Below are 263,229 nucleotides of genomic sequence, written 5' to 3' on the forward strand. Positions count from 1 at the left end.
TGATTATAAATTTAGAACTATTCGAGGTAAAGTAAGAATGACTGTAATAGAAAATAAGATACGAGAAAATTGGTTAAGATGATTTGGACACATAAACCGAAGACCAATATGCTCTAGTTAGAAGATGCAATTATGAGACGGAGACTCGGGATAAAAGTGGTAATGGAAGATTTAGGAAGACTTGGAAAGAGATTATAAGAGAACATATGAATACTTGGAGCTAACAGAAGACTTGGCACAAAACCGAGCTCAGTAGTGTCCTAGGATTCATGCAGTAGATCCCACTTGGTAGATAAAGCTTGGTTGTTGTTGTTTTGTATCATTTAGGTCATCCCCTTAAAGAGCAATTCAACAAAAAATCAACCAAAACCATCAATCATTTAACCATTCGATTGTTGTCATAAATAGACGGGCTCAATCATCATACAACATTGCAGGATTTTAAAATGACGTAAAAGAAGAAACTCCAATCGAGAAGGTTGCTAACATTGTTCATTACATATGAGTCATTTATAGTTAACCATACAAGAAAGTAACTGCAGCTAGCTGTACATATATGACTATACATGTGGCGTAAATTTACATCCGTACGTGTATGGACAATGTATTTAATTACCAACTAATCAAACCAAAAGATTGCGGTTTTCTTTGTTTCGGACCAACGGCCTCAACTAATTCAGTAGAAGAAATGCAACGTCCAGCGCTACGTGCAAGAAATATGCACATATCGATCAATATTATGGCCTCCCAATCAGCTATCAGATAGGAGATAGCAGATAGGAATTTAAGCTGATATCAAATGGCAATGCAGATCTCTCTCTCTCTCTCTCTCTCTCTCTCTCTCTCTGTGCATGTGTGATGACGATGTGTTGGTGTTTTTGTGTTTGAGAGAGAGAGAGAGAGAGAGGCTGACACGGAAAGCATGCAACATGAATTATGACGAACAGCTACTTAATTTCTTTGTCATTATATTCTTGTTTTCCTCTTTTCGGCCGAAATTATATTTCAATTTAGATTATGATTCGGTTTGAGATCTCGGCCCAAACCCTATGTAAGCCGTAGGGTTTAGTTGAAAGGCTAGCAACTTGGCTGTTTTGGCACTCCTCATAATGCTTCATTATTCGATATTTACATGCCTTCAAGAAAAGTGCATCTATGTTTTCTAAGGGCTATCCCGTGTTTTACTGTTATAGAGCGAGACATTCGACAATATATCAAAGACTGAAACACCAATGCAGATGTTTATATGCGAGAAGCTTCCTAAGGAGTATTTTGTTTTATTGTTATAAAGCGGAATATTCAAATTCAACAACATATCTAAAACTATGCATCGACCCATCAATACACACACACACACACTTGATATTAAGAATAGGAATATCGAACTAACGACAGATCAAATAATCCTCTCGAGCTACAGAGTAAAATCCTCTATTAAAAGCCCATTGTACATATATTTTAACCTAAAACATGTTATTATTTTCTTGTCTCGGTTTCTTGAGTGTCCATACATACGCAGTCCATAGATAAAATGGTGATGACAAGTTAAACTGCATGCATCGTTCTCCCACCGCACCTTCCATAAAAATTGTTTGTTAGACAGGTGGTCCTACTCTCCTACTTGAATATGATTTCAACAGCTCCATATCTGCCTGATGATCCAACACAAAAATAAAAATATAAACAAATAAAAACACCCACCAATTGTTATTTGCATTGATTTATGAATCGACAACTCGTACTAAGATTTCCAACAAATGTTCATATTCTTTAATTACCATATATATGATTCGAATATGATTTCATAAGGCCAGTATCCAATCCAACTAAGAGTATCTCATACAATATAGGGTTTTAGGTTTGCACTCATACGTTTCAGGTTCAAAACTCTCACATTTATTAAATTATTGTAATAGTTTTAAATCATCAACCCTCCTCTTAATAATAATAAGTTTGGTGTAATGGTATAAGTGTTTTTTTTTTTTTTTCCGTTTTTAGAGGGTGAAGGTTTATGTCCCCTTTTTTTTCATTATTTTCTTCTTCTTTTTTCTTGTATTACGAGGGGCAAGATTTATGGCCCCTGGCCTTGACTAGGTATAACTTTTGTTTTTCGTTATCAATAAAATTTCTCTTGTATCACTGAGGTTTCCTAAAAAAAAAAGTTTACCTCATGTGCTCTCGTATATAAATAAGGATCTTTTAGAAGGAAGAAGATTAGAAGAAGTTTCCTTCCAAGTAATAATTTAGCACAAACTCGTTGGATGTTGTTAACCAGTGCTAAGATAGGTGACACAATGAGAAAACATTTGGTTGGGTTAATGATTCGGTTCCCTTACAATCTTTTGAACATCTTAGCATTCTTTTATCGAATGCTAAAGAAAAAAAAATTATAATAAAAACAAAAAGATTATCAGGCGAAACCCTAACAGTTAGTCTTTGTATTGTTTAATAGTAAAATCTCTCAAATGACATTAATGTGGGAGCAACTTTCTGCTTCGGATATTGACGAAAACCTACACACATAAAGAAAAGAGATGAACGGAGTTTGACTAACACCGGTGTGGTGTTAGTCAAAGGGCCTCTGATGTTTAAGGTAGAAAGATTGTAGGAAATAATAAGAGTGGTGAGAGTTTTTAATTATTGGAAGTGGCTGGCCTTTGCCATTTATAGAGAACTGAGGAGTTAACCCCTAACGTCCAGGTTTGTTGACTCTATTAGCCGTTCAGGTTCGTTAAACCTGTTAGCAGAGTGTTCCAATGGATGGATATTCTTTTGAGATTCCTGAAATATGCTTTAAAGAGTCTTGCCCTGCTAAGAGACTAATGGGCAAGCCTATGACATATTAAGATAACCTGCGTAGGTTGTGTGGCGATCAACTTGAACCGTTGGCAATGAATTGGGCTTGGGAGCTTGTTGATTGGAGACTTCTAAGAGCTTCATTGAGAATGTGGTACGTTAGTTCATTAGGGTTTGACTAACGATTAACGTATTCTGTCAAAAGGCACAGTAATCATATTTGATAAATTGTAAACGTGGCATACCCATTGATCGGGATATTTTATGTTCTCACTATTAAAGTTGTGAAATAATGATAGCTCTTTAGTTCGAACTACATCATTTCAAAAGAATAAATAGATTATTTGGCTATAGATTTTTAATAAGGAACTTTAACGAAAATCTCCCAGTACAGTTCATTTTAATAAAAAACCACAATTTTATACTAAAAAGAGAATCCTGGTACTATTTACTTTACCCTTTATTTTGTTCTTATCATTAAAACTCAAAATTTTCAACCCATTTCATTAGTTTCCCTTTTTTAATATCCAATGCCCAATTGAGAGTTTAATTGACAACTACACAAGGTAGCATTTGGAATATGTGTGGATCCATCATTCATATATAATTCGAAATGTATACCTGCAAATTGGTAGATATACGGTCTTAATCCAAATTTATTATTTCAACCCAAAAATAAGAAAATTGGTAACATATAATATATATATATATATATATATATATATATATATATATATATGGGATATGATCAAGGGACAAATATTTGTACAAGTACTTTTACACTCTTTTTAAGCCTTTTGATTACATGACATCCAATGATTCTTATTTATTCATTAAATGACATGAATGCTTATGTGGATTTTAATTAATATTAAAGATAAAATAAACCTGAAAAAAAAAACATAAAATCTGAAAAATTAAAACTAAAATTAAAAAAAGGAAGAAACCTAGTTGTACGCAATCCTCTGTCTCCCCCTCTGCAGAAATCGCAACTACCCCCTACACAACCTGCAAGCAAAGACCCCCGTGCTTCATAGTTATCAAATGTTCCATTCACAACCGAGAACTAGAGAATGTTCTGTAAACAAATATGCAATGATTTAATGATTTGGTACAAATGAAGAACTAATGGGATTGAAATTTTTCTACAGGTACCACGCAAAACTAGTTGTTACAAGTTCGTTCTATATGCATTCACAATGAAAGATTTTTTTTTTATTTTTGAAAATTTGAAAGTTTAGTGTAGAGGTTCTTTATTTATTTATTATTTTTTTGAGAGAATCGATAGAATTTCATTAATATAACCAACCACTTACAAGAATGCCAGTTGGATACATATACTTCATTGAACGTAAACTATGCAGGTGCAGTCCTTGGTTCATTTTCACTTGTGCTGATACTTGTCGGTCTCCATCGTGTACATACTTATTGACTGAATAGAAAAGGAGTGGCAAACCATGATCGAAGAATTTTGGAAAACTACAGAGCTCTCAGGCCTACGAGGTACTCATATGCTGATATCAAGCGGATTACAAATAAATCTAGAGACAAGTTGGGACAAGGAACATTTGGAACAATGTTCAAAGGACAACTCTTGAGTGAGATCTTTGTTGTTGTTTCAACAATTACAAGGGAAATGGAGAAGAGTTTATCAATGAAGTGTCAACATTAGGTCGGATCCACCATATTAACGGGGTTCGCTTGGTTGGCTATTGAGCTGATGGATTTAGACGAGCCTTAGTTTATGAATTTGCACCAAATTGTTCACTGCAAAACTCATATCGTCAGCAGACAGCAAGAACCATTTTCTTGGTTGGGAGAAACTGCAACATATTACTCTCAGAATAGCCAAAGGAATTGAGTAAGTTTACCACAGATGTGACCAACGAATCCTTCATTTCGATATCAAACCTACAATGTACTATTAGATGACAACTTCAACCCAAAATCTCGGATTTCGGTCTTGCCAAGTTGTGCTCCAATGAACAAAGTGCCGTTTCCATGACAACTACCGTTTCCAAGACATGAAGTTGCAAAACCACATCAGCAAAAGGGGAGATGGAGGACTGCGTACAACTAGGGTTTCTTCCCTTTTTAATTTTAGTTTTAATTTTCCAGATTTTATGTTTTTTTTTCAGTTTTTTATTTTATTTTTAATATTAGTTAAAATCCACATACTATGTCATTTAATGAATAAATAAGAACCATTGAATGTCATATAATCAAAAGGCTTAAAAAGAGTGTAAAAGTATTTGTATAAATAATTGTCCCTTGATCCTATATATATAGGGATGTGATATCCACACACCCCTTTTTACTTCTCACACACTCCTGTTAATTTATGTCAGTTGATCTTCTTCAATTCATCCGATCCGATGACCGAAAACTAAAAAGATGTGAGAGAAGTAAAAAAAGATGTGTGTATATCACACCCCTATATATATCTTCTTCCAACGTGGACCTGAGTAAGACATTTCATCCCACCACCCCCTCGTCGGTGGCTCTTGCGGCAATCATGTTAATGCATCCGACGGCTCACAGTGACCAAAACCAAATCTAAGGTGTTAGGACTAATTAATCTGTTTTACATCACCAGCAAGTGTTAATTAAGAAATAGCCAATCAACTAGACAAAATTTTTTTTTTTCCAGATGTTTAATTACTTGAAGAAACTTTTTACTGAGAAGATTCAACTACCGCTTAATGAGATTATTATTAATTCACGTGTTATAATGTAATCGTATAAAATGAATGAGTAACATTGCACGGTGTTGTAATCACGACACCAAAAAACTACCGTTCAGTTCGTAGTTGTCCGCCATGATTTATGTCTTCATTATTATAATATATGTATTTCTTTCTTTTGTATATTACTACGGTGTTTTTATACAAGTATCAGTACTACTTTGGTATATTGTATACTCGTCTTTCAAATAATATTTTATACTTTAATTTTGTTTTTGGCTAAATAATATGTCTTGACTATTATAATATAGTTAGTGTATTATTTTACCTTTTGCTTACAATATCCGACAACCTAGGAATTATCTCAATTGAGAAATTTTTTAGTGTGTCGAACAAGGTCTGGTACACTAAATGTCATAATATAATTTGTTAAAATTTTGTTTTTTTTTTAAATTCTAACTAATTTTTCATTACCGAGCTGTGTTTCTGGTACATTAAAAATCTTTCTAAGAAATAGAAAATGAAATACTCAAAACACAAAGATTAGGAATATTTTAACTTTTAGCAAATACAATATGCTAAGCTATTAGATTATAACCTGAGCAAAACAGTGCCACTGCCAAATCGTCAACCTCTTTAGAATTCGACATTTTGTTTTGTCATAAACTTCAAGTTTTGGCTTTTGAAAAAAGTAAGCTGATTATCTTCAATATGGACAAATATATTGTTGGTAAGTGCCCTTTTCAAATAATAGTATCCAATGCAGCTTAAAGTGTACAAAAGGACTTATCTTGGCCTGTCCGATGAACTTTTTCAAATTTCCTGCTATCATTTGCAAGGAAATGGATTATTTGATTTCTAATTTTTGGTGGGGACAGGAAAAGGAGAGGAAAAACATTCATTGGGTCTCCAAGGATACTCTCGGCCTTCCCAAGGCGATGGGGGGACTCGGGTTTCGATCCTTTATGGATTTTAATGATGCTTTCTTGGCGAAACAATGTTGGTGGCTCATCCATGAACTAGACTCACTTTGGGCAAAGGTTCTGAAGGCTCGATACTTCCCCCATTGTTCTTTCTTGGATGCTAAATGGGGCGGACGTGCGTCCTAGGTGTGGTCAAGTCTACTTATGGAGCGTGATCTTTTGTTACGGGGGACTCATTGGCAAGTCTTGTGCGGGAAAGAGATTCGGGTTTGGGGTGATAGGTGGTTGCCTTCCCTCCCGAGTGGATACCCAATGCCTTTTGGATCGGTGCAAGTAAGTCGCAACACCAAAGTGGCTTAATTAATTAATGCAGTGAGTGGTGAGTGGGATATTGATTTCTTAAAACCATTCAAATCGTCGGCGGAGTATGAGGTAATCTTGGCAACCCATCTTGGTGACCCCGAGCTCAGGGACAAGTTAATATGGCCATTTGATAAGCAAGGGATTTACTCCGTCAAGTCGGGCTACCATTGGGTGCACTCTCGGGGGATCCCACAGACCAATTCTAGATCGTCATCGTCTCCTACCATCCCGGTGACATTATGGAAATTGGTGTGGCAACTTAAAACCCCTCCAAAAATCAGATGTTTTATGTGGAAAACGGTGCATAATGCCTTGGCTACTATGGCGGCCCTCTACCGTAGGAAATCTGCCTCCTCCCCCCTCTGCCCCTTATGCAACACTTAGGAGGAAATGATTGAACACCTTCTTGTCCTTTGCCCATGGGTGGAAACTATTTGGTTGGGTAGAATCCTAAACTACAAGGTAAATCAAGAAGAGATCACCACATGGATGCAATGGATATTGGCTATCATCAGGGCTTGCGAATGTTTGAAAGTTGACAGAGAAAAGATCCTGGCTTGGGTAGCGTTTTCTTGTTGGCATATTTGGAAGGCTAGGTGTTGTTTCCTATTCCAACGGAAGCCTATCATCCCTTCTCAGGTGTTGGCGGCAATCTCTACAAATGTCAGAGCTTTCAGGGAGGCTTCTTGGATTCCCACGGGGAGTATGGTGCAGCGCAGTTTTAGTAATCCTACGTGGGAGAGATGGCAGATGTCGTGCCATCCATATGTCAAAATCAATGTTGACGCCAGTTGGGTAGCTGCTACGAAAAAGGGTTTTATTGGGGTGGTGGTGAGAAACTTTGTTGGTAGTTTCACTGCTGCTCACAGATTTCATCTTCATGCCCCTAGTGCGGTGGCTGCTGAGGCGTTAGCCATTCTGCGGGGATGTAAGGTGGATCAATCCTTAGGACTCAATCTTGTGGTCGTGGAATCTGATTCCTTGTATTCTATTTCGTGTTTAAAGGGTAGCATAACAAATGGCAGATGGGAGGCATTTCCAACCTTAGCGAAGTGCAAGAAAATTGGGGATTCCTTCCATGACTGTCTCTGGTCTTGGACGCCAAGATCAGCCAATATGCCAGCTGATCGTTTGGCGTCGCAGAGTTGTGTGGAGATTGACTTTACTTGGGTCGAATGACCCCCATCTTCACTTGTTCATGTACTAAACAATGATTGACTACCTTGCCCACATTAAGTTTGTTCGGTTGTACAATGGGTGACGCTAGTTGTTTCCTTTTAGTGTCGGGTTTCTTCTTCCCCTTGCACTTCCGGGTTTGTTTTGGTTGCTTGCCTCGTTGTGGGTTTTTGTTGTAGTTTGGCATCTTTGCCCTGGTTATATATTATCCTATCTTCCAAAAAAAGAAAAGAAAAAGGACTTACATATTGAGGTGAAATTAGCTTGGCTTTGAGATTTTTGTAATTTTAGTTGCTCGGGGTTCTCTTTGTAGGAGATTTTAAGGAAAATGATTTCTATTTTTTTTTTCTGGATGGGGATTATGGGGCTCACACCACATCGAATTTCTACTATCCAAATCGTCTATTTTTTAAGTTGTACCTTTTTTATCATCCTTACAAAATATTTGTCAAATCGGAAATATTTGTCAAATCGGAAATATTTGAGACATTTAATTGAGTTCAAAGAAATTGACTAACACTTTATTCTATAAGAAACAATGAAACTTCATTGTGATGATTAAACAGGCAATTGGTTTCGAATTAAATTGAATTTTTGCAAAGATGATCTATGAATCAAGACTTATAAAATAGAAGATTAGAATCATTGAAGTTCAATATAGAATGGGTCCCACATCTAATCTTAAGAATCTCTTTTCTTAAAGGGGCTGCCTCTTTGTAATGTATTTCTTTCATATTTAAATAAAAAACGTACATATTTGTTATTACTCGTATGCTTAACAATCGGAAAATCCAAAACATCTCTTTTACAAATAAATTACAACTGGGTACTAAAATGAATGCAGAAATGAGTTATATCAATAAACTGAGGATAATTTAGAATAATGCTTGGTTGCTGAAAAAAAAAAGCAACAAATCCTACTGAAATGAACAAGTGCCTAAACAATTAAAAAATTAAAAACGGGAAACAATTTCACTCCAAACAAATGAACACGTATCAATTTTCAATTAAGTCCAACATAACATGCTACTATTCTTTCAGCAGCCAAGCATTATTCGATAATTTCATCCACTTGCTGACATTGGAGAAGAAAACTAATTGAGTGTTTTGCATTTCTAAGTGGGTATGCTGGTTTTTCTGTTGAATTGAATTTGCAAGTTGTTCAATGCCACCCTGATAATAACAGCTTAATTGTGCCAAGACGTTAATGGACTGAATAATTAGGCCATTGTGATTAAAATGCAAATCGCCATATGGATCTTAAAAGTGCACTCATATTATATCTATTTTCTAACCCCAAAAAAGGACAAAATCATTTCAAAATCCCCAAAAAAAATCCACTTGGCCTGCCCTTTTAATCATTACAAATTTGTTTTTTTTTTTTAAATGTTATTGACACTCAAAAAATCTCATTCTACACTTCTCATAAGTGTTTTTCTTTCCAAATATAGAAAGTTTGGAGTGTAGAATAAGATTTTTGAAGTGCTAATAACAATTCTTTTTTTTTTATTAACAACTAGGCATAAGCCTGAAAGAAATTTTTTTTTTTAACTGACAACGGGGTATAAGTCCGAAAGAACTTCGTTTCTTTATTTTTTTCCTCACCAAAAGGAACTATTGGAAATTATTTTGATAATTTTGTTTAAAATCAGAAATTATATTTATTAGTTGATATATTTTACATGGTAAAATGTCTCGTTTACCATTTCCTTCTGCTAATAGCCTAATAGAGCTAGTGAGCCCTTTCATAAGGTGCACTCTAATGTATGAAGGCCTAGCCCACATGTTGCCATTTCTGGTTATCGCTATACACTCGACAACAAAATAAGATAACTAAAAGAAAACATCGTCATCTTATGAAAACTAGAATGAACTTGTTGCCTACAACTTTGTTAGCACTCAAATTTTGGTACCATGCATGTTCCACAGCGAACTTATTGATTACTAGAATGTCTTCCGGAAACATTGGTATGAAATCTCCTTATCAACTTTTATTTCGACATACTCCTCATCTTATCCTATCATGGTGACAAGATCTAAGGCTGATATATCTAAAAAGAGGCATTTCTTTTTTAACATTCATTTCCTTTTTAAATTAAACAAGAATGTCAATGGATCCATTTCACGACATAAAGCCAGATTTGTAGCTAAAAGATATCTCCAACTCATCTTTTTAATTTGGGCTTTGTTCAATCTTATTTAGATGTCTTGGCTGATGACATATTGTTGAAGCCTCGTAGACCAAAACAAAATGATGTAGTAGTTTTTTTTCTTTCTGAAAAGTGATATTCGCGTATTAATTTTTATCTTTCATACACTTTTGTTAATTTTTTATTATCAATCTTCTTTAATTTATTATTTGATCAGATGATCAAAAATTAAAAAAGATATGTTAGAAGTAAAAATCAATATGTAGATAGCATTACTCTTTCTTATATACAAAAAAGGGTTACAGATGATTATCTTATTACCCGTAGTATTGAAGTCACACTCGCAAAAATGTTAAAACAATTGAAGGGGAATATAGATAAGCTCAGGGAAAATTTGGCAATTTGATCTCAATACCATCTACCATAGAAAAAAAAATCCAAATACACAAAAAGCCAATTTCTTAAATAAATAATAACAAAATATCAGAAAACAAACAAACCTATCTAACTGTCACACATCTAAAATCAAAATACGGGGAGAAAAAAACAAAGAAAAATATTAAAAAATTATCCAGTAAAAAAAAGGAAAAATGAAGAAGAAAAAGACAAAAAAGCAAAGGTAAAATAGTAAATGACAGTTGACTACCACCCGCCAGGTTTCCACTCTTCCCGAGAGCTTTTTAAATGTTATTCAGTGATTCATTACGTGTTATTATATTAATGGTAAAATTTATATGTTAAAAAATTAATAATTTAAAAAAATAAAAGTTTTCCCCACTCCTCCCTCTTCCTCACTGTCACTGCATACAGCTAGGGTTTCTTACTCTCTCTGCTTTACTTTTTTCTTTCCATATTTTAGTATCTACCTCACAGCCTGTACTATCTCTCTCTCTCTCTCTCTCTCTCTCTCTTCTCTCTCTCTCCTCAAGGGAAACCAGAAGGCCAACAAAAAGGGCCAAAAAGAAAAGAGGAAATGCAGCTCCCATAGCACTCTCTCCTCTCTCTCTCCTCCTCTGAGACCCATAAACCAAAACAATGTATGAACTTTGAAACCCCAGAAATCCACACCCCCTACCCAATTCACCAAAAACACCATCTTGGTTTCCACCAAAATGCATTCCCCAAGCCAAAGGCTGTCCCTTTTCCTCTTCTCCCTGCTGGTTTTGCTCCCCATTGCAAGACCAGATCTGGCTTCTGACCGCGCCGCTCTGCTAGCCCTGCGCTCCGCCGTCGGCGGCCGAACTCTGCTCTGGGATGTGAGCCAGACCAGCCCATGTTTGTGGGCAGGCGTCAACTGTGAGAATAACCGCGTCACGGTGCTTCGTCTTCCCGGCGTGGCTCTCTCCGGCATAATCCCCAGTGGCATTTTCGGAAATCTGACTAGTCTCCGCACTCTCAGTCTCCGTCTCAACGCTTTAAGAGGTCCTCTGCCTTCAGATCTCTCTGCCTGCGTTACTCTTCGTAACCTTTACTTGCAGGGCAATCTTTTCTCCGGCGAAATCCCGGAGTTTGTGTTCAGTCTGCACGACTTGGTCCGGCTGAACTTGGCCTCCAACAATTTTTCCGGTGAGATCTCTCTGGGTTTCAACAATCTCACCAGGCTCAGGACTTTGTATCTCGAAAGCAACAAGCTTTCGGGGGCGATCCCGGAGCTGAAGCTGCCCAATCTCGACCAGTTCAATGTATCCAACAATTTGCTAAACGGGTCTGTTCCAAAACAGTTGCAGTCTTACTCTTCGAGCTCGTTTCAGGGTAATTCTCTATGCGGGCGTCCCCTTGCTGCTTGTCCTGGAGACGGTGGCGGAGCTGCCAAGCCTGCCATAGGAGGAGATATAAACATCAATGACCACCACAAAAAGAGAAAGCTTTCCGGTGGTGCTATTGCCGGTATTGTGATCGGATCTGTGCTGGCTTTTTTCGTGATTGTTATGCTTTTGATCCTTTTCTGCCGAAAGAAGAAGAGCAAGAAGACGAGCTCCGTCGACATTGCCACCGTGAAGCACCGGGAAGTCGAGATTCCTGGCGAGAAGCTGCCTGCGGAGGCTGAGAATGGAGGATATGGAAATGGGCATTCGGTGGCGGATGCTGCCTCCGCGGCGATGGTGGGGAATGGCAAAAGTGAAGCCGGTGGCGCTAGTGGTGCTAAAAAGCTGGCGTTTTTTGGCAATGCGGCGAGGGTGTTTGATCTGGAGGACCTGTTGAGAGCTTCGGCGGAGGTTTTGGGGAAGGGGACTTTCGGGACAGCGTACAAAGCGGTTCTGGAGGCTGGGACTGTGGTGGCTGTGAAGAGGCTGAAGGACGTGACGATTTCGGAGAGCGAGTTTAAGGAAAAGATTGAGGCTGTGGGAGCGAAGGATCATGAGAATTTGGTGCCTCTGAGGGCATATTATTTCAGCAGAGATGAGAAGCTTCTTGTCTATGATTACATGCCTATGGGAAGCTTATCTGCACTTTTGCATGGTCAGTGTTTCTTGCTATTTGATTGCTTGCTTTTTTTGTTCACACATTGCTCTGCCTTTTCGGTTCGATTGTTGTTACTTTATTTCTGTGCTGGAAATTTTCCGATGATGGATATGATTTTTTTCTGATACCTCATCAGTTCCTCTAGTTCGGGATGTTTGCTTCAATCTTTTCGCCCTTTCTTTTCCAATTTTTGATCTGGATGATTAGAAGTTATTGGTTTCTTTGAGTTGTGTTTGAGGATTTGGTGTACAAAATTTTGCGTCTCCACAAACACCGTGTTAATTATTTTTGTGTGCTTGTTTCCGCTGTTAGCATTGATACAACCGAGTTTTATACAATGCTGCTTATTTCAGTTGTGTTGGTACTTTGTTTTACCTGATTTAACAGTTATGCTGTCTGTATATTCTTATATATATGCAACAATTATCTGGAGTTTGCGATGATTTCAAATCCGTTTCATGGATCTTTGGTTCAGTATTCCCATTTGAGTTTTCTTCAAAGTGTGACATCAATAAGTTTTCAACTTCCATCTTTTCAGCAATGTCGAGGCAATGCGTACTTTCAATGGTAGAATAATATAGAAGAGCTTTATCTTTACTGCCATCTTGTGTTCTATCTTTAATCTACAGGAAACAAAGGAGCAGGTAGGACTCCATTGAATTGGGAAATCAGGTCCGGCATTGCCCTTGGAGCTGCCCGTGGAATTGAATACCTACACTCTCAAGGTCATACTGTCTCCCACGGAAACATAAAGTCTTCCAACATCCTGCTCACAAAGTCCTATGAAGCTCGGGTTTCTGATTTTGGCCTAGCGCACCTTGTTGGCCCCTCATCCACTCCCAACCGAGTTGCTGGCTACCGGGCACCGGAGGTTACTGATCCTCGCAAGGTATCCCAAAAGGCCGATGTTTATAGCTTTGGGGTGTTGCTCCTGGAGCTACTCACCGGGAAGCCCCCAACGCATGCCCTCTTGAATGAGGAAGGAGTTGACCTCCCAAGATGGGTTCAGTCCATAGTCAAAGAGGAGTGGACTTCAGAGGTTTTCGATCTTGAGCTCCTCAGGTACCAGAATGTAGAGGAGGAGATGGTTCAGCTCTTGCAACTTGCAATAGATTGTTCAGCCCAGTACCCTGACAAACGCCCTTCAATCTCCGAAGTGACAAGGCGCATTGAGGAGCTACGTCGTTCTAGCTTGCAAGATGAGCAGCCCGAGGTTGTCCATGATTTAGACGATGTGTCTTCTCGATGAGTTGGGTTGCTCAGGGCAACGGCACCTCGACCATCTTCCCTCATGGATTTGCAGGGAAATTCCTTGCTGTAATTTTTATTCACCCTTTTGTTCCCCATTGCTCTAGTTTTTCTAACTGCCCTTTTGGGGTGGAGATCTGTTCCATTTGTTGTTGTTGGATGATGGTTTTCTTTTCTGTAATTATCACTTCCGCTTTTGCCTTTGCCTTTGCCTTTGCCTTTATTCCTTTATTTGTTGTTATTATTACGACTCTTTAGCTACTCGAAATTAAGATGTGTTGGTTGCTTCATGTCTATCCATAGTTTGGTCAAAGTTTTGTGAAATTAAGCAAACCTGCGTTGGTCATTTTCCAATTTCTGTTTCTCATCTGTTGAAATTCTACCATACGACCGAGGATATTTTAGTATCTCTTTTATCACGTGATCTGGTTTTGCAAGAATTCCCCGCTCATGTGGGATGATATAACAAATTTGAATTCGGGAAAGAGGGAAAGTAACTTGATGGTTGTTGACGAAGATGAGGATGAAGAAAGCTTTATAACAATGCGTAAATGACATGAGATACCATTACAGTCACGTTCGGTTCCTATTGAGGTTTTGTGGTAACGATTGAAAGCTTGGTGGTGGACCAAACTATTGCAGTTGAAGTGGAGGGTCCGTGAAGGGGGAAAGAAGTGTAAAAAGAGAGCAGACAGTGATGCAGTGGTCCTCGGTATGGTTAATTTTGTTGGGAGTTGGCATCCAAAGCAAACTATAACAGAATTTATTTAAAAAATATGCTTAATTTTGTTGGATGTGACATTTAGTACTACGATCAGTGAAAAGTGTTAGGTTCAATTCTCGCAGAAGGTGAATTTGAACTATATTATTGCTAGCACATTACAAGACTAAGCCCGCCCTAATTCCTCTTGATGTAGCTAATATCGTTTGTTAAAATGTCACTTGTAAGTGAAAGTTGTTAGGTTCGATTCTTGTAAAAGGTGAATTTGATCTATATTATTGCTATCACATTATGAAGCTACGCCCGTCCTAATTCCTCTTGATATAGCTAATATCGCTTGTTAAAAAAAAAAAAAAAAAAAAAAAAAAAAAGACAACAAAATTTTGGTTTTTTCGGTATGGGATATTTTTGTCCCGGGCTTGTGCTGTCCCATCCTCGTATTTTAAAAGAAAATAAATAAAAAATGAAAAATCGTAACGGTAACTTCTGGACCAGAAAGGACACCAAAGTTTTAGGTGTTTGTCTATGTAACAAAACTTTATTCCCAATTTTGACAATTAATAACCTATGTGTAATAAGTTAATACACATTTTTGATGTTTTGTCTTAAGAAATTTGCATCCACGTAGTAATAGTTATCAATAAGACCTTCAAGACAACTCTTTTACGGAAATACCTATTCATCTATTTGGTTTTGAATCTTGCATTAAGAGCAAATATGATATATTCGATTCTGAACACAGTTAAATTCAAAACACGAATTCAGCTTAAATGGTACATGTTACTAATTGATATGGCACACACGCAAGCGAGTGCTAAGGAGCCAAGAGCTAGTTAGATATTAGATAGGTGGTCAATTTGACTAAATTTTCGAAATAACCTTCAAACACCCACATCCAAGTTTCATAAAAATTACATATAGGGCACAAAAAAGTGGTAAATCACGAAGAGTAACGATTTTGAGTTAGTTTTGGAGAGTTTTATGCTGCATTGAATGAGTTATAACTGGGAAACATCCATCATATGTTTAGCGTGTGAAGCAAGAAAGATTTTCGAAAGACGAGTTCCAAAGATTTTATACAACGATCGAACATCAGGTCAAAAAATTGAGTAAAACAAGATGCAAGGCAATTTGGAACAGAAAGGGATGTGTTTTCACATTGCCATGGCGAAAACCAACAGACCGGTGACAAAAATACTCAAGCTCAACCAGCACAGGGGATATGAATTGGGATACATCAAATTCCTTAAGATACAAAAGACTACTCGACCGTAAAATTGCCGCCCCTGCGGCGGAGAAGTTACCTATAAGAGCAAAGAGCACATTCCGAACCAGTTTCGGCAGGTGCAAATTCATCACTCAAATTGCTCAACTGCACATACTATAAAAGAAAAAGAAAAAAACCAATCGGAGATCATATGTACAGGGTATACAAACACCGATGAGGTGTTAGGCCCCAAAAAACAAGCCCAAATCATTTAAGTGCTAGAACCCTAATCCCGGCTTTTGACAACCGGGAGCAACTTGCTACGTGCTGGGATTCAGTGACGGATCATCCTTAAAACCCTTTGAAAGCAGATCATAGTTGATTGATGCAAGCTGGGAGAGATTCTGGACCACGATCATAAGAAAATAGTAAGATCATATATTAGGAAAAGGCGAAAATTATATTGAAATACAGCCCAACAACATTCACAGTGGAAATCTATCGAACATGGCATCCAACTCGCTATTCATGAAGGCAAACTCACGACCAATTACAGTATACGCACCTTGAGTGGTCATTTTAGAGATAATAAAAGAAACGACAGCCTTGTAAGTTAAGAAATACCTTAAATGAGAAATTGCTGAAAGAGTAATTGATGGAAGAGCCAGACTCGAACTCTGTCAGACCCCCACATTCATCACCCTGTCAATGAACGTTGCCCAAGATCATGTCAGTGCTGCAAATTATATGGAAATACGGCAAATACAAAATATATTCGCATCAGTAGTTAAAAGCGCTTGTTTTTTGAACTAATGTACCACTTCCTCATGACGGTTGCTCAAGCAACTGCTGCTGCCACTTAAGCTATCAGAATCACTGGAATCATCCATGTCACTAGGTTGATATACGTGTTCATCTGAAGGATTCCATGAGTAACGACTGGTGAAGTAACTGGTATCTAATGCACTCTCTGAAGAGGGAACAAAAGCAGCCTGCAAGAAATGGAAAAGTCATAAGGGAGTGGTGCGGTGGTGCCAACCTAACCGAAGATGAAAAATCTGATCTACATGTTTATGATTTATGAATATCTTGCAGCGCACCTTTTGCCTGGCAAGTGTGTCCCAGTTGATATCTTTAAAGAATGGATGCTGCTTCACCTGTATCACAAAGTTGCAATTCTATTAAGTTTATTGAAGAAGTTTGAAAGATCACGCCCTAAAAAATAATGATAAAGAATAAGAAACTAAACTAACAAATACCTCTGATGCTCCTCGAGCTCCAAGTCTTTGATTAGGATCTTCTGTCAATAACCTAGAAACTATTTGTATCAGCATCAACTAAACAAACATCACAACTACATACTATCACTCGACATCAGCATATATACATGTTTGAACATGCTGAACCTTAAACAGGAACACAAATTCAGTCAAAATCTAAGATCAGTTTTACAGATTCATAGAACAATTTAACAAATTTGATACAAATTGGTATTCTACATTTAGGCTAATTTGCAAAATGAGAACAGAGTTTCTGCTAACTGAAACCATAAGTGATGGGTTCATAACTTGAAGTAAAAGTACGGAGAAGTTTAAGAATATTAACATGAGTATCTCAAAACTAGACCAAAACAGAGCAACCAATTGGCTAATTGACAGGTTTTAATTCTAGTCCGATACATCCCTTGATCTCCACACAAACTGACTAATGGTCAACTTCATGGAGATTCTAACTTCAACAGAAACAAATATTTCCACCTAAGCAATGCAATGACAGAATATATCTTTGAAAGCAATAACGTTGCATAAAAAGATTGCTAATGCTTCACTTACTGATCAATAAGATCCCGTGCTTCAGGACTCATCTCACCAACCCCAGGCCAAGGTATATTACGGTTGAGAATATTATCAAATATAGTCTACAAGAAAAAGAAGAAAATGGTTAAAATAAGCGATTTAGAACTCAAACAAACTATGAAATCACAAACAATTTTTGTTGTAAACAAAGTAAACACCAAGCCTATGTATTATAACATATTTTAGAGGCAACGTATTAACCTGAGGGTGCTCCGCATTGAAGGGTGGAATTCCAACAATCAATTCAAATAAAATGACACCAACAGACCACCAATCTGCAGTTGCACCTGTGGACCATAAAACAGCAGCAAGTTGTTAATCTTACAACGGTTAACTGATCAACCAATAACAGAACAGAAAGCTATTTGGTAAAAACACGAAAGCACAATGGTTGCGCCCTTAAAGACTTAAATAGTGATCAACCAAATAAGAGAACAGCTAAATGTGTGGGGAAAATCAGGGAAAACAAGAGCATTATGGTTGGTTGCCCTTAAACATTGTTTCAGCTTCCATGAAAGACTAAACAGTACCAATGAATAATGATTAAACCATTTTAGCCCATAGTTGAACATTACTGAATAATTAGTATTTCTTTCTTGATGTTGAAGCTTAACCTAAGGTTGGAGAGTTTTAAAACAAAATAAAGGAAATAATAGCACCTTAAACTTAGAAAAGACTATACGAACCATGTCCTGTTCCCAAAAGTATCTCTGGTGCCAAATAGTCAGGTGTACCGACAGCAGAACGTTTCTTTCGGCTTTCTCGTTGATGCTCGGAGAGAGATGATTCGGGTTCATCTTCCCCTAGAAGGGATGTGCTACTAACTGCTGGACCAGATAAATCATCAGTGCTGTTGATGAGACCAACCTTCGAAAGCCCAAAGTCTGTCAACTGCTCAGATGAAACACAAAAGGTTAAAATTGGGTGGTGAAAGAAGTGACAACCATCTATAACTCCCAATTAACTGCTACACAAAAATGAATTCTTTCCAACCCACAAGGCACAAACTACTGAAATTTTTATTTAAGAAAGAAATAGATTGAAAGCAATCTTCGGATGTGCCTACATGAGTGCTCGTGCTCCATAATATAATGTGAAATAATTGAAATTAATACAAAGTGTTTCATTTATCTTAAACAAAAATAAGCATCCAACTAAAGCTAAACCAAGTTACCATCACGACCTCTAGTAGAGATGGTTTTTCAAATTTCACCATCCAGCTTCAACTGAAAAACTAAACGATAATATAACCACTACTATATTGACACTGAAACGCAACAAAACTAATAAAGATAAAATCAGTATGTACGTACCTTAACATGGCCGTCATGAGCAATTAACAAATTGTCAGGCTTCAAATCACGATGAACCACACGAAGTGAATGTAAATATTCTAAAGCAAGAACCTGCAAAATCAAATATAGATAAACAGGACCTCAGATTATAAACTAGCAAAAAGTATGCAGCAAAATAGTTCTGAACAAGTTGCAAGCCCATACCACTTCTGCTATATATATACGAGCAACCTCCTCATCCAAGCAGCCTAAATTCCTCAACAATGAGTATAGATCTCCTCCATTCAAATACTCCATCACAAGATACAAGTTTTCACGACAAGTAAAAGAATAGAAGAAGCGAACCTGATACAGTTCAAATTTGTGTTAGAATGAAACTAAATGTTTCTCAATGCAAGGTAAAACGCTTTACTAGAACACCTGCTCACCACAAAAGGATTGCGGACTGAAATCAAGATGTCACGTTCTGCTAATATACTTTCAACAGCATTCTTCCGGATCATATCAGCCTTTTTAAGAACCTGTTACAAATGATACAAAATAAGAATGAGCAAATCCTCTTCATGCTCAACAACAGGACAAAACCAAAACATTATTTTCTTTATTTTCGGGGTGTTTGTGGAGATGGAAACACTAAATTTTATAGACTAGACAGGCTAGATGTCATCCAAAGTAGCATCATTTTCATCAATTATGGTACTTAAAAACCATTAAATTGATTATGCCAAAAGTTTCCACGGTCAAATTAAAAATAAAAATAAAGATAGAGATGAAGAAGCTATCCCAATAAATAAAAGCACACAGAAGACCGGCTATAACATGAATAAATCAACGAAAAAAACAACACAATAATGTACAGAAAAGTATATCAAGGACAACAGTACGCTTAAACAACTAAGGGTGACATGGCGCAATACAGTTAGCAAGAAATTACATGTCCAATTATGTGGTACCTTAATCGCAAAAAGATCCCCCGTTGTTCTCTTTTTAGCTAAGAAAACTCGTCCAAATGCCCCACGACTTATTGGTTTGATAATTTCAAAATCATCTATAGATGTTCGGTCCTTGGAAAAAGGTATAGGGCTTGTACGAACCACGTCATCTTCTAAAGGAGCTTCTTCATCAATTACGGTAGTTGCTAAATCAACCTTCTCATCATCCACTAACTCACAAAGTTGCAAATACTTCTCCCTGGAAAATCAACGTTAGGATATTGTAAAATGGAACTTAAAAAAGGAACTGAGAAGGTTACATGTAGCTATGATGATTACTCAATGAATTGTTTACTAATACATTTCATGAGAAATGTAGATACCATAGTTCAAGGTATATTAATGAACACTTTAGTTGAAGGCTTCAAGCTTGTAAAAGCCAAGAAAAATAGCAGCAAGTACCCACCGAATCAGCTTCTCAATGCGTGCCCCAAATGTTTCCACGGTAAGTGCATCAAACTTTCTGCGGTCTATAACAACTCTCAAGTCTTCAAGACAAGTCAGTAGATATGGCATAGAGCGATCATCATCCAAAGGTGTATTTGCTACGCACCGAGCAATATCAGAAAGTTCATTCATCTGTATCATTCAAATGGAGTTAGCTTTGATAGCATGAAAAATAAAACTTTGATATAAAGTTCGGTACCAGTAAGCACAGCACCAAGGCCAGCAAAACGCATACTAAAATTAAATCAAATTCATGCTACTTTGAAAGTTTGAATAACATATATATTCCCACTTCAGCATGTGCAAACACTCATAATCTGGAGGAGGTGCACAGTACTTGAGGTAACAATTTTCATTTAATAAGAAAACTTAAGGACTTGGAGAGAACAGCAAGTTCTTTCCATTGCATTTTGTATTTGACAAAGATTATAGTTCATGTTGTAAATTGATATTCAAATGCCGTACAATTGCATCCCAAGCATCACAAGCATGTGCCTGGGCAACTCCCAGAGCAAAGAAGTATTTGTAAAATCAAACAGATTAATAAGATACCTGAGGTATATCGTCTTGCTCAGAGAAAGAAGCCTTGCCTGCGAGGAGCAAGTCAATTTGACTGCCACTTGGGGTCAATAAGGGAGACCTAGGAGTCATGCTGCCTGCAGATGATGTTGTCATTCCTTGATCAGACTTTGGACCAAAACGAGTTCTACATGACATGGAAGGTAGACCTTTCAGGTCATCCATAAAAGATGAATTATCAGCTTCAGGAAAACAATCAAGCATGTCCTCTGAGCCTCTGTGGGACCAGTCACAAAGTTTTGGAGATAAAACCTCTGATTCTTCTGTCACGCTTGAACTAGATGCTTTCACAATGTCTGGACTTCCTACACCATGCTGGATATCCTTTTGAGCAAAGGACTCCATCAGTTTTTCAAGGGTTTCAGAAATTATGACAAGACGTTCATTCACACTTATACCTTTCTGATCACATCGATCAGCAATTGCACAAATTCTTGAATGGTCTTCCACATTTGCAGTTGGAACCTCCTCCTCACAGATGCGACATATTATAGAACTATCGTCAGATACATTTTGTTGATTTCCCCAACCCCAAGAAGGTTTGTGCTGGTGCTTGGAAGAACGTTCATGAGAACCCTTGCCAGAAGGCTCAGGAGGCTTAACAGAAGTAGGATCGATGTCAGAAGTCCCTCTCTTGTTGTCTGAACCTTTCAAATGTTCAACCTTAGAATCACTCTGCTCCTTAAATTCAGTAGCTTCTTTCATGCTTTTTGCAACCGGAGATGGGAATTTCTTCCATGATGTCATCCGGTCCCTACCAGCAGGAGACTCCAAATTCTTAGAGGGTTGATCAACAGGAGGTGTGAACAAATTTCCCAGTTGTATAACATGGTCTCTCTTCCATTCCAAGCCATGTTGCTCCTGACTGTAAAATTTCCTAGCTGAAGCTGCTTTAGAGGCTTTTGCAACACTTAAACTCTTTGGATCCTTTGCCAAACTTGGAGGAATTCTTTTATCAGAGAAACGCAGAACTCTTGATTGACGAAGCTGGAAAACTTGTTCATCCTCAGCCAATCCAGTTTCCTTATGGAATTGCAGCAACCTAGTACACCTTGTGAGTATGAAAAGCATTCGAGTGTGAAGCTGCTTCAGCACCCCCGGAGGAAGTTCTTGACGTCTATCATCCAATTCCTGAACTATGCCCTCACACTGAAGCCAAAACTCTCCAGATGATGTCATTGCACAACTTCGAGCCAAAACCAGCAAATCCTCAAGTGTTTCCTGCCACTCTGGATGATTATCTGCATCCTTTTCAAGAATTCCAACTAAATCTGCTGCAAATATAGCCAGATCAGAGTTCACTTCTTCCTTTGCTTTGTCAAACTTTGCCCTAATAGCAACCAAGATTTCCTGCATATCAGAAGCATTATTCCAAGCAGGTAAAATTTCCTAGTTCAAATTTATCTACTAAAAACTGTCGTATAAAAGGAAGACATACGTACCTCCAGGTTGTTCAAGCCTCGAGGCTTCCAAAATGGGAAAGGTCTTACACCTTTTGAATTCAGTTCGTGGGAAAAACTTTTTATATCAGCAGGAAACCTCTTTCTTGGTGCACTCGTTAAGCGGAGTATAGCTTGAAAACGGGGAGACTCAGACTCCTTAGGATTTTCACAATCATATGCAGTCTATTAAAGAAAAATATCAATCGCAAACACATTATGACAAGAAATAATAGAACAGGGAAACCGTTAGACATAAGAAATAAATATGTGGAGACAATAAATAAAATAATTGTACCCGCACCTCTGGTGTACATACATCCGAACTTCTTAAGCCGCCAGAGTGACCCCAAGATGATATGTTTCTCCCTGTTAAGGATGATGGAGGTATCAAAAGCCATTAGAGGGGAAACACAACAGGCATCCCACTCATCATAGAAAAATGAAAGTGTACAAAAATCCAGTAATTTGCATAAAAGAGCAAAGGTGTTCTAGTATCAACTCATGAAGCTTGATTAAGTCACTACGCACCACCACACTTGTCGTCCATGTTTTCCTAAGTGTACACCAAGTGATGGGTGGAGTACTACCATTAAGCTAGATTCATGTAGCAGACGGGGAAACCCACGTCAACAGAGCCACATCCACCCATCATACCATTGCACTCATCAAAAGATAAAGCTTGCATTGCTCTACAGATTATTCGAAATCGATGCCTTTTACAAATGTAGAAACATTTAATCGTTTTAGTTGGAGTCCAAGTCACTTTTGCGGTAATGCCTACAACCTACTGGAGTGATTTCAAAACCAAGTGACTCCTAAGTTCTAAGCTCAAAACACGACCTAAAGGCTAAATCTTTAACCATAACCCAGTACTTACAGCATAAACTAAACTAGCACAACTTTAAAAAAAAAAAAAAAAAAAAAAAAACCCTGCATTGCATAATTGCTCAAAATTGTACCAGCTTCTGCCGACGATTCCCCGTTGAGCAACCGCGATGGCGCCACCACGTTCGGGCTCTGGTCTCTCGAAGGCAAGCTACCAGTTGATGCAGCATCAGAATTGCTGCCATTATCAGCCCAATTCCCACTTACCACATTTTCATTGAACCCAATCCTAGTCTGACTCGCAGCCTCCTTCTTCTTGCCCCCACTGCCCGACCCTAAACGATCGCCGCCGACGCCCGGCCTAGACAAATTACTCGAGCCCAGCGCCGACCCTTTGTCGCCCCTAAACCCGAAAAAGCTCTCCTGCGGTAACGGCCCCGATCTCGTCTTTATCCTATTCAACCCCAGCGACGACGCCAGAATGGGAGAAACCGACGCCGCAGACTCCGCCACCCCCGTTGTGGACGCAGACGACTTCTTGGGAGTCGCGCCAGTCGAGCTCGCGGACTTCGCCGGCGTCTTCAGCTGAGCTGGGCTCTCTTTCCCCTTCACATCCTTCTTCTTTGACAAGTCTTTGACTAGACTCCGCCGACTGAAGCCGCCGCCGCCAGAACTGGTACTCGGGCCCGGCGAGTCGTCTTTGGACGAGGATTTGGGCTTCTTCTTATCGGATCGGATAGGGGAGTTGGAACCCAGAGATCGCGGACTATTATTGGAGCCATCGGGGCTGTTGGAGGAGTCGGACTTCTTGGAGGAGAAGAACCTGGCCTTGAACACCATTACTGTGTGGATATTTTTCTACGGCTTCCGAAATCGAAGCAGCCCTAGCGTGGAAGCATAGGGCTGCTTTCCAGAGAGAGAGAGAGAGAGAGAGAGGGTGGAGTTGGTTGGAAGTTCGGGAAATGGATGTGTCGATCAGTCGATGGTTTGAATGTAGAGAGAGAAAGAAGGGTGCTGCAGAAGAAAGAGAGAAGAATGTGAGAAGAATGTGAGTCTTCGAGTCCAAAGGCGTGGATATAGCGGTCTCCTCGTCTAAATCATTTTTCCCAAATCTCGATTTCGAACTTTATTAAAACAGTTTTCTACGTTTGAAATCTATATTTCTAATTTTGTACCTATATACGTTTGTGTTTTGAATGAACCCCTTTTGTAACGTTACATGACGTTTATATCAAAACATTTATTTTTGCAGTTGAGATTTTAAGTCTAAATTTCGGTTCATTATCGCTCATGTAAAACTTAAAAAATCAAATATCTTCTTATACTTTAATTAGTTTTCGCAAGACTATTTGCTCGAGTTAAAAACAAAAGAAACAATAAATGAAATATAACGTTTTAAGACTTTATAGGAATTTTGTGAATGGACCTTTTTAAATTTTTTTAGAGGGAATGTTATGTTACCATGTTTTGTATTTTTTTTTATAAGAGTAAAAAACTTATAAAGGGTCACATGCATTAAAACTTAAATTGGAAGGGAAGGGGAAAAAAAAGTAGGGTGAAAGTCAAACCACATGAAGAAAATATATTTTTACATGAATATAATGAATTAGCGTCAATTATGAGATTCAAACTTAAAATGTTTTACTTATAATTTTAGTTAAATACCGTTGTACCATATTATTTTTTTTAACAAACGATATTATCTACACTAAAAGAAAGTTATAGGCTTAATCACACAATGAATATGGGCTTAGCCTCATAATAAGTTAGGAATAATGTAGTTTAAATTTATCTTTGGTGCTTTTGGTGAGAATCGAATCTAAGATTTTTTACTTACGAGTGAATATGAATATTACTGGATCGTAGTACTAACTGCCCGCTATACCGCATTATCAAGGGGTTATTTTGTTCCAAGTTGATATTATGAATTTGGTATAATTTACGAGCGAGGAGTAGAAGGGACGACTGATACCTCAAGCTTGCCCAGAAGAAGTCGTTTGGTATGCAGACGGGACGGGACGAGACGGGACAGGACGGAACGGAACGGAGCGGGAGCAAAGATGCCCTCGGATGGAAACAAGGAGGAAGAAGAAGGAGACGGAGATGTTATAATTTTGTGTTCCACGGATGTGGAATGAGTCGTTCCAGGGGGTGAGGTGGAACGAAAATTCACCCAAAACTCGTCCCGTGGAACAGCTCGTTCCACCCATTTTAGGAGCACCAAACGTGGGACGGAACGCCTTGTCCCACTCTGTTCCGTCCCGTCCCACGTACCAAACGGTACCTTAGGTAAACATTGACCCATTGAAGCAGTCGCACTAGTTGGGCTTGTCTTGCCTGTAAGTTGCTTAACATTTGAGCCCATTTAACATCATAAGGCCCAACACAAGGCCCGTCACAAAATGATTTGGGTTAAATTTGCCAATTTGTAATCCGGATTCTGGTAATGCCTCCATTACGGATCGGGTGAATAGAGCTGCATGGGCCATGACGTGGTCCAAACTACCAACTATTTGTTTATTTATTTAAAAATATTTTCGTTGGATTATAAGGGAGGAAATATTTTTGATTGTGATCGGAATACGGGTAGTATATTACGTGTTTTTATATAAGTGGGAAATTTTATTATTTAAGTTATTAACTTTTTAACACACATATCCACAATTTGTATAGTAACACGTCGTGTATCATTCAGTGTTCCGGTCACACTGAAAAATCTCTCCTAAGGGAGGAAGAGGGTGGGAGAACATGAATTGAGATTCTCTTCAGGTCTTTTGTGTCTGGTGCTGAGGACTTGAAAATTCAAGTTGTTTAAGAGAAAGAAAGAGATATTGACGGTTTAAGAGCTGATTTTGTGTGAAGTATGCCAATAAAATGTGTTAATCGAAATCACAAAATTTAAATAGTGTTCCGAATTTTCCGATCCATCCGTTTCGGTCTCAGAGATTCAGAAAAAATCTCAATCCAGAGAACAAAGGACCCGAGTGAGGAAGACCACCAACTATTTTAATTTGGAAACTTTTTTTTTTTCCAAATGTAAAAGTTATTAAGTCCACAAACTTTTGGATGGTCAAAAGGCAAAAGAGAGAGCCAAAGATCTTATAAGCTAATTATATTATTCTTAGGCACAAGTTGCATTGTAGTTGTATGAGAATATTTTTGCTCACTACTTCAAGTGATGGTGATGCTCAATTGTTAACTGTTTTGTTTATTATTATTAGATGAGTTTAAATTTTGAGATTTATGTTCGAGATTTGTATAGTATTATACACAAATTTCAAAATTTAAACTCATCCGATGATAATAAATAAGGTAATAAATATTACTACCACTTGAGAGTGATTAGCGAAAATGCACTTGTAGTTGTATTGCAACAACATACAAAAAGCGTACCGTCAATCCCTTTTTTTTTTTTTTTAATTATTACCTATACTAAGTGACTTGTTAGTGTCGATAAAGAGCAGATATTCTACACTTTTACACCCGAGCATAAATTTTATATTGTGTGTTTTTTTTTTTTTTTTTTTTTTTATAAAAATAAGAGTTGTTGGTGAGAATTTCATCTTATGCAACCCCATAACAAAAAAACAAAAAAAAAAAACAAAAAACAAAAAACAAAAAAAAAAAAAAAAAAAAGAAAAAGGAAGAAGAAGAAGAGGAACAAACGAAGCTTAGTATAACTATTTTGAAATGTCAATATCACCCTTCACAAAAACCAATTATGTTGGTTACATATACTATGCTCAAATGGATATTTTATGGGATGGTGCTATCCATATTTATATTTTTACCTCTTAGTGTTAGTTTTTATCCTTTAATCTTCTTTAATTAATTTAAAATTAACGACTGAAAATTGATAGAGTTTACAAAATGTAAAAATAATGTGTAAATAGCATCATCGCATTTTATAATGCTATACAAGGACAAATGCATTCCACAAGTCTATTTTATATACAATAATATAAGCATTTGGATTATTTTTTTCTCAGGCCATCCACATGCCCACCTTCATGTGCACATTGGACAATAGAATAATAAGTAGTAAATTATTTAATTTACAAAGTGCGTCACACACTTCGTCATGTTTAGGACCACAAGAAAGGAATCAATTTTCGAGAGACAAAGACATATATGTTTTTATCAAAAGTAACGTTAGAGAAACAAAATATTTATACTAAATTTTATAAATTATACGATGTAGTTGTTGATGATTATAATTATTTCTAATTGTTAATTTAGTGTGTTTATTTTTTATTAGTAATCTATGATATAATTTGCAAATTTAGCGAATAGTTGATTTATCTAGCATTTTTCTTTTCTTTCAAAACTCCAATAAAAAGTGCATGTATTGCTTAAATACTTATTGATTATATTATTGGCAAAATTAGATAAAAGCGCTCCAATTCTACATCTTATTAATTAAACATTAGTGGGTTTTCAACTTTTTATTAAAACACTTTGTATTTTGATTAAGGTGCTTCCGTCTTTATCCATGTCATTTTTTAATTTCCAACTCATCATTTTAAGTAAATTTTAAAGAAAACAAAAAAAAAATGAAAATAAGAGTTATTTATATTGAAACTGATTAGATCTAAAATCCCTAAATTATTGGAAAGAAAATAAGTTTGAAATTTTTTATCGAGTCATTATCCCAATAATTAATTGTTAAGAATTTGATATAATTAATTTTTAGTACAAAGTTTTAATATGAAAAATTCTCTCTTTTTTAAGGGTCATAACGTATCATTAGATTGTACAAACCAAAGTTAAGTTAACACATTGTACCAATACCATGGTACATACTAAAACAAAAATAACATAACGTACCAAAATTAGTAATATGTAATGTACCAAAATATTAATACGTAAACATAACATGTTGAAAAGAATTTAAACTTAGGTGAAAAAAACCAAATAACGTAAACATAACAAAAATTTATCTAAATTACAACATGTAACGAAAATGACTTAGCTTTCCAGCGTAAAGTCACGCCACGTGGCGGCATTTGATTGCGCCTTCATGGTTAAATGCCGTCGTTTCACCAGGGTCAGAGAAAGCGTCGTTTCCCTCTTTATCCTCAAAACGTCACCCACATGCCCACATGCAAAAACCCAGTCTTATTAAAAACGACAACACTTCCAACAAAAATAAAAATATAAGAATAAAAATAAAAAATACCAAAAATTATATAGAATGGAAGTCCCGAGCCCCGACACGCGTCCCACCCAGCATCACTCCTCACTACTCAAACCAGCTGCGACGCATCATAGGCTCGGGTGCCGCACGTGGGCTTCGACCGGCAACTCGAGGTCGGAGACCGAGAACCAGCCGGTGGCCGGTGGCCCCCACCCCACAAAAAGTACGTTCTTTACAAATCCGACGGTCCAGATTCAACACTGTCACCCAATTGAAATGTGAGAGAAAGGAGGAGCTACTGAGAAGTTATTATATAGCTAGACCTCTTCCTCCCTTCGTCCCTGTCTTACTCTCTATCCAAACAAGCAAGAATTTTGAGCTCTGCTGCTGAAAGTTCAGGCCTTTTTTTCCTGCTGGGGTTCTAAAGAATTCGAGAAAGTTAACTTCTTTGTTGGTTTTGGTGGAATTTGGGTCTGAAATTTTTGTGGGTTTTTGAGCTGAAAGGTTGGAATAATGGAGAGGGATTTTCTGGGCCTGAGCTCAAACAGTGGTGGTGCGACTCTGAAGGAAGAACCCAATAAAGAAACCAAGAATTCAGGTTTGCTTTCAGGTCTTTTTTATTAGTTATTAATTGTATTTTATGGAGTTTGATTTTCTTGTGGATGAATTTCTCTGTTTGTAATTAGTATTTTGAGCTTGTGTTGAATCTGTTTGGTTGCATGTGGAGTTTGGAACCTCAGTTAAGTCTAATTTGCAGTTTAGTTTCTTAATCCCACTTTCCTGATCAAAAGCATCCACCTTGCTGACTGAGTAAAGATATTTTTGGGGGAGGGGGATTTGATTTTTTGAACTCATGACCTCGTATGCATAGGTAAATGCTCTTAATTACTTGAGTTACAAGTCTGTTGCAGTAAAGATAAATATCGATTTAACTCAATTACAGTGTTTTTATAGGTTTAAGGTTGATTTATGCATGCATACTGTTGAGAGTGAATCAACATAAGGGAAATGAGGACCTTGCATGTGGCTGTAAGTAGCTGGATCACTCTCCATATTTACCAATTGGTTTTATGGTGGAACCTCAACTTTCTTCATGTATGTATCAGAAAGAGATTGTTTCATATGTGAAGCCTAATGGCCAAACATGCTCCAGTCATCTAATTTGTGTTGTCCACAAGTTAGGCTAGAAAATTTGCCACACGTGAAAGCGAATCCCACATCGGAAAAAAAAAAAAAAAAAGACCTTGCATGTGTTTATGAATAGTGAGCTACTCCTCATATTGCCAATTGGTTTTACGGTGAAACTTCAACTTTCTTCACATACACCATACTTGAGCTTAGTAAAGTTGGCCAAAGTAATTTGCTCTTCCCTATACACCCAAGTTTGAATGCCTCTCTCCGTAGTTTAAAGAATTCAGTGTAGAATATCTCTTGAATAACAAAAAAAAAAAAAAAAAAGGATTTATATGTAAATTGGTAAATTGGGGTTGCTGACTGTAATTGTGTTGACTTGTGAGTCTGTCAGTCAGTCTTATAGAAACGTTTGGGTTTGCTTGCTGGTGACTTGGTTACAAGAACACGGTGTAGTTGTCTTTAGTTTTACACTCCTTCTTGCACTTAATATAATGTGCCCCTTGTTTTCTTCCATATTTTAGTTTGTTGGGTTAGGCAGTATAATTTTTTTTTTTCCGCTAACGTGCGTATGGGATGTCATGGATTAAAGCAACGTGTCACGTTCGCTTTCATAGTAAAAGAATTTCTGCATTGATCAAGGCTGGCAGGTAGTACAACATTTGTATTAAAAAACCTTATGCAAATGTGAAACATTTATATTAAGTTTATGATTGATGAATTTTATAATGCAATGTATTTGAATAATTCCTTTTGATAACATGGAACTTGTGGTCTTCTGAATTTTATATATATTGTTCTTAAATCTGCTCTTGTGAATAGATTCTGCCTCTCTGGATCGTACCTAGAATTATAATAAAGTACGTATTAAATATACATACGCGATATAAAGTATACTAATAATAATAATACTTTATAGTGTATGGCTTCTTATCACAAAGTGTGCTCCGCAAATGTTCCAAAAGGAGGATTATAAAATATTGCAGGAGTTTGCTAGATCTTTGAGGTCTTTTGTAGGAGCTTGCTAATTCTTTGAGGTCATTGGTTGTTTTCTGCTTCCTCATCTATTTAGAAAATAACGTAAGTTAACAATTTGCACGTTACATATGGCTGTATTCGTATTATCGTTATGGTAATCTCTTTGCTTAAAGATTCTTTGTGTTAAGAATTTATGCATCTCAGTTAGACAGCTGTGATGAACACACTTGTTGAGATTTGTTTTCGATCTCGGGTATAATTTACTGTAACTACATTCCGAGGCAGAAATGTTTCTTGTTGGCATCTATTTACAGAGCCATATAACCTCAAACTTCCCATATTGCTTATATGTGGGGTACTTTAAGCGATCATCAGCACAGTGAAGGAATTTATTTGTTCAAACTATTTGCCCGACACTCCATTTTTATTGATTTTGCAGTGGTGCCAAGAAGTTCAGGGATGCAGTGGTCATTTTCAAACAAGGTTTCTGCACCTCCGCAATTCCTGTCTTTCAAGGCTCCTCAAGAAGATGGGCCAAGAAAAACTGCTCATGATAATTCATCTGCATTTACTACTATATCAACTGCTGATGCTTTTCACTCCAGCCAGAAGTTGTTCTCTGGTGGGATTCAGGTATTTCTTCTCTTACTTTCTGAATCTTTTTCAACATCGCCTCAGGTATTTAGGATTTGGGAACAATATTCTTACTTATCAGTTTACTAGAAGCACAAATGAAGTTTGAATCGTTGTTTATTTACAGTTGCTTTAATGTAGGCTCATTTTTGCACAAATTTTGTAGAAAAATTTCGTTTTTGATAAGCGAGCTGGAAACCACTGTGCAACGACGGTATATCCTATGCCTCAATTTGATGCACATTCAGTTCATCAATCACAAGATGTAATGATATACCCGGTAGTCAGCCAACACAACCAAAGGATTCCGATTACTTTGAGTTCTCCAGTTCTTCAGTCCCATGCTCCTGTTGGGCATATTGGTTCTACCATAAAACTGCAACCACTTGGAGGAGTTCCGGTTCTGGCCCCTGTATCTGCTCTTCCTTCTACAACCTCCGTAGTTGGTACCACTGATCTCAGGTACTTTTAACACAGATCATATTTAGACCACATTTCTGCTTGTAAGCAAATGCAATTGTACAACGTATATTGAATCATAACTAGTTGGAAATTCTAGATGCTAAGTTGAATTACTTTTGCAGGAATGCATCCAATTCTTCTGGGGCGCCTGCTCAGTTAACCATCTTTTATGCTGGTTCTGTGAACGTTTATAATGATATATCTCCAGAGAAGGTATTGTATATTTGAATATTTGATTCTTAAGTTTGCACATAAATTAGGTTCTTTGTTTTTAATCTCTTTATTTCTCTATTTAGGCCCAGGCTATTATGTTACTGGCTGGAAATGGATCATCTCCAACTCATTGTAAGGCAACATCCGTAACTCAAGTGCATGCACCGATACCTAGGCCTTCACTAGGAGGCGACGGTTTTTTCAGGAACCAGTCCCATGTTACATCTTCAGTCTCTGCACTTCCAAGTCCTCTTTCTGCAACTTCATACGTGAGTTCTAACTCTGGAGGAGCATTTAATAGCACCAATGAAATAGCTATAGTGAAACCAGTAGGAACTTCAGCATCTCCTGTTGACCGCTCAGAGCCTTCTACAGAAGTCAGTTCAATGGGATCGCCTATGACAAACCTGATTCCAGCAGGTATAATTTGTGTGCTTTCTTTTATGTATGCTAGTGTTACTGTTAATACTTTGTGATAAACAATGTCTTCTGTTCTTGTTTTTTCATTGAATTTGTTAATATATGAGCATGAATAACATCTCTGTTCCCGTGTTTGCAGTACCTGTGCCTCAATCACGTAAAGCATCCTTGGCCCGGTTTTTTGAGAAGCGCAAAGAGAGGTAAATTTCAACGGTTACTTTTCCCCTCTAGTACATGCGTACATTAACTTATACAGAAACGAATTTGTAGAACAAAGCAAAAAGTCCCACATCGGCCATCTCATAAAACAAATCACAACTTATATCAAATGGTTTCGCTTCTTTTGCATCGAGGCCTTTTGCATAAAAACCCTACATGTATAGATTGAAGTTAATTGCCTTTGACGTGAATTTGATACAATCATTAACACTTTGCTTATCGATTCTTTCATCACATCCAGACTTGAGTACCGAGTTTTATCAACTGACATAGAACTTTGTGTGTTTAGGATGATGAGCACAGCGCCATACAGTGTCAGTAGAAAATCTCCAGACTGCAGCACTCCCGGATCGGAAGGTGTGAGTTTCTCGCTCAACTCTTGGAGTTCTTGTCCTCCCCAGTCTATAAATTAGCGCTTACGGCGGTTGGGTGCGGTCGAAATGGGAAGAAACAACAAAAGCTTCCAATTGCTTCGGAGATGTTGGCATAGATCATTGTTTTAACAGTTGCTTGTGTGCTGGTAGTTGTAAGATCAATTTTTTGACCTGAAGGATTAGATAATATAGATATATGGTTAAAGTTTTATGTTTTTTACTTTTCACTATGCTGTAAAAATGTATTGTTTTACCTTCCTGCGTTTTAAGGGCAAAATCTAGAGGCCATGTTTTTGTATTGATATGTTTATGTTTGGACAATTTGACATGAATGGAATGAAAGCAAACAGATTTTGCCTTCTAAGAATGCAAATTACAATTAGAGGATAAATGAATGTATTTGACTTGTAATTCAAGCGGTTAGAAGTTACTTCGACACCTGAGGTCCTATGTTCGGCTCTCTTTGTCTAACTTCTACACCTGAGGTCCTATGTTCGCCTCTCTTTGTCTAACTTCTACACCTAAGGTCCTATGTTCGCCTCTCTTTGTCTCAGTGCTTCTTATTAAAGTGAAAATTAAAAGTTATGGCAATTAGCACCAAAAAGAAAAAGAAAAAAAAATGCAATGATTACATGACACAATTGGCAAACTTGTTAGGATTAAGTTTTAAACACACGAACAAAAGTAGTGTACATGAAATAGGTCAATTGATCAGAGTAATGTACTACTATACATGTCCCCTTGCACTTTAGTCAATCTCAAATTTCGAAAGTGATTTCCGCATGCCTTCTTGTCTCCTCCAACTCTTTATTTTTTTTTAAATATTTGGTTACTCAAGAATAAGTAAAAAGACATACTCAAAACTATTTGTGTTCGAATCACATAGTTTTATATTATGAGTAGAACTGTTCATATTATGAGTCATCTGTAAAGATCATCTCTACATAAAAAAAAAAAAAAAAAAAAAAGAAGCTAAAACTAAGGTCGTTTAGTCAATTTATTGTAGCAAATATAGAGACGATTCTTAATACTTTTACCAATTTCATTCATCTGATTTTATACATTTCGATAACCAAAAGACATTAGTTTTAATTAATTTTTTGCAAAAGTGGTATTTGTAAAATGATTTATAATATGAACCGTTCCATCTGTAAAGTAACATATTATTCTTTTCTTTTTTTTTCTTTTTAAATTGCACTTACTTTTGGATTTTGCCCTAAAAAGAAGGGCCGAAACGCTGTAAAAATTTGAGGGTTGGGTAACGGCAAAGTCCATCACTACTAGTTTCCAAAAAAAAAAAAAAAATGTCCATCACTGCTAACACGGTGCGTTCTCACCGAATCCCAATTTCAAAAATTCCTTCCACAAGCTTCAAGCGCTTTCGGCTTTCGACTTTCGACTTTTTTGAAAAGTGATTCTTCTGATTCGCGACTGAGACAGACACGGAAAGAGAGAGAACAATGGATGCTGCAAAGGTACGAGAGCTGAAGGAGTTCATCAGCAAGTGCAAGTCAAACCCTTCAATTATTCACACCCCTTCTCTCGCCTTCTTCAAGTCCTATCTCCAAAGGTATCAACTTTGCTATCTTTGTATACGATTGTATATATTGATTGTGTATGCTTGTATGTGATTGGAATCTAATTCTTTGTTTTTGGCATGTGGGTTTATTTGTTTGCAGCCTCGGTGCTCGGATTCCGCCGGTTCCGGAAATGGTGAGAGCTCTTATTTCTTGACAGTAAAGCTTCAATCTTTGTGCAAATTTTAGTTTTTTGTACTTTGTATTCATGTATCACATGTTTATATGCATATGGGAGTTATGGACTTGCATAATTAGCTTTTTGGGAATGCTGTGCTTCTGATCAGTCAAGATTCTAACTTTTCCTCGATTTGAAATTGTCTAGGAAATTTTCACTTTCTCAGAATTTCAAATTTCAGTAGGTTTTGTAAGTGGCAGGAATTTCGGATTTCCCCATGTTGTTTTATAACAGTTTGGCACAGTCACGCGCACGCGCACAAGCACGCATGAGTAAACTTCCTAAGTACTTTGGTTGCGTCGTGTTGTGGTTCGAGGAATTCTATTATGATCATGAGAAACCATGGATGTTTAAAGCCGTTGGGTTGCTAAGATTTGAATGAAAGCAATAGTGATTGGCAATTCAATGGCTCTGAACATCCATACGCTTGGTCACTTTTCTCATGCATATAGGAGGATTTCTTGTTCTGGTCCTCTTCAGTGTTATTTATATCTATGAATTATACCAGACAAAGAAATAACGGGATAACCCATAACGCTACGTTGACGAATTCCCCAAAACTTTGAGCATTCTTTTTATTGTTTGTGTTTGTGTTTGTGTGGTTGTATTTTATTTTGCTTGATATTTTTGTTGTGTTGGTTCTGGTAGCAGGATAAAGATGACGGTGACATGTCAGACACGAAACAACATTTTGATGTCAAATGTGAACCATCTGGGGATAATGACGATCACATTGTTGAATCTGATATCGAGTTGGATGTTACTGATGTTGTGGAGCCTGATAACGATCCTCCACAAAAGGTAAGGGTTAGAACACCCTCGCCTATTATGCTTAATTTTTATCCTCTCTAAATGATCCTTCCTTTAAAAGTTGTACCGGGTCTATTTTTCATGTCCAGATGGGAGATCCGTCAATTGAAGTTACAGAAGAAATGCAGGATGCTGCACAAATAGAAAAATCAAAAGCTATTGATGCTATCTCTGAAGGCATGGCATCTGCTTGTTCTGAATCTTTAATTAGCATTTTAGTTGACATTTCTCAGCTTGTTTCACTGTCTTTTAATTGGTTGTTTATCCTTTTCAGGTAAGCTGGACGAAGCCATAGATCATATAACAGAAGCCATAGTGTTGAACCCAGCTTCAGCTATACTAAAAGCAACCAGAGGTAAATTGATTACTATTTTTTCTAAATTCAATTTTTGCTTTTATTTAATTGTGCTTACATTTTTTCATGTTTTGGTCGCCTTTTTTCATATGTATCGTTCCCTTAGAAACCTCGTATCCTTGCTTTCAGCTAGTTTTTTTGTCAAACTGAATAAACCAAATGCGGCAATTCGTGATGCTAATGCAGCTTTAGAGGTTGGTTGGTGACCCTCACTGTACTCGTTCTTGTATCCACTGTACAAGAAGTTTGAATTTTCTACAGTAGTGAATATTGACAAGTGATCTCTATGTATATGTTTTTCCAGATTAACCCCGACTCTGCAAAAGGATATAAAATGAGAGGAATGGCTAAGGCCATGTTGGGTCAATGGGAAGAGGCAGCGAGTGATCTGCATGTAGCATCAAAGTTAGATCATGATGAGGAGATTGGTTTGGTGCTTAAAAAGGTGATTTTCCTTATTCTAGGAGGAGAAGTTAACGAAACTGTTCCTTTACAATTTCATTTTTATTTCAGGTTGAACCTAATGTTCACAAAATTGAAGAGCATCACAGAAAGTATGAACGCTTGCGTAAAGAAAGGGAGTCAAAAAGAGCTGAACAGGAGAGAAAGCGGCAAGCTGAAGCTCGAGTGAGTATTGTACTAGAGTTAATAATGCTTTTGTTAAGAAATATCACATCGTTTTTGGTAGATGTGGCGGTATTTGTTTGCTCATTCATTCATTTTATGCATTGTAAGGCCTTGTGGAGGCAGTAGTCATTTTCCCTTAATTCCTTGTGTCACTAAATAATGACCTCATATAAGGGACAGATATGGCTGACCCCAAAATTTGAGACAAAGACAAAGACGATGGCAAAATAATAGAGAACCTTCATACGAAACTAAACTACAATTCTTTCAATTTCATGTAGGAACGGGATGCGTCGTCTGCTCTTAAGGATGGTATGACATTTGGTTTGTTTTATTCGTATGCCATTTTGTATTAAAATAATGCCGGTATTTTAAAGGTTCATGTCGACTTGATAACACCATTTGCAAGATATCATCTATTTAATTTCGATTCTATCATTTTTTGGTTTTGACAGGAGAAGTAATTGGTATACACTCAGCCAGAGAATTAGAGACAAAGTTGAATGCTGCTTCAAAGACATCGCGCCTTGCAATCCTCTACTTCACAGCAACATGGTGTGGTCCTTGCCGCTTCATATCTCCCTTGTATACAAGCTTAGCTGGAAAGTACAAAAAAGTCGTTTTTTTTAAAGTTGACATCGATGAGGCAAGAGATGTGGCGGCAAACTGGAATATCAGCAGTGTTCCGGCCTTTTTCTTTGTGAAAAACGGTAAGGAGGTTGACAAGATGGTGGGGGCAGACAAAACTGCACTAGAAAAGAAGATTGCACAACATGCAGGCTCAATCTGAGCAAATCCTGGTGCGATTCTCTTGGCCTTTGTAATGGTACTTTCTTAAGTCATAAACTGAAAGAGGTTTCCATCTGGGAAGATTGTTATATTCCGACAAAGTTGCGTCGTAAAATTACTAATTTATGTGTGTGTACTGGAAATAAAATGTTACTTTCTCGCCCAGTCGGATCTTTTACTGGAGACTACCAATATGAAATGATGTGTATTTCCTCTACTTCTCTTTATGTATGTGTCCAGACATGGTCAAGAATCGAAATGTAAGCGTTATTATTTACGATATAGTCTTTTAAACAAAAAATGTGGAAAGATAACTTGTTTTCATGATCTATGAACGAGTACCGGCTATCATCTCCGAGAATCAATTTCGAAGTAGAGGCAAAGGTACCGGAATACAAAGAGTCCTCATTTTCTCTGGTTCTGGGAATAGAATCTGAGGACCATGTAGAATAAGATTCGGTAGAGAACACCCCAAGCTAGCAAGATTAAAACATTGTACCAGATGTTATCTCTGTTGATATCCATCGTGGAGAGTACGTCTTGTCCGATAATCGCACAGTTCTTAGCTACTAATGGGGATGTTAAGTGCAGGTTACTGATCTTCAAATCTCCTAGAGGTCCGGGGGAAAGATCTGCCGGCGTGCCATGGTAGCAACGTATTCCTTTGAATTCATTTGATAGCATTGCCTCAAATGGGTACTTGATTGCAGAGATGTAATGCACCCACCTCCAGTATTCTGGTATCTTCGAGCGCTTCAAGAAAAAGCCGCAAGTCAGAAAGAAAAGAGCTGTGGTAGCTATCACAACGGCATACCCTGTGATGTAGCTCGGCACAAGGGCGCTCACAAGCATCACGTAAGCGTTGGTGGTGATGAGCGAGGCATAGAGGATGATCCAGAAGTAGAAAACATTGCTTTTGAGGCGAAGAATGTATTTGGTAATGGCAGCAAATGTGTAACCTTGGATGGCAAAGAACGGGAGATAAACAATGAGGGAAGAGATGACGTAGGAAGAAGCACGATAAGCATTGTGAGAAGTTTCCCTGATGAAAATGAACCTTTCTTGGATGAAAGTCGGGACAGCGTCATTGGACGAAAAGAAAACCAGGCAGACTGCAAAGATGTAGAAGTTGAGAAGACGGTTTATGTCTGTGAAAGTATCACCACCCAAGTGTCGGAAAAGGGAAGACAGAATTAGTGCCATGACTGCCAACACAATCTCACGCGACAGGAAGAGTTCAGGAGTGCGAACCACATTGAGCGCTGTGCGCCACGAGAGGACTGCAACCTCACGGAGCCACGGGTTTGCATATTTAGGCCCGAGGTCAGGCTCATCAAGCTCGTCTTCTATTTCAAATTCTTCGTAAGAAGGTGCATTGGAGGAGTTAATGGAAGGGGTGAAGAGTGCATGGGTATTAGTACTAGTGCGTCTTGGTGGCTGCAGTATGAGTTGAGGTGTTGGATACTGGTTTGAAACTTGATACTTCATACCCGAGACTGAGAGTGGCGTCAGTCCAGGTGTCGTTCCTGGAGTTGTAACTGGAGTCCATGATGGTGGGCGACAAGGGGTTCGTTTGACTCCATGGTATATCCAGACAGGGAAGTCCTTGTAGAACTGCGACGCTAGACGAGGGTTATACACACCACTGCTCAGATGATGCTTTGGTGTCATATGAACTGATTTCCTTTCAAGGGAGTTGTCAAAATCCTCAACATCCTCATCAGCATCCTCGTAATCAAACCGACCAGATTGGCCTGGTCCAGGTGTCCTGTTTCCCACGGAATAGGCTTGACTACGGAGGCTGATTGCGTGCTTGGATGCAGGGGTCTTATTGTAAGGAGTTCTCCTTGGTGTTTTTAAAACTGGGGTTCTGGCCACCTGATCAGGTTTGATCCCGTCACGTTGGTACAACACCAACGGGTCTAGTCCCACGGTTGATTCATCATATTCTTTAATCACATCCAGGAGATACTCGACGCCATTCTCACCATCCGGAACTGGCCTTCCAAATCCAGAAAGGTGAGCAGACATACCGTGCGGGCTTCCCAAATATATCAGTCTTCCTCTGCAACCATATTATTAGATAGCTTAGTGAACAAGCATCATGCATGTCAAATTATATGTCTGTGTTTGCAACACTTCAATCCTTAATTGACCAAGAGGCCTTGATTCTGAACATTTGAGCAAAATTTTACCTTGCAAGGATTGTCATGCGGTCCAAGAGCATTTGAATACGATATGAAGGTTGATGTATGGTCATCATCACGATGCTACCACCTCGAGCAATCTCCTTTACCTTCTCCACGACACTGAAAGCGCTTGTGGAGTCAAGACCAGAAGTTGGTTCATCAAGAAACAGCAGTGAAGGTTTGTGGATGATGTCAATCCCAATTGACACCCTCCGCCTTTCTCCTCCTGACACTCCTCTCCTCCCTTCATCTCCAATGTAAGTATGTGTTGCACTCTGCACATATAACCTCATCAGAATCAAGATATGTAATTTGTGCAGTAAGTTCACACACTTGTGCTATAGAGACTTGGAATTTACCTGCAAGCCGAGTTGTTCAAGGAGTTCATAGACTCTCTTTCTCTTTTCATTCCTCGAAATGGAGGGAGGAAGCCTAACCTCAGCTGCAAACATGAACGTCTCGAAAACAGTCAGCATAGGAAAGAGCTGGTCGTCCTGCATCACGTAAGACGACACCATCTTCATGTAGCTTGTAGTAACCTGAAAATATGAATCCACTTTATATATGCAATCATTGTCTTTTAGTTTCCGAAAATATAAGAAAGACTGGACGCCCTGCACAGAGAAAAACTTATATAGATCTCTAACCGTTCTTCCATCAATTCTAACAGAGCCTTCCAAACTCCCTTGTGCAATCCGTCCCGCCAAGGCATCAAGAAATGTGGATTTCCCAGCACCACTAGGTCCCATGATGGCCATGATCTCACCCCTCACTGCCTGGCCAGAGATGTCATTGAGAAGATACGCTTCTTTCTCGATCCAAACCCCGTCTTTTTTCAGCTTCTTCATTACACTGTACGAAAGGTTATTGAACTCAAGTCCATGGCCTGGAATCATCTTCGTGGGTCGAGGAGGGCCAGAGACTTTCGTAGCAACTGATTGGTCCATGTCCAACAGACTCTCGAGGCTTCTGTTGATGACATTCCGCCCCATCTTCGCCATTTTCAACCGATGATGCTCAGTTCGGTCTCAGGCCTCAAGAAGTTTTTGAGGACTGAGGATTGAAGTGTGAAATGGTATAAAAGAAGGTAGAGGGCAGGTGAATGTGGACAAAAGGTGACGGTAAAAATCAAACTAACTTTAGTGTTTGAAGCTTGTGAACAATCAGACGGCAAGAATTATGGGGAACTGTTTTACGCGTGTACCAGTCGCCTTCGATTCTCCTTTGGTTTGTCAGTAAATAGCTTCGCTATTTCCGGACGATGTTCTGTTCTTGTTTCATTTGTGCACATGAGACAACTTCCTCTTCACTGGCGATATGAAGAATACTTGGCAGAATTAATGTTTTCCAAACCTGTCGTTTTTGTTTTAGAGTAAACGAAAACATAGTTTACGGACCCTAGACATAGTCAAATTGGCTAGAGCAAAGAACAAGCGTTAGCGCCCTATGCACCTAAGTCCGAACCGCCCTTACTGTAGTCGGTCGAACAAAAGAAGAAAAACGAAACTCATAGTTTGATGGCAGATTTCCAATCCTGTCATTGTTAAACGAAAACACAGTTTGATCCTGCCAAACTCAAGAACCCAATTTCAGCTTGTTTGTTCTAATATGATTTGTAACATGATTAAGGGGCTCATTTCAAAAGTGCTTTCTGATAACCAGAAGGGCTTTTTGCGACCTTTGACAGAAAAAAAGTTAAAAAGAGTTTTATGGGTTATGGAAGCACTTGAATTTTACTTGGCAATTTGTTGTGCTTATAGCAAAAGCGCTTATAAGCAGAAGTGTAAAGAGTTAACAGACCATTCATCTAGGTGCTAGCCCTACATGGTTATGTTATTCCCGAATGGACTTTGGTTACTCTGATTATACATCTATAATGTTATTGATGCACGCATAAGCGACTGTTCTTGATTTGATGCAGTCGTTGTCTCATAGCTTTGGGTTGGTGGGTTTTCTTAGAACAACAAAATAGACGGTTTAGATTATCATACAACATTACAAGATAAGAAAGAAAGCCAAAAAAGCAAAACGAGAAGAGTTTTATGGGTTATGGAAGCACTTGAATTTTACTTGGCAATTTGTTGTGCTTATAGCAAAAGCGCTTATAAGCAGAAGTGTAAAGAGTTAACAGACCATTCATCTAGGTGCTAGCCCTACATGGTTATGTTATTCCCGAATGGACTTTGGTTACTCTGATTTTACATCTATAATGTTATTGATGCACGCATAAGCGACTGTTCTTGATTTGATGCAGTCGTTGTCTCATAGCTTTGGGTTGGTGGGTTTTCTTAGAACAACAAAATAGACGGTTTAGATTATCATACAACATTACAAGATAAGAAAGAAAGCCAAAAAAGCAAAACGAGAAGAGTTAAATGAGAACGTTGCTAGTCGAGAAAAAAGTTAAAAGCGTTGGCCCTTGCAATCAACCAGCTGCGTTATTAATAATTCTTAAACTCTGCCGGCATTAATGTGGGGACAAACACAGATACTTCATATTTCTTGGAGAATGTTTTGTTTAATGTTCCAAAGTTTTTGCCTTGTTTTCTTCAGTTTTGGCTCCCAAATTAGTAAGACAAGTTTGAAGCTTTAATGATATAATTCAGAAGTTTGAAGCAGAACTTCCATTCCGATCACGTTGAGTTGAGGTATGCAATAGCACTCTCGGCATTGGCACGGTTCAAGCTTACCCTTGTGTTGATTCATGATTCGACTCCATGGTTTGCTTGAGCCGTGCCAATATCCGGGCGTGCCAAACTCGAACTTCTTATACAAACACTCATCTCCAACTGCAAAGCACGCTAACGCTATATCAATTACGAGTTTATAGTAGCCTTCATGCGATTAGTGATAATCAGTTAGCAAGTTAATGAAACATCAAATATTTACTTCAACCTACTTCACAACGTATGCAATCTTGTGATTCTGTTCATTTTCTAGGTACTCGTTTTCTAAATATTGCATAAATATTCAATTTCCTCCAATATTTATTACAAGACCTTGATCTAAAATCTGATAAAGGGGTTAGCCTAACTTATAGCATTGTCTCAGCTAGCTACACAAGTAAAGGTGTTCAGGCAGCTCTCTCACTTCCTTTCCTTCACCTTCCTGCATGAATTTCGCGTTATCAACCGCCTATATTTTTAGATTGATTGTCGAAAAAATGTTCTATACATTGAGATATTTGGCTGTTATATCTTTGATTAAGAAACCATTAACTAAAAATTTAACGGGTAAAATTTCTATTGTATAAGATACACCGAAACATTTTGTGAAAATGCCACAAACGAGGTAGTTCCAATCATGCCTCGACGTTTCGTATGGGTTCGGGTTAACTTATAGATTTGGTTCAACCAGTTGTACAAGTAAAGGGGTTGGAGTTGGAAGTTAATTTTCATACCAAAGCCCCTTTTTGTATTGTAAACTTTGCCTTATGATTGCTCAAACATGACAAATAAAATTGATTGAGCAACAAGTAATCAAGTAATTAAGTAACTTTGTAGGGTTACCAACTTACCATAATGTCATGACTGCCCAACTTTCTTTCTTTGATTTCATCCCAAGAGTTTAGCAATATTCGATAAGTTTTTCAGCGTGACTGTCACACCATCACGTAGTATTATCATTTTATTCATGTTATAACACTTAGATATGTTTGTTGATATTGTACTCTATGACATCAACCATGTCCTTCACCATTATTATAACTCGTTAATTAGTAACACGACGTAGTAGTTTAACCGCCACAACGGATTTCACCATAAACAAAAAAAAAAAAAATTTCCATGAAAAATAAAGTAAAAATCATATAACAAATAATCTCTGGATCAGAAGAAACCTCTAACTGCCAAAGAAAACGGTTACTCAATGGGAGTAACAAAACCCGTCACAAAAAACCAAACCCACAAATAGAAGTTTTTAGCGGCTGTCTAAATCACATTTGACTCATTATTCTCTATATAAAGTTTCACCAAACCAGTCTCACAAACCAAACCATTTGAACCAACAAAAACACACACAAACTCTCTCAAAAAAAAAAAAAAAAATGGCTTCGATCTCAAAACACTTGCTTCTCTTCTCGTTTCTGTCCCTTTTCGAGTTGTTCGGATTCTCCCAAGGCCGGCAGCTTACTGCATTGCCGGATCAGAAGGCCGCTGCTGGTGGTACGCAATGCCTGCAGAAACTGATTCCTTGTCAAGCGTATTTGAAGGCGCCGGAGAAGGCTCCCTCGACGTGCTGCTCGCCGCTCAAGAAGTTGGTTTCGGATGATGCGGAGTGCCTTTGCACCCTCTTCAGCAACAAGGACATATTGAGCAGCCTTAACATCACGCAGGCTGATGCCTTGAAGCTTTCCAAGGCTTGTGGTGCCAATGCTGACATTTCAAAATGCAAAAAGGGTAAACTGAAACTTGAGATTTCTTTCTTTTTTAATAAAATCAAAGTAAATTTAAACATTTTGGATTTTGTTTGTGGGATTCATATGTTTGTTTCCATGGATTATCGATGCTTTCTTTCTTTTTTGCTTGTTTGGGAGAAAAAGAAAGGGAAGACATTAATTTTTATCTGAAGCTCTGAAATTAAGACAAAATCTTAGGTGTAACCGGTGTATATATCATGGTGCCCTTTGTTTTTCTCTGGCAAGCATACTCCCGATTGCACCTATTGTTTCTCCAAATGATTTCATGGTATTTTAGTCTGTGTTAGTGGATGCTAATTAACAGATAATTCAATCTTTATGTATGATTGTTTATCTAAATTTGTTGTTTTCTTCCATCACAGATGCAGCATCACCAGGCACTTCACCTTCTAGCAATGGTAAGTTCCTACTACTTTTTCTTGCATAAACATGAATCATGTCCCGTCTCGCCTAGATTAGCATCATTGCTCGATCAAATGACGGCAAAAACATGCTGGATTTTCGAAGCTTCACGGTTAGATTAGTGTCCTTAGGTCATCTCTAATCAAATGAGGGTGAAGGGGTTCTCTTTAGTCTTATAGCCTTGCAATAAATTATATTTTAATAAACAGTGCTAGGTCATATTTTATACTATCTTCAATCGATGAGACCAAAGGATTATAAGTCAAACATAGCTATTTGACAAAAAAATCATCTTTAACCGAGGAGGCTAAAGGATCATACATCAAACATAATTTATTATTTTAATTAAATTGATATGGTTAATTAAATTAAACTATCATATTAAAATAAAGTTTTCGGATATATTTTGAGGGTCACTTGTCGCCAAATGAATAAGCCTCCGTATTTCTTATCTGTATAATCTCAATAATTTTTTTGATAGGATTTCGAGTGACATATGTCGCTAATGTGAGTAACTCTCCAGATTTCTTATCTTCATGTCATCTCAATAATTTTTCGAATATGATTTCGGATGACACGTGTTGCTAAATTGAGTAACTCTCTAAATTTCTTATCTTTATGTAATCTTAATAATTTTTCGGATAGAATTTCAAGTATCACGTGTCGAGATGTAATTGGTTGTGCAAATTTTAGATAGGTCACTTCTTATTTTCAACTTTCAATGTTGTAGGAATGGTGTAGGTATTTATAGGAAAAAAAAATTAGAATTTTTTTTTTAAAAATTCGTAGAAAAAAAATTCAAATTCTAACGGTAACCTGACGGCAGTATAACGTTAGCTAGCTGACATTATACTGATACCATGTAGCCGTTGGCATTCAAATTGGCTGAGCTGGAGGGCTGGCAAAATGTTAAGTTTGACATTTTGAAGTTGAAGGGCTAGTAAAATGTCAAGCTTGACATTCTGGTGCTAGAGGACTGGGCTGGCTGGAAATGGCCAACCCGCTGGCCTGATTTGGGGGGTTTGGGCTTGGTGGAGCCCACAAACCCTTTAGCCTAGCTCTCGAACTATTTTTAATTTTATGACCCTTTGACCAAGTCGGTTAGAGATGACCTTACTAATTGTACATTGTACATATTTCTTTTTGTGCCAGGTTCTTCCTCAGGCAACTCTCCCGGCGGTACAGAGAGTGCAGCTTACGCACCGTCCGCGCTCGGCGGATCGGGCTTTGCTGCCGTCTTCTTGGCCTTTATCATTGCAGCATTTTAGGGTTGTCAGTTTAGTTAATCATCAGACATAAGTTATATTATCAGATTAATGATTATTGTAATCAAATGACAATGCTCTTTCTTTTCGACTTCTATGTATCTTCTTATTGCTGTAACTTCTTAGTATGCTCCATAACATCCTATACGCCGAGTTTTTTTAACTATCATCTTGGTAGATTTATGTCCGCGGAGATGTGAGTTAAGCCGATTGATAAGAGTAATGTACTCGTTTCATTGCTTTCGAATTCAAATCCGCTCATCTCTAAAATAAAAGTAGTTTAGAATATCGTATTGTCAAACAAAAGAGAAGTGCAAAACCCCCAACACAAGAATTTATGTTATAAAATCAAACAAAATCGTGATTTGTCCAAACCCACAAACCCAAATGCAAAAAGAAGCGATTTTAAGGACACAAAATTCTGAAAAACTGATTAAACATCATAAAAAAAAAAAAATCCAAAACTTGATTCATACAGAGAGGAAAAAATAAGAAAAAGAAATTCGACATGAAAAACAAAAAATCGGCTGCCGACCATCTCACGCTCTCCTCTCATCCTTTATTCGGACTTGAGACGGGCAGCGAGTAAAAATTGGGGTAGAATTATAAATTTACGAGCGTCTGAATGCAAGAGTCGCAAAGGGAGAAGCGACACCTGCAAGCATAGCTGCTCAAGAAATCTCGGCAACTAAAAGGACTGTCTGCATATTTTATCAGTCCTCCGATTCGGAGGACCAAACGCGCCAGTAACGAATTGCCTTTTTTTCTAAAAAACCATTTGTACTTGTACTGAAATCGAATTTAACAAAAACCCAAATGAAAAATAATCAAGAACAGTGAGTGAAACCAGAAGATGATAAGAAGGAGATGAAGCTGCAGAAGGGAACGAAAGGTTTTATATAGAGGAGTGTAGAGTGTGGCTGTTTTAAAACCCTAGTTAGGATCTTCAAGTTGGGCCATTCAAACGATCTTTTGTGGGCTTGATTTGGGTTCGAATTTTGGACCCATTAATTTAGTTGAACCATCATACTGTCACGTGGTGTAATTATAATGCATGTTATAACGTGAGAGGTGCTATTCACACCTTAATTTTTACCTCTCATACATGGCTCTCAATTTTCAGCCGTTAAATCAAATGTATTAAAGAATATCAAAGAACATAAATTAACAAGGGATATGTGCGAGTTAAAAATGAGTATGTAAATAACTAGATACACACAAATTCAAGTTGGTTATCTAGCTAGTCAATCTATCTCATACAAAAATTTCTCGTTAAGCAACTATGTTATACCATCACGCGACAATGTAACACTTGTATTAAAAAATTATTCACGAAATGACTAGATACACACTAGAACATGAAAAAAATTTAGTAATAACATGTGACAGTGTGAGTCGCGCGACTCTCGCACTGCAAATCTCTCTTTGGACCTTGAATTTGGGCCATTTAACCAGTCTTTTTGGGCTTCACTTGGGTTTGAAATTGGATTTGGACCCGTTTAAACCACAATGATGTTTGGAAGTTCTTTCTCGCAGTTCATAAAAGTTCAAAACTTTAGAGCAGAGGCATTAAAACCTTAAGCCCTTCTCCTCGATCGCAGCAAGAAACACAGCCAAATGCTAGATTCGTCGACATGGCAGCAAAAACCTCCATTGCCAAAACCATAACCAAGCTTTATTATTCTAGCGGCTCCCATTCTTCTCACCGCAAACATCTGGCCCCACTCTCACTCTCTTCTTCCTTCTCCAGCTCCTCCCCTGCCGACGCTTCCTCAGCAGCCGAGTCTCAATCAACCATCTCTTCACAATCTCCAGGTGGGCCTTATGTGTTGTTCTTGTGTTTTCTGCTTCTGAGGTTTTCTTAATTTGCTCGAAATATTCTAAAGATCGATGCTTTGATTTGTTTTGTGTAGAGAGGGAAAGGTCGAGATTGTCGAGATGGTTGCTGTTTCTTCCTGGAGCTATCACTTTTGGCCTTGGGACTTGGCAGATTATCAGAAGGCAAGAGAAGGTGTTGATTTTCTCTGAATATCTTTTATTTCCTGCTTAAACAATTAGCAGATTTAGCAAGTTTGGAGACTGATTGTTTTTGTAATACACATAAATATTGAAATGTATTTCAGGATTGACATTTTGTTTGACAAACATTTATTGCAAAACCGAGCATAGTGGCATTCTAGGATTCATACAGCCAACCCAACTTAGTGGGATATGGTTTTGTTGTTGTAAACATTTCACACATTAAAATTATTTGAAGTCCAAAGATTTCATAGGTTTTATATATGTGTCCAAGCACTGCTTGTTGTGATATAAACAATCACTAGAGGTTCTGTATGTTTTCGTTAAGCTGAACATTTTGTTCTACGAATTATCAATATACGAAGAAAATTGATACTTAGCTTCAATTAGACCCAAAAAGTGGAATCTGGGATCTGGTTAGGGAATTAGTTCTAATGTTGCATGTAGTGGAAACTTTCAAGAATTGGTTCCTTGTGCACTTCACATTCAAGCTTAGAATTGCATTAAAATACGATCACTATTGACGAGTGTGTTCTTGGTACAGATAAAAATGTTAGATTATAGACGGAAGAGGTTGGAATTGGAACCTTTAAACTTGAGCAATGCCTCTCCATCAAGTCAAGAATTGGATCAGTTGGAGTTTAGGAGGGTGAAATGCAAAGGTTATTTTGATGAGAAAAGGTCAATCTACGTGGGCCCTCGTTCAAGAAGCATTTCCGGCGTGACTGAAAACGGTTACTATATCATCACACCTCTTATCCCCATCCTTGAAAAACCGGAGAGGTAAATGTTTTGATGTTTCATATGCTTAATTAACTGTGATTATATAATGAAACTGCTAGATATCGTGTTACTTTTTGTCTTTCTTATAAGTGCTTAAAGGGCCTCTAGCATTAACAGGGTGTTAAATTACATGGAAACATTCAGAAGTTCTTCCTGCTTATTGTTACAGTTTCTCTTATACTACGGAGTGAAAGAAATGTTAGTTAAGTTGCTAGGAATCTGAGTGATTTAATACAACGTCAAACTCTGGCTCCAGTAGAACATCCTTGGGTTGAAACAAATAGTTTCTTGTTCCGTTATGTGGATATGGTTTTAAGTTCTAGCCTTATATAGAGAACTTGAAGATTCCACTAGGCCTCGCTTAATCTTATGTTTCGATACTATATTTATTTGTCATCGTGACTTTCAAGCTAATTGCAACGCTTATCTGTTCGCTGATGATGATATTAAATGTAAATCTTCCAGTGTGCAGCCACCAATATTGGTCAACAGAGGATGGGTACCCCGAAGTTGGAAAGATGAGGCTTCAAAAGTTTCAAAAGATGGTGAACAGCCTTCTGATATAAAACCCTCGTCTGTCCAAGAGACTGAAAGAAGGTCTTGGTGGAGGTTGTGGAGCAAGAAGCCCGAAGTTGTTGAGGTTGTTTGTTTTCATCGTATCAATCACCGTTTGATGGGGAGAACATTGAAGAACTAATCTTAATTTGTGCCACTTACAGGATAAGACCCCTGCTGTTGCTCCTGTGGAAGTCGTTGGAGTAGTTCGAGGGAGTGAAAAGCCTAGCATATTTGTTCCACCAAATGATCCAAACTCCGGTCAATGGTTCTACATTGATGTTCCAGCAATTGCTCGTAAGTGTGGACTCCCTGAGGATACTGTTTACATTGAAGACGCAAATGAAAATGTCAATCCAAGTAACCCTTACCCACTTCCAAAGGATGTCAGTACCTTGATTCGGAGTTCTGTCATGCCTCAGGACCATCTGAATTATACTTTGACATGGTATGGTTTTGTTTCTTCATATCATCATATCATGCATCAAGACTCGAAAAATATGAAGACCCGCTGTGGCATTGTTCTCTTACATTTGTTTTCTCTTGGTTAGGTATTCCCTCTCTGCAGCAGTTACATTCATGGCTTTCATGAGACTAAAACCAAAAAAGAGCCGGAGATAGCAGATACGCAAGAGATTCCGGTAGCTATACGAGAGAATTTGATGCTCTGTAACATTGAGCCGTCGAGTCAATTTTGTTTATCGAACTGTTAGATTCTTGATGATTGGAAACTGGAAAACATTTCCGGTTGGATATTGGCTGTTTTTATCGGTAAACCGCTCGTTCCAAGCTGAATTATCGCAGCCAAGGACAATAATGTTTTTGCTGTTCGTGCTGCCCTCGTAGCGAAGATAGCAGCGTTACGAGGGAGGGCCGATGTAAAATAATGATCAGAATTCCTTAGTACCTTTCTGTTTGGAGGTATTCTTTGTTAACTTCGTTCAATCATACTTTCGCATTGTTGTATTTAGTTCCGGTTTCTTTTGTGTTCCTTGCAACTTTCTCACACATCTTTTCTCCACCTACACGGTTTATTCCGGCATTTCAATTGAATAAAACGAAAGAAAAATCAAGCTACAGAAATAAACGGGGATATGCAGAAATGGAAAAGCGTGCGTAAATCATATCCCTTTTGATCTTTCTATTTTGGTGAAGATGTCGCTTGCCCTTCACCTTGCAACACTTGGCGTGACCACCGTGGTGACTTACAATCCCGATTGCGCGATGACGGAGTGTTGCAAGGTAAGGGCATTTAACATCCTCGCTTGAAACCAAATTTGTGTACAAACTGAGACAATTGGCAAAACTGTCGATTTTCTTTCCTGTATGTTGTACACTGTACAGAATTGTACATAAGAAAGAACTGCTAAAACTAAGAAAACAAATCAAAGAATTCCGGCCGACGAACACTAACGCCGGCAGGCAAACAAACTACGTGGGTAAAGAAACAAATTTAAAAGAATGAAATGAATATGGAAACTAACAAAACCGCGAGGAAGGGATTCATTCACGATATACATCTTACAAGCAAGGGGGAAGCGGTCATCCCTTCATGGATTGCCTTCAACAACGCCACAAACTTGAACGGACTCTCGTCGGAAAACCACTGGAGCTTCCAAGTCATGGAGCCTGGAGCAATCTTTTTATCATTTACACTTGAGTCTGAATTGCCCGCTCCGGCTGAGCCTGGAGGGCAGAACTCCGACATTGCACACGCAACAGCTATGGTTACACACCGACTTTCTCTGACATCGACAACCTAAATGACAACAAACGAGACATCAACCCCTAGCTCTAACGAAAATGTTACTGAATCCAGGTACGTTTAGATGGAATTTTAAGGGAAAAGCTAAAAATCAGTTTGAGGCATTACCAACTCAGATATGTCGGCAATAGAGCAACACAAGTCAAGTGAAAAATATGGGGGCAAAGACGCATCCATGCATGAAGAGCTGAACTGCATAAGGTCTTCAAAGCACAAAAATACGTGCCCTCCAGCCACAAATAATGATCTTGAAAACCATGATTCACCTGTCATATACGAAATAAGAATGTTACCGAGCATGAAATTTCTGTTTTTTTTTTTCTTTATCAGAATAACTTGGAAAAAGGCCATCCCCGCTTTGAAAATTTGACTCCAAAGTGACGTTCGAAGAATATGATAGTGAAATCTCATTATTGACCATCATCAAACTTCATGATACAAAACCAACAGTAGCGTAACAAAAGCTAACTATGGGATGTTCTCGACATGTTTACCAAAATGATTATTATAAACTTGGTGCCTTTTGATTTTAACTAACTCAATTCATGACAAGATTACAATCGACGGCGATATATATGAAAAGAAAACTGATGACCTAAGCATACCTTCATTATAACTACACCAAAACTGTACCATAGAATACTGGAATATGCTCACTTTTGAACCTCCACATATTTGTTTCTCAAATAACTCCACCTGAACCTGCTCCAAACTGCCATTTAAATTCCCAAAACCCGTCTATCACAACAAGGAAATCAAAATATTCGCATCGGTTATCAAATAAATAATAGACATCTGAAGGGGAAAAACGATAACTACCTTCTTAAGCAAAGTTCTCCATTTGGGGCAAAAGAATCGATAACTTTTAAAGTAGAAAGTAACTGTCTTGATTTTTCAATGCTTCTAGTTTTAAACAGGTAAGTCGCTCTGCCTCCTACATACACCCTAAGCCAACAGGAAACAACACCGTTATTACGTTGCAATTATACATATTTGCAATATGTAGTAAGTACCATTAAGCACTAACCTCACAACCTGAAGCCCTATACCAACTACAACTTCTCTGATATCCTCAACCCTGTGACGACCCTGTAACTTTAAGATGGTGCCTGCAAACAACGATCACACTGAAAATCAGCAGTCATAAATCTAATCAAAGAGAAGAACAAATTGCCCAAGTAATAATTGTCAAAGAGGAAAACTTTATGAAATATGTCAGTCGCAAGGACTGCGTAACCTAACCTGACCCATCTCCTGCAATTCCAATGGGCAGTACATAAAGCTTGTCTTCACTACTAAGTACAACAGCAACTTCTCTGCATGTAAAATAAAATACATAAACATATAAAAAAAGCAGAGAAGTCTGAAACCTGACCGGACATAAGCACAAATATTAGAATGGACAGGAAAACATTGTTAGAGACAATACGATTCAAGCATAAAAAGACAAATTAAAAAAATGTTCACCTTTCTCGGGAAAGAAAATCCCGCTCAAGTACACAACAGCAACACAAATACTGCCTACATATCTCGTGATTTCGTGAATCTGCGATATTTGTATTGAAATAATTCTCAATAAATTCATCACTTCCTGAAGATAAGATTTCGGTTATTGAGGCACTGCTTCTATTTGCCAACATCTGTTTCTTATCAACAACTTCTTGAAAATCACTCCCATAGAAATATTTATTCTCTTGCTTATTTTCGATTTGCCCTACATGATTATCTAGATTGCCATTTGATTTTGGTGACAGTTCTGCTTGCCTAATCATGTTATCATCTTCTACTAGAGCGATAACTCTTCTTTTAGTCCTCTGTCTTCCTTTCCTCCTCTCCGGCAAATCACCCTCTTCATTAATGCAATTAGTAATTTCAACATCATGAGCATCAGCAGGAATGTGACTGGCACGTACGCCGACCGAACATCTGTCAACCTCATGTTTTATGTCATAATACTTGAAACAATTTTTAGATGGGTATTCTTCCGCACTCTCATTCAACAAGTTCTCAGGAACCGACTGCCTAGATTCACAATTTTCATCTTCACTTGAGCTGGTATTACTATCAGATGATGCCACTGAATAAGACTCTGCGGATAACTGTAAAATTTCCTCCTCTAAGTTATGTCGACGATGGAGAATGTCCTTTTGATAATGGGGCGGTGATCCTGGGTTAGCAGATGATGAATAAGACTCTGAAATATCATCAATGACAGACAATGCAGACATACTCAAATTTTGGACCATCCTATGACCTCCATCAGTGGTGAATGTCTGAGTATGGGAACTTTTAGCCTCTGAACTGAAAGTACTTGTCCCTTCATACGAATATGCTTTTAAGTTCTCCCCGATATCTCTACTATCCATGCCAACTGGGCCGACCCTACCAGCATTCCCCACTGATTCTAAAACATTTGTACTACTCTCGTCTCCTGATGCTTGAACATATGTTGATTTTTCACCTAGCTGCCTCCAACTTGCCTTGTTTTTTATGTAGTTTTCCTTCTCAAGATGCAATCTAGCCCTGCTATATCTACTGATGTCTGCATCATTCTCAGAAGCACGATCTAACCATTCCTTGAACTCCCGCAACCAAAGAACGGAGCGCTCTTTCTTCATTAGCTCAACTCTAGTCATCAAATCAACAATTTCAGCTTCATCGTCAGATATGACACCATCCTCTCTGCTTTGAATCTCATTGTCACAAGACACAGAGTCCTGGTCAGAACATGTGTTCTCCTCTTCATTAACAATTGATGCAAGACGAGATACCTTTTTCTGCAAAACAGCAAGGATGCAAGATTTTATGACTTTCTAGTTTATAATGGAGTAGACGATATATATAGCAACCAGCCCCCAATACCAAGGTTTTAGCATGAATTTATACCAATACTTGTGAACAATAATGACCTACCCTTTTTTTGTTAATAATTGAATCTCCTTTATCATCGCACTTTGCAGGAGAATAAAACCCAAAGCTGGCAGGTCGCTTGTGCCTGCTAGCAATAATAAGTTGCCTCTTCCAAAATTCTCTGGTGCTGATCTCCTTATCATCTAACTTCAACTAATCAGCCATACGACAGATCAAAAGACAAAAGTTAGAAAAACAAAATTAGTAAATGACGTGAAAAATACGTAATGAATGTTTCAAAATTTTATATTTAAGATCTATGTACTTCAGGTCCAGAAGAACGAAGAAAATAATCTGAAATGAATAAAATGATGAATCTTAACTTACTTTTTCTGGATTAGTGACATAGCTGAATGCTTGTGACCGATACCAACTGGCACAACATAATGGATTCCCTTCCAACCACAAGTTTTCAAGAGATCGAAGTCCAGAAAGGTATTCTAACTCTGAAAAATTGGAAAGAATATTGTAGGAAGCATCAAGCCCTTCCAGTGACTTCAAATTCTCAATCCCTCGCAATGTAGTTATAGCATTGTTCCTCAAAACAAGTTTAAGTAAACGGCACGTGACCTGCATGGTCCAACAACAACGGAGTATGGGTCCAAATCTATTTCCTAAACAGAAAATTTACAGCAATAGAACACGAACTACAGAAAAAGCACTTCTTAGTACTTTTATCCATGTAATATGCGCCAAAATAAACCTTCTTGACAGAATGTTAACCAAAAAGATCAAATCTTGTTCAATCTTAGGGACTATAAAAATGTACTCTTCTCGGAAAAATTTATGCATACAACTTCTCAAAGCAATCAAGTGTGGACTAAAACACAAACCTGACCAAATGACGAAATCGTTCTGAGCTGATTGAAACCGAGGTCTAGGTGCTTCAATTTGACACACTTGCGAAGATTATCAACCTTTGCAAACTTGTTCCGGCTAAGGTCGAGAGTTTCGACAGCAGGAAGAAGTTGCAAAGACTCATCCATGAGAACCAAGCCATTACAAGCACACGAAGCGAATGACAGGCGGTTCCACTGCGGCGAGTCCTTAATCTCTGCAATTCTACTCGCAAACACATGCCGCAGAGCATCCTAACATCATTTTCCCAACAATTTAATCAAATCAAGGGCCTAATTAACCAAATTAAGAAGTTAAAATGCTGATTAAGTAGCTTAGAAAAGCAGATTTTAATCAAAACATTGAAAAGCAGAGCAAAATGCAGGAAAACTCACAGTAGAATTATGGCAAATGATCTTCTCCAAGGTGTGCCGCAGCTCGAGCAAACCTTTCGCGGCGGAGGTGGACAAATCGCATCCTCGAAGCTCCAAAACCTTAAGCCTCCCAAACGGCCAAAACGACAGCGGCGTAGGGTCCCTGGCGGAAGGCGGCAGCACCGAAACGACCTTGAGGGATGTCAAGAGCCTGAGAATCCTCCTCAGCTGCTCGAGCGCGCGGTGGTCTCCAAGGTCGGAGACGTAGGCGCGGAGGTAATCGACGGGAGCGCCGGCGAGGAGGCTCTCGAGCTCGTGCAAGGCCTCGAGCCGGGAGTTGACGTAATGGAACCCAGCCGGGTTCAGCTTCAGCACTAGGCTCCCGTCGATCAACGAACCGGCCTGCTGCTCCACGAAGTGGACTAGCTTCTCCAGGTAGCGATCTCCGGTGACAACCGCCATCGAAATCGGCGACTTCTCCAGGTCAATCTCGGAATTTCACGACGCGGAATCGCATGTCTGTGATACCGCTAGCTAAATTGTCAATTAGCACGACTTCAGACAGAAAAAGAGGGAGTTTTTAGAGAGAGAAGCGGAGGAGCCACGGCGGTGGCCGGAAGAGGAGAGAGAGAGAGAGAGAGAGAGAGAGAGAGAGAGAGAGAGAGAGAGAGAGACGTTTTCAGTATTCGAGAGAAGAACATGAAGACATTAATGATTGGGAATACGAGAGTGATCTCTCGATTTTTGGTGGAAACTGGAAAGGATTTGGGATTTGGTAAGTCTGAGAAATTCGGGAGTAGGCTTTAATGAATTGGAATTAATTCCCAAAATTGAAGGCGTAATAATTTGGAGACACCTGGCCTACATGCACACAGCAGTTATGGGACCCGCCACGCGTTTTCTTGCTGTTCGTTCGTTCAGGTGGCGCGGTTGCAGATCCCGCCACCGTCGTGCCGGTTCCCGGGTTTTGTTTGTCTCCGTTTTTTTTCCGCTAGACCGGGTTTTCTTTTTTCTAATCTACACCACATATTAACAAAATTCAATTTATCAAATAAAAAAAATGAAAAGGCCAAATTATTCCGGTTAGCGAAACTAACAATATGTTTGGATGAAGAAATTTAAGATTACTAAGAAATTTTAAAATGACGGAAATTGAAATGACGAGATTTTATTTTTTAGAATTTGTGAATTTTCTTGTTTGGTAAACCTAAAAGAACAATGAAATTGAACACGGAATTTGTTATCTTTAAACTTTAAATCACAGAAATTACAAAATGACATCTATTTATATGGAATTTAAATTTGAGAATTGGAGTTTCCAAATCCAAAGTTTTTTTCCATATGGAAATCTAAATTTCTATGTTTATGAATTCAAACAAGGGAATTGGTGCATGTCAATTTATAAATTTTGATTTTTACCTAAATTCCAGGTTTATTTCCCTCATCCAAACATAGTGTAAAGAAATAACCAAAATAAAACTTATGGGCAATATAGTAAATTGAACATAAAATAATTTTGTAATTTTATACCTCACAGTCAAGTAATCATATCAATTACCTCAATTCTCTCTCCTATGTTTTTCTGCCAAATCAAATAAATTTTTAGTGATGAATATTTATTCATAAACAGGTCGCTAAAGATATGAACAGTCTCGTCAGCTATGAAAAATTGTTTGAAGGTTGTCATAAAAAAACTTTAGCAACCATTATATATTTTTTCCTTGTAAATTTTAGTTTCAAAATTTTAGTAAAATATGCAAGTTATATCAAGCGTTAGACAATGAATCTTTCTTTTATGCTCGAATTAAAAAATTTCTACTAAAAATTGGAATAATTTATAGTAGAATATTGCATTGTGAAGCGAAAAATATTGGAGGGGAGAAATTTAGCATTGTTTCAAAATGCCAGATTATGTTGTAAATTTGTAATATATGGATGGATCATGGAGGAATGTTTTCTTCTTTCAATTGGATAAACTCTAGTTATGTGCTACATACGTTAGTTAGATTAATTAGTTAGAGCAGTGTGTTATTCTAATTGCACCTGACTTCGACTCTTCTCTACATCGATTAGTGTGGTTTAATAGATTTTGTCTTTTTCTATTCAAAAACTCTCGTCACTTGTTAGGCGTTCGCTTGACCATGAAGGTTTAGATTGGTATCCAGCTACGTGACCACCATGCTTAAAAACTTCTAAGTAACAATGGATTCGTAAGTTGCACCTTTCTTAGCAGATTAAGTAACTGCAAATAATCATGTTTCGTCAATTATATTCTCATAATTTCTCAATGGTGTTAACTATGGTAGCATGTGGTATGTCACATGCCGAGGCCCAACTTGTGGCTTCATCATGGCGGTTGCAATGCAGTCGCCTAGGCAGTCCACTATTCCGAGGGCCAGGAAAGCTTATAAAGACATTTCAGCCTTCCCTGAGCATCATCGTATTCACCAGCGCTATGAATTGACTTAAGACATGTCGTGTGGAAATAAATTTTGTAATATTGTTTGCTTAATCTAGGTACCTAAACAAATTAAAATAACATATGAATTTGTATGAAACTTGTAACTTAGTCGGTTAAGAGTTATCTAGCACCGAGATCCATAGTCAACGAAAAGCGAAAGGAAACCTCACAAATATACATGACTTAAATTACAGAGGAGTCATCTTCGCTGCCATTAGAGGCCGACGAACTACTACTACTGGGAATGTAAAGTACAAAACGAATCTATCACGTTGCCCATTGTGTTTTATCTGAGTATATATACACACACAATCATTTCATGAAGGCTTTAAATTATGATCGAAGGTGTATAGAACCTTTTTACTTGACCTGCTGCTCGCCGAGGCGCCTCTTCTCTTCCTCAACTTGTTCAAGCAATGCTTCTAACTCTGCTTCTGTTAGGCCCTCTAACCTTTTCTGCATATCCACAATTTTACCCCATTCGGGAGTTAGGGAAACGTATATGGTTAATAGAGAAAGTTAGAAACTTCAAACTTCAGTAAAAGTACAGTGAAACCGAAAAATCTAAGAAACTTCCGGGAAGTATGCTGCATAATATCCCGCAAACGTCTCAAGCAACTCACATCAGCGCACTTAACTCTCAATCTCAAAAGCTATCGCAACATAGCAGCATCAATACTGGCCGTTAACAGGAAGCTCGTTACCTATGGGGTTCAATGTAACAGGGTTCCGAAACTCATTAATGTTTTATAAAACGAGCGCAATGACATTCTAAGATTCATACAGCCCACCCCACGTAGTAGGATAAGGCTTGGTTGTTGTTGTTGTAGAGAGAGAGAGAAACAGGTATACTAAAACAGAATTTGGTAGAATTATAATAGATAAGTAGATACAAGAGATTATAATAAAACAGTTACCTCCATGACTTTGCTTTCATAATCGCGTATTTGTTGTGCGTACGTCATTTCCTTATTTGAAACACGAAAAATATAAGTGGAAATCCATCCAATAGTCAGGCCCAACACCAGCACCAGCTGAACGACGTTTCCTGCTTGTAAAGGATCAACTCCAGCAAACTGCATAAAGCATCATAGCAAGAATAGTTACACGACTGGAAAATGAGCTAGCTAAAAAAGAAAAGGAAGCTATCAAGGATAGAAACTTTATGAAACGATTAAACAAGAGAATAAAGTACCTCTAATCCACCTTTCAAGCCGATCCCGATAGCAGTTACTCCTACTCCAATCAATAAAACATCCTTTCTTGAGTATCCAAATGGTTTCTTCTGTTAAAACACAAAAGAAAAAAGGTATGTAATTAAACATCTTTCTTTCCCTGTCAACATGACCGAGTGTTGAACAAGACTTCACATATCTCTATCCCAAACACCCCAATCCCACTGACTAAAAGGACCGGCTATATGAAATAAACTGGTCATACTAACTCCTTGTGCATGCGGGATTAAAATCTGTAATCTATGCGAGAAGCAAGAACCGTATGCCAGACAATCAACCTTCTGCTTGGTAAGTAACCAACATTTTAGATTGTTGATACATCTTAGGACATCAGCTGATGCTGACAAGAGATGCCAGTGGGATAAACTTGGATTCATGTTACAGAAAAATAGAATACAGAACAAATCATTGATCAGTAGTTGCTCGTACATGCCTTGGCCTGATCAGAGGAGTCATCTTCGCTTCCATTAGAGTCCGAGGAACTGCTACATCTGGGAATGGTTAAGATCGCCTTTTTTGGAATTATGTGGTTGATGCTATTGGATCCTTCTCCACATAAAAGGGATGTTTCATTTCTATATAAGCTGTGAATCACGACTTTTCCTGACGAATTCAGTATAAACGTAGTAATATCAGCTAAATGTCCGGTTTGTATAAGCAAATGATATAATTTGTACGCAATCCCTTTCAATCAAGTAGAACCCTCATTGATATCCTAGTATACGAAAACATATGGTAAAAAATAGAACATTCAAACAATGTCACATCTTAAGGTAACATAGGAGTTTCCAAAATGCCTAAATCGGTCAATCATTCAGATATTATTGTATGAATCCTAGAACACCATTGCACTTGCCGCTAGGATTCATACAGCCAACCTCACTTAGTGGATAAGGCTTCGTTGTTGTTGTATTTGACGAAGCAAGAAACAATACGCTTCATAAAGAATCGGTGTCATTCAAATGAAAAGCAAAAACCCCCCACATTCTATTAGAACTAACCAATACAAGAGCTGTCGATTTCTCCGTAAACCAATGGAAATTTCGCACAAATACAATCAGAAAGGTCTATAAAAACATTTAGACCCGAAAATCGAACGGGAAATCTTTCGGAGCGAACCCAAGTAGCTGAAGCTAAAAAAAAAAACATTCAAGAAAGGCTAGCAGCAGCAACTGACCTCTCACCAAACCATGAAAAGCTCTGACCTTCAATTGCATCAATGGCAGAGCCGAAATACCCAGAAGAGAAATTGGTCTTCTTTCACATGCTAAAGTACAACTTGGAGTATTTCCAAGTGGGAGAGATGCCATCCTGCGATTTTCTTCGCATTACCACAAAAAATAAAACAAACCCAACAAAAAATAGGGAGAATTATAATTAATTTGAGCAGTAAACGCATGAACTAAACCAAAATCCGATTGCTTTTATTTGTAAATTAGGCACATATTTGATGAAAGGAGATATCTTTTAGAGAGAGAGAGTACCTGGTAGAGAGAGAGGGAGGGAGCAGCAGAATGTACTCAAGGATTACCGTTAATGGATTGCAGATGACTGGTATTCAGCGCTTCCTTCCACCCTCAAGTCTGATACAGTAATTTTGTCTTTGCAGGGTCCCACCTCTTAAAAGATCAACGACTATTTTTTTCAAGGGAGGACGATATTTGGAGTTGCTTAATTTCAATTAGGATCGAATGAGACATAAATACAAAAATTTTATATATTTACATATTACGCTGTCGAGACGTTTCTATACTAAGTCATCATGAGAAATATTAAGCTTCCATGTCACCAAGTGCGTGAATTTGTTTGGAGTGCACACCTCTTTCTCTTCATCTCCAGACTCATATGTGATTGAACACAAATTAGATTAAGAGCAATGATTTTTGCATTTTCTTTTTCACTTTATATGCTCAATTATATTTTTCTAGCTATTGATTTTTTTTTTAACAAACGATATTATCTACACTAAGGTAAAGTGCAAAAAAAACAAAAAAAACAAAAAAAAAGTGGGAGATGAAATGAGAACTTTCATGTGTATAAGGTTTGTCAAAAAAAACAAATGTGTGTGTGAGAGAAGACGTTTGGAAAGGGAAGGGATCCTCTCCGGATCCCTTTCACCAAATCCACCCAATCAATCAATCCGAACTCTTAAAATTTGATCCAACAACTAAAAACAAAGGGGCCTTCACGTTGGATCAAATTTCAATGGTCCAGATCGATTGATTGGGTGAATTTGATGGAAGATATCCAGAGAGAAACCCTTTCCGTTCGGAAATAAACCAGGTTGTAAGTCTCTTTCTCACCCGGAGAAAGGACAAGTAATAACTTTCACTTCCCCATGGTATGAGATTGGGCAACACATTAAGGCTTTCTTTAGTAAGACAAAGAGTAGGTTACTCCTTGATTAAATAATTACGATATGAAATATTAATCAAGATTTGCTTCATAATCATTTAATTAGCAATCCAATTAAGCAATAAGCTTACAACAAAAAAGGCTGTCCCATTTCTAATATAATCCCTCCAAAAGATTTAGTACAGTTAATTGGTTTTTGGACTCACTTGATACTTGATTAAGCTTCTACCAAGATCAAACTGCTATACTTTAGACCAATTTAGGAAACTAATTAAGCTTAAGGTTTACCAACCAACTAATCATACGGTTGAGATTAGAGGAAAAGGATCTTCGCCGGATATGAATAGTAACTAACGAAAACTGATCGCACAATATACGATGAATGGATGAGATCATTGGATCCTTAGGATCCCTAGAAAAGAAAAAGGATCCGGCCGATGATCCTTTTCCGAGATTAGATAATAGCTCCAAAATCATCAGTAACATGTATTGGGGAATATTGTGCATTGCTAGCAGCTAGCTTATCAGCCTTAGCTAGCACTGGATAGTGATTGCATAACTAGCAAAAGATTTGACCTTGTCACCACTTCTCTGCCCAGATATCCCTCTCTCACTTCGTCCAAATATAGGTACACACTACACATATATACATTTCTTCCTTCTCTCTCTACTATTATATTTATACGAGTCTCGTTTTCATGGTTACCTAATGATCGAGATTTTGTGGACGTGCATCATTGAATTTGATATCGAGAGTTGAGATTAAACCATTTTAAGCACATCCGTTTACCACTGACGTCAAATTCAAGAATGAGTATCCATGTATTCTTTAGTCACCTGTAAACGAACATTTTTAAAATATTTTTTCTGATATATATGCGTGTATTTGTATGTATTTGTATACATAGAGTAGGTGAGGCTGTTGCAGGAATAATATCAAAGAAATGGACCAATGGTAGGTAACCATGTCCAATCATTCGTTTGGTGGTGTCCTTAAGTGAGCAGTTTGTACATTACCCAACCAATTGCTCCATGCTTCACCATGTGCCCTCCCTACTGATAAATTCATAAAAATCCTATTGAAATCCTATACATTTAAAATACACTATTGTAATTAGAGAGGACATGCTAGCCTCACTCACCTAGCCATTGGCTTTCCATGCTTTTAAAGTATTGATTAGGGTTCGATTCCGCTCACTGTGAAAAAAACCACAAAATGATATCAAGTTTTAAAAGTTCTTTTTTTGAAAAATTGATATTGGCAAAAACTTACTGATAATAAGTTGATATATTTTGGAGTTCTTTTGTGGATTGGCGGTTGATTGGCGCCTTTCTAGATCAAGATTAAGGAAGTTGATATTGGCCGATTGGGAAGTGGTTACCTCAAAGAATTAAGGGTTCTGATCATCCTTCCGGACCACCTTGTTAATGTCAACGATACCAACACATTATTGATAAATAACATATAAAGAGACTGATTGGGAAGTGGTTACCTCAAAGAATTAAGGGTTCTGATTACCCTTCCGGACCACCTTATTAATTTCAATGATATCAACACATTATTGATAAATAACATATAATTAAAGAGTTTTATAAGGAAGAACCTCCAATCCTTCGTAGCCATGCTATTCAAAGTTCACATGGTGGGAGTATGAAACTTGGATGCTTTGTGTGTAACCAAGTGACATGCATCTAGGTAGACGACAAATCCATCTAATTTCTCTCCCACTCTGTCAATCAACCACTATCATATTCATGCATGCACAATTTCATTTATATATACTCGTTCAAACAGACTCTTCCAAAGCCCCATCCATCTCTCCCTCCTTCCCCTCTCTCTCTCTCTCTCTCTCTTTCCCCTCCTCCAAAGAGTAGACCTACCATTTGCCTCTTCTGATGGGAAATGCAGCAGTTTCTTGTGCTCCATTGATCATATGCTCAAGCAGTCCAAGAGGAGCAACAAAAGTCCTATTTCTGGATGGAAGAATGGAAGTTTTCACAAGGCAAGTAAAAGCAGCAGAGCTAATGGTAGAGAATCCAGGCCAGTTTTTGTGTGAGTCTACCACCCTCAAAGTTGGCAACAGAATCCACGGCCTCACTGCCGACAAACCGCTCGAAAGACGGCGGTTTTACTTCCTCCTCCCCATGGACCTCCTCTACTCAGTGCTAACACACGAAGAACTCAGCTCCCTAACTTACAGGGCTTCAAAGGCACTCAAGAACAGTAGAGGCTTCAACAATTTCAGCAGGATTTTTCCGGTTTTCGGAGATTTTCGCATGTTTAATCTTTCGGAATCCAAGAGATCGGATTGCGATGAAGATCATGTAATTATTAGTGTTAATTCAAGCCATAATTCAGAGCCAGTAGTATTATTGGAGAGGTACTCAAAGCAAAGATCATGGAAGCCTGCATTAGAAACCATTGATGAAACTCCTTGTACGCATTGACATCCTCTTCATTTGTAATAAATTTTGATTAATTACGTACATTTTGATTTAATTTTTTTTTTCCAGAATTAAATTTAGAAGTAATTAAATATCTAACTAACTTCATGAGCTAGCTTAAATGCGAGAAAGTTTCGCTTGTACGTTTAGATTTGGTTTTTGATGCATTTGCTAGTTTATGATTCATTTAGAAGTGATTTTAAAATGATTAAAAGTGTTTTTGGTAAAAATAATTTTAAAATAACTAAAAGTGCTTTTGGTGAAAATATTTTTAAAATCAATCCTTAGTCAAAATGTAAGTGAATCATGAAAAAACACTACAAGAAGCATATCACACTTCAAGTGTCACATCCCAGCCCTGGGGGACCACTTCCTGGGCCCGCTCCACCACTGTAGCATGATACTGTCCACTTTAGGCACCGACCACGCCTTCACGGTTTTGTTTTTGGGAACTCACACGAGAACTTCCCAATGGGTCACCCATCCTGGGAGTGCTCTCGTGCTACTCGTTTAACTTCAGAGTTCTCATGGAACTCGAAGTCAGTGAACTCTCAAAAGGTCTCGTGCTAGGTAAGGATGAGAATATACATATAAGGATCATTCCCCTAGGCGATGTGGGATGTCACAATCCATCCCCCTTAGGGGCTCGACGTCCTCGTCGGCACACACGCGACCAGGGTTAGGCTCTGATACCAAATTGTCACATCCTGGCCCGGGGGGACCACTTCCCAGGCCCGCTCCACCACCGTAGCACGATATTGTCCGCTTTGAGCCCCGACCACGCCCTCACGGTTTTGTTTCTGGGAACTCACACGAGAACTTCCCAATAGGTCACTCATCCTGGGAGTGACCTCGTGCGCTACTCGCTTAATTTCAGAGTTCCCATAGAACCCGAAGCCAATGAGCTCCCAAAAGGCCTCGTGCTAGGTAGGGATAAGAATATACATATAAGAATCATTCCCCTTGATGAGAATATACATATAAGAATCATTCTCCTGGACGATGTGAGATGTCACATCTAGTACTTTTGAAACTCAACAATATTTCCTTTAAAAACGTTTTTAGTTATTTTAAAATTGCTTTCAAACGAGCCCTAAGCCATTCTTAATCGTGTAAGAAAATCTGGATGGTCCATGCAACATCAATTAGCTGTTTATTGTGAATAAAATATGTTAATATATCTAATCAATTATGGTTGGGATTAGATTAGTTGTCTTCCTTTTGCCTTCCACCATTCCTAAAGCTGGAAAGTGATGAAACAAACCAACTAACAAATTAAGAATGCTTTTCGTTTTAGATTCCATGATGGCGACACTGATTAATAATATTGTTTATTTGCAGTATATTATTCACTAAAACATTTTGTAAATTTGATATATGTATTATTAGTTTATTAGACTCCTAACGTCTAAATTTTATATAATCAAGAGTGTAAGAAGAAATCATTGTTTATCGCATTGAAATGCTGAAAGCTGCAAAGTATATCTTTTTTTTATTTTTTCCGGGTGCATTTTTGTTCATCTCATTCAAGTAATAGTAATGTTCATCATTTTGTTTATTATTGTTAGATGAGTTTAAATTTTGAGATTTATGTCTATCCGCTACGCAGATTCTAAAATTTAAATTCATCTCACGATAGTAAATAGAATGGTGAGATTATTAACAAAAATATTCCCTTTTTTTTTTCTAATTAACTGCTACATGAAATTATATTATTTGACCAAAAATAGTTGAAAGAATTGTCTCATTTTGTTTTATTTCTTCTTTAACTGTTGAAAATCTTTAATGATTTGGTAATTACTGAATACTTTGGGCTGAGACTTTTATTCAAACGGTTGTCTGGCTATGACAAATCTCATATGAAATAAAGAATAGATAGAGTTCGATTAAATCAAAATGTAAAGAGTGTCATGATTTTGAAAGAAATGTCGTGATATGATCGAAACTCAAGACACTTACACAAGTTTGTCTTCTATTAGCAGAGGAGATGTTGAGTCCCATAATTCCATGTGAGATAGGGATACAGGAAGGAACCAAGAAAAGCCAAACCAACCTACCAAAACTGAATATATTATTATGAAGTGGTGGTTGATTTTTGTGACTTTGTCCAAAGTTAACCACAATCCTTTTCTTTACAAGATTAGTTTGAAAATATTGTTGTAAGAAATTTAGCTTCTAAATCGTGACGTGGATGGATAACGTAGGATAACAAAAGACAATTAAAAAGAAAAAGGCAATGGCATATGAAGTTTTATTGCGGTGACGGTCTAGATATCTCCACAGAGACGTTGGCAGCTGACCTATGCAAATGGAGGGAGAATATAAGGGGGGGACCTTAATCTCCTAAAGCCACTCATAAAGGAATGGTCGTAGTTTGCCTGCTCTTTCATAACAAAGTCGTTATTCTCGACTAGCATAGAAGTTTTTCACACGGGTCGGTCGGTTCAGCATTTCAAGTGGTTGCTTCTTTCGATGTCCATGTGCCAATGCCACTTTGGATGGCATTGGATCGGTCAAGACACTTGAATCTTAACTAGCTTTGTTCGTGCTGTGGTTTTGCCTATTGCCTTTTTCTTTTTGAACAAACAATAGTGCTATTGAGTTAAAATGTTAAAAATTAGGAGGAGAGAGATCGGTGAGGATCATATACGCATCAAGAATCCAAGATGCATAAACATTATTGTTTTTGTTTTTGTTTTCCATTAGTTTCCACATAAAAAATAAATAAACTCAAATGCTGATGTCATTAAACAGCGATAAAAAGACCAAAAGACAGAGGAGAGAAAAAAGAAAAAGAAAAAAGCGGGAGCAGAATTATGCTACACCGCCACTACAGATGGCAGTGAGTGAAACCGGCAATCTAGAGAGAACTCCAGCCGTCGATGCATTCGCAATCCCATCATCCACATTCGGCGGCGGAAGAACCCTCCCGTCGGCGAACAACAGCCGTCCATTTCTTGGCTGGTCCACCATGACGCCTTCAAGCTCCGCAGCCGTATTATAAAACGCAGCGTCTCCGAACCGCCTCTCCACCTCAAGAAACTCCCCGAGCGAAGCCGGCTTGGTGCAGTCGTCACGGCAAAGCCGCCACCACCTCCTCCGCCGCTCCGCCACCACACCCACCGCCGACGAAGCGGCGACACTCTTCTTTTTCGGCTTTTTCGTCTTCCTGGAGCTGCTTCCGCTGGTACTGCCAATGTTGTTGATGTTTCCGGCTTGGGGGTCGCGGTGGTTCTGGCTCGGAGCTCTGAAGGTGATGGAGGGGAAACTCACTCCCATAAGGGTTCCCAACGTCGTGCTCCGATCGTGAAAGAACGAGCCTGTAGACTGCGATTCAAAATTTCACAAATTTATAAAATCGAAATTAAGAAATTGACGAAATTGGTGAGAGAAATGGGGGAATGGGTTACCTCGGTGTCGAGATCGGAGGAGGAGACGGAGGAGTTGGTGGGGGAGGAGGGCGGCGGCAGCAAGTCATTTCTCGGATCTAGCATTTTTTTGGCTCTTTCTGCTTCTGGTGCTTGCTTCTGGAGAGAGGATTTTCTGTTTGTTTCTCGGGAAAATTGGGATGGCAAATTTGGATTCTGATATTCTTCTTGTTTGAAATTTGAAGCTTTATTTATGTGCAATCTAAAGCGTCGATCGAGAGAGAGAGAGAGAGAGGGAGAGATGGTGATGGATGGGATTTTTAATTTAACTGGAAGTTTAGATTGCGTTTCAAATCATTAATGTTTGGGGCATTGGAGGTGCTTTGTCTTTTTTAATATTTTAATCTTCATTATATTTTTTTTTTTTCGAACAATACTTGACTACTTAAGTATAGGTAAAAACTTTTAATTAAAAAAATTTCATTTTTGAATTATAGAGTTTTGTACTTATAATCAGAATCGTTAAATCACTCTGTAAATATCATCTTTGTAAAAAATAAATTAAAACTAAGATCGTTCAGTCAATCTGTTATAACAAATACATAAACGGTTCATAATACTTTTATCAATTTCGTTCATCTGTTTTTATACTGTTTGATGACTAAATGACTTTAAATTTAATTGTTTTTTTTGCAGAGGCAATATTTATAGAATGATTTACAATATGAACGATTCTAATGATAAACACGAACATTTATAAATCATTTATATGAATAGCCAAGTATTATTCTTTAAAAATTGGTTATCAAACGAGTCTCTTCAAGTTTCTATATTATGACCAGTGGCCCTATGTCCTTTACCTATTTCAAGGTTACTCTATACAATTTAATTAGTTGAAGGTTGGAATGTAACGTATACGTATCATGTACATGTGAAATAACCTAATTTATGCTATACATAAATTTCCTAATACAAAAGAAATAAAAGAGTAAGTGGATTTCACGTTGAAATTAAGCAAATCACACCTAAACAATTAAATAAAAGATCAACATGAGAATTAATATTTATCTTAAACTTGAACAATCAGGTTTCATTCTCATTCAAGATGTTTTTCATTATGAGTTAGTAAATACGTCATTAGGGCACATATACCTATAAAAGACTTTTAGACGATGGAGAGATTTTTTAATGTGTTTATAACACGAAGTGTATGCCACGTGTTATTATATAAGTGATGCAAATTTGATTTTTTTTTTTAAAGTATTCTTCTAATTATATAATTATATGTGGTGTACCATCTCGTGTTATGTGCACACTAAAAAATCTCCCTAACTGATGTGCTAGATCAATCAAGTGAAGTATTAGACCCTTGGAAGTGGGGGTGCTATACCATACACTAGGGTTTGATCTTTGAGCATTTATTGGTCTCATAGTTTAAGTGGCCAAGCAAAAGGCTTGGGAAGCACTTTTGCAGGTAATGTCCTAAAAGGAAAAGCTGCCGACACTAGTGGCCACAAGACTCGTGGTCCTCCCTCCTCTCATGGGCATGAGGACTCAGATATGACGTACCTCTAAATGTCTAACTGTATTACTATCATTTAAACAAAGAAAACATCAAACTAAAAGTTTATGTGAATTGTGATTATTTGGAATGGGATTGGGATTCTCTTCGGATTCTTTTTATCTGGATCCTTCAATTATCTACGTTATTCGACATGTGCTAGCTCTCATTGCCAACCTACCAAGCCCACACCGTCGTCTTCCAGCCTTCGGTTGTCCAAAAATGGAACCAAATCATCCAAATTGAGAGAGAAGAAAGTCGGATATAGAGTGAGAAGGGAGAATAATATGGAATGAATAGGTAGATAAAGTTGAATTAATTCTTGGCTAATTGATGTTAAATAGAACATACACGATTGAAGGATTAGGAGGATTCAGATAGAAGGAATTCAGACATGATGATCATATTCCTTTAGAATGGTCCATTTGGAGCCCTAATCCTACCCCAAATACAGAGAATGAAAATATTGGTTGAGGATGCACAACTACATTTGGGGCCACAATTCATGTGTCAACTACATAAGACATTTAGTAGAGTTGCTTAATTAAGAGAATTTTTATTAACAATGTGAGCTCGGGTCGGATCAAAATAGTGGAAAATGGAAATACCTTATTTTTGGTAACATGTGCCTTATAGATGATGTGGTTGGCCCCTCTGCCCGAGTTTTTGTCTTCTGATTGTGTTGGAGTGCCCCGAGCCCACATCGATGAATTACTGGATTGATTTAGATTGTATAAGCGATTACAGAGAACCTAATTAGCGACTAATTATTCTTTTGGGTACACAACATTGAGCTGGCGTACGCTTCCCTGAGTGCGACTAATCCTACCTTTCCCATGTGCAGCTGTGATACACTGATACTGTTGAGAATTGCAGAACGGAGTGCCCGTATCTTCACGTCCCAGAGGAGAAAGGAATTTTACTTGGTGGTTTCACCAGTTTTGGACCCACGAGCTAGTGACCTAACAATGATGCATCCCTATGTAGCCTCCTATTTAAGGGACCGGCACAAGGGCATGTCCTAAATAATGGCACAAAGAATACGAGAGGGCCCAGGCTATGGATGAAGTAGGATTCTTTCTTTTTTTTTCTTATTTGAACTGTCACGGTTAAATTATGTCAACATCTTACATTAATTTTTTATAAAAAGAGAAAGACAAAATAAAGAATATGAAAAAAGAAGATGGTAGATGATGAAACGATAGAGAGAATCCTAATCCTCTATGGATACCCACACATTTGGACAAAATAGAGAAGGGGGATAATATCGGCAATTACTCGGTAATATCTCTTATCGATTGCGAAGTATAAAATGGATACAAGAGAAAAATAGCAACTTATCAGGACAAAATCTTGAGTTTATCCGGTGTAGGATCTCTCCGCGACCACTGGTGAACTCGCTGGCCTTGGCCCCTCACCGGCGTGCATGATCTGATGGTCGTCATGATTTGGTCTCTGATAAGTGATGACACCTGTACTGCAGTAAAGGAAACCTGGAAATGCCACGTTAAACAGGCATTACTTTTGTTTATCTAAGCAAATAATAAAAAATTGGAAAATCTGTATCGCATTGCTCTCGAAGCAACGTGAACTTTTGCATCCTCACACTTCTTTAGTGTGAAAAATTTTCAAGTCAAACGCGTGGACAATACAAATTGAGTGACAATGGACACGTGTGACCATTGAACTTCACACGTGGACCAACCTGTTCTGATACTATGAAAAGAGTTGAGATTCGACTATAAAATCAATTGGCAATATGAGAAATAATTCAACTTACTTATAAGCGTTTGCAAGATTTCTTCTTTTATTGATGTGACACTCTTTTAACTTTCATATTCTCATGCATATAAGGCTACGAGGTACGCTAACAACACCCGAAATAATATTTAAAAAGTCAAAATAAAACAATAGGCGAGCAGACAAAAAAGTGAAGATAATAGTACCAGAAAAATGATCAAATCCACTGCTTAAACCAGCCAGTTTTACATGGAATTGTACATGAACCACTTTTAACAATTGCTTTCTTTGTCACAAAATGTATTCCCTACCACACATGCAATCCCAATCTTCAAAGTTTCCTGCATCATTCTTTTGGAGTTCCAGCTGTTGGAAGTAAGGTGGTGGAAAAGGCAGCAGCATCAACCCCCTCCAAATGAATGCTTTTTCTACAAACCCTACCAATATGTTTCTTTTCTATAAACAAAAGTTGGAAATGTACATCAACGAAACCTTCGTCTGGTTGTCGAGACTCGAACCCGGAAAAAATTTGCCAAGCCTGGCTTGAAACTATGACCACAGTCAATCTGATCTACATGGGAGATAAATCATGGATATAGTCATCCCACATTTCACTTGCAATCGAATCCCGCATCTGCGAACTGAATTCAAGTTCTTCTGTGTCAAAACCAGAGGCCTCAAAATGCATGATTGGTGGCTCAAGCACCGCTAATGGGGGAACTGGTTCCTCCATTTGCAGTATGGTGTCCTTTTCATACGTTTTAAAGATCCAGTCATCTGGTTTCTCCTCGTGGATGAAATTGTGTAGGGCACACGCTGCCACAACCAACTTGACTTGTGTTTGCAATGGGTACGGAGGAGCTGACATCAGTATAGGGAAGCGTTCTTTTAAAGCCCCAAAAGTGCGTTCAGATGCATTTCGTAACAATGAGTGTCGCTGATTAAATAGCTCTTTCGCATCTTGAGGATGATAACCACTAGGAAACTCCATCGAGTGATAAGGTATACCAGGATATGGAGCAATGAAGCCAGGCATGTTTGCATACTTGTTGTCCACAAGGTAGTATTTACCTGTTACAAGTTTTGAACCCAATAGTGCTAGTAAGATTCAACAGTAGTTGTCAAAGTATTGACAGAATAAGATCATTTCTATATTTTTCCAAACAAATAGACCACCATGTATTGCGTACATAAGAACCAGCATTTTCCAATTCATATATATTTTTGACAGTACATTTATTTCTAGAAATGATTGTCTAATAGCTAAATATAATCCGAAAATCTATTTAAACTGCATGAATTTAGACAGTTGAATACTTTCTTAATGACTATCATATTAAAAAGAAAACGTAGTTTTCTATGTTAACTGGGTGTTCAATAGTCCAAGTCGGGTTAGCAATACCTTCTGGCATCTGCAATTTGTTTCGTCTTGTGAGAGCAGAATTCAAAACTTGCAAATCTGATGCAGAGCCTTCCCAACCAGCCAAGACATAAAGGAACTTGAGATCAAATGAGCAAGCAGCCAGAACATTTTGTGAAAGTAAGCCATTCTTGTCGCGGAAAGGTCCTTGCTCATCTACGCCCACCATCACTGGGAGGTGTATGCCATCAACTGCTCCCACACAATCCTATAGGATAAAAATTTCGAATTGTAAATCACATAGAAACGAGATACAAATCACACTTAGTTACAGTGGGATTACCTTAAAATATGGATAGAATCTAGGATCTTCTGAAATTTTGGGAGGAACATCAGATCCTGGAGGCTGAAAGAAACCTAACGAAATTGCCATTACTGCGTTCAAGACATTGTTGAAATGACGACTGATGGTTTCTCCTGAATAACGGAATAACTCTTGAACAGCTCGAGTCCGTAGATTATGACCAATTATGAACAAGAACATGGCCAGTTGCTCTTCAATCTTGATTCGATTTGTGTGACGCAGAAGGCCTTTTCCTTGCAAAATATCACACAACTTGTAGAAGACGTGCTTATCCATGTGAAAGTTTTCTAAACAGCGTTCATTTTGACCATTAAGGACTTCATCTATAAACTTTGCACCAGTAGATGATAAATCATGACTGAGCTCTTTCGGTATATAATTCTCATAGACTGCATCCTTTTCATCTTCAGAGCTCTCCATTACCAACTAACCTTTGCACAGCAACGTATGCATCGAATATCAGCAAGTATATGGATGGAGGTCAAACATAAAGAAATATAAAACAAAAGGAACAGATTCTATGTTGGAAGAGAATACAACAATGCGAAAGTACCATTTAACAACTCTTGCCAGCTATATTATATCGAAATACATTATTTTCTAAACGAAAAATTCATATATGAACAAGAAAGAGTGTCAACTGTCAAACCCCATCATTCACAGGGGAGTTGTTTCCTCATAAGCATTTGTGAAATTGATACTTTAGTGAATCACCTTAAACAAGAAAATTTATGAACCACTGGAAAAACCAAGTACAGTGATTTATACACGGAGAAGGACCATATTTGAACTATGCTGTGACTATAACACGACTTGACAATTCAACACACACGAAAAAACAAGAAGATAAAGGGTATGAAACAGAAAAGTCTGGAAGCAAAGACTAAGAGAAAAACCTCTAAACACAAAAAGTGAAGAAATTCATAAATTACTGCGCACTCTCAAAAACTTGAATAGTTTACACCCAACTCAACCCTCAACTGACGTGAACCTTCACTTTAACCCATGAGGGAGTCACCTGCATCAATCTTTTCTAAACACTCTTCCCTAGTCACGGTCATTTTCATTGCTACACTCGTATTCATAAGAGAAGCACATGCGTGCATCCACACCCACACAGAAATAAGGTTCTAAGAAATGGTAGTACACGAAATGTGTACTTCATTCGCGTTACTACAAGAGCATCAAAAGCACGAAAATATCAGCATCCAATAAAGAGAGGAGAATACGGGCCTGTTTGGTAGGACTATTTTAAAAAACTGAACTCAAGACTAACTCAAAAATATAGTCTATTCTTTAAAAACATAAAAAGTGAGTTTTAAACTTAAACTCACTCCTTTCTTTTCTCTCCTTCCTCCCCTCTCACTCCAAATCTATCTCTCTCTTTTCTTCTTTCCCTGTCCTCTTTTTTAACCTTTTTCATCTCTCATCCAATCCGCTCTCTTCATTCTCTCGGTTCTATCTCTCACTCATCTTTCTCTCTATCTCGTCATATCCTCTCTCTTCTTTCTCTTTCCTTAAATCATCTCTTACCTTCTTTCCTCCTCTCTCCTCTTTCTCCCTCTCTGTTAAGATCTTTTTATCTACTTTAAGTTGTAAGATTTAAAAATTTTAAATCGCAAACCAATCAAGTTTTTGAGTCTTAAAGAAAATTGTTTTCAAGAAATGTTCTTAAGAAATGTTTTGAGAAATGATAAAAAATTTCAAATAAGATACCAAACAGGCTCTAAAGTACCAGCTAATGCCAAACCAAAATTACACAATCACAAACAGGGTAGCAAATCATCTATGCAGCAAACCGCGAAAGTTGTCCGAAAACTTCATCAAACTCGAAAACTACAGAAACCCAGAATCTAAGGTGTAGACCTCACCAGCTGAAGCATCACAAACAGGAATTATACATTCAAACAGACATCAAATTGACGCAATTCTGCTGAATTCTATAATATCAAATAACAAATTCACCGAATGTAAAACCAATTCTTACAAATTCTACTTACAATTTGAACGAATTAAACAAAAGATTAAACTCCAAAGTTGAACGAACGAAATTATCATCGCCATTAAACAAAAACCCAGATGAGAATTTATCGAAAATGAACAGCCATACCTGCAGAGAGCTGGGCTACTGCAACTTCAGGAGGCAAACGACGTCGTCTTCGGCGAAGGATTGGGCGGAACGAGAGAAATGTGTGTAGGATGAACAGAATCGTTGGGTTTTTAAATTTGGGGGAGTTAGTGAGTCTACTGAGTGACGTCACATTCTCCGTGACTCTGTGTGCGCGCTTTTGCACTTTGCAGTCTCTCTCTCTCTCTGTGTGCCAGTCCTATGCAAACCTCAGACTAACTGGAGGCGGAGGGCTAGAGGACGAGGCGGAGGACTAGAGGAGGAAGCGGAGGAGGAGGAGGAGGAGCAGGGAGGGATCTCTCTCTCTCTCTCTCTCTCTCCTCTCTCTGTGGGTTAAAGCCCGATTTCGTGGGAGCCCAAGTTTTTTAAGAATGTTTTCAGAAACCCCAAATGAATCCCTCCATTCTCGGCCCAATGAAGGCCCCAAACTCGACGGGGACTTGGGCGTAATGAGGACGCCAAGGTGACATCGTCCCAAATGCAACGTTATTTGATATACATTTTTGTTTCAATGGTTTTCTAGTCTCGGAGTTGGACGAAACCTCACAATAGGTCATTGGCAATTCAGAGTCGAACTTGTCATTCATATTCTTGAGAGTATGAATCCCATATTAAAAAAATGAGTAACCTTACATGTGCTTATAAGAAATTGAGCTACTCTTCACATTACCAATTGGTTCACCTTTTTCGTGATGTTAGAGTAGGTTGTCCCATGTATTAAGTCAATGGCCACACATTGCTCCACGTCACTCGATTGGTGTTGTCCATATGGAACCTACATGTGCTTAGAAGTTATTTTCCTCGTGCTTATAAGTAATTGAACTACTGTTGTGTCGTGAATTAGACTCTTTTTTTTTTTTTTGGTAAATTATATTTTACCCACTTCAGTTTGGATGAAATTACAATCTTATATAACATCTTTAAAATATTTCAATTTTATACATTTATTATCATTTTATTTCAATATTATACATTCTATTAGAAAATCTGTTAACTTAACCGTTAAACGATGACGTGGCACATACGAATCTACATTTGTGTTTATGTGGTTAATAAACAAATAAAAAACAATTAATTAATAATTAAAAAACCACAATGGGCCCCACCAAGGTGCAATTGTCACGTGCTGGCGCGTGACTTGGACTGAGGGAGGATAAGTGGTTCAAGTACACCGGGATCAGGATTCAGGAGAGAAGTTATGGAGTTCAGGATAAACTAGGAAACAAAACGACAGCATCTGGGACAGATGACGTCACACTCAACAACTCAAAACCCGTACAAACACTGACAATCGTCAGAATCCAAAAACCTCAGCATCCCTCTCTCTCTCTCTCACCCGATCAGAGGAACACCAACAACGACAACAATGGCGGATGCGAACCAGAAACCAGAAATCTTCGAACTAAACAATGGGAGCATGCGCGCCCTCATCACAAACCTCGGCTGCACCATCACCTCCTTGTCTGTTCCCGGCAAAGACGGTATCTTTCTATTCGATCAGATTTCTTTCCTGTCTTCCCATTAATCTTCTGTTTGGAATTCCAGCTTATTTGTTCAATCTGTCAACATTTTATGTGTTTTTGATCATCTGAAAATATTTAAGGTAATGGAAGACCTGACGCAAAACCGAACGTTCTAAGATTTGTATACGCCGGCCCCACTTAGTGGATAAGGCTTTGTTGTTGATGTTTTGATCATCTGAAAAATGCTGCTGGTGTTTGTTTGGATTGTTGGTTGGTGGATTTTGCAGGAAAATTGGCTGATGTTGTTCTTGGATTCGACTCCGTGGATCCCTATGTGGTAAATTCTTTCACTTTTTCTGAGAACCCTTTTGCTTTTTGATCATGTTGGTTGAGATATCATGCAAAAATTGGTTCTTTGTCTGTAGATCTAATGCATTGATCAGCTGTTTTCATGGTAAAATCTGGGAAATTATTTGTTAAAAGTTATGGAATTGTTGAATCGAAACGAGGAATTTTGGAGATTTGATGTTAATTGTACGGTTTTATGGCGGAAGTTGTTTGTTTGTTTTGGTTTTTCACACTTTTATATGACAAACATCGGTTATGAATGTATTTGATATGTGCTGGGATTTAGATGTTGGATCTATGCATTTGGAATGGGAATGATGAGATTGTTCTAATGTTTTTGTTTTCGTCATGTGTGATCAGAAAGGAGTTGCTCCTTACTTTGGCTCTATTGTGGGTCGGGTTGCTAATAGAATCAAAGATGGGAAGTTTACGCTCAATGGAACGGAGTACTCCTTGCCTGTCAACAGACCTCCGAACAGTCTCCATGGTATGGAATTGGTACTATCGGATTTTATTTTTACTACTTTTCGATTAGCCTAAATTTGCTACTGAATTTCATCGAGACATGAACGAATTTTGAATTTTGTCATCTCACTAAGTTACACATAATGGATATATGGAGTTTTTTTATGAAGAAATCGGATGGTTGTTATTAGATCATAACTGTTTTGTGTATATTGTGTCTGCAATCCCCACGCGTTAGATCTCAATTCCAATGTCTTCGTTTTTCACCAAACAGACGTTCTTTTTGTTTTAGTAGTCGTATCAGTAATTGTTGTGTTTTGTCGCACTGAATTCATCCTGCTGTCTTATTAGGTGGTCACAAGGGGTATGATCAGCAGATATGGGAGGTAGCAGAACTTAAAAAGGGCGATAACCCGTCCATCACTTTTAAGTATCACAGTCATGACGGTGAGGAAGGTTACCCCGGGAATCTTTCTCTGACTGCAACTTATACACTTACTTCAAGCACGACAATGAGACTTGACATGGAAGCAGTGCCTGAGAACAAGCCCACCCCGGTTAGTTTAGCTCAGCACACCTACTGGAACTTAGCTGGCCATAACTCGGGCAATATACTTGACCATGCAATTCAAATTTGGGCAAACCATATTACCCCTGTGGATGAAAACACAGTCCCAACAGGTGAAATCAAACCAGTTAAAGGCACCCCCTTTGATTTCACTACCGAGAAGAGGGTCGGTGAGTCCATCCATGAGGTCGGTTTAGGGTATGACCACAACTATGTGCTCGACTGTGGGGAAGAGAAAGAAGGCCTGAAACATGCTGCGAGAGTGAGGGACCCATCCAGCTTGAGGGTCCTTAACCTATGGAGCAATGCCCCTGGGATGCAGTTTTACACCGCGAATTATGTCAATGGGGTTGTCGGCAAAGGAGGCGCAGTCTATGGAAAGCATTCCGGGCTCTGTTTGGAGACGCAGGGGTTCCCAAATGCAATTAACACACCAAACTTCCCGTCCATTGTTGTTCAACCCGGTGAGAGGTACAGCCACACCATGTTGTTTGAGTTTTCAGTTGAGTGAAGTGTAGTACTCGTCGATGATGAGTAATAATAAATGGCGAGATGCTTCTGTTTGTGTTAAGAGTTTAAGAGGTTGTTCCCCCTATCCATTTTGTGAATGACTTTCTTTTCTTGGCAATGAAATGCACCGGAATCTGCATTTTTTCCGGCCATGGAAATATTCGTTTAAACATTTATGTATACATTTCGTTCTTAAATGTTGCTATTTATTATAAATCAATAGCTTACAGCCCAAGCTTAGATTCATAGAACATGTAATCATTCTTGAACATCTCACTTATAACCGAGAACACCTAGGACGTCCTATAACAAGATAGGCCGAACATGAAGCGGCTGATGAAAGGCGACCAAGCTCAAGGGTCGGCAACAAGCAGCTCAGTTCTGGCTGCTGGCTGTAAATGTGTTTGATTGCTCGTAGAGCCTACTAGCCTTTTTCCACGCCCCTCTCACCGTGTTTGAACAAGTTCAAGCGGTAACGTTTCCATTGCAAGCTGAAATTAAGAATGAAAAGAAACGAATCAACAGAAAAAATTAGATGGAACAATATATACCAGAATTTATAAAAAGCTGAAGTGATGCTTGATTGCTTACCCATAGCCTGGGAGTTGTAGGATCGGATTTTGATGGCATTTTCGCTATGTTCGACTGAAAGGTTACGACCACGGCAACTTTAAATTCTATTGAAAATGGACTGCACAAAGAGCGAATGAAGGTTTTGAGTTTGGTAACCTCTGACAATTACGATAGAGAAAAATTGAGGAGCGAATCATCTGGTTTGGAACTCACCCTGCTAAGACGGTAGGACAAGTCAAAAGACGAGGAAGTATAACGTAAATGGGCATAGTCATACTACGACAGACATCTCCATCTGCTATCTGATAGAGGATGAGGAAGCCCAAAAAAAATTGTTAACAAGAAGTAAATTGAATTAGATACGCTAACAAGATGTGAATGCATGCCTGTGTAGTCTGAACCAAAGATTGTTCAGTTACAATTCTCTCTCCGAGAAGGATTGACTCTACACGAAGCAAGTGCAAGTCAATGGAAGATATCGGAACTGCAGATGCTTCGACTGTTAGTTCACCAACAATGGGATCTGATAGCGAACATTGGGTAGACATTTTCCCAATAACGCGGAATCCACCTATTCAGCAATGCCTCTCATAAGTATGGTAACAAGCTCCATAAATTAGAAAATGCAACGCAGCTAGTTTTTATGTGGTAAATTCTTTTCATATGCGTGCAAAAGAAATTGAATTTTACCATTAAAAGTGAAAACAATACTTCAATGTTTTAAAAACGCTAACTAGAAAGCGAAAGAATATCACATAATGCAAAGTGAGAAGCCAACCTGACCTTAGTTCAGGAAGCAGCGGATGTCTTTGAGTATCCTGAGTAAGGTAAAAGATAACCATCTCCGGAGAAACTGGTCGCTCGAGAAGATCAGCTAAAAACCAAAATATAACCAAAACAGTAACTTCAATCAAAGTGTTGACATGAAATTACAAATAAAAATTAAAAAACCAAATAGTAAATGTTTGAAACCTACCTTTATCACTTTCAACTATGAACTCCATTGTTGTAGATAATGATTTGTGCAGGTAGCCTCTCGATATATCTACGGTTAGTAAATACTGTGGAACAATTTATAAATCATCAGGTTTCGGACAAATATGGAGCGAAAAGAAAAGACCATTACCAGGGTGGGATTTCGGAATTGATATTTTTGAAGATAATAGAAAACAGCACCTGAATGTTAATATTTCCTCCATGGAAGGTCTCATAGAACCTTTCCAGGTTCTTTTCTCCTGGCTGCTTGATATTGATGGAAAATGGAATCTGCCAGAAATATGAACGTAATTTGCAAATGACAAAACAGGAATTTGCATACAACTAATAAAAAAGAAAATATACAAGCTTTATGAAGATCAAAGTAGCCTTGAATGCACATCAGGATTTATACAGTAACTCGAAATGTGAAAGGAGCGACGGTAGACAAATTTACTTGTACTAAAACAGAAAGAAAGGGGGCAACTGAGTCAAGACCAAAAGTACTACCAAAAAAAGAGAAAGGAGACAGATAAAAGACACATAAGTAAGCATTAAGCACTTAAAAATAAAACTGTTTCAGGAATAAGGGATCATAAAACGCTTATCCAGCACACGGACAATTTCAAATCACGAAATCTAGTCCTCTACAGGTGCATCTGCAAATCTTGCAACATTTGGCAATCACAAAAGACTTGTACACGGTTAGAATCTTTGATTTTTGAGGACGATAACTTTTCACTGGCGGTACCATTCAGATTTGAAATATGACAAGAGTTTCAAAGTTAAGGCTGTTCGGAATTCAAAAGCACAGTTAAATTGACTTGCTTTCATAGATACCTCTGATGTGCCAGAAGCAATCTTCCCAGAGGGTCTAACCTCAATAATTTTATTCCTGCTTCAAAGAGAAAGAAAACCAAATCAGTTGCAGAACAAAGAAAGCTTCATCCGAGCCAAAGCGGACAAATACTTCGCAAACAATCAAACTTCGAGTTCAATCTATGGAAATCTCTACATAATTTGAAACAACATAGGATTATTTTCATCAAAATTTCAACAATGCACCTCAAACCGTACAATTAAAACATGCCTAGCTCAGAAAATAAACCAATTTTTGTAATTTTAAAGCAACAATCGCCTCATCCAACTAAGTGGAATCGGCTGTATGAATCCTAGAACGCCACCAGCCTCAGTTTTGCGCCAAGTCTTGCGTTAACTTCAAGTCTCCATACATTATATGCCAATTACAATGATTCAGTTGGCAAAAAAAATCCGAAAAGAAAACAATAAAATCTTGACTCACACAATGGAAATAGGCTTGGCAACACCAACCAAAGACTCGATAACTCCTGCAGATCCTCCACGAACCTATAAAAAAAAGTTTTTTTTTTTTTTTTTTAATTTTTAATTTTCCATTAATTTGATCGGAAACTAAGCGGAGGGAAAAATTGGAACCTGCATGTTGACGGATCCGTTGACGGCGAGGCGAATTCCGTAGTGGGAGATTGAAGAAGACGACTTTACTACGATTTTACCCTCAATAAGTTCCTGAAATTACAAATGAGAGAGAGAGAGAGAGAGAGAGGAGTTGCTGAGAAGAGAGAAAGCAGATACAGTAGAGAGAGAAAGAGAGAGCAGTTACAGAAGAGAGAGAAGTTACAGTAGGGCGATAGACACGATTGATCCGAGAAAGCTTGAGCTCTATCGACATTGTAAACGACGCCGCAGAGCAGGTGGCTGGAGGAGCTCTCTGCAAGTCAGCAGCTATGGCGGGGCGAGACTACATACTCGCTAATACTCGTCTACATCCAATACACGTGACACAATTGTATGTCTGATTAGGTGGCAGAATATGATTGGCCAAAGTCGGAAATATGGTACGTGGCAAAATATGATTCGCCACATGACAAAATGCTACGTGGCAAGTATACAAAACTAACTTTCGTTTTATCCCAATAATACCCTTCCGCTCTCGACAAATTCCTAATCGTCTTCTTCTTCTTCATCATCTCCAGAAGTCTGTTAGCATTTGGCAACCGCAATGACTTTTGCAGCTCGAAGGCTCCTCTTCTCTCTCCTGATTTTCTCTCTCTACCCCCTCTCTCTCTCCGCCCGTCCCTTCATCCTCGTCCTGACACAAGACGACCTCCTAAACACCCCCGCCTCGCCCGACGACTCGCCGCCCGCCGCCGACTCAGCTCCAAATGACTCCCCCGACTGGGACGAGTTCGGCGAATCCGCCGCCGCGCAGTCCGAGGAGGAGCTCGACCCGGGCTCCTGGCGCCCAATATTCGAACCCGACCCCTTCAAGCCCGACCCGGCCACCCACCCTGACGACGGATACTACTCCACCGTCTCCAAATTAATCAAGTCCGTCAGCTCCGGAGACACTGCCCTCGTGGACGAGGCCGTTTCGGAGATCGAGGACTCGGCTTCCCGCGGCGTCCCCCACGCGCGGTCTGTGTTGGGGTTTCTGTACGGTACGGGGCAGATGAGAAAGCAGAGCAAGGCCAAGGCTTTCACGTACCATTACTTCGCCGCCGAGGGCGGCAACATGCAGTCGAAGATGGCCCTCGCGTATACTTACTTCAGGCAAGATGTACGGAATCTCTTTCGAATTTGATCGATCGATCTCTGTTTGGTTGCGGAGTTAAGAGGAGGAAATTGGTGGATTAATTTTGTTGTTTTCTGTTTGGAATTTTGTTTGGTTTTGCAGATGTTTGATAAAGCGGTGAAATTGTACTCGGAATTGGCCGATGCAGCGGTGAATAGCTTCCTGATTTCGAGGGACTCGCCGGTGATCGAGGCAGTGAGGATCCACAGCGGAGCGGAGGAGAACAAGGATGCGTTGAGGAAGAGCCGCGGCGAAGAAGACGAGGACTTTCAGATTTTGGAGTACCAAGCTCAGAAGGGAAACTCCGCGGCAATGTATAAGGTCGGCCTGTTTTACTATTTCGGGCTGAGAGGGTTGCGCCGCGACCATGCCAAGGCATTGTCGTGGTTTCTGAAGGCATTGGAGAAGGGAGAGCCTCGGGCTATGGAGCTCCTCGGAGAGATTTATGCTAGAGGAGCCGGTGTTGAGAGGAATTACACCAAGGCTCTGGAGTGGCTTACACTCGCAGCCAAACAGGATCATTTTTCGGCCTACAACGGAATGGGGTATTTGTATGTTAAAGGATATGGGGTGGAGAAGAAGAACTACACTAAAGTAAGAATGCTCCTCGGTTCTATCTCTGTGTGTATCTTAAAGTTTTATGTGCTTCTATATTTTGTACACATTTTCAATAGTGATCCCTGCGAATGAAATCCCACATTGTTAGTTGTAATAACTTTCGAGACCATTTTTCCAATGTTGGGTTCGTTCTGATACGTTGATAGGTGGATTCTTATGTTAAAACGACTCCTTTTCGTTGCAGGCCAAGGAGTATTTTGAAAAGGCTGTTGATAATCATGACGGTGGCGGTCACTATAACCTAGGAGTAATGTATCTCAAAGGAATTGGGGTAAAGAGAGATGTTAAACTTGCATGTCAATACTTTATATTTGCTGCTAATGCTGGTCAACCTAAGGCATTCTACCAGCTAGGGAAGATGTTTCATACTGGAGTCGGGCTTAAGAAAAATCTTCCACGGGTAAACTCGCTGTATTTTCTGTTTGTTTAGTTTACATACCGTCTCACTTTTCTATTCGGCATTAAGAAAACAGAATATGCAAGATAATCTAGATTTTGTGACGATTAATTGGTTTGTATTTGTTGAAATGAAAAAAGTTACTTTGCTATTTAATTCTAAGTAAATGATGTTAAAGATGCACCAATGCACGTATGCACTAATTAATTCCGATTCCTGATTAAGATTCAATTTGTTTTAGGCCACTGCATTATACAAATTAGTTGCAGAAAGGGGACCGTGGAGTTCCTTGTCTCGATGGGCACTTGAATCATACTTAAAAGGGGACGTGGGCAAGGCATTTTTCTTGTATTCAAGGATGGCTGAGTTAGGCTATGAGGTAGCACAGAGTAACGCTGCATGGATTCTTGACAAATATGGGGAGCGAAGCATGTGCGTAGGAGAATCTGGTTTGTGCACTGATGCTGAAAGGCATCAGCGGGCACATTCATTATGGTGGCAAGCATCTGAGCAGGGTAATGAACACGCTGCTTTGCTGATTGGGGATGCATATTACTATGGTCAGGTAGGTATCTCATGCTGAAACATGTTTGTTACTGCTCTAGCTTCGGGATGTATCTTTTGAGTAATGCAGCTTGATCTCGCCTTGACTATATTTTTTCCTTCTTTCTTTATTAGGGTACTGAGAAGGATTATGAACGAGCGGCAGAGGCTTACAAACATGCCAGGTCCCAGTCTAATGCCCAAGCCATGTTTAACCTTGGTTACATGCATGAGCATGGACACGGGTTGCCTTTGGATCTTCATCTTGCAAAGCGTTACTATGATCAAGCCCTAGAGATTGATTCCGCAGCAAAGTTGCCCGTCACGCTAGCCCTCGCAAGCTTATGGATACGAAAAAATTATGCCGACGGTTTCCTGGTAAGTTCTTTTTGTTTTACTTTCCTTACTGCCTTCTCATGTAATAGTTGCGGTCAATCACTAATTAGTGCTATCTTGCAATTTTCAGTCGAATAATTTTAAGATTCTGAAGGTGCAGGCATTTTCGTTATGGCTTGGACCTAGGTTCTTTTTAGTGCCATTTATACTGCTATCTGCCGGTTCTAATTTTTTCTAAAAACGTGGAAAACTTTTCAGATTCATAAATCGTACTCCTACAAAAAATTCTTCAGAATGTTTGAAATCGTTATGTTATTTCATATGAATTAAGTCTAAACACTGAAATAGTCAATCTCAGCTATGCAACACCTATTTGGAGTTAAATGGGCATCGTCCTTTGATTCATCAAGGTGATAAGCATGAGCTTGCTTTGGATTATAAAGCTTTGTCTCCGGGTTTTTTTCATTTTCGGAATCTTCATTCATTTGTGTTTTTTTCTGGTTTTGGGTCCGTATGTAGGTACATATAATCGATTCATTGCCTGAAGTCTATCCCAAGGTTGAAGAATGGATTGATACCGTGCTACTTGAAGAAGGAAACGCGACAATATTAACTCTTTTTGTTTGTCTTCTTACTGTCCTATATCTACGTGAGCGACAACGCAGGCATGCTGTTGCTGCCCCGAATGTGATTGCCGCACAGCACCACCCAAATGAGCATGTTGCACCTGCACCCATGTAGTTTAGTTGGCAACAGTAGTCTTCCAAGAACGACGCGGCTCTTCCATCATTTATGAACAAATCTTTACATTTAGAATACAATGTACAGGTATCTAAATTGATTTGGCGATAAGCTTTCGATGTTTTGGGACAAATTGTACCATATAGAGATTTGAGCACGTAGGAATGGAAGGTGGTGCGTTTGCCTTGCATGTTCGAAACCATGTTTAACCTCATTAGATTGCATTCGTCCCCGAGAAACTTAGCTGAATGTTTGCACTGAAAATCTGATTGTTCTTGAACTGTGAAATGTGTGGTGATATATTAATATACACGAAAACATACACCGAGCTGCATCATATACAATAGCTGCTTGACAGAATATACAAAAGTTCCCAAAAGCTGCTTCCAGCATGCGTCTCCAACCATGCAAGCGGTTTAGCGATTCAGGCCGCCACCACATTGGTGCCGAAAATCCGGTAGTGCAGATTTCCTTGTTGGTCAGTTTCGGATTTTAGCCAAACTTGTACCCAAGGGGGATTTCTCCGAGGGTCGTCTTGCACCCCATCGTTGTTTACTCTCACTCCTAACAAGGCATTGCGTTTGATCTCCAATGCCTCGACAGAGGACTGGCCATCGAAAAATTTCACCTATATCGTAAATGACAACGATGATCAGTAGAAGAAAATGTCGTGGCGAAAAGATGGATTACAGTCTGTCCGAATACAAGTTAGTGATGAAATCGAATTCTTACCCCATCTTCTGCAAACAAAAAAGCAAGAATTCTAGCGGTCGAGTCCTCCAGAGTCAGCTTAATTCTGTCAATCCCAGCAGGAAAGAGGAAGTCCGCAGCCTGCCACGGGGAAGCTGCTATGACTCGAACTACACACTTGAATCTAGCTGGAAGCTGCACAGTATGGAATACATACAGTCAATAAACATCTATAAAACAGTGAAAAAAAGAAGCATAAATAGGCATCTGAACAAGAAAGCAGAGGCACAAATTAAGAGCTGCGTGAAACAGGTAGGATACCTCTGAACTTGCGACAACATCCATTAAGGTAAGAAATATTGCATGGTCGTCGTCACTATCATCAACCTCTGAGGGAAATAAACATCATAAGTGAATTTCAAAAGAGATAGACCGATTTTTAGGAGTTGAAAGAGAGAAGCGAATGAATAAGAAATCGAAGATGAATTCATCACAAGAAAAAAAACAGTGCAGTACCTGTGACTTGAGGAGACGGAAAGCCCCCAAATGGCATCTGCATTAAATTTTCTGGACTTTGGGCTAATCGTTCATTAAATATCCTGATCCATAAAAAATATGCAAAGGGATATCGCATTAGAGATTTAGCGAGTTATGCAACATAATGACGCAATGCATGATGATTAAATGCTTTCCAAAAGTCACAACCTTTTCCGCTCAAGTTTGAGACGGTCCTCTTTTGGTGTATATCGAAGCTTCGTAAAGGGTGTCAAAACACAACGCCATAATCCTGCATGCACCTCACATAGCAAATTTACAACCTTCACCCACTCCCCAGTTTTTAGCAGGCGAAGGTTGTCATTCTCAAGGTCCTGAGATATCACTCTTAAGACAGTTCCAACTGCAGGAAAGCTGCATAAGGTATCGCGTGGCAAAGGAAATGGTTCTAGATGTAGGGGAAGTGGGTGCTTCGTTTCATCTTCTAACCTGTGGTTCATATTTAGCGGTATTTAATATTTCTCAGATAAATATACAATACAGTTACCATATAGATAAACCTAAATTAGCTTTCACAACTAACAAACATATATATATATAATTATATAGGCACGGTCCAGTAAGGTGATGCGCTAATGTCATAAACCATACATGGGTTGCAATTTAGGAAGTTCAGTATTCTCCATGAGAAAAAACACCAACAAAAAATCGAGAACAGAATATCGTGGGAAGTATGTTGAAGGGATCAATCACTTTATATAACTTCAACCTAATTCAATGAAAGGAAAATAACCCCCTTCTTATTTTCGAAGACAAAAGGAAAGGACTCGTTTTGGTTTTGTCTGACAAGACGGGGTGCAATTGCAAAGTACCTCATAACTTTATGATGATATATAAGAAAAAATAAACATTAACAGCTATCAACTCACTTTTGAAGAATATTAGCTGGTGGAGCATCGGTTCCATCCCAAACAAAGGCCATCCATTCATTTCCAGCACCCTCGTGGATATGAATTATCTTGAGATAGAACGCAAGGAAAAAAGTTATGTTGTACTCAGTATATGGCATAATCCCATTCTTGGTACAGCTGATTATCCTTTAAAAAGAAAAAGAAATCTGCTGTATTCATTTAACCAGTTCACACAAATTTAACAAAAATGGTTTACTTACTTTACAAACCAAATTAAAATCTTCACCTCCTTTCATTTCTCTGATGAATGAGAAATAATTTGCACCTACAAACCATATACATTTCTAGTAAAGATAAGATGAAAAAATAAATAAGGCAGGCTTATGATATACCTCTATCTACCAAGCAAAAGAAAGTTCCTATCTTTTCTAATATATACAGTTAGGTCAGAAAGTTGCTACAAATCTATCATCCAGGGAGTCCGATAATTTGTACAAAGTATTTGGCAGCACTCTAGAATCATAACAGTATGGTGCTTGCTCTTCACAAACCATTCAAGCGGATATGTGAAAAGGACTTAGGATTACTATATACTTTTGCCTCAAAAACCAGAGCAAAAACATAAACCCTTTGCTCAAATAATGCCATTTCACGAAACTTACGCGTGAGCAAGCTATCTTCACAAAATCCTAATCCAGGTGGAACTATCGTCAACTACCATTTTCACAACCATAATCCATGCGGCACATAAGAATCATATCCATAGTCTTTCATCAATAACCACAACATTGTAATATATCCTGTGAACGAGTTAAACTTATACATAATTAAATGCCGTTGTGTCGCTATCTGAAACAAAGTACTTTTAAGTATACCTTCATGAAAATGGAAATTCTTCAACCATCTTCTCAAGTCTATCAAAAAGTTCTTGTCATGGTCTCTCTCGCGAAATGTTTTGGAAGCATGATAAGGACTTAAACTTCTAGCATCACTTCCGTAATAAATAGCAAAGGTAGAGAACTTCTTGGAAAAAACAGCATTTACTCTATCTACATGACGTTTAATCTGCACAAGGTAGCATGCCCAAGTCAAATACGATCATACTTCGTAATGTAATGTCTGTCAAGGCCAGAGGAGCCCTTGATTTGTACAGAACGTTTCATGCCTTTAACAAAATGGAGTAAATGATGGTCCAAAACATTATCCGTTTTTATAACAGATAATAGGTAACATTATGATAACAGAGAAAACATGATTTAATAGGGAAAAGGAAAGCGGCAACATTTGCTTGAGAAATCAGCAATTGAAGAATCCCCGGAAAGAAAACTAAACGAAGTTAAGCTCAAGATATACCATGATGCGTTGGAACTGGATTATGTCTCCAACAGATAAAATGCGAGGACACTCACTCCTATCTGTAAAAATGTTAACTAACAACCCAGGATCCTGATGCGTCTCGTCGATTATACGCACCGAAACAAACCAATCTGCAAAAGATTCACACCAATACATAAATAACAAACAGAGAAGAAAAATTTGCATCCAAAAGCAGAACAAAAAATAATTAATTTGACAAAAAAAAAAAAACACAAAAATATTTTGAAGACCCAGAGAAATGGAACAAAGGTAACAGGCGGCTCAGCAAACAACACCTTTTCGTTAAGAGTCTCATCAATCTACTACCGACCTTGCCGGAAGCAGCCGTAAGTCCGGCCTTTGTTTCATCATCGCCACCACAAATACACACACACACACACACACACATAACACATATACACATATGACATACATACATATATCTACACATATATACCAATATAGTTGTAAGCACATTACATAAATTTGATAAATTTGACTGAAGGAAGAAGATTTACCGGTGCCTCTGGATCGGCGGGGGAAGCCGCACTCGAGGACGACGCCGATAACGTTGACCTTGGCGCCGACGGAATCAATGGCGTCCCTGATCTTCGTGAAGTTATAGTAGTTACCACCACCACGCGGCATCTCTGTGTGAGTATTTCGGTTAGCCTAGAGAGCGAGTAGAGTGTAGAGAGCGAGTGCTGCTTCTAGGGTTTCTATGGAGGGAAAAGGGAGGTTTTTAACATATAAATAGAAAATTTTAACCAAAAGCTTCCTAAGAGCAACTCCAGCGTTGAAGCTCTCCCCCTGGCAATACACTATTCAATCCACCTAATGAACAGTAACTGCCTTTAATGAACAGTAAGTAGCCCTGGCAATAGAATTTGCATCTTACACTTCAATAGCCCTGGCAATAGGCAATAAAATATTAGTATTTTTTTTATTTATAAAATAATACAAAATAATTTTAATTGTAATATCGGATAAGATTTTTAATCGTTCTCGTTGCGCCACGTGTCATTATCCTAAGTATTATTAAATAATACAAAATAATACAATTATTGGTGATGGATTTCTGATAAGATTATTAACCAATCACGTCGCGCCACGTGTCATAATCGGTTCACAATCTTTGAGGATAGATTTCTATCAGATTTTTAACGAATGACGGCATGCCACGTGTCATAATCTGTTCACAATCTTTGAGGATAGATTTCCATGAGATTTGTAACGAATGACGGCATGCCACGTGGCATTATGCAGAACCTAATCCTTTCTGAATCCTCTATATAATCCACCATCCATCCTCACAAATCTCACACCAAAATTCTCAAGATCTCTATCATTATTCATAGTTTCTGCTTCCTTATTCACAAAAATCTGTATCATTATTCATAGTTTCTGTTTCTTTCTTTCAATGTCTTCTTCTTCTTCCTCAAGGATGATGTGGGAATACAATCAGGAAGAGGAAGAATTGTTTAACGAATCTGAAGCAATCTTCAATCACCAGGGGGTAAGAAATGAGAGGGAAGAGGATGAGGAGCGTCAAATGAGAAATGACGAAGTAAGAAGGGGTAGAGCCTCACAATCCCGTCGAGTCATCCAAGCTGCGGCTCAGATCTGCAGGCCCAGCCATTCCGGAAACCTTGATAGAAGCAGGCAACGACGAGGTATGAAACTCTTGGATGATTATTTTGTTCCTAATAGTGCATTCCCTGATACGTACTTTAGACGTCGTTTTAGAATGGAACGACATTTGTTCAACAAAATCATGATTGCTGTTTGCAACCATGATTCTTATTTTGTGCAAAAAAAAGATGTTTTTGGTGCTATGGGTCTACTGCCTAAGCAAAAAATTACTGCTGTCTTGCGGATGCTTGCATATGGAGCATCTGCAGACCAAGTGGATGAGATAACGAGGATGGGGCAATCAACCATTCTTGAGTCCCTGATGAGGTTTTGCGGAGCAATCGAATCTATCTACACCGCTGAGTACCTCCGCAAACCTACACACATGGACTTGGAGCGCCTGTTGAAGAAGGCGGAGATGCGTGGCTTTCCTGGGATGATTGGAAGCATTGATTGTATGCACTGGACGTGGAAAAACTGTCCAAGTGCATGGCAAGGCGCTTACGGGGAAAGAAAAGGAGCAAAAAGTATCATTCTGGAGGCGGTGGCATCTTTTGATACATGGATTTGGCACGCCTTTTTCGGGGTCCCGGGAGCTCAAAATGACATCAACGTCCTTGCCCAATCCCCAGTGTTCAACGATGTCCTGCAAGGAAAGACACCAAAAGTTATGTATGAGGTCAACGGACGAATGTACGACGGGCCATACTACCTAGCTGACGGCATCTACCCGCGCTGGTCAACCTTTGTCAAAACAGTGCCACGTCCGCGGAGTGCAAAGGAAAAACACTTTGCAAGCTGTCAAGAGGGGTGCAGGAAGGATGTGGAGCGTTGTTTCAGTATCCTCCAAGCTCGATGGGCGATCGTCAGGGGTGCTGCCAGATTGTTTGATGTAGAGTCGCTTCGATCCATCATGATGATGTGCATCATTCTTCACAACATGATTGTGGAAGATGAGTACGATTATGAAGCTGTTGATGAATATGAGCCAGACTCGATGAACAATTCAAGAACACGTATATATTGTGCTCATGACGCCACCGATGAGCCCGTGCAACATGAGCCATTACAAAGGGATGGACGTTACAATGAAAGGCTCATTCAACGATATACTGCATTTCAAATGCCAGACATGCACAATGCCCGACAAATTGACTTGATAGAGCACCAGTGGGCATTGAAACAAGCTGAAGATAATTAAGTTCATTTAGTGTGTTTTTTTGAATTTGGTATGTTTATGTTATTTTATTTGGTGTGTTTTATTATTTGGTATGTTTATGTAATTTTTTTATGTTTATGTTTATGTAATTCTTAGTATATGTAATTCTTAGTATGTTTATGTTTATGTTTATGTTTATGTATTTTTTTTATGTTTATGTTTATGTAATTCTTAGTATATGTAATTTTTTTATGTTTATGTTTATGTAAAGGACTTTTAATTAGAACGATGGACTTTTAATTATTTTATACAAGGACTTTTAATTAGAACAATGGACTTTTAATAAATAACTTACCAAATTAATTTGAATAAATATTCAAGAAATTGGAAACAACATAAATAATACAAACAATAAATAATAAATTACAACCCAAAGTGATTGGAAAATTATGGGCTCCGATTACAAAAAGTACTCTATTCATCATCACTTAACCAATTTGTGGTGCTAGGATGATCTTCTCTTGCGGTGCTAGAACCACATTGGCTTGCTATTGCTTCTCTTGCACGCCTCCTTCGCATAACGTCTGCTTTCTCTGACTTCCAAAAAAATTTATAATTTGGAGACTTCCCTTCTAAAGACATGTTCATAATCTCACGATCTTGTTGAGCCCGTCTTTCTTCTCTAACATGTTCCCTTTCTTGCTTAAGTAGCTCTCTTTCTCTCTCATTAGCATAAAATTCTCTCTCAACAGCTGCTTGTTTTGATGCCTCTCTAGCCTTATCAGCCTCATCTTTCGCCAGGTCCCTCGCCAAAGTCAATTCACCTTGGCGAGTAAGTTCTTCCATGAACTTTGCATAATCGTTCTTGGAAGCACTCCCTTTTCTCTTTGAAGCCTTCTTACCTTGAGGCCTAATTGGAAAACGGGTCGAACCCGACGCGCGTTCAGGGATGGGCGTTTCGGGCACTTCTTCTGCATCATCTTCATGAACATGATCGGGTGTAGAGTGTAGAGGGGTGCTGTTCATGTGCACTTCTGGACCGACTGACACAACTCTAAATTTAGGACAATCTTTGACAATATTCCAACATTCCCACCGGTTGAATGATTTATTTTTGCTTTTGGTTTTGGCAGCGTACCAAGCTTGTGCTTGAAGTTCCTACACAATAAAAATAAGTAACAAATAAATAATTATAATGAAAATAAGTAACTAGAAAATATATACATATATATAAGTAACAAATATAATGAAAATAAGTAAGAAGGCTTCAAGTTTAGTAAATAATGAAAATAAGTAACAAATAAATAATTATAATGAAAATAAGTAACTAGCAAATATATACATATATATATATATATATATATATATAAGTAACAAATATAATGAAAATAAGTAAGAAGGCTTCAAGTTTAGTAAATAATGAAAATAAGTAACAAATAAATAATTTTAATGAAAATAAGTAACTAGCAAATATATACATATATATATATATATATATATATAAGTAACAAATATAATGAAAATAAGTAAGAAGGCTTCAAGTTTAGTAAATAATGAAAATAAGTAACAAATAAATAATTATAATGAAAATAAGTAACTAGCAAATATATACATATATATATAAGTAACAAATATAATGAAAATAAGTAAGAAGGCTTCAAGTTTAGTAAATAATGAAAATAAGTAACAAATAAATAATTATAATGAAAATAAGTAACTAGCAAATATATACATATATATATATATAAGTAACAAATATAATGAAAATAAGTAAGAAGGCTTCAAGTTTAGTAATAAATAATGAAAATAAGTAACAAATAAATCATTATAATGAAAATAAGTAACTAGCAAATATATATATATATATATATATATATAAAAGTAACAAATATAATGAAAATAAGTAAGAAGGCTTCAAGTTTAGTAAATAATGAAAATAAGTAACAAATAAATAATTTTAATGAAAATAAGTAACTAGCAAATATATATATATATATATATATATATATATATATATATATATATATGTCATGTTAATCATAACATGGGGCTAGAGTTCCAAGTTTAGTAAATAAATAATACAAACAAACAAAAAATAAATAATACAAACAACATAATTATAATGTAACAAATAAGTAACAATAAATAATAAATTTTGTACGTAACAAATAAATAATACAAACAATAAATAATAAATTATGTAGATAACAAATAAATAATACAAACAAATAATTATAATGTAAATTTGGGTATCAAATAAATAATATATTGTTACCTGATCCGAGTAATTTTCCCCACTTCGAATATTACTACTAGCTTGTGCCAAAGCGTCTCTCCACGTACTAAACGATTGGCTAAGTAATTTCCAACGACTGGACATCGATTCTTTTGTTCTTTTCCCACCAATTTTCTCAAGAAAATTGGTATGAATAAGACTCCACATTTCTCGCAACTGCATCTCATTACCCGTAAGCGAACTATGAGTAACTTCAACCTAGCTAGTACACAACGCAACATCTTCAATAAGCGACCAATTCGTACCTGCACCAGGGGTCATTTTGTTGAAAAAAAATGGATTCAAACTTTAAGACAAAGAAAGGAATGTGATTGAAAGTAGTTGAGAAAATATGAAATTGTTGTGTAAGGTAGATGATAATGAGAAGGTATTTATAGAAAAGTAAAAACAATTTTTTTCAGATTTTTCAGATATTTTTTTGAATTTTTTACAATTTTTTTTAAATTTTTATTCAATTAATTAATCTCTGCCGTTGGATATAAAAAAATTTGAATTCCAACGCTCCAGATTGTGCCACGTGTCACAACGGTAACTTTTCAGATTTTTAAAACTATTTTTTCATTTATTTTTTAATTTATAAAGCATTTTAATATCCACCGTTGATCTCAGATCGAACGGTGGATATTAAATCTGACTTTTTTTTTTTTAACCGTTGAGATCTAACGGTCCACATTAAGTGACCGTTAAGATCTAACGCACCGTGGGAAGCCACGTGGCTTCCCAACGGTAACTGACACAACCCTTTTTTTTTTTCTGATTTTTGTGTCGGGACGCGCCCCCACGCGCGGGTGGGGTGCACGCGCCTTACACAAAAAAAATTAAATAATGCGTTGACGCCACCCTGGCGTCAGCCTTGCGTCACCCCCACCTCGGGCTCAAGGGCTGGCAATCCCTCACGGGCCCTTTGCTCGGGCCTCCCCTTTCCACCGGGCTACCTCACGCTGGAGGCCTGCCACCGGCCCTCGGGCTATTGTTTTGGACATTGTCCCCCGAGCTGTTTGCAACGGTGGGAATGCTCTAAAAGTTTCGACACCGTTTATTTTAAAGAAAAATCACATTTTAATACTATTTTTTTTATCCTTTATTTTGTATTTATTGTTAAAATTTAAAATTTTCAATTTATTTTCATTAGTTTTATTTATAAATAAATCATTGTTTGCCTTCGGGATCATTAGCCGTATTATATCAAGTATTTCGGTCACATATTTACCGAACTGGTTATGCCCTAATAATCTTATTTCGTTTGGCTAGGTGCCACTGAAAAGCCCTCTTTATATTGAAGTAAGAAACGAAAGTAGAGGCGAAAGCCTTTTAGAAAAGACTTGTCATTTTTTGTAAAGGTCAGATCTTTCTACCTTTGTTTGGCATAAAAAACTCAGAAGCCTTCTTGGCTCATAAAAACGCTTTTTTTCAAGAAGTATCATAGGATTTCAACGTGTTTAAAATAAAAGCACTTCTAACAAAAGCATTCGCAAGTATAAGGACCTTCAAAGAAGCAACGAAACAGGGGGAAAACATTATTCATATTTCACTCAGGGAATAAAACACATGTGGTACGTAATATTTTACATTGTCAAGCTACTGAGAAGCTTCAAATCTTCAAATCACAAGTTCCACTGATCAAGTAGAGAAAGCTGCTCTGTTGCGATCAGTTTGCTGTGCGTTTGAGCAAAACAAACAAGCTAATTGATGTCAGTGGTTTGAGGACGGAGGAGGATTCTTCGACTTTCTTGCGAAGCGAATCAAAAAGCTCATCCAGAATCTCATCTCCAAAATGCTCCCGAAACATTCCCCCCATTCCGGATCTCAAAGCAGATGCAATTACGTTGGTCTGTGGTTGTTCCTGAGTCAAGTTTTCCATTCTTTCTATGCTGAAACATCCATTAGCTTTCACAATCGCTTCCACTTCATCGAGCGAAGCCATATACAGCGGTATATTGAAGGAGTCCAGTTTCTCTACAGAGATGACACCCTGCTCAGGAAAATAAAACAGGTTCTCAGTTATACCAGCTTAAGCCGCGTATATTTATCTTATTTACACCATACGATCACAGCTTGAACCGTCGAGGTTTGTAGTCAGTTTCAAATTGCATCCCAAGGTTCCAATTTTTTCGGATTGAACCCCACCATTTTGACATTTGACACCTTCTGTTAGGTTGACTATCAGGTTAACCATTAACTGTTGACGTGACAGCCTAAGACCTACTCCCAAAATGGCCTTGGGGTTTGGGGGTGGTTCCCGCTCTGTCACGTCACTAGTTAACAGTTGACTAAACAGTTGGTGAAAACATGTACCTCTACATTTAGTTAGTGCTCTGGGATGCAAATCTATGAAGCTGAATTTTTTTTACCTTGTTGGCCATGTCCATGAGGCAGGATCCGATGAGTTCTGCCACCTTGTTGCCGAAAACTTGTGTATGAGGGACTCCATTGGGGCGGCCTGGGACGACAAATGCCATCAACCCTCCACACACAATCTCTTGTGCTCTGGCATTTAGCAAGCACGCCATGTCCTTGGCATACTGAGCTTCATATGCCTTAACGACTTGGTCTTCCGAATTCGAGTAATAAATCCTCCCTTTGTTCCAAGCAGGCGAGTTGATGTCCGCCACTTCTTCTGGCACTTTAGAAAGACACTGGAGAGCATACGAAGAGTAAACAAAGTGAAGAAAGTCCTTGGGGAACAAGCGAGAATGAAAAGAACCCGGCACGCCTGTGGCGTAGTATCGCCTGTCTGCAGGCAGAGATCGGAAGAGCTCGTTGAAATCGTTGGAGGCGTGATCGTTGAAGAAAACTTGCAACTCAAGGAGCTGAGAATTGTGTCCTTGGCTTTGGTACTTTTGCTCCAGAGCATCGACTATGTTTTGCACTGCCAGGAAAGTGTTAGGCCCGACAGAGCAGCCTAAATCCGTAACTCGAAATGCGTTTGAAGACGAGAAGCTTTCAATGTCAAGACGTTCGAAAATTGCTTCGTTGATCAGTTCCTTAGCAGCATCTATGGCTTTTCTCTGCACAAAAGAGAAGCTTTGGCTAAAAAATTCTTGAGACAGAAGAACCCGTTTGGAAGTGATTCTAGAGAACCAGAATCACTTTCCAGGAGAAGCACCGAAGATAAATGTAGTGAATAGTACCCAAAAAAAAAAAAAAAAAGGGGTAAAATTGTGATTTTTCGTTAAAAATGAATATTTATGCAAGTATTTCATTAAACTCTCTTTTAAGTGATTTTTACAAAACTCGTCTCTCGTGTGCTTATTCCCAAAAGTTCTTATAATTCACAAAACACTTTCAAACAGGCCGAAAAAAAAAAATCGTGATATAACGTTGTGCTATATGGACAGTGATCCCAGCCGGATCTCACCCTACCAAATCTTAAGGATTCGTAGATCTGAACTACCCTTTTAAAAGTGATAATAATTGTAATCGTTGGATCAAATTTCAAGGATCCGGATCCTTAAAACTTGGTGGGGGAGATCCGGTTGGGATCACTGTCGTGCCATATAATTGAGAGTGACGTTACACACCTGAAAAGTTGAGTTTTTGCTGTAACTGTAGAGGCTGTCTCCACCGTTCACTGTAAATGCCACCGATTTTGCCATCTCTCTCTCTCTCTGGTTTTATGTTTGGATTAATCGATCCTCTTCCTTTGAGGTGGCTACTGATATTTATTCCGTTCGAAATACGAAATATTTGTCGTAGGTGTGAGTTAATTAGTTTTTTAATGCAAATGGAGCCACTAATGGAGTAAAATGATGATCATGGAGCTGCAAAAAATATATTTAATTTGTAGCCGTAGCAAGTGGAATTGTCCGTATGAATTCTAAAACGTCATTACGCTCAGTTTTATGTTGAGTCTCTCGTTAGCTCCAAGTACTTGATGTCTTTTCTTAGAGTCTATTTTCAAGTATTCCTAAGTCTTTCTCTATTCCTTTTGCCCAGATTATCTGTCTCCTAATCGCATCTTTTAATAAGGACACGTAAATTAATAATATTTTATTACAAACAACTACTGTTCATCAAATTTGAACTCAAATTTACTTTACAAAGTGAAAACTGAGTGCCGCTAAATCAAACTACGACCATGAATGATATATAAATATCAACAAACCACCCAATAGAGCGAGCTGCAGCATGTCATTAGTGACCCATCATGCTTAAGTTAAAAGGGAAAAATGTAGACATTATGTGGTTATATTTGCCCAAAGTCAAACAAAATGTAGTCATTATTTTGTTCTATGTCGACATGTCAAACAAAGTCAAACAAAATAATGCCCAAATTCATTATTTTGTTATATTTGGTTATATTTGCCCAAAGTCAAACAAAATGTAGACATTATGTGGTTATATTTGCCCAAAGTCAAACAAAATGCAGCGTCTTATTACTTAACTTGTCAATGCATAAATTGTAGATGATTTGCCTAAGTACTGGTTTGGTACTAAGGTGATTTTATAAAAAGTGGGTATAAAAAAAAATGAGCTCAAAAAGATGTTTGGTAAACACTTAAAAACAGCTTATTTTCATAGTTTTGGATGAAAAAAAAGCTGAAAACATGAAGCAGCAATACTAAGCTTATTCTCACAGCATAGCATAATCACTTTTTTATCAAAACACAACAATACCAACCAGCCCTAACTCTTGCTAAATTAATCAAATCAAATACCAAAACAACAGCATGTCATAGATCATAAAGGGTTGTTCTTCAAGTGTCTTACTATACAAGTCGAAGAGCTCGTCGAGGATTACTTCTCCGAATTGCTGCTTGATGACTCCCTCCTGTTAGTCTTCATCTTCCATCTTTACCAAAGAGTATCTGGTCGCGATTCACCGCATGCTCTCCTTTTATGGGTTTCCGGACATGGGAGTCTTTCCGGGGATAAGAAAAAATAACACAAGAAGCCAGAAACTGTTGTTTTTTCATCTAATGAGAGCAGAAAACCTTAAACAGAACACCTTCCCATAGAAACTATAAAATCATTGGTCACAAACGGTTCCTGTCCTTGGCAGTGTATAAGCTAAAACCGCAGACAGTTCACGAGAACCACTCTGCCATCTATGCAGTCACTAGCCTGATATGTTACGAAGTGCTCAATGTTTACCGTAAGCATGTCACACGCATATCTTCATTGAAAACAATGCCTTTGTTCCTATTAACAAGACACTAGCGTGGACGCCTCCACATCTGCTCCTCGTACTCAGTAGTTTCTTCTTGAGGGCGTTTACAGTTGCACTTTAGGCAAACTGCGTTTCTACCATAATTCATGAAATCACATCTGCATACAAAATCATCTTGTAAATATCCAGTTAACATTAATATTAAATCTAAACGACACCTCACACACACACAAACAAAGAAAGAGGAAGAGAGGCTTACGAGGGGCAGTCCCAGTCTGCAGGATTTTTCTTGGGCCGTTGATCTTGACAACGCAAACACTTCCTATTGCTTGCGAAATTCATGAATGCACACCTGAAGAACGTAAGCTAAGTGATCAAATAGAACTTAGGAAAATAATTAGCACACTCAGTTTAAATAATTTAGAGTTGCTGAACTATGTTGGTTGTCAGGACAAAAGGAATACTTACTTTGGGCAAGTCCAGTCTCCTTTCTTCATTTCAACTGCAACTGTACCGACTCTTTTTGGCCCTTCAGCTTTGCACTTTAGGCAGCGTATATTTCTAGAGAAGTTCATGAAACTGCATCTGTAACAAAACGCAACCTTAGATACGTGAAACTCGGAACATGAATCATAATACCGTAAAAAACTGGTAACAGCAACATTAAGCACCCATGCAAAAGAAGTGGCTTACTCAGTGCAGATCCAGTCACCCTTTTTCATTTCGATTTCGAGATCACCCGCATCAGCTTTTCTTGGGCCATCTTCTTTACATTGTAGGCATCTTAAATTTTTAGCAAAGTTCATAAAATTGCACCTGCAACAAGATAACAATAGCAAATCATGAAACTAGTACGGTACTAACTGCAATAATAATCATTCCCGAATTAAAGTATACAAGCTCCAACTGTGGATATTTCACAAAATTCACAGGAAAGGAGACGGATATATGTCACTGACATAGTGTTACCGCCGTAAAACCACACACGCATGCACATGGAGCATTACTATAGTCATCTGTCACAACAAACAAAACAAGGAAAAAGCCTCCTAACTTGAGGAGATAACCTCCTCCGATCAAGTCATAAAGCCATACAAGGTACGAGATGACCACAATAACTTGGTGCGACTTACTTGGGACACATCCAATCTCCTCTCTTCATTTCAACATCTTGAGATAGTTCATCACCAATGAAACTTGGATAATTTTTCTTCTTCTCAATAGCTTTGGCAGCAGGCTTTGGAAGTGATGGGTCAACAGCCGTTTCGCTGAGTTGAAGCAACTCAGAAAGCAGCTTCCTTGCAGATGTTTCTAGAAGCTCTCTACCAGGCGGTTTCTCTCCCTCATAAAAAACAACGGGATCCAGAGCATAAAACAATAGTATTCGCACTATATCCACTGTACGTGCTGCTGCTTCAGATTCCTTAAGAATCACATAAGCTCTATCGCAGGAACCTCGGAGATTACAACCACCGCAAACCTGTAAGAACCATCCAGATCACAATGAACAATTCTCAGGTTTGCACAAAGAAATTCCTATGGAAACATTGAAAAGAAAAGTGATGGATAATATGAATTAATAGGATATAATACACACACACACACACACACACATATATATATATGTGTGTGTGTGTGTGTATGTATTCTATCATCATGTTGTAAAAGAGTTTTTATGTGTATGTCCGCACTTCATCTACAATTGTAAGACATAAATCGGGTAAATGAGAGTGATTACCTACCTCTCCTTCATCTAGTCTCAAATGGAATCTCAATCTTTTTGCTGAATTCACAGCTTTCCGGAAAAGATTGGGACATCCACCCTCCACAACTACTTGAATATCTTCCATAGATAACGATCTGCACAAAAATCAAATATTACGGAATGTTCAATAATAACTCGATACAACTCGATCAAAATATGAATTATGTTATCGGAATCTTCTTCGCATTGCTGCAGAGAAGCTTTTGATTCATCCATATCACATAACTAACTTCCCAACTCTCACAAAACAGCTCCGCGACCGTCAAAGTCTCACAACCCAAAAATGCAAAAACCACGATATTCCTACATTCTAAGGATTTCCTCATTGTTTTCGGGGAAATCTATGGTCATAAAGCTGCATTTTAAATCCATACATCTCAAGGCATAATTTCCAATTCCTTGCCAATTAGCACAAATAAATACGCAAAATTCACATCTTTGTATTCCAACAGTTTCTTGCCAACCAAACAGGCAATAACATTTTCTCGGCAACAAACAGAGCAAAACCACAAATCAAAGAACCTTACTTGAAAACATCATAGCGGTCACGAGCAAAGCTGAAAGAGGCCTCCTTTACTTCATTTATCTCCGTGTAAACATCGCTCTCCTTCTGCGGCGTTCCGGTGAAGTACCCCTTGGCCTTCAAGCGGTCGACGAAGGCCACCCACTCGGGCCAGGGGTGGTGCGGCGGCGGCGCTTCTGTGCTGTTGGCCGGGACGGTGTCAATACTTTCAATTGCATCCGAAGAGGAGGCGTACCGGGGGAAGCGCAGTCCGGCGGCGAAGGGCTTCAGAGAGAGAAGTGAAGGGGTAGGAAGAGAGAGAGTTCTTGTGGGAGCGTGGAAGAGTGAGGTCCCAAAACGCATGAGTTTTGAAGCAGCTGACATTTACTCTCGAGATTTTTTTCTTCTGGATTTTGTTTGAGAGAGAGTGTGTGTGTTAATGAAGTTTGGAGCGTTCGGGGAAGAAGAAGATGATGATGGTAACCTTGAACTTTGGTGGGGACGGGTTTAGAGAGAGAAAAAAAAAATTGAAAATTAAAAAAATAAGAGATTTAATTGAAATTAATAATTTGAAATACAGACGGCGTTTTACCGTAATAACAAAAAAACAATAATACTTATGTAACTTAGTGAAAGTTTGATTTCTCCCATTTTTCTTATCATAAAATTTAACAATTTAATCTACTAACGTTATTGTTTGTAAAAAAAAAAAAAAAAAAAAAAAAGCTTTTTAGCCTAAATAGTTCCCTGAGATTACCATAACTCTTCACTTTGGTTCTTGAGAATTAAAATCGATAGAATTAATTATAAGTTTGTCCACTGTCAATCATTTTGATTGAAAATGTCCATTAGATAACAAGAATGACAAAAGTACCCTCTACTTTATCAAATCAATTTGGCACATTGTCTATTAAATTGAAAATATTTTTATTATCTTAATTTTTATTTAATAAAATTTTTTACCGAATCATCAAAATAATAGATGACGAACAAATTTCACAATCCAAAATGAACTTATGTCAAACTAATGGACGGGCCGATATGGCTTGTGGATTTGTGATAAAGTCACGCGAAATAAATTCACATTTTATAATTTTTTGGCCTGAATTTCTTTTTGGTGTGTGCAATTAATTTTTATTAGTTTTAGTAAGTAAAAGAAAAAATCGCATAATTACTTAGTACTACGGTTTGATAATATTCTTTTTCATTTGAAAGTGAGAGGTTTTAGATTTGAATATCATGAATGGTGAATTCGATACTAAATTAGGTTGCTCATTATGTGATTTAGCCGAGCTCTTTATTCTTTTAATGTTAAAAATATATGGATGTATTTAAAAAAGAAAAAGAAAAAACCGCATAAATAGCGGGTGATTTGGACACCCAAAACCCCACACAGTTGGATCACAAACCCGACTTAAACCCTTCTTTCTCCCCTTCTCCGGAGTATTCTCCCACAGCAAATCGATCGGCTTTCTGCTTTTGCTTTCAAGCCGGTCCACCATGAGAAGGGCTTCCACTCTCGCCTCACTCCCCCTCCTCTCCCGATCCCTCTCCACCGCCCACGGCGGCGCCGCTGCCACGTTAGCCCCCGCCACCTACGGTCTTCTCCAGGTTGCTCTGTACGGGACCACCTCCACCGGTTCTCCGGCTCGTCGTCGATGGCTCGATTCGTTTTCCGGAGGTTCGGGTCGGCAGCTGGCAATTGGCGTCGCCGGAACTCTGGCCTCGGTCGCTGTCGCCACGTCGCTCGCTCCGGAGGTCTATGCGAAAGAGCCGCCTCCGGCTGCGCTTGTTCCCAAGGAGGTCGTGCTTTACCAGTACGAAGCATGCCCTTTCTGCAACAAAGTTAAAGGTAAAAATTAAATCTTTGCTTGTTGAATTGCTTTGGAGATATTGTGTTTCTGTTGCATTTGATTATTTTGTGGAAGTGTTTAAATTTTTCAGTGAATATCGAAAAATGGATGAGATTTCGTGATGAAATGTTGAATTTTACTATTTTGGTATGGATGAAACATTCATTTGAATTTCTCTGCAGTTATGACAGTTACATGTTCATAAAAGAACAAACTTTACTTGTAGTTCACACTCGATTATGAACTTTCGCTAAGATCGAACTATTTGGACAAATAGTTGCTTGAAACAAGCATTCGAAACTGTGCCACATTTGGAGTTTCTTGAAGTTATTAAGCTCACCTTCATTTTTTCCTGTTTTGTACATTTTAATTTCTTTAATTGCTTCTATAATAATATCCAAAAAAAATGGTTATTATCGTGTTGTTTACGAGTTGGGGATACTTTATTATTGCCTCAGCATTCTTGGATTACCACGATATACCCTACAAAGTTGTGGAGGTCAACCCACTTAGTAAGAAAGAGATTAAATGGTCCGATTATAAGAAGGTTCCGATACTGATGGTGGATGGGGAGCAGCTGGTTGACTCATCAGGTACCTGTTCTTGTGACTGTTCTTAAATTGTTTGAGTTTTTCGGTTGGATTTCTAGTTAGAGTAATGTGATCTATGCGTTGTTGAATATATAGCTGCTATAATTATATATCTCAATTAAAATTGAGCATGTGCCTGTTTGCAGCTATAATTGATCAGTTGAATAGCAAAATTGTTCCTGAGAGAGCAGCTGCTTCTTCTTCAGCTGACGATGAAGAGAAAAAGTGGCGCCAGTATGTTATCTTTTCCTCGGCTAGCTTTTTATGCTTATATAGCTATATTCATGTTTGGATAAAATGGGAGGAATGGTATGATTATACTGTGAGTAGATCTAGGGAAGGTTGCCGGCTTGAGCCACTGAACCATATTCTTAATGGCTCTACTTATCTAAGGTACAAAGAAAAAAGTGAGAATGCTGCAAGTAGTTCTCACCTTATAGTAGCTTTTCACAAGAATAGCAGAATCCGTAATCTGATGACCACTTTGAATTATACTCGGCTCAATTCCCTTGGATTAGTAATTTTGCAGCACTACTTGCCGGAGTCTTAGAAGATTTTTATTGTGCCGAAATTTTATAAATGGGAAATGAGCTTGGATACTTTGTCTGAAATGGGCATTATCATTAATTTTTTGTTAACTTCAGCTTGCTTCTTATTGTGGTATAGGTGGGTTGATAATCACTTGGTGCACATGTTGTCACCAAACATATACCGAAATACATCGGAGGCCCTCGAGTCCTTTGACTATATCACAAGCAATGGTAAGTTGGTGACTAGATCCCATCTTATGCACCCAGATTTTATGGGCCTGCTAAGACAATCTTCGTTGCCTTCTTCAGTTTGTGTACTAATTTTTACTCTTCAGTTTTTTCCCGTTGCTCTTGAGCATTAGATTTTGCTGGTTATTTGTATTCTGATTTTAATTTTGCTGTAACTGCAGGTAGTTTTAGCTACACCGAAAAAATTTCAGTGAAGTATGCTGGTGCTGCAGCTATGTACTTTGTGTCAAAGAAATTGAAGAAGAAATATAATATTACTGATGAACGTGCCTCCCTGTATGAAGCAGCAGAAACATGGGTTGATGCTCTTAATGGGCGGGACTTCCTCGGTATGTGCTCTAACTCGTGGCATATGCACGTTACAGAGATTGCGTTCACTAAGTGACACTAACAGAAATAGATAGATGCATATGCTTATGAGAAAATAAATTAAATGAATACTCTCGACTGTGATATGATACTGGAATGTCTCGCACAAGTTTTGTCTAGGAAGAAATCAGGATCAACTATCGTTGATGAGAACGCTATCATTAACATGAATTCTCTCAAACAATTTGAGGTCTATTTGATGGCTGACTTGAGTTTTGGCGCATGAGCCTCAACTTTTTGCCTTGGGTGAGCCTTAGTAAGCTATGGGTTCTCACACGTATATGTTTCTTGTGTCAGGGGGCTCCAAACCTAATTTGGCCGACCTTGCTGTTTTTGGGGTGCTAAGACCAATCCGTTATTTGAGGTCGGGTAAAGATATGGTGGAGCACACACGCATCGGTGAATGGTACTCAAGAATGGAGCAAGCCGTGGGAGAGCCTGCAAGGATTAAGGCGTAAATTGGACATCCCAACGGAGTTTGTAGCTGGGTTCTATACTTCATTTTTTGAGTTTGCCGCATCTGTCACCAGAATTGATCAAATACTAGGAAGAAAGAATTTTCCGGAGGCACTCGCAGTTATAAATGGATTGAATACACGCAACGTTTTGTGATTATTCGATTGTTTGGAAAGTGGAGATTGTTTAGTGTTCCATTAGATGTGATTGTTTAGCAGTATAAGGAATAAGAATTGGAATGCAGGGATTGTCTTTGTGAGTTAAGACATTTCTCTACCATCCACTAAAACTCGGGTTTTAACCCTCATTCTTTCTCTTAATGTAGCTTAGAAAGCTTAAAATAGTAATATTGCTTGTAATCAAAGATAAATAAAAGTCGATCTCTCGAGCCGCTTGCTCCTTTCCATATCCATATCATAACCTTAAATCTACAATTTTCCGTTGTTGACCCCTTACTTTGGCTTGGGACCGGTAGTAGCCTCTCTCCCCCTCCTCCTAGTCTCATCCTCTTTCCTTTTTTCAGTCATCCTTACTCTCCATCACAGTATGGTCCTTCCTTTCGTTCACAGGTCGATACTGCTTTTCTTTTAATTTAATTTCATGCGTTATTGGATTTGATTTACACTTTTTTTTTATTTTTTTATTTTTTTGAAGAGAATTGATGTTTATTGAAAAAAATAACAAACTACATAATATCTTGACCGAGAAGATCCTGAATAAGGATAGGAGGCTCCTCAAGCCAAACAACTTCACTACCGATAGAAATAGGGAACTTAACTAATTTATGAGCAACCCCATTACACTATCTTGGAACCTGTTGAAACTGAACAGTTGACACGCCAAAACTGCAGCCGACTCACCAACCGAAGGCCCTCCAATATAGCTTGAAACTCCACGTGCAATGCCGACCCAATCCCCTCCTTCCTCCACGCCCCTGCTGCAATGAAATGCCCCCTCCCATCCCGTAAAACCACCCTCACTCCCCACGACGCTCCTCCAGCCGTGTTGCCCCATCGACATTAATCTTTAGCCACCCATCCGAGGGAACCATCCATTTGCGCTGGGACACAGGACGTGCAACACTCGGAACCATCTGGGCAGCACGGTAAGCTCTATAGGTAACCCTCGCTGTTCCTCCCACACCCAAGAGTTCCGAGCTTGCCATAAACCCCAGAGCAACATACACAACAGTTCAAATTTCGACTTCTGATTCTCAACAACCGACAGCAGCCACTCCTTCATAAGAACCCCCGTTCCGGTAAAAGATCCACCCCCACCGTAGACCCTCTCCACACTTCCAGCGCAAACGGGCACTCCCTGAACAGGTGCCCCTCCGTTTCAACACCCCCCGAGCATAGCCCACACTCCAAATTGAGATGCACCCCCTTCCGAGCAAGATTAACTTTAGTCGGAATAATGTCCTGACTAAGTTTCCATATGAAAATGCTAACCTTAGAGATGAAAACGCATTACCTCCATTTGAAGAAGACGCACCCGCCGAGCGAGATTGCTCCAACTCTCGAGCCACCCTATAGCCATTACTGACCGTATACACACCCCTCGTACTACCAAGGACTCGGAGTTTTGGGCAATCTGCCACCCCCACCTTCCTCCTTCGGTTTACATTTTTAAGTAAATGAATTTTTGTCGCGAAACTACTATGTTGCCCTAAGATTATATATTTATTATTAAATTTCTGTTAAGTTTACGACATTGCCCTTAAATCTGTATTTTCTATTAATGTAGGAAGATGTTGTTGACATCCGCACCGATTATTACCCTATTGATATTATGAGAAGCTTGGTGGACCCACCTACAAATGGAAACAAAAAAAGTTGAAAAGTTGGAGGACCTTCGTGATATTTCATTGTGTGTAAACAGCAAGTAACCTCAGCCAAGTGAAGCAGTGAACCATCGCTCCGCCTAGGTTACGCTGCGCTGGTTGCTGATTTATCTTCTCCCTCTCTCTCCTCCTCCTCCTCTTCTCTCTCTCTAAAACCCTGACTTGCTGGTTTGGCAATTCCGGAGGGTACTGTTCGGACGAACAATCTCAAAGAAAGACACGGTCATGGCGTCTCAGGCCGCCAATCTGTGGGTCCTGCTGGGTTTAGGTTTGGCTGGAATTCTCCTGGTGACAAGGAAGCTGACGAAGACCATCAGAGAAGACTTTGGCGCCTTTATTGAGCGGCTTCAGCTTCTTCCTCCGCCGCAGCCTGCTCCTCCCAAGGCTCCGCATCCCCTCACCGGCCTCACCTTCGCCGTCTCCGACGTGTACGCTCTCTCTACCCACTTCCCATCTGTTTGTTTCTGGAAAAAAAAAAAAAAAAAAAAAGAGTTGAAACCCAAGATTTTATTAGAGTGGAAAAACAGAAAGTATTTCTGTTGGCTGCTGAGAAAAAGGAAAAGATTGGAACTTTGAAAGTTTCAGCCTTTGCCTTTTGATCAGCTTTGTTAAAACTGATTGAAGTTATGGTTAGTATAGATAGTTGAAAGGATTTTTTGAATTGGGTTGGAACCCGGATGGCGAAAAGGCCTGAAATTCATGAACCGTGTAACGGGTTTCGGTTTACTTGCTGTTTTAGTGATTGAGAGGGAGTAATTAGTATACTTAAAAAACCAGAACATCTATGGAACACAGGATGGCAGTTACGGCTGAATTCGAATGCGACATTAAAAGAATAAATGAACACCTTTTCTGTACATTGAGTCGATATGCACAGACACGCGAATGCACTTTTTCTTTCTTTTGCTTTGTAGTTGTAATTTTTGAGACTCTTTGCTTGTGTTAAAATGGACAACTTTGTGACATGGTTGCAGATTTGAAATTGAGGGACATGTAACTGGTTTTGGTCATCCTGATTGGGGAAGAACACATGATGCAGCTTCTCGGACATCACCTGTGGTTTCCACTCTTGTCGAAGGAGGTGCCACATGCACTGGGATAACTGTTGTGGATGAATTGGCATATAGGTATGTATCACTATGAGCTTAATGTTCCCTCGACGGGCCGAAGGTGCTATCCCTAATGTGATTGTGAGGATCTCTGATCAATATGAAAAAGGAAAATAGTTTGGAGGATCAACACAAACTAATGACATCTCTATTTCCTTTCAATTTCTCTAACTCTAGCTTAGTCGGGATTACATAATTCCAATTCTCTTTGGCGTGTTTATTTTCAGTATTACTGGAGAAAATAAGCATTACGGTACCCCCACCAATCCAGCAGCATCTTCCAGAACACCAGGTGGATCCTCTAGTGGAGCTGCTGTGGCTGTAGCCGCTGATCTTGTTGATTTTTCACTGGGTGAGCTTCTTTTTCTTATCCTTTCTGAAATTGTTCTTTATTTTCTTTACATTTCCTCTTGAGTTTTGTTACTTGTGTTATTAGTCTTTGAACATGGGAAATGGCATATGTGAATGACTTGGTTTCGTTCCTTTGCCTTTCTTATCTGAAAATTCTCTTATTTGGTTACTCAGCATGTTCTATATCTCCTTGTATCTCAAAAAACTCTCTTTTCAATTTCAACAGTGCAGCATCTGTAATACTGTAATATTTACTTCATGCTAACATCATGGTGCAGGCCTTGATACCGTTGGTGGCGTTAGAGTACCTGCTGGGTCTTGTGGCATCATTGGATTCCGAGCTTCGCATGGCTCTGTTTCTCATGCTGGATTTATACCTGTTTCTACAAGTCTGGATGCTATTGGTATGTATGGCTGCAATTCTGTATGTTGCCAGGCTGCAGCAATATATGTTAACGTGCAACCATCCGCGCCTGAAAACTTGTAACTTTTTGTCTCTTAATTTATTGCTATTGTGGGATATTATTTGACTTGTAAGATCACATTTACAGGATGGTTTGCTAGGGATCCTAGTGTCCTGCGTCGTGTTGGACACGTGCTGCTGCAACTTCCTTATGCAGTTTCACGCAGTCCAAGACAAATTGTAATAGCTGATGATTGCTTTCAAGAAGTAAAGATTCCCGTTGATAGGATTGTTCAAGTGGTTATCAAATCCACTGAGAAGCTTTTTGGAAGTATGTTCTTTTCCTTTGATTTAGAGATCCATTCTTTGGCTCTCGTCCATGGTGGACTGCTGGTTTTGAAAATTTTCTGATTGAGTTCTCGATAAACTGGTCCAGAACAAGTGTTGAAACATGAAAATCTTGGGGACTATTTCAATTCAAAAATTCCAAGCTTGAAAGAGTTTCATGGCCAAAAGACAAATGGTGAAGTAAAGACTTCATCCCTCAAATTGCTTGCCAATGTTGTGCAGTTTCTTCAAAGGTGAGCTGATTAATCAGTAGTCAGTCTTCTGTATATGTCATAATTTTGAGACCAAATGTTCCTGGCCTTGTTCTTCTATTCCAATTATCTTTAGTGTATTCTTATGGTAGAATCGGAAGGGCAACGCTAAAACTCATGCAGTTTGGGGAAGTGTGTGCAAGATTGTAAAAATTTAAAATTAGTAATTTTCAACCTGAGAATTGGTAAAATATGCTGTCACAAGGAGGCAGTTTTTCACTTTGTTTATCCGTTTGTCTTTGATTTCGAAAATTTTCCTGGATCATATAGTATTGGAGCTTTATTGTGTTTCTTGTTACAGGCATGAGTTCAGACATAATCATGGGGAGTGGATTGATTCGGTGAAGCCTGTTTTGGAGTCTGCTACTTCAACGCAAATATGTGGGCCACTGGAGGCATCCGATGAGGAGATTGAGATATGCAAGTCAATTAGGAATGAATTACAGGCAGCTGTCAGCTCTCTATTGAAGGTAGCCATTTTAATTATTAATTTATTACTTGTTAATATTTTACGATTTCGATACATTACACACATACATGCACACTTTGAAGCACACATACGTACAGATTGTCTTACTAATTACAAAGCCAAATTAGCTTGACTGGACTGGACTGGACTGTCAAGTGCTCTTTTTTGTCTGACTTCACTGTAGTGGCTGTTCTCACATACCACTATAATCTTTTAGGCTACATTGTTCCGCAAGATAACATGAATGAATTCCATTTCCTTACTACAGAAGGACATCGTATAATATAAATTATAGTGTTTCCTTTTGTAATTATCTAATGTGTTTATCAAGGTTTGTTATATGGATTACGATTTCTCTTTTATTTGCTTGTGTAGGATGATGGAATTTTGGTTATCCCAACTATAGCTGACCCCCCTTCGAAACTTGGCGGGAAGGAGATGCTCTCTGAGGACTTCCGCAGTCGTGCTTTTGGTCTGTTAAGTATTGCGAGCCTGTCAGGTTGTTGTCAGGTGAAAATCCATCAATCTCTCTCTCTCTCTCTCTCTCTCTCTCTCTCTCTCTCTGTCTTCGATCTTTTAATATCTTTGTGTATCATTATGTATTCATTACATATACATAGTGATAAGTTTGTACTGATTTTAGTTTCTCCTAATCTTCTGTACTCCGTGGATGTCTCCTCTTCAGGTCACAGTACCTCTGGGCTTTCATGACAAGTGTCCTGTTTCAGTTTCTTTCATAGCCAGGCATGGGGGTGATCGCTTTTTACTGGATGCACTGCACACTATGTATATATCTTTACAGGAGCAGGCTGATATTGCTTCAAAATCCAAATCATCCAAAAATGCTCTCACCAAGGAACAATGTGCTGAAATTGCCAAGGAAAAGGTAGGTCATCGCTTTCATGATCATCGTCCATTTTGCTTTTCAAGTCGTTGTTTTCTTTGTTGATTTGCTTTGTAACATAGGACATCATGTTATCAAATTTCTGTTGGAATTTACATAATATTATTTAAGCTCTGTTCCGTCGACTTATTATCTCTTATTCTGCATGGAAAAGTCAAAGTACCTCTAGGATCATCAGTCCCGATGATCAAAAGTCATTGTTGAATGGTGAATTGACACGAATAATATTTCTACCAATTCTTATTTGCATAACGACTATTCAAGTTTGCTTCCGAATTGCATTTGCATATCCTAAAGCCTCTTCTGATACCTTTACAAAATAATTAGGGAAATCAAGCATACAAAGATAAGGACTGGCAGAAGGCTATTGGCTTTTATTCTGAAGCTATCAAACTTAGTGGCAACAATGCAACGTATTACAGTAACAGGGCTCAAGCATATCTTGAAGTTGGAAGGTACTGCTGTCTGTTGGGACATTTATTCTCTCAATTGATTTCTTGGTGTAGGTCTCTAATTTACTTCTTCCGCCTAGATTCATTCAAGCCGAGGCAGATTGTACTAAAGCTATCAACCTTGACAAAAAGGTAACTCCTCTCCAAAAGTATTAATTATTGGATATTCCCAATTATCGGTTGAATGCTATAGGCCCTATGGCGCTCCTTCGAGTGCAGATTATTGATCTCATTTTTATACCCATTGTTGCCTACTTATGTTTCTTCAGAATGTGAAAGCTTATTTCCGAAGAGGCACTGCAAGGGAGAAGCTTGGTTATTATAAGGAGGCGATTGAAGGTCAGATTTGTTTGTTTTTTTCATCTTTTTATACTTTGTTCTGACGGACGGACAGTATTGCCCCCATGATCAACCCTTAACCTAGAAACCGAGTGTGAAAGTTTAAGGAAAACAGTGTTTATCGGGTGCAAACTAGGTATTTGAAATTTGAGATTGGATTTGCAACTTCTTTGTCAAATTCACTCAACGGACGAGTAGTGTCCACTGGTTGCAGATGTGAATTGTTTTGGTATTCTATTCAGAGCTCAGAACACACTCATTAAGCACATCGAGTTTTTTTTTTTTCAATTCATTCATCCCAATCTCCTAAAGTAACTTCGGTTCGATGGCGCTTCATTCTGCAGACTTTAGACATGCACTTGTTCTTGAGCCAACCAACAAACGAGCAGCCGCTGCTGCTGAGAAATTGAGGAAGCTGTTCCAGTAGCTTATTGAAGCTCGCTCGGCCAGGAAAAATCCATTTGAACTAGACAGTCAACAATTCCCATATGTCTAAACCAATTGAATGAGAAGAGGGATGACGAGACTCGAGAGAAGTTGAGAATCTTTACTCTTATGATCACGGTGGTTTTTTGGGGAGGGGCTGGATTATTGTTTGATCTGATCATTTTTTAGGAGCCTTAGGTAAGTATTATTATTCTCCCCAAAATTTGTAACTATAGTCCAATTTTGTTGCTTTTAGATGAGGTTTAAAGCCGATCATGAGCACAGCCATTACAATATTTATCTTTGCCTTCGCATTGTAATTTTCGCATTCGTTCTTGTACTTTGATTGGTTTCACTGGAAGCAGTAAACGTAAATAATGTCATTCAATATGCTCGGCTACTTGTAGATGTAAAGGGTTCAGCCAAAATACAAACTATTGGATCGAATAAGAGGGAAATAACCCATTTACCAGTAAACTCTTAACGAATCGTTGTTCGCCCTAGTCAAATTCGAACAGATCCAGCTCTTCTTCTGTATACTCCGGGAGTGAAGCTCTCGTAATCAGTGGCTGCCTCGGCCTTTTAGCTCCGGTTGTTTTCCCAACTTCTTGATCATCAGGAATCTCAACTGGGTTGATAGGTCGGCTCCTGCTCGATGGATTGCCACCCTCAGCCACTCCGTCAGGATTGTTGGCCTTCTTAGCTGCGGCAGTTACCTCGTTGTTAAAACGGTCTTTTCTATTTGCCATTTTTGTGGTTCCATCAGGCATTGTCTTTTTCACCGATGAAGAAAGAACCTCCACGTCCGCGGTTTGAATTCCACGCTGCTCGTGGCCTGAGCAGCTCATTCCTGGCGCCGCAGCATGATCTGTTTCCATATGTTTCTCAATGTTAAGATCGCTCCCTCTTACTGCAGAACTTTGTCTTAGATGATTCATGATTTTTTCAGTGCTTTCCTGTCGCGGAGGGAACTTTTCTTGTGGCGCCCAAAACCTCGTATGACTTACCGCAGCACTGTCTGTTACGAAGAAAGGAGATTAAACCATAAAAACTACTGTGAGAATCTCATCGCTCGCACTGCAGGCAAAACTGGGACACTAGAAGCTTTGCAGCAATGCAAGAAGATGGAATATACAGATATCATCGACTTATGATTTATGACTTACCACTGCTGGGAGCGGGTTTGTTGACTGATGAAATAGGAAGATCGTTTGTCACGATAGGTCTACCATCCTTGGAGATGACCTGCAAATGTAACAATTCATCATCATACAGAAAACAAAGTGATCAGAGTTCACTTCCGGTTCTGTAAACTTCACATAATTGTGGCGCCAAGGCCACAGAAATGAAAATTGGGGACAAAATCAATGGTTTAGAGTCTCCAGACACGTCGTTAAATGATCAAAGATGACTGTGCTCTCTAGTTTATGTGCCCACGAAAGAGAACGCACCTGAACCATGTTGTTCATGGTTATGTTAAGATAGCATGCCATGCGTGAGGGAGAGAACACAGCAACCTGACAAAAAGCATTGAACTCAAGCTTAGAGAAAATTTCGCGAGGTTGGCATTTCGACCTACACCCCAAAGGCTCGTTTCGCTTTTCTAGATTTTACAGGTCGGTATATTCATAATCCCAATCTGCTAGATAACAAATAACAAACCTTCTTGAGTACCAAAACTGCACCAACAGATATGCTCTTCCCGAAGTCTCCCTCAGAAAGCACTGTGTGGTGGATGCTAGCACCAATTGTGCCTGTAGGATCCTGACACCAAAATTTCAGCCACTTAGACTGTCTCATTGCACAAAGTGAAAAGATTGACGCGAGCAGTGCCTAATTGAGAGAGAGAGAGAGAGAGAGAGAGAGAGAGAGAGAGAGAGAGAGAGAGAGAGAGAGAGAGAGAGAGAGAGAGAGAGAGAGAGAGAGAGAGATCATAATTTATCAATGTCCACCATGTCCATGGAACGTTACCTTGAGAGTGAGCATGAGATCACCAAGACCATTTGGGGTGCAAGATTTGATCACAGCAACAACCTAATTAACCAGAAAATCACATGAGTTTTCAAACATTATGATATTTTATTATGATGATATACAAAAATAAAAAGTAGAATTAAGCAGATAAAAAGGGTTTTCTTTCCAGTGTTTTCTCAGCAACCAAACAGATAAACTGGGTTTTTCTTTCCTGTGTTTTCTCAGCAACCAAACAGAAAAAAGAGTTTATTTTTTTATTTTTGCAGTATTTTCTCACCAGCCAAACAGAATTTGGGAAGGATTTGAAATTATCAAATTTCTACAATAATAACAGAAATGGAAATACCTGAGCTACTCTGTGAGTGTCAACCCCCTTCCTGATGGAACCCAGCGGCGTTGGATAGTCGGCGCCTTGCTTTGCAACATAATCGAGAGCGGAAAGCCATGGATCGGCGGCGAAATCGGTGTCTTTATCATCACCATTCTCGACGACTCTCCTAACGAACTCTTGGGTCGGAATAGGCTCGACGTTCTGGTCGTCTCCGTGGCGATGAATTTGGGTCCTGCGCTGCATCGCGGCCTGTACGGCTCCGGCGGGGCCTGGAATGAGAGGAGGAGAGGCGGAAGAGGACGAGGAGGGGTTGGGCGGAGGCGGAGGATTAATTGATTTGAGGGAATGGGAGGCTGAGCGCTTGCAAGGGCGGAGACTGAGAGAGATGAGGTCCGAATCGTCGACGTCTAGTTGCTCCCAGGGTTCATTGCTGTCGTCGTCGTCCATGTTCTTCTGGTTTTGCGAGTGAAAGCGCGGGAATCTGACACAGTTGAACAGCTGGATTTTTAGAGGGTTTCATTTTGGGCTGGGCTGGATATCTTATTAAGATGATTGGGCTTACAATCTCAGGCCTACTTCTCAAATACCACCTGTAAATTTTATTTTATTTTTCTAAAAAATTAGACCAGCTAGTGTCAAAGGCATGTCAGTCATCTTTTTTGAAAGCCGGAAAGACTCACAAAATCATTCTACGTATAATTCATTTTTATTATTTTTAATTTCATATACAAAATGATATTGAGGGTTTAGGTTGTGCGTTAAGTCAATCATAACTATCAAATTTGTAACATCATAATAGTTGAATTTGAGATTTTTTATTTACAAGTAGAAATAAATACTACTATATTATAGTAATGTTAATGACAAATCATTTATAATGTTTGACTTATAAAAAAAACCGCTTCAAACTCTATTTTCTCTTGATTCTTTAACGTGAGAACGACGCAAATCAACTTCCCAAATCAAAACCAAAATCAGCTAGAACTAAACTGACAATGTGTTTAATCTAGTTTACTTTTCTTTTTGTGGCTCAATTAATTTGTATATATTTTATGCCTTATTGGAAATTCGGAGGACCACATGATCGAGGGGTTACGCACAAGGAGATAAGATTTCTGATTTGATTAGCATGTTTCAATTGGGAGGGAAAGTGTAGAAATACAACGAGTGATGGACCGGAACGTGAGTTGCTCGATGTCACAATCACATACCTACTTACAACGGGACCGCCAATTAGAATGAGTGTACGAGAATACAAAGGGACCGCCAAAATCACGGACAATCTAAAAAGTGAGATTGTAGAAACGTGATATGTATGTTCCAGTTAGACGATCGATCTAGTTAGGGATGAGCATTTGAAACCAAAAGCCGAAACACAAATCAAATCGTACTGCATTGAACGGTTCGGTTATTACAGTTTTGAAATGGTTTTGATTGAAACCGAACCACTAGGGAAACTGCATACTTTCAGTGATGAACTTGAATATAATCTTTTATTCCTTGCTACAACATTTGAGCATGAATTCAAAGCATTGTGATTATGAATGTGGAAGAACTTGTTGTATTTGTATAGTAGGAAGTGCATGCCTTCATGTAATGCTAGTTTGTTTTGTGTATTCTTGAAGCTGCAATTCAATGTCCAGAACCTTTTGTTTTTTCATTTTGTATGTAAATAATGTAAAAACAAACCGAAACCATTTGAAACCACACCGAATCAAAACCAACGGTTTGGTTCCATTTCGGTTTTGGCTTCAAAACCGCATCGAACGGAACCATGCCCACCCCTAAATCTAGTTAGCAATATTTTCCTTGTGAGATTCATCTCTCTCACCTTGTCGTTAGGGGCGAAGCTAGAAAGTTAGTTGGGGCTACAATTAAGTAGCGGCGGATGCAAAATTCTATTCTCATTGCATCCCAACAATAGTGCGCACAACGCCTAAATTTTTTTTCTTCAGTTTTTACGGTGAGGCATTTCGTCAAGCACTTGACTGACCCTTACCATTGTGTTCTTGGCGTGCATCCCAACCTTTTAGTGTTCTTTTAATTTGGTCTTTAGGTCAATAAAACTAAGAATTAAATCATATATTGTTATAAATACGCAAAAGTTAGAGAAATAACCTTTGCTAGGAATAGGAACGAAGCAGGTGCAAAATATCACACTATAATTTTAGTGGCTATTACACAAAAGAATGGCAGATAAAGAGAAGGAGGGAGAGATACTGATATTATTTCTTTGATTCTTTCTTTCGTAGTGTATATTTGATAACGCACAAAATGCTCTATTTATAGAGCAACTCCCATGACAACCAACCAAACAAAAATGATTACATTTTGAAAGTATCACACAACCAGTATTCCCAAGTCTTCATTACTTTGTGTAGGCATCCATTCATCCACTAATTCTACAACATATATGAATATATGGGGACGAGAATTCCACTTTACAGGACAATTGGAAGGAGAGAAATTAATGGACCAATCAAATAATAAATTTACATTTGAAAAATGTCGATGTTGTCTAGCTTTTGTCAAACTCTTCTATACACGAGGGAGACAAATTGAGGAAGCGATATGATATTTTAAGGGTAGTTTTTCAAATTGATTTTCAGTCACATGCCTTCCCACTTGGACTAACCAATAACTTCACTTTGATATTGACTGATCGATTAATCGATTCATTTGACCAAAATTGCTTCCTACGGCCATCTTCTTTGTGATTGGAGCAAGCTTCACATTGGAATAATTATCAAGGATTCAACCTCACAGCCTTCGCATATTTATACAAATATTTAACAGGAACATAACCTATTATAGTTTTTGTTATTTTTGGAACAAACGATATTATCTACACAGACTACACTAAAAGGGAGGGAACCTATTACAGTTTTAACTACTCGTAAATGTATTTCACTTTTACAACTACTTGTAACTGTATTTTATTTTACAACTACTACTTGTAACTATAAATACCCGTTTGGTGAGTTGAATGATATGGAGTCTTAGGAATAGGATTGGGTTGGCTAGAATTGGTTAGACTTTGTAAACATAACTTATAACCCATGTGTATGGATAACTTAGTAACTCATTATATTGTGGATGTATAACTCATCATCTCTAGTCATATCCATCTCACACTTTGACACAATAAATAACAAACTGAACTCAAGTTAATTTTAATTGGTCACAACCTTATGTTCTTAGCACGCAAGAGAATGAGTTCGATCCATTTGGTACCAACTACCAAGAATATCTTCACACGAGGTTACTACTAAATTCAAATTTACTTACTTTAACGTATATGTAAGCATATTAATTTTATCGTTTGATTAATACGTGAAATGATAATATTGCGTGACGTATTTTTAATACACATATTTCTCCAATCAAAAGAAGACGAGACCGATAAGCCGCCACTACGACGACAACGACGGCAACGACGAGAGACCGTGATATGTGTTCCAACAAGTTATTAGTTTAGTTTAAGACAGAGACACAGCGTTATTTGCGGCCTTCACATCTTTGCATGTCAACCTCCACAAGTTGCCCACAATTAAATCCCATCCATTGATCCACAAACTGACAACCGGATCTCCCGGTCACCTCCTCCTCCATACCGAAACGGTGAAAATCTTTTAACCTTCCCATCTCTTGTTCCCTTCAGTCCCAAAATTTACCTCGTTTCAATTTTACATTTACCCCTCTTGTGGTCGGTGGCTGTTCATTTCTCTCCCTTCCCTCACAAAAACAGAGGAAAAAGAACATTCAGCCTAATTTCTCAGAAGGAAGAAAACGAAAACAAAAACCAAGAAAAAACTTCATGGTACCAACTTGGTAGGGCCCTATTCCCATTTTTTCCCTCCGTATCATGTCGTATTAGTCTGGCTTCATAGTAATGTCTCATGTTATGATTGTCGATCGATCTATCGTTGATACAGTACTAATAATTTATCGTCAGAATATGTGTTCATATTGTCGATTCATTTTCAATTAGGGTTTCTTTCGTTGTGTTTGTTCCGTCCATATTAATCCTAACTATGAAACAGACGTTCGTTGTTTCTTAGGGTTTCTTTCGTTGTGTTTCATTTCCGTTTGTATCAATTAAGGTTTCTTTCGTTGATAATAGTTTCAATATTTGGTACCTGTTGTCATTTCATTTTTTATTAGGGTTTCTTTCATTGCGTTTATCTTGTTTGTATTAATCCCAACTATGGAACAACCGTTCTTCCTTACACGTATGTCGTATAAATACTTTCAATAATTGTTGTATTTCTGGTACAATATCGATGTGCGTCCGTTTATATTGTCTGCATTTGGTCAACTTTATTGTCCTGTTTTAATTTTTTTTTTTTTTTTTTTTTTTAAAAAAAAAGAAGCATGGTTTTGATTAATTTTTACTGGGGTTGGTAGGTGATAACGAATAATCGAGAATTGTTGGTGGCTAGTATAAAGAGGGAGGGAGATCATAAGACATGATGACAGACTCACCAAAGACACCGGCGAAAGGCAGTAGCAAGTCACTCATGGAGAATTTGCTCGGTCTTCTCCGAATCCGCGTCAAACGCGGTGTTAATCTCGCCGTCCGCGACGTCCGTAGCAGCGATCCCTACGTCGTGATCAAGATGGGTAAACAGGTAATCTCCCCCTCCTCCTCCTCCATTTCTTCATCTTTTTGTTTACTGTTTTTCTCTCTGTTTTTTAATCTGATTTTTTTATGAATTTCTCTGCTAAATTCCTGTCAATTTTGTTAATTTCTTTCATGGGGTGTTTTAATTTTGCATCATCAAAATAACTTTATTAAAAATTCCCTTTTTCTTTCATTTGTAATTGTTTCCTTTGGCTTGTAATCTAGTATTTTCATTGTATGAAACTTCCCACTTGTTAGTTTATCTTATGCTGCCAATTCCAAGCCTGGACAAAGGAGGAGAGAGAGCGCGTCAGGTAGTCGATAGCTGGTACTCTGTATGTCACGTTGAATCCCTATGATTTGTAGATCTTTTAATCTTCTCACAATATTTCTGTGGTGCAATTACCAAATTTTTTTTTTTTTTTTTTTTTTTTTTACTGTAATGCTTTTAGACTGATCTGATTTGTGCTTTGCTGCGCTTCACAAGGGCTCTGTTTTTTTTAGCCTCTATTACTTTTGTTGAATAAGAAATTCAGGAATATGTTCCTTTTATCTTTATATGTTTAAAGATTAAACCTTTTTTGATGCAGAAACTGAAGACTCGTGTAATTAAAAAGGATGTTAATCCTGAGTGGAATGAAGATCTTACTCTTTCTGTCACAGACCCCAGTATCCCAATCAAGCTGGTAAGCTCTAGAAGCACTTTTAACTTTTTCCGTCAAACTTTTGTCATAAGCGGTTTTAGTTACCCAAAAGCCATACGTTTAAATTCCAAACAGATAGAAGATTGATGCCAACGGCCATCATCTTTAGAAGCGAAACTAAGATTCACCTTAGGTGTCACAACAACAATATCTTAAGTCTATCGGGCACTGCTATGTATTTTAACTTCTCACTTGACAATGCATGATTGGCTTTAGATACCGCTTCTTCTTCTTCATATAGCTTAATGTTTGATTCTCCAATTTTCCATTGATTCCTGTGTAGATGAATTTTCATTTTATCTTTCGATTTTTAGTGGATTTTAGTGCCTTCCAAAACCAAAAGATATGAGTTTGTTTGTGTGTGGGTGTAGACTGTGTATGACCATGACACATTCAGCAAGGATGACAAAATGGGAGATGCAGAATTCGGCATCTCAACTTACATAGAGGCATTGAAGGTGAACTTGGAAGGGGTCCCAAGCGGCACGACAGTGACGAGAATACAACCAAGCAGGGCAAACTGCCTAGCTGAAGAGAGCTGCATCCAGTGGAAGGATGGGAAGGTGGTGCAAGACATGTGCCTCAGATTGAGAAATGTTGAATGCGGCGAGGTCGAAATCCAGTTGCAATGGATTGACCTTCCTGGTTCCAAGGGATTATGAGTGCCTCAAGTTCTATGCTTAAGTCGTGTTCCTGCATAATATGTGGGCTGGTTGTTGTGGTTGTAAGATTCTAAACATAACAGTTTTTCATAAGCTGGGATGGTTTGTTGACGATCTAAATTTCCATGGTGCTCTGGAGTATAGAATACTCCGAAAAATCCCGTTGATAAGATATGTATAACAAACTCCCGTTGTATGTACTTAAATTAGGGTTGAACGATTTTTAACTTTCATCTCTGTCTTGCTGGGTATGATGTCAAGTCGCAAGCTCTTCATGTCTTAGAATCTTGCTTTGTATTATTTATGTACCCATTAATTTGCAGGAAAAGTTATATACAATGGATTATAAGAAACGTGGTTGTACATTTGCATCTACTTTGTAACAATGCTTCTTCAGTTAATTCCTCCTTCATGCCTGCCCAGGAAATGTTATATTGCTCCTTTATGTTTATGCTAATTAGCTATGAACAGGGACTCCCGAGAAAGGGTAGAAGAGAATCAGAACGAATATAAGACATACAACGATTACATATGTATGATCATTACGCTTCAACTGGGCTACCATTTCACCTTTTTTCCATGCAATCGATATTGGGAATTGGTTAGTCATAATTATCTAACACGTTATTGTCGAACCAGAAAACTCTCATAATGAAATGAGCTTAAATCAAAATACTAAACAGCATGGCATATTTATAAAAAAAAATTCTATCCATCATTGTGGTGAAAATCATAATGCTAGAGGAATCATTACAGCAAGGAATAGAGGGGAGTCATGAACGTCTATGGTCTATGACGTAAAATTATTTTTGATAAACGAAATCCTTGCATGGACGTATATAGCTAGAGTTAGGCTACTCCCCTTGTTACTCGTTTATTGATTTTGGGTAGAACTCTAGCTTTCTTCAATACAGAACGTCAAAGTAAAAAAGAAAAGTTCCACCGTAAGCCCAATTTATTGAGATCCAACCCAATACTTTGCTGGGCTGACTTCAAATGCCTCCCTTGCCTTTCAGGCCCCTGCCTGAAGTACATCCCTTTTGCCTGGCTATATGGAAGTGTGTGTGTGTGTAGATATAGACGACTCCGTAAGTAACTGTGTTTCCAGTTGCAGGGTGATCAGAATCTGAAGAAAGTAGATCCACACTTGACTCCTCCAGAGACGACGTCCCAGCCTCCCAGGAACTGTTTATGTCATATATTCGTCCTCCGTACTTGATGAAGCAATCAGAGAGATTCAGAGTAAGCCTACGCCTACCCTAGCTATCTCCATCTCCATTTGGATACGCTTCTTGTCTTAAATGCTTTCTATTTTTCCTCAGCCGGCCATCCCACCTGTATTTTGTACGTACTATCATTGAAGCTTTAGGCGTGTAGAAATGGAGCTCATATATATAGACACACACACACACACACACATATGCATTTCTACGTTACATCGTTCTCATTGCTGAGCACCTCATCGCATGCATGCAGCTCAGGTACTTACGTAATAATTAATTAATGGCTACACACTGCATGTATAGCAATGAACAAAATAATTGCAGACATATCTTTTCATATCTTTGGTCGGAAAAGGAAATGAAATGCTTCATTAATGGTCCAACCAAACAGCATAAGGACAAACGCTAACCCTCATACGTGCCATGAGGAACAGCCGCAGTTTACCACAGGAGACCACCGCCATAGCTAAAGCAGCATAACTACGAGATAGGATTAATATGCCTCTCCAGGAAGCATATTGCTCGGCACTTGTGAAACTGAAAGAAGCAATGGAGGAAACTTAGGAAAAGTCGATGGATTTCGTAAGTAAGATGCAGCTGCAACTCAAGGAGCTAACAGCATCCCATCCAGTTGAACTTGCACCCACTACACTTATGGTATAATTCGATCAATCTTAATCCAATTTGACCTACAAATATTTAGAAGTACTTAACAAAAGGTGAAACGTAGAAATAAGAGAGTCAATAATTAATCGACAGTACTAGCTCTGGTTTGATTCTGAATTTGGTTATATACAGGTGAAACCTAGAAATAAGACAGAAGGAACGAAAGGCCACCCTGAAGAATTCGAGGGATGAATTTTACGGAATTATGGCATTGGCCATTACGTACTAGTGACAGTATACCTGCAAGTTATGTCATGTTGATGCCCCATTAAACTATCCGAGTTTCTACATTGTGTACGTTTGTCTAGCAGGGTTTTATTACAGTTTCTGCTTTTTTGGGAATGGTTATTGCGAAGTGATGAATTGCATGCGTGCATATTTTCGTGTTTATTTGGTATGAATGTGATGACCTCTGTATAAGTGTGGCTACTATAATCGTATTTATCAGGGTGAGGAACAGATCTGGAAATATGTACGAGCAGAGGTCCTCCCTACTGCAAGCCATAATCATGAGTTAGCGTTGGGAATTGTTATTAGCACTCCAAAAATCTCATTCTACACTCCAAACTTTCTATATTAGGAAAGAAAAATACATTTGTGAGGAGTGTAGAATGAGATTTTTGGAGTGTCAATAACACTTCCCTTAGCGTTTAGGGTTTAATAATAAATTCCTAAATAGATACTTAAATGGACAAGAAAACGATTTATGCACTTTCTTTTTCTCGCATGTCACCCTTTTTTTATTATAACTGCTAGATTGAGTTTGTTAAAAAAAAAATTGTTAAATTGAGTAAATCAAAAGAGACTTGAAAGGACAAAAACAAAAGAAAAAAATGCAAATAGTAGAAACAAGAGTGCGTAAATCATTTCCTTGGTGAAAAATGGGTTCAAGGTTGGTTTGCTGCTTTGCCTCGAGCCTCTACATAGAGGCCTTTGGGTGGCTAAACACATGGACCAATCTTCAGTTTTGTGGCCCAATGGATATGTACCAGCTAAGTATCCTCTATTCTATAGGTTTTTAGTTAACCACTTATCAAACCCTACTTAATAGAGAGATTTTCAGTATACACGGTCTGGTATATTTAAATATTATAATATAAATAATTTGATACTTGAATAAAAACAATTTCAATCACTTATATTGTGACATTTAATATATCAGATTATGTTCCCTGCATAATAAAAAATTTCTTCACTTAATGGGTGTGACCACGCAATAGTAGGTGCCCTAGACAAATCCCTAATTAAAGTGCAACACACTGTATGAGTTGATTTGTTCATGCACTAGTCCAAAAGATAAGAGATATATGCCTGCTTTCCCTAATTATGAGGCTTTAATTTATACAAATACCAAACACACATATATGCGATGTATCGCTGAAAAAACTAATTTCATACCCTTTTCATTTTTTAAAATTGCTTCTTTTTTGTAATTAATTGATGGACAAACGGCTTTTTTTTCAGAGACTTTTTGTGAAACACATGCCTGTGTTTTAAGGCTTTTTCATCCATTAAAATATAATTATTTTTATGTGATGATGATCGACGTATGCATTTACCTAAATTCATCTCCCTTTTCTCTCTATAAGCACCCTAAAAGCTTAAGCCAAAGTCAATTTTTGCCGTCCACAAGTTCAATGTGAATCCACACTATATATATATATATATATATATATATATATATATATATATGTCCCAATTTCCAACAAATTAAAGCCACTTAATTCGAAATGTATCCACCATCTTTCTTCTCTTTGGTAAAATGGAAGTGTCCACCATCGATAAGGATCCATACCAATATTACCTTAAATATTTTCTTCTTTGGCATTGCAGCCTTGCACCAAAGAAGGAGCTTTATTATCCGACTTTATCTCTTAAATATTGCCCTTCACTCACAAAAAAGGTTTTCTTAAACTCTCACGAGGACTCCAATTCAAACATTGCACTTAATTAAGGCTTTAAGCTTGTGCTTCTGTCTGCCATCTTTCCCAAGTTTCCAACTAATTAACATGCGCCATCTTAATCAGACCGCTCCTTCTGCTTACTAATCAGTATGTTATCTGCATTAACGTTTATTCACTATTCATGTTTTGATGACTGTTTACCTCATTATTTCATTCACCATTTGGATGCCAAATTCTAAACCAGTCTCCTGAATCTATTCCTTGATTTACTCTTGTGAAAAAAGATCATTTTGACGAAAGGATATTCTACTTTTATCTTCAAGGAAGCTGATTCAAACTTTGGATTAACAAAACAGCACACTATCTGACCAACTAATCTAATTCTTATGTTGCTTGTGAAAAAAATTAATTTAGGTGTCGTTTGATAACTACTTCGTTTTCACTTTTTTGAAAATTGAAAGTAGTTAACAATTTAGTTTGTAAACTACTTTCAGTTTTCAAAAAAGTGAAAAGTGAAAACTCAAAGGCCAAATTTTTTAATATGGAGAAAGTACGTAGTTTTTATTTTTTTTAAACAGTAATGTTAGGAAGACTAAATTTGCAAATCAAAGAATGTGTCTTATTAGACACGTTTATCAACAATTAAGTCATAATCAAATTATTAACTTTTATGTCATTTAGTTTATAAAATTTTAACTACATATTTAGTATTCATAGCATTACTCATCCTTTTCAAAAAATGAAAACTAAAAACGAAATAATTATCAAACAACTTTATCCATGACTACTCATTATTTATTCGATGAAAAGAAGAAAAAAAGGTCCATGACTCAAAAGGAGAGAAACATGCATGATCTTTCGCAAACTCTGTTGTCCCTCTACGCTGAGTGGTACTTCCAATCTCGTATATTTCTTGGTTTGATCACAAAAAGATTTGGAACCAAGATGAGATTTGCATAGGAAGCCAAAAACATTACTCAATCTGCCCAAAAAAACAGAGTTTGGTCAATTCTTTCATTTTTTTTAGTAAAAATAAATAAACTTTGGTAAACTTCAACATTACATCAAAATCATCTATAAAACGAAAAACAGTTTAATAGAACAACAAAAACACCATGCCAAAGGAGAAAACCAATTCTTTCGTTTCTCTATTATTTTTATTCTCTCTTGACAAACACAAAATTATAACTTATCCTAAACTATTTGTAGAAAATTCAAATTTAGATACAACGAGAAAGAATACTGCTCTAGTTAACTTGGCTGATAGAAATCAGCCATTTTTTTTCTTCGTGAGCTTGTCCAAAGCTGGTATTTAGGATTGATCCATTTTTTGTCTTTGTGACACCAATTGCTAATTTATCGAATAAAGCACGCAATTTGGGGAGTGAAGAAATGATGAATTAGTTTAAGAAATTCATGCGATTCAAGTTCAAGAAAAGTGGGGGGTTGTTGTTTGCTTCTTGTGAGAGATAAGGCGAAAGCAAATGCATGGAGAAAGAGTTAAAACTGATGATAAATACAAGAGCTTCTTGCACTTAGAAAACAAGAAACCTCCATTGCAGTGCGTGCAGTGAAGGCATGGTGTTTGGAGTTTTGGATTTCAAAGAGAGTTGTGAGATTAGCACGTCGATCTCTGTCCCCCATTTGCTTTCATTCCTTTGTGAACCCCAAGCCCCCATGGTCCTCATCATTAACTTCAAAGCATGCTTCTGAGTTTTCATCACTTCCAGGGTTTAATTTTCCATTATATTATTTATTTAATTAATTTGATTTCATCTCCCAAGTTAATTTCAAAGCCAATCATATGTTAGAATGTCAGTATTTAACATAAATTAATCTGTTACCTTTAAAGGTATTCACAGAATGAACTATTTTAAACAATATTATCCCATGGATTAAAATGTTCTCTGTATCATCAAAACTTCACTATACTACCTGTCTGGCATGAAAACCATTTATTCCTTGAGAAATGGTAAGGAGACTCTAGACTCTTTATTGACTGTATGCCCTTAATGTTTTTGGTATAATATTTTATAGGGGCTTTTAGATATTAATATGAAATTGACATTAAACTCAAAGAGTCCACGAAGAGTCACACTCTGAAAGAGTCTCCTAAGCATTTCTCCTTATTTTTTGAGAGAGAAGAATAAGGCAGCGTTTGGTTAGCATCGTAGAAAAAAAGAGAGAGAGTACTTTTCTACTTTTAGCTAGGCGTAAAAAGCAGAAAGGAAGAACTCAATGCCAGTATATTCCAAAAGCCTCAAGGCACTTCTTTTGATAACCTCAACAATATTTCTCCAACTAATCTTCGCAAGTATGAAAGTGTAGTTCAATTGGTTAAAACAACAATTATTCCTATACTAAATCCTCTCATTCTTGCTATCGTTTGTGTTACAAATAATATAATATAGGATTAACAACTTCCATATGTGTGTGCATAATATTTTCATGAACAATACTTTCCTCATTTTTAGCAAGGAAAAATTCCTCATTTTTCTATTGCGTCATCGCTTTATCATGTAAACACCATCATTGAAACTATTGATTTCCTTTACCATCTTCTAAAACTCATTCCTTACAAATTGATTTGAATTGGAGTTCATATGACCATTCATATGTGTAAAACAAATCGATGATAATAAGTAGTATCCTCATGTTAAACTGACGCAACTAGATATATAACAAGAGAAATCGAACGAAATTCCATGTTAGAATTTACTAGCAAATAAACTGAAGTCCATCAACAATCCAGAAAATAGAGATATCTCTAATTCTAATTGATAATATTATGAATGAATACAAACCTAAGGCCAAGATGACCCATTTATTATGTAACTTAACCCTGTAAACCTTAAGAATTCAAATGGTAAAGGAATTAAACAAATAATAAATTATCAAAAAGATCCTAAAATACTAGTCCTGTTTTGACAGTAGCAAAGAATTTGAGTTCAATTTCTTTGATTGAAATGAATGAGTAAACAATCTTCAAATTAAATGAATTTTTTTAGAAATGATTTTTAGAGTATAATAGAGATAATAAACCGTTCTGGTTATGACATTAGTAATGAAATGATATCGTGTTAGGAGGAAGGGGATCTTACCTCCTTACTGGGAAAGAGGAAAGTATTGTCCGATCTTCATTGTCGTTTAACAAAAGTAGTACTATTTAACCACAAGAAAATAACATGCGTAGCTCTTACCTACAATAATATAGCTAACCATTATTAAGTGTGATCGGATGTCCAAATAGAATTATTGCGAAGAAATATTATGGTAGTCTCAAGACACAAGAGTGGAGTGTATAATGTTGTTCCATGGACACAAATATACAAGTCCAAAATGAAATAGCACGGCATATGGCATAGCTAGGATTGTAGTCTTCCTCTAAGTTGTGATTGGCGTCTAATCCCACCTAAGAATTGACATGCAAGCGTTTGGACGTGCCAAATATGTGGTATGGCTTAGGAGCGGACAATTTAGGATCCATGTGATCAACACTATTATCCTCGCTTCTTCCCATGAAGATTATTCGTGGGTTTTGGCGTGCAATGTCAAAACTGATGGATTAAGACATGCAAACGTTATACGATGAATGCTTACACAACTTTTAAAATTGGAGCTCTTTATGGACTATATGACATTTTACAGTTTTAACGTTAATTATGTGTTAATATTGTAAAATCTTATGCTTTAAACATGAGATGACATAAAGTTCATAGAGAGTCTCACTTTTGAAATAATCCTCTGGACATTTCTCAACTTTATATTCGAATGCGCTATTACTTGCCATAATCTTCTTGATTGTTAACCACCAAAAATAGAAAGAAAAAAAAAAAAGTAACGAAACGAACTATGGTGGTATTCCTATTTGATGACACACTCCGTGTACTTTTAATTTAATTTCATAAATTTGATTTAACTAATTTCAGTTATTTTAAGTCCATTGATCATCAAAAGTTCATTGACAGCTAGTTTATGGAAGGAGTGTTTTGGGATATCAGTTACAATTGACTTCAAAGTAAGTTTAGTTAGTTTTATGGAGATGTTCTGAGTAAAGTTTGAGAGTGAATGATTGTTTATTTAGAATGAAATTTAGCTAGTTTGTTGGAGATACTCTTGACATGAGTCAAAGATCGATTGATTCCTGGCTCAAAAGGGAGTTTAGCTAGTTTGTTAAAAATACTCTTGACTTGAGCCAAAGATCGATTGATTCCTAACTCAAAAGGAAGTTTAGTTAGTTTGCTAGAAATGCTTTTAACCCGAGCAAAAGATAGACATGCTTCTAACTAAAAATGGAGTTTAACTAATATGCTAGAAATGTTGTGAGGTGAAATAAAAGATTGATCGGTTTTTTACTCGAAAACAAATTAACTAGTTTTTTGGAAATGCTCTTATCGATCATCCATAAGAGAGAAGGAAAGATGCAGAAGGCCTTTTGAAAGATTAAAAAGGTCCCCAAACAAAGAAACAACTAATTAGAGACACAGCCACCTCTAACCAAAATGCTTTTTCTCCACTTTATGCAACCAGTAGACCCATACAAGATAGAGCCACACACCAACTTACAAAGAAACTCAACTCTACATATATGTAATCAAATACCATCCCTTCTTAACCCTAAACCCAAATTACACTTCCTCTTTTTTCACCCCCCCAAAAAAAAAAAAAGGAAAAAAAAAAAAAAGAGGAAAAAAACCAAACTGAAATTATAAAAAAGCAAAATACTTTCTGAGACCTGAAAAGCTGAGTGTGTTTGTGTTGGGGACTGCAAGTGCAAGCTTGCTCTCGCAACTGTCAAAGCTCTATTCTTTCTGCTTATTACCCACCCACACACGCTCCCCCATAAATCCCAAAACACACATGCTCTCCTCCTCCTCTTCCCCTTTTCATCATCAACCCCACCTCCACCGCCTTCCTCTTCCTTCTTCCACCACTACTTTCCTCCACAAATCCTCACCTCCCCAGAAACAGAGCAATAAGAATTAACTTTCCTGATTTTGGTTTTCACCAATCACCAAGATGATCACATTATCCGACTTCTACCACGTCATGACGGCGGTGGTGCCGCTCTACGTGGCCATGATCTTGGCCTACGGCTCCGTGAAGTGGTGGAAGATCTTCACCCCCGACCAGTGCTCCGGCATCAACCGCTTCGTCGCCCTCTTCGCCGTCCCCCTCCTCTCCTTCCACTTCATCTCCACCAACGACCCTTACAACATGAACACCCGCTTCATTGCCGCTGACACCCTCCAGAAGCTCATCGTCCTCGCCGTCCTCGGCGTCTGGACCAAAGTCAGCAAAAGGGGCTGCCTGGAATGGACGATCACTCTCTTCTCCGTCTCCACTCTGCCCAACACTCTGGTCATGGGAATCCCATTGCTCAAGGGAATGTACGGCGAATTTTCCGGGAGTTTGATGGTGCAGATCGTCGTCCTCCAGTGCATTATCTGGTACACTTTGATGCTTTTCATGTTCGAATACCGAGGAGCAAGACTCCTCATCTCCGAGCAGTTTCCCGACACGGCGGGATCCATTGTCTCCATCCACGTCGACTCCGATATTATGTCGCTCGACGGAAGACAACCCCTCGAGACTGAAGCGGAGATCAAGGAGGACGGCAAACTCCACGTCACTGTCAGAAAATCAAACGCTTCGCGGTCGGATATTTTATCGCGGCGGTCTCAGGGGCTGTCGTCCACCACCCCGCGGCCGTCGAATCTCACTAATGCGGAGATTTACTCCCTGCAGTCTTCGAGAAATCCGACGCCGAGAGGATCAAGTTTCAACCACACGGACTTCTACTCCATGATGGCTACCGGAAGGAACTCGAATTTCGGAGCTAACGATGTTTACGGGATGTCAGCGTCCAGAGGGCCGACTCCACGGCCATCAAATTTCGAGGAAGACGGTGGCGGCGGCGCTGTCAGCTCCGCTACTGGAAATAAGCCACGGTTTTACCACGGCGGACAGAATAATGCAGCGGCGCATTACCCGGCCCCAAACCCAGGGATGTTTTCTCCGACGGCGTCCAGAACCGTCACCGCTAATGCTAATAGCAATGCCATGAATGCAAAGAGAGCTAATGGGCAAGTTCAGAAAACAGAGGACAACAATGGCGGGAAGGATCTTCATATGTTTGTTTGGAGCTCAAGTGCTTCTCCTGTTTCAGATGTGTTTGGAAGCAATGAATACGGTGGTGCTGCCCATGATCACAAAGAAGTTAAATTGGCTGTGTCTCCTGGAAAAGGTACAAACTTCAAATATTTCTAAAAAAAAAGTTTGAATTTTTCCTGTTATTTTTTCTTATTTTGGTGACGTGTTTTGTTTAATTTGATTGATTAACGGTGGGAACTTTTTGGATTTTAATTCAGTGGAGGGGAGGAGAGAGAATCAGGACGAGTATTTGGAGAGAGAAGATTTCAGGTTCGGAAACAGAGATCAGATGAACATGAACAATGAGGTTGAGAAAGGAGGGGATGGGATTGGAAAAGGCAAAGTGATGCCTCCAACAAGTGTGATGACAAGGCTTATTCTCATCATGGTTTGGAGAAAACTCATCAGAAACCCAAACACTTACTCCAGCTTGATCGGCCTCACTTGGTCTCTAGTCTCATTCAGGTAATCCCATCCAGTCCAGTCCAATCCAATCTTCTATCTTGTTGAAGTGGGATTCTGTTCTTTCTTTCTTAATAATTATAATTATATTTTTGGTTATATTTCTTTTGCAGGTGGCACGTTCAAATGCCAGCCATTGTAGCGAAGTCCATCGCCATACTATCTGATGCAGGACTTGGCATGGCCATGTTCAGCCTTGGTCGGTGTTAGAAATTCCTTTTGTTTTTTCTTACAGTAATTTGGCACCTTTCATGCATTTTTTCAATCACAATTTATTATGCGTGCATAAAAATTGTACTTCGTAATTATAACGAATTATTTTTACATATGCGTCATATTGTGATTTTTAAGAAAGCGGGGATTCTTCAGTGTCCTTTTATTCCTTTATTTATTAATAAGCATCTTTAATTATTAATGTTTTTAAAAAAGCAAGCAAAGAGTTTGTCTAGGGTTTTTGATTTGATGTAATGGGTTGGTGTTAGTGATGATGAAAAGTCCATCACTCTTTTCTGTCTTTCACACATGACCGACTGTGACTGACAGACAAGTGGTGGTGATGGTAGTGGTGGTGATCATGGTGTCTGTGATGCTATGTTGCTGCTGCTGCCGCCTGCTGTTTGGCTAATCTGCTTTTTGATGTGATATATTTTTTGCAGGTTTGTTTATGGCTTTGCAGCCAAAGATCATAGCATGTGGAAACTCCGTTGCAGCTTTTGCCATGGCTGTGAGATTCCTTACAGGTCCAGCTGTCATGGCAGCTGCTTCCATTGCTGTTGGCTTAAGAGGCACTCTCTTACATGTTGCCATTGTACAGGTCACCTCCCTCCCTCTCTCTCCTCCCCCTCTCTCTCTCTCTCTCTTTCTCTCCCCATATTTTTCCTCTTCTGCCTCCTTCTGACACAACCAAAGCAATCCCACATAGCTTAACCTATGCTCCAAAAGCTTTCCTTTTATAATTATTTTGTTTGCTTAAAGATAATATTTTTTATTATTTTTCATTTGATTTTTTTTTGTTTTGTGAATTATTTTTAAATAAAATCATCATGGCATCTCACTGCTTTTCAGAAACATGGGCTGAGAAATTCCACTGCCAAAAGACTGAGCCAAAAGTTGTCCAAAAAAAAGAAAAAAAAGACTGAGCTAAAAAAACAAAATCAAATTCCAACTCAGTATATAATTATTAAAAAAATAAAAAAATAAAAACTGATTTATGTAATTACACAATGACTTGTTTGGACCTGTATGATTTATTTACACTGCACAACAAACAACTGTGCCATTGTTAACATGTTTTTTTTTTGTTTGGCTATTTTGCCAAACAAAATATAACAGGCAGCCCTACCCCAAGGAATTGTTCCCTTTGTCTTTGCCAAGGAATACAATGTACACCCTGATATTCTCAGCACAGGGTAAGTAAATATTATAAATTATTTTAAAGTAAGTTTTATTTACTATTTTCTTTACTAATTAGACACTAATTAATTAATGATTCAAATAATTAATTTCAGGGTTATATTTGGAATGTTGATTGCGTTGCCCATAACGCTTGTTTACTACATTTTGTTGGGGCTATGAAGATGCTTTTGAGAGTAGTGGAGACCAACAAACAACAGTGGCTTTTGGCTTTTGCGTTTCATGCAGGCAGAAAGCAAGAAGCTCATAAACGCAAAGATGATGAGAAAGAAAGATTGAGAGAAGATAGAACATTGCAGGGAAGAAATGAATGAATGAAATCTTTTTTATTTTGATTAATCGTCTTTTTTCTTAGTAAAATTTGTAAAATGAGTTTGTAGTGAATTTAAGTTATAAAAAGAACGCTTTCTGTAGTTTATTTATTAGTTATAATTTTCTTTAAATTATATTTTGAAAATTATAATTAAGGTAGAAAAAGGGGAAGAAAAAAGTGAATGGGAAAGTTGATGTGATGATAACTTGTTATGTTACACCAGTGTTCTAATTCAGTATTATTCCAGTTCTATTCTATCGGTTCCATCTTTACAAGATTCCCAAGTTTTTCTATGCCTTGTCTACATATGAAAAAGTATGGAATCTTAGGGCCTGTTCGTTAACGTTATTCAAAATGATTTTTTGAAAAACTCTTTTGTAAAACGAGAATGACAAATAAAATTTTTCATTTTAAGGATTTGAAAACATGTCTGGTAGTTTAATCCGAAAATGATTTTGAGAATGAAAACACTGAAAACGTATCTAGTATTAAAGTTCTAAAAAAAGATAAATTTGTATTTGGAAGTAATGGCAGCGGTGGTGGTGGGATGGTGGTTGAGACGAGAGTGTTGTTGGTAGCAATGGTGATTGGAGTAATGGTAGTAGTTGTGACAACACTAGGGGTATTAGAAGTGGTGGGATACAGGTTCTCACCAGGGGTAGAGGGTAATGTTGATGGTTGTGAAAATGGTGGTGGTAGCGATGGTGAGGGTTATAAGGTGGAGTGGCAATGGTGGTGGTGGCGATGATGGAGGGAGGTGGTGGTTGTGATGGTGGCGGTGGCAGTGGTGGTAGCTGTAACAGTCAGACAGTTAAGTGGTGATGACCATGGTGGTGGAGGTGCAGGTGGTGGTGGCGGTCATGGTGAAATGGTGGCGGTAATAGCGATTTGGCAATTGTCAGACAATGGAGGTGGTGATGGTTGTCAGACAATGAAGGTGGTGATGGCTATGTGGCAAGGGTGATAAAGGTGGAGGATATAGTGGTGACAATGGTGGTGGGATGTGGTGGCATTAAAGATGGTGACCATGATGGTGATGACGTTGAGACGGTGGAGAATGAGGAGGCGGTGGCAATGACGACATTAGTGGTGGCATAAATGATTTTATTTTTTATCAGAAGTTTAACTTTGTTTTATAATGTATTTTTTTATTATTTTAAAATTGTACTTGAAAAACGGAAGAAACATCAATTTAAAAAAAAAAAAAAAAAATTGCGTCCATCCAAGGGGTGTCCATTCTTATGCATTTAGGGCATTTTTTTGTAAGGAACAAATTTATAGGAAATGAATATCATTCTTTTTCATGTGTTTACTAATAATAAAAATTGTGTATTATTCTCATTCATGTGTTTACTAATAATCAATCATTTTCACAGAATGTCCATCCAAAAAATGAAAATAATAAGTGAATTTGTGTATCTTGTACCTTCTCATGCTTGGAAACTTAAGGTATGTAATTATTAAAGTGTGGTTGTTTATCTCATACATATTCTGTCACATCCTCATTTATTCTCATGATAACTAAACATGCACTTAGTTGTGATTGACGTATTTTCAGTGAATGAGATTTATTGCAGTTGTTATTTGGTCTCTTTTCAGTTAATTCCATGTCGTTTATTATTAAGATTGCACAAATGTTTTAATCATATTTAATTTTATTAATCATTATTTATGCAAAAAATAGACGGTAAGATGAGAGATTAATATATAGGGGTGAATTCTTTTTTTTTTTTTTGTTGGGTGGAGGACTAATATAGTAAGAAAAAAAAAACACACACACATATATATATAGAAATTATTCTTTTTCTGATTATAGTTAATCAACTAAATATGTAGGAGCTTATATGCATGAAGATAGTGCAAGAAGGGCCCTCCACTACAAGATGGGGGTTTGATTTTGATGGGGACCTCTATGGAATATTGGGAGACAAAAGTCACAATCCAAGGTTTCCCTCTCCTTTTCTCTCACTCCATCCTTATAGTCTTTTAGTTACACACATTACCTTTCCTTGACACCTTTCTTTTTCATTTGATCGGGTTCCACTTCCATACTATTTAGTATTAAATGTTACGAGTATTGAATGGTATATGTTAGAATTAAATTTGTATACTATCGTGTGCATAATAGATACACAAACTTAACAACCTGTAAAAGAACAAACGATCGTGAACAACCTTGGCACTAGTGGGATATTGGCCAAAAGTCCCCCAACGGTCAAGTTGGGCCATCTCCAACCGACCCGACCAAAGGACCATAGGGCTAAAAATAGCTTGGAATGACACGAAAACCGTCTCCAACCGAGGGTTAGGCCAAAGGGCTTATGGGCCCCACCGAGCCCAAACCCTAAATCAGGTTACGTCCTCATCTCCACTATCCGATCCAAATTCTTGTACGTACGGGGTTCCGTTCATCGTAGTTTCTGAATTTCCTACCATTGTATCATTTCTCCAGGGATTGATCAAGAAACTTTTCTAAGAAAAATTAATTGATACGACGTGTGAGAAATTCAATGTAACAAAAAATTCAAGAAACAAATGCAAGAGGCTTCTTTGAGTATTTGAATCAACTCTCAATGAAAGCACTAATTTGTCGATGCAAATTTCTGTCATCTTCCGTCTTGAAGAAAATACACCTGCAAAACATCAACACCTTTGATCAAAGACCTAAGCCTCACGCACCCACGAGGTGGGGGGGTTAGGCCAATGGATCTCCGATACCTAAGTCAGTTTCTTTGAGAGAGTAAAGTGTTTAGGGTTTTTTAGAGGTAGCAAAAACTCTGAAAATTTGGTAGAATATGGGGTATTTATAGGGATAGGGCCGGCCATAGTGTTAGGGTTTTACCCTACACATGGCAGCATCCTATTGGCCAAGGTGTTTATGGAGAAATATTCTCAAAATATTCTCAAGATATTAAATAGGAAATAATATCTTGAGATAATGGTGTAATTATCCCTAATTTGTTTGAATTGGGATTACTTACTTGATTGGAGTCAATCTTCAATTGAGAATGTATTAAAAATAGGATTTGAGTAATTAATCCTTATCTTTAATGCTTTGATTTTTCCTTGCCAATGACAGGTGAGCTGTGGGCGATCGTATTCAGCTGATGGGACTTTCAGAGGTGTGAGCTGCGCGTGGGAGTATCTGAGAAGCTTGTCCATTTATAGACTCCACAATATTGTCAGTAGATTATCGAGGCAATTTGCTTTGCTCCACAGAAGCCATGGCCTGCCTGCACCAAAAAATGGGCATGCATAAAGGGTCAAGATGGTCCTCCATTGCTGTTCACAAAGTTCAAAAGCTAACAACTTATTTATATCGTTTTTCTTAGTTAAATCCCTAAAAAATTGAAAGAAAAAAAAAAGAAAAGAAAACTATTTCCTTCAAGATGTCACTTCCAACTTACCAACCATGTTCTAGAAACTGGATCTTTCTTCTCACTGAGTTTCCACATTGTTGCAAAAGGCAGCAGAAGTTACGTTCACATGGTTCAAAGAAAAGAGAAATTAAAGAAATTAAGAAGTATACAGAAACATCTTGGTGCTTTTGACTTCTACCAAATTAATTACAATATTTTCAAAGAAAGTTATGAGTTATCAAGTAAATTACGTGCTTTTCAAAACCTGGGATATTGTCAAGTGGATGTCGGTCGATCCAAACAACATACTTTTTCACAACCTCGTACTTTTTTGCCCTATGTAGACGTAGCACGACACAATGGTGCGCTGAAAATAATTTGGAAGAATTTCTGAAAATTAATTAAAGCTGAATAGTTAGGTAATTATCTATCTAGCTAGCTACATACATGTCATTGTTCATCTATGTTACGATCACATACATAAATTTCTCAACTTAATGGTCCTTGAGTGGCCCTCAAATTGGTTAATCGCGTATTATAACTAGGAAGTTAATGTTTTTATTGACAAACAGATGCAAATAGAAATAATTTGTTGGATTGGATTAGGGAAAAAATTTCAAATTAGTCTACGAGCTAGCTATATATTATGAGTAGAGTGTACATGTCGTTTAAAGTGAAAAAAGAATACTAAAAAAAATCATCGTGTGACAAAACACATAATCGCACAAAGTCCTTAAAAAATAAAAAAATTTAAAACCTTTGCGCGACAAAATTCAAATATTTCGCCGCCTAAACCAATTTATATTATAAATTTTAAAGTATAGTTATTTTCATAGTTTTTATTATTTTTTAAAAACTTTCCGCGACAAATATTAATATTTCGTTGCCTAAACCCTATTTACTTATTTTATATTTTATATTCTTAAACTAAATTATTTTCTTTGTGCGACGAATCAACATTTTGTCGCTAAATCTATTTATTTTAAATTGTAAAATAAAATTATTTTCCATTTGATTTTTTTTTTGAAACTTTGAGCGAAGAATATTAATATTTCATATGTAATTTTATTTTGAATATGTCAATTTAAATTAAAGTCATTAAAAATTAGTCATACAATTAAATTAAATTAAAAAGTTTAAAAATTCAAAATATCTTGCGCTACCAAATATTTCGTCACACAAATAATTAATATAATTAAATTAAAATAAGAGAAATGATAAAACAAAAAGTCAAAAAACCGCAACAAAATATTTAGTTGCAAAAAATATAATTTAATTAAATTAAAAAATTAAAAACCAAAAAACTTTGCGCGACGACGGTTAATTTTCGTTGCACAAACCCTATCTTCACGAGCTTTCGCGACAAAAATTTTGTTGCGCAAAGTGTTTTTTTTGTAGTAGTGATATTATATATATATATATAGGAAATCTTTAAGGGAAGGGATCCCTGTTTTTTTATTTATAAAAATGGGGATGAGTTGTGGGTTCCACACTACGTCGAACTTTAACAATCTGAACCATCTATTTTTCAAGTTGCACCTCATAGATCATCCTTGCAAAATATTAGCCAAATCAAAAATGTTTAAGACATCTAATTGGGTTCAAAGAAATTAACGAATACTTTGTTATATAAGAAGTAATTAAATTTTATCTTGATAATTAAATAGGCAAACGGTTTCGGATTGAATTGAATTTTTGCAAAGATGATCTATGAATCGAGACTTACAAAATAGATGGTTTAGATCATTGAAATTTGATGTGAAGTGGGCCGCACACCTAATCCCCATTTTTTGAAAACAAATGGAAATCGCTTTATATATATAAAGAGGGAGATGAAGGTTACATACTTTGAATCAATGGAGTTCTACGTTGTTTCTTGTTTGCACACTTAAAACTAGGGTTTCTTCCTTTTTAATTTTATTTTTGATTACCGTCCATATTTTATGTTTTTTGAATTTTATTTTCATGTTTAATATTAGTTAAAATCCACTTAAGCATCCATGTCATTTAATGGATGAATATGGACCTTTGGATGTTTTGTAATCTAAAGGTTTAAAAGAAGTGTAAAAATATTTGTCTCTTGATCTTATCCCTATATATGTGGACGTGTGACAGGTTTTCGTATTAATAACTAAGATCATAACTACAAATAGTTTTCCACATGCTTTTCGAATTAATATGATTAAAAGGGTTTTGTTTATTAAAAGTGTATGTTCACAGAAAATTCACACTGATATTAACCATGGAAACTGGAAACTGGAAACTGGAAAAGGAATTGGAAGAGTACTTATGCGGATTTTCCATTTTTCTATGGTGCTTTCCACTGATTAGGTTTAATGAAGAATCACTTAATTAGAAATTATGATTGACCTCAGAAGTTGAGGTTAATTCTACCATAAATCAATTTGTAATATGTGAGTAACAAAACAACTTATAAGCACATGCTAGATCAACACGTCCTCTCATGTTACTTGTATTATCGCTAGCCTTATGTCGCATCGGCGCTGAAGTGGCGAGCTGTTTTAGTTAGCCCAGTGTACATAAAGGCTGTTGTGATCAGTTAGGACAGCTACTAACTACTGTGATTAGTTAAGTATGCTTAGCAACTATATAAGCTTAAGCCAAACTTTCAGTTGTAAACAATGATCTAATTAGTTGGAATGAATCAGTTGTATACTTGTTTCTCTTGCTCTTTATCTTTGATTCTCTTATGAAACCCTAGTTGGCCTCGTAAATTAGCATCATTGTGAGATGCGTGTGAGTTTGATTTGATTCATACGAGATATCGTGACCATATACAATATATTTGCCAAAGCAAATCTGATTAATCAACCAATTAAGAAGGCCGTTAACTATTAATTGACAAGAGTCGAAGAATGAAAAGAAGAAAATTAGGGTTTATAAAGAAACAAATGAATATACAAGTAGCTAAAGAGTGGGATGTCAAGGGTGGTCCATGCAGTAGCTATATATATAGAGATCCCATATATATGTTAGAGATACTCTTTTAAAAGTGACAATTTTTATTTTTCTGTCACCTTATAATTTAACATTAATTTCATGTCAATATCATAAAATATTGTTTAAAAAATATAAAATGGAATAGAATTCATGCGAATTCTCACTTTTGAGAGAATTCTCAGCATTTCTCAGGTAAAGTTCGAACACTTAATTCCCTAGTATTGATGCTCCAAGTCTCTGGAGAATATAATATGTGCCCGCACATGTATGGGAAAGGGTGAGAATTGCAAATTGCTCCTTTCTTCTTCGCTTTTAATTTTTAGTCTTTTAGTGCGCGGGAGATGCCTAATTACTATTACGTGTGTGTGCGTATATACATACATATATATATATATATATATATATAGGTACAAAGAAGAATCTTTGTTTTTGTTTTTTTGTTTGTTTTTTTTTTTATTTTTATACAGAACAAGAGGGAATTACATCACAAAGCACTGCACATTTGCAGGCCACAAGACTTGCAACAATCCTCTAGTAAATACGTCAGCTATGAGGTCAGGTGGATCCTAAAACCAAGAACAAAATCCATTATCAATGCCACAGCGAGCCAGACGATGAGCCACGCATTTGAATTATTGGTGCGCATAAGATAGATGAACTCTAGTGACTGTAGTCATCAGCGATTTGATGTCTTCCTCAACAGCTCCAACGAAAACAAATTGGGAGAGGCCTCCTTCAAAGCTGACACAATCTGAAGCCAGTCGCTTTTAAAAATTAAACGTGTTAAACCCCTCTTGATCACCAAATCCAAACAAGAAGAGAGAACTTTCGTAGGGTTGTATGAGTAAAGCACCTCTTAGACTTGACTGGATCAACATGGAACAAGATAAAGTCTCTTATTTTTTGTAAAAATGCTTTATAAATAACATGATCTATCAGCATAAAATCGAATAAAACCAGAATACATAAAATCACACGCTTTAATAGAGGTAGAGTCGACAGTATGTAAAACAAAGCACTAAATTTTGCATAAGAAAAGGCCAGCAACGTCAGTCTCGTCTTTATCTAGTTGGTTTATTTTCTAGCTCCATATTTCCAAACCCACAGAGCGCGTGAGATATACAGAGAGATAGAGAGAGTGCAGAGTAAATTTGCTTTGAAGCTAACGTTTCGATTGTCTCCCACTAACCAGTGTTGGGTCGGCCGTTCCCATGACAATGCTTTGTGAGTTTGTCACGTCAGTATTTTAGCTGCTATACTTCCTTTTTCTTTCTTTGTTGGGAGCATTTTTTATCATCATTATAAATTAGGATGTATGTTCACCTCTATAAATTAGGATGTATGTTCACCTGTGTAAATTAGGATGTATGACAACTATCTTATTTATCGACAAATTTTTTATTGTAACCGGAATACCTAGGGAGATACATCACGTGTTTTTATATAAATGGTAACAAAATTTATTTTTTAAGTTATTAACTTTTTAGCACACATATTTCATCATTTGAATGATAACACGTGGTGTACCATCTCGTGTACCGATCAAACTGAAAAATTTCTCCTATTTATCACTGTTAGATGAGTTTCAATTTCGATATTCATTTAGTGTATAGACACAAATCTTAAAATTCAAAGTCATTTAACAGTTATAAATAGGATAGCGAGCATTATTACTACTTGAGGGTGGTGAGCAAATTTCAACATTTCTTAGAATATAGTGTTCGTCAATTTCTTTGAATTCAATTTAGATGCCTTAAATATTTCCGGTTTGACTAATATTTTGTAAAGATGATCTATGAGGTGCAACTTGAAAAATAGACAGTTCAGGTTGTTGAAGTTTGATGTGGTGTGGGCTCCACAACTAATTCCCATTGTTTGAAAAACAATGAAGATCCTTTCCCTTAAAGGCTCTGAAAATATATATAATCAAAATAATGAATTCAAAATAAGGATGCAAAACAATTACTGAAAATAGAGTTCTAAAATTACTTTATAAGTTTAAAAACCGACAAATGATTGGGGTTCATATTACTGAAATAAGAAATTGATGTAAGCAGACATCCTTCTAAATGAGTTGCAGAAATAAAATATGTTTACAATTTTCTCTGAATGCAAGAGGAGCTCAAAGAAGTTTTGAAACTGAAAAAATAAAATTTGAATTAACTTGCTGACTTACGCTTTGGAGCTTTTTTTTTTTTGTAGACTGGAGAATGAGGCATGAATGATAGCACAATTGACTATATGAGCACGGAGTGATTGTAAGAGCACGGGCTGGATGACTGTTGGTTTATGCATGAATAGTTTTGAAACTAGAAAAAATAAAATTTGAATTAACTTGCTGACTTAGGCTTCGAATCTTTTTTTTTTTTTATAGACTGGAGAATGAGGCATGAATGATAGCACAATTGACTATCGGAGCACATAGTGATTGTGAGACCACAGGATGGATGATTGTTGGTTCATGCATGAACAATGGTTTGTTTGAATGATTAATATTTTCACTATTGCTTCCACGCAGAGTAATTATCGGTACAACAATATTGTGGATGAATAATGTCTTGGTGGTTTGCTGTTAAGCTTGCATACGGAATGATCATTAGTAGGGTTGGGCACAGGCCGGGCCAGGCCCAAAATTGAAGTAACCAGACTCGACCCGGTGGAAAATAAAACGATGCGAGTCGAGCCAAAGAACAGAAAAATGAAAGTGGGAACCGAACCTAACCCGGCCCGTTTTTCCTACGAGTCCCTGGGTCATTCCTGCCTGCTGTGCTTCTCTTGAACAAACAAATGAAGCTATGAAACTTCAGGAAATTTCAAGTTTTCAGCGACCTACCTTCATGTTTCAGCTTAAATTCTTGCAAATAACACCAACCATATATCCAATTAGCTATGAAATTAGCAAGAACTCAAAAAACACATACATAATAATGCAATATTCAACCTAAATAAAAAAAAATGATTTTGATATGAGCGAGCTTCATACAACAGTAGGTATTACACATTGAAAATTTCAAGATGGGTCGTTAGGTGGTGGTCGGAGTTGAGACGAGTTGAAAATGGAGCTCAGTTAATGAGAATTCGGTCAGTTTGAGAGAGCGAGAGTCGATCAGTCTGGTAGAGAGAGATCGAGAGGGAGAAGAGTCTCCGAGTTTAAAAATCAACAAAGACAATTTGGGAGAGAGAGATTGAGAGGGAGGAGAGTCCCCGAATTTAAGAATCGATGAAGACGACATGAGAGAAAGAGAGGGATCGAGAGGGAGAAAAGTCTCTAAGTTTAAGAATCGACGAAGACGATCGAGATTCGACGAAGACAATCTAAGGAGTAATGGAGAAACCGAGAAAGGAATTTGCAAAGAGATCCCTATGTGTGTGAGAGAATAATTGAATGTATGTGCATACGGTCGGGGGTGGGGGCCCGTGTAATTAGAAATTGGACCTGTCCCGCCTCGCCATTTATTTAGATCCGCCCCGTTTTATGTATTAAATATAAGGCCCTGCCCTGTACCCGTCCCGAACCACTCTGGCCCACAAGTTCAGGCCCGTTTGCCCAACCCTAATCATTAGCATAACGGCTACACTGTTGATGAATAGTGTTTTGTTGAGTTACTGTTTCGATTTCTATCCTAGACTAATAGTGGATCACCAAAATAAATTTTTACTTTTGGTTGATTTGCTCACAAGGGTCCTGGCTGTCCTAACAATATGCCCATTTGAACTTATGCATTTCTTTTACTAGTTCGGTTTTAATTGTAGTTGTCAGCTTCTGGGATGAAGCATATGAAGATTCTGAAGACAAATCATCTTCATTTTCAGAACTAACTGGGCTGCTTGGGTAAGAAGCTGGTGTGCTAAATCCGTAAGTTCTGCAATTGATTTTTCTTTTAAGGAGGATGATTTTGACTTTCCTTGGAGGGAAGAGGATTAGGAAATCTCTGAGACTGACTGTGTTGGAAGAGTCGGAAATTGCTCGATTGGGAACTCTTTGAGGACCTAGTCACTGATTCGTTGTTGTCACCATATTTATCTTTCTTGTAGCGAAACTAAAAAATGCCTGACTTTTGCATGGGAGAGTTTCTAGATTGATCTCTCAGCTGGAGAGGAGAAAGAATACTACTCCTAGTTAGTGACACACGTGACATCCAATATATATATATATATATATATATATATATATATAATATTATTATTATGTATATGTATATGTGCATGTTTGTACGTTTGTGCTTGTTTTTGTTCCTCCCTTTTGAAAAGATTGGCATCCTCTCTTCTCATTCGTCTCTCAAACACTGAATTTGAAAGGGATTTGAAGATATGCATAGACAGTAATCCGTAGTGAATGTAGTCTTTTCATTCTGCATGGTTAATTTAGGTCTTACTTTTGTATTGTTCCTTCACCATACTTATCACTTGTATATGCTCTCTCGACTCTGTCTCGCTTAAAATATGATCATGCATGGCCTACTGCACGTGAACAAATGAATCCCTTCTCTTATGCTCTTGGATTATTTCTTCAGCAATAATCACAGAAAATACAAGGAAAATAATGATAAATTGATCTGAAAGAAATGTTGAAAAACACCACGTAGGTATAAATTAATTAATTTCTAAATCACTAAGGAAAAGGGATGCTGCACTATTTTAAACCTAATGATACGTAGTTAATGGTCTAAGTATTGGGGCTTTCTTGTTTCGCAAGCAACAAATTATCATTGTTGTATATACACACATATTATAACTTCGACTAATTACTACTACATAATAGCAGTACTGTTGCTTAGCCAAAAAAAGGGAGTGATTTATGCACATCCCTTTCACTCTTTGCTCACCCATTCTTCCCTTTATTTTGTTTTAATTTGTTGAATCTAATGGTTAGAAAAAGAAAAACCAACTAACACGGCAAGACAACGAGATTGTATCCACTGATAACATTATAAAGTATATAAAAAAATTGAACTTCACTAGAGAATATGAGAAAACTTCGAAGTTTATTGATTGAATAGCATGAAAGATAACTAGCCCTAGCGTTCTAAATGTTTCTTAATTTATTGGTTGAATAGTATGAAAGATAACCAACCCTAGCGCTCCAAGTGTTTCTTAACAAATAGAAAACGAAATAGAGAAATAACAAGTACAAAAAATATCCTAAAATCTTAAAATGACGATAATGTAATACAAAGTCGTGAGTTGGACCAGGGTTTCATGGCCCATATCAAACAATGGAGTTCAAATTTGTAAGGCTTGAATTTTGCTATCAGATTTGCGCATTTCAATTTGACTTAATCATCTAATTTACATTAAAAGGAATGTGGAAGAAGTGACAGAAGTGCACAAAAATCATTTCTTAAATAAAACAAATGGTACTATTTGTGCCTCGTATATTAGGAGGCTTGAGATTATGGCTAGGCATGCTAAATGAAATCAATATTCATCCACTCACTAGCCTATTAATTAGCTAAAGCAAGCTTGAAACAAAATTATATGGAGAAATTAGGGTTGTAAATCGTACGGAAAATCTTAATCATATAATTCTGCAGTAGTTGGGTTGGTTGAGTACTACTATTAGACCATGCAAATCTCACTAAGATCTTTGTAGCAACTACAAGGTGGCATAATATATGACAGATGATATTAGGAAGACCATTTATTTAAACTATATGATGTGGTTGTTGATGATTGGATTATTATTTAAATATTGATTAACGTGTTTATTTCTTATTGATAACACATCATATAGTTTATAAATTTAATCAGAAAAAATGATCTACCTAGCATTATTGATATATGATATTCACAAACATATCGCGACAACCATCATAACCATTAGGAAATTAACAATTATCTGGTCGTCCTATTAAATGCAAGATTAACAAGTCCCTTCGTCACAAAACGACACTCCATCTTCTTGATTGATTTGGAATATATCATACTTGAAAAGGCAAACACTTGATTTAGAAGTTGCAAATTAATCCAATAGTTAGCATGCATTGACTCACCTCACTTATCATGATTAGGCATGCTTTAATGGCTTGATTAATAAGAGAAACAAGATGTGCTAGTGAAATGAGTGTTTCTCAATTAATTTTGGCTACCAAACGAACAATATACGCGACCCAAATTTTCCAATGGCATGAATCAGTAATATTGCGACGTTTGTCTAAGTGTATGAATCCCACATTGGGAAAATTAAGAAGGAACTTTGCATGGAACTTTGCATGTACTCATAAGTAGTTGAATTAATCCACATGTTATCAGTTAATATTAGTGGAACCTCAACTTTCTTTAATTTGTACACTGATTAATAAGACTCGATGATTCCTTAGTTTCCCTCAATTCTAAATGTGTGAAAATGCTGCGGGAAATATTTTAAAGATAAAAATATGGTGGTATGATTATGACTAGTCAAGACTCAAAGAATAATAATATAGGTAGATCAATTTTTTAGATAAAATTTGTAAATCATATAATGTGTCACCAATGGAAAATAAACATGTTAATCAATGATTGAATAATAATTCAATCATTAATAACCATGACATAGGTTTACAAAATTTAATCCAAAAAGCTGGTCTTTTTAACATTACTCAGACTCAAATCTTTTCTGCCACAAATATCCCCATCATCAGTATACTATTGTAATTTTTACCTGAGAACCCCAAAGGGCCCAAACTCTCACAAATCAATTTTTTTTTTTTTTTTACACTAAGGGGTGAGGGAGTGGGCTAAACTTCACGATGAGCTAGCAATAATATAGTTCGCATTCGGCTTTGACGAGAATCGTCCTAAGATCTCTCACTTATAATTAAAAAGAAATATCACTAAATTGTAGTACTAAATGATAACTCTCACATATTATTAAGATGAGAGTTTTTCCTCTTTTAGCCAAAAGACCAACTATTCCAAAATCCCACTAGGGGGTCCTTTTGTTCATACGCCTGTTTTGGATATCAGGGAGGCATTCATTTCATGGCATTAGGTGTACAGATTGCAAACCCAATATTCACATTCCTGGGTTGTTTGGCCCGGTCTTTGCTTCATATTTGGGCTTGGGTTGAAAGTCCTAGTTAGGTTCAGTTGAGAAGCCTGAGTCCTCAGGGCTAAAACATATCTTAAAATTTGTTGTTGGACTATCAACTTGCAGGATTTTTCTCTCCTTTGTGTTTGGATGACAAAAGCTAGATAATACATTCATTAGATAATTTCGGTTGTAAAAAACTACCATATAAAATACAAAGAAAAGGTATGAAATTATAGAATTGGAGGAGTTTTATTTTTGGTGGAAAAAATATTGAAAGAATACAAATCATTACTATGGGACATAGATTCTCTCTGAATCTCATTGTATGAAGCCAACAGACTAGGTAATTCTAACCACTAAAATTAAATATGACAGTCCCCACTAATTCATTATATTGGCACACAAACGAAGAACTCTGATATCTCTTGCACATAAACCAAGGGCTCAGAATGTTTATCCAAAAAGCAACGCCTAGTAATGCACCTATCCTATTATATGACATCGTATGCTTATCCAAAAGTGGTTATGGGTCAGAAACGTTTTCTAAAAAAGCACCTGTCCTATCGTATGCTTATTCAAAAAGCAAAACCTCCTTCAAAATGCTTCAACATGTTTCTAATGAAACACTTCTAGCAGCAATTTTTATACCAAAGCAATCTCGTTCAGCATCCGTCTACCCTCATCACTTGTGCATTCTTATTAGGACATTGTAATCACCCTTATTAAGCTTCATCTCTCACTAAGCACTGATTAAGCTAAACATACAGCATTGGAGGCTTGGAGCTGATCAGAAGTTAGGTGAAACCACCCCATGCATGCATTCCCAATGACAATTTCTGCATCTCGCAGATTCAAATGACCACACTGCACGTGCAAGGATCATACCACTGTACGCAAGACGACAAATTGCCATTGTTTGGTGTGCCTTTGTACTTTCCGATGAGAAATAAGATAAACGATCCCGTGAAATTTGTCGGCGGTGTAACCCATGCAATGTAAAGTCTGTTATGACCCTTCCACTAAGCAGCGTACTTAGTTACCTGAGGGTATATATGTCTTTATGATGACCTGTCAATTGTTGACGAAGCACGTGACAACTGAATCAAATATACCATCACCTTCCACCTACGTCGACTGCATATATACCACATAGTGTAGTATCAATCGGAATCAAATATCTACGTAAGTTACTGAGTTACCACCTTAAATTATTTAGTAATCGGAACAGTAGTCTTTCAACTTTAACCGAATTAGAATTTTGGCTTTTACATTAAAATTTTGTGAATGTTTGTCCGTGAATTTTCTATAATGTGTAACAATTATCTTTTTAACTAACTTCGTTAGAACCTTCGTCCATTTTTTGCCTCTTTAAATCCCTTCGTTTTGGATGAAAGTTCTAACGGAGTTAGAAAAAAAAAATATCGGTCTGCAATATAACAAGTTCAGAGATCATTGCTTTAATTTTCTCAATTATTTAAGTATACTTACATAAAATATTGGTTAAGTATGGTATTACTCATCATAATGTTGGTTGAACCTTCTACGTTTAAGCCGCCCTTGCGCAAAACATATTTGTATCTTTATTTTAACAAGCTACAATAACAACGATCATCGTCTAGAGACCTTTACAATCACATAATCATAGTTCATTTACATTTTAACTAGAAAACTGTGAGAACCAAATAAGATTATGATGATCATTTCAACCTATGTGTCAACTGCCATATTAGATTCATAAAGGATATGAGTGATCGATAGCAATGCGTATGATAGGATGGTTGACGTTTTTGCGTTCAGATCTCCTCTCTCAAAACATATTTATAATATGATGCGATATTGGATAGTGAACCCTAAAAAATAGTATAAAACATACCTTAGATCTGTCATTTCCTTTTTTTATTTTTTATTTTTTATTTTTTTCAAACAACTATAATTTCCTTTTATTCATAATGTTTATGCAGACTCTTCCTTCACTTGGCCATTATATATTTATTTATACACACACATAGAGGCATGAGATCTTATGACGATAAAAATTTAGTGTGAGACTTAGAATACATGTAGTAAGCTTGACAAATGGGTCGTGTTTATCGTGTTTTTATTGTTTTCGTGACATATTCGTCATCTTAATGAACTGTGTTGTGTCAAATTCGCTATCTTAACGGGTAGATCTTATAACAATTCAATCCATTAACAGACGTTAGATCGTGTTGTTTCATGTCGGGTTAATCGTCATGCAAGAAACTGTGATGCCTAATGCCTAAATTTGACAAATAATATCCTATCAAATTATTAACGTATGACCCCCAACTCATTAACATGTTGACTTGAAACTTGTTATTTTTGTATCATTTCAAGCGTGATTAACCGATTATGCAAATTGTCAAGCCGACACGTATAGAGCAAGTAATGATGAATAAAAGTGTGCTCCTTTAATTTCTAATGCAATAAGGCAACCTTACCAACCCCACATCCACTTGTTATCGACTAGGACAAATGAATAATTGTCAAATAAGAAAAAGGATACGGGCAGTTGAAATTTGATTCAACAGTTACAAATAGGGGATCTTTATAAAAGTGATAATAACTGTAGGCGTTTGATCAAATTTCAACGGTCCGGATCTCGAACTAATTGGATTAGGTGGAAAGGGATGCGAAGTCAAATAAGAATCTACTTGTTGATACTAGTGGACCCTCAAATGATTCAAATCACTAATTAAAATTTTGACCCACAACTCGAAGCTGCAAATCCGACAATTCTTTTGTACATAAAGAAAAGATAGTGCTTTTTTTTACTTTTCATTTATTTTTAATTTTCAATCAACAGATTGAATAAATTGAAAAATAAAAATTAATAAAGAGTTTATGACAAGTAAAAATAAATGTGTAAATAACACAATTTTAAAGAAAACATAATACTTGTTAAGTGAATGGATAAAATAATGCACCGAAATGTTGATACAAATTATTGTCCAAACTAAAGCACGATTTGTTTAATGAAGTTGGGTTGTTTTATTGTCACCCCACATTTTATGAAAACACCCCACATCCAAAAGATTCCTTGAAAATTTCAACTTTGTCCCTCATTTTTCTGAAGACACCCCCAACCCATAAAGAAGTTAACGGCAAACAAGCCCCAATAAGACAGCCACCTATCTTCGAATGCCTCCATCATTGACATCGGCACAACCGACAACGCCCATGCCGTTGGTAACAACACATCACCTCAACTTTTCCAACTGCATAACCCTTCAACCCCATCACCTCTGTTGCGAAAGTTGTTAGTCAGCACCATTCAACCTGTCTCTGACGTGGAAGTTTGTCATCCAACACCCTAACTCGCCCATCCCGTTAGAGAGAAAGAAAGAGATAGAGAGGGTATGGTGTTGGTTGTTTGACCTAGATTTTTTGTGATGGTTGGCTGCCGACATGTTGAATAGGGGGTGCGGATGTGTTTTTATTTTGTCCATCTCAATTTAGTTCGAATAAGGGTAAAAGAGAAAATTCATGCAAGAAAATGAAAATGTGGGATATTAGTAGAAGAAAAAGTTCCATATTATTGTATAAAGACCACATTCTAATTCACACCACCAAAAAGTCCAATTTATCTTTACATTTTTAAAAAGTTAACAAAATTAAACCGTCATTCTTGAACCGCAACACTAGGAAACTTCCTAAATTTAGCCATTACGATTAATACTACCTGGACTAAATTTAGCCTATAGAGAAATCGTCGAGATCCACGTGGTGGACCCCGCTGAAAACGAACGGCTGATGTATGCCCTTCTTCCAGTGGAAAGTTCACAGCCAAACAATCGAGCCGATAGTAAATTACCAAAATGCCCAGGCTCCATGTTTTTGCTATAAAATGCCTCCGTCTCCAGGGCCAGCTGAAGCAAACTCTCACACTCCCGACTCCTTCTCATCTCTCTCTCTCCCCTCTTTCTCTCTCTAGATATACGCGCATATATATATGCAGCAGCGAGGCAGAGCGAACAACCGAAGATCCAGGAGCTTTTCGAGATCACGCATTGCAGTTGAGGGAGCTTAGCCCCGGTCTTCTTCCTCTCCTCATTTCACTCGCTCTCGTTCGAATTCGAATTCTCAGCTCTCTCGATCGCCATTTCTGTCAACAATGGCTGCTTTTGCTAATGGTATGAATCTCTGACGGTGCCATTTTCGTTGTTTTTTTATTTATTAATTCTTGTGTGTTCGATTCGGATCTCTGGGTTTTGAATTGTGATTGCAGGGGAAGAGCGGGCGGTGCAGAAGAACTACTGGGTGGAGCACTCCGCCGATTTGACCGTTGAGGCCATGATGCTCGACTCCAAGGCCTCTGATCTCGACAAGGAAGAACGGCCTGAGGTATATCTATATCTATATATGTATGTATAGCTCTAAATCTGTAATGTATATTAAAAACGACAATGCTGCTCAATTGGCGAGGTATTGACCTTTACAAAAACCTGTTTGGACTGTGGAACTATTGGAAAAACCAAAACTTAAGGTGAAATCGGAGTTGATTTTGGACCGAAAGACCGATTTGAGAAAGAACTCTTTGATGAATACAACAGACCCTGATTATTCGAGGCATGAAACGTTAACGAAATTTCGAATGGATCAGTTCCCATTGCTACAATGCAGACGCTAAATGATCTTCAATTCACTTGACACCCACTTTTTCATTTGTAAGCAAGAAGCTCCAAAGTTTAATACTTTCCTCCGAATGTGGTGACCAGTAGAAAAGGACCGAGCTTTTGAGAATGCATTTTGACATTAGGAACATTTTTGTTTGATGTTTCAGCTTTCATGTTGTTTAGGCGGCGTCGATGTTTTGATGGGTTATATGCACTCTCAGTTTTTCGCTTTTTTGATGTGAACCTGATAAAAGACCTTCCTTTGTCAATAATTTGTGTTTTTCTGGTGTGTTTGACATAAGGTTTTCAACATAGTCACTATTGCGTATTCGGGGCTTGATTTAACTGGATCTTATTAGGTGCTTTCGTTGCTCCCTCCCTATGAGGGCAAATCGGTTGTAGAACTCGGAGCTGGGATTGGTCGTTTCACTGGAGAATTAGCTGAAAAGGCGGGTCAGCTTTTCGCATTGGACTTCATTGACAGTGTGATAAAGAAGGTAACGCCATGCTCAATTTTTCGGTCCGCATTACACAATGAACGTGGGACTTCTATCCGTTTTTTTTAAATTTTAAATCTTTGATATACTATTTTCAGAATGAAAGCATTAATGGACACCATAAGAACGTCAAGTTCATGTGCGCTGATGTGACATCACCTGATCTGAAGATTTCTGAAAACTCGGTGGATTTGGTATTCTCAAATTGGCTTCTTATGTATCTGTCAGATAAGGAGGTAATTTGCACTGATTCTGTTTTATGTGGTTTAAGGATTGTGGTAGAGGTTACTTGTTTGTCATTTTGTTCTGAAATCTAATCGAAATTTTTTGACACTGCAGGTAGAGAATTTGGTGGAAAGGATGATGGGATGGTTGAAGGTCGGTGGATATATCTTTTTCAGAGAATCTTGTTTCCACCAATCTGGAGACTCCAAACGAAAATCCAACCCAACCCATTACAGGGAACCAAGATTTTATACCAAGGTTTGCCTTCTTAACTACTCTGTTTAAGATGTTCTATGGAGGTGCTCCATTTTGACCACTAAATCATGAAGAGATTGCCATTAGTCTCAGTTCATTGTAGTTTCTTGAAATTAATCGATTTGTGCAATAATATATTTGCATTCGCGCTAAGAGGAATGTTCTAATTCCGGCTCTTTTCAATAAAGTAAATTGTGATAGAAATCAATGGTTGACAGAGGTTTACTTGTTTAGAGTTGCGTGCCGGCATTCTAATTAGAACCTGAAAACTGTTACGAGAGATAAAGTTTGAAAAAATAGAATATAAATACTTGCCGGTGGTTTCTCTTGACGGAAGTTTCGCATGACCAATGGCATTGTATAGAAAGTATATAGTTCTTCCATTTTTGTGCTTGTGTGCAAAGTAATAATTCAGCAGACATTTACATTGTACTGCAGGTTTTCAAAGACTGCCACATGCATGATGATTCCGGGAATTTCTTTGAACTCTCTCTTGTTAGTTGCAAATGTATTGGAGCTTATGTTCGGAACAAAAGGAATCAAAATCAGGTATAAAACTAGTAGAAGTTTATTCAGTAGTTTTCCTTTCTTATTGTTCAACTAGCTGACTTACAACATTATTGGTTACTACAGATCTGCTGGTTATGGCAGAAAGTCCCTTCAGAAAATGATAGAGGGTTCCAGCAGTTCTTAGATAATGTTCAGTATAAAAATACTGGCATACTACGATATGAGCGTGTCTTTGGGCGAGGTTTCGTGAGCACAGGAGGGATCGGTAATAACTGCTGGCAGCTTCTATATCTTCTGTTCTCTGATTGATTGTCCTAACATGTCTGATGTGAGTGAACCCTTCTCTTTTGAGCAGAAACTACTAAAGAATTTGTGGCAAAGTTGGATCTGAAGCCTGGCCAGAAAGTTCTCGATGTAGGCTGTGGCATTGGGGGAGGTGACTTCTATATGGCCTCAAACTTTGATGTTGAGGTTATTGGAATTGACCTCTCTGTGAATATGATTTCTTTTGCTCTCGAACAATCTATTGGACTCAAATGCGCTGTTGAGTTTGAAGTTGCTGATTGCACAAAAAAGACTTATCCTGACAATACCTTTGATGTGATATACAGTCGCGACACCATTTTACACATTCAAGTAAGCATTTCTCTATGGGAATCATGCTCTTTCAGCTACTTTATACTAATTTTTCATGTTTCGCGACACTTTCACTTACAGGACAAGCCTGCATTGTTCCGATCCTTCTACAAGTGGTTGAAGCCAGGCGGCAAAGTTCTCATCAGTGATTACTGTAGGTGTGCTGGAACTCCATTGGAAAACTTTGCTGACTATATTAAGCAAAGAGGATACGATCTCCATGATGTAAAAGCTTATGGTCAGGTATGCTTGCAATTTTACGTCTGATTGCTTTTACCAGCTCGTCTTTCAAAATCATTTATTCATATTTCCTTGACATAAAATTATACTTGTATATTCATACCAATCTCAGATGCTCAAGGATGCTGGCTTTGATGAGGTCATTGCTGAGGATCGTACTGATCAGTTCAAAGCAGTTTTGGAGCGGGAACTGGCTGCGGTTGAGAAGGACAAGGATTCATTCGTCCAGGACTTTTCTCAAGTGCGTTTCTTCCTCGTATCTATGTTTTTCGCATTGATATATTGAATACTGTATCCATTCATTCTTCTGATTCTTTTTTATTGACAAAATAAACAGGAGGATTACGATGACATCGTTGGTGGATGGAAGGCAAAGCTGATCAGGGTTGATTCTGGCGAGCAGAAGTGGGGCCTGTTCATTGCCAAGAAGAATTGATCCTTCTAATAATCTACATATCCAGAGTTTTATTAGACTATGTATTTTGGATGAAGATTGCTTGTGATTTAGTATTTTCTGTTGTCGTTGGTGTGACGTATTTTGGATGAACATTGCTCGTGATTTAGTATGTATTTCAATATAATAAAAGTGTGGCGTGATGTCTTTGAACTTTCTCCGCTATGTAATGGAATTGGAGTTTGTAATTCTTCAGTTGTTATAATAAGAATCGTTGATAAGTTTCTGTTCGCTACTTTCAAACTTGTACGTATATACAGACGGAGAAAGAAATAGGTGAGATCACTTGAAGAAATCTGTGACATTCTTTTCGGATCTGACAACAACCGGTGAAGTAGAGAGTCCGTTTTGAAATTTATGCTCGACTGGAACTCGTTGGAGATCACCTTTCTCATTACCATCTTCAGCCACCGTAAATTCTCTGGGGGATGAGGACCCGAAAATCTGCACCAGTAAGCTTCCACCTGAAATAACATGAAGCTGAATCAATTCTATAGGTCTATCGTACTCCCTGTTTGTTTTGATCAAGTGGATACGAAGTATAAGGTGTATAAACGTAACAAATCAGAACAGCAAGACGAAGAAAGTACTTACCAAGAACAAGAGCAGCGCCTAACCATCCAAGCATACCCCATCTTTCACCAAGCAGAAACCAAGCAAAACCAGCACCCCAGAGTGGTTCCATCCCGTAAATTATGGCTGTTTCTGTTGCTGAAACATCACACATCGCTGCAATCTGCGGTGATGAACATTTTTTTTACAAGGAACTTTTGTAAAACAACCCCTAGAAAGTATTGAGCAATTGGTGATACAAGAAAGGACACCACAGCTTCCTAATCGTGTGCTTAAATTCAGTTTGTGGAACGAGTTGAGTGTGACCAAAGGAACCCTACCTCAATCCATAAGCATAATCCCGTTGAAAATGCACCGGTATAAATTGCTGGTATCCATGGAAATACAACAAGCCAGTCCCATAGCTCTGTCCATGTCCATGGGGATTGGTTGGAATAGTTGGCACCATCAAACCACCCTCCGATGAAAACCCAAATTGTTGATAACATAGCAACAACACAAACCTCAAATCCAAGAATTGCTAAGAAGTTTTCTTTCTTTGTGCTTCTGGAAATCTGTTCAGTTCGAAGCATGTGAATTCCGAAAAATATTGCACTCAAGAAGTTCAAAAGATCTCCAACCTGAGAAAAGGCAAGTAGGAACCGTGAATAATGTGTTACATCATCACAGCGCTTTTCTACAACATTACGAACACTAAGGCATCAAGAACTTAACCATGTCACGCTTACATTCGGAGGTGATCCGCTGCATTCGAGCATAGCAATCCCGAGAGCAGACATGAGGACTCCGAACCAGGTACGAGTAGGTATGGTTGCTCCAAGCATGCCATCAAGCAAAGGTACCGTGATAACCTGTTCGACATAGCAGGATTTTACAAAAACGTACTGATGGACAGACTATTTGTGGCTTTTGCCGAGGTACAATGGTATTAATGACAGAAAAACCGTAGCTAATAGGAAGTTCATGAAAATTTTGAACCTACTGTGAACAGTGAAATAAATGATGCACGACCAGCATCAGATGTAAGCAAACCAAGTGCCTCAAGAAGGTATCCTAGACTGATCCAGAACCCCAACTCCATGCCTGAATTGCGAGTCTGGACATCACCTCGCGATCGAAACACAAATGGAAGAAATGGGATGGCTGACATGACAAATCGTACCGCTGAGAAGGCTGCTGGATCTATGAAAGCTTCAACTTCTTTAATAACTGGAATGTCACTTGCTGCAGTTTGAATCAGCACACACCTTAGAAATTTGTGACTTCAGAACCCTTAACAAACCAAATGTGACAAATAATCAGTTTCTATCTGCGCAGGACTTCATTTCTTTCTTTTGTTTAAAGATCCAACGCTTTGAGAAAATCACACTTCTACTTATTTTTTCAACTTCGATCAAATTTATTCTTTGTCAATTGTTTTATGGTGTAGAATCATCATTTAGAGCTTGAAATTTAGGTTTTTAGTCTCGGATTGGTTAACAACTTAGTACGTAAAGTTGCTTCCCATGTCTTGTAATAAGGCAAGGCAAATTGCTTAAGGGAAAAAAGACATACCATATACAATTGTGATGAAATTGAGCAGCATAATACTCCTAAACTTCTTGGATGCGAAGAAAACCTTCTGCCATGACGATGGCCACTTTCTTGATCCAGATTTCGATCCCATACTTTCGCCATTCTTAGTCTCATCCTTCTTGCTCTTCTTAATCTTCTTATCGGATTGTCTACGCTCATCGCCATCCAAAACCGAGGAAGCCCCATCCTTGGTTCTTTGTACTTCAAGAGACTTTCTGTTTGTTATGTTCTTGCAACTAGCTTTCTGTGAGGCTGAAGAAGAAGATGTTGTTGATGAAGTGGAGATGGGGTCTAACGAACAAGTGAGGAAACGGCGGCTTTTGTTGCGAATGGCGGAGGAGAAGAGGAGCATGGAGGAGCTGTTGTTAAAGCAGCTTGAAATTTTGGAAGCAGATTCAGCTTTTGTTCTCCATATTGTTGATGATTGGCATGCCATGTATGAGTACTCAACTAAAACCCAATCCCTCTCTGTCTCCTTTTTTATGGCTTCAATTAATTCAAGTATTCAGTTTTTTCACCTGTTTTGTAGCTTAAATTTAAGTTTTCAGAAATTTATAATTTAACTGACTTTTCAAAGAACGATATTTCTACCAATGAGGAAATTTCCAAACGTGTGGCACATTGGATTTTGATTTGTGGTGGAAGGTGGTCCAAATGAAGTCTTCATGTTTGTGAAACCAAATTATTATTGTTGCTTTGCAATAATTCATTTCAAAAGGGAAAACATAAGGTCGGTCGGCTACATCAATATGTATGCCTTTTTGTATTTGAATTCGAATTCGAATTCATTTTTCTGTGAAATAGCAAAATTACATACTAAGAATCAGGCTAGAGAGTACAAATTTACCTCTGGTCTAGTAATATTTCTCTTTTCAATGTTGTAAGAGGTCTCAGAAAGATGGCTCAAAAAAGAATGCTTGGTGCATGTAATCATATCCATATCTACAAATAACAATGAAGTCTTATCCCACTAAGTGAAGTCTGCTGTATAAATCTTATAACGACACTGCACTCGGTTTTGTACCAAGTAATCGTATACATATCTGCATGATATAAATATTAAGGTGATGCATATGTATAATTTTATCCTAGAAGCAAAAAGCTTATTACAAGCAAGGGCTTCACTTATGAAGGAAAACTAAATTTACTAAATTCGCATACAAACACAATATTTCAGTACTCGTAGATTATGTTTGCAAAAATGAACACCTTAATTATAACGTTAATTATTGCTTGCATCACACGAAACAGCAAACTCGTCAAATCAAACACCTTCAGAGTTCTTCTCCACCTCCCATCCCTTCTTCCTCTTCGGCGTAATCGCCATCTTCGTCAACCGTGGCATCTTGGTACTGTTGGTATTCCGCAACAAGATCGTTCATGTTACTCTCCGCTTCCGTAAACTCCATCTCATCCATTCCCTCTCCGGTATACCAGTGCAAAAAGGCCTTCCTCCTAAACATTGCCGTGAACTGCTCGCTCACTCTTCGAAACATCTCTTGTATAGAAGTCGAATTTCCAATAAATGTCGAAGACATTATTAGACCTTGCGGCGGAATGTCACAAACGCTGGACTTGACATTGTTTGGAATCCACTCAACGAAGTAGGAGGAGTTCTTGTTCTGCACATTCATCATCTGTTCGTCAACTTCTTTCGTGCTCATTTTGCCTCGAAACATCGCTGATGCTGTGAGGTAACGCCCATGGCGCGGATCTGCTGCGCACATCATATTCTTTGCATCCCACATTTGTTGTGTCAGTTCGGGGACGGATAATGCGCAGTACTGCTGCGATCCTCGAGATGTCAGAGGTGCAAATCCCACCATGAAGAAGTGTAGTCGAGGGAATGGGATTAAATTCACGGCTAGCTTTCGCAGATCCGAGTTCAATTGTCCAGGGAAGCGTAGACAACAAGTAACTCCGCTCATAGTTCCCGAAATCAGATGATTCAAATCCCCAACTGGAACACACAAAAGTAAGTATTTTGTGTGATGCCAAAATATTTATCAAGATAAAGTCAATCAACATTTTACGCTTTAGAATTAAGGATGATTTGCATGTTAGAGTTTCAAATATGTGGATTCAACTCACAGCTTGGGGTGGTGAGCTTAAGAGTCCTGAAGCATATATCGTAGAGGGCTTCATTGTCGAGGACCATACATTCATCTCCATTCTCAACCAGTTGGTGAACGGAAAGTGTGGCATTGTAAGGCTCCACGACGGTGTCTGAAACCTTCGGAGATGGAAAGACAGAGAAGGTGAGCATCATTCGGTCCGGAAATTCTTCTCTTACCTTTGAAATGAGGAGAGTTCCCATTCCAGAACCGGTTCCGCCTCCAAGTGAGTGACATACTTGAAATCCTGAATCAAGTAAAGGTCTAAATTATTAATGACATGAAGTTGTAGCATCTGAAAATTTTGTCCAATCTCTGATAGTATATCTATGATTTATGAAAAAGATTGTCCTTGAATTTGTACACGTTATGCTTGGCCAAAATTTAGCCCTGCAAAACGAGATGTTTGTATAATCTAAAATATTACAAAATTTTTGTTGTGATATCAATTACTATTTTTTTTTATTCATAAAAAGAGGATCAACTGGTAGTTTCGCCACAACAGTCCACTCTTTCGGGGGTCATGAAGTCTCACAAAAGCATTTCAGCCTCTTCTTGGCCTTCTTCGTATGATTCACCAGCATCAGGAATTGAACCCAAGACGTGCTATGTGGAATACGACCCTGGAATTCCTCCCCAACCCTAAATATTATTTAGGTTATACAACACAAATTCTATATGCATGATTGAATATATGTGTAGTTAATATTGTCGAAAATGTACTAACAATAATGATACTTACACATTATAGATGACATATCGACAATCTGATGTCCATTGGGATGTATAATACAATGTGTAGAAATTATTTATGATAAAAACACAATCAAATCATGCCAATTATATTTTGTGATGATGAAAGAAAATTAGATAAATAAATAAAAACTATACATTCTTACCTTGCAAGCAATCACAGTTCTCAGCCTCTTTCCTAACAACATCGAGCACCGAATCAATGAGCTCAGCGCCTTCCGTGTAATGCCCTTTAGCCCAATTGTTTCCGGCCCCGGACTGGCCAAAAACAAAGTTATCCGGTCGGAAAATCTGGCCATAAGGCCCTGCGCGGATGCTGTCCATAGTGCCTGGCTCGAGGTCCATGAGCACCGCGCGAGGTACGTAACGGCCGCCGCTGGCCTCGTTGTAATAAACATTCACCCTCTCCAACTGAATGTCGGTGTTACCGGTGTACTGCCCGGTGGGGTCTATGCCGTGCTCGTCGCACACAACCTCCCAGAACTTGGCTCCTATTTGGTTCCCACATTGCCCTCCCTGGATGTGCAGAATCTCTCTCATTTTCGCCAATGTGTAGGGGTAAAACGGTGAAGATCCGTAAAATATATATGTATAAAACTACCGGTGACTGTTTTCTTGAAAGGAAGGGCTATTATTTTGGAGGGAAGGGTAGGGGTTATTTATACGGAGGGAGGGAGGATGATCTAGCGGTGGGGAGATGGGTGATGAAGAGTAGGCAGTCTGATCTGGACGGTTGAGAGTGTCCGTCCGATGGGAGGTGGTGGGGGTGGGTGGTTAGTTATGGGACGTGAATAGTTGCCATGTGTAGATGATTCAATCAGTATCGCCGGCTTAACAGGCCGTGTTTTTATTGAATAATGTTTAGCTGATGAAAGAAGAGCGGTAATTCTTGTTGAAATTTACAAGTCTTTAATTATAAATGGACACGTGTTTATTTTTAATTTGTTTTTCAGCGGAACTTATTGCTCTTCTTTCAACAGCCATGAAATATTTGTTTTTATTTATACATCATTTTCTTAATTTTTACAAAATATTTTACAATACACTCATAATATCAAAGAAACTATGTCACAATAATCTAATCATCGTAAATAATTAAACTCATTATAAATGCATATAATTTCTCGACACTTCGCTATTCATGTATTCAATTCTTTTCTAACTAAGTGAAAATATGTAACACTATCGATTGATCTAATTTTTCTTATTTTACGAAGGCAAATTTTATGCTTTTCTTTGTAGATAATTGCACACAATTTCCATCACATTGTCACCTACAATGGCGTTGCTGTTGTTTCATGTTCATAGGCACCTTAAGGTTGACTTTGACTTTGACTTAATCAGCACTTGGGTTTGGGCTTTATAGTATGTGACCAAATGGGCCTCCTACAACATATTTGGGTCAAATCCATTATAGCGGGGCAAGGCTCCTTGTTCTTCCATCTCTTTTTTCAATTTTTGTTCTTCGAAAAGTCCAGAAAAATTACATTGTACGTCTCCCTTTGAAAAAAAGAAAGAAGAAATTGCACATAGGTATACATGTTAAGAGTGTCAATAACATATCTCTTTCACTATGATATATATAAATTAGAGCTCAAACGCTAACTCTTGCTCTATCTAACTTGCCCAAATAACTCGTTTACGACCACTTGATAATGTATCTCAAGATCCAAACGTCTATTTGTTATCGTCAAATAACCAATTGAACGCAACATTTACGATAAACAATGAATATATTCACAACCACAATCGAAGGTCTAAAAGATTTTCGACTTTAGCTAAATTTGCATGGATTCCAGTAAAAACTCTAAAATGAACGGTTCAAGTTATGAGATTTCATTATGGAGTACTGAACCACAATAAGTAATTAGCATCTTATTAATTTACTGATTAGTCTACGTTTCTTTCTCATATGCATTTGATTAGTGTGGTGCATATAATTTGCAACCGTGATTGTTCTTAAGGTAAATTACATTTTGCACTCTCAAATTTTGGAGTAATTGCAATGAATAAAAGCATCATATCTAAAGCCTATTTAGAAGAGGATATCACCTAACCCAGGCTATAGCCAAATAATTTGAGCTTGTACGTGGGTGATAGAGATTTTACCACACACGCAAAAGGGTTAAAAACTCCTATAAAACTTGCAAGAATGACAAGGTTATCATAGTATAAACAGATCTCGCAAGGTCGTTCTCCATAGGGATTATTAAATAATTCGAAGCAAATCCAATTCATTAATTATTGTAAAACAGAAATTTAAGATGGTTGATTTTTATGACCTAATTTAATAAACCGAATTTAACTAATAAAAGAAACTAATCTGCAATATTAAAGATGAAGAAAGAGGAAACAATTTTGTAGAAATCAAATTAAGAAAGCATTAGGGTTACGATGTCACCTTAATAATCCTATATAGTTTTCCCAATTACTTATGAACTACACATGCATATTTCAAAGGTTAGGTTTTCCTAATATATGCCTACTTGGACTCCCAACATAGAGCATATATCAAACTTGCAATCCGTCTGTGGTATTCAGATCAAATTTAAACATGCATGACTCATTAAGTTTTGTGAAACCTTTTGAAAGCCCAAGCAACCCTTAAGACATGGTATTCATCTTAAGTGAACTTGCACATATTAATCACAAGAAGCCTTCATCAATTTCAGGGACCGACCTCCGACCAAAATTGCATCAAATTACTTTTCTAAACATCCTAATGGTGCTCAAGCATTAAGACAATTAGATAGTTTAAACCGGTGATTAATAACTCGAAAACCTGCATGCATATAATCATAAGCAAATTGAAGAAAAACTACATATTCTTGCTAACGCTCGTGGCCTCACCCTAGCAAAAGAAAATTAGTTATGCATATTCATAATAAAAATCATAAGGTTCTTCATTGAAATAATAAAAGATCGAAAACACCTTGAATGGAAAAAGTTTAAAAATCTCTACGCTTGGCCAATTTCCTCTCTTCAAGAACGCACGGAGAGAAAGTTCATGCTATCAATAGGGCCGGCCAAGCTTTTTATTTAACCTAGGAAAAATTAAATCCTCCTAAAACAAAGGTCTTCCAATCCAACCAGAAAACTAATTACCAAAATAAAATAAGAAACACAACCCTAAATTAAATGATAAATTCGCCTAAAGTCTGAACAGCACGTTTTGGACCCTTAAGATGCTTCAAAACCGGCCCAATATAGCTGTATTTCAGGTTTGGCATATTCTGAACACTTCTCCAAAAGGTCACGAACCCATCAGAGGTCATCCCAGGCTCTAAAAATGCAATTTAAGCTCAGAAACGTTATTTTTCAGCACTGCGCACTGCTTCTTTATTCTGCCGCGAGAAAATAACCGTTTGGTAGAAAAATCCCAAATTTATACGAACACGTCAAGAGACACACAAACGTCCTTCAATTTGAATCACTCCAAAATTCGTCCATTTGATCATGTTTTGCTCTAGAGAAAGTCGGATGTCCTATATTGAAAATATAAAACAAAGCATCAAAATTCTACCAAAATGATTACCAAAACATACTAAGAATATGGTAAAATATATACTATGAAATTGACTCATCAGTGGGCAATTAACTTGGCTTAACCATTTGCCCTAACCACGAATTGTCAACATGTTCCTTTTTATTTTTGTTGGTAAACTTGCTCAAAATAATACTGAGGAATTAAAATGCCCCAAAACATCCTTCAGAAACTTCAAAGTTCTTCGAGTCATGTTGCTAATCGCCAATCGTCTTCTACTCTACAATAATGGAACCTCATGATCCGAACACTTCATTTTTTGCATAGGTTCTTATTCAAAAGTCATACCTGAAAATTTTCACCCAAATCGGTGTATAAATTATATATCAGTGCCACATTAATCAAGGTATTATTACTACTAACTGTATCCAAAATATCGATTCGCAAAAGAGAATTCATCCTCTTCAGAGACTTGACCAAGGGGTAGAGATCTTTGCACGCGTCTCTCTGGCAGATTCACAACCCTACAAGTTCTTTTGAAGAAGAATGCTACCCGTCCCCTTCCCTTTCTACGATGACTGACACGCGTATATCAGGGGTAAAATTTTAAATTTACTGTACAAAAAAAAATGAGCTGAGAATGTGTAGCAGCGGAGGGGCATTTCAGTCCAAATACTGTTAATGAACAGTATTTTAGCTGATTTTTTTTTTTTTTTTTTTTGGTACAGAAGAATTTGGCATGTTAATGCATACAAATTTGATTTTATATTCATATGCATGTAGCAAGTAGCATGTACATATATACAGAATTAGAGAAGGTAGGCCCCAGGTTTGAAACGAACAAAAAAAAAAGAATAATAATTAAACAATTATGAGTTTGAAAACCCAGAAGGGGCTGCAAGAGGTGCAGTATGTATATCTGGGACATTAGGACATGCACTCGAGAACTGAGTCATTCCATCGTAATAATGAGGTTTCAGGGAGGACTGTAGGGCTGTGGCTTATATCTTGAAGATAAATACAGCAACTGAGGGAGAGAAGCTCTGCCGCTTTCTTTTTTTTTTTTTTTTTTTTTTTTTTTTTTTTCAATGGCAGCAGAAATGGACCCAGGAAAAACTGAATGGAAGGAAGATGACAAATGAGAGACATACAGTAACTTTGGTAACATGTCAAGGTGCAAATCTCTTTCTGTATACCATAATTAATATATTTTGTATATATATATATTTACAAGTATTATATCGCAGACAGTTTAAAAGGACAAATTATTCACACACTTATTTGGTTATATATGGAATTGATATGTATGCATGAATATCACATCACATAGAACAGAATGAAAATTTTGCAAGATGATTGGACAGTGGAGAGTAGATGCAGATTGGGTCAAATCTGTTGGGCGGGCAAGTGAAACATTAGGTTAAAAAACAAGAATACAACAACAACAAAACATTTTCTCACTAAGAAGGATCGGCTACATGAATCCTAGAACGTCATTGCGCTCGATTCTATGTCACATCTTCCATTAGATCCAAGTACTCTAAGTCTTTTCTTAGAGTCTCTTCCAAAGTCTTCCTAGGTCTTCATCTACCCCTTCGATCCTGAACATCTGTCCCCTTAATCACATCTTCTAACTGGAGCGTCAGTAGGCCTTCGTTGCACATGTCCAAACCACCGTAACCAATTTTCTCTCATCTTTCCTTCAATTTCGGCTACTCCTACTTTACCTCGGGTATCCCCATTCCTAATCTTATCATTTCTTGTGTGCCCACACATCCAACGAAACATTCTCATCTTCACTACACCCATTTTATGTACGTGTTGATACTTCACCGCCCAACAGAATAAGTGTGAAAGGCACGAGACGTGAAGAGAACAGTAAATGTGTGAGAGAGAGAGAGAGAGAGAGAGAGAGAGAGAGGGTAAAGAAAGAAGGGTGATGAGGCTTATGATAACCCTCATGATCGTCACGTCGTTTTTCATTTCCTACTCCCGATGTCCCTCCCAGAATTCCACGCTTCCCTTTCCCTCTTCTTCCTTCCACACTACTGCCCTCCTGCTCCCTCTCTCTCTCTCTCTCTCTCTCTCTCTCTCTCTCTGCTTTTGTTTTCTTTTTTTCCTTTGTCCCCTTCCTTCTCCGCGGGACTCTCTTTCCTCATAGTACGAGAGATTTTTCAGTGTGATCGGTATATGGAGTGGTACATCACATGTTCCTATACAAATGATGAGATATGTGTGCTAAAAAGTTAATAACTTAAAAAATAAATTTTTTTACCACTTCTATTAAAGCACGTGATGTACCATTTATGTTTTCATCACAATTAAAAATTTCTCTATACATACAAGACATACAAGTCTTCAAATGAATTTATTATTGTGTAATATTTCAGTTTAATAATAAAATTTTATGTGTAAGTTTCTATTAACATAATACTTTGGTATTAGATCAAAACATTACAATGTAAAGTGAACTCATTCGATATATATATAAGTTGTTTTCCTTCAATATTCTTTCTGTCATTCTAAATTAAAATAGCAATAATGTATTGTGCAAAGGGCGCCTAGTCAACCTCATGCCTTGCCTCACTTTCTTGCTCTGTATTCAACCAACACTATAATACTACTCTCACTCTCTCTCTCTCTCTCTCTCTCTCTCTCTCTTCCTTTTTGAATTCCATACAATAGTGTGTTATAGCTAGTGATCAATCCCCATCACTGAATGTCTGAAACTCAAATATTACATCACTACTATTTCAGCTCAACTAAACCTTTTGCCACGAGACTCTCTCTCTCTCTCTCTCTCTCTCTCTAATATAGAGCTTCACCATATACTAAAGAAAACCCGTTCTATTCTACCTATATGAGGCAGCTAGGCAACACCCTATCTTAACCCCCATCTCCTCCATGCCCCCAACACTACTTTCACCATTCCAATCTCCCTTGCATGCTCTTCCACTACATTCCCATTTTTCCAAGTCCACCACCACCATCATATTCCACAACTCACATTACCTCAAATGGAAAAAAATTCACTTCTTACAAATACTACTCCTCTTCTTCTTGTTTTTGTAATTATTGCAAACCTTTAGGCCATTACCTTGGGCGAATGAGAGAGAGAGGGCTAGTCACACAGAAACCCTAGCTTGATCAAAATGTGGATGATGGGCTATAATGACGGTGGCCATGGCGATTTCAACATGCCGGATTCTTTCAATGGACGGAAGCTCCGCACTCTCATTCCGAGGCAGCTTCCCTCTGTAAACAACACTTCTTCGACCATCACAACTCCTCCTTGTCTAAACCGATCAGCAATTCATGGCTCTCACGATTTCCTTACGCAGTATCACCAACTCGCCGGTATTATATATAAACTAGCTACCTTGCTACCGGAAGTAGTAGTCAACATTGACGGTTATTGAGGAGCTAAACTTACATAATTATCTTCTATTTACACATAAAAATACTAGCTACCTTGCTACCTTATCTTTCTTTTTGATCTGTCTATCTTTTAATTTCCATTTATCTTGTGTTTTTGTGTACATACAGCTATGGCTGAACAAAACAAGAGATCGGAATTTCTGAACACGCCACAGGTTGTGGTGAGCTCAAGATGGAACCCTACTCCGGAGCAGCTGAGGGCTCTTGAAGAATTATACAGACGAGGGACTCGAACGCCGTCGGCAGAGCAGATTCAGCACATCACGGCACAGCTTCGAAAATATGGAAAGATAGAAGGGAAGAATGTCTTCTATTGGTTCCAAAACCACAAGGCCAGAGAAAGGCAGAAACGTCGCCGTCAAATGGAATCATCTGCCCTCTCTGCAGAACACGACCATCAACTGCAAATATCAATGACGTCTACAGATAATCAAAAGAAAGAAGAATTATTAGGTACTCATCATCAATCATGAACCCAACTTACATAAAATAATACTACTGTTAATTCACCACTCTATCCCTTTATTAATGTTCTTGTTTTGTTTCTTTTTTGAGAAAGAAAGTGGTTAATTAGTTAGAGATATATGTTCGTTTAAACTTTGAAAAGTTTTGCTGGGCCTTTTCACTTAATTCAATTGCTATTAGCACTCTAAAATAGTCATTTGCATTCATCTCTTCGTTTTTTTTTTTCCATTAGAAAGGAGTGCAAATGACAGTATGGGAGTGAAAATAACACTCAGTCCAGTTCGTTCTTAACTTTTTGTTTACTAGGGATGTTCTTTTTCAATTAATTTAGGAAATTGTTATTGACATTTCAAAATTCTCATTTTACACTCCAAACTTTCTATATTTAAAAACAAAAATACAGTTGTGAGGAGTGTAGAATAAGATTTTTGGAGTGTCAATAATAATTCCCTTAATTTATTGCCAATATATGTATATATATATATATATGTAATATTTCACTTTGTTTGTGGTTTCAGAATTGAAAGATATGTATCGATGCAGGTTGTAAAGTCGTATTCTTTTTGTTTTTCTTTATGTCTACATATTATAGGGGCCAGTAGGACAGGTTTTGAAGTCGCAGAGACCAAAAACTGGGCACCCTCTACAAACTGCAATACTGCTGCTACACTTGTTGAGGTCTATTTCAATTCCTCTCTACTCTCTCAATCTTCATAGCTTGTTTTTATCATTCTATATCTAGGTTAGACTAGCTAGGTAGCTATATATATGGTCTCTTTTATCTACTAGTTAGGATTCCTCAAATCAAAAGCCTCTAAAAAGTAGTCTTATAATGATTAATTACTAATATGCAATTAGGGCAGAACTATTGCATAATGATTATTTATGGAATATTCATGATTATTTCAAAGCAATATGCGTATATCATGGTATGCTAAGAAAAATATATGTGCAAATTATCGTAAGGAAGCAAGCAAGCTAGTAATACCAAAAGCTTTGTTTATTGGGAAATGAAAAGGGTCTAAAAGCTGCAGTCCTTCCTCCCTGTCGGGGCTGCTGTTATGAAACTTAATTAGCTAGGGTTTTGGGCCTTGTGCTTTGCTTATTCATGTCATTTGGTCACAGACCAGACTGATCCTATGGAAATGACTAAATGAGCACCAAGCTGGTTCTAAAATGACAATGATAACCCTATCTCAAATTATTTGGCCAAAGATAGAATAATTCTAACCACATCGGTGTTTGAACGGCTAGATGAAAATTATTAAAATCCAACTATGTAAATGCAGTCTGTCCAATATACGGATGTATGAAATTGTGGAATTTTCGAAACTAAGGGCATCAACATTGACTTGTTTTTATTTTGGCTTCAATGGGGGTTTCAGGAATCAGAACATGAGTTTTCATGCATGCTATGCCCTTAATGTCTGTATTAATAAATATAATTTTAAAATGGGTTTATCTATTGATCAACAGGAATCGGTTTCAATACAAAGGGCAGCAAAAACAGCGGCAGCAGAGTGCAGGACGGATGGATGGATCCAATTCGACGAAGAAGAATTGCAGCAAAGAAGAAACTTTGTAGAAAGGAATGCCACGTGGCAGATGATGCAGTTGTCCTGTCCTTCTCACCCTCACCCTCACCCTCCCACCCACCTCATAAACACCCCTCCTACTTGTGCTAGTACGACGGCCAGATCTAGGGCAGCAGCTACAGTAAGAAGGGACCAAAGGCTCTTTAAGTCTCATGATCTCAGCATCTTCATAGCGCCCTACACATCAGAAACTGGTTTCAACACTGTCACTGAGCAAGATCCTGGATGTGAGGAATCTCAAACCCTTCAACTCTTTCCTCTTAGAAGCGGTCATGTCAATGCCAGTGCCAATGCCAATGAGCTAAGCGTTAACGATAAGGATCATACGGAGCTATCCGCTAGCTTCAGTGCTCATCCTTTCCCCTTTTTTGAGTTCCTTCCATTAAAGAACTAATTATTATGTAATAACCACTTAATTATTTGCTATATATGATGTAAGATGATGGTATCGTTATTGGGAGGTGTTTAGATTTTGTTATTTTGTTGGAAAATGGAGGACTGTTAATTTAGTAATTAAGAAGCTGTTGTTGTTGATGTTACATTTCATGGGAGTTGTGTAATGCACCATTGTATGAATGTACGTGGATATCGAAGAAGGTTGGACCATGTTGGTTGAATCAATGCAAATTAACATTAAAGCACATTGCAGAGGTTTAATGTCCATCCACACACGGGCCTTGTTTAAGCAATGACTGTGGATGTGTCATGTGATTGAGAATGACTTACATTCTAGGGATGCTTTAGTATTGCGAATGTATCGGTATCGGGGTATCATGTATTATATTAATAATATTACTACATGTAAACTTTTTTTCAAATGTTTTATCATTAGCACGATACGTTATATATACTAACTGTGTATCAATGTATTCAATGACAAAGCTAACATGGGGTCATTGGTTGTCCTTGACTCCAACAACTTCAAAAACCCCATGTATATTTGTTTGTATATTATATTTGACCGCTATAAACAGCTAAGAAAACTAAATTACAACCTTCTCCTCCTACTTTTTTTTTTCTACTATCATATTTGTCTTCCTTTTCTCTCTTCTTGTAAAAAATACTTTAGTTGAAATGCCTTGGCAGTCTTTAACATTACTGCACAGTATCCTGCATGCACCGTTGACAAGCCTCTACAAATGTCAATGTATGTCAGAATAAACTTTCGGCATATGTTGACAGGAATTAGAAGCTGCATACTAGATACTTGACGAAATGGCTCAATAAAGTTTTTTTTTTTATTGATATTATGACCCCATTATTTGAAAATCCTGACTACGCCACTGAGTGTATTAGTGTCATGCGATGAATATTTATATGTGATTGTATATGCATTAAGAGAGAGAGATGGGTCTCGACTGAAGGGATTAAAAAAAATTGGATGATGGATACATGGGAGAGAGTTTGACGTTGATATGAGGAATCAGAGATGGAATTAATTAATCAATTAATTTTAGATGAGAGTAAAAGAGCTTGATGTTGAAGCGACGAAGAATATAGGTTGGGGAGTATAGTTTTGTTCTTTTGTTACAAATTTAAAAAATGATATGGTAATGATGTGATCCACATTCCATACAATTAATATTTGCCCACTATCTTGAAAACGAATCCAGCATTTTAACTCCCCTGACCAAAAGTAAATAAAACTTTTTTAGAAAAGAAAAAAGACAAACAAAATGTTAGAAGAAAAACCCAATTGCTTTTCAAACCAAAACCTTCAAAGTTTACAAACACAATTTATTCTTTTTTTTTTTCTGTCTAATTTATTCATAACAATGAGTCCATATATATATATATATATATATATATATATATATATATATATATAAGTAAACACATCACGCATGAAATAATTAAGAGATAAATAGTGAATGGATTTAATTTGGAAGAGTATTACAAACAAAAGAGTGTTCATAATCCCTCATATAGCTAAGCTAGTATTTAGATGAAATAAAGTGGTCAAATTTCTGAATCTTTAGAAATTAATGTTTGTTTTAATTTTCTTCCCACTAATGGATAATACTTAGATACTCACTAGTAAATATTTTATGTACTCATTTTCTGATTTGACCCAATTAAAAGATGTCAAAATGTTCCTTGTCTTTTAAAGTCCAAAAAAAATAATAATTAACATGTCTATTGTTTTTTAAAACAATAAATATATGTTAAAATATCATTGAGTCAAAATAAAAATATATAGAGTACTTATTGCGTACTCACTACTGAGTCCCCGAGTGTTGCCCCCCCCCCCCCCCCCCCACTGATTCTTTTTATGAAACCGTCTAGAGAAATTATTACGAGCATACGTATATAAAACAATCTTAAACAATTAATGTGCCTACGTGTTTGAATTGATTGTTTGGTTTTAAGTGGAATTTAGGGTGCAATTACCAGTTAAGAGTCTGCTTTCATTATTGGCCTCCTAATGGAATGCAAAAATATGGTGTAATAAATAGCAACTGATATATATATATATATATATATATATATATATATGGTAAAGTTGTAAAACCAACTCACTAAGTCACTGTTTAGAGCGATATGCTTTCTTTCTTTTTCCAAAAAAGACATAAATTCAATTAAATTAAGGGAATACGGATTTAAACTCGAGCGTAAAGTGTGTAAAAAAAAATATTAATTAAACTGCTTTAGCTAACTTGACTAAACTTAAATTTTCATGCTTTCATTTTAAAAACAAAGTCTGTAAGTTATGGTTTGTTTCTCTATCATCATGATGGATGGATGGATGGATGGATGGATGGATGGATGGATGGGATTTTCTTTTCAGGTATATTATATATGTATATATGGAACGTAAAAACTTACCCCGATAGGTCTAAGTAGTCAAGAGGTCAGGTTTCTTCTGATGATCATGGAGATTTTGGGAATGTTGTTCCCTCCAGCTCCAACCTGATGAGGGCAGAAACATCTATGTAAACGTAGTGTTGTATTATTGGTTCTCTCTCGGAGCTTTTGTAGGTTCAAAAATTTAGATTAATATAAAATATAGAGATTAACCATTGAGATTTGCTCTTTTATGGTCAACGGACGTACGTACTGTGTGGTCGTGAAAAAACCCTAAATAAAACTGTAAAAGCTTACGTCCTGGGGATGGGGTAAACATCGAGCAACTTTCGAAAAAGGACGTGTCAACGTAATCAATCACGGCTTTCAAGCATTTCCACGACCAACAACAGTAGCTGCGGCGGTGCAGTTCTTTCTCTGCCCTCCTCCACCCCAAAAACCCAAAAGAAAAAACAGCAGCAGCTAAGGGAATCCATTGAAAAATCCAAAGCTGGTTATAAACTCCAAGTGCCTTGTATTCGCTTGTGACTGAGAAATTAACCTTCACAGCTTAAATCAAGCGGCGGAAATAATTATTTGGCTAAAATGTTGCCTTCTATCTGGATTTAATGTAACATTCACAGCCTACCTTCAAGTTAACATAAATATGCAACAAACAAGTATAATCCTTATATTCTTTTTTAAATGAACTAACTAGTAGTTTCGTCACGGCAGTCCATCCTTTAAGAGGCCGAGAAGATCCACAGAGGCATTTCAGCCTCTCCAAGGCCACCATCGTGTGATTCACGAGCGCCAAAAATCGAATCATAATGTGCCATTTGAAATACGAATCTAGAATTCTGTCTCCAACCACTGGTCACCCCATGGTGGTTAATTCTAATCCTTATACCAATAGGACTAAAAAACTGTAATATGTAAAAATAAATAAATAAATATCCACTAATCGTAAATTAAACCAAATTACAACCCAACTTTTCCAATAATATTTGACCAACAATGAAATTTTTTGACTGAGTAATTCATAGATAGAGATGGAAGTTGCTATTCAATTTGCTTGTGTATATAGGTGTATATTGTACTATTTGGATATGTTTTCAGTGTCTAAATTAAACCATTGAAAGTTTTTTTCTTTGAACAAAAAAAAACTGCATTCTTATTTTAATAGACCATTACTCAGCAGTGAGCACCCTCCACACTTTGGCAATATAATTAATCATCATAATTAAAATTAGAGAAAGATCATCTCATTAAATATAAGTTAATTATTTAACTAAGAGGGACAAAGAGAATTTAAGGGTGAGCTAGGCTCATATTCTCCGTGGAGGGATCTAATTATATGGTACGTACTTTTGAGTTTTGTTGGTATCTTATGACAAGAAAGCGTAGAGATCTAGAGAGAGAGGTGCAGAAGAGAGAGAAAGAAAGAAAAAGAGGGGACAAAGCCGCGACTTGTTAGCTTTAGAAATTAGAAATTTTGAACGGGTGCAGTAGTCTACAGCAGTACTAGTACGTGTATCTCATCGATATGCTTTTGCTTGACAAGGAGAATGGCATGCATATATATTGGGGAGAAGGATTTATCTATGTTGAAATTTGTTGTGAAATTTAGTGTGAATGCCACACATGTGATTATATGAGAAAGCAAATTAAACTAGATTTTTGTAGCAACCTTTAAATGTCTTACGTGAAAAAGTCTTAAGGAGGTAAAAAATTTCTTGACACATGTAAGGTTGTGTCGGATCAAAACCTTTTATATATAGAGGTGTGTTTGTAACCTCATTACAACAAGATCAAGAAGGAAGTAATAATAACAATATCCCACCCCTCTTTTCACTTGCATCCTTTGTGTCATACATTTACAAAAATAAACAGTATAATATATTGTACCCGTTCCACTTCTATCTCTAGCAAATGTTATCTCTCTCCCATTTTTGTATATTTATAACAAAATCGTGATATTTTGTTTCATTAATATATGCAAAAATATTATCCGATTGCCGTCAGTCTCCAAGCTAGGGCTTACCAATATTTTATATTAATATTGAAATTAATGTCAAAAAGAATATTTGAAAGATGGATGAGATAGGAGATATACCTACATATGCACTGCTGCACAAATATACTAATAAACTATGGTTGCTCCGCGGCAATAAGCGTCGTCCCTTCTGTTTTATTTCTTGATTACCATTTAGCTCCCTTGTCAATACATTTGACAACCTGTGTTGGTACTTTCCACAGTCTCTGCGTCTCATCGCTTAACCATTTGCAGAGAAATGAGATTTCTCACGCATATATTTGCATGCATTTCAGGTTCTCTCTTTCGTGCATGCAATGATCTACTTTCTTTTTCTCTCATACCTTGAAATTCGGAGTGTGTATAATGATGCCCCCTTTCAGTTTTCAATGTTCAGTGTTAGCCAAACGCAAATGCAGCTTAACATTGTCTAAAAAGTCAGTGTTAGCCAAACGCAAATACAGTAGTACTCTCTCTCTCTCTCTCATAAATATGTCTCTATCCAGAGAGAAAGAGAGACTCCTATAAGAAAACCAATCTATAGTTTTAATATAATTAATAAACTTTGAAATTCAAGATATATGTTAGAAATTATATATTTATTTAGTCTCTACTAAGTTAAAACGTCTATACCTAATTATGACTAGTTCGCTTAGTACGTAATCTTGTTGTGACATTTTGTTTGTTTGTATTATACTACATAAATATGGACCAAACATGTCCAAGATTCAACCACTAAGGGATGGGTAAGTGGTTGGGGACAAATTTCAGACTCGTATTCCACACTGCACATTTCAGGTTCGATTCGTAGCACTAGTGACCATGGAGACTGAAATACCTCCGGAATCTTTCAGACCCCCAAATTTTAGAAAGGTGGACTGTCTTGGCCGCCACGGGCTAATCCCTTTTTGAAAGAAAAAAAAAATGTACACCATTCATTTACTCAATTTTACCTAGACGTACATACAGTAGGACAAACCTATACACGAGTGCATTCATCGAATATATAAGACAATGTATAATATATGTGTGTGCATATCAGAGAAGGCTCTTTGTCAGTACATATTGTGCCGACACCAAACTGTTTGAGGTTAACTCTCCTTCCGGACCTTTCCCTTCACAATTCGCCACCAAATGCATTCGTAGCTACCGACACAAAAGATTGTCCTTGATGTTTGGCATTATATGCAGGCAAAGCTTTGCCCTAGCTAGATGGTCCCCTATATATTCACACAGATGTAGGGTATGCGCGTAAATACATATTCTCACCATCCATATTAAGTCACAATCATATATGTACGTTTTTGTGCGTGTGTCATTCCACTTAGTACCTCATTTGAGAGAATAAAATTAGATACTCGGTAGTGCTGTCTAATTAGGTCATCTTGTTCACAAATAATATACATCCAAATTAACTTGAGCATAACCAAAACACAAAAAGATTTCCTATTCTTATAAAAGATCTCCTAAGAACGATGTGGTTCGAATATCGCTACATAAATTTTTCTCCTATTTCAAACTAATAATACGTTGTAATATATGATTAGTTGGTTAAGTTACTCCCCCTTCTCCCATCAAAGAATGAGAGATAAAGGTAGCCTCTTGTTATATAAATATTTACCATGTGAAGGTTGAAGAAAAAAGAATAAAATGTAGGTAGCTAGGTAAAGATGAGGGAGCAGAGAATTGACTGAGGCTGGTAATTATTGGTAAGAAATCAGCAAGGCTAGGTAGCTGCAGGAGGAGATATTGACAATAAGTAGAGTGGTTAGACATGATATGTGTGTGTGTGTGTGTGTGTGTGGGAGGGACAGTGAGACCAGAAGTCTTTACCTCCTATGGTTAAATATATTTTTTTCATGTGATTCCTTTCCAAAAATGAAGTTTTTACTTTATTTGATTCTTCGCGAGTGTGAAAGAATTTATCTATTGCATATAAATATATTTACAGTCGCGTGTTAGTGCTCAAACTTGAGCTTATAAATATTGAATTAGGTTAACTCTTGTCAACTTCGTATCTCAAGTCAATTCTAGAGTGTGAGAAAATTTGAGTTTCACTATCTGGCTATGTCAACTCATAAGATGATGTCACATCTCTAACAAACATAGGCTCGATATCGACAATTATGTAATCAAAGTATATCAACTTATCAATAAAATGATGTTGATATATAATGATCGGACTAGCTAGTTGGTCAAGTCGATCTTACCCAAAATTTTCTCATGTAACGGAAATGGTACCCTGGATCATCCCTCCAGGCCTGGTATAGACCAAGCCCACAGAACAGACCTAACCCACCCAACATATCTAGTTCACAATATTGGGCCTATTTCTATAACAAATCAGTTATTTGGTGGATCCCTCGTAAAGACTGGGCCCGGAATCGCATGATTGGATCTGAACACATTTTCATGGACTAAAATGCGAAATTACGTTTACGTGAACACGTTACCGACTTTGCCTTAGCATACTGTTTGATATGAAGACCAAAAGTATGTTACTGGTCTCATGTAATGCTAGAACTGTACGAGGAAGGAGACTAATTTGTGTATTAATGTGCGGTAGGATACTTCTTATATTAAAAAAATAATAATAATATAAGGTAATTAGAGAAGATTAATTAATTAATCGAGTAAAAAATGTACAGTAATCAACCTAGATTAGATCCCTGCAGAGTTCAATAAACGACAACAATTCTAACAGAATCTATTAGGCCGATGAGAGCTTTTGAGGCGGAAGAAGGATTATCTCTCCTCCCAATCTCTCTCTCATTCTTTTCCTTTCTATTTGAACGGTTATGATTTAGCCACGTCAACGTTTTATATTGATTTTTTTAAAGAGACAATAAGATAAAAAATAATATGTGAGAGGAAATAATATAGAAATAGAAGGGAGAGAATCCTATTCCTTTAAGGTGGTGTGGTCTCAGAGGCTTACAACTCTTAATTTTCTTATTTTTGTTTGGTGTTAATATATATATATATATATAATATAAAAAAATAAAAACCTGCGTTTGTGCAGGACCACCAAGGATGCCATGCAGCTTATACACATTTCAGCCGTTGATTTTTTCAAATGCCTATTGAGGTATGATTTGATGAGGGACACAGAATTATGTAGACCAGCACCTGGAGCCAATGCTTTCTACACACACACACACAATCAGTGACGCGCGCGCACACACACAATTAGTGACGCATTCAGAATTTGAATTTTAAAAGTCTCAATTTTAAAAATTCAAGAAAAATTCAATATTTTCACTAAAATATTTCTTCAAACACTTCGCGTATTTGTTGTCGTCTTTTGTGTGCATATGACAAGTGATATCAAACATACGTCGAATGAACATCCGCCCTTAGTCCCAATGAACATCTGCCCTGCACTCAATAATATCTACTTTCCTTTAATTTTGTTGCAGGCTTGAATAAAGATATGAGATCCACGTGACACCTTTAATAATGAGTACCTACCACAAAAACGCCATAACATTTTGCAAACTTGAGTAGATCAATTGGCGAACGCAGTACAAATCATTCGTCCAAGTTCGAACCATTCCATAATACTGTCGTAATATTTGAAGCTAGTCATACGCTGTTACGTGTCAAAGTTTGCCATGATATTGGATATATAAATTGTAGTGTTTTAATGATGTTTAGAAGATCAAATACAACTTTAAACGAACTTCTGGTGTTCCAAATACTCATTAAAAGATGACCATTTGTGATCTCTTTATAACTTCCGGTATATCAGGTATTCGGAGTGTATATAGTCATTGGGTAGCGTTGTTTGTACCAATATATAGTACCACCACTTCTCTTTTTTTCTTTCCAAAAGCCACATAGAGTGCCACTTTGATTCTCCTTCTCCCATGTGAATGTGTAAAAGTGCCACACTATTTAGGCTTCTTTTTCTTATTTGTCACAGACAAACCCTCCCCCACTTACCCTCTGACAATATTCTCGAAATTTGAGTAGTTTGTCAGTCACCACTCACTCACCTCGCAATTGCACTCAGACTCGGTTTCTCTCTATCTTCCATTCCTCTCGTACTTTGTTGTCTGTCGCAGCCGTTCAAACAGGGGAGAAGGAAATGAGTTAGATTAGAAAGAAAGAAAATCCTTTTAATTACATTTTGCATTGCCGTATTTTTTTTATATGCTCGGAGCTTACAGAGATCGACTTAAGATCTTATTGTTCGGAGTCTAAGGATCATCTAGACTATTTAAATTGAATTCAACAATTCCTTTCAACTCATTCCGCTAGCTCATCTTACATAAATCAAAAGCTCTGATTTCTTTTTCACACAAATTAAGGGCTCGGATTTCCTAATCATTAAATGATCTAAATTCGCTCAAAGCCAATATAATATATGCTATAATATAAGTGAAGATAAATATTTTTGAGCATCGCTCTACTTAAATTGTAACACTGACACGTGATGTAACCATTCATTTCTTCAATTACACTACAAAATTTATTTTGCATTGCATTGCATTACCCAGTCATCTCTCTCTCCTCTTCCCTTTTTCCCTAAACAAGTCCTTTCTAACTAGGCGGTGCTATCTACATACCCATTTTTACTTTCTACACATCTCTTATTAATTTCTGTTTTTTAATCTTCTTCAATTCATTCAATTTTGTAACACTAATCCGTGATGTAACCATTCATTTCTTCAATTACACTACAAAATTTATTTTGCATTGCATTGCATTACCCAGTCATCTCTCTCTCCTCTTCCCTTTCCCTAAACAAGTCTTTTCTAACTAGGCAGTGTTATTCACGTATCCATTCTTACTTTCTACACGCCTCTTATTAATTTATGTTTTTTAATCTTCTTCAATTCATTCAATTTGATGGTCGAAAATTAAAAAGAATATAGAAAATAAAAAGAAATGTGGATAGTACGCTCTTTCTAAATTCCCTACATATCAAAGTATAGGCCCACATTTCAACCATTGATTTATTTATTTTGGTACAGACATTTCAACCATCATTTTTTCCACATTTCAAAATAAAGTTACTCACCATTCACTCTCTGGTAATTACTAGTTACCCAACCATTCCCTTTCTGCTTTTCATGACTTTTACCCTTTTTCTTCTCTCTATAAAACCCCTCCCTCTCTCCATCCATTTACAGAGAATGCTTTGCATAAGCATAGCAACCCTATTTTCTTCTCTCCTAATCTCTCAAGCCTCAGCTATGGCTGCATTGCTGAAGACTAGCCTCCCCATCATGCTCTCCACCCTCCTATTTCTCCACGTTCTTGGTATGCATACAAATCCATCTATATATACGGAGTGTATGGTTTAGGAAAATAATTTCCGCACACGCTGATCTCTCTGCACATTCTTGTTTGTTAATCGTCGTTGAGAAAATGAGCGTGCGGAAATCATACTATATTCTATATATTCTCTCTCTGAAACAAAATGTGGCTTCGTTTCTTTTACATTTGATTTTTGCATAGACCAAGTTAATCTTATAGCTTGATGATCTTTCCTGTGTGACCTAAATGCAGTTTCCGTCTCCTCCGCCACAACACTAACAATGTACAACAAGTGCACCCACCCAGTGTGGCCAGGCATCCAGCCGAGCGCCGGCCAGCCCCTCCTCGCTCGCGGCGGCTTCACCCTCCCACCCAACAAAGCCCACACCCTCCACCTCCCCCGACTCTGGTCCGGACGCTTCTGGGGTCGCCACGGCTGCGCCTTCGACGCCTCCGGCCGCGGCCGTTGTGCCACCGGAGACTGCGGCGGAAACCTCTTCTGCAGCGGCCTCGGCGGCACCCCACCCGCCACCCTAGCGGAAATCACCCTCGGAAACGACCAAGACTTCTACGACGTAAGCCTCGTCGATGGCTACAACCTTGCCATCTCCATCACCCCCTTTAAGGGCTCTGGAAAGTGCAGCTACGCCGGCTGCGTCAGCGACTTGAACATGATGTGCCCTGTGGGCCTCCAAGTCCGCTCCCACGACAACCGCAGAGTGGTGGCGTGCAAGAGCGCTTGCTCCGCTTTCAACTCGCCGAGGTACTGCTGCACCGGCAGCTTCGGCAGCCCTCAGTCGTGCAAGCCGACGGCGTACTCCAAGATCTTCAAGGCAGCGTGCCCCAAGGCTTACTCGTACGCTTACGACGACCCCACCAGCATCGCCACCTGCACCCGCGCGAACTACTTGGTCACCTTCTGCCCTCACCACCGTTGATCTCATCTCTTCCAGCTTAATTAATTATTATTACCTAGTAGTTAATTAAGTTAATCCATAGCAGGTTAAATTATGGGTTAATTAATAGCGTAATACTGAGTTAATGCTCCGTTAACCTTCAGTTTATGGTTGTGGTTGAGTTGCAGGGTCTAGGGGTATCTGTATTTCTGCTATATTGTAATGTATGGATGTCATTATATGGGAAAGTGAGGGGTATTTTCGTAAAATGAGTATTCTCAATTCTATACGACTGTGAACTGAAAAGTGTGTGCCAGTTTTGGTATCCAATTGTCTGCAGACTGTTACTGATCTTCTCGATCACCTCCGATCCACACACCTCCAATGGCAGATCTAGATTTTAGTGTAAAAAATTCAAGAGCGTTTGTTTGCACTCGTTTCTACTGTTCGAGCACATCATTGTTGGAAAAGGGTTTCGAATTTCTTATACTAAGATCATCGGATCAAATGATTCGGATCTTTAAAATTTCATCAAACGATCAAAAATTATTACAGCTTTTAAAGAATCCAAACAACTGAACCGTTGAATGAAATTTTATATATCCGAATCATTTGATCTGATGATTTTGATAGAAGAGATCCAAATATGATTTCTTTTCTCAAGTCTTCCCTTTGAGTTTGGGGCCATCAATCTATCAATCTTGCTTTTTACTACCACTGTTCGTGTTTACTCCTTCCCGGTCCCATGATCCCCATTGATTCCGTCGTTCATGAAGTGTTCCATCTTCCATAATTACACGTGGTTGCTCGAAAATAATTAATTATAGATCGTCAAATTATGGTAACCACTGCAGACATAAGAACATTTGGAGTAGAAACTTTCTTATCCGTTTTAGTGGCATTGCTGTTTAATATTTATTTGTCATGTCTCAAAAAATTTGTATTACTTGTTAAATAAACGATTGGCTAGCAAGTAATGGGATAGAGGTTTACTTTAGATTTTACTGTCGGAGCTAAAAAATAAGGTAATCTGGACCATTCAAATTAATGTCGATAGTTCGTATTAATTCATCCTATTGATTTACCTTGCACAAACCAAAGGCTTCAGTTTCTCTTTCGCACAAACTAAGAGTTTGAATTTCTTGACCCTTAAATTCAAATTAATGATATAAATACGTTGTAAGAATTGCATTTTTGTTGGATTCATGTTTATTTTTATTTTTTTAAATTGACTGTGCATTCTGACATTTTTGCCAAAGCAGTGTTTTCTTTTAAATTGGGAGCTTATAATTATCAAACAAAACATTATATCCCGATTCCTGCAATGTTCCATGAACAATAATTTTAAAATACTGACATGAACCGTCCTATAAAACGGATTTGGATCCTCTCCTCAATCCAAGGAGAGGATTTTCATTCAACGGTTATAATTATTATAATTTTAAAAAGATCTCCTTATTGGTAACCGTTGGATAAAAATAAAACGACCTCCATGTCTTGATCAGGAGGATCCTCTCCTTGAGCTCAGGAGAGGAGAGGATCCAAATCCCTATAAAACAAATCGCATTGGACTCAAACATCCAGACAACTCCAAGCATGGATGCTTGGATGGATTCCACCACAGAAACAAACACACATCTCCTCTTTCTTTTCCAAATTCTAGAGTAGACCTACTCATAATACGAAATAGTTCAATTACCGATTGAATGTGCGGTTAAAGATTTAATAGTTAGATTGTAACGGTTAAGGATTATTGTGTATATTATGCCTTGATCTAAAAAAGAATAATGTTATGTGGATTACATTTACCAACCACTTCTTTGATAAAGGTGGACTCCATTTATATAGGTGAGTCTCACTACTGCATTAGGAGAAATTCTGGAATTCAATAACCGAAGCACGTGTCCGTGTGGCCGCAGACACAAAAACACTCACCTCTTGCAAACACCGAATTCCGAGTATCGTATGGAAGACCCTCTCGTGTATTGGATAGGTGATGAACAAAATGTAGTTCAAACCCAATGTTTAGAGGCTTCGGACTTAATTTTCCAAGAGAAACAATCCACAGTTCCTTTGGCCCAAGTCACTTAAATATGATGAGATGAGCAGTCACCCAGCAATTTGTATTCTTGTTGTCCCCCTTCTTGCATGCTTTCCAACCAAGAAGATCTCAACAACATATATTTGCACAAGCATGCAAACACACCATGTTCCTCACAAGCATTCCCTCATCTAAAACCCTAATCACCCCAAAAACCCTAACCCTACCTCTCGCATTCCATTTCACAACCTCACCACCTTCCGATCAACAACCACCGCAACACCTCCACCAAGACCAAGCAATCAGCATAGAAGACAACAGATCATACTTCACCAAAAAAATCCACAGCCTCTGCGCCACCCACCGCGACGTCGACGAAGCCCTCCGCCTCCTCGACCGCCTCCGCCTTCACGGCTACCGTCCCGACTCCCTCAACCTCAGCAGCGTCGTCCACGCTCTCTGCGACTCCAACCGCTTCGATGAAGCCCACCACCGCTTTGGCCACTATGTAGCTTCCGACTGCGCCCCCGACGAGCGCACTTGCAATGTTATTGTTGCTCGGTTGCTGGATTCAAAAACCCCCCATGCCACATTGCGTGTTCTGCGCTGTTTGACAAGGTTTAAGCCCGATTTTGTGGCGTCTTTGGTTAATTACAACCGTTTGATCGACCAATTTTGCTCGATTTTACGACCCAGTGAGGGTCATAGAGTGTTGTTTGATATGATTAGTAGAGGGCATTGTCCGAATGCTGTTTCTTACACTACATTGATCAATGGGTATTGTTTGATTGGTGCGTTGGGTGATGCGCAGAAGGTGTTCGATGAAATGAGTGAAAGGGGAGTGGCGCCTAATTCCCTGACGCATAGCGTGATGATTCGTGGTGTTCTTCGGCAGAGGGATATTGGGCGTGCAAAAGAATTGATGGGAAAGCTCTGGGAGATCATGAAACGTGAAGATGATGAGACTGTAAAGACTGCGGCTTTTGGGAATCTCATTGATTCGATGTGTGGAGAAGGGTTTTTTAATGAAGTGTTTGACATTGCCGAAGATATGCCGCAGGGGAGTGTGACAGAGGATTTTGCTTATGGACAAATGATAGATTCGCTTTGTAAAGCCAGAAGGCATCATGGGGCGTCCAGGATTGTTTATATTATGAGGAGTAGAGGGTTTGTTCCAAAGCTAACGTCGTATAATTCCATTTTGCATGGACTGAGCAAGGAGGGAGAGGGAGGTTGCATGAGGGCTTATCAGTTGCTAGAGGAAGGAGTGAACTTTGGTTACTTTCCGTCAGAGCACACTTACAAGGTCCTATTGGAAGGTCTGTGCCAAGAATCGGACGTCAAGAAGGCAAGAGAGGTTCTTGAATATATGTTAAAGAAGGAAGGAGTGGACAGAACTAGGATTTATAACATATATTTGAGAGCGTTGTGTCTTGTGAATAACACTACTGAGCTTTTGAATGGACTTGTTTCGATGCTCCAGAGCCAGTGTCAGCCTGATGTGATCACCCTAAACACAGTTCTTAATGGGTTCTGCAAGATGGAAAGAATCGAGGAAGCGCTAAAGGTACTAGATGACATGATGAGTGGCAAGTTTTGTGCACCAGACGTGGTGACCTTCACAACGATCATCAGTGGTTTAATAAATGTGGGAAGAACTCAAGAAGCTCTTGTTATGCTGCACCATGTAATGCCCGAGAAAGGTTTCAGAGCTAATGTTGTGACGTACAATGCTGTTCTTCGTGGTTTATTCAAGCATAGGCAAGCGAGAGAAGCAATGGATTTGTTCAATGGCATGGCAAATGACGGCGTGGCCGCTGACAGTACTACTTATACTATAATAATTGACGGGTTATGCGAATCAGATCAAATAGAAGAAGCTAAGAAGTTTTGGGATGAGGTTATTTGGCCATCAAAGATCCACGATAATTTTGTTTATGCTGCCCTTATCAAAGGGATTTGTCGTTATGGGAGGTTTGAAGAAGCGTGCCATTTCCTTTATGAACTAGTAGATGCTGCGGTCTCTCCGAATATATACAGTTATAACATTGTGATTGACGCTGCTTGCAAATCAGGATTGAGGAAGGAAGCGTATGAAGTTGTAAGAGAGATGAAAAGAAACGGACTGGCTCCAGATTCTGTAACATGGAGGATTCTTGACAAGTTGCAGGGTGGCAGAAAACAATCTTGTGATGAGGTTTCGAATTTTCAATCAATAAATGGGCGACAGGGGTAGATGAGCAAGAAAATGTGTGGTTGAGTGGAGCGATTCGGAAACAAGAGAACCGTGAGAAAGAAGAGACAATAGGATCATGTTGGCATGATGTGAATTGGAAAGGTTAGAGAAATAGCTGAACTCCAAACAGAGTTGACAGAAGGAACGGATGGTCGATCACCCAATGGATAAGGTAAATTGGCGCATACTTGTTCATTGACAAAGTATCTTAGTCTGAAGTTTCCTATTCGATGAAGGAATTTAACGTGGAGTTTAGTCTTCGTAAAGCACATGTATCATGTATGTATACAAATTAGAGCGATGGATAAGAGTTCTGATCGATTGAACGGTGTACAGAGATTCATACAAGAGTATAATCGAATTACAAACTCCGAATTCATTCAGGTATCTCGCAGTCAGCATGATCATGTTTTTGGATTCTGCGATTGTAAATGAGGGTGCAATCGTGTATTTACAAGTACCAGAGCTCAAAACCGGGGAACCTGAGCCCGCGGTCGTTCGCTCCGCATGAAGGTGCTCCAGGTTAGGCTTGATTCTCCAACTTTAGTAGAGCAGTTCCACCGTGGGAAAGGCTCCAGAGCTATCCACTATTTAATTCAGTAATTACCCTTAATGAATAGTCACTCCACCGGAAGCACCAACATTGTCACTCACTCGTAGCACCAACACTATCACTTTAAGGACCAACATCTACTTTCGACAAAAATAAAAATAAAAATTATAGCAATGGTTCATCAACTGTTATCTAATTGAAATAATGATTCTTCAACTAAAAATCTATGATCATTGGTCACTTAACTCCTTCAAACATGCAGCTATGGTCATTTTCTTCAATTCCATTAGTACTTCTGCTAAAATGAGTCACGTGCCACACACATGAGACCGAATCGAGAGGCAAATATAGAAAACCAAATGAGAAAAATTGTAACAATGGTCACTCAACTTTAACCCAACTAGAGAAATAGTCCACAACTTTAACCTAATTGTAACAACAGTCCATCAACTCTAGTCTAATTGTAGCAATGATTATTCTAACATAACTTATTTTGACGAAGTTAACGAAAAGGGCCATTGATGAGTTAAGAGACTAATGATCATAAATTTTTTAATTGAAAAATCATTACTCAAATTCAATTAAAATTGAGCAACTATTACTGTAATTTTTCTTTTTTTCAAAAAAGCATCAACATTTACCACTTTTCGTACCAAAAGATTTCTCAATCAACATCAACAACGTACATTGGGGCCCATTCCGAAGGCCGAAAACGATAAAAGAAAACGCTACGTGTTTATTGCTCTGACGATTGGATTCTTTTTTCTTTTTGCGTACTGCGGGACAAACCGTGTGCAAACCGAGTGTGGCTGCGACTGCTACGTCCACGCGGTGGCGTCCACGCGGGAAAATAATATATCTACTGGAGTGAGCTTAAAGACCTTCTCATGTGACATGTGACTTGACACTTGTCACTTCAACTTTGCCACTCTTCTTTTTTTTATTTTTTGAAGATAACGTGTCACGTGTTTATTTATTATTTTGTTTCAAAAGTTTTACTCTCGATAGCAAATTTAAAAATATTTCTAGGGTTATTTTTTAATTTGCCTCATAAAAGTTTTGTTTTCGTTTTGCACCCTGAATTGTCAAGCCATTTAACCCCGTTTTCGTCCAGCTGAGATTTGGCACCTTTAGAGGTTTAAGGTTTCACCAACCATAATAATTAACCGCTCATCTCTATTAGCATGATCTGAAATGTCTAGACTACTATTTCATTTAGCGTCCACGAGACATAATTTATGAAAATAGGATGAAAATGACTCAATTTTGGGAGTTTTAGAGTACAAAGTTAGACAAATTCTGTTTTAGGAGGTAAAAAAAATGAGACTAAATGGCAATTTTAAGGGGACAATTATTTGTATAAAAAAGCCTTGAAATAAATGACACACCCCGACCTAGATCAGGGCATGCTGGCTGTCACGTGGAAGTGACGTAACCATGTACACAGTGCGGAAGCTAATAAAATAATAATAATGTAAATAGTACGAATAAATAAAAACTAGCCTTACATAAGGTAACAATAAACAAGTGCAATGTGAGTGCGACGCTAAGTTCAGAGCATAAAGCCTAAAGCAGTCCAAGAGAAAATGACGCAACAAAAGTACACCCGAAGGTGGTCCTACGCTGGTGATCGTCTGTCAGATATGCCGGGAAAATCCTCAGGGAAACCACCAAACGTGCTAGCCAACTAGAACCTGGAGGGGCGCAAAACAAAAGCGTGAGTGGGCAAAAACAAAGCTTTTCGAAAACCATTTAATAAATAAGTTCTAACCCCTCGCCGTAAAACCTGTATACTTCCCAGAAAATAGATATATATATATATATATATATACCAATGCTCAAGAATATGTTATGCCAACACCTCAAAATGAAATGCAAGTGCTCAGGTAATCTCACATATCAATGTCATATAATCTATCAGCCGGAGTCACCTAACGTGACCTGTACGGCTGAATCTAGAGCTCAAATCTCAATCTCACTAACTAAACCTGCACACGAGTCGGAACCACCTAAAGTGATATGTACGACAGGTCTAGGTGTAATATATATATACGCTCAAGTGCTACGATCACGTGAAGGCTGGGCGAATAGTCGCGGGTCACCTACGAGTCGGAACCAGCTAAAGTGGTCTGTACGACAGGCCTGGGTGTAATATATATATATATATATATATATATATATACGCTCAAGTGCTACGATCACGTGAAGGCTGGGCGAATAGTCGCGGGTCACCTACGAGTCGGAACCACCTAAAGTGGTCTGTACGACAGGACTGTGCACCTAACTTGGATCCAAGCTGAGCGTGTGGTGCGGGAAGTGAACATCACGTGAAGGACTGTGCCCAACTCTGGGCGGGAGCACTAACACCGGGGGTGCAGGTTATGAGCTCTCTAAGCATCTCAAATCACTACTGAATGTAAACATGAATTACACTTACCTGGCACTTACCTGTGCGTCCGCAACACCAATACATACAAATATATAAATGCAACTAATCATGCATAACAAGTGGCAACATAATATATGGCATATAACTAATAAATGTTTTAAATCACTTTCTGGGAAAAATATAAGTATATAGGTATATACGGAAAACCAAAAGCCCACTCACTGGTAAGTGGAAGGGTCGTAGCCCCCTGCCTCGAGTGACCACGCTCGTCCTCGTGATAGGATTCACCTATATGCGAAACAACTATAAAAACGTTAATTTTAAAGCACATAATCAACCTTTAGAAATAACTTCTCATACAAAGCTCAAATAGGGTGAATGAATACACCAACGTGATCTACTCAACCTCAGGAACATCCCCATATTTTTAAAATAATTTTTCACCGCCGCACGCACCCCCACGCGCCGACCAAGGCACGGCCACGCGCAGGCACGTGCCTGGCACGCTGACGGCGTCAGTTGATGCCGTCAGGAATATTCCGTTATCCCTAACGGTAACCGTCAACAGCGTTAGGAATATTCCGTCAGTTTTGACGAAATATTCCGTCGTCTTCTCCGGCAAGGCTTCGGCGCCGGAAAATCGGGAAAACTTTAAATCGTGATATCTTCTTCGTTTTTCAACCAAATTTCACAAAATTGGTACCAAAATGAAGCTTACAATGAGAGGAACAAGATCATACCACTTTCAAGTGCTAAAATCCACGAAATCTCGCCTGGAAAATCACCCCAACTCCGGCCAACCTTGAAACTCGTGATCCCGACGTCCAAAACCTTCAAACGAACCACCCCAAGCCTCCTAGGGACCTCACCAAGCTTCATACAAGCTTGAAATTCCCAAAAACATGAGAAATTACGTGTGCATGAACAGTACCCAAAATCGAGTATCCCGAGTTCGACGTGAAAACGAAGGTATTCTTACCTGAAATGGGTATGGTTGGACTCCAATGAACCTCACGAGCATGGATATGTACTTTGTTTCTTCGATCTGTGAAGATTTGATGGGTTTGTGTGTGTGTCCGTACACATGGGTAGGAAATGGGAAGGGAAGGGAACTCGGGACAGGGTGCAGGGATAGGGAGAAAGGGTGAGGGGAATGTGTGGTCCACCATCAGCCAACAACCAACCAAAAATAACCACAAAACGTAAAGAAATCGCACTAGGGGCAAAATCGTATTTTCATGCGTACGTTTTAAAATTTTCGGAACGGACTGTTACAATAAAACTATAATTCGAGAGTTATCCATGCATTTGACTACGTCGTGTGTCGCTATTGGTATTACAATTTAAAAACAGTATAATACATTTTGTTAACATGCGAGAGGTCATTAATTTAATTTTTTGATTAACGAGTTTGATACAAACCTACTTTATTCAAAACGATAATTTAAGGTGTGCGATGGATCGAAAATGAATTTGTATGTCTAGTCTACATAAGGTATTTGGGAAATGAAGGAAGGTGAGAGTATTGAATCGCCATCAATCCCATCCCATTCCAATCCCTGCCTTCTTCCGAGCTTCCGTCTTCCCCAAACTTGAAAGTGGAATAGGAAAGCTCCCACGCCGAGTTATCGCTTTGAAACTTGATCCCACACGCCAACAATTATCCAAAGGAATCAGATTCCATTGCTTAGTTTACCTTCGCATTTGGTTTTGAGCTCCCTCAATTTCAAATCGCAATCCTTTTTCAATTTCATCACGTACAATATACATAACCACCTTTAAGAATATCTACGTCAGCAAAATATTGTATACGAAAGAAAAACTAACAAACGTTTGGAATTCTGGTAGTTAAGTTACAAGAACAAGTTAAGATGAATTGAAATTTAGGTTCTTTTTGTGTGTGTGTGTGGGGGGGGGGTAAAAATTGGGGGTCAAAACACCCAAGAAAACATTTTGAAGTTCTTTCAATATAACTCAAAAAATGTTCTTGACCGTATGTGACAAAATAAGTATTTTATGCAATAAATATGTGTCACGTGCTACATTCAGAAATAACTTGTGCTTTTCTTAAAATTTTTAATATACTTTTACAAAAAACGCTTAACTGAATGTTATTTCCAACGAGCTCAAAATCAAATTGAAAGTTCAAAGGACTAAAGTGGAACACGGCTATAATTCAAGGGTCAATAATAAAATTTCCTTTTTTAATTTCTAATTTTTGTCCTCCATTCTGTTTCTCTCCATAATTTTCCCCGCTTTTCTTGGTGGCTCCAAAAATCCCCCCTTCCCTCTGACTTCCCCTTCCCCATTTCTGTATAAATACCCAAAGACTACCCCCTTTCCCTCTTCAAATCTGCAGACTCTGAGAATACCAATTTACCAAAAAACCACAACCTCCATGGCAACCAACGGTGCTCCAACCTCCACCGACCCCAAACCCGCCGTCACCGACGAGGTCCGGAAGGTCTTCAAAAGCTTCGACTCCAACGGCGACGGCAAGATCTCCGTCAACGAGCTCGGCAACGTCCTCACGGCCCTCGGCTCCACCGTCTCCGACGACGAGCTCAAGCGATTCATGGTCGATCTCGACACCGACAACGACGGCTTCATTTGCCTCGACGAGTTCAACGCCTTCTGGGTCGCCGGCCCCAAGGACGGCGGCGTCACCGAGCTCAAAGACGCCTTCGATCTCTACGACCAGGATCGGAACGGCCTCATCTCCGCCAACGAGCTCCACCTGGTGCTCAACCGCCTCAACATGCCCTGCACGATCGAGGACTGCCACCGGATGATCAAGACCGTCGATGCCGACGGCGACGGGAATGTGAATTTCGAGGAGTTCAAGAAGATGATGGGACACAAAGCCTCCGCCGACGGCACCAATGCCGCCAACCCTGCCGCCTAGTGCCGCACACGGTAATCATCTATCTCAATCCAGGTGCTGAATTTAGATCCGAATCTCCATCTGTTAGGGTTTAACTAATAATATACTATTAGATCATCAAATGGATGTGTTCGTGGAAAAAATAGGATCTGATCACGTCCTCCACTTTAATAATTGTAGTATTTGTGAATACATTTGGGTTAAGTTGTTCGAAATCGCATCGCATTTCCCTCTATTTTCTGTTTGTTTCTCGAGAAAATTCTCTATCCCCCTTGGGCACTTTGCCCTTAATGAATGTTATTGCGCTATTAATTTTCCTTTTAATTTGCTTTTTGAGAATATTTATGTAAAAACTATGGTAAGAAATAAGTTAGTTATTGGCGGCGGAAGGAGGTGAAAAGCGGCGGCGGAGCATGTGTAATAGTGGTGGACCTGGTGGTGGGGGAAATCTGATGGTGATTGGTGGTGGGTGCAACCGTGCGACACGCGGTCAAAAAAGTCCAAACATGGTTGGGCTGCCAAGTTGCCGAAATTTTAGGAATTAGGAAACTGCTCTTTTAGGTTTTTAATAGCATGGATTGAATTATAGGGTACATCAGGATTATTGACCGTTAGATTATTCTGGCAGCTAGATTAGTACTTATTGACGGTTGATGATGAACAAGAAGAAAAGGGTACCTCGTGAGTAGCAGGTGCGGAGGAGCCACCGCAGACGAAAGAGGAGAGTTTGGAACGACTGGCGGTGCGATAGACTCGGGGGCGAGATGGGCGCGTCGACTGCTGCTCGAACCCATTTGAGAGAAAGAGAGAAGGGGGAGGTCGAGTTGAAAAGGGGGTCAACTGCTAGTAAGTTATACGGTTATCCACCCCTTTCAGGGATCGGAAACTCACAGAGGCATTTCAGTCTCCTTTTGGTCACAAGTCTAGCTTCCACACCAACAGGAGGTTTCGAACTCGAGATCTTCAGTTTTTAATTTTAATGAAGCCTCATCATTCGTCCTTTACTACTGGACCATCAGCTCATGGATAGTTTAGTTGTTAGTTTGGGGTTAGTATTTTTTTCCTTTGAAATTGCTTCTGTTATGATGTGTTGAGCTGTTTTGGACCAATAGTTTTAACTTATCAAATACAATAAAAGTCCCAACTTTTTTAAGAAATTATTATTGAAAAAAAAAAAAAAAATTGAGTAACCCCAAACCATCTTTGAACAAAATAATAGGAGGGAGCATTTTTTTCTCACCATTATTTAGTATGGTGTATGTGCATCATTCTATTTATTACCGTTAGATGAGTTTGAATTTTGAGATTCGAATAGTGGATAGGTACAAATCTTAAAATTCAAACGCATCTAACGGTGATTAATAAGGTGATGAGCATACATCACACTAAGCTCTGGTTTGGCATTGAGGTGCTTAAAACAAAAGCAGAGATGAAAAAAAGCTGGAGCAAAATTTGTGTTTGGTAAGTTTGCTTATTTTCAAAGTTCCTGTCATTTTAAGCTGAAAAGTGGCAAAAAGCCAAAGCAACAAAATGCTGCTTCTCAAAACCAGCTTTTTTTTTTTTTTTTTTTGTCAAGAGGTGGGTGAACAGTAGAATTTAATGAAACTTTCACAATCTAAAAAATACCCTCCTCCAGTTCTTCTTCTTGCTGGGTTGAAGATCGAATCTTCATAGTTGATATTCTTATTTCGCCGGATATGGAAGGGCATTGAGATCCAAGAGGTGGGCGGAGGAACCGAGGCGGGAAACGGGGGCGGCGCACGCCTTGGGACAGGGGACAGTGAAGGAAGCCATTAGAGTGCAGTGAAGCAAAGCAAAAGCAAAGTGAGATCCTCGTTTTGATTCCCGCAGAGAGATGGGAATTGGGAATGGGGAAATGGGGAGGTGGGATATGAAGGGGGAATGGGAATGGTGGGGGAGGGATATGTAGAGGAGGGAGGGGCGATGAGATCCAAGAGGTGGGTTAGTTTTGGTGTTTGGGGACTGAGAAATCTGATAGAGGGGTGAAATGGGAAGAAGGGAAAGGACTGATTTTGCCTTGATTCTTGCCGAAGAGCTCAGAGATTTGAGTTCTTAGATTTTCTTATCCCCAGCACCCAAAACACGATTCTTGTAACCCAAACTTGGGGTTAAATTTGTTGGGATGGAGATGATGATAATCTGGTGGTGAAATGGTCTGAGACTGAAGGTTTGTGTGTGGGGTTGTCTCGGTGGAGGAGAGAGTGCTGAGAGAGAGCTGAGAGTTTTCGAGAGTGTAGAAGGAAAGGAAGACACGGTGATAAGGGAAATGGGGTGTGGGCCCCACGGCCACACAAAATCCTCATATAAAAATAGTAATATTAAATAAAATATCATAATAATAATATAGTATTATATCATTTTTTTGTCATTTCACACAGTCACAACTGTTTTACATAAAAGTTTACCAAACACTATCATACTGTTTTTTTTTCTTTTCAAAAGCACTTTTACAAAAAAATTTACCAAACATTCTGCTGCTTTATTTCATAACTGCTTATTCTCACAGCACAGCAGAAACATTTTTTTTTTTCAAAATACAGCAATATCAAACCAATCCTAAATGATGGTGAGCAAAAAAATTCCCTCTAGAAAAAGTATTTTTAGCATCTACAATTTATTTCTCCCGAGAAGATACCCTGATAATACTACCAAATTGTCTCTCGGACTTACACTATCATTGGTTTAAATATGAATAGAATTGAGGCTAACGTGGTCATAATCTGGATGTGCCTCCACAAAGTTTTGGACAGCACGACACCTGCCAGGCAGCCATTGCTTGATTTAATTAAATAAGTAAACGTGTGACGATATTCAGACGCAAACCTCACTCACTTGTTAACAAACTCTTTAATATCTTACGCACTCGTCATACTCTTTAATATGATTAGACTCGTATATATTAGTAGGATTTAATTATGTTAATTCTAATACGATGATGCTTTGATTTAATTAAATAAATAATTAGACTCGTATGTATTAGAGAGTTTGATAGCAAATATGTTAATTTTATGTGAAGAAAGTACGTTAGTTTGTACGTCCGAATAATTTGTTTTGGGTAGTTGCAGATGAGAAAAATTTCCCTTCAATTATGTGAAAGGGAAAATGTAAAACAATTCAGATAAGTTTTGAAGCCCAAAAATGGAATGGGCTTCATCATAAGGCCCAATCTGTTTTTGCAGTAAGGACAGCCCTGGTCAATGTGGCTGGACACTGTTGTTTCACGGGAAATATGAAGTCCAGAACCAAGGAAATCTAAATCTAATCACGTGTCAACTGTCATGTTACACAAAATACTGCGACTATTAGGTCACATGATGGCTGTCAGCATTCAAATTTGGAATTATATTTGCTCACCACCTTAAATGGTAGTCATGCTCACCATCCCTTGTTTATCGTTGGATGAGTTCGGTTTATTCTATCTACTACCCAAATCTTGAATTTACAAGGCACTTTCAATAGATCGGAAGTGACAACAAACGACTCTTCGCTAAAAATGCAATTTTTTAGACTAATCGAACACTTATTTCAATGCAAATGAGATTTTTGTATCTCGCTAACATTATCAATTATAAGTTGTTGTGAGGACTAAATTCATTTGTGAAAAGAAAAGAATTGAGGTGAATTCAAGATTACGTTTGATTAGTTTATAAGTGAGACATTTTAGATTCGATTCTCGTCAAATACGAATACGGAATAAATTTTTATGACCAATTCATTGTGAGGCTGACCTCGACCCCAACGTAAGCCTTAAATAAAGTTTGCTTAATTTGTGCTAAAGGGAGCAGTCATCATGTCCTTTTCAATGTTATCACATGTAAAGGACTCACTACCCTCCAAAAGCAAATGAACAATATCAATTCATTTCCTTATGCTCTACTGATTTGGACTTGTTCACACACATAATATATATATATATATATATGTATATATATATATGTAAATGTATATATATATATATGTAAATATGTCCAACATATTGGTCTCTTCCTCCACCTTTCATTTGCTCTGCCTCTTCCCAAATTGTTTCTAGTTTTCTTAGCTTGTCTGTATGTTTATGATTAATTAGTTAATGAGTGTTTAAGAGAGGTAATTAATTGGATCATCAAGTAATTAGCGTAAATGTTGATGGGTGATTCGATCGATGAAGAGTGTGATTACTTGTTTAAGGCAGTTTTGATCGGAGACTCCGGAGTTGGCAAATCGAATTTGCTATCCAGGTTTTCCAAAGACGAATTCCGGTTGGATTCCAAGCCCACCATCGGCGTCGAATTCGCTTACCGGAATATCAAGGTTGCCGATAGGATCGTCAAGGCTCAAATTTGGGACACTGCCGGCCAAGAAAGGTACGCCTCCCTCCCTCACTTCATCTTCTTAATTTTGATTTTGTTTCACTTGATCATAGTCTTTGGAATATATTTGAAGAACATGCATATGCTTACAATTGAATAACTTGAAAACCCACCTCCTCTTACTGGGCGATCCTACTGTTAGTTTGAAAGTACTTCTAAGATAACTAAAAGTACTTTTAGATAATATATTTTGAGTTACAAAACACTTCGAGTGTTTTTTTCAAGCATTTACTTCCATTTTTAATTAAGAATTTTTCTTCAACTATTTTAAAAATACTACAAAACAAGTTCATGTTGTATTATTAGTTTAGGACGCATGTATCATTCTGAAAGCATACGTTAGTCATTCTCCCTTCTGTCCGCCACCATGCTTTATTTCTCTTGTGTTATAGATCGAACGACATCCTTTGCGCTGATTACGTAGAATATTTATGTAAGTTGAATGTTATTTTTCATGCGATCAGTTTTCCAAAAATTGTCCTAGCTTTTCTCTTATTATTATTATTATTTTTTTTTGGTTTAAAGATGCTTTTACGTTTGCCGATCTTTTGAAGCAACTGAATTATGGATATGAACACAACTGTTCAACCGTGCCTTCCCCTTCATGATTTGGTCCCATTAACGTCAAAAGTTGTAATTATACCCCTAGTTAAATAATCCGCCCTGGTGGGGCCCTTTTACCTAAAATATATTTTGAGAAATGTCAAAAGGTCACTCTCAAAAGTGGACTTTTCATACGGAAAATGATCATAGCCGGATCCTTTTTCTAGGAATTCTGTAATTCTGTCAGTTCATCGTACATCGTGAGGTCAAAAATTATTTAAAATTCAAATATAAATAGTACCTAACGAAAACTGACCGTACAATATATGATGAACGGACATGATTGCTAAATCCTTAGGAAAAAGATCCGACGATGATCCTTTTCCTTTTTATACCGCCTCATGGTTTTGACAAAATGTTTTATAATGTTAGCTGAAATTGACATTAAATTGTGATGTTGCAGAGAGTCTATGAAGAGAGAGAAATACTAATGAGACTTTCTAAAAAATGGAACTCTCCATGGACTTGTCACCACCTCATGTTTTTGACACAATTCACATGTCATTATAAAACATTGTGCAAAAAAGATGAGGTGACGGACAATCTCACTTTGAGAGAGTTTTCTTAGCATTTCTCTTACGAAGAATCCAACTTTGTGAGAGTCTTCATAGACTCTTTATCACCTACTAGTTTAACATTTACTTTTGTAGCAACATTATCAAATATATACAAAAACACATAAACTAACAATCTATTAAAAAGTTCATAAAAAATTACGCTTTTAAGATAATCTCCTCGCCATTCCACCTTTGCCTTTTTTAAAGTAGCAATAGGATAGAGCTCAAAGTTTGGAGTTCCTTTTATTTGCTTTTCTGGATGTCTTTGTCTTTATCGTTGTTGCGACTGGTGAGCGTAAGTGATTAATCCATTAGGTGGCCGCTAATTAAGGTAAAGTGATTTTTGCCCTAGTTTTCTGCTTTTCACCTTCTTCAGTTTACTTTCTTAATCTTGGATTCTTTGAGGTGGTAGAGAAAAGTTCCTTTCATCGCACAACAACAATTTAATAGGTAATGTGATTATTGTTCAAAAAAAAAAAAAAAAAAGTAATGTGATTATACAAGACATCAGAAGTAGCATAATTATATAAGACATTATGTGTGATCCACACTCCGCGAATTAGTGGAACTTAGGATTTGTTTTGAGACAGTTTTTTAAGGGTTAAAAACATTTTTTTTGCAGTAACGGATTTGTAGTTCAAGTGATTAAGAATATTTATCTTTTACACATGAAATCCTTGATTCGATTCGCCTTCCACTAATATTGCTTGTAAAAGAAATACGCCAATTTGACTACATTGAAAAACTTATAAGTGTTTATGGACTATAACACTATTTTTTTGACAAGCATCTATTAGGTGCTTCTTCATGATGCATTTTCACGAAGTATTTGGACATGTCTGTAATGAAAGCACTTATAAGCAGAATTATTTCCTACACAAAGACACTTTTGTGATGGTTAACGTTTTTGTTAGAAGTACTAATGAAGAAAAATATATTTATGCTTATGCTTATTGAGTAGTGGTGGTTAATTATACTTTTGTTTATTAATTCAGATTTAGAGCAATCACGAGCTCATACTACCGTGGGGCGCTTGGCGCCATTCTGGTGTACGACATTTCCCGGAGACAATCCTTCGAAAACGTGAGAAACTGGTTGCGGGAGCTCCGCGAGTTTGGTAATTTCGACATGGTCATTGTCCTCGTCGGAAACAAGTCGGATTTGAGCCAGTCTCGAGAGGTCGACGAGGAAGAAGGCAAAAGTTTTGCAGAGGCAGAAGGGTTGTGCTTCATGGAAACGTCTGCGTTAGAGAATGTGAACGTGGAGCAAGTATTTTTGGTTATGATTTCTAAGATTCATGACATTACGAGGCAGAAAAGTTTGGAAGCAAAAGTGGAAGAAACGAGTGTTGCGAGTAATAGTCTCGGTGGTGCGAAGGAAACCATCCATATTGGTGGTGATGATCATGAAGTTACGGCTACTAAGCCATCTAGTTATTGTTGCTCAAATTAGCCGGTGTAACTTTTTGTGTGCCAACGTCAAATATATGTTTGAATTTGCATTTATTGAGACAAAAAATATTATTCAAAATGGGATTTCACTGTAGCCACCACGGGGTTGCCTAATAGTTAGAAACGAATTCCAGATCAGTATTCCATAGAACACGTCATAGGTTCGACTTCTCGCACTGTGAATCACAAGATGTGGTGATCAAGGGATTTGAAATGTCTTTGTGAATCTTTCGAGCCCCAAAAAGACAGAGAGAGTAACTGATCCTTTTTTTTTTTTTTTTTTTAAATAATGGGATTTAATTTTTGAAACAAAATTAAAAAAAATTCCTATTCAAATAAACTTAAAAGCATTTAGAGGTCATGAGTTTGGTACTTTATAAGCTGTGAATCTGCTTATCATGGCCTTAGATAGGATGCAATTGCTAACTAGGCTCTTTTGAGTCTAAAAATAATGAATAATCATGGTTCGCAACCTCTTTTGGAACAAAAGAAAAAAGAGATAGCAGAAACAACTTGAGATCTTAAAATCTAAAAGCAAGGGAAAATGATGAAACCAAAGACACCTTTGCATCGAAGATTGGAGGAAGAAACTTAGGGTTCGCTGTCATCCAATTCACATAAATATTAAGAGACGATGATAAATAAAAAGAAGGTGATGATGACGACAAGGACGACGGCAACGCACATGCTTATACGACAAGGCATAATAACCTCAAGATTTTAGAAGTCAAGATCAAGGAAAAATGATGAAACCAAATGCTGAAACTGATGAGACAATGATAAATAAAACGTGAAGAAAATTAAGCAAAAGTGAAATTATACACTTTTAATTAATGAATGATATGACCCCAAACATACTTATGTTCAGGTCATTCTAATTCTAATATCTTAAACAACGCTACTTAATATTACGGTTAAATAATATTTTTCTTCACTTGTAAATGAGAAATCTTAGATTCGATTATTACTAAAGTTGAATTTGAACCACATTATCGATTTAAAAAATATATATATCTTAAAGAGCATTTTTGCAAACAACGCGTTTAGTCTTCATCTTGCTTTTCTTTGGCCAAGGGCTACATGCCACACTTAACTTTAAAATAGACAAAATTAATCTCCAACCAAAGGCGTAAAGGAAATCGAGTTAAAGGGGTCAGTTAAGTTTGGCCCATATCATGCAATATGTAGCCTCAAGATAAATTATATTTACCCCTAAAATAAAAAAATAAAAAAAAATATAGTCCCGCATCGTATGTGGACATATACTAGTTAAGGAAGCCTTTAAGGGAATGGATCCTTATTTTTCAAAAAATAAATAGGGACATCCTCTTAACTATTAGATTTGGCTTTAATGAAATCCTGTGGTTGAGATTTTGTGGCTTGTGATTTAATCTCAGCCACATAATTTCATTAAATTCAAATCTAATGATCAAGAGGGTGTCTCCATTTTTTTTTTAAAATGGGATCCCTTCCCTTAAAGGGCATGTACTAGTTAAATTTTAAAATAAAAACTCTTTTTTAATAAATGATATTATTTACATTAAAACGAGGTAGGCTTAGTTTTATAATCGGCTAGCAATAATGTAGTTCAAATTCGTTTTTGACAAGAATCAAATTTAAAACTTCATTTTTAGAAATAAAAATGAATACCACTAAACCGTAATACTAAATGACAACAATAAAACTTTTAAAAAACTAAAATATAATCAAAGGCCCTCGATGTCTTAAAATGACATAAACCAACCACAAAACGGTCACCCGAAATCTAACGGCCGAATTACTGACACCGTCACCCGCCCGTGACTCGAGCATTTTCACCCTCCTCCCTCCCCCATTCACATCATTCCATCCCATTTCCCCAAGGTTCTTCTTCCTCCTCCGCCTCTTCCTTCATCCTCTGCAAATACTAAACACTGCGTTTCGCCAACAATGCACCTCGATTCTCTCCAGAAGTACTAAACGCTGCGTTTCGCCGAACTAGCACGACCATGGCGAACTGGATCTCCTCCAAGCTCAGAGCCGCCGAAACTATCCTCCAACAGGTTCAATTCTTCTCCTCCATCTCCTCCCAATCCTGAAAACTATAAAATTAAACAAAAATTGAATTAGAATTAATCTTAATTGAATTAACTAGTCAATCTGCAATTTTTTTTTTTTTTTTAATTTTTGAGTTCGATCTATTTGGAGTAGTAATGTAAAATCCGTGTGATTGTGAAATGGACGGTTCAGATCGATCAGCAAGCTGCGGAATCGCTGCGGAAAAACGAGAAGCAGATCGCCGACGAATTGAGCTTGGACACGCCGACGAGAGCGGGGGGCAGTGTGCCTTTGAAGGATCAGTTAAAGAAGAAAACCCTAGAAAATCAAATTAGTGATTATCGCGGAAAATTAACCAGTGATCCGAGCTTAAACATCGTTAGTAATAACATTAACGTTAATGATGATGGTAATAAAAGTAATAGGGATATAGATATTGGTGGAGTTCTGAAACCTAGGAAGACTCTTACTGACGGTGACTGGACTCAACTCCTTAGTAGTACACCGAATCGGGGAACTACTTCTGCCGCGAATCGCGGCAATGGTTTCCCCGGGGTTCGGGGTTTGAGGAAGGATGGTAGGAGGCAGGGGAGTGCCAGTTCCACTTCGGGTTTGTCGGTTTTGGAGGCTAAGAAGAATCAAAAGAGTGGCGGTAATAATGTTGTGAAGTCGACGCGGAGGGCAAGTGTTGGGGAAGGAAGTAAGTTGAATGGGAAAGTAAGCGACGGGGAGGAGTCTGGCTTTTCGGTTTCAAATTCACTGGAGAGGTCTTCAAGTGTTGAATTGAAGAGTGATGGTAAGATCTTGGAAGGACGAGAGTTGGATTATAAAGATGTGGCATTGAACACTTTAGAGGAAACAGAAGATAAGGGAAATGAAGAAAATGGTGGGCGTTTTGATTCTAAGGAACTTTCTGCTGAGGTTTCTTTACAGTCGGTGAAGAAGGATGATGGGGGTTCTAATAAGAAGTTAGGAAGGGAGAATGTTGACGATCGGTTGAGAAAGCTTGAGTCTATCGAAGCGTCCAGAAGTTCTACCTCTGAGGATTTAAAGAGAGGTTTTACTTCGGTAAGTGATGGGAGCTCTGAGTCGGACACAGACACAGGTTCAAGTTCTGATTCCGAGAGTGAGCGTGAGAAGGAGGAAAGGAGAAAGAAGAGGGAGAAGATTCTGGCGGAGAAAGCGGCAGCTAAAGCTGTGGAGGCCATCAAAGAGAGGGAAAATATGGTTGCCAGATTGGAGGGTGAGAAGCAGAGTTTGGAAAAAATACTTGAAGAGCAAGTGAAACAACAAGCACAAGAGGTAAGAATAAGATTATTAGGATTTTGTTGTTCTTATCATTCTTCCTAGGTTGGCTGCATTAATCCTATTTGTCCATTTTTGTTTTATCTAATGAAATTGAATGTCTTTATCCTCTTGCGTAAAACGTTATTACTTAAATTTACCTTCGTTCATGCTTCAGGCTTCAAAGCTGCAAATGACTATGATGGAAACCATGGAAGCGGCTGATTTAGAAAAGCAGAAACATAATAACACTAGAATGGAAGCCTTTGCGCGGTTGGCTAAACTGGAGGTACTACAACCTTTTCCAATCTGTTTCTTATGTGTATTAGAAAAACAATTCTGTTTCATTCTGAGTTATGTCTAGAAATAAGAATTTCCCCTTTTGTCGAACTTTTTAGTCCGTGCTCATAGTTAGGAATTTTGTTATTGCTAAAGGTTAAAATTGGTTGCAGACTTCAAATGCAGATCTTGCAAAATCCCTAGCCAATGTGCAATGGAATCTACAAGTAGAGGTATGATTATATCCTGATTCAGATGATTGATGTGGTCCAATGGACATTTTATAATCTTCTGAATTGATGTTCTGAGAAATAGATAATTGTCCAGTTGGTTAAATTGTTTTGGTGGTTCAATTATGGTGGAGAAATAATACTGTAAAAATCATCCTTTGCTTAAAGTCATTCCTTCTTGTCTTTCATTTCAAGTATTGGGAATTCGAAACGCTTCACATGTGTTTTGGTTGCTTTGCGTTATCAATACTATTGTTTTTGTTTTTTTACTCCTGCTGATGTGTTTCCCTTTTTCTTCTTTTACTCTTTCGGGAGTCCAGGCGAATCAGGTAGCAGAACTCCGACAGCAAATTGAGTTAAAAGAAGTGAACCAGGAAGGTAAGTTCTTTAGAATCGTAAACTAATGAATTGGGTGTGGAAACTAGAAAAAGTCCTTTTTATATATATTTTTTTTTCATTTTTAAATATAAATTTCCTCTCGAGGGCTAAAGGATTTGAGTATAAACAAAAGTTCTGAATATAGTAGATTGAGAATAGAGTCTGACTTCTTTTTTGGCCTGATATTGACTTTATATTGTAAAGCAGTGAATAATTTCACAATGTAAGGAAATTTTCAATGTTATGTTGAAATCAATATTGTGTTTGGTGTATCATCCCTTGGAACTCTTTGTCTTCTTGTAGAGCTCAGGAGGAAGATCTCCGACACTCATCAAACAAAATTATCTCTAAAGAAAGTAGCAGCGTCAAAAGGAATTGAACTTGAACGAGAGATTTTGGAGGCAGAGTATGCCTTTGTTACCGATAAAATTGTGCGATTGCAAGATAAGGTTAGAGGATTTCATTATAATATTCAAAAGCTGTGAGAGTTTTTAACTGCTGATCCATTATGTCTTTCTTCCCTTTCTCTCTGTGTGTTAATATTTACTTGGGCACGGGGAATTACTTGATAGAATATTGTGAAAAGTTAAAGCTTGATAGTGAATTCATGTGGTTTGCATACGGCTAAAGAAACTGGTCTTGTGCTGTTAAAAGTTGTGAATAGCTTGGGTTTTATTTGTCAGGTTTTTAGTGCAACACCTCCAGGAATTGTGGATTTTTCCATCTCTTGAATACGTTCACTTCTATGTTCAGATCAAACAATCTCTCTAAGTGACACCCTCGAAGCTAGATTCATCTGACTGTCATCTTTCCGTTTTTGGAAGTAAATAGATCCATTGAAGGATGTTAGGCCACAAAGTAATCAACATTTCATCAAGACTATGAACACTAAAACTGAAGCTTTTGGCAGCATTGATTAAATGGTGTTTCCTGATAGAACTGTTGGATGATTCGTGCATTGCCCACATTTTGTGATATTCCGTAATCATTTACAAGAAAAATTACGTGTTACATTTCAGGCACAGGAGCTGGAAGCAAACATTGAAATGACAAGGAAAGAGATAGAGGATCCAACAGAAATAGAAATTGAGCTCAAGCGAAGGCTTGCTCAGATGACTGACCATTTGATTCATAAACAAGCCCAGGTTTGTCATTCCAACACCGTTCTTAATTCCCTTGGTCATTCAAGTGAGAGGTTTTGTCTGGTTACCTAAATAAGACCATTAAAAAACATCTGGGTTTGCCTTTATCACCGACTTGTATGTTTATTGAAAAAATAAACAGAATATAATTAAGAAAGGAACGTTGCAAAGAACCCAGAGATGCACCAGACTTGAAAAACGAACAACAAAATGGAACTAAAAGCTTTTGAACATTTTCTGAATAGAATCATTTTCCATTTGATGGTCAAGTTTTATACAGCTGAGACACCTTTAAGCTTCAATAGAGATGGGACCCGTTAAATGAAAGTAACTAAGATGCACATTTTTTTATAATTTTCTCTTTTGACAATCGATTCTGCATTCATATATAACAACAACAACATGATCGATGCTTCCTTTAGCCCCTTACGTACTAATTACGGAATTTGTGTAGCCTAGATTCTCAAATATTAGATGTGGTTTGTTTTTTTGAAAGGCTATTGTTTATGATTCCACTTGAACCAGGTTGAGGCTCTCTCCTCCGAGAAGGCAACTCTTCTGTTCAGAATTGAGGTATGTTGATTATACAGATAAGTCTTTTGTGACGAAACTTTAATGCGCAAGATGATCTATCCCAGGGACAGTACTAAATTTATGCATCATGCAGGCTGTCTCGAGGTCACTAGACGAAAGCAAGTCATTGACCGAATTTTCAGCTGCCTCGTCGAGGGACATAGAATCGGGCAGACCTTTATTCGAAGACAGAATCCGGTCGGGCAGGAAGCACCTGGGTTCAGCACTTCAGCAATTGGAGTCTATATTCTTGGCCGGAGTAGTGTTTTTGAGGAGGAATCCGACTGCGAAAATATGGGCCGCGATTTACGTCGTGTGCCTTCATTTGTGGGTTATTTACATTCTAATGTCCCGTTCTCAAGCTTCAAATGAGATGAAATCCGGGGCTGTCATATCCTTGGAAAGCATTAACAACACTGCTGGTGTATAGTTTAGTATAATTTCTTTGTATTTTTAATTTTTTTTGTTTATTCCTCAATTTTTAGGAGGTCTCAATTAGTAGGGGTGTAATTTGTGCAGTTTTTTCCCCAAATTAATAAATCAGTGAACGATCTGAACGGTAGGGATGTATTGTTATTTCGGAATTAATAAATATAAATCGGTACACAGCTTGATAATCTGCGGTGACATATCAATATAAGTGGAAATGTCGATATGCAAAGTTATAGAAATATCAACGGATATGTTGATGTCAAAATTGGTTACCTTCGATAGAAATTAAGAAAATTTGCAACAGGATAAGTATATCAATTCATTATTTAGTCGGAATAAGAGAAAATTTCTCACAAAAATGTTAAAAGTTCAAATCTGTAGTAGGTTCCGGCAAAATATCAATAAATATCGTTGATATTCATTGGTTTTCTTATATCTCGTTGATATCGGGTGAATTTTATATTTCACCGTCTTTTTCCATATTGATCATTGATTTTTCGAATATTTTGATGGAAATATCGACAATTACATGAATATTATAAACATGATATTAAGTGTTTTCAAGCTTGAGCCTGAATTCAATGCTCGCTCTCATTCGATCACAGTTGTTTTCCGTGAATATAGGGGTAGTCAAGTTTGGCTAGGGCAGGAACTCACCCAAAAAAAAAAAAAAAAAAAAGTTCGGCTAGGGCAGCAAGTGCACCTCTATATCCGAGTTTGAATTCCTATCAAAGTAGTTTAGATATTGCTGCAAGTGGCCCTTTACCACAATAGTGGAAAAGAGTTAAGCCCTTGCATGACGACGTGAGCTTGAACTCCTGCAAGTGGCCTTTTACCACAACAATGAAAAGGAGTTGAGCTATTGCTTAACAGCGTGAGTTTGAACTTCGTTGATGAAATCTAATCTAACAAAATCGACCATTTTATCAAAAATAAAGATTAGGATAACATTTCATTCAACTGTAGTATTATACTTCGTTGAGGAACGAATAAATGCATACAATCGTTACAATTCGAAGTATTACAAAAGAATCGGAAGCTAGCCGATCTTCAATCCATCGCTTCTTCGATCTACCTGGCTTGTTCTACACCTTCCACAGATGGCAACGTCTTACAAGTTTGAACAAACAGTTCGGCATATCAAAACATATACCTAGCAAATGAAATATATGCACTATTGAATGATCGAACCAGTACCTCCTAAGCTTACAGTTTTAACAAGAAGAAGCCTTATCCCACTAAGTAAGGTTAGCTGTATGAATCCTAGAATGCTACTATGCTTGTTTTTGTGCCAAGTCTTCCGTTAGCTCCAAGTACTCCATGTCTTGTCTTAGTCCCTTTCCAAGTCTTCCTAGGTATTCCCGTCTCATAATCACATATTCTAACCAGAGCACCTATAGGTTTTCAGTTCACATGCCCAAACCACCTTAACCGTTCTTCTCTCATTACGGCAATTCCTAATTCCGGACGCTCCTACTTTACCTTGGAGATCTAGTTTACAGTTTCAACCCCTGATTTTTCAAAATGTTTCTTCCTATGGATACCCTAGACTGTCGATTTCCAGACTTCTTTTGCACTCAGAATATGCGCACGCACTGATTGTGTGTTTAAATTGCTTCTTGTTTAAGCGTTTTCCATGTGTGGAAGACTCATCTTATGATTGCAGATACGCACATGTATGAACTCAACACCAGCACATGATAAGTTGAGAGTTATGCCTTCAGGAGGAAAAAAATATAATTTCTAACAGATTGTAGCCTTACCAGTTAGGCTTTTCTCGAGGAAGATTACGGCTGTAGAGAGGAAACTCAAAGAGAAAAGTTGTTTTGAACCACAACGGCAAGTTCTTGTATATAACTGGAGGTAGCGGTATCAGAGGGCTGCAAAATAATGAATAGGTTGGTCACAGATACTGCAATTCATACTCGAATGAAACTTGTGCCAAAAGAAAAGCTGAAGTTTACCTAGTCGATCTTTTATACAGCCTATATTCGTCTATGTTTCCAAACTTCTTATCCGCAGATTCCTGTTATTGTTCAACCACAAATCATTAGCAACTTTTCAAGTGCGACGAATTTTGGCAATAAGAAAGGGGAAGAAGCAAACCTCAAGCAACGGGATGCCACTGATGAAAAGAAGCAACAACGTGAGAAAGATTGGTCCAAGAATCACCAGCCACTCTGCACCCTCCAATACGGGTGTGGAAGCCACAAATACTCCCCACCAAAGGAATATCTGAGCAACAACATTTATAAAGGTTCCATTTAAATTTGACAGAATTAATGCAAAGATACTAGCATGTTGAAATTTCTTGGATGAATGATATTTCCACTTATCTGTGAGTAGCGTTACGTTATTACTTGCAAGTATGTGAGGCAGACAACGCAAGCATGTGAAGATACTAACCTCACCAAAATAGTTTGGATGACGAGTGTATTTCCATAGTCCGACATTGCACCACTTTCCTCTATTTTGTGCAGAACTTTTGAAAGTTAACTTTTGCTGATCAGCTGCAGCTTCAACTGAAAAACCAACAGACCACATAATCCAACCAATTATGTCTGCAGCTTGGATCAATGGCGTTCTGTTGCTTGCATTAGCAACTGTTACAGGTAAACTCACAGTCCATACCCACATAGCCTGCAGAAAAATCAGGTTGCTTCTAAGAATCATATCCACTTTATCCTTCAGAGAACAAGCACAACACAATGATGTACAATAAAACCGAAAACAGGGAAAGCAAGAGAACCTGAAATATCCAGAAAACTGCTAACTTCCCTAGATTACCACGTATTTCATCAAAACGCCGATCCTCTCCCCATTGCAAAATCCTGATGAGGAAACGCTTTGAGAAATAAAATTGTGATTGGATTTCGATATAGGTAATGTTGTATTCGATACTCGACAATGCTGCAAGTATCCCAGCTTAATAGAATGACACAAAAGCATCAAAATACCTCATCAGTAGAAAAAATCCGAGGCGAAGACCCCATATTATCACAAGCAAACTCAACACTACCTGAAGAAAAAAAAAAAACCCGAAGATTTGCTTTATCCGTTATCAACACGAACTGCGAGCAAATTAAACACCTTTCGGGAGATAATAATACAATACCTGTCTAAAATGCCATGAACCTTTGACAACCAAGGTCAGAATAGCAAGTATAACAAAATTGGTACTTCCTGTGATATGTAAAAGGAAGAACAAATTTAATCACAGACAAAAAATGTCATAATTATATCAAAAAACAAATCTGAGCATTTTCTTGGCAACCAAACAACCCAATCAGTTTCTAATTAGTATTGATAAGCAGGAAATTAAGTTAATTAACTATCAAATTCTCAGGAAATAAATTCAGTTCAGAGAGAAGAATTACCAGCAAAGTCAGTGACTTTGTCGAACTTGAGAAGAGCAGTGACTATGAAGAACAACAACTGATACCCCACCTTAATTAAAAAATAAAAAATAAATAAAAAAAAACCATATTGCAGATATTCTAGAGAGAAAATTCAACCCAATAGGAAAAAAGATATACAAAACAGAAAGCAGAAATTTTAGAGAGAGAGAGAGAGAGAGAGAGAGAGAGAGAGAGAGAGAGAGGTTACAGTGACAATGGCAGTGAGAGCTAAGAAATTGGAATCCAAGACTCTTCCCATGGAAATTGTTCTGGGTTTTTGCTCCTGAATAAAAAGCTCTATGCTTTGCTTGCAGCTGCTGAGATATCAAAAAGTGGAAAGGAAGCTCTTCGAAAATTCAATACAATAGGAAAAAGTCTCTGGCTGCAGTTTTAACACCATTTCTCTCTCTCTCTCAAAAAGTCTGAAAGAGAAATGGTGAATTTTTTAGCCCTGATTTGTTTGTAACGGAGTCCTTGGAACGGAATAGAAAGTTACAAGCACAACTCGACAATAGAGTCTTCATGTTGTCCCACATCGGAGGCCTATTATAAAATTTATAAAATTTAAAAGGGTTTACATTAAGTTTTTTAAGCCATCTCCAACAGACCTGCTAAAGGATCATACGATTAGAATTGCACGAAAGCCGTCTCTAACCGAGAGCTAGCACAAAGGGCTTGTGAGACCCACCGGGCCAATACCCACAAATTAGGCCAGCAGGCAGGCCATTTAATGTTAAGCTTGACATTTTGCTAGCCCTTCCAGCTCAACCCATTTGAATGTCAACGACTACCTGACGTCAGACCCTTCAATTAAAATAACCATATGTTTGGCTTACTACCCTTTGACCCTCTTGGTTGGAGATGGTTTTTTGTCAAAGGGCTATGTTTGGCTTATGACCATTTGGCCTCCTCAATTGGAGATGGTATAAAATATCGCATGACATTTTTCATTAAAATATAATTTCTTGTGGGCTATAGGGCTAAGGGGAGCCCTTTAATCCTCCTTCAGTTGAAGATGACTTTAATTGTCGAGTTTGGTAACGTAACCTTGTAACTAAATAGGCATTAAAGTGATTACCATCCGATTCCTATTCAATTTTTCGGATTCGGATGCGTCAAAATTAGAAATTCTCAATTCGGAGTTGGTCGGAATCGAAATTTCCTATCTAATTTACACCCTATATGTAACCAAACGCAAATTATTTATTCCACATTTTCTTTTATCAATATAAAAAATATACAATTAACAAAGAATGAACGATCCTCATGCAGGTGCAATTGAGACTCTGTCAACCTCAACAATATAGTCTAGGGTTGCAAAAGGAGGAATTTGCAGACCAGGGCCTAAATCTGCACCATTTTCTCCAAACCCCAAGCTTGGAGGAACCACCACTCTCCTTTTGCCTCCTGCCTTCATGGATCTCATCACATATTCTATCCCTTCACACACTCCCTTGCTGTAAGGCTGCCTTGACCCTACCACCAGAGCCAACGGCTTCTTCTCTCTCTCAAATGTGTCCACAAACACCAGTCCGCTGCCTTCTACTTTGCCCTTCAGGTCGATCACCACCAAGTCCCCTGGCCTCGGAGTAGCCCCGCCACCAACTCTTAGCTCGTAGTATCTGCACGCAAAAATGCATGTGTTTAATTAGGGTCCGTTTGAAAGTGCTTATACATGCTCATAAGTGCTTGGAAAACTCGCTTAACCTCAGAGTTCTGAAGGGAGAAATGTACCTTATTCCATTAGGTAACACCACCTCTTCTTCTTTCTCAACGTTTCTGCACAAATATATAATTATCAAAAAATATAAATATATAATTTGGATATATGTATATGTATATACATATATTTGCAAACCTTGTGTTTGATTCTTGTTGGGAGACCTCAAGGCGGGTCTTAATTTGCTCAGAGACAACACCAACTGTGAGAAAGGCAGCCCAAGCAAGGCCAGCACCAATCCCAAACCTCCTTGTCAAGGTGGAAGCTATCCAGTCTGTGGAGTCTGCCTTGGTTTTGGTATTGGAAGGCTTTTGCTGCTCTGCTTTTACCGATGTCGGCGGCTGCTCGGATGAACTTGTGCTGAGCTGCTGAATTGGCGTCGGAGAATGAGGCGGTTGTGAAGGCAGATTTTGGGGCGGAGGTGGCGGCGTTTGTGATGAACAAGGAGAGAAGTGGTTTGGTCTTGTTAGAGAGTGGGAGATAAATGGTGAAGAACCAGAGAAGGAGGCCATTTCTAAGAAGATAAAAATGTTGATTGAGCTGCCAAGTGAAAAACGGGGAACCAAGAACTTTCTTCCATTAAGTAGGTCCTGGTCCCTACCTTATCCATGTATATGATGGAAAATTAAAATGGTGGGTTGCTCTTCTTTCTATTGTCCCACAAGCCTACCCTTTTTTGGGTCCTTGACATTGTTGACCGCCTCACTAATACTGGTGAATCCTATAAACACGAGTGCGGCTCATCTTTATTAGAGAGGAATAAGCAATGTGGCTGCTAAATGTAGTAGAAATGACATTATTCTTTTGTATATCGGATTCTGTATGTCAAACCGTCAATGGTACTCAATTTGCAGTAAGAACTATTGCCTTTTCACCTTAAGGTTCAGGCAACAAGATACTCTTCCGACCAACGGACACTGGAAATCAAAACATCGATTACAACAATTGCCAATGAATTCTTTACAAACAAATACACAACCTTGCACATGGCCGCCCTGTTGGGAAAACAGAAATGAGGAGGAAACCGAAAAATAAAAAAGGAAAATGAAAATTTTCAAATTGGAGTATATGTTAGGTCATGATCTTCAATCTCTTTCTCAGAAGTTGTTCCAATCAAATGTACAACTTGCCTTCATCCATACTTTGGCTGTCAAACAAGCCGATATTCACTATTTCAGCCAGCCAGCTGGGGATTCTCCGGTGCAGGATGGCTGAACCTTCCAATGGCCACTGCCTACTTGTGCACTAGGCCTGTGCACTTCTGCTTATCGGCTTCTGCAACGGTTTCAGAGTAGCCATGATCTCAGCAAATGACGGTCTCAATTTTGGATCTCTGCAATGTTAATTAGGTCAAATGTAAGGTTTGTTCATCTGCCCAAATACACATTTGAATTGATTTACAAATGATAAGACTATAATTACGAAAATAAAACAAGAAAAATAGATACCGAAGGCATACTCACGTTTGCCAGCATTTTCTAATGAGATCTGCAACTGCAGGATCTATATTATCTGGAATATCAAGACGGCGTTGTTGAAATCCAACTGCACCAACAACTTGCATCGGGTTCATTCCCCCCCATGGCTGTTGCATCGTAGAGAGCTCCCATAATATGACCCCGTAGCTATAAACATCACATCTGCACAGTAAACCAAATTTTATATATCAGTAAAACTAAAACTACGGAAACAAAAGTTACACATAATACAACATTTGGTGGGGAGTACACATACTTTTCATCGGAAGGTTCATTTCGTAGCACTTCCGGAGCCATCCATTCAGCCTGAAGATATAGCTTTCAAGATTTAATAAATCAAATATATCCAGCATTTGAGAAAGAGAAGTTATCGAGTAGGGCTTTACCGTCCCTGCAGTCGACCTTGATGAGAGAAATGTGCTGTTCTTCATTCGTGATAATCCAAAATCGCAGACCTAATAACAAGCAGAAAACTTCACATCCTACCCATACATTATATGTGTACAGGAATATCGCCAAAGAGATAAGAAACACACCTTCACAACCCAATTCTTGTCAACAAGAAGATTTGGAGACTTCAAATCACGGTGCACAATGACTGGAGTGCAGTTATGCAAGTAATTCATTCCGCGAGCCTGAAGATTTGATCATTGAAAAAACAAAGTTAAGCTAGATGAAGATATCAATTACAACACATGATTGTTGGCTCATACTGGAATAATGGAAAGAACGAGAGAATATTACTGCATCAAGAGCCATCCTCAAGCGCCTTCGCTCATCTAATTGATTGTTAGGCCGGTGTAATAACCTGTATAAACTACCTCTGCAAAATATAACATATTAATAACGCATGAATATAATTAACCAAATCAACACAATGCAGTTCTTAACTTCTTATATACATAAATATATAGACCAAGGTCAAAACAACGAAATTCGATAATTCAAAAAACACAAAATCAGTGCTGCGTTTTGTTTCAGCCAGACTACGATGCCAAATGAAGATCAATATTATCTATTTCTAAGAAACTGAGGGTAATAGTTAAAAATAAACTACAATAAAATCCAATCCTTGTGAATGGTACTTGCGTTTTGAAGGAGACAAAATGGTTGTGTTCTTAAGGCAAAGAAGCTCCTTGTACTTGTGTAGAATTAAGAATCAAGAACTATTAGTTACGACAATATCTATGAAACAAGTTGAATTCCATAAAAGACACTCGAAAGTAACTGTTTCATAAAAAGAGAATGAAATTTCTGGAATACCTTGGAAGAAATTCTGTAACAATGGAAAGATTTGGAGGGCGAGTTATTGCACCCATGAAGAGAACAACATTAGGATGCCTGACTCTTTTCATTATCCGAACCTTCAAATTTTACGAATAAAAGATTAACTTCAATATTTGAAGGAAAGATTCTGGAAAGCACATTAAACATGGAGAATATTTCTACTTTACCCTCTAACTTCCTAAACATCGATTCCATTCCAATGCAATTGTGATTCCATACCATTCTACTGTTTATTCCAGCAACCAAACACTGCCTAAGTACATAGAAGGATACAATGTTACTCTAGGGAGAGAGAGAACTCCTTACTTCATTCACTATAATTAAACGAATCTAGAACACCTAAAGCGATAACCGAACCATGGTGGTCCCTGCAAAGTTTTAACTACATTTATATAAATGGTGCAAATAATTCTTAGGTTTAGTAGTGTACTCCCCCCTCTCCCTCTCAAACAAAGTTTTTCCTTCCACCCCCTTGGCAGAATACTTCCTGTCCTCCCCAGCTAGTAAGGAGATAGCATGCATTGATGCCATAAAATGATCGAACACGAAAAGGTTCATGAAATGGGTGAAGGTCGAAGCTTGTACCTCACTTCTGAATTCATCAAGTGATTCGCCCAAAATCTTTTGGTCTAGAAACCTCTTCACAGCAACCTCCTGTAAAACCAAATAACGAAAAACACTCAAAATGCCACAATGCGTGCAGACAATACAATGGCTCAACTTTTAGGAATAGCATCTGAAAACTTACAGTCCCATGCCAGTCTCCATGATAGACCTCCCCATACGATCCTGCAGTGTACAGGGTATGAACATGTGAAATTAGAATTTGAGTATTGAGACAGAACACCATTTAGACTAGTTTTGTTTAGATATGAGAAGTAGAACATTTATAGCATAATGCAGAGGTCAGTACCAAGTCCAATACGTTCACCCAAGATGATATCCTCAAAGGGAATCTCGCAGTCTGCAACATCATCAATTGTGACGTCAGATGTAGTGCTTTCATTACCTGCCGATCGATCTGATGTTCGCTCGCCTTCTGAACTAACTCCCAAAGCATCATGTTCACGGCCACCACTGCCCCTTGGTTCAAAACCACCACTTTCTGCATCTCCATCACTTCTCATACCCTGCTCATATTGCTTATTGACAGCTGCAGTTGTTGCAACCACAGCTGCAGCAGTAGCAGTCGCAGCAGCCGCCACAGGAAGTTCGAGAGTTGGGTCAGTACTTGACTTTGCTGCAGCAACTACCATAGACGATGCAACAACAGCTGCTGCAGCCGCTGCTGCTGCAGCAACAGGGACATTCTTTGTATGTTTAACTGGAGATGCTTCAGGCTGTGATGAGATATTCTGGCCAGCCACTTCCCTCGTATCAAGTGGAAGGCTGACTCCTAAACCTTCCACAGGCTCAAGAATCTCTGGTTGACCGGAAGTACTAGCTTTAAGATTCACCCTTTGCTGAGGCAAAGGAGGCAGAGAGTGAGCTGGCCTTTTATCATCTTGACTTATAGCTTTTTGTGTTCCAAACCTTTCTTTATGTTCGCTCTTATCTTCTGCCTGGTGCTTGGTCTCAACTGTTGACACATCTAACTCCTCTGGATATATTTCCCTAAACAGGTTCGGGGGAGCAACAACTCCACTTTCACGTAAAACATCATGAAGCTTTTGAACTAGATTTGGATTCTCCTTGGCAGCCACAATCATGTATTTGGAAACGTCCTTAACCTTCTTTTTATGAACGGCTGGAGAGCTAACACCTTCAGTCCATGAAGGGGATCTTGCATGCGCAAAAGGATAATTTGGCTTTCCTGGAAGTTCCTGCACCAGCATCTTTTCTACATCAGAGGCATATCTAAATTCATCTGAAGGCATCTTGGGTTGTTCCTCGCATTCAGTTGGTCTGGGTAAATTTGCACGAGAAACTGGTTTTTCTTTCTCTTCGGAATCCCTTGTGGAAGAAGCAAAATTTCTTAACCTGGATTTCTTCTCTAATGTTCCAAAGTCCGAATGTTCTTCATACGAACTCCCAACTCCACTACTGGAAGAAGCAACATGAGAGGAATCAATGTCTCTAGACAAAGGACTGGCGGAAAAGTAAGATTCGTCATATTCTATATGTGATCCAGCTGCATCAGATGGAATAAGTGTGCCGGGGTCTGCCATCAGATCAACAATATACTCCCTGAAATGCACATGGTACATATCTTAAAAACAGAATACGATTGTGGAACATCAAATGAGAAAAACATAATGATACACACTTTAATGGCCTGAGAGCATTTGCAGCAATATTTGACAATTAACACGTCCAAAATACCTTATATATGAGTGTAGAATCATTTCTTAAGGCATGGAAAACAAAAAGCAAAAACAACGTAATCAAGTGTCTTCATTAAAGGTTAACACACTTGTAAGAGTTACCTATCATCAATTTTTACAAAGTTCATTGCAACATCACTGGACCCCGTGTATTGTTGTCCTTTCACCAACCGGCATGGGATGCTCACACTATCAGCCAAAACCTAGTTACCAACATAAAAGGTGAGTGATAAGCAACCAGTAATGGAAGACCATGATATAAATAATATGATGGAACAAAGCATACATGCCACTGTAGAGAGCAAGTACCTTGAACAACAATGCACGATGTCGAGCTAATCCAATCCTCAGAGAACCCAGTGGCAAAACCATGCTACCAATGTTTGCTTTCAAACTGTAACTAAGATTTTGCCATTCTCTCAACATGTTTTCAGGATTCGCAACTGGTCCACCCATGTAGTCAGCAACTAAAAGAGCAAGTTCTCGCACCAGATTGCTGTTTAGAAAAACCAGAGGATCTGAACTTGACTTTACAGCCAATTCTAGGGCCACCTGTTCAAGTTTCAACAAATTTGCATCAGCAGCTCGATTGACCAAAACTGCTTCCCAGGCGACACTATCGGACAAACGTGCTCCTTGCAGATCAACAAGGGAAGGCATTCTTTCTGAGGTTGACTCCATCAATATTCCATACAGATCATAGAACCCATCCACGACCTTGTCATCATAGCTAAGAGCATTGTAATTCTGTGAGAATAGATAAATCTACGATATGAGACAGGTTAGAAAAAAAAATTAAACATTACAAAACTGAAGAGACAAATTAAATTTAAGAAGCACTACATGCTGCTAGCGAAAACATAACATAGAACACAGATGTGAGATTCTAGGTTGAAGGGTTAAATTTTCATAGCCATGTTGATGAGCAGCAGGACAGAAATGCTCCAGTTTTTGGCGGTTGTTCCTGACAATAGGAAACTATTTATTCCTTCTCAAAATGTAGAAGTCCCACCCACCCTTCACCAACTTCCTTCCCAATTTTTGTGCAGGTATAGATTTTGTATATTCACTACTCGTGCTTTGACACAAGTAGTTGCAGATGATACACAGCACCGTTGATGATGACTTTCAACAACATTGTTTAAACTGCCAGCAGGTTATCAATAAAAGGTGTCCAGTGTCTCATTCATCACAGGTATTGAAGAGGCAAGGATCACAGGAGCAATAATGTTGTCACCAATATATTTCCGCACAATTTTTTTTTACACTTTTGGCGACGAAGGTAACTAAAGCCTAGTACTTAGAATACTTTCATCTAAGTACATAAGACAAGTGAACTTTCATTTAGTTTCAAGCTGCCATATCATTAACATACCATAAGCGGAAAGTTGACAAACCAAACAAATTCCAAGTTAAAATTAAATGAAAGGATGTTGATCACCGTTTGGTCTAGTTTGATTGTATTTGAAGATAATGAACAGTAAGTCAACCGAAATTCAATCAGAAAGTACACAAAAAGAAACGTACCCAATAGCGGTATGCTATAACTTCAGCTGGAGTATTATCAGGAGCACTAGACCCCAAGCTAATCTGCTTAACAGCCTCAATCTGAACTGCCTCTGGATCTTCCCTAGCACTCAATTCCAAAGCCAATTGAATCTGATACTCTTCTGTTATATCAGCATCCCTTGAGGTACTAGACCCCGAATCGCGCCTACCTGCATCGGAAACAACATCTAAACCACTCCCACTAACAGCTGCATCAGGTGGCTGCTCCATTCTCTCGGCCCTATTGACATTTGAAGATGATGGGGGACTAGGGGTATGCCTATTGCCAACTGAATTCAACCAACCCGAAATCCCCGAAAAGGGTTTATGCTCAGAACCTGGATGGGACCTTGAGTGCAAAAGCCTTTCCCTTTCAGAGGACGACTTGCTAATGGACTTACTGCCCCTTGATGAAGCTGCAGACCCTTCTGAATCTTTTGATTGGTTGGACATGTTATGCAGTTTCTTAATAAGGTTCTTCATATTGTTTTCATAAGTCACAACAAAATCGAATGCCAAAGAAATAAAAATCTGGCCATAAGCATCTCCATTGTCTTGGACCAAGCATGAAATCCTAAGCACTAAATCACCACAAGCCGAAAAGCAATCCAAAAAGCTCTTTTTGCAGAAGCACTTAACAGAGCCCTTCAAAGGGTCAAAACCCCCCAATCATATCCAAAATCCACCATTCCAAGCAATACCCAGTAAAGTTTCAACCTTTACCAGTACCAGGAAGACCCCAGATGCCTAGATTGAAAGTGCTTTCCAATTGAAAGTGCTTTTCCACAGAGAAACAAAACCCCAGTATTGGATATCAAGTTCAACCCAGAAACAAATACCCAAAACAGCAAAACACAACAGGATTGTATCAATCAAATATCAAAACTTTTGATCCATCCCTGTTACCTCCTCGAAGCAAAACTTTTCAGAAAGCAGAAACTCCCAGCTGGGAGAATTGGATCTTCTTCTTCTGTATTCAGAGACAGAAAAAAAGCATAGAGAAGGGAGAGCAGGGTATTGGTATTGGTATTGGTATGGAGTTTGAAAAAATAGAAAGAAAAATAAAAGAGAAAAAAAGGGGAGCAGGTAGCAGAGGCAGAAGACAGCAAAGACCAGCAAGTGGGAGAGTAAGACCTCGAAGAGAATGACCCACTTGAGGAGAGGAGAGGAGAGAGAAAGTAAGAGAGAGAGAAGGTGAAAGAGAGGAAGAAGCTTTTCAAGGATTATTCAGTCGCATAAAAAGGTTAAATTGGTGGGAAACACAAACACATCCAGTTGCTCCCGTCTCTCTCTCCTTTTTCTCTCTCTATATATACATATATTTGTGTATAAAACTGGTTCACTAATTCAATCATTCTGTTGGGAAATTGGAAGTACCAAAAATCCAAGGGGTGGCGGTGGGAAATGAATTGGCATGAGTTGGAAGATGTATGGTAAAGTTAAACTGCAAGCATGATAACAAAAGAAGAAGAAGAAAAAAAAAAAGGTTTAAAACTGTAAGTGAGAAAAAGTTTGGACAAGTTCCAAGTACTTGCTATTCCGATCAAAATAAAGGTCTTGTCCGTTATGATTAAACGTCGCTTTTGGAGCCAAAGGACAAAACTCACTTGAACTGCAAGTAAGAAAAAATCCACCCCCAACTCCCAAGTTCCTAACCGCAGATTTGGGGATAAACACCACTGAATGACATGTCTGTATAATTTTACTTTAGGAGATTGAGTTCACCAAATTCTCGTTGAAATTGCATACTAAATTGTCTCGAATAAACTTTAGCATTGCCACGTCAGATGGAATGGATGTACTCGTTCTATGCGTCTGAGTTCTAATATCATCTTTAAAAAAAATGTCAAATTTTGAATATAAAATTTAAATTTTGACAGCTTATGTGGCACTTTAACATCTTTTAAAGTTTTGTTTTCCAACTGATATGTCAAATTAAATTATTATTTATAAAAAAATTATTAAACTAATTAAAATTTAATAAAGGACATTTAAAATCTAATCAGTAATCTGTTCACCTTCCATGATTGAAAAGAAGAAAAAAAATAGGATAATTGCATCGCTCACCTCAACATTAATTACAATAAATGATTAAACTAATTAAAAGTTCATAAAATACATTTAATAATTAATAAATAAAAAAACATTTGAAGTTGCTGTCAAATTTGACAGCAACCTCTTTTACTATCAATCCATGTCATAGCCACACAAGATTTGACACTTCGGTTGGAGAATATTAGTATGGTCCTTTTTTATTGTTCTAGCTAATGTGTACATTTTGGCATCTCCTTTGGAGATGCTCTAACCTCTCTCCATGCATATTAGAAAGTATCATATTGATTCTAAGAACTGTTATTTGCACTTTAAAATTTTCATTTGCATTACTCACAAGTATATTTTTCTTTCTAAATATAGAAAGTTCGGAGTTCAAAATGAGAATTTTGAATTATCAATAACAATTCCCTTGATTTTATCAAAAACTAGGGAAACCAAATTTTGTACACTAAATGATGTAGATGTTGATGATTGGATTATTACTTAAATATTGATAAACGTGATTATTTCATATCAATGACACATCATTTGGTTTGCAAATTTGGTTTCCCTAACATTATACTATAAGTTATTTACTAATTCACTTCAATCAAAATGAAAACCAATTTGATTACTAAAATGACGTTGTTCTCGATAAATTATTTTATATGCTAGGTGAAATTTGAGAAATAAAGGTGATGCATAATAAGCAAAAAAATGAAGTGATTTTTTTACATCATTTTTTATCCCGTGGATGTTTATTTTTTGTTGCATAAATTAAAGGAGAACTAAGGAAAAAAAAACAAAGATGATGTGCGCAAGGAGAAAACGAGTGTGCAAAAATAATTTCCTACAAAATAATGAACTCTATCCTTGCATTCCCTCCTTAGGGGGATGAGCTCATTCCCATTGAGAATGTATCTTGATCGTACAAATTTTAAAATTGTAACCGTTCTATTTCTTAATCTTTATTTGAAGATCACCTCTACAAAAAATCATTTCAATTGGAAATAAGTTGAACGATTATGATCGTTGATTTTATCCGGTCAAGAGTATTCGCAAATGAGAGATATGTGCATCCCTGCATAAGGGGATACAAGTATTATCCATATTCTAATAATATATCTCCTAAAGAGTCTAATTCCTTCAAAATTAAGAGTTAAATGATTCACCTTTGCACCATAAGGTATCAAATTCGATTCCTCTCCCTTAATATTGCTTGTATAAATTTAAAAGAAAATTTGAATTTCTTATTTTTGTAAAGGTATCACTTGTCCTAGTAAACATGTAAATAACGAATATAACTTCTTAATTTTTAATTCTAATTACAAATTAATAAACATGCGGGCTTTTGTTCATGTTGTATTTATAGTTTCATATACGTATAAAAACAAAAAATATGTAAATTTCACGTAATGGGCTTTCATTAGATATTTTGTTTTGTTGTTGTGGAAATTCCATTGTGCTACTTGTTCAACTGAATTTTTTCAGTGTTCGAAATTATTTCGTGTATTCTCTTTTTTTTTTTTTTTTCTCCAATAAAATATTTTCTCTAAATAATTATCCTAACAAATTCAACCCGCAACCTCATCTTTGTTCTTTTTTTTTTTACTTTTTTTTTTATCATATCTTTTATTCACAACCCTAATTCTTCAACAACCTCATGTTTTTTTGAGGGAGATATTGTATTTGCGGGCCATATGATACGACAATAAAGCTTGCTATATTTTAGGGAGGAATGAGCCCTAGTAGGTTGAACACATAGATTTTTTTTTTTTTTTTTTTTTTGGCTTTTTGTTGTGTTTGAAGATAAATTGAATTATCTCCTTGAATTATTATATTTAGTAGCTTCTATATATATATTGATAGATACATAATCCCATATAAAATTCAAGTTATTAACTACATTGAAAAGGATATGAAATCCAAATCACAGTGAACAGAGAAGAAAAAGTTTGAGGGCCTTAAAAAGAAATGGAAGCTTGAATTGATATCTTTTAAGTTTAATAGATTATAGAAATGAGAGAGGGTTTACAATTTATATTTTTCTACAAAAAAACTAACTATACAATCTTTAACGATTCTTTTAGTAGTTTTCATCAACTAGACAATCTCCACCATTCAATTATAAACCAATCTCCATCACACATTTGTTAATACAAGCCAACAAATATAATAGTACATATATTATATACAAACTATACATATACATATATGCACGCACGTATATACGCATGCCCTCTACAATGGAAAATACCAAATAAATCAGATTTAGTTGAACAAAATTCACTTTTATATTCAAATTTATGAGTCTTACAACAAAGAACACAAGGCTAGCTAGGCTACGTATTGAAGGTGTGTCACCAACAAAGAACACAAGGCTAGCTAGGCTACGTATTGAAAGTGTTACAATATTTGGAAAAGAATAAAGTAATGTATGAATTTTTTTCCCAATATAAATTAAGAATAAATCTAACACAAGGCTAGCTAGGCTACGTATTGAAAGTGTCACAATATTTGGAAAAGAGTAAAGTAACGCATGAATTTTTTTTCCCGATATAAATTAAGAATAAATCTTCAAAGGTAATTAACAAAGTACAACCTTTGTAATATTATCTCTTGAAAATGTAGTTGACAAGTTAAATTCAAAGCTCATAGCTCGAAAATAAACAAACACATGTGATTGGTTAGCTCGTCTATTAAAAATAACAAGCTTTGAGCATGGCCCCGAGAACAATGGAAGAGAACATGGTTTCTCCTTTTAGTGATGTAAGATTTTTATATCTTCACATCCTCATGCACTTTTTTATGTGTAACGAGTTTTCAAGTTTACAAATGGACAATACGAATTAGGTGACGTAGAGCATGTGTGGCTGTTGGGATTTATATGTGTGTCAACCTGCTCTGATAGCACATACTGGACAACATGAATTGGGGCGGACATGGAACGCATGTGGGCGTTGAGCTTTAAATGTGGACCAACTTATTCTTATACCATAAAAAAAGTTAAGGTTCCACTATAAAATCAATTAATAATATGGGAAGTATCTCAATCTCTTACAAATCCTCACAAGATTTTTCCCTTATTTCACAGATGTGAGATTATTTTATCGTCATATTCTCTCACATAGTATGCACTAAGAATATCATAACACAGACCAAATTTTACAAGGGCCGTACAAATTAGAAGGATTCAATTAATATTTCAATGTACGTGGGATGAGTGAAAACGGATCCCCGCTACGTAATGGAGGGGTTTTCCACTCATAACACTAATATTAGACTGTTAGTGAAGTTTTTGTTTTTATTTTTTTACAAACAAGCCACAATGTGTCACAACTAAATATCGAAGTATCAAACTTACTAATAACCGCTAGCCCTTCCACTTAAAATCTCAAATTCAAATCCTCACCCCGATAAGTTATTTTTTGGAGTCATTTTCTGAAATGTGTTTCTACTAATTCGTACATGTTATAACTTAACACTATTCTTTTATATATAAGATCATCATTCACTTTTATCATTCTTCTCCTTCTCGATCTGGTAAAAAAAAACCCTAGCCATTAAGGAGAGGAGCTAGAGCGCCTATTCTTTCTCCCCTCCCATCCATCTTATTTTATTTTATTTTTCCTTTCCTTTATGTCTTTATTCGGGTGAATATTATCCTGTTGTGTAGTGATTTGATCTGAGCTATTCCCATATCTGAATTTCCCATGACGACTTTTTCGTCTTCATGCTAAGCCCACTCATGTTATCCTCTCTCCAGTATCTTTACTTTCACTAAACTGCGATGCATCATGATATTTGAACAACTTTGCGGCGATCTACTCGTGTAGAAATATAGATGTCATGCATGCCATATTTTCTTTTTCTTAAATGTGACTGTGTTTTACTGATTCGTGTGTTGTATAATACGAGCGAATAAAAACTATTGTTTGGCTTTATGTGTAACTAGATCATTCCATACCAAGTTTGAGTTCTTCATGGCGATATGCAAAGAAATCGATCCCGGCACGGCTTCAATTAGGTATAGGGTTGTTGGTTAAATTAGGGTTTTTGTTATTGTAGGTTACATGAGTTTGGTTTTGGGTCTTGCTTTAGATGTTATGATGCGAGTAGCTAGTTTTCTCTTGTGGTTTACTTCTTCGTGTTTTTTATGCCTTTAAGTGTTCGGTATGATTAAATATTTTTTAAGGATCATCATTCACTTGTTTTATAACACAAAAATTAATAAAACACGGTTATATTTATAAAATAAAATAAAATAAAAAATTAGGCCTGCATGACATCTATGTTTCTGGATATGTACATCAACTTCACTAAATAATTAAAAATGCATCAAAGTTCTCTCTCTCTCTCTCTCTCTCTCTCTCTCTCTCTCTCTCTCTCTCTCTTGTTTGATCAAAATGACAATGACTTCACACACTGTACCATTTCAAAGGTTCTTTTGGTACACGAGAAAATGATTAGCTGGAGGCTGGAGTCTATTTTCTCAAGCTGTAACACTTGAATCTACAGCCAATTTTGCGTTAAGCTTTATATATTATTATTCTTCTTTTTATCCACATTAGGATGACGAAAAGAGAAGGCTGTTGATCAGACAGCAAAACTAAAGTCATCGGACATAGATAAAGAGTGAACCTTTTTGCTTTTGTCCTATTCCAAATGCCCTAAGTGCCAGGGATCATACGGGAGCTTCTCGACCTCTATAATTTGATGAAAATTTGGATAGTACTATTCATATACCTTATTTTACCTCTCACACACATTTGTTAAATTTTTATCTATTGATCTTCTACAATTCATTCAATCCGACAGTCGGAAATTGAGAAGGATTTGTGAGAGGTAAAAATATATGTGTAGATAGCACCATTCTATTTTTTACATCACATAATTTACTAACCCATTTTTCTATAACAAGTTAAGCTTTATTTTTCGTGGTTTTGTTGCATGCAAATGTTAAATCATATCAAGTTAACACGAGGTGTATATGGACCATATGGTCCATGCATGCATGCACGTACGCAAAGTTTGGGCAATTAATTTCTTTATCTCAATTATTCTATTTTACTAATTTGTTTTGATCCCAAATTTTTTCCTTTAATTTTGGAAATATTTGGAAATGAGAATGTTGGTGTTTGGACTCAAAGTGTAATTTTGGGCCGAGCTCAGAAGTATCCTCGGCCCAAAGGTATTTTTTTAGAATCTTGTCATGGGCCGGCTCTATCAAGGTTGGCCGAATCCTGCTACGAAGAAGATTATTTTGGATAAAGGTGAAGTAGTCGAGACCTAGTATGATAAGGAGTCCTAGGAATGCTCGGACTCGGGAGATGAATTTGCTCGTTCAAAAGGTGCGTTCAAAGTCCTAGTTGAATTAGGATTGGCCGAGTCCTAATTTGATTAGGTTATGAATTAGGATTGGCCGAGTCCTAGTTAGATTAGGTTAAGGAGTCCTAATCCGAGTGTAGTTCTAGCTCGGCCATGAGAGAGTTTATTGCCATAAATAGAGAAGGGCGTGCATCATTCAAGCCCCTCTCCAATTTAACACACAAACTGCCATGCGCAAACTCTCGCTCTACGCAAAACCTCTCAACAACCTTGAGATCTTTATTTTCTTTTTTCCGCCAACACATCTTCAGTTTGGATAAACATCACTATGAAGGCAATTAATATGCGACATCTTCAGTTTGGATAAACAACATTGGAGCCGTAGAATCAGCTGATCAAGGAGCACCTTCAGTTTGGATAAACAGCACTGCTTCTTGACCGACTTATTACCTATCCAAGTCTCGGTCGACAAGGATTTTTGAGTCCTTGTTGGTAGAGGTTATCTTATCAGCCTTCTCGGAGAAATGAGGTGTTACCAGGTTACTACATTCGGCACATTGAATGCCGAATCTAATATTGAACTTCGCAAAACTAGCAGCCTGTCTTCAGGCTCTAGAACCCGAAGGCCGAGACGTGTTCCTTCCTCGACCGCAGTCGCAAGATCAAGAAGTCAGCAGCGCACCCAACGACACATCAACATATTTTACTCCTCGGCCGACGAGTTGGCATGCCCCGTACACAATCGAAGGACGCAGTTATCTTATTAATTACTCGGAATGCGCATCACGTAGACTTGGTAATTTTTAGGATCAATAGATGGTTTGACCCCTTTTTGCTATGTTCAAAAGTGGATTTATTCTCCATGTCTTGCAATTGCATGCATGCACAAGAATATACCAAAAGTTTTTGCTATGTCAAAAAATGGTATTTCTTGGGTTCGATCCTTGTTGCCAGTGAAACACGATAATGATCATGGGAGATTGAAATGCCTCTGTGAGCTTAACTGACCCACGAAAAGATGGAATGTCGTGACAAAACCACTAGTTGATTCATTTTTTATAATTTAAAAAATAAAAAATAAAAAAAATAAACAATATATATTCTTTTATCGCTAATTGTATTTCTTATTTTTTGTTACGTACCTTTATTCATTTATGACGATGGAAACCCTAGCTAGCAACGAATTACTCTCTAAGGATAGTGTTTGGCGCTTAAACACGATTGGCCAAGTTCTAAAACCATGTAGGTGAACCATATAATGATATATATGATGAATCTCTCTCTCTCTCTCTCTTTTTATATATATTTATATATTCATCCATATAAGAGATTAAGGAGAAAAAAAGAAGATGGCGAGTTACATGTTAGTTCTATTCCTTCCACTCTCCACGCGATTGATTAATTAATTTTCTACAAACATACTTGAAGAAGAAGGGAAAATGATTGATCAATCATCTACCGGTCAAGCGCACTGTTGTCTTGTCATCATATTCTTATTTGATGTCCACGGACTGCAACATTTTTTTTAATATTTTGTAATTATGTAAGCATTAGGGTAGCAAATATGAAAATTATGTAGTTAATTAGCGGTCACAAAAATTAATTGTGGTCTGGCTATAAGATTGGGATCCATGACGTGTTCCATTATAAGTTTGGATTTGTCATTGATCTTTATACTATAATAACAATGCTTAATGATTTTAAGCTGAAAACCAGTGAAAATGAAAACTAAAAACGATATTTATCAAACGGTCGTTAGACTAAACCAAATAAAAAATGACGGTAAATAATAAATATGATGGCTTAATAAAATAGAATATACATAATAAAATCAGATAAGTGTTATCCACACATCTATTTTTACTTTCCACATATTTCTTGTTAACTTATGTCATTTGATTTTCTTCAAGTCAATTGACCTGACGGCTGGAAATTAAGGTGAATGTGAGAAGTATGAAGAGGTGTTTGAATAACATAATCATAAAATAAAAAGCTCGTTTGCGATGTAGCCTATTGCTTGAAAGTTTGAGAGTGATAACACCAAGGAAAATGAGCAAATGAAGACACTAATATATAACCATATTGAATACATTTTGTTTTGTTTTTTATGTTTGGCATAGAATTAATGGTGAGAGGATTTTCTCTCAAATTCTTTAGATTAACATGTCAAAACAATTCAAATGCCGGGATTTGTTAAACGCTGTTGGGAATTCTACCGTGAAAGCCACCTACATCACATGCACATCAGAATATGATTAACCAAGGGTTCTATCTAGGACAATACCTAGACTGTCAATTGTAGTTTAATACAATGAGCGAGAGAATGTATTTAGCTTTTTTTTTTAATTTAATTTAATTTTATAAGTGATGGACTGGTCTGGTGGTTGAGGCGTGAGATATTTCTTTTTAATTTATTGCGTCTAAATTCAAAGTTTCCTTTTTTTCTTTTAGTGTAAATTAGACTTGGCAAAACGAGTCGTGTTCATGTTGCTTTCATGTCTTACTCGTTATCTTAAGGAGTTCTTAACATGTGACCCTATAATGAACCGACTTGTTAGCGGGTCGTTTCTTATCGAGTGAATGGATTTGCAAAAAATTGTCATGCTTAATGTCTAGACTTGGCAAACGGATCATGTTCATGTCTTTTACGTGTCATACCCGTTATTTTAATAGATTCTTAACGTATGACCAAATAACGATTCAAAACGTTAACGAGTTTTTAACAGGTGACCTGATAAAGACTTAACTCATTAACAAGTTGATCCGAAATCTATTATTTTCGTGTTGTTTCATATCGGGTTAACAAGTCATGCAAGAACTTACCAAGCATAACGTAAATTATTGAAAGATATCGTTTGTATTTATAAAAAGAGACATGCTAAAGAGACTTTATTAAAAATTGGACTTTTCATAGATTTTCCGTCATTTTTTGAACTAAGAGTTTCCTTAGCATTTCTCTTGTAAAAAAACAGTATTTTTTGGCATGATCTAGGTATAAAGGGAAACGTCAAGGTCCCGAACTTGTGTGGGCAAATGGAGGGAAAGTCAAGATTGGTTCGTGGGCGGCTTTGCTTGTCCTATATGTACATCCAAGCTTTTAATTCAAAAAAGTATAATTATTATTTCTTGTTGTTTTAAAAGCGAAAATTTGGTATCCGCTTACGTATTATTGGCAATCAGTTGTCTTTGGATTTATGTATTTTATTCGTATCACGTATCTATCAAGTTATAATTTAATTAATATAAAATTAGATAAAAATATATCGTAACACATAATGAAGAAGTATCAATAACACAATAAATCCTCCTATTAGTTGTCGTGTTTTAGTTGTGTTAATTGAATGTTGACACTGAATATAACATGGTACGATTGAAATTATCAAATTGCGTTATAGCCTTATGAATACAAAAATTAAAATAAAAAATCATTGTGGACTTTGGGAGGCGCATCGACTTCGAGTTTGCGTGGGATGCGTTGTAAAGTCGCCAATATGGCATTATCCAGTTGTAAAGGAGCTGAGCTGGAAGTGGAGTTCCCAATTTCGTGACTGTGATTGGATCGTGGGCAGCGCGTAGACTACAATTGCTCATACTGGTGGAAGGTGGAGGTGGAGGTGTTGGAGGAGCAGTGGGTCACTTTATGGCAGTTTTGAGGTCAACCTTAGTTATAAACGAAGCTTTTAGTTATGTTTTATCTTTATAAAAAAGAGTTTTAACGAAAAGTTTGTGATATTGTTCATTTTAACAAAAAATTACATTTTTACACTAAAAAGTCAATCCTGATACTATTCACTTTACCCTTTATTTTGTCCTTATAGTTAAAACTCAAAGTTTTCAAACCCTTTTCATTAGTCTTCCTTTTATAAAAACTAATATTTAAAAAAAAACTGTAGGGTTAAAAAATTTCATTTCCAATCATACCGGGTTAATTTCTCTATTTTGACTTGAGATGCACATATCAGTTGAGTTTTCCTCAACTCGAACTAAAAGTGACATATAGCACTTGACTGGAAATGACCTTATGTGCAAAATTCCCCAAGACTAGAATAAGATGGACGAGTTTTCCTCATTCTACATAAACTGAGAAACAATCATTTGATTTTGAGACTATTTAGACATGCATATGTGCCAAACTAATTAACGGTTGTAGTAGCAACATCATTTTCACGATATACTGTCAATTTCTTTAACTCATATAAATAACTAAACTACAAATCGAATGTATTTTTTTTAAATAAAGATATAAAAAAAATAATGATTATATTGCAATCCTTAAGCCCTAGTTTGGTAATGAGTGATTCTGAAAAAAGTGGCTATAAAAAAAAACTGAGAGCTTTTTTATGTTTGGTAAACATTCAGCTTGAACTTTTTTTTCACATTTGTTTTACATAAAAGTTTATCAAACACTATAATACTGTTTTTTTTTTCTTTTTTTTTCTTTTCAAAAGCATTTTTACAAAAAAGCTTACCAAACACTCTGCTGCTTTATTTCACAGCTGCTTATTCTCTCAACACAACATAAGCAGTTTTTTCTTTCAAAGCACAGCAATACCAAACCAGCCCTTAAATTGGGCAAAATCTTATTTTCGAACCCCCAATCTGATTATATTGCAAGTTTGATCTTACGAACCAAGCCCTGATAAAAAGGTCAAACTAAGTTAGACCCGGCATTTTATAAGACAAATATATTGACGTCCTGGGGACGGGGGTGTTCAAAAATAAAATCTCGAGCGCAGAACCAAATATTTTCAAGCAACTTAAGCAGTTAAGCTACAAGCTCCTTGTGAACAATTAAATAATAAGTTGGATTACATACTCTTAAGCCTCTTTTGCTATGCTCCCTGCTGAAACTTTACTTTAATCTCATTTTGACTCTTAAAACTTAATTTGCGTTCAAGAACTCAATTTTCGCCTTACTTTAGTTAATTCTGTTAGTTCCGCCAATAAAAACGTTAAATTTCTTACATGGCATGAGTGAAGCCCACTTACTTTGATCACATGTTTGCCACATATTCACCCAGAGTTTGGTTTCCTTTTTTATTTTATTTTACGTTTTTTTGTTCTTGTACTATTTTTTTTTTTTTTTTTTTTACATGTGCCAATGATACGACATCAAAACGGCAATAAATGGGTCTCACTTATGCCATGTCAGCAGGCAACAATTTTTTTGACGGAATTAACAGAATCAGGCAAAGTGAAGCGAAAAATAAGTTCCAAGGAACAAAGTGAGATTAAAGTGAAGTTTGGGAAGCATAGCTAAAAATAATCTAATTCTATTATGATTGTATACACAAACCAAAGCATCCCAAAGTCCATGTCAAGCTCTAGCCTACTGAAGTCAAAAGATCAAACCAAATCCATGCCATGCTTACGGCTATGTTAAAGTTTGCAATACCACGCCTGCAGCAGGTCCCATGATGGTGGTGGCGGTGGCAAGTGTATTTCCAAACTGCCAGACGTTGCATTCTAACCCTAGCTAGACAAATCAACGGGGATATATTCCCTCGTTAGTATCTCTCTCGTCACGTTCCTTGTCCCCAACTCACCCTCTCACTACCATCTAAAACTCAAATTTCCCCAGGTCTCCTAAAAGTAACACCAAACCAGTTCGCATCATCACTCACCAAAACCAACAGAACTTCTGCGTCCTTGCAGAAAGAAAACCAAGGGCAGACCAATAGTCTCCAAGGGAACAGCTCCATCTTTTGTCTCTCTCTCTCTCTCTCTCTCTCTCTCTCTCTCACTGTGAGACACATCCAAGTCAACTTATATCTCACTGCATGCAAGATTAGTGTGCTGCAATTCTGCTTGTATATGGATAAATTGCATCGTGATTACTCTTAGACCTAATGCAAAACTAAAACTACTCCAAGGTGTAATTATACCTCTGTAAACCATGCAGACAGACCACACTGCCATAACTTGGATTCATGTAAACGAGTAAATCAAAGATACGATCAAATATTTCTCAAATTGAATTGAAATCCCAAAGTCGAAAGAACGCAAAATGAGTCATGGGTCATTCTAAATTTGCACAACAACAACAAACTTAACTTAATGGACAAGGTGGTCATCTCTACCAATAAAGACAGTTAGTTACGCTAACCTCCTATTCGCTTTACAGACCCTTAATTTACCTCTTATGTGCTCTTCATTTTCTCTAACAGGTACACGACGACAGAGCAAGGCTTTCTCAACTTTGGAGCATTGGCGGCTGCTGAGCTTGAATATCTAATGGGGCGCTTATGTCCATGGTTGCAAGCCCTTCTAATTCTTGGATTGCGGCAACCGCACTGTCCGCGCTTTCAGGGTTTAAGTAAGGTTTTAGTGCACCAACAGCTTGCCCCACTTTGAATTGCTGCAAATACATAGAAATAGAATAAAGACCATTGCAAAGCTAAAAACGGAAAATGCAGCCGTATTTGGTGAAGAAAAAAATGGAAATTATTCAACTTACAAAGTACTCGAGCTTCCGCTTAAATTCTCCATTGGCAACCGATTTTGGGTCAGGTCCTTCAGTTGTTTCGGCTGATGCATTCTTTTTCCAAAAACAGACGAGAAAATAGAAATAATTCCAAGTAAGTAAGGCAGCAGGAGGAAAATAAGAAACGAAGAATAAAGAACTTTCCCTTTCCCAAAATCGCAAAAATTAAATATTTAACTTCTGGACTACAAAACAATACAAATACGGATTTAACCAATGGAAATTTCACTAAAGCACTTAAGTTATAAGCATCGATTACATTCGATTCGGTGAAATGAATCTTGTACTGTCCATTACCATGGACAGTCTTCCTTAACAACTTTCAATTCTTTCTACTTTACCATTTACTCCCTATGCATTTCGTTAATTTTTTTTTTTATATGTTCATTTTTTTGATAACCAAATACCGCCCCTTTCATTGCTATTTATATAACTCTGCAGCCTTTTCTCTTACCAAATTACAAAGTAGAAATCCACTAGCCAATACCAACGTTTTAAAGGCGAAGGTGAAGCCAAGGCGTTTCATGAATAGCCGGAAACTCAAAACTATTACAATACCTAATACATACATACATACATATATAATATAATACTTCGTAAAACAATCAAAGCAAGCATGCCAAGCAATCAAATATTTGACTATTATTATTATTTCTCTAATTTACATCATAAATTCTTAATAAATTAATAGAAACTAAGTTAGAAACATAAAATTAGGCTTTTTATATTGGACAAGGATTGTCTGCCCTCCCACTTCTGGTGCCCTCCTCTTTGTGTGGTCACGGTTAAGCCACGTTAACATTTTATATTACTATTCATTTTTTGTCTTATTATCTCTATAAAAAAAAACAATATAAAATATTGACGTGGCTTAACCGTGACCACACAAAACATGAGGGCACGGGAGGGCACTAGAAGTGGGAGGGCAGACAATCCTTGTCCTTTTATATTAGCAACCCACAAAATGTTGAATACACCCCACATTAAAATTTTGACCTAATTAGGTTAAAAAAAGATTAAAAAATTCCATATACACTCCAAATCACTTTGAACGTATTATTTATCTTCTTCAACTATCAAAACCCCTCCGACCCTCCATTGTTGAACAAAATCCTAACCAATGAAACTACAAATATGTTGATTGAGAAAAATTATTTCTGACAAATGAAACACGAAATTGATGTTTTGGAAGCTTCACATGAGGTAAGACTTCATATTATTTATTGTTTTAGTGATTTTGACAACATTGATAATTATTTAATCTTGCTTTTGATGCATTTTTCAAGCTTCTATATTCGTATTCATCTTTTAGGGATCATACGGATTACACGAAGAATAAACACCTAAACTACCACCAAATATTAAAAACAGACAACATGGATTTTAATGGTGGAATTGAAAACAACCCACATATGCTTAAATCCCAGGCGGCATATTTTGTCAAACTTTTAGTCAGCATTAATTGTCCAAATTAAAAGCTTTATAAGATTTGAGAAATGTGGGGGTGTATAGAAAATATGATGTGCATATAGAAAATGTAAGGTGTATATTAAGAATGTGGGGTGTGAGGATATTATGGGAAAGTATGTGGGGTGTATTAAGATAATTTTTAATTGAAAAAGTAAATGTGGGGTGTATTTAGTATGTAGGGTTTATACAACAATTTGTGTGGTGTTAATATAATAAGCCTAAAATTAACATGAATTTTTAAAAACCCTGCCCAAAAAGACGTCGTTTTGGGTTTGGGCTTTTAAAAAAAAATAAAAATTATTCATACACCTAGGCTAGTCTAGAGTCCATTCCCGGTGGGCAGAGGCCTTTTCTTGATAGCCCCACCCAAAGAACTGCTTAGGCTAGTCTCAATGCTAGTTTTTTTTTTTTTTTTTTTAATTCTCTAGTACATAACCCCTATATTATTCCTACATATAAAAATAAACAAAGAAAAGTTGCATAATTTAATTTTCCTTTCCCTGAACACAATACAGATTAACATATATTTTTGGACTGGAAACAATACAGATTTGATTAATGGAAATTTCAGTAAAACAATTAAGGACAAACCCAGAGTACCATAACCCCTTTAATACTAAGAACTCGTTTGGATGTACTTTTAAAATTACTAAAAACACTTTTGGTGAAAATATTTTGAAAACAATCCTTAGAAAAATGCTGGTAAATCCTGGAAAAGAACTTAAGGGGCTTCTTGAAAGAAGCACATAACTCGTGCTTCTTGTAGAAAGCACTTAAAAGGACTTTTGCAATCCAAAAACATTTTATCTAGAAGCAGATTCATTCATTTTAAAAGCACATTCAAACAAGCCCTAAGTTATTATATGATTATCCATTCGGTGTTGCAGTTTTACTTAGTTCTAATGCAAGCTTAATATCTAGTTAGTTACTCAAAACAAAAGAAATTCACTATCAAACACACCGACCAACATTAACACTTACCTAATTTGCGACAACGCGGCATTAGAGATACAAAAGCCACAGCAATTCACAAGGTTGTTTACTAGAGAGATGCAGATAACAAGAGTATTACCTTCCTGGGCCTGCCCACGGGCCTTCCGCTCTTTTTTGAGGGCCGCTTTATTCCAGGCAGCCCAGGCGGCCGGCCGCGCTTACCGGGCACCATACCACCAACACGCACGGTAGCAGCAGAAGCAGCTTCTTCCTTCTTCTTTGAGGGTCGGCCTCTGCGCTTGGCCCCCGGTTGTGGTCGCTGTGGCGCCACCACATTGGGCACATTGCTCTGCTCAAATGCACCAATGATAGGCACATTGGTGGCATACGGAAAGAAGACGCTCTTCGGCTCAGCTTTCGAAGGCCTCCCGCGGCCCCTCTTCACAATTCCGTTGGGGCCTCCGACAGCCGACACGGACTTTGGCTTGGGAGGACGCCCAGCCTTCTTCTTGGGCAACCTGGTTCCCAGCGGACGACCCCGGCCCCTCTTACCAGACACCGGGCTGCCCACAGCTTGTCCAACTCCAGCACCCACAACCACCTTACGCGGCCGACCTGGGCGCCTCTTCTCCGACCCTGGCTCGTCGGCGAGTCCGAGAGCGACTAGCATGGGCTGGGAATTGGGCTCATCTGGGACGGGCTGGGAATTGGGCTGCTGGGGAATGGGAATGGGTTGTTGGTTGTGGGAAATGGGCTGCTGGGGAATGGGAATGGGTTGTTGGTGGTGGGAAATGGGCTGCTCGAGAATCGGAATGGGTTGCTGTAAGGTGGGCAGTTGGAGAATTGGAAAGGGCTGCTGCTGCTGCTGGGGAAAGGGAATGAATTGCTGGCTAATGGGTTGTTGGGAAATGGGATGGTCAGAAATAGGGTTGTTTTTGGGAGGGCGGCCGCGGCCTCTTGCAGGCCCAGGAGAGGGAATCGCCGCCGTGGAGGCAGCATCAGCAGCTGAAGTAGGAGGAGGAGGGGGAGGGGGAGCGGAACCCTCAGATCCAGGAAGCTTGTACGACTTTTTGACCATAACGAGGTGACCACTGTTCTTCAAGCGCTTGAGGTGGTGAGTCAACAAGGACGAATGAGTCGCCGGAAGCCCCGAGTAGCATCGCTCTATGTACTTCTCTATAGCCCTCTTGCTCGACCCGTCCTTCTCCCTTAACGCCGTTATCGCTCCGTATATCATCTGCACCCAAAACAAAAAACCAGATCAGAAAAAAGCTCGGAGCTTTAGCTCGAGTGGGAGGTGGGAGGTGGGAGGTGGGAGGTGGGGATGGGGTGTGTTTAGTAATTTACCTCGGCGTAAGGTGGGTGATTGGGAGCAGGGTTCGGAGCAGGAGTGGGGTTGGCAGCTACATGGGTAGTGGTGATAATGTTATTTTGAGCTTCAACGGTGGCAGGAGTGATGGTTGGGGCGGCGGAGACGGCGGTGATGAGCGGTGGGTAAAGATGCGGAGTTGGATATGGAGGTGGTGGTGGGTCCATGGATTTTGGTGTACGTTGGACTTGGGAATTGGGACTTGGGTCTTCGGAAGGAGGGAGAGAGAGAGGATAAGTGAAATTTTGGACAGTGGGGGAGAGAGAGAGAGTAGGAAGAAGATGATGGATGGCTGATGGGATCGGGAGCGTGGGGAGCCAGAAAGATGATGGCTGATCGGACGGCTTAGGATTGAGTTCTGTATTCTTTGCTTTAGGTTTATGATGCGGACCTTTTCCGTCTTTTTACCTTATTTCTTTTATTTTCTTCTTTTAGTCATAAAATATCTTGTAGATAAGTCATTACTTTTGCAGTTCAGTCCTTATCTTTCAAACTTATTTCTGTATAAGGACTCTTTGTGATCTTATACTGCGCTCCTACCTGCGTGAGAACTCTCGCCGGATCCTCTTTACTGAGGATCTCATAAATACTCAAATTACATCTATTCATTATATATCGTGCGATCATAAATTATTATAAATTTTTTTATTTAAAATTGAATATAAACAAATACCTAATGAAAATTGGTTGTATAATGTATGATGAACGGATGTGATAGGAGGATTCCTGAAATTCTCACAAATAGGATCCGGCGAGGATCCTTACTCCTACCTCACCTCACCTTGTGTTTTGTAAATAACTTTTTAGCCAAAATGGAACTTGAAATTGACATAATTTCTCACTTTTGTTCCAAAGATTTGAAGTCAATAGAAGTAGTCATTAAGTTTGTCCACCATAAATCATTTTGGTCATTCCTTGACAATTTTCGTTAAATAAGGACTAAAATGAAAAAAAATCATCAATTTAATAAACAATGGGGCTAAAATGATTTGACAAAAATTGAGGGTACTTTTGTCATCGTATCCCTATTTAATGGAGATTTTTTACAGAATTACCAAAATGATTGATGATGGACAAACTCATGGACCACTTTTATCGATTTCAAATCTCATGGACCAAGGTAAGAAATTATGTCAATCTCATGAACAATTTTAGCTAAAAAGCTTTAGTAAATTGATCGAGTATGTTAGAAACTTACTTGGATATGGAAATCAATTATCATTTTGATAGTAGAGAAATTTTAAGGGGACTCTCTTCCAAAGTGAGACTTTTAATAAACTTTTTGTCACCTCATAGTTTGACATTAATTCTTATTCAAACTTTATAAAACATTGTGTAAAAAACATAAAGTAACATAGAGTATGTGGAAAGTCCCTCCCACTTTTGAAAGGGTTCCCGTAGCATAACTTAATGTTATGTAATAGAGCACAAGTAACTTATTTATCGGTTGAATAAGCTTTAGATGCAAGCTTTTTCTTTCACTAGCCGGCCAAGTGACTGGACGATCGGTGTACTCTACCTCAATTCACCATTTTGAACTTTGCATAGAAGTTTTTTTCGTACCAACTTTTTATGACTATAATGTTATTGAAGCACCCATAGGAGAATTCGGTGTTCTTCTGATCAGTGATGGAAGCAATGCCTCACCATCATAAAAGGAAAATTGAAAATGTAAGGCTAAATTTTGAAAACTTAATAAAGTAGTTTTCATTTTTTTGAAAACTAGAAATAGTTACCAAACAATATTTTAGTTTTTAAACAAGTGAAATTTGAAGACTAAAATTAAAAACTAATGACGAAATGATTATCAAACAGCTCCAAAAGAGTACACACACTTAACCATTGCTCTAAAAGATGTTCGGCGCTAGTTGGACGGCGGGTTGGAGCCTAACACCTATGATGATTAAGTTAATTTATTATTATTTCATATAAATAAGTGACTGTTTACATTTAGGAAAAAAAAAAAAACAACATTTATATTAGAAATAAAATAAAGATATAATACAGTAAAAACAAAAAAGCTCAATAAGCAAATTAACAAATTACAAATGTAACAACGGTTCCTGATTCTAATTCAGTGAGCAAATTAACAATCAAAAGCTTCGCATGATTTACAAAGGAAAAGAATAATTTGACAATAGTCAGTGGGCCTCGACTCTCATCTCATCCATCAAGATTTCCTCCAGATAAAGAACGAGTTCAGAGGTATGTGTGTAGTGTCCAAATCACATAATATTTACAAAGAATCATATTGCAAACATGGTGAGAGAGAGACGATGCAAAGGCAGAGTTGCGGAGCTTGTAGGATCAACTCATCAAGTCTGGGTTTGTAGGATCAAGGAGACAAAATGCAGCGCGAGCGAGAGCTTTTGGATTTGCACAGACACAGAGCGACAAGATTAGATGTTGCGCGTGAGCTTCTAGGTTTCCTTTAGGTAGGTTACATATTTTCCACCTTAACTTAATTAGTTAACTTAAATTTGGAACCGCCTAGTGCCGTCTAGACTGCTTACTGCTTAAACCGCCTAGTCTCTTTCCGGTTTTAATGACCGTTTTGTCCAAAATCCTTATGAAAACTACCGTCCAATCCCTAGGCAGCCGCTAGTCCATTCTTAGACCATTGCATGTAACACCCATATAATATCGAAAATTTCCCCATAAGATTATATCATACTTGATGTCTACTTATTTTTAAGAGGCTTTTAGACAAAATGGTCCATGAGATTTGCATAACTCATCACTTTAGTCCTTGAGATTTGAAATTAATAGAAATGGTCATTAAAATTGTCCACCATCAATCATTTTGGTCTGTTCGAGAAACATTATGCTAAATAAGGATTAAAATAACAAAAATACCCTTAGTTCAATAAACAACAAGCCAAAATGATTTGACAAAAATTGAGGGTATTCTTGTCATTTTATTCTTATTTAATGGAATTTTTTCACAAAATAACCAAAATGATTGATGGTAGACAATGTCGGGGATCAATTCTATCGATAGTTATGAAAATCTCAGTGACAATTTTGGCTAAAAAGCCTTTTTAAGATAATGTTAGGAAGATTAAAATTTTAAATCAAATGATGGATCATAATTAAAAATAAGAACATTAATAAATACTTAAATATAATATAATTATCAATATCTAAATTTTTTTGTTTATAAAATTTAATTTAAAATTTTGATCTCCTTAGCTAATTATTGCATTTTTATGCTGATGGTATAATGGACACCAAAAGCCCATCTCCCAAAATGCAGAACGTGGTAAAGTGCACGGCACGGTTGACATTGCCATCCCTCCCCATCTGTGCACCTAATCAAAACTCTCTCTCTGCACGGGGACCATCGGACACGAAAGAAAATCTCCGATAAAAGAGCGAGAAAATAGTGCGTGAGAGGAGAGAGAGAGAGCGGGCAATGCTGCAATTGTGTGGCTGAGAGGAGGAGAGAGAGAGAGAGAGAGAGAGCGGGCAGAGTATATGGGGAGTGGAGCTACTCTGGTGGAGGGTGTCCGTCGCTGGTTTCAACGTCGCTCGTCTTCTTCTTCTTCCACTTCCACTTCCGCAATTATTATTAATACTTCTAATCCAAATAATAATCATAACTACTCCGACAACAATAAAATTAATAAACTGGGCAATGATCACAATGGTGCCCACGTCTCCGATTTAAGCGCCCAACCGTCCGATTCTCATCAGCCGGAACAAAAACAAGGCCGGGAGAACCAGCACCATCTGCAGTTTGAGGTTGAGGACGACTTTGACATTTCAGGATTGAAGGTCATCAGAGTTCCTACAAGGGCCGACTTCAGAGCTGCTCACCCCATGGATTCACAGAAGAAGGTTCCTTTTTTTGTATTTTTACGATCTGGGTTTCTTTTGTTTTTGAATTTGTTCATCTGGGTGTTGATCTGATTTGGTTTTTCTTGCTTTGATTCCGCTTGGTTGAATGTGGGGTGTTTTGTTTGGAATTTATTGAATACCTCCAAAATTTTAGAGCTTCATGGTATAGGAGATAGAAAAAGATGGACTTTTGATACAACAATATTGGGGAGGGGGAATTCGGGTCCTTAGGGGTGTAAGATTGAATGCTTTAAACCAACTCGGCGAATGTGGCTGTTCTGTGTGAATTCGTTAAAAAGCATTTTCTGGATCGAACGAATTACAATGTTCATGTTGTTTCCTTACTCCTCTATGCTTGTTTATAGATAATCACGTATATTTTGATCACTAATAATGGTTGTTGATCTTTAATGCAGGGCAATCTAGAAACAGAATTCTTCACCGAGTATGGAGAGGGAAGTCGATACCAGGTTCAGGAAGTCATTGGGAAAGGAAGTTATGGCGTCGTGGGTTCTGCAATTGACACGCACACTGGAGAAAAGGTTGCAATCAAGAAAATTAATGATGTTTTCGAGCATGTTTCGGACGCTACAAGGATCCTGAGAGAAATTAAGCTCCTTCGCTTGCTTCGTCATCCTGATATTGTTGAAATAAAGCACATCATGCTTCCTCCTTCACGACGAGAGTTCAGGGATATTTATGTTGTTTTTGAGTTGATGGAATCTGACCTTCACCAAGTTATTAAGGCAAATGATGATCTTACTCCTGAGCATTATCAATTTTTCTTGTACCAGCTTCTCCGTGGCCTAAAGTATACTCATACAGGTTTGTATTTTTCAGTAATTTCTTTTGGCTTTTGCCGTAGTAACGATAATTAATAATTAAATTTTCTCTGTATCTTGTAGCAAATGTATTTCATCGAGATTTAAAGCCAAAAAACATTCTTGCTAATGCTGACTGCAAATTAAAGATATGTGACTTTGGCCTTGCTCGTGTATCTTTCAATGATGCCCCGTCTGCTATTTTTTGGACGGTAAGTTGTTCAGTTGTGCCAATCATGGCATGTCGCCATACAACTCCTAAAATCTCTACTTTTGTGGTTGCTAATTAGAAGTCGTTGATTTCTTTAATTTATAAGTTGCAAACACTAGGCCTATAAACAATACTGCTTGTGGACTAAGCTTCTTACTTTTGTGAAGGACTATGTTGCAACTCGATGGTACCGTGCTCCTGAGCTGTGCGGTTCATTTTTCTCAAAGGTAAGCTACGCTTCATTTCTAAGATCATATATTGTATATATGTATCTATTGGAGGATAAGATGATTCTTTATTTTCGACTGTAGATTTATTGTCTATCACCATAATTTTGGCAGTACACTCCTGCAATTGATATTTGGAGCATAGGATGCATATTTGCGGAAATACTCACTGGCAAACCGCTGTTTCCTGGTAAAAATGTGGTGCACCAATTGGATCTCATGACCGATTTGCTTGGCACGCCTTCTGCAGAATCTATTGCAAGGGTCAGTTATTTTATTCTAATAACTACTACTCTGTCATCAAAAGACGCAGTAATTATTTCTCGTGCTAGCCAAATAAAAAAAAAAAAATTTTTAGCAGGCTGCCACTGAACTTCTCAGTTTACTTTGTTCTTACAATTCTTGTAGTAAACCATCCATATTCTTGCATGTAACTGCCAAATTCTTATTTATCCCATCAAATAATTACTTTTTCATGTCCCTGGCAGATTCGGAATGAAAAAGCAAGAAGGTACCTGAGTAGCATGCGGAAAAAACAACCAGTTCCTTTCACACATAAGTTCCCTGGTGTTGATCCCTTGGCTCTTCGCTTACTGGAGCAGCTCCTTGCCTTTGATCCAAAGGATCGTCTGACAGCTGAAGAGGTAAGGTTAAGTAATTTGAGTACATGCAACATTTGTGATATATACTGCATACCATGATGCATCCTTCAAAACTGATTGGGATCACAGTGCCTCATAAATCCCTAATGCTTACGCTTGCAGGCATTAGCTGATCCTTACTTTCATGGTTTGGCAAATGTTGACCGTGAGCCGTCCACCCAACCCATTTCAAAACTTGAGTTTGAGTTTGAACGAAGGAAGTTGACAAAAGATGATGTTAGAGAGTTAATCTATAGGGAGGTATGGACTTAAAGGTTAATACTTGTTTGATTTCTAGCATTGTGGTTTCTTCTGCTTCACTATTGCTATAACATATATTGTGTTGAAACAGATTTTGGAGTATCATCCACAGATGCTGCAGGAGTATCTCCGAGGTGGAGATCAGACCAGCTTTATGTATCCTAGGTGAGGAGGCTATTGGTTCCCGGAAGTAATGAATCATTTTGTTGATTATTCAATCAGTTGAGCCTCATTGCATGGGGAAGGGTTTACTGGGAACGGACGGGCCACTCCCTGTTATGTGTTCCGGCCAATGGGCTGAAACAAAAAACAAAACCCTTGAGTTTATCTAGATATAGATAATAGTAGTTTTTCATTCACCACTTCGCTTTATAAGTCTCCAGTCTGAATTTTTGGTTCTTGGAGTTATTAACCTTGTATCATCGCCTTATGTCATTCTAGTGGTGTTGATCGATTTAAGCGGCAGTTTGCACATTTCGAGGAGAACTATGGTAAAGGTGAAAGGGGTACCCCTCCACTGCAAAGGCAACATGCTTCCTTGCCCAGGTATGTTTTTGGATAAGCATTTAGGGATTAAGTTTGATTTAGAAGTCTTGAGGAACAAATCAAATCGCTTCTAGCTTCTACCTTATTAGTTCATCTTAATTACTGTGACATCTTATTCCTTAGAGAGCGGGTTTGTGGACCCAAGGTTGAGAATGCTGGCCACGACAATGATTTGGAAAGGACTGCTGCTTCTGTTGCCTCAACTCTTGAGAGTCCTCCAGGGTCGGAGCAACCTGATGGCACCGTAAATGCTGATGGACAGAATGGACCTAGCAAGACAGTCTACACACCAGTAACCAGTCGTAGCCTATTGAAGAGTGCTAGCATTAGTGCTTCCAAGTGTATAGGTGTAAAACCGAAAGAAGATTTGGAGGTAAGTAGCATCATTTCATATGTACCTCACTTCCTCCTGTTTGATCATGACTCAGGCATCTTGCATACAATTTGGTGATAGATCTCCGTTACACTTAGAAAAGGTCGCTACTTGTCTGAAAATCAAAGTGTCTCAAAAAACTTGAGTGAGCAATCATACTTCACATGATATTCGAAATTCCATGCGTTTTGGAAGTTCAAGTAACTAAGCATAAGTAACAGATATATAAAACTAAGTTTCGAATTGTGATAAAAACGTTAGTAATGGTATTTTGTTGCTTTTCTCTTTATACTGCTTGTTTAAATCAATCCATTCCGGGCTACTAATATATGATGGTCGAAGCTGATGCAAAATGATGGATCCGTTGTGTAAAATGCTTATATGGATGCTTACATTCTTTTTCCCACAGGAGGAAGCAATTGCGGAGATCAACGACGAGTCAGTTGATGGTTTGACCCAAAAGGTTCAAGCTCTTCGCGCCTGAGCTTCTTCATCGATCTGTGTTAGAAGAAAAAACAGGTGCAACTTTGTGGTCCGCCTCCTTTCCCCGTATTTAGTAGAAAGGGTGCTCTGTAACAATCAACATTCGAAACCGAATATATATATGTTATTTTCAGTTAGAAGCTAACACCATTTAGGAGGGCTTGTCGATTTATTTTTCCTTCATTGTGTAAGCACAATACATAGGAAATTGCTCTGCTGTAAGTCCGGGGCGGTTCTGAGAGTTTAGGGGCCTGTGCGGAATTTAAAATGAGGCCGTTTCACGGACAAGACTTTCTTTTTATTATTATTATTATTTATTTTATTTTATGTATTTTTCCCGTTGTTTAATGATAGTGTGATATGTAATAGAAACAAAATTGATGGAAATATAGCGTATGTTATTATTAGTTTTTCAATTTTTGACACGAGCAATATTCTATGCCAAGACTAATCTAAATTACGGATGGGAGAATTCAAACATGGGTTCACGGGTGAACACATCCGCTCTGCCACCTCATTATGCATTTACAGAGAGAATTGAACTCATTATCCCTTTTTTTTTTCTTTTTTTTTTTGTTAATACAAACGATGTTGGCGGAGGGGGAATCGAACTCGGGACCTCGTCCAAGGTTTGAATGCTCTTTAACCAATTCACCCCTCCACCTCGGCTTCACTTGTAAGTTGTAACATGGCAAAATTATCAAGCCGCTTCTAACTAATCATTTCAAATGTTCATCACCGGGATGTATTTCTCCGCGATCGAACTTTCGCTTGCCACTCCGATTTCTCATCACTTCACTGAGGTGTAGACTAACAAGTTTTGTCTTGCGCACACTGTAAATACAGCACCAATGGCGGGAGCAGGGATGATCTGACGGACTTTTTCAAAGAACGGAGAGTAATTGCAATAGAATCCTCAACTTTCTTTTCTCACAATGAAGTCATCGATTCTCACCAGTAATCCCCGCATGAACAATTACCTCCGGTGAAGTGGTGGAAGCGGTGGGAATCCCTTAGGATTATTGTCCTTCCCACAATCTTGGATATGTACTTGATGGCATTATGGCAGTCTTCACAAACTCGCAAGTTCTTTATCACGCGGACTGGCCTCCCAGCTGGAATTGAAAGAATCCCAAATGCCACCGCTAATTTCTCGCTGTGATGCTTCAGCATATGCTCTTTCTCTTCCTCTTCCACATCGTGCAAAACCAGCTTTGTAGACGAAACATACCCCTCCCGCTTCATTTCCAAATCCAACTCTTCTAAGAAGGCATATATCTTGTCCTTGTCAGGGTGTATAGTGTCCCCAACTGAAAATGTATGAGTCTTGTTTTGGACTTCAACCCAGCTATATCCAGGTACTTTCCTGACACCTTTATCCCTCATCTTCAATCTCATCTTATTGACATCGCCCCATCTGCCTGAAGCTGCATATAAATTCGAGAGAAGAACATACATTCCTGCATTTTCAGGCTCCATCTCGAAAATTATCCGAGCAGCCTTTTCACCTAACTTGGTATTGCCATGAATCCGGCTTGCACCAAGCAGAGCTCCCCACATTGCAGCATCCGGTTCAAAAGACATATCTCTCATCAAATTCTGTGCTTCCTCCAAGCGCCCTGCTCTACCTAAAAGGTCAATCATGCAGGTATAGTGTTTTGAATTTGCTGTTATGCCATAATCCTGATTCATTGAATAAAAATATTTGGTGCCCCTGTCTACCAGACCAGTATGACTACAAGCAGACAACACGCCAACCTGAAATGGAATCAAAAGAAAAATAAACCATTAGACGACGTTGAGGAGTTCAAATCAATAAGGTCAATGAATTAACAATTACCATTGTTACATCATCTGGTTTGATACCCGCCGCCTTCATTGAGTCAAAAACTGTAAGAGCCTTTAAGCCAAATCCATGCCTTGCATAGCCATAGATCATCGTGTTCCATGAGACAACATCCTTTTCAGCTATTCCTTGGAAAACGTCATATGCTTCCTCAATGCTTCCACATTTACAGTACATTACAAGTAGTGCATTCCCCACATAGCACCCAGTTTCGTATCCTGCTTTTGTCATACGTCCGTGCAACTGCTTCCCCAACTCCAAAGCTGCAATTTCAGCACAGGTGCTCAAAGCACAGGTAAAGGAAGACCTAGTCAACCTTTCCCCGTCTCTTTTCATCTCTACAAAGAGTTGCAAAGCCTCTTCACTATAACCATTTTGAGCATAACCAGCAATAATAGCCGCCCAAGAGATGGAATCGCGCCGAGGCATGCTATCAAAGATTACCTTGGCACGAACAATATCACCACTCTGAGCATAGCCAGTTAAAATGGTATTCCATGAACTGGCATTCCGAGAAGGCATTGCCTCAAACAATTTCGTTGCCATGTCCATTCTCTTGCATTGTACATAACCTGCAATCATTGCATTCCACGAAACCGAATTCTTTTCTGGCATTTCATCAAAGATACTTCTTGCTTCATCCAACATTCCATTCTGCACATAACCCGAAAGCATTGATGTCCATGCAAACACATCCCGAATTGGACACTCCTCAAACAATCTCCTAGCTTCTGACATTTGCCCATTCTGCGCATATCCCGTGATCATGGTATTCCAGGAAACTTCATCCCTCACAGGCATCTGGTCAAAAAGCTGCCTAGCATTAACCAATCTCTTTTGTTTTACAAATCCACCCATCAAACAATTCCAAGAAACTGCTTCCCAATCTGCTTTCGACTCAAACAACCTACGAGCATCTTCTACCCTTCCATTCTGCACATACGCTGCAAGCAACCCATTCCACGAAATCTCATTCTTATCCGGCATCCCTTGAAAAATCGTCCTCGCCTCATCAACATACCCGTTCTGGGCATAACCCGACAACATAGCATTCCACGAAACAACATCCTTATCGGGCATTCGTTCAAACAAGGCACGAGCGGCACCAAGATCCCTGTTCCTCACATACCCACTAAGCATCACATTCCAAGAAACCAGGTCTCTCTCAGGCATTTTCTCAAACATGTCCTTTGCAAGATCAAACTTGCCATTTGCTAGGTACCCAGATACCATAGCGTTATAAGACACGGGGCTCCGCCGGGGCATGGCGTTGAAGACAAGCAGAGCGGCTTCGCATCGGCCGTTGCGCATGTGGGTGGTGATGTCCATGTTCGATTTCACAATTTCGGAGTCGTAGGAGTTGGATAACTTGTTCATGGATCTGCGTTTCTGGGTTAGTGTTTTCTTCGATGGGATTGGATTTTGAGAAGTGGGATTTCCTGTTCGGTCCTTGATGTTGATGGGTTGCTGGGATTTGAATGACCGGGAGCAGAAGTTGCCGCTGCCGCTGTGCAACGGTCTGAAACTGTAACTCCCGCGCATTGTCTCCCTTCAAAATTTGCTTCTCCTCGGCATGCAAAACGTAAAGAATGGAGTTTGATTGCCTACGAATTGAGTAATTTAGAATTTTGGCCCTCCTTTTTAATTATCTAGTTAGTTGGTTCAGCTTTTAAGGGATTTGGATCCTATCCGGATCCTCTTTGTGAGGATCCCTCATATCCTATTTGTTCATTTTACAATATGCGGCCATAAATCATTTTGAATTTTTTTATATTTAAAATTAAATATTAACCGCACGATGAACGGTGAACGGATAAGATGTAAGAGAATTCGGAGAGGATCCTCATCCGCTTTTATGGGCTTGTTTGGTGGACCGGACTGGATAAGAGAAACCCAATTAAATTGAACACGAGTCTTGTGTTTGTCAGAATTAAGCGTATCACGAATCAAATTTGAATCTCAAATCTAAATCCAAAATAAGTGAGATTTAGAAACACAACTTAGATATGAGTTTCCAAGCTTGTCCAAGCCAGCACAATCCAATACTCAGGTCCCATTCAAACCAATCCAAACCAGCCTACCAAACTTGCCCTAAGTTCTACTTGTCCGATGGCATCTGAGTTATAAGTTGTTAGCATGTGTTACAAAACCATGGATTTTAACTTTGATAAAAATGGGATTCAATTGAATGAGAGATTTTAGAGTATGATTGTCACATAATGAAATAAAGCAGCTCTCTTACATGCGTGAGATCAACATGAATCGGATCTACAGATCTCCTTTTTTGCGAGGTTAATTGAACAACAGATGTGATCATGTTGCTTGCCGAAGATTTATCTAATTGAAGAAACTATCATACTATTTTAAGCTAAAATTTCACTTGATTAGCATAAACATGCCTAGTAGACCTAATTAAAAGTTTTTTGAAATTGGTACCTACAGCTTCACAGTACGTAGTGGAAAATTTGAGTGGAATGTCTAGTTGATGAGGACTCGCATCACATCCAGGCAAAGCTTTTGGCTTTAGGTTTGAGGGTTGACATATATTTATAAATGTAAAGAATTTGTAGTTTCCTTATCCTGACTACAAAGCTTGATTTCATAATATTCCTCGTGTTAGTAATACAATCCAGTTGCTTTAAAGTCAAAGTCGGTCAACTACTTCATAGATTTTTTATAACTCGAAATGTCTATTATCTTTTAGCCAATTATCATATTTGGTAATTATTATTACTATTTTAATATTATGAATCCAAGAACGCTAATGCATTTGGTTTTACATCATGTTTTCTGTTAGTTTCAAGTACTCTATTTCTGGGTCATTCTCTACTCCTGTTGCCTTAAGCCTCTGTCTCATAATAGAATGTGCGATTATGAGACAAGTAGCTCAGGGCAAAAGAGTAAATGAAGACCTAAGAAGACTTGGAAGAAAATTCTAAGAAAAGACTTGAAATATTTAGAGTTAACAAAAAAATCGCAAAATCGAGCGTAATGACATTTTAGAATTCATATAGCCGATCACACTCAGTAAGAAAAGTCTTTGTTGTTTTTGTATTATTATTATTTATTAGTACTACACTACGTGGTGCTTCTACAAAGGAAGAAGCTGACTTCATATCGCGACTTACACGATCAACTTACAGAAAAACTTGTAAACAAACGCAGTTTGCCAATCTTGACCAAGAAAAGAAGTTGATGCACATCTCAGTAATGCATGGCAGTATATGCAGAAAATCAGAAATACAAATACACTTACAGAAAATGCGAAATGATTTAGGTTTAGGGTTTACCCTACTGTATAGAAGCATCTTATAACATGTTAGATTCTTCCAAGGGACCGTGTGAAAATTGGCAATTTGTTGCCCTAATTACATTAAACTATGTTCGTATAGCTTCTGAAAGATGTATGGGATTGAAAAGGACAGAAAATTAATTAGTACAAGATGCTTATCTCAAGTTCTTCCAGGACCTGGCTTTTAGTGTTTTTGATCAACTAGTGCCTGGCTTTTAGTAGGCTATGGTTCTAGCAGCGGATTCGCGTGAGGACAAGTGATGGATATCTCCCCTACCGCCCTTGTTACTACCATATTCATCTCAAGTTCTCTCTACTTTGTTTAGTATGGTCCTAGCTACTCACCCTCTTTGCTATACATGTGTTCCATACTTTTTTACGAACGATTATAGTTGATATGGGGGCAACCTATTTGATAAACGTTTGTTGTGAGGGTTAGATATGGGGGCAACCTATTTGATAAACGTTTGTTGTGAGGGTTAAGGTACGCCAAGAATGGGCACTGTGGAGTGAATTTGGAATGTTGGGCAAGAAGAGAAAAAAGTGATGCGGATTTAAGCTACATCTTGCCGCAAAGAAAAAAACTTCTGGATTCACCATTAGATGTTTCAAACATAATAAATAATTGTATATGCAAAAATTTATAAAAAAAAAAAAAAAACATATCACATGACGAGAAGAATACTAAATAAAAGATAATACCACCAATTACAAGCCAAATTTTCTCCATAAGTAGCCTCAATATACTGGCATCAATTACTAATATACAAATTTGCAAAACTCAACCAACCCCCACCTACATCATATCTACAGCATCATTTGGAATCTTTTTACTTATTTATTTATTATTTTCTTTTGGTATGATTCCTTTAGCACCCTCCTCATCAAATGGTTGGTGTTTGTCCTCCATATCTCCATCCTCACCGTATCTATTGGAGGAAAAAATATATTTAAGTTAGCTAGCTAGCTAGCTCACCTTTAGTTGGTGAAGGGACTAAGAAACAAAAGAATTATACTTTTATACATATGTATGAGGCTTTTCATTTAAATTGGTGCACTAGGCTAGGATAATTCCTCATTTTTGTCTTTGAAATTTAAAATCAATAAATATGGTGTAATATCTCATATCGTCCAGGGGAGTGGATCATGTAAGCCTTCTATGTATATTCTCATCTCTACCTAGCATGAGACCTTTTGAGAGCTCACTGGCTTCGGGTTTCGTAGGAACTCCAAAGTTAAGCGAGTAGTGCGTGAGAGCAATCCCATGATGGGTGATCCACTGGGAAGTTCTCGTGTGAGTTCCCAGTAACAAAACCGTGAGGGCGTGGTCGGGGCCCAAAATGGACAATATCGTGCTACAGTGGAGTCAAGCCCGGGATGTGGTGGAGGCTCGGGCCGGGATGCGACAATTTGGTATCATAACCAATCCTTGGCTTGAAGTGTGCCGACGAGGACGTTGGGCCCCTAAGGGGGTTGGATTGTAACATCCCACATCGTCCAGGGGAGTGGATCTTGTAAGCCTTATATATGTATATTCTCATCTCTACCTAGCACGAGACCTTTTGGGAGCTCTGGTTTCGGGTTTCATAGGAACTCCGAAGTTAAGCGAGGAGCGTGCGAGAACAATCCCATGATAGGTGATCCACTGGGAAGTTCTCGTGTGAGTTCTCAGAAACAAAACCGCAAGAGTGTGGTCGGAGCCCAAAGCGGACAATATCATGCTACAGTGGAGTCGAGCCTGGGATGTGGTGGGGGGCCGGGCCGGGATGTGACATATGGTCACTAAGTTTGTCTACCATAAATCATTTTGGTCATTCTATGAAAAATCTGCATTAAATAAGGACCAAAATGACACCCTCAATTTTTTGTCAAATCATTTTAGTTTTTTTGTTTTGTTTTTTGAGTTGAGCTATTTGTCATTTTGATCCTTATATAACAGATTTTTTTATGAAATGACTAATAATGATTGACAATTGACAAACTCAGGGACCACTTTTATGAATTTCAAATTACAAGAACCAAAATGATTAATAGTCGACAAATTGAGAGACTACTTTTATCGATTTCAAATTATAGGGATCAAAATAAGAAGTTATGCTAATTTCAAAGAACATTTTGACTAAAATGTATATTCTATAATCTTCATGCTGCAATCTTTGCCACATGCCTGCAAATTGCAATGGTCTAACTAAACAAGTCACACCTTTGAACTAATTGAAACTACAACGAATCTGTGCTGTTTTGCGATATGCAAAAAGATACTACTGGTTTAGTCCAAGCTTCCTTGTCTTCAATCATTGCTTCTACACCAACCCACCCGTCTTTTTTGGGACCCAAATTTCTACCCATTAAGAACCAAATGATGAAGGAAAAGACAATACGGTGGATGACAAAATGACAAATAAAACAAAAAATTAATATAATTATCTTTAGGCTTTTTTAACCAAAAATAATTTATGAGATTTGCAAAACTCCTCAATTTGATCATTGAGATTTGAAATTGATGGAAGTGGTCCTGAGTTTTGGTCATTATGTGAAAATCTTCATTAGACAAGGGTAAAATGACAAAAACACCCTAAGTTTTTCTCAAATCATTTTGGCTCATTGTTTTTTAAATTGAGGGTATTTTTTGTCATTTTGGTCCTTGTATAACATAATTTTTCACGAAAGAACCAAAATAATTGATGGTGGACGAACTCAGATGCTACTTTCATTGATTTCAAAGCTCAAGGACCAAGGTGAAGAGTTATGCAAATCTCAAGAACCATTTTGGCTAAAAACCTTATCTTTATAAAGGTTTAGTCGGCTCTTAGTTCTTAATCTACAAAGGTTTGGCCAAATAATTAGTGGCAAAAAATCCCAATAATTAATTCTTAATTATCTTTATAAAGGTTTGAACAAATAGTTATGAACTGCATTATTAGCAGCCAAGGTTTCAAACAAATTTCCACCTTTTCAAAAACTCAATTTGACATGTTCAGTGTCTCGACCCCTCCTCACCTACTCATCTAGCGTCACCAAAATATTTCTTTACTTAAATTTATTAGCATAAAGAACTTTTTCTTCAATTTTAGCATGTATATAAAGGGGTAGTTTGCAGGGAAGTTTTGGTAAAACTCAACTGGTGCATGCAATATACGTTATTCAGAAAGAGTAAGTCTTGAGCCCGCTCTCAGGTTTTAGTTATGGAGAGTTTGAGCCAGCATTATAGTGTATTAATGCTCATGCTAATCATACTTAACGGGGCTTTACCGTCTTGTTTCTCGCAAACAACACGACGCTTTGAGTTTAATGTAAGCTGGAGTCCGCTTTTATTTTAGTGAAGTAATTTTTGCACTCCCTTTTCTCCCATGCACTCATCTCTTTTTCTAGCCTTTGAACTGGGTGCAAAAGAAGAAAAATGAGAGTGAAAATCACTGTTCTATCTTCGGTAATGTGATTACCAAAAGAAAGTAGGAAATTGAAAGCTTGATTTATTTGCTTTTTGGTTCTTTTTTCTTTTTTTTTCAGGTTGAGTGGAAGAATGTAACTCGTTTGTGCAGCACAAAGCCACTTCTAACAGTGAATGGAGAGTTTCCAGGGCCAACCATTGCTGTCTATGAAGGTGATCATGTTGAGATTAAGGTCACTAACCGCGTTGCCGAAAACACCACCATCCATTGGTGGGTTTAACTAAACTTAGATTAATCACACCGACTTTGATTCTGTTAAGATACTAATTAAGTTGTTGGTTTATTACTATGAGTGCAGGCATGGTGTGAAGCAACTAAGAACAGGATGGGCAGACGGCCCAGCTTATATCACACAATGTCCTATAAGAGGGGGCAAGACCTACACATACAAGTTCACTGTGGAATACCAAAGAGGCACTCTCTGGTGGCATGCTCATTATGCCTGGCAACGAGCTACCGTTTATGGCGCCCTTGTCATCCATCCGCGCATGCCTTTTCCATTTTCCGCTCCAATTCAAGAAGAATTCCCCATCATTTTTGGTAATTAGGCGAAAAAAAGTACAGGAGGACTATTATTTTTTGTTCCATGTTTTCTAGAGAGTTCATAATTTCTGATCTTGAATTGCTCACGTGTTTTGCTATGTTGCAGGTGAATGGTGGAGTTCAGATGTAGGTAAAGTGGAAGCTGAAATGAAGACTGGAGCTGGACCTAATAGTTCAGATGCTTATACCATCAACGGGTTGCCAGGACCACTCTATCCTTGCTCCAACAAAGGTATATATCCAAAACTTAAGGGTACGTCTAGGATTGTTCCTGTAAAGGCTAAAAGTGGTTTCTCGAAAGCTTTCAAGTGTTTTTCCATGAAGCACTTTGATTTTTAATTAAAATTCGAGTAGCTTTTATGTGCAGAAGTACTTCCTACATAATCAGTCTTGAGCGGCCTTATTTTCAACCAATTTTTTTCTCTTTTCTACAAAGAATTTACACGATCTTTGTTGTACTTATGCAGCTGATACCTTCATCAAAACTGTGGAACATGGAAAAACCTACTTGCTTAGAATTATCAATGCAGCACTCAACGATGAGCTTTTCTTTGCTGTGGCTAATCACACACTAACTGTCGTGGAGATTGATGCCGTGTACACCAAACCATTCACAACCTCAGCGATCATGGTAGGTCCTGGCCTAACCACCAACGTTTTGCTCACTGCAAATCAAGTCCCTGACTCCTCGGGTGCCTTTTTGATGGCGGCCTGGCCTTACCTCACCTCTGTTTTCCCTTTCGACAATTCCACCACAGCCGGTTTCTTGCGTTACAAGAACACAAAGGGTGACAAAACTAAGTATCCCCCGAAAGCGCCGAGTACTTTTGCACTGGAAAAATACAACCTCCCTAAAATGGAAGACACGAAGTTTGTCACTAAATTTAATTACAAGCTCAGAAGCCTAGCCTCACCCAAGTATCCGTGCAACGTGCCTAAAACCGTCGACAAGCATGTTGTAATAGTTATAAGCCTAAATCTTCAAGATTGTCCAGCCAACAAAACCTGCAAGGGTTATGCTGGCAAGAGATTTGCAGCTTCTATGAACAACCAGTCCTTCATTCGTCCAGCCTTGTCGATTTTAGAATCACATTACAAGAAGCTCAAAGGCGCCGAGTACTCCACCGATTTCCCAGAGAAGCCTTTGAAGCCGTTTGATTACACTGGTGTGGATCCAGTTTCGGAGAACGTGAACCCGAAATTTGGCACTAAGATTATGGAAGTGGAGCACGGAACAAACTTAGAAATTGTGCTACAAGGTACAAGTTTTCTTAACACTGAGAACCATCCAATTCATGTGCATGGACACAACTTTTTTATTGTCGGTATGGGGTTTGGAAACTTCAATGCTACCAAGGATCCGGCAAAGTACAACCTCGTTGACCCTCCAGAGAGAAACACGGTGGCAGTTCCGACCGGAGGATGGGCGGCGATTCGATTCAAGGCCGACAATCCGGGAGTTTGGTTCATTCATTGTCACCTTGAAGAGCATACTTCTTGGGGTCTTGCCTCGGGGTTTATTGTGAAAAATGGTCCTAAACCGTCTCAGTGTGTGCTTCCTCCCCCTGACGATCTTCCCTCATGCTGAGTTTTTCGCATAGACGACTCGAATTAGTATTTGTTGTTAAACAATGGCTTTGAACTCTTCTTTTTTTTATGAACATACATACCTGATATACCTGAAATACCTGATATACCTGATATAATATATAGGCTTGGCTTTGTACTTTTGAGTATCAAGGACCGCACTAGGGAGTTTTCTGTGTGATAGAAGTATTTTCATCGCGAATGTATGAAAAGTAGTAAAACTACTTTTTTTTCTTTTGAAGCTCTCCATCCTTTCAATCTCGTCTTTTGGAGAACTTATTCTTTTGGAGAACTTATCCGGTATGGGAAATGACACACCCAATCCCCACCGAAGTTCAGACGTGTTGATCATCATCCAAACGGGTGACGTAGCATGAAAAGTGTGAAGGCATAACTAAAGTTGACAACTTATAACTAATTCATATGAACTAGAATTTTAGAGTTATCAGTTGTCGACTTTAGTTATACTCTCACGATTATCATGGTTAGTCACATATTTGGATGATAGCGAGCACACTTCAATTTAGATGCCTACTTGACATCTCGATTGGAGTGTGTTAGGACAAATACGTGCGTGCGTGAGATAGACATAGTACTCCCATTCCGTCCTAGGCTGAGATTTCTATGTATATCTCATGTGAGGAGTAAGATAGGCAAGTTTTTATGTATTTCTTTTACTCTAAGAAAATATAAATAATAAGTACTGCCAAATGGTTACAAAAACTGAAATAATTACAAGACGATAAAGTGAAATTATTGTTACATTGAATAAGACTATTGTTAAAGAAGGTTGGTGGACCAATCTGTCGAAACTACTATAGTAAATTCCATATTTCATAAACCTTCAACAACCTTTAATCCCTCTCTTTAAAAACACTTTTATTTCAATGATGATAATAGCGATAATAATAGTAATTTAATTTCCAATAACAATATGAGAAATGCTAAAGGGACTCGTCCGACTCTTCATGACATTTCTATAACTTTATATTTTTTGTACAATATTTTATAAATTAATACAAAAATTAACATTAAATTGTGATGTTTAAGAGAATTTATGAAAATTCTCAATATGAAAAGAATCCTCTGAACATTTTTCTAACAATATATCATACAAGATCAAATTGGAACAAAAATAAAAAAGAAAAAGAGAAGGCTGGGAAGCATATTGCTTTCACAAACAAACGTGAGAGCCACGCAGCTTTTTCTCTTTGGAACTACTGCCAGCTTTAGAGTGGAACGCGTGCAGCCAATACCAGAAAACAACATAAAAATTTGGCAAATGCTTTGTGGAAATTTCACTAGGGTTGCTTGGAAATGCTACTCTGACATCGAGTGAGATAAATGTAAACTAAGGTGAGAATGATAATTTTACGATTTTGTAAGAAGTGATGACTTACAAAAGATGACATGGTCAAATAATTCGATCGAAATTTTTCTCCATTAGAAAACATGAATGACAGTGAGGAGGTTTCACTTGGAAAGCTTAAGTTTGACTGTGAGAGAAGTCTTTTATTCACTTTCTGCAAGGCAACATAAACTCTGCTTTGTGTGATGCCTTAGGTCACGCTGATATTCTTTTTGGATTTCTGTGTTCGGAGCTCAAGAACTCGGAGATGGGTTGTTGAAGAAAAAGAAAGAGGGATTTGAATCCTTAGGTTGTGTGAGGTGGTTAAGTGGAATGAGTAATAAGAACCGTATAATTTAAAGTGAGTGATCTAAATTTCCGAATCCGTTGATTCCAGACACAGAAATTCAAAGAGGATCTCAATTCCCTTTGGTCACTTATAAGGTATAAGTCAAAATGGACATTAAACTAAGGACTAGGTGTTTTGGCAAAACATAAGAGAATTGCCTAGGTGGCTTCGATGTTCTCACTTCTAAAAGACCAAAAAATCGTTACCTTCGTCTTTCCAATGTTGTAAATGTTGTCAATGCTAATAAAAAATTGTTAGTGGCAACTCAGTTGATGAATTAGTTAAGGCGGAAAGGGAATAAAATATAAAGTTGCACACAAACACACACAAAATCTCTTAAAAATCCATGAATTTGCTAAATTGTTTACAATGGAGCTATTTAGCCTGAGTTATTTAAGTATGTGTGATTTGTTGGTGGATTTGGGAAACCCCACTCATGTGGTTGCTTGACTTCTTGTAACGTTCTCCACATATTCTCACACTAGTGTAGTATATGCGAGAGAATTTATGATATTGTCGAGTATAAACACATGGTTACAAGGTAAATTCTTTAAGTTTGTCAATGCATAAGTTGCGGTATCCCCAAGTGTATATACAAGATTTCAAAGAAATACTTTGAGTCTATTAATTCAGAAATTTAAAAACTCAATTGTATACACTTTTACAAAGCAAATTCTCCATATTCTATCTCAAGAGCATAATAAGAAGCATGGTTAGTGTAAAGTTTTTCGAACTTCTTCCTAAACTTAACTTTATCCCACTGGAAATACCCTAATGCACAGACATGTATGCCTTATGTGAAACAAACTTAACTTCCCTATGAATAATTTGTTCATGATACTATTACTAATTAATCTCCACCAACTTTATCAACATTTTATACAAACATATAGCACTTATATTGATAGTACTAAAGGTTAGATCTACAAAAACATATCCACCACATGTGACTTAGTGATTGGAAATGAATTTTAGGTATATATTTCATACAATATGTCTTGAGTTCGATTTTTTATGCTAGTGAATCGCACAATAATGGTTAGTGAGAAACTGAAATATCTTTGTGAGTCTTTCTAGTCCCTAAAAAAATAAACTGTCGTAACGATATCACCCGCTGATCCTCTAAATAAATACAAAAATAATAATAATAACGCAGAGCCAAAGATAGCAATCTAGTAAACAGCCAACCCATTCCCAACCCCACACCATTTCCTTTTCTTTCCTTTTCCTTCATCTCCTCCAACACACCCACCACTACCTCCATCCACTTTAATTTCTTCCACCCTCCTCCTCAAGTGCTCTGTTCAGTCTGTTGTTGATTGATTGTACCAAATTTTTTTAAAAAAAAAAAAAAAAAAAAACCCAGAAACCAAAAGTACAAACAAACCCAAATGTCCTTCACCTTCTTCTTCCTTTACATTCTCTTCCCTGCCTTCCCGGGTCTACCCAACCCGGACCCGGCTCCCGTCCAGTCATTCCACCCGGCCCGAAATCCATCCCCACCCGCTACAATCCCTGCATTCCCAGAACAATCCGACTTAGCCGGGTGCCCGCTGGACCTCCCCAATGAGCTCTTCCACGGCATAAAGTCTGCCTGCTCCGCCACCAAAGGTGACTCCTCTGACCACCTACAGCGAAGCAGGTGCTGCCCTGCGCTCGCGGCGTGGCTCTACTCTGCCTACTCTGCCAGCGCTCTGGGCAGAGTAGGCAGGGTGAGCCCAGCAGTGGCGGGTCAGCCTTATGATCTGCCACTGCTGCCAGACGACTCGGAAACTTGCGTTGAGGACTTGGGACAGGCACTGAAAACAAGAGGAATTGATCTGATCAAGCCGAATGAAACCTGTGATGTTGTGTATTGCTATTGCGGGATAAGATTGCACCCCTTGAGCTGTCCCGAGGCGTTTTGGGAGAACGAAAGGGGGAAGCTTGTTGGGGGTGCGAAGGTGAAGAAGTTGGAGAGAGATTGCTTGAGCGGCGGCAATAATGGGTTTCCGGGTCTTGGCGGCTGCTCCAAATGCTTGCACAGTCTCTACAATGTAAGTACATTTCTTTTGGAACTGTAAAGTTTCAGTCTTTGTTTGATTTACCGTAGCTGGTTGGCCTGCATTTTTTGTTTTTATTTCCAAAAAAATGAAGAAGAAGAATAATTGATTAGGGTTCCTTCTGGTTCTTCTCCCTAAAGCTCCATTATTGAGAATTGGGAAAGTGTTTTCTTCTTTAGATTACCCTCTAGAAACAGTGCTAGACGCGCCATTACAGCGAGTGTAATACATGCAGTCCATATAGAAAGAGAAGATTGTCTGGGTATCGGATTAGGCTCATTTCGATTTCACCTCAAACTATCATCAGGGCCAACAATCTCACATTTATATTAATATGTGGTGATATTAAATTAAACGGATCTTAACTCATTAACAACTCAATAAGTTGATTTTCCACCTCTAGGTTGTATTTACGTAACCATAGGTTACTGTGTGACACATATACAAAACTAACGCACCAAAATAATTATCAAAAAATTCTACACATGTCAAATTGTAATTTGTCAAGAATATCGACATAATGAATCTATTTGCTACAAGAATAGGGTTATTTGAGAGTGTTTCCTGGCCTACCTTTATTTATTAGGAAAACTAATGAAACTGATTTGAAAACTTTGAGTTTTAATTAAAATGACAAAAAGTTGTTGTAAATAAATAGTTTCAGGAGTGACTTTTTAAAGTAAAATATCATTTTCGTTAAAAATGAAGAGTACAGTAAGTGTTTCGTTAAAACTCTTTTATTTATTTCGGATTTTTCTTGGTTTGGATTGAGAATAGTTAGTTAGGTGCTTAATGTGTAACAGTATTTGTACGGTAGCATGAATTTGATTTTGATGTTGCACCTACCAGTTAGTAAATTTATTTTGTATCAGCTTAACAAGAAGAAAACTTCCAATTCAAGCAAATTAGGGGACAGGACCACCAAAATGCACAACAAAGATTGTCAGTTGATGGGTCTCACTTGGCTCCTTGCCAAGAATCGGACGGCTTACATCCACACGGTGACATCCGTCTTCCGGGCTTTCATGGTAAGCGCCGACGGGTCTGATCCTCGGTCGTGCACGCTCAACAGCGATGGAATGCCTCTTGCCGTCGATTCTTCTCAAATTTCTGAGCAGTCCTCATCCAACATCCTTGCAGCTTCCGTCTTTTTCTACATTGTAATGTCACTTTCTTTGTTGTTTATGTTGCAGCTTACCCTATCCTCCATCCAAAACTAGCCAAGGGATTCACAAAATTTATGAACCATGGCGGATGGGATTTGTGTATTTTTTTTATTTTAAATGTACTATGTAATTGTTCTACATTTTATGACATGCCCAATTGCCCCATGCATTGGATGCTTCATTCATTTATGGGCAACGAAAAGAAAAAGAGAAAAACTTATATAGGGCAGTCATATTACGTGTTGTGTCAAAATGCTCCTAATCCTATCCTAATTGTGGAGAGAGACTACCCTGCACCCTTGGAATGCCATCATGGCGTTCAAACGCTATGGCATCGATCCCAAAGGTTGTAGGCATGGGCGGATCCATTCATGGACCCAAGACCACCTGAAAGTCCGAAGAAGCGTATGCGAGGACTTTCAAGGACCACCGAACACTCTAGTGGTGCACATGGTGAAAAAGAGAAGACCACCATAATTGTGCAGAAGCTGGTAGTAGGTAAGTCATTCACTAAATTGCAAGAGATGTCGGCAATACGTTACCCGCACCGAAGATTTGATCGGCAACTATTGGGAGGAATTTTTGTCCAAAAACTAGTAAGCCATATGTGGGCCAACGTTTAAAATGTCCGAAAGGGCTGCTGTTTTGTATTGAAGAGACAAATTATGGAGACTGCATGTAACTTGCTTGGTGGCATTATTTTGGTGACAGTTGTGTTCTTCACGAGATATTTGTGAAATGTCAACGTCGCCCAACGAGGGGGCCTTTGTCTTCTAGGGTTTGCATAACGCTATAAGCATAAGGTAAGGAATTGAGCTGTGGAGCCTATGTGCATATAGTTTATATGAGAATTTAATTTGAAGATTTTTTAGTAAACTCTGGTGTATCGATGCATAGGTTATAGATAGTGACAAAGCCAGCAACTTAAGGAGGTGCGGCTGCACCTCCGGTCATCGAAAAACTCCATGAAAAACGAGAAATCCGCTCCTCTGAATCTAGATGGAAGGTGTTTGACGAAATTCTTGTATAACTTATAGCAAGTATACTAGAATTTTCGATTATTTTAAATATAATGAAATAAAAAATCTAATTGCTTGAAGATTTTGGAAGAAGCTTTTTGAAAAGTGCTTATCCAAAAAAAAAAAAAAAAAAAAAAAAGGGATACAACACTGAAGCATTTTTAACGTTGTATGCCAAATACGATAGAAAAAGTTTTCACTGGTTCGAAAACAGTTTTATTCATTTCAGATACAATTCAAAACCAGTGTTGTTTCTAAACTAACTAGGCCGAAGTATTGTAACTCATAATTGATTCCATTACATTGCCTTCGTCTGATCCATTTGTATGGTGGGTTGGGCTTAAATGGGCTAGGCTCATATGCTTTGAATGCTCAGTCAAGCCATCGTATCCATCATGTCAAGACTTGTCTGTCGGCGAAGAAAACGTTTTTCACATTAACGATGTCAGAATCGCTTTTAATTTTAAGAAGTAAATTTAAATATTTATTATGGTTAAAGCTTTATTCAAACTTTTTCTTCATCATCAATTGGTTGACGAAGGATTCAAATTTAAATAAAGTATTATTAAACTAAGCGCGAGTTAAGATTTATTTTCCAAACTTTAAAATGAAATCAATCTCACATTCAGAGGTGAATCCCGGGATCACCCGGAGTTTGAAAAACATACTTGAGAAGGTCTTTCAAGGACCTTTCGAATGTTTTATACGAGTCCCTTTTGTATATATTATGTTTTTGATGTAATACATGTTAAGCATATCTTGAGGTTGAGTCAACAACACTCAACAAACTCTCTCGATATAACTCATCATATGTTTTTGGCATACGTCGATATTGTTGATATGTGTGCAACAGAGTTTGACTGATGACAACAAGCACATCAAGTATTCAACGAAATATCTCAACGAATAAACTGAAATTTATTTTGCGCACTCATGCTATATTTCTATTTAAATATTTAAACCTTTAACACTTAAACTCTGAAGATTCGAATTCTGGATACCACCGCTTAGGACTACAACTCTTCTCTAGCCCAGATTATTTCTTCAGTTTTTATTGGTTTTTTATGAAAATGTGTAATAATTACTATGATATTTTCTTCAATTAGCTAAAGAAATAACTTTGAACTTTATTAGGCATGCACAGGCCGATCGGGAAGTGTAGGCAGGAATAATTTAGTGGTCCTACTAGGCTACTCCTATAAAAGCTGAAAATGAAGTGATTATCCAGTAGTTGCCATGGAAAAGTATGTCGTCCAAGGCATATTTTCACTGAACAGGACTTCACTGCTGAAGAATCAGCAGCATCCCATGCTGATCATCAATTACGGCTAAACACGTGTTCAATCATGATTTGTGATCAACAAAGAGTGCTGTTGATTCTTTCAGCAGCCAAGTTTTATCCATTTTCACCCGGGTGTGCTCAAATAAAACTGAATGCCCTTGTTGTTGTCCGACATGCTCCTATTGGGACTTTAGAATCTGTTGGGCACTGTTTGATAATAACTGGGGCCCCTTACTTTATCGTCGTAATTTCAGGTGGGTGAGAGCAGTGTGTCTGTCTTTTCATGTTTTATTATTCCTCAGTGAGAAACGAAGTAATTTAGTATTGTGTTCAGTTCAAACAAATTTGATTAAGGTCTTTCTTGCTGGGCGAGGGCTATGGACAATGACGGATTCATGATTTTAGTGTAAAATATTCCATTTTCTTTTAAATTGAATAGTGCACAACGAGCAAAAAAATTCAAAATTTTCAGTTCTACATTTCGTTAAGCATTTAGTCTGCATGTTGTTCTCTGTTGAATATGTTACGTGCATGCCGATATATGTCAACATATGAAATGTTGTCGATAGGTCTTGCATAATTTCGTCATGTGACTTTGTGACCCCATGTTGAGTGGTGATGATGCATCTTGCAGGGGGATGTTGACGTGTCTAGTCGAATGTTTCCGAAATATGTTGAATATGCAATTTCCTACCGAACACTTAGTGGACACGAAAAAAGTACTGTATCAAATATTTCAAAATGGTTCCTAAGGACCTTCACTAGCTTTTTCCTAACCTTAGGAGGGCATCAATACCACCCCAGGTCATTTCAATTCAGCAAGGCTATTCCTTTGAAACCGAACTAGTTTGAATAAATTACAGTAGTTTAAAATATCATCGAGCAAAAGAAAAACACATCGATTGCCTTGTTTGTTTCTTATTTTTTGTCAACCACAATTCATTTTCAAGTGATAAAACATAATCATTTGTACCATCTTTTTAGTAGAGGTATGACCTGCTAAAACATGTGGATCCCATCTTTATTAGAGACAGTGGTGGAACCAGAATTTTAAACTCGGGGGGTTCCAATTATAAAGGTAAAAAAAAAAATTATACACAAATATAACACTGAAAATTTAAATATAATACATTTCATTTAAAAATCATATGCAAAACAATATTACAAATTATAAAATCATAACTCAAGCGTCCATTACGAGGTTTCATAAGTTACTAGGAAGTATCTAAGTTATTGATTATCTAGTATGAACCACTAAATTTAAAACACCGGTCAAATAAAACTCTCTCCAAACTCCCATTATCTTTCTAACCAAACACACCGTTTTTCTCTTTTACTAGTTTCCAAACATCCACCTTCTCTCTCATTAAGAACAAAGTTGTCATACCTCCACCAACCACCTCAGTCCCCATTCTCCCAAAGCCATGGCAGCTCCACCCCCAAATTTCACCAACCTATGACAAATCATATCCATTTTACTAACCTTATGAAGGAAATTTCACCCATAAGAAAAATTACTAAGATGGTTGAAATAATTTGGGGAAATTTGGGCTTATGTACTGCCCCCGCCAGATGACAGAGAAAGGTTGGAGGAGAAGTGGGTGGGACCGACGGATGAGACAATGGCAGAAACAAGGAGGAGAAAGGCATGAATGGTCCCTATTTTCTTTCTTCTTCGTGCGGGGTCATCTTCTTCGAGAAGAAGACAGCCACTGCAACCTGCAACCTACAACCTGCACAGACCTTATGCTCGAGTACGAGGGGTCCCTAGAAAATTTATAACAACGATTTAGGATCGCTGACGGGTCATGGAACCTCCCAGGTCCCTATGTGGATCCGTCATTGATTAGAGAGATGATATAAATAGATGGTAAGAATAACAATTTTGCTATCTTCTAAAGCCATCTCCAATGGAGACGACTATAGGGTTATAGGCCAAAATCAGCTCGAAATGCTCCAAAACTCAACTCCAATGAAGGGCTGAGCCTATAAAAAAGGGGACCCACAAGGCCAAGTTTTAGCCCTTTGGCCATTCTTAGCTAGCCAAGTAGCCCGTTTGAGGGGCTTTTGTTTTTTTTTTTTTTTTTGGTTTTAGACCGAATTTAAAAAATTTAAAATTTCTAATTGTTTTCCTTTAAATACCTAAGCCATTTTTACACTATTTCTCATATCCATTTTATTTTTTTGTAGGCTCACATCCCTTTCATAAAACATCACTCCCTTACCTCTTCCAATAATCTAAATTTAAATTTTCAATATTTTTCAAATGGCCACATCTTCAACCAAGAGATAAGAAATCCAGAAACTTATTCATTTAGCGACAAGTGACCCTCAAAATATGTCCGGAAACCTTATTTTAATATGATAGTTTAATTCAATTAACCATTAAAATTAAAGAACAAACTTAAAAAATTAAATCATTGAGGGGCTAAAAAATAGCCCCCCTTGGTTGTAAATAGTATATAAATATAGTCTGACACTGTTTATTAGAAAATAATTTCTTGGAGAATTGTAATCTTGACAGAGGTTATACATAGCCCATTCAATTGGAGATGGCCTAAGACATAATTTTCGCAGATCTCTACATGTTTAGCAAAGCAAGTTAGGACTAATGTAGATGAATTTTATGTAATCATCCAATTATTTGTCAAAATAAAATGTACATGCAGAGAAAATTATTTTCAATAAAGAATCTTTTCTGGTCATTGCTGACGCAAATTTTTATTACCAATTCAACAACCCTTGAACAAAAAGACAATCCAGAGTGTACAGAAGACAAAACCACAACCAGAACCAGTAGGAGTTGCAAAGAAGGCCGAGTTCCAGTGCAGTATGGCTCACATTCACAAATCTGCACCACATCTCAAAACGCACTGATTTTTCCCGTAGGCTCCACGAGGGTGTTTGTCCCGACCTGGATTCATGCTTATCTTGATGTTGCATGAACCATGAAGGGTCTGAAAGTCCTCACTGTTGGCTAATCCACGTGTACGGTGGTGGGGCCTGTAACGGACGGAAGAGATTGGGCCATCTGAACGGTCAGGATGGTGTTTCAACCCTAGTGTGGTTGTATACGTGTTGCTCTCTGCTTTCCTTTGCTTTTTGATGGCCTATGCATGCACCATAGATTACACATACTCTAGAGAGGGCCCTCAAGAGCCCATGTCACTTTTACACTACTATATAAACCCTACTCCTCCTCCTTCCCTCACCACCAAAAGCTTTTCTTGCTTTTGCTCATGCATTGTTTAGCTTTCCTTTTCTTCCTAGTTTTTGCTCCTAATTTCCTTCCTGATCTCATGGCTGCCTCCGTTGATCCTCTCGTCGTCGGCCGAGTGATCGGCGATGTCGTGGACATGTTCGTCCCCACCCTGAGCATGTCAGTCTACTTTGGTTCCAAGCATGTCACCAATGGCTGTGACATCAAACCTTCCATGGCCATCAACCCCCCAAAAATCACCTTCACTGGTCACCCTGGCGAGCTCTACACCTTGGTCCGCCCCTTTTCACTTGTGCACACCTAGATCAACTCGATCCTGTTGCATGCATGAGTTAAATTTACACATTTCACATTTTTTGTTTTGCATAAATATGTACACCTAATAAAATTGTTCATGCAGGTGATGACTGACCCTGATGCTCCGAGTCCGAGTGAGCCAAGCATGAGGGAGTGGGTCCATTGGTGATGATCAACTGCTTCTTCTTCTTGCATGAATTACTTTTTAATTTATTTACCTTAATTTTACAAATTTTGTTGTCAATAATCTTTCTCAATTGGACTCACAAAAATTAACTTCATGCACATTGTTTATGATTTCAGGATCGTGTCTGATATCCCTGGAGGAACAAACCCTCTCAGAGGTAATTTACAAATGCCAAGAGAAAAAATCTTCCTAACTTTTTACCGTTTTCAAATCTTTAAGTTTATGGTTGCAGCTTTTTGCATGCATGCAACACAAATATATATCTCTATATATACACACACACATATATATACACGTATATATACACATATTTTCGAGCAGAAAACTTTATTCCATTCTTTCATTTTCGAGTAGAGAATCTCTGGCAAACACTCGTTTCCAAGCGGAATCATTGACATGCATGCATTTCTCTGGCTTTGAATGTTTTGAGATTATTTCTCGAAAAACCATGAATCTTTTGCTTCTATACCTCTTAAGCATCCGTTACTAATTAGCCGCAAAACAAGCCAAATTTGATTTGGTACAACAATTTTTCAAAAACCACGTGTCGTGTATATTTTCCTTATAGTTCATAATATTTTTGCTATTTATACAAATTAAAAATAAAATAGTTTTAAAATTTCTTCCTAAATGGTGTTTTTGTCCTTGCATATATAGCAACACGTAGTTCATCCTTGAAACACCTTTGCTCCTAGTGACACGTATATGCCACTTGTCAAGGTTACCTTGTTGATGTGGTAACCTCTCCTCCTGTTGCATCCACGTGGCACAATGGTTTCGTTACCAAGCTCTCTAATTAATTTTGATATTTTTTTTAAATGAATAAAAAATAACATGAAATAAGAGATTAATATGAGCTAACAAATTGACAATCAATAAATAAAATAACAAAATAATTATTTCAGGGAAAGAGATACTGCCGTACGTTGGTCCGAGGCCACCAGTGGGGATTCACCGCTACATTCTGGTGCTGTTTCAGCAGAAGGCTCCGGTGGGGTTGGTGGAGCAACCACCCTCTCGTGCCCATTTCAACACCCGCTTCTTTGGGGCGCAGCTCGACCTTGGACTGCCGGTTTCCACCGTCTACTTCAACTGCCAGAAGGAGCCAGCAAACAGGAGGCGCTGAGCGTTTCCATAGAGGGGATGGTGTGGTGGTGTTTCACCAAATAAGAATATAGATTAGTGAATAAAAAATGGGAGTCTGGCTTTAATTAGAGTGTGTAATGAAAGCTGGCATTATTTATAATAAGTAATGTGCAAGCATGTTAGTTATATGAAGCCATCAAAGCTAGGGTGGGTGTTTCTCCTGGGGTTGGGATTTTCGGTGCGTTTGGTATGTATGTGCAGAAACTGTCTCACTCTTAATTATAAGTCTGTTTCCTATTTCAATTGGCCTTTAATTTGAAGATTAAATGATGCTGTGGTGTTCATTGCTTCTAATTTAAGGTTAAGGAATGGATAAACGAGGGATAATGACTTAAATTTCAATCCAGTGGTAAGGATGGATATAACATATATTGTGGTTAGAAAGAACCTTCTTTGCATGTCGGAAGATTGTTTAAAAGAAATTTCAAATTACTATGGTCAGAAACAACTTTTTGCACATGTCAAACACTAGTTAGACGTAACGTTGATTGAGATAAGTAAGGTCAGTTAGACGTAACGTTGATTGAGATAAGTAAGGTGTTACGTCTAACTGAGATAAGTAAGGTCAGTTAGATGTAACGTTTACTAAGATAAAAAAATAACTTTCTATGCATGTTGAACGCTTGTCAAAATAAAATTCACACAATAATTAAGACAACATTAATATCGACAAAAAAATTGTTATGCATGGCTGACGTCTGTCAATGAAGAAATTTCACAATTACTGTAGTCAGAAATAACTATTTGTGCATGTCGGACGCTTGTCAAAATGAAATTTCACAGTAATTAAGGCGACATCACTATCGAGGAAGAAATTTTCGCGCATGGCAGACGTTTATCAATAAAGATATTTCACAGTGATCAGAAAGAACTTCCAATGCATGTCGAACGTCTGTCAAAAAAGAAATTTTATGTTACTGTGGTAAAAAAGAACTTTATGTGCATGTCGGATGAATGTTAAGAAAGAAATTTTAATTAGGACAATTACAGATGGAATCAATAGCGAAAGAGAGCTTTTCACGCATAATGAAACCCTATTGTGGAAGAAAAATTTTCACATACCGGAAGCATGTCAAGTATGAAAGTAATTTTCACCCTCGATAACTCTTATCAAGAAATAACAACTCCCCGAAAGAGACAGCGAACAGGAGGCCCTCAGCGTTTCCATTGAATGGTGTGGTGGTACTGTTTCACCAAGGATTGGAGTCTGGCCTTTACAGGGACTTTAATTTGAGTGTGTTTTAGTGGATCTTGTATCTTTTGTAATGTAATATGCATGCATGTTAATTATATATGAAGCAAGCAGATTAAGCTAGGGTGGGTGTTGGGGCTGGGATTTTCGGTGCTTTTGGTATGTATGTACACAAACTGTCTCACTCTAAATTACAAGTCTTTTTCCTATTTTAATTGGCCTTTAATTTGGAGAGTAAACAAACTAGTCATGTTTAGGGTTAATTTTCTTGCTCTAGTTTAAGGTTAAGAATAGAAAACAGGGCATAATGACTTAATTTCAATTTAATGGTGAATATGAACGTAATGTTTATTGTGATTAGAAATAACTTATTATGCATGTCAAACGCTTGTAAATAAAAAAATTTCACGTATATCGAACGTATATGAAAACAGAAGCTTCACGCATATTGAATGTTGGTCAGAAAAAGTATTTTTAATAGAACTATATACATACACTAAGGGGTAGAGGATTTGGTGAAAAGGAAAAAAATGTTTGTAATTTCAGTCTTATTTCTAAGTTTACAGGGAAAATTGAACCCAAGTGGGCCTTTCATTTGGGCTTAGTCATGATCTAATATTAAACTGCTTCAACTTGAACAAAGAGGGCTAGCCGCTGGCCCAAGACTCCTAGTCAAAGGCAACCCTGGTCCTTGACCTTCTAGGCTTCAGCTAGTGAATGGAGTGGGCAGTCTAGCTCGTCATCACTTTGCTTTTCGTGCGGAGTTTATGGCAGTTGCTATGAGCGCAGCAAGAAGCTGCTAAAACCCTGCACTTTCATGAGAGACAGAGAGAGTGAGAGAGATGACATACCAGCTGATGAGGTTAACGGTGCTGTACCACGAACCGAGGGAATGAGGAGGTTGATGTCCATACAAAGCCCTCGTCAAGCAAAACAGTGTTACTAATACCTCAACTTTGTTTCCAGGTTCACCTTGGTCTGCTTTCAGTTCTTAACTAGCTCAAATTACTTACTTTCTTGGGAATAATATGATTTATCACCAAAATTCATCTCTATTAATTGATTCATTACTTATAAGGACATACGTCTCTAAGAAATTCATTGTGCCCTCTCTTTTTTTAATAAAATTTACCATGCACTCTCTTTCTTTTTTTTTTTCTTTTTTTTTTTAAACTGAAAATGACTTGATTTCAATTTGATGTTAAGGATGGACATAACGTTTATTGTAGTTAGAAAGAACTTTCACGTTTATTGTAGTTAGAAAGAACTTTCTTTGCATGTCAGATGACTGTTAAAAAGGAAAATTTCATATGTCGGACGATTGATAAAGAAGAAATTTCTCATTACTGTTGTTAGAAACAACTTTATGCACATGTTAAATGCCAGTTAGATGTAACGTTTATTGAGATAAGTAAGGTTAGTTAAATGTAACATTTACTGAGATAAGTAAGACCAGTTAGACGTAGGTAACAAATAACTTTCTATGCATGTCGGACACTTGTCGAAATAAAATTCTCATAGTAATTAAGATAGCATCAATATCGAGAAAGAAATTGTCATGCATGACTGACGCCTGTCAATGAAGAAATTTTACAATTACTGTAGTCAGAAAGAACTATCTGTGCATGTCGAACACTTTTCAAAAACAAATTTCACAATAATTAAGGCGACATCACCATCGAAAGAAATTTTTGTGCATGACTGACACCTGTCAATGAAGAAATTTCACAATTACTGCTGTTAGAAATAACTATATGTGCATGTCGGACGCTTAACAAAAAGAAATTTCACAAATAATTAAAGCGACATCACTATCAAGAACACAATTTTCGTGCATGACTGACGTCTGTCAAAAAAGAAATTTTACTTAACTGTGGTACAAAAGAACTTTATGAGCATGTCTAAAGACTGTCAAGAAAGAACTTTATGAGTATGTCTGAAGACTATCAAGAACGCAGTTTTTCACGCATAATGAAGTTCTATTGTGGAAGAATGTTTTACACATACAAGAAACATGTCAAGTAATGAAATTAATTTTCACCCTTGTAACTCTTATCAAGAATTAACTCTACTCCCCAAAGCAGTCAGAGAACAGGAGGCCCTCAGCGTTTCCATTGAATGGTGTGGTGGTGTTTCACCAGGGATTGGAGTCTGGCCTTTACAGTGGCTTTAATTTGAGTGTGTTTTTAGGGGATCTTGTATCATTTGTAATGTAATGCATGCATGTTAATTATATATG

The 263,229-nt window shown here is 37.8% G+C and overlaps 41 protein-coding genes and 1 non-coding gene across 59 annotated transcripts; 23 read left to right on the top strand and 19 right to left on the bottom strand.

Moving 5' to 3' along the window:
• The first annotated feature begins 10,803 nt into the window (after positions 1-10,803).
• On the top strand, positions 10,804-14,009 carry LOC137710677 (putative inactive receptor kinase At1g48480). Its single transcript, XM_068449774.2, has 2 exons — positions 10,804-12,552; positions 13,185-14,009. Exons 1-2 carry the CDS (start codon positions 11,205-11,207, stop codon positions 13,802-13,804), a joined length of 1,968 nt encoding a protein of 655 aa, XP_068305875.1. The 5' UTR covers positions 10,804-11,204; the 3' UTR covers positions 13,805-14,009.
• Positions 14,010-15,654: 1,645 nt separating this feature from the next.
• Positions 15,655-24,317, bottom strand: LOC137710442 (putative serine/threonine protein kinase IREH1). Of its 4 annotated transcripts, none has more exons than XR_015963297.1 (17): positions 23,302-24,204; positions 22,644-22,708; positions 22,343-22,525; positions 20,874-22,250; positions 20,281-20,453; positions 19,836-20,073; positions 19,311-19,403; positions 19,087-19,227; positions 18,901-18,993; positions 18,247-18,478; positions 17,789-17,874; positions 17,564-17,649; positions 16,991-17,042; positions 16,832-16,888; positions 16,550-16,723; positions 16,356-16,433; positions 15,655-16,135 (listed from the first exon to the last, which is right to left on the bottom strand). XR_015963297.1 is itself a non-coding variant. In XM_068449465.2 (17 exons), exons 1-17 carry the CDS (start codon positions 24,005-24,007, stop codon positions 16,052-16,054), a joined length of 3,891 nt encoding a protein of 1,296 aa, XP_068305566.1. In that variant the 5' UTR covers positions 24,008-24,317; the 3' UTR covers positions 15,655-16,051. The 4 variants fall into 4 exon arrangements, 2 of the variants coding, with proteins under 2 accessions (XP_068305566.1, XP_068305565.1); XR_011064977.2 differs by having other exon boundaries at positions 22,638-22,708; XM_068449465.2 differs by having other exon boundaries at positions 18,274-18,478; positions 23,302-24,317.
• Positions 24,318-28,391: 4,074 nt separating this feature from the next.
• Positions 28,392-33,101, top strand: LOC137710919 (protein TIFY 6B). The gene is made up of 7 exons (XM_068450082.2): positions 28,392-28,902; positions 30,853-31,046; positions 31,213-31,508; positions 31,631-31,721; positions 31,805-32,141; positions 32,281-32,341; positions 32,650-33,101. Exons 1-7 carry the CDS (start codon positions 28,818-28,820, stop codon positions 32,771-32,773), a joined length of 1,188 nt encoding a protein of 395 aa, XP_068306183.2. The 5' UTR covers positions 28,392-28,817; the 3' UTR covers positions 32,774-33,101.
• An 882-nt stretch (positions 33,102-33,983) lies between these two features.
• Positions 33,984-37,287, top strand: LOC137710810 (TPR repeat-containing thioredoxin TDX). 2 transcript variants are annotated; one of them, XM_068449941.2, is made up of 10 exons: positions 33,984-34,304; positions 34,414-34,447; positions 35,138-35,290; positions 35,389-35,476; positions 35,574-35,654; positions 35,784-35,848; positions 35,959-36,099; positions 36,168-36,281; positions 36,563-36,593; positions 36,737-37,287. In XM_068449941.2, exons 1-10 carry the CDS (start codon positions 34,195-34,197, stop codon positions 37,069-37,071), a joined length of 1,152 nt encoding a protein of 383 aa, XP_068306042.2. In that variant the 5' UTR covers positions 33,984-34,194; the 3' UTR covers positions 37,072-37,287. The 2 variants fall into 2 exon arrangements, with proteins under 2 accessions (XP_068306042.2, XP_068306043.2); XM_068449942.2 differs by having other exon boundaries at positions 35,141-35,290.
• Positions 37,288-37,379: 92 nt separating this feature from the next.
• Positions 37,380-40,260, bottom strand: LOC137710809 (ABC transporter G family member STR-like). Its single transcript, XM_068449940.2, has 4 exons — positions 39,907-40,260; positions 39,619-39,798; positions 39,266-39,534; positions 37,380-39,135 (listed from the first exon to the last, which is right to left on the bottom strand). The coding sequence occupies exons 1-4, from the start codon at positions 40,258-40,260 to the stop codon at positions 37,476-37,478; spliced, it is 2,463 nt and encodes an 820-aa protein (XP_068306041.2). The 3' UTR covers positions 37,380-37,475.
• A 2,990-nt stretch (positions 40,261-43,250) lies between these two features.
• LOC137711749 (non-specific lipid transfer protein GPI-anchored 3) lies at positions 43,251-45,434 on the top strand. Its single transcript, XM_068451002.2, has 3 exons — positions 43,251-43,656; positions 44,039-44,074; positions 45,231-45,434. Exons 1-3 carry the CDS (start codon positions 43,305-43,307, stop codon positions 45,344-45,346), a joined length of 504 nt encoding a protein of 167 aa, XP_068307103.2. The 5' UTR covers positions 43,251-43,304; the 3' UTR covers positions 45,347-45,434.
• Positions 45,435-46,856: 1,422 nt separating this feature from the next.
• Positions 46,857-49,670, top strand: LOC137710690 (surfeit locus protein 1). The gene is made up of 6 exons (XM_068449792.2): positions 46,857-47,158; positions 47,257-47,354; positions 47,907-48,145; positions 48,611-48,785; positions 48,865-49,148; positions 49,252-49,670. The coding sequence occupies exons 1-6, from the start codon at positions 46,978-46,980 to the stop codon at positions 49,319-49,321; spliced, it is 1,047 nt and encodes a 348-aa protein (XP_068305893.2). The 5' UTR covers positions 46,857-46,977; the 3' UTR covers positions 49,322-49,670.
• A 327-nt stretch (positions 49,671-49,997) lies between these two features.
• On the bottom strand, positions 49,998-55,605 carry LOC137710689 (uncharacterized). Of its 4 annotated transcripts, none has more exons than XR_011064999.2 (11): positions 54,608-55,399; positions 54,209-54,466; positions 53,703-53,945; positions 53,379-53,528; positions 51,933-53,242; positions 51,708-51,781; positions 51,493-51,574; positions 51,285-51,410; positions 51,071-51,167; positions 50,574-50,731; positions 49,998-50,459 (listed from the first exon to the last, which is right to left on the bottom strand). XR_011064999.2 is itself a non-coding variant. In XM_068449791.2 (11 exons), the coding sequence occupies exons 1-11, from the start codon at positions 55,046-55,048 to the stop codon at positions 50,208-50,210; spliced, it is 3,201 nt and encodes a 1,066-aa protein (XP_068305892.2). In that variant the 5' UTR covers positions 55,049-55,605; the 3' UTR covers positions 49,998-50,207. The 4 variants fall into 4 exon arrangements, 1 of the variants encoding a protein (XP_068305892.2); XR_011065001.2 differs by having other exon boundaries at positions 51,285-51,399; positions 54,608-55,378; XR_011065000.2 differs by having other exon boundaries at positions 51,071-51,177; positions 51,285-51,399; positions 54,608-55,378.
• A 1,528-nt stretch (positions 55,606-57,133) lies between these two features.
• LOC137711066 (uncharacterized) lies at positions 57,134-59,912 on the bottom strand. 4 transcript variants are annotated; one of them, XM_088695295.1, is made up of 7 exons: positions 59,767-59,904; positions 59,460-59,593; positions 58,716-58,885; positions 58,243-58,332; positions 57,965-58,123; positions 57,671-57,751; positions 57,369-57,503 (listed from the first exon to the last, which is right to left on the bottom strand). In XM_088695295.1, exons 2-6 carry the CDS (start codon positions 59,590-59,592, stop codon positions 57,701-57,703), a joined length of 603 nt encoding a protein of 200 aa, XP_088551421.1. In that variant the 5' UTR covers position 59,593; positions 59,767-59,904; the 3' UTR covers positions 57,369-57,503; positions 57,671-57,700. The 4 variants fall into 4 exon arrangements, with proteins under 4 accessions (XP_068306369.2, XP_088551419.1, XP_088551421.1 ...); XM_088695294.1 differs by having other exon boundaries at positions 59,460-59,603; positions 59,767-59,891; XM_068450268.2 differs by lacking the exon at positions 57,671-57,751 and having other exon boundaries at positions 57,134-57,503; positions 59,767-59,912.
• A 2,557-nt stretch (positions 59,913-62,469) lies between these two features.
• Positions 62,470-63,137, top strand: LOC137710253 (uncharacterized). The gene has a single exon (XM_068449183.2). The coding sequence runs from the start codon at positions 62,534-62,536 to the stop codon at positions 63,083-63,085; it is 552 nt and encodes a 183-aa protein (XP_068305284.2). The 5' UTR covers positions 62,470-62,533; the 3' UTR covers positions 63,086-63,137.
• A 2,581-nt stretch (positions 63,138-65,718) lies between these two features.
• LOC137711461 (uncharacterized protein At3g17950) lies at positions 65,719-66,864 on the bottom strand. The gene is made up of 2 exons (XM_068450707.2): positions 66,493-66,864; positions 65,719-66,409 (listed from the first exon to the last, which is right to left on the bottom strand). Exons 1-2 carry the CDS (start codon positions 66,574-66,576, stop codon positions 65,897-65,899), a joined length of 597 nt encoding a protein of 198 aa, XP_068306808.1. The 5' UTR covers positions 66,577-66,864; the 3' UTR covers positions 65,719-65,896.
• Positions 66,865-69,954: 3,090 nt separating this feature from the next.
• Positions 69,955-74,123, bottom strand: LOC137711246 (uncharacterized). Of its 2 annotated transcripts, none has more exons than XM_068450475.2 (4): positions 73,586-74,123; positions 71,455-71,906; positions 71,154-71,379; positions 69,955-70,822 (listed from the first exon to the last, which is right to left on the bottom strand). In XM_068450475.2, exons 2-4 carry the CDS (start codon positions 71,893-71,895, stop codon positions 70,323-70,325), a joined length of 1,167 nt encoding a protein of 388 aa, XP_068306576.2. In that variant the 5' UTR covers positions 71,896-71,906; positions 73,586-74,123; the 3' UTR covers positions 69,955-70,322. The 2 variants fall into 2 exon arrangements, with proteins under 2 accessions (XP_068306576.2, XP_068306577.2); XM_068450476.2 differs by having other exon boundaries at positions 71,455-71,901; positions 73,586-74,085.
• Positions 74,124-74,783: 660 nt separating this feature from the next.
• LOC137710583 (uncharacterized) lies at positions 74,784-77,115 on the top strand. The gene is made up of 4 exons (XM_068449649.2): positions 74,784-75,084; positions 75,354-75,403; positions 75,775-75,901; positions 76,231-77,115. Exons 1-4 carry the CDS (start codon positions 74,970-74,972, stop codon positions 76,956-76,958), a joined length of 1,020 nt encoding a protein of 339 aa, XP_068305750.2. The 5' UTR covers positions 74,784-74,969; the 3' UTR covers positions 76,959-77,115.
• LOC137710585 (Vacuolar protein sorting-associated protein 26) lies at positions 77,047-80,554 on the bottom strand. 2 transcript variants are annotated; one of them, XM_068449650.2, is made up of 11 exons: positions 80,166-80,554; positions 79,961-80,053; positions 79,809-79,873; positions 79,346-79,403; positions 78,707-78,796; positions 78,507-78,591; positions 78,309-78,404; positions 77,917-78,101; positions 77,744-77,832; positions 77,549-77,648; positions 77,047-77,448 (listed from the first exon to the last, which is right to left on the bottom strand). In XM_068449650.2, the coding sequence occupies exons 1-11, from the start codon at positions 80,214-80,216 to the stop codon at positions 77,404-77,406; spliced, it is 957 nt and encodes a 318-aa protein (XP_068305751.2). In that variant the 5' UTR covers positions 80,217-80,554; the 3' UTR covers positions 77,047-77,403. The 2 variants fall into 2 exon arrangements, with proteins under 2 accessions (XP_068305751.2, XP_068305752.2); XM_068449651.2 differs by having other exon boundaries at positions 79,346-79,400; positions 80,166-80,318.
• On the top strand, positions 80,471-83,944 carry LOC137710581 (ERAD-associated E3 ubiquitin-protein ligase component HRD3A). Its single transcript, XM_068449646.2, has 6 exons — positions 80,471-81,104; positions 81,222-81,713; positions 81,922-82,137; positions 82,376-82,699; positions 82,813-83,055; positions 83,533-83,944. The coding sequence occupies exons 1-6, from the start codon at positions 80,547-80,549 to the stop codon at positions 83,752-83,754; spliced, it is 2,055 nt and encodes a 684-aa protein (XP_068305747.2). The 5' UTR covers positions 80,471-80,546; the 3' UTR covers positions 83,755-83,944.
• Positions 83,945-83,956: 12 nt separating this feature from the next.
• On the bottom strand, positions 83,957-87,984 carry LOC137710582 (protection of telomeres protein 1a). The gene is made up of 10 exons (XM_068449647.2): positions 87,725-87,984; positions 87,204-87,337; positions 86,726-86,915; positions 86,111-86,175; positions 85,869-85,957; positions 85,150-85,428; positions 84,961-85,043; positions 84,766-84,833; positions 84,487-84,639; positions 83,957-84,382 (listed from the first exon to the last, which is right to left on the bottom strand). The coding sequence occupies exons 1-10, from the start codon at positions 87,852-87,854 to the stop codon at positions 84,179-84,181; spliced, it is 1,395 nt and encodes a 464-aa protein (XP_068305748.2). The 5' UTR covers positions 87,855-87,984; the 3' UTR covers positions 83,957-84,178.
• On the bottom strand, positions 87,484-87,583 carry LOC137711802 (small nucleolar RNA snoR113). The gene has a single exon (XR_011065147.1). It is a non-coding gene; the product is annotated as a small nucleolar RNA snoR113 (small nucleolar RNA).
• Positions 87,985-93,721: 5,737 nt separating the features above from the next.
• Positions 93,722-95,976, bottom strand: LOC137709785 (loganic acid O-methyltransferase). The gene is made up of 3 exons (XM_068448769.2): positions 95,815-95,976; positions 94,645-95,301; positions 93,722-94,265 (listed from the first exon to the last, which is right to left on the bottom strand). The coding sequence occupies exons 1-3, from the start codon at positions 95,887-95,889 to the stop codon at positions 93,942-93,944; spliced, it is 1,056 nt and encodes a 351-aa protein (XP_068304870.2). The 5' UTR covers positions 95,890-95,976; the 3' UTR covers positions 93,722-93,941.
• Positions 95,977-96,763: 787 nt separating this feature from the next.
• Positions 96,764-100,206, bottom strand: LOC137711429 (zinc finger (Ran-binding) family protein). The gene is made up of 7 exons (XM_068450672.2): positions 99,696-100,206; positions 99,146-99,263; positions 98,537-98,883; positions 98,097-98,219; positions 97,872-97,988; positions 97,663-97,755; positions 96,764-97,561 (listed from the first exon to the last, which is right to left on the bottom strand). Exons 1-7 carry the CDS (start codon positions 100,052-100,054, stop codon positions 97,450-97,452), a joined length of 1,269 nt encoding a protein of 422 aa, XP_068306773.2. The 5' UTR covers positions 100,055-100,206; the 3' UTR covers positions 96,764-97,449.
• Positions 100,207-101,037: 831 nt separating this feature from the next.
• LOC137711166 (uncharacterized) lies at positions 101,038-104,129 on the top strand. Of its 2 annotated transcripts, none has more exons than XM_068450374.2 (6): positions 101,038-101,522; positions 101,982-102,116; positions 102,260-102,347; positions 102,780-102,874; positions 103,054-103,221; positions 103,559-104,129. In XM_068450374.2, exons 1-6 carry the CDS (start codon positions 101,171-101,173, stop codon positions 103,717-103,719), a joined length of 999 nt encoding a protein of 332 aa, XP_068306475.2. In that variant the 5' UTR covers positions 101,038-101,170; the 3' UTR covers positions 103,720-104,129. The 2 variants fall into 2 exon arrangements, with proteins under 2 accessions (XP_068306475.2, XP_088551422.1); XM_088695296.1 differs by having other exon boundaries at positions 101,040-101,522; positions 102,780-102,878; positions 103,058-103,221; positions 103,559-103,912.
• A 1,403-nt stretch (positions 104,130-105,532) lies between these two features.
• On the top strand, positions 105,533-111,002 carry LOC137710716 (translocon at the outer membrane of chloroplasts 64). The gene is made up of 13 exons (XM_068449824.2): positions 105,533-105,988; positions 106,535-106,687; positions 106,897-107,021; positions 107,299-107,424; positions 107,572-107,754; positions 107,860-108,004; positions 108,324-108,492; positions 108,867-109,001; positions 109,177-109,377; positions 109,723-109,850; positions 109,928-109,979; positions 110,117-110,186; positions 110,531-111,002. Exons 1-13 carry the CDS (start codon positions 105,786-105,788, stop codon positions 110,611-110,613), a joined length of 1,773 nt encoding a protein of 590 aa, XP_068305925.2. The 5' UTR covers positions 105,533-105,785; the 3' UTR covers positions 110,614-111,002.
• On the bottom strand, positions 110,978-113,422 carry LOC137710252 (nuclear localized protein). Its single transcript, XM_068449182.2, has 6 exons — positions 112,933-113,422; positions 112,584-112,646; positions 112,275-112,376; positions 112,064-112,129; positions 111,779-111,857; positions 110,978-111,630 (listed from the first exon to the last, which is right to left on the bottom strand). The coding sequence occupies exons 1-6, from the start codon at positions 113,362-113,364 to the stop codon at positions 111,113-111,115; spliced, it is 1,260 nt and encodes a 419-aa protein (XP_068305283.2). The 5' UTR covers positions 113,365-113,422; the 3' UTR covers positions 110,978-111,112.
• A 3,154-nt stretch (positions 113,423-116,576) lies between these two features.
• LOC137709868 (protein C2-DOMAIN ABA-RELATED 4) lies at positions 116,577-119,260 on the top strand. Of its 2 annotated transcripts, none has more exons than XM_068448845.2 (4): positions 116,577-116,748; positions 117,325-117,548; positions 118,132-118,227; positions 118,617-119,260. In XM_068448845.2, the coding sequence occupies exons 2-4, from the start codon at positions 117,387-117,389 to the stop codon at positions 118,905-118,907; spliced, it is 549 nt and encodes a 182-aa protein (XP_068304946.1). In that variant the 5' UTR covers positions 116,577-116,748; positions 117,325-117,386; the 3' UTR covers positions 118,908-119,260. The 2 variants fall into 2 exon arrangements, with proteins under 2 accessions (XP_068304946.1, XP_088551423.1); XM_088695297.1 differs by lacking the exon at positions 116,577-116,748 and adding an exon at positions 116,937-117,149.
• An 8,053-nt stretch (positions 119,261-127,313) lies between these two features.
• On the top strand, positions 127,314-131,146 carry LOC137710345 (putative auxin efflux carrier component 1c). Its single transcript, XM_068449298.2, has 6 exons — positions 127,314-128,947; positions 129,072-129,318; positions 129,429-129,514; positions 129,972-130,129; positions 130,648-130,724; positions 130,824-131,146. Exons 1-6 carry the CDS (start codon positions 127,720-127,722, stop codon positions 130,888-130,890), a joined length of 1,863 nt encoding a protein of 620 aa, XP_068305399.1. The 5' UTR covers positions 127,314-127,719; the 3' UTR covers positions 130,891-131,146.
• Positions 131,147-148,268: 17,122 nt separating this feature from the next.
• LOC137710436 (phosphoethanolamine N-methyltransferase 1) lies at positions 148,269-152,065 on the top strand. The gene is made up of 11 exons (XM_068449454.2): positions 148,269-148,530; positions 148,626-148,741; positions 149,373-149,510; positions 149,609-149,746; positions 149,850-149,993; positions 150,429-150,539; positions 150,624-150,765; positions 150,856-151,136; positions 151,218-151,379; positions 151,489-151,617; positions 151,714-152,065. The coding sequence occupies exons 1-11, from the start codon at positions 148,512-148,514 to the stop codon at positions 151,810-151,812; spliced, it is 1,479 nt and encodes a 492-aa protein (XP_068305555.2). The 5' UTR covers positions 148,269-148,511; the 3' UTR covers positions 151,813-152,065.
• Positions 152,012-154,516, bottom strand: LOC137710437 (uncharacterized). Its single transcript, XM_068449455.2, has 6 exons — positions 153,958-154,516; positions 153,386-153,627; positions 153,132-153,254; positions 152,724-153,023; positions 152,425-152,566; positions 152,012-152,294 (listed from the first exon to the last, which is right to left on the bottom strand). Exons 1-6 carry the CDS (start codon positions 154,412-154,414, stop codon positions 152,113-152,115), a joined length of 1,446 nt encoding a protein of 481 aa, XP_068305556.2. The 5' UTR covers positions 154,415-154,516; the 3' UTR covers positions 152,012-152,112.
• Positions 154,517-154,718: 202 nt separating this feature from the next.
• Positions 154,719-159,659, bottom strand: LOC137711457 (tubulin beta-4 chain-like). The gene is made up of 3 exons (XM_068450700.2): positions 156,992-159,659; positions 156,070-156,339; positions 154,719-155,938 (listed from the first exon to the last, which is right to left on the bottom strand). The coding sequence occupies exons 1-3, from the start codon at positions 157,383-157,385 to the stop codon at positions 155,253-155,255; spliced, it is 1,350 nt and encodes a 449-aa protein (XP_068306801.1). The 5' UTR covers positions 157,386-159,659; the 3' UTR covers positions 154,719-155,252.
• Positions 159,660-163,217: 3,558 nt separating this feature from the next.
• On the top strand, positions 163,218-166,468 carry LOC137709848 (WUSCHEL-related homeobox 1-like). The gene is made up of 4 exons (XM_068448830.2): positions 163,218-163,686; positions 163,876-164,220; positions 164,825-164,910; positions 165,709-166,468. Exons 1-4 carry the CDS (start codon positions 163,482-163,484, stop codon positions 166,219-166,221), a joined length of 1,149 nt encoding a protein of 382 aa, XP_068304931.1. The 5' UTR covers positions 163,218-163,481; the 3' UTR covers positions 166,222-166,468.
• A 9,288-nt stretch (positions 166,469-175,756) lies between these two features.
• On the top strand, positions 175,757-177,076 carry LOC137710637 (thaumatin-like protein). The gene is made up of 2 exons (XM_068449714.2): positions 175,757-175,914; positions 176,164-177,076. The coding sequence occupies exons 1-2, from the start codon at positions 175,788-175,790 to the stop codon at positions 176,847-176,849; spliced, it is 813 nt and encodes a 270-aa protein (XP_068305815.2). The 5' UTR covers positions 175,757-175,787; the 3' UTR covers positions 176,850-177,076.
• A 1,611-nt stretch (positions 177,077-178,687) lies between these two features.
• Positions 178,688-181,501, top strand: LOC137711653 (Pentatricopeptide repeat (PPR) superfamily protein). The gene has a single exon (XM_068450907.2). It carries the CDS (start codon positions 179,015-179,017, stop codon positions 181,082-181,084), a length of 2,070 nt encoding a protein of 689 aa, XP_068307008.2. The 5' UTR covers positions 178,688-179,014; the 3' UTR covers positions 181,085-181,501.
• A 4,839-nt stretch (positions 181,502-186,340) lies between these two features.
• Positions 186,341-187,234, top strand: LOC137710449 (putative calcium-binding protein CML27). Its single transcript, XM_068449471.2, has one exon. The coding sequence runs from the start codon at positions 186,425-186,427 to the stop codon at positions 186,929-186,931; it is 507 nt and encodes a 168-aa protein (XP_068305572.1). The 5' UTR covers positions 186,341-186,424; the 3' UTR covers positions 186,932-187,234.
• A 3,668-nt stretch (positions 187,235-190,902) lies between these two features.
• On the top strand, positions 190,903-193,985 carry LOC137710448 (ras-related protein RABA6a). Its single transcript, XM_068449470.2, has 2 exons — positions 190,903-191,274; positions 193,436-193,985. Exons 1-2 carry the CDS (start codon positions 191,051-191,053, stop codon positions 193,890-193,892), a joined length of 681 nt encoding a protein of 226 aa, XP_068305571.1. The 5' UTR covers positions 190,903-191,050; the 3' UTR covers positions 193,893-193,985.
• Positions 193,986-195,595: 1,610 nt separating this feature from the next.
• Positions 195,596-200,431, top strand: LOC137710414 (golgin candidate 2). Its single transcript, XM_068449424.2, has 9 exons — positions 195,596-195,933; positions 196,121-197,230; positions 197,391-197,501; positions 197,665-197,724; positions 198,042-198,099; positions 198,403-198,548; positions 199,119-199,244; positions 199,767-199,814; positions 199,909-200,431. The coding sequence occupies exons 1-9, from the start codon at positions 195,880-195,882 to the stop codon at positions 200,242-200,244; spliced, it is 2,049 nt and encodes a 682-aa protein (XP_068305525.2). The 5' UTR covers positions 195,596-195,879; the 3' UTR covers positions 200,245-200,431.
• A 736-nt stretch (positions 200,432-201,167) lies between these two features.
• On the bottom strand, positions 201,168-204,125 carry LOC137710415 (uncharacterized). 4 transcript variants are annotated; one of them, XM_068449428.2, is made up of 10 exons: positions 203,853-204,125; positions 203,624-203,693; positions 203,362-203,429; positions 203,204-203,265; positions 202,996-203,077; positions 202,653-202,886; positions 202,353-202,481; positions 202,211-202,272; positions 202,010-202,126; positions 201,168-201,331 (listed from the first exon to the last, which is right to left on the bottom strand). In XM_068449428.2, coding segments are annotated over exons 1-10 (876 nt in total). In that variant the 5' UTR covers positions 203,904-204,125; the 3' UTR covers positions 201,168-201,330. The 4 variants fall into 4 exon arrangements, with proteins under 4 accessions (XP_068305529.2, XP_068305527.2, XP_068305530.2 ...); XM_068449426.2 differs by having other exon boundaries at positions 201,168-201,337; XM_068449429.2 differs by having other exon boundaries at positions 201,168-201,356.
• A 704-nt stretch (positions 204,126-204,829) lies between these two features.
• On the bottom strand, positions 204,830-205,989 carry LOC137709817 (peptidyl-prolyl cis-trans isomerase FKBP17-2, chloroplastic). The gene is made up of 3 exons (XM_068448805.2): positions 205,503-205,989; positions 205,379-205,423; positions 204,830-205,266 (listed from the first exon to the last, which is right to left on the bottom strand). The coding sequence occupies exons 1-3, from the start codon at positions 205,874-205,876 to the stop codon at positions 204,909-204,911; spliced, it is 777 nt and encodes a 258-aa protein (XP_068304906.2). The 5' UTR covers positions 205,877-205,989; the 3' UTR covers positions 204,830-204,908.
• An 834-nt stretch (positions 205,990-206,823) lies between these two features.
• On the bottom strand, positions 206,824-213,297 carry LOC137709816 (putative serine/threonine-protein kinase SIS8). The gene is made up of 12 exons (XM_088695298.1): positions 211,981-213,297; positions 210,763-211,200; positions 210,556-210,656; positions 209,043-210,316; positions 208,878-208,918; positions 208,715-208,783; positions 208,106-208,206; positions 207,587-207,665; positions 207,379-207,477; positions 207,229-207,297; positions 207,099-207,148; positions 206,824-207,004 (listed from the first exon to the last, which is right to left on the bottom strand). Exons 1-12 carry the CDS (start codon positions 212,482-212,484, stop codon positions 206,824-206,826), a joined length of 3,006 nt encoding a protein of 1,001 aa, XP_088551424.1. The 5' UTR covers positions 212,485-213,297.
• Positions 213,298-225,315: 12,018 nt separating this feature from the next.
• LOC137710820 (uncharacterized) lies at positions 225,316-230,015 on the bottom strand. Its single transcript, XM_068449956.2, has 4 exons — positions 229,598-230,015; positions 228,390-229,487; positions 225,821-225,901; positions 225,316-225,721 (listed from the first exon to the last, which is right to left on the bottom strand). Exons 1-4 carry the CDS (start codon positions 229,784-229,786, stop codon positions 225,557-225,559), a joined length of 1,533 nt encoding a protein of 510 aa, XP_068306057.1. The 5' UTR covers positions 229,787-230,015; the 3' UTR covers positions 225,316-225,556.
• Positions 230,016-232,869: 2,854 nt separating this feature from the next.
• On the top strand, positions 232,870-237,429 carry LOC137710435 (mitogen-activated protein kinase 9). The gene is made up of 11 exons (XM_068449453.2): positions 232,870-233,459; positions 233,876-234,284; positions 234,365-234,492; positions 234,659-234,718; positions 234,833-234,982; positions 235,207-235,362; positions 235,483-235,620; positions 235,712-235,785; positions 236,062-236,166; positions 236,290-236,539; positions 236,949-237,429. Exons 1-11 carry the CDS (start codon positions 233,097-233,099, stop codon positions 237,021-237,023), a joined length of 1,908 nt encoding a protein of 635 aa, XP_068305554.2. The 5' UTR covers positions 232,870-233,096; the 3' UTR covers positions 237,024-237,429.
• LOC137711649 (Tetratricopeptide repeat (TPR)-like superfamily protein) lies at positions 237,400-240,590 on the bottom strand. The gene is made up of 2 exons (XM_068450903.2): positions 238,863-240,590; positions 237,400-238,780 (listed from the first exon to the last, which is right to left on the bottom strand). The coding sequence occupies exons 1-2, from the start codon at positions 240,408-240,410 to the stop codon at positions 237,974-237,976; spliced, it is 2,355 nt and encodes a 784-aa protein (XP_068307004.2). The 5' UTR covers positions 240,411-240,590; the 3' UTR covers positions 237,400-237,973.
• A 4,704-nt stretch (positions 240,591-245,294) lies between these two features.
• Positions 245,295-247,849, top strand: LOC137709812 (laccase-1-like). The gene is made up of 5 exons (XM_068448799.2): positions 245,295-245,453; positions 245,671-245,822; positions 245,911-246,152; positions 246,262-246,387; positions 246,623-247,849. The coding sequence occupies exons 1-5, from the start codon at positions 245,346-245,348 to the stop codon at positions 247,741-247,743; spliced, it is 1,749 nt and encodes a 582-aa protein (XP_068304900.2). The 5' UTR covers positions 245,295-245,345; the 3' UTR covers positions 247,744-247,849.
• Positions 247,850-250,591: 2,742 nt separating this feature from the next.
• LOC137711432 (putative GPI-anchored protein At4g28100) lies at positions 250,592-252,812 on the top strand. The gene is made up of 2 exons (XM_068450675.2): positions 250,592-251,475; positions 252,354-252,812. The coding sequence occupies exons 1-2, from the start codon at positions 250,831-250,833 to the stop codon at positions 252,699-252,701; spliced, it is 993 nt and encodes a 330-aa protein (XP_068306776.2). The 5' UTR covers positions 250,592-250,830; the 3' UTR covers positions 252,702-252,812.
• A 4,812-nt stretch (positions 252,813-257,624) lies between these two features.
• Positions 257,625-260,035, top strand: LOC137709830 (protein MOTHER of FT and TFL1-like). Its single transcript, XM_068448815.2, has 4 exons — positions 257,625-258,442; positions 258,569-258,630; positions 258,769-258,809; positions 259,558-260,035. Exons 1-4 carry the CDS (start codon positions 258,188-258,190, stop codon positions 259,776-259,778), a joined length of 579 nt encoding a protein of 192 aa, XP_068304916.2. The 5' UTR covers positions 257,625-258,187; the 3' UTR covers positions 259,779-260,035.
• Positions 260,036-263,229: the final 3,194 nt, after the last annotated feature.

This window comes from Pyrus communis, chromosome 6 (assembly GCF_041283825.1).
Source record: "Pyrus communis isolate YQ-2024b chromosome 6, ASM4128382v1, whole genome shotgun sequence".
NCBI classification, from domain to species: Eukaryota; Viridiplantae; Streptophyta; class Magnoliopsida; order Rosales; family Rosaceae; genus Pyrus; species Pyrus communis.

Coding starts and splice junctions, on each gene's coding strand:
- LOC137710585 (XM_068449650.2), bottom strand. CDS start 80,216: ATGTCGATAGAGCTCAAGCTTTCTCGGATCAATCGTGTCTATCGCCCT. Junction 79,404..79,808: donor GCCAAGCCTATTTCCATTGT/GTGAGTCAAGAT, acceptor TTCTCTTTGAAG/CAGGAATAAAATTATTGAGG. Junction 78,592..78,706: donor GAGGAAATATTAACATTCAG/GTGCTGTTTTCT, acceptor ATTGTTCCACAG/TATTTACTAACCGTAGATAT.
- LOC137710582 (XM_068449647.2), bottom strand. CDS start 87,854: ATGCCGCGTGGTGGTGGTAACTACTATAACTTCACGAAGATCAGGGAC. Junction 86,176..86,725: donor GAATTTCCATTTTCATGAAG/GTATACTTAAAA, acceptor TATGGTTTGTAG/GTGCAAATTATTTCTCATTC. Junction 84,383..84,486: donor TTTTGTTTGCAGAAGATGGG/GTAAGAATTCGA, acceptor TTTACGATATAG/GTGAAATTTTTCGATGGCCA.
- LOC137710415 (XM_068449426.2), bottom strand. CDS start 203,903: ATGGGAAGAGTCTTGGATTCCAATTTCTTAGCTCTCACTGCCATTGTC. Junction 203,694..203,852: donor CTCTCACTGCCATTGTCACT/GTAACCTCTCTC, acceptor TTTTTAATTAAG/GTGGGGTATCAGTTGTTGTT. Junction 203,430..203,623: donor CAAAGTCACTGACTTTGCTG/GTAATTCTTCTC, acceptor TACATATCACAG/GAAGTACCAATTTTGTTATA.
- LOC137710810 (XM_068449941.2), top strand. CDS start 34,195: ATGGATGCTGCAAAGGTACGAGAGCTGAAGGAGTTCATCAGCAAGTGC. Junction 34,305..34,413: donor TTCAAGTCCTATCTCCAAAG/GTATCAACTTTG, acceptor ATTTGTTTGCAG/CCTCGGTGCTCGGATTCCGC. Junction 36,594..36,736: donor GTCGTCTGCTCTTAAGGATG/GTATGACATTTG, acceptor TGGTTTTGACAG/GAGAAGTAATTGGTATACAC.
- LOC137710716 (XM_068449824.2), top strand. CDS start 105,786: ATGGCGTCTCAGGCCGCCAATCTGTGGGTCCTGCTGGGTTTAGGTTTG. Junction 109,851..109,927: donor GCATATCTTGAAGTTGGAAG/GTACTGCTGTCT, acceptor TCTTCCGCCTAG/ATTCATTCAAGCCGAGGCAG. Junction 110,187..110,530: donor TTATAAGGAGGCGATTGAAG/GTCAGATTTGTT, acceptor TTCATTCTGCAG/ACTTTAGACATGCACTTGTT.
- LOC137710820 (XM_068449956.2), bottom strand. CDS start 229,786: ATGGACCCACCACCACCTCCATATCCAACTCCGCATCTTTACCCACCG. Junction 229,488..229,597: donor ATCACCCACCTTACGCCGAG/GTAAATTACTAA, acceptor TTTTGGGTGCAG/ATGATATACGGAGCGATAAC. Junction 225,722..225,820: donor AGCGGAAGCTCGAGTACTTT/GTAAGTTGAATA, acceptor ATGTATTTGCAG/CAATTCAAAGTGGGGCAAGC.
- LOC137709817 (XM_068448805.2), bottom strand. CDS start 205,876: ATGGCCTCCTTCTCTGGTTCTTCACCATTTATCTCCCACTCTCTAACA. Junction 205,424..205,502: donor CAACAAGAATCAAACACAAG/GTTTGCAAATAT, acceptor ATATTTGTGCAG/AAACGTTGAGAAAGAAGAAG. Junction 205,267..205,378: donor GTGTTACCTAATGGAATAAG/GTACATTTCTCC, acceptor TTTTGCGTGCAG/ATACTACGAGCTAAGAGTTG.
- LOC137710637 (XM_068449714.2), top strand. CDS start 175,788: ATGCTTTGCATAAGCATAGCAACCCTATTTTCTTCTCTCCTAATCTCT. Junction 175,915..176,163: donor CCTATTTCTCCACGTTCTTG/GTATGCATACAA, acceptor ACCTAAATGCAG/TTTCCGTCTCCTCCGCCACA.
- LOC137710442 (XM_068449464.2), bottom strand. CDS start 24,007: ATGGTGTTCAAGGCCAGGTTCTTCTCCTCCAAGAAGTCCGACTCCTCC. Junction 17,875..18,273: donor ACTTTTGGGAACAGGACATG/GTTCGTATAGTC, acceptor TATGGTCCACAG/GTGCAACTGCAGATTGGTGG. Junction 17,650..17,788: donor TCAATGCGGAGCACCCTCAG/GTTAATACGTTG, acceptor TTTTTCTTGTAG/ACTATATTTGATAATATTCT.
- LOC137711649 (XM_068450903.2), bottom strand. CDS start 240,410: ATGCGCGGGAGTTACAGTTTCAGACCGTTGCACAGCGGCAGCGGCAAC. Junction 238,781..238,862: donor AACCAGATGATGTAACAATG/GTAATTGTTAAT, acceptor ATTCCATTTCAG/GTTGGCGTGTTGTCTGCTTG.
- LOC137710436 (XM_068449454.2), top strand. Junction 149,994..150,428: donor AACCAAGATTTTATACCAAG/GTTTGCCTTCTT, acceptor ATTGTACTGCAG/GTTTTCAAAGACTGCCACAT. Junction 151,137..151,217: donor ACACCATTTTACACATTCAA/GTAAGCATTTCT, acceptor TTTCACTTACAG/GACAAGCCTGCATTGTTCCG.
- LOC137711166 (XM_068450374.2), top strand. CDS start 101,171: ATGAGAAGGGCTTCCACTCTCGCCTCACTCCCCCTCCTCTCCCGATCC. Junction 102,348..102,779: donor GAAGAGAAAAAGTGGCGCCA/GTATGTTATCTT, acceptor ATTGTGGTATAG/GTGGGTTGATAATCACTTGG. Junction 103,222..103,558: donor TAATGGGCGGGACTTCCTCG/GTATGTGCTCTA, acceptor TTCTTGTGTCAG/GGGGCTCCAAACCTAATTTG.
- LOC137710677 (XM_068449774.2), top strand. CDS start 11,205: ATGCATTCCCCAAGCCAAAGGCTGTCCCTTTTCCTCTTCTCCCTGCTG. Junction 12,553..13,184: donor CTTATCTGCACTTTTGCATG/GTCAGTGTTTCT, acceptor TTTAATCTACAG/GAAACAAAGGAGCAGGTAGG.
- LOC137710345 (XM_068449298.2), top strand. CDS start 127,720: ATGATCACATTATCCGACTTCTACCACGTCATGACGGCGGTGGTGCCG. Junction 129,319..129,428: donor TGGTCTCTAGTCTCATTCAG/GTAATCCCATCC, acceptor TTTCTTTTGCAG/GTGGCACGTTCAAATGCCAG. Junction 129,515..129,971: donor CATGGCCATGTTCAGCCTTG/GTCGGTGTTAGA, acceptor TATTTTTTGCAG/GTTTGTTTATGGCTTTGCAG.
- LOC137711066 (XM_068450268.2), bottom strand. CDS start 59,592: ATGGCATCTCTCCCACTTGGAAATACTCCAAGTTGTACTTTAGCATGT. Junction 58,333..58,715: donor ACTCCTCTGATCAGGCCAAG/GCATGTACGAGC, acceptor GTGTTTTAACAG/AAGAAACCATTTGGATACTC. Junction 57,504..57,964: donor ATGAAAGCAAAGTCATGGAG/GTAACTGTTTTA, acceptor GTGGATATGCAG/AAAAGGTTAGAGGGCCTAAC.
- LOC137709868 (XM_068448845.2), top strand. CDS start 117,387: ATGATGACAGACTCACCAAAGACACCGGCGAAAGGCAGTAGCAAGTCA. Junction 117,549..118,131: donor TGATCAAGATGGGTAAACAG/GTAATCTCCCCC, acceptor TTTTTGATGCAG/AAACTGAAGACTCGTGTAAT. Junction 118,228..118,616: donor CCAGTATCCCAATCAAGCTG/GTAAGCTCTAGA, acceptor GTGTGGGTGTAG/ACTGTGTATGACCATGACAC.
- LOC137710435 (XM_068449453.2), top strand. CDS start 233,097: ATGGGGAGTGGAGCTACTCTGGTGGAGGGTGTCCGTCGCTGGTTTCAA. Junction 233,460..233,875: donor CCATGGATTCACAGAAGAAG/GTTCCTTTTTTT, acceptor TCTTTAATGCAG/GGCAATCTAGAAACAGAATT. Junction 235,363..235,482: donor ATCGTCTGACAGCTGAAGAG/GTAAGGTTAAGT, acceptor TTACGCTTGCAG/GCATTAGCTGATCCTTACTT.
- LOC137711653 (XM_068450907.2), top strand. CDS start 179,015: ATGTTCCTCACAAGCATTCCCTCATCTAAAACCCTAATCACCCCAAAA.
- LOC137710809 (XM_068449940.2), bottom strand. CDS start 40,260: ATGGCGAAGATGGGGCGGAATGTCATCAACAGAAGCCTCGAGAGTCTG. Junction 39,799..39,906: donor TTAGAATTGATGGAAGAACG/GTTAGAGATCTA, acceptor TCATATTTTCAG/GTTACTACAAGCTACATGAA. Junction 39,535..39,618: donor TTGAACAACTCGGCTTGCAG/GTAAATTCCAAG, acceptor TTATATGTGCAG/AGTGCAACACATACTTACAT.
- LOC137709785 (XM_068448769.2), bottom strand. CDS start 95,889: ATGGCAAAATCGGTGGCATTTACAGTGAACGGTGGAGACAGCCTCTAC. Junction 95,302..95,814: donor GCAAAAACTCAACTTTTCAG/GTGTGTAACGTC, acceptor TCTTTTGTGCAG/AGAAAAGCCATAGATGCTGC. Junction 94,266..94,644: donor TCATGGACATGGCCAACAAG/GTAAAAAAAATT, acceptor TTTCCTGAGCAG/GGTGTCATCTCTGTAGAGAA.
- LOC137710414 (XM_068449424.2), top strand. CDS start 195,880: ATGGCGAACTGGATCTCCTCCAAGCTCAGAGCCGCCGAAACTATCCTC. Junction 198,100..198,402: donor AAAAGAAGTGAACCAGGAAG/GTAAGTTCTTTA, acceptor GTCTTCTTGTAG/AGCTCAGGAGGAAGATCTCC. Junction 199,815..199,908: donor CTCTTCTGTTCAGAATTGAG/GTATGTTGATTA, acceptor TGCATCATGCAG/GCTGTCTCGAGGTCACTAGA.
- LOC137710253 (XM_068449183.2), top strand. CDS start 62,534: ATGGGAAATGCAGCAGTTTCTTGTGCTCCATTGATCATATGCTCAAGC.
- LOC137710252 (XM_068449182.2), bottom strand. CDS start 113,364: ATGGACGACGACGACAGCAATGAACCCTGGGAGCAACTAGACGTCGAC. Junction 112,377..112,583: donor ATCTCATGCTCACTCTCAAG/GTAACGTTCCAT, acceptor TTTTGGTGTCAG/GATCCTACAGGCACAATTGG. Junction 111,858..112,063: donor CCATGAACAACATGGTTCAG/GTGCGTTCTCTT, acceptor TTACATTTGCAG/GTCATCTCCAAGGATGGTAG.
- LOC137710583 (XM_068449649.2), top strand. CDS start 74,970: ATGGCGGATGCGAACCAGAAACCAGAAATCTTCGAACTAAACAATGGG. Junction 75,085..75,353: donor GTCTGTTCCCGGCAAAGACG/GTATCTTTCTAT, acceptor TGGATTTTGCAG/GAAAATTGGCTGATGTTGTT. Junction 75,902..76,230: donor ACCTCCGAACAGTCTCCATG/GTATGGAATTGG, acceptor CTGTCTTATTAG/GTGGTCACAAGGGGTATGAT.
- LOC137710581 (XM_068449646.2), top strand. CDS start 80,547: ATGACTTTTGCAGCTCGAAGGCTCCTCTTCTCTCTCCTGATTTTCTCT. Junction 81,105..81,221: donor ATACTTACTTCAGGCAAGAT/GTACGGAATCTC, acceptor TTGGTTTTGCAG/ATGTTTGATAAAGCGGTGAA. Junction 83,056..83,532: donor ATTATGCCGACGGTTTCCTG/GTAAGTTCTTTT, acceptor GTCCGTATGTAG/GTACATATAATCGATTCATT.
- LOC137711461 (XM_068450707.2), bottom strand. CDS start 66,576: ATGCTAGATCCGAGAAATGACTTGCTGCCGCCGCCCTCCTCCCCCACC. Junction 66,410..66,492: donor CCTCCGATCTCGACACCGAG/GTAACCCATTCC, acceptor TTTGAATCGCAG/TCTACAGGCTCGTTCTTTCA.
- LOC137711429 (XM_068450672.2), bottom strand. CDS start 100,054: ATGTCAGCTGCTTCAAAACTCATGCGTTTTGGGACCTCACTCTTCCAC. Junction 98,884..99,145: donor TGAGACTAGATGAAGGAGAG/GTAGGTAATCAC, acceptor TGGTTCTTACAG/GTTTGCGGTGGTTGTAATCT. Junction 97,562..97,662: donor GCAGACTGGGACTGCCCCTC/GTAAGCCTCTCT, acceptor TTTTGTATGCAG/ATGTGATTTCATGAATTATG.
- LOC137709830 (XM_068448815.2), top strand. CDS start 258,188: ATGCATTGTTTAGCTTTCCTTTTCTTCCTAGTTTTTGCTCCTAATTTC. Junction 258,631..258,768: donor ATGAGGGAGTGGGTCCATTG/GTGATGATCAAC, acceptor TTATGATTTCAG/GATCGTGTCTGATATCCCTG. Junction 258,810..259,557: donor AGGAACAAACCCTCTCAGAG/GTAATTTACAAA, acceptor TAATTATTTCAG/GGAAAGAGATACTGCCGTAC.
- LOC137710448 (XM_068449470.2), top strand. CDS start 191,051: ATGTTGATGGGTGATTCGATCGATGAAGAGTGTGATTACTTGTTTAAG. Junction 191,275..193,435: donor GACACTGCCGGCCAAGAAAG/GTACGCCTCCCT, acceptor TTATTAATTCAG/ATTTAGAGCAATCACGAGCT.
- LOC137710437 (XM_068449455.2), bottom strand. CDS start 154,414: ATGGCATGCCAATCATCAACAATATGGAGAACAAAAGCTGAATCTGCT. Junction 153,628..153,957: donor TTTCATCACAATTGTATATG/GTATGTCTTTTT, acceptor TTCAAACTGCAG/CAAGTGACATTCCAGTTATT. Junction 152,295..152,424: donor AGGCGCTGCTCTTGTTCTTG/GTAAGTACTTTC, acceptor ATGTTATTTCAG/GTGGAAGCTTACTGGTGCAG.
- LOC137710689 (XM_068449791.2), bottom strand. CDS start 55,048: ATGGCGGTTGTCACCGGAGATCGCTACCTGGAGAAGCTAGTCCACTTC. Junction 53,529..53,702: donor ATGTCACTAATCCAGAAAAA/GTAAGTTAAGAT, acceptor ATGGCTGATTAG/TTGAAGTTAGATGATAAGGA. Junction 53,243..53,378: donor CAATTATTAACAAAAAAAGG/GTAGGTCATTAT, acceptor GCTGTTTTGCAG/AAAAAGGTATCTCGTCTTGC.
- LOC137710690 (XM_068449792.2), top strand. CDS start 46,978: ATGGCAGCAAAAACCTCCATTGCCAAAACCATAACCAAGCTTTATTAT. Junction 47,159..47,256: donor CATCTCTTCACAATCTCCAG/GTGGGCCTTATG, acceptor TGTTTTGTGTAG/AGAGGGAAAGGTCGAGATTG. Junction 48,786..48,864: donor AGAAGCCCGAAGTTGTTGAG/GTTGTTTGTTTT, acceptor TGCCACTTACAG/GATAAGACCCCTGCTGTTGC.
- LOC137709848 (XM_068448830.2), top strand. CDS start 163,482: ATGTGGATGATGGGCTATAATGACGGTGGCCATGGCGATTTCAACATG. Junction 163,687..163,875: donor GCAGTATCACCAACTCGCCG/GTATTATATATA, acceptor GTGTACATACAG/CTATGGCTGAACAAAACAAG. Junction 164,221..164,824: donor AAAGAAAGAAGAATTATTAG/GTACTCATCATC, acceptor TACATATTATAG/GGGCCAGTAGGACAGGTTTT.
- LOC137710449 (XM_068449471.2), top strand. CDS start 186,425: ATGGCAACCAACGGTGCTCCAACCTCCACCGACCCCAAACCCGCCGTC.
- LOC137711457 (XM_068450700.2), bottom strand. CDS start 157,385: ATGAGAGAGATTCTGCACATCCAGGGAGGGCAATGTGGGAACCAAATA. Junction 156,340..156,991: donor GAACTGTGATTGCTTGCAAG/GTAAGAATGTAT, acceptor TACTTGATTCAG/GATTTCAAGTATGTCACTCA. Junction 155,939..156,069: donor TAAGCTCACCACCCCAAGCT/GTGAGTTGAATC, acceptor TGTGTGTTCCAG/TTGGGGATTTGAATCATCTG.
- LOC137711749 (XM_068451002.2), top strand. CDS start 43,305: ATGGCTTCGATCTCAAAACACTTGCTTCTCTTCTCGTTTCTGTCCCTT. Junction 43,657..44,038: donor CATTTCAAAATGCAAAAAGG/GTAAACTGAAAC, acceptor CTTCCATCACAG/ATGCAGCATCACCAGGCACT. Junction 44,075..45,230: donor CACTTCACCTTCTAGCAATG/GTAAGTTCCTAC, acceptor TTTTTGTGCCAG/GTTCTTCCTCAGGCAACTCT.
- LOC137710919 (XM_068450082.2), top strand. CDS start 28,818: ATGGAGAGGGATTTTCTGGGCCTGAGCTCAAACAGTGGTGGTGCGACT. Junction 28,903..30,852: donor TAAAGAAACCAAGAATTCAG/GTTTGCTTTCAG, acceptor TTGATTTTGCAG/TGGTGCCAAGAAGTTCAGGG. Junction 32,142..32,280: donor GACAAACCTGATTCCAGCAG/GTATAATTTGTG, acceptor CCGTGTTTGCAG/TACCTGTGCCTCAATCACGT.
- LOC137709816 (XM_088695298.1), bottom strand. CDS start 212,484: ATGAAGAACCTTATTAAGAAACTGCATAACATGTCCAACCAATCAAAA. Junction 207,149..207,228: donor CAAGGTCGACTGCAGGGACG/GTAAAGCCCTAC, acceptor CTATATCTTCAG/GCTGAATGGATGGCTCCGGA. Junction 207,005..207,098: donor AATGAACCTTCCGATGAAAA/GTATGTGTACTC, acceptor TTTACTGTGCAG/ATGTGATGTTTATAGCTACG.
- LOC137711246 (XM_068450475.2), bottom strand. CDS start 71,895: ATGGAGAGCTCTGAAGATGAAAAGGATGCAGTCTATGAGAATTATATA. Junction 71,380..71,454: donor GATTCTATCCATATTTTAAG/GTAATCCCACTG, acceptor TTTATCCTATAG/GATTGTGTGGGAGCAGTTGA. Junction 70,823..71,153: donor CAAATTGCAGATGCCAGAAG/GTATTGCTAACC, acceptor AACTTGTAACAG/GTAAATACTACCTTGTGGAC.
- LOC137711432 (XM_068450675.2), top strand. CDS start 250,831: ATGTCCTTCACCTTCTTCTTCCTTTACATTCTCTTCCCTGCCTTCCCG. Junction 251,476..252,353: donor GCTTGCACAGTCTCTACAAT/GTAAGTACATTT, acceptor ATTTTGTATCAG/CTTAACAAGAAGAAAACTTC.
- LOC137709812 (XM_068448799.2), top strand. CDS start 245,346: ATGGAGAGTTTGAGCCAGCATTATAGTGTATTAATGCTCATGCTAATC. Junction 246,153..246,261: donor AGAATTCCCCATCATTTTTG/GTAATTAGGCGA, acceptor GCTATGTTGCAG/GTGAATGGTGGAGTTCAGAT. Junction 246,388..246,622: donor CTATCCTTGCTCCAACAAAG/GTATATATCCAA, acceptor GTACTTATGCAG/CTGATACCTTCATCAAAACT.